This window comes from Cordyceps javanica, chromosome 3, assembly GCF_051103115.1.
Source record: "Cordyceps javanica chromosome 3, complete sequence".
NCBI lineage: Eukaryota > Fungi > Ascomycota > Sordariomycetes > Hypocreales > Cordycipitaceae > Cordyceps > Cordyceps javanica.
Genome location: NC_139297.1, coordinates 3,167,573 through 3,404,461, shown reverse-complemented (window position 1 = coordinate 3,404,461; position 236,889 = coordinate 3,167,573). Strand labels below are relative to the sequence as shown.

At 53.7% G+C, this 236,889-nt stretch overlaps 69 protein-coding genes and 1 non-coding gene across 70 annotated transcripts; 30 read left to right on the top strand and 40 right to left on the bottom strand.

The window, feature by feature from the left end:
* Nucleotides 1-3,120: 3,120 nt before the first annotated feature.
* V2A60_005225 (U2 snRNP complex subunit HSH155) lies at nucleotides 3,121-6,738 on the bottom strand (the record flags this gene model as incomplete). The annotated part of the gene is made up of 1 exon (XM_083256537.1): nucleotides 3,121-6,738. The coding sequence occupies one exon, from the start codon at nucleotides 6,736-6,738 to the stop codon at nucleotides 3,121-3,123; it is 3,618 nt and encodes a 1,205-aa protein (XP_083112663.1).
* Nucleotides 6,739-7,099: 361 nt separating this feature from the next.
* Nucleotides 7,100-7,891, bottom strand: V2A60_005224 (8-oxoguanine glycosylase OGG1; the record flags this gene model as incomplete). The annotated part of the gene is made up of 3 exons (XM_083256536.1): nucleotides 7,100-7,797; nucleotides 7,822-7,834; nucleotides 7,889-7,891. The coding sequence occupies 3 exons, from the start codon at nucleotides 7,889-7,891 to the stop codon at nucleotides 7,100-7,102; spliced, it is 714 nt and encodes a 237-aa protein (XP_083112662.1).
* A 1,160-nt stretch (nucleotides 7,892-9,051) lies between these two features.
* V2A60_005223 (uncharacterized protein) lies at nucleotides 9,052-11,059 on the top strand (the record flags this gene model as incomplete). Its single annotated transcript, XM_083256535.1, has 6 exons — nucleotides 9,052-9,079; nucleotides 9,134-9,165; nucleotides 9,216-10,391; nucleotides 10,443-10,704; nucleotides 10,763-10,974; nucleotides 11,033-11,059. The coding sequence occupies 6 exons, from the start codon at nucleotides 9,052-9,054 to the stop codon at nucleotides 11,057-11,059; spliced, it is 1,737 nt and encodes a 578-aa protein (XP_083112661.1).
* An 875-nt stretch (nucleotides 11,060-11,934) lies between these two features.
* V2A60_005222 (40S ribosomal protein uS15) lies at nucleotides 11,935-12,679 on the top strand (the record flags this gene model as incomplete). The annotated part of the gene is made up of 4 exons (XM_083256534.1): nucleotides 11,935-12,136; nucleotides 12,226-12,258; nucleotides 12,381-12,427; nucleotides 12,506-12,679. 4 exons carry the CDS (start codon nucleotides 11,935-11,937, stop codon nucleotides 12,677-12,679), a joined length of 456 nt encoding a protein of 151 aa, XP_083112660.1.
* A 485-nt stretch (nucleotides 12,680-13,164) lies between these two features.
* V2A60_005221 (uncharacterized protein) lies at nucleotides 13,165-13,580 on the bottom strand (the record flags this gene model as incomplete). The annotated part of the gene is made up of 2 exons (XM_083256533.1): nucleotides 13,165-13,318; nucleotides 13,345-13,580. 2 exons carry the CDS (start codon nucleotides 13,578-13,580, stop codon nucleotides 13,165-13,167), a joined length of 390 nt encoding a protein of 129 aa, XP_083112659.1.
* Nucleotides 13,581-13,762: 182 nt separating this feature from the next.
* Nucleotides 13,763-16,348, top strand: V2A60_005220 (VRR-NUC domain-containing protein; the record flags this gene model as incomplete). The annotated part of the gene is made up of 2 exons (XM_083256532.1): nucleotides 13,763-14,262; nucleotides 14,311-16,348. The coding sequence occupies 2 exons, from the start codon at nucleotides 13,763-13,765 to the stop codon at nucleotides 16,346-16,348; spliced, it is 2,538 nt and encodes an 845-aa protein (XP_083112658.1).
* Nucleotides 16,349-21,340: 4,992 nt separating this feature from the next.
* Nucleotides 21,341-22,171, bottom strand: V2A60_005219 (uncharacterized protein; the record flags this gene model as incomplete). Its single annotated transcript, XM_083256531.1, has 1 exon — nucleotides 21,341-22,171. One exon carries the CDS (start codon nucleotides 22,169-22,171, stop codon nucleotides 21,341-21,343), a length of 831 nt encoding a protein of 276 aa, XP_083112657.1.
* A 6,160-nt stretch (nucleotides 22,172-28,331) lies between these two features.
* Nucleotides 28,332-29,495, bottom strand: V2A60_005218 (uncharacterized protein; the record flags this gene model as incomplete). The annotated part of the gene is made up of 1 exon (XM_083256530.1): nucleotides 28,332-29,495. One exon carries the CDS (start codon nucleotides 29,493-29,495, stop codon nucleotides 28,332-28,334), a length of 1,164 nt encoding a protein of 387 aa, XP_083112656.1.
* Nucleotides 29,496-31,382: 1,887 nt separating this feature from the next.
* On the bottom strand, nucleotides 31,383-32,888 carry V2A60_005217 (DUF1996 domain-containing protein; the record flags this gene model as incomplete). The annotated part of the gene is made up of 4 exons (XM_083256529.1): nucleotides 31,383-31,784; nucleotides 31,903-32,080; nucleotides 32,228-32,349; nucleotides 32,562-32,888. 4 exons carry the CDS (start codon nucleotides 32,886-32,888, stop codon nucleotides 31,383-31,385), a joined length of 1,029 nt encoding a protein of 342 aa, XP_083112655.1.
* Nucleotides 32,889-41,023: 8,135 nt separating this feature from the next.
* On the top strand, nucleotides 41,024-41,761 carry V2A60_005216 (transcription activator HAP2; the record flags this gene model as incomplete). Its single annotated transcript, XM_083256528.1, has 1 exon — nucleotides 41,024-41,761. One exon carries the CDS (start codon nucleotides 41,024-41,026, stop codon nucleotides 41,759-41,761), a length of 738 nt encoding a protein of 245 aa, XP_083112654.1.
* Nucleotides 41,762-43,394: 1,633 nt separating this feature from the next.
* Nucleotides 43,395-44,725, top strand: V2A60_005215 (phosphotransferase family protein; the record flags this gene model as incomplete). The annotated part of the gene is made up of 3 exons (XM_083256527.1): nucleotides 43,395-43,493; nucleotides 43,594-44,210; nucleotides 44,311-44,725. 3 exons carry the CDS (start codon nucleotides 43,395-43,397, stop codon nucleotides 44,723-44,725), a joined length of 1,131 nt encoding a protein of 376 aa, XP_083112653.1.
* Nucleotides 44,726-45,419: 694 nt separating this feature from the next.
* On the top strand, nucleotides 45,420-47,920 carry V2A60_005214 (uncharacterized protein; the record flags this gene model as incomplete). The annotated part of the gene is made up of 2 exons (XM_083256526.1): nucleotides 45,420-45,741; nucleotides 45,927-47,920. The coding sequence occupies 2 exons, from the start codon at nucleotides 45,420-45,422 to the stop codon at nucleotides 47,918-47,920; spliced, it is 2,316 nt and encodes a 771-aa protein (XP_083112652.1).
* A 652-nt stretch (nucleotides 47,921-48,572) lies between these two features.
* V2A60_005213 (kinase-like domain-containing protein) lies at nucleotides 48,573-51,245 on the top strand (the record flags this gene model as incomplete). The annotated part of the gene is made up of 1 exon (XM_083256525.1): nucleotides 48,573-51,245. One exon carries the CDS (start codon nucleotides 48,573-48,575, stop codon nucleotides 51,243-51,245), a length of 2,673 nt encoding a protein of 890 aa, XP_083112651.1.
* A 375-nt stretch (nucleotides 51,246-51,620) lies between these two features.
* On the bottom strand, nucleotides 51,621-54,611 carry V2A60_005212 (telomere length regulation protein-domain-containing protein; the record flags this gene model as incomplete). Its single annotated transcript, XM_083256524.1, has 1 exon — nucleotides 51,621-54,611. The coding sequence occupies one exon, from the start codon at nucleotides 54,609-54,611 to the stop codon at nucleotides 51,621-51,623; it is 2,991 nt and encodes a 996-aa protein (XP_083112650.1).
* Nucleotides 54,612-55,183: 572 nt separating this feature from the next.
* On the top strand, nucleotides 55,184-56,705 carry V2A60_005211 (NEDD8-activating protein UBA3; the record flags this gene model as incomplete). The annotated part of the gene is made up of 5 exons (XM_083256523.1): nucleotides 55,184-55,186; nucleotides 55,246-55,349; nucleotides 55,411-55,416; nucleotides 55,485-55,564; nucleotides 55,639-56,705. 5 exons carry the CDS (start codon nucleotides 55,184-55,186, stop codon nucleotides 56,703-56,705), a joined length of 1,260 nt encoding a protein of 419 aa, XP_083112649.1.
* Nucleotides 56,706-57,088: 383 nt separating this feature from the next.
* On the bottom strand, nucleotides 57,089-58,406 carry V2A60_005210 (DNA-directed RNA polymerase core subunit RPC40; the record flags this gene model as incomplete). The annotated part of the gene is made up of 2 exons (XM_083256522.1): nucleotides 57,089-58,171; nucleotides 58,341-58,406. 2 exons carry the CDS (start codon nucleotides 58,404-58,406, stop codon nucleotides 57,089-57,091), a joined length of 1,149 nt encoding a protein of 382 aa, XP_083112648.1.
* A 337-nt stretch (nucleotides 58,407-58,743) lies between these two features.
* V2A60_005209 lies at nucleotides 58,744-58,848 on the bottom strand. Its single transcript has one exon. It is a non-coding gene; the product is annotated as a tRNA-Ala (tRNA).
* A 283-nt stretch (nucleotides 58,849-59,131) lies between these two features.
* V2A60_005208 (uncharacterized protein) lies at nucleotides 59,132-63,843 on the bottom strand (the record flags this gene model as incomplete). The annotated part of the gene is made up of 2 exons (XM_083256521.1): nucleotides 59,132-63,673; nucleotides 63,775-63,843. 2 exons carry the CDS (start codon nucleotides 63,841-63,843, stop codon nucleotides 59,132-59,134), a joined length of 4,611 nt encoding a protein of 1,536 aa, XP_083112647.1.
* Nucleotides 63,844-64,972: 1,129 nt separating this feature from the next.
* V2A60_005207 (proteasome core particle subunit beta 2) lies at nucleotides 64,973-65,901 on the top strand (the record flags this gene model as incomplete). Its single annotated transcript, XM_083256520.1, has 2 exons — nucleotides 64,973-65,098; nucleotides 65,212-65,901. 2 exons carry the CDS (start codon nucleotides 64,973-64,975, stop codon nucleotides 65,899-65,901), a joined length of 816 nt encoding a protein of 271 aa, XP_083112646.1.
* An 821-nt stretch (nucleotides 65,902-66,722) lies between these two features.
* V2A60_005206 (tetratricopeptide repeat protein) lies at nucleotides 66,723-68,909 on the bottom strand (the record flags this gene model as incomplete). The annotated part of the gene is made up of 1 exon (XM_083256519.1): nucleotides 66,723-68,909. The coding sequence occupies one exon, from the start codon at nucleotides 68,907-68,909 to the stop codon at nucleotides 66,723-66,725; it is 2,187 nt and encodes a 728-aa protein (XP_083112645.1).
* A 4,367-nt stretch (nucleotides 68,910-73,276) lies between these two features.
* On the bottom strand, nucleotides 73,277-74,667 carry V2A60_005205 (retrograde cargo receptor ERV46; the record flags this gene model as incomplete). Its single annotated transcript, XM_083256518.1, has 3 exons — nucleotides 73,277-73,450; nucleotides 73,505-74,409; nucleotides 74,475-74,667. The coding sequence occupies 3 exons, from the start codon at nucleotides 74,665-74,667 to the stop codon at nucleotides 73,277-73,279; spliced, it is 1,272 nt and encodes a 423-aa protein (XP_083112644.1).
* A 1,304-nt stretch (nucleotides 74,668-75,971) lies between these two features.
* V2A60_005204 (hinge domain of cleavage stimulation factor subunit 2-domain-containing protein) lies at nucleotides 75,972-77,066 on the top strand (the record flags this gene model as incomplete). Its single annotated transcript, XM_083256517.1, has 4 exons — nucleotides 75,972-76,023; nucleotides 76,097-76,222; nucleotides 76,297-76,406; nucleotides 76,482-77,066. The coding sequence occupies 4 exons, from the start codon at nucleotides 75,972-75,974 to the stop codon at nucleotides 77,064-77,066; spliced, it is 873 nt and encodes a 290-aa protein (XP_083112643.1).
* A 665-nt stretch (nucleotides 77,067-77,731) lies between these two features.
* Nucleotides 77,732-80,446, bottom strand: V2A60_005203 (magnesium transporter CorA family protein; the record flags this gene model as incomplete). The annotated part of the gene is made up of 3 exons (XM_083256516.1): nucleotides 77,732-78,008; nucleotides 78,108-80,060; nucleotides 80,124-80,446. 3 exons carry the CDS (start codon nucleotides 80,444-80,446, stop codon nucleotides 77,732-77,734), a joined length of 2,553 nt encoding a protein of 850 aa, XP_083112642.1.
* A 1,365-nt stretch (nucleotides 80,447-81,811) lies between these two features.
* Nucleotides 81,812-83,701, bottom strand: V2A60_005202 (amidase signature domain-containing protein; the record flags this gene model as incomplete). The annotated part of the gene is made up of 4 exons (XM_083256515.1): nucleotides 81,812-81,936; nucleotides 82,008-82,142; nucleotides 82,255-83,362; nucleotides 83,414-83,701. 4 exons carry the CDS (start codon nucleotides 83,699-83,701, stop codon nucleotides 81,812-81,814), a joined length of 1,656 nt encoding a protein of 551 aa, XP_083112641.1.
* A 2,233-nt stretch (nucleotides 83,702-85,934) lies between these two features.
* On the top strand, nucleotides 85,935-87,799 carry V2A60_005201 (MDR family MFS transporter; the record flags this gene model as incomplete). The annotated part of the gene is made up of 3 exons (XM_083256514.1): nucleotides 85,935-86,078; nucleotides 86,167-86,504; nucleotides 86,611-87,799. The coding sequence occupies 3 exons, from the start codon at nucleotides 85,935-85,937 to the stop codon at nucleotides 87,797-87,799; spliced, it is 1,671 nt and encodes a 556-aa protein (XP_083112640.1).
* A 188-nt stretch (nucleotides 87,800-87,987) lies between these two features.
* V2A60_005200 (ribosome biosynthesis protein NOC4) lies at nucleotides 87,988-89,697 on the bottom strand (the record flags this gene model as incomplete). Its single annotated transcript, XM_083256513.1, has 2 exons — nucleotides 87,988-89,041; nucleotides 89,093-89,697. 2 exons carry the CDS (start codon nucleotides 89,695-89,697, stop codon nucleotides 87,988-87,990), a joined length of 1,659 nt encoding a protein of 552 aa, XP_083112639.1.
* Nucleotides 89,698-90,146: 449 nt separating this feature from the next.
* On the top strand, nucleotides 90,147-91,127 carry V2A60_005199 (F1F0 ATP synthase subunit 4; the record flags this gene model as incomplete). The annotated part of the gene is made up of 4 exons (XM_083256512.1): nucleotides 90,147-90,177; nucleotides 90,269-90,714; nucleotides 90,817-91,039; nucleotides 91,102-91,127. 4 exons carry the CDS (start codon nucleotides 90,147-90,149, stop codon nucleotides 91,125-91,127), a joined length of 726 nt encoding a protein of 241 aa, XP_083112638.1.
* A 376-nt stretch (nucleotides 91,128-91,503) lies between these two features.
* Nucleotides 91,504-93,732, bottom strand: V2A60_005198 (Man1-Src1p-C-terminal domain-containing protein; the record flags this gene model as incomplete). The annotated part of the gene is made up of 2 exons (XM_083256511.1): nucleotides 91,504-92,095; nucleotides 92,210-93,732. 2 exons carry the CDS (start codon nucleotides 93,730-93,732, stop codon nucleotides 91,504-91,506), a joined length of 2,115 nt encoding a protein of 704 aa, XP_083112637.1.
* Nucleotides 93,733-94,879: 1,147 nt separating this feature from the next.
* On the bottom strand, nucleotides 94,880-95,869 carry V2A60_005197 (BTB/POZ domain-containing protein; the record flags this gene model as incomplete). The annotated part of the gene is made up of 1 exon (XM_083256510.1): nucleotides 94,880-95,869. The coding sequence occupies one exon, from the start codon at nucleotides 95,867-95,869 to the stop codon at nucleotides 94,880-94,882; it is 990 nt and encodes a 329-aa protein (XP_083112636.1).
* Nucleotides 95,870-96,739: 870 nt separating this feature from the next.
* V2A60_005196 (nife hydrogenase-like protein) lies at nucleotides 96,740-98,275 on the top strand (the record flags this gene model as incomplete). The annotated part of the gene is made up of 3 exons (XM_083256509.1): nucleotides 96,740-97,399; nucleotides 97,461-98,202; nucleotides 98,259-98,275. 3 exons carry the CDS (start codon nucleotides 96,740-96,742, stop codon nucleotides 98,273-98,275), a joined length of 1,419 nt encoding a protein of 472 aa, XP_083112635.1.
* A 347-nt stretch (nucleotides 98,276-98,622) lies between these two features.
* On the bottom strand, nucleotides 98,623-100,223 carry V2A60_005195 (uncharacterized protein; the record flags this gene model as incomplete). The annotated part of the gene is made up of 2 exons (XM_083256508.1): nucleotides 98,623-99,950; nucleotides 100,028-100,223. The coding sequence occupies 2 exons, from the start codon at nucleotides 100,221-100,223 to the stop codon at nucleotides 98,623-98,625; spliced, it is 1,524 nt and encodes a 507-aa protein (XP_083112634.1).
* A 702-nt stretch (nucleotides 100,224-100,925) lies between these two features.
* On the bottom strand, nucleotides 100,926-102,221 carry V2A60_005194 (Ccc1 family; the record flags this gene model as incomplete). Its single annotated transcript, XM_083256507.1, has 3 exons — nucleotides 100,926-101,813; nucleotides 101,870-101,922; nucleotides 102,173-102,221. The coding sequence occupies 3 exons, from the start codon at nucleotides 102,219-102,221 to the stop codon at nucleotides 100,926-100,928; spliced, it is 990 nt and encodes a 329-aa protein (XP_083112633.1).
* Nucleotides 102,222-103,246: 1,025 nt separating this feature from the next.
* V2A60_005193 (phosphoesterase family-domain-containing protein) lies at nucleotides 103,247-104,614 on the bottom strand (the record flags this gene model as incomplete). Its single annotated transcript, XM_083256506.1, has 2 exons — nucleotides 103,247-104,277; nucleotides 104,380-104,614. 2 exons carry the CDS (start codon nucleotides 104,612-104,614, stop codon nucleotides 103,247-103,249), a joined length of 1,266 nt encoding a protein of 421 aa, XP_083112632.1.
* A 2,498-nt stretch (nucleotides 104,615-107,112) lies between these two features.
* V2A60_005192 (multicopper oxidase-domain-containing protein) lies at nucleotides 107,113-109,146 on the top strand (the record flags this gene model as incomplete). The annotated part of the gene is made up of 1 exon (XM_083256505.1): nucleotides 107,113-109,146. The coding sequence occupies one exon, from the start codon at nucleotides 107,113-107,115 to the stop codon at nucleotides 109,144-109,146; it is 2,034 nt and encodes a 677-aa protein (XP_083112631.1).
* Nucleotides 109,147-110,476: 1,330 nt separating this feature from the next.
* On the bottom strand, nucleotides 110,477-113,532 carry V2A60_005191 (Zn(II)2Cys6 transcription factor domain-containing protein; the record flags this gene model as incomplete). The annotated part of the gene is made up of 2 exons (XM_083256504.1): nucleotides 110,477-111,880; nucleotides 112,648-113,532. The coding sequence occupies 2 exons, from the start codon at nucleotides 113,530-113,532 to the stop codon at nucleotides 110,477-110,479; spliced, it is 2,289 nt and encodes a 762-aa protein (XP_083112630.1).
* Nucleotides 113,533-116,838: 3,306 nt separating this feature from the next.
* V2A60_005190 (uncharacterized protein) lies at nucleotides 116,839-118,235 on the bottom strand (the record flags this gene model as incomplete). Its single annotated transcript, XM_083256503.1, has 2 exons — nucleotides 116,839-117,618; nucleotides 117,672-118,235. The coding sequence occupies 2 exons, from the start codon at nucleotides 118,233-118,235 to the stop codon at nucleotides 116,839-116,841; spliced, it is 1,344 nt and encodes a 447-aa protein (XP_083112629.1).
* A 675-nt stretch (nucleotides 118,236-118,910) lies between these two features.
* V2A60_005189 (putative ubiquitin-specific protease UBP16) lies at nucleotides 118,911-120,896 on the bottom strand (the record flags this gene model as incomplete). Its single annotated transcript, XM_083256502.1, has 1 exon — nucleotides 118,911-120,896. The coding sequence occupies one exon, from the start codon at nucleotides 120,894-120,896 to the stop codon at nucleotides 118,911-118,913; it is 1,986 nt and encodes a 661-aa protein (XP_083112628.1).
* A 1,947-nt stretch (nucleotides 120,897-122,843) lies between these two features.
* On the bottom strand, nucleotides 122,844-123,899 carry V2A60_005188 (uncharacterized protein; the record flags this gene model as incomplete). Its single annotated transcript, XM_083256501.1, has 1 exon — nucleotides 122,844-123,899. The coding sequence occupies one exon, from the start codon at nucleotides 123,897-123,899 to the stop codon at nucleotides 122,844-122,846; it is 1,056 nt and encodes a 351-aa protein (XP_083112627.1).
* Nucleotides 123,900-125,222: 1,323 nt separating this feature from the next.
* V2A60_005187 (uncharacterized protein) lies at nucleotides 125,223-129,665 on the bottom strand (the record flags this gene model as incomplete). Its single annotated transcript, XM_083256500.1, has 4 exons — nucleotides 125,223-125,333; nucleotides 125,411-129,337; nucleotides 129,408-129,519; nucleotides 129,598-129,665. 4 exons carry the CDS (start codon nucleotides 129,663-129,665, stop codon nucleotides 125,223-125,225), a joined length of 4,218 nt encoding a protein of 1,405 aa, XP_083112626.1.
* Nucleotides 129,666-130,344: 679 nt separating this feature from the next.
* Nucleotides 130,345-131,188, top strand: V2A60_005186 (centromere protein H (CENP-H)-domain-containing protein; the record flags this gene model as incomplete). The annotated part of the gene is made up of 3 exons (XM_083256499.1): nucleotides 130,345-130,501; nucleotides 130,585-130,747; nucleotides 130,834-131,188. 3 exons carry the CDS (start codon nucleotides 130,345-130,347, stop codon nucleotides 131,186-131,188), a joined length of 675 nt encoding a protein of 224 aa, XP_083112625.1.
* A 6,030-nt stretch (nucleotides 131,189-137,218) lies between these two features.
* Nucleotides 137,219-137,565, top strand: V2A60_005185 (high mobility group box domain-containing protein; the record flags this gene model as incomplete). Its single annotated transcript, XM_083256498.1, has 2 exons — nucleotides 137,219-137,282; nucleotides 137,339-137,565. The coding sequence occupies 2 exons, from the start codon at nucleotides 137,219-137,221 to the stop codon at nucleotides 137,563-137,565; spliced, it is 291 nt and encodes a 96-aa protein (XP_083112624.1).
* A 4,011-nt stretch (nucleotides 137,566-141,576) lies between these two features.
* Nucleotides 141,577-143,609, top strand: V2A60_005184 (uncharacterized protein; the record flags this gene model as incomplete). The annotated part of the gene is made up of 10 exons (XM_083256497.1): nucleotides 141,577-142,022; nucleotides 142,098-142,174; nucleotides 142,229-142,299; nucleotides 142,363-142,442; nucleotides 142,500-142,574; nucleotides 142,628-142,854; nucleotides 142,923-143,037; nucleotides 143,111-143,244; nucleotides 143,306-143,455; nucleotides 143,545-143,609. The coding sequence occupies 10 exons, from the start codon at nucleotides 141,577-141,579 to the stop codon at nucleotides 143,607-143,609; spliced, it is 1,440 nt and encodes a 479-aa protein (XP_083112623.1).
* Nucleotides 143,610-144,245: 636 nt separating this feature from the next.
* On the bottom strand, nucleotides 144,246-146,152 carry V2A60_005183 (phosphoglucomutase PGM2; the record flags this gene model as incomplete). Its single annotated transcript, XM_083256496.1, has 5 exons — nucleotides 144,246-144,538; nucleotides 144,588-145,601; nucleotides 145,661-145,864; nucleotides 145,934-146,031; nucleotides 146,100-146,152. The coding sequence occupies 5 exons, from the start codon at nucleotides 146,150-146,152 to the stop codon at nucleotides 144,246-144,248; spliced, it is 1,662 nt and encodes a 553-aa protein (XP_083112622.1).
* A 512-nt stretch (nucleotides 146,153-146,664) lies between these two features.
* V2A60_005182 (ribonuclease H-like domain-containing protein) lies at nucleotides 146,665-147,335 on the bottom strand (the record flags this gene model as incomplete). Its single annotated transcript, XM_083256495.1, has 2 exons — nucleotides 146,665-147,189; nucleotides 147,255-147,335. The coding sequence occupies 2 exons, from the start codon at nucleotides 147,333-147,335 to the stop codon at nucleotides 146,665-146,667; spliced, it is 606 nt and encodes a 201-aa protein (XP_083112621.1).
* A 1,065-nt stretch (nucleotides 147,336-148,400) lies between these two features.
* Nucleotides 148,401-150,080, top strand: V2A60_005181 (Gfo/Idh/MocA family protein; the record flags this gene model as incomplete). Its single annotated transcript, XM_083256494.1, has 1 exon — nucleotides 148,401-150,080. One exon carries the CDS (start codon nucleotides 148,401-148,403, stop codon nucleotides 150,078-150,080), a length of 1,680 nt encoding a protein of 559 aa, XP_083112620.1.
* Nucleotides 150,081-150,399: 319 nt separating this feature from the next.
* V2A60_005180 (NUDIX hydrolase) lies at nucleotides 150,400-151,416 on the bottom strand (the record flags this gene model as incomplete). Its single annotated transcript, XM_083256493.1, has 1 exon — nucleotides 150,400-151,416. The coding sequence occupies one exon, from the start codon at nucleotides 151,414-151,416 to the stop codon at nucleotides 150,400-150,402; it is 1,017 nt and encodes a 338-aa protein (XP_083112619.1).
* A 1,686-nt stretch (nucleotides 151,417-153,102) lies between these two features.
* On the top strand, nucleotides 153,103-153,804 carry V2A60_005179 (uncharacterized protein; the record flags this gene model as incomplete). The annotated part of the gene is made up of 3 exons (XM_083256492.1): nucleotides 153,103-153,219; nucleotides 153,337-153,575; nucleotides 153,669-153,804. 3 exons carry the CDS (start codon nucleotides 153,103-153,105, stop codon nucleotides 153,802-153,804), a joined length of 492 nt encoding a protein of 163 aa, XP_083112618.1.
* A 1,926-nt stretch (nucleotides 153,805-155,730) lies between these two features.
* V2A60_005178 (40S ribosomal protein uS19) lies at nucleotides 155,731-156,726 on the bottom strand (the record flags this gene model as incomplete). The annotated part of the gene is made up of 3 exons (XM_083256491.1): nucleotides 155,731-156,097; nucleotides 156,293-156,369; nucleotides 156,709-156,726. 3 exons carry the CDS (start codon nucleotides 156,724-156,726, stop codon nucleotides 155,731-155,733), a joined length of 462 nt encoding a protein of 153 aa, XP_083112617.1.
* A 3,301-nt stretch (nucleotides 156,727-160,027) lies between these two features.
* On the top strand, nucleotides 160,028-161,757 carry V2A60_005177 (tubulin alpha chain; the record flags this gene model as incomplete). The annotated part of the gene is made up of 5 exons (XM_083256490.1): nucleotides 160,028-160,042; nucleotides 160,203-160,261; nucleotides 160,339-160,649; nucleotides 160,722-161,225; nucleotides 161,282-161,757. The coding sequence occupies 5 exons, from the start codon at nucleotides 160,028-160,030 to the stop codon at nucleotides 161,755-161,757; spliced, it is 1,365 nt and encodes a 454-aa protein (XP_083112616.1).
* Nucleotides 161,758-162,400: 643 nt separating this feature from the next.
* V2A60_005176 (rRNA-processing protein NOP12) lies at nucleotides 162,401-164,248 on the bottom strand (the record flags this gene model as incomplete). The annotated part of the gene is made up of 4 exons (XM_083256489.1): nucleotides 162,401-162,892; nucleotides 162,998-164,050; nucleotides 164,114-164,177; nucleotides 164,238-164,248. 4 exons carry the CDS (start codon nucleotides 164,246-164,248, stop codon nucleotides 162,401-162,403), a joined length of 1,620 nt encoding a protein of 539 aa, XP_083112615.1.
* Nucleotides 164,249-165,741: 1,493 nt separating this feature from the next.
* On the top strand, nucleotides 165,742-167,814 carry V2A60_005175 (Sds3-like-domain-containing protein; the record flags this gene model as incomplete). Its single annotated transcript, XM_083256488.1, has 4 exons — nucleotides 165,742-166,720; nucleotides 166,778-166,847; nucleotides 166,903-167,386; nucleotides 167,446-167,814. The coding sequence occupies 4 exons, from the start codon at nucleotides 165,742-165,744 to the stop codon at nucleotides 167,812-167,814; spliced, it is 1,902 nt and encodes a 633-aa protein (XP_083112614.1).
* A 493-nt stretch (nucleotides 167,815-168,307) lies between these two features.
* V2A60_005174 (uncharacterized protein) lies at nucleotides 168,308-168,690 on the bottom strand (the record flags this gene model as incomplete). Its single annotated transcript, XM_083256487.1, has 3 exons — nucleotides 168,308-168,396; nucleotides 168,457-168,584; nucleotides 168,644-168,690. 3 exons carry the CDS (start codon nucleotides 168,688-168,690, stop codon nucleotides 168,308-168,310), a joined length of 264 nt encoding a protein of 87 aa, XP_083112613.1.
* Nucleotides 168,691-169,325: 635 nt separating this feature from the next.
* V2A60_005173 (RNA-processing protein PTA1) lies at nucleotides 169,326-171,713 on the top strand (the record flags this gene model as incomplete). The annotated part of the gene is made up of 5 exons (XM_083256486.1): nucleotides 169,326-169,663; nucleotides 169,726-169,891; nucleotides 169,944-170,071; nucleotides 170,128-171,536; nucleotides 171,592-171,713. 5 exons carry the CDS (start codon nucleotides 169,326-169,328, stop codon nucleotides 171,711-171,713), a joined length of 2,163 nt encoding a protein of 720 aa, XP_083112612.1.
* Nucleotides 171,714-173,684: 1,971 nt separating this feature from the next.
* On the top strand, nucleotides 173,685-177,508 carry V2A60_005172 (uncharacterized protein; the record flags this gene model as incomplete). Its single annotated transcript, XM_083256485.1, has 5 exons — nucleotides 173,685-173,762; nucleotides 173,831-173,910; nucleotides 173,968-174,027; nucleotides 174,109-174,194; nucleotides 176,280-177,508. 5 exons carry the CDS (start codon nucleotides 173,685-173,687, stop codon nucleotides 177,506-177,508), a joined length of 1,533 nt encoding a protein of 510 aa, XP_083112611.1.
* Nucleotides 177,509-178,119: 611 nt separating this feature from the next.
* Nucleotides 178,120-179,062, bottom strand: V2A60_005171 (uncharacterized protein; the record flags this gene model as incomplete). The annotated part of the gene is made up of 3 exons (XM_083256484.1): nucleotides 178,120-178,305; nucleotides 178,371-178,877; nucleotides 178,970-179,062. The coding sequence occupies 3 exons, from the start codon at nucleotides 179,060-179,062 to the stop codon at nucleotides 178,120-178,122; spliced, it is 786 nt and encodes a 261-aa protein (XP_083112610.1).
* Nucleotides 179,063-181,252: 2,190 nt separating this feature from the next.
* V2A60_005170 (major facilitator superfamily domain-containing protein) lies at nucleotides 181,253-183,281 on the top strand (the record flags this gene model as incomplete). Its single annotated transcript, XM_083256483.1, has 5 exons — nucleotides 181,253-181,298; nucleotides 181,380-181,471; nucleotides 181,536-182,859; nucleotides 182,917-183,084; nucleotides 183,142-183,281. The coding sequence occupies 5 exons, from the start codon at nucleotides 181,253-181,255 to the stop codon at nucleotides 183,279-183,281; spliced, it is 1,770 nt and encodes a 589-aa protein (XP_083112609.1).
* A 389-nt stretch (nucleotides 183,282-183,670) lies between these two features.
* Nucleotides 183,671-185,096, bottom strand: V2A60_005169 (uncharacterized protein; the record flags this gene model as incomplete). Its single annotated transcript, XM_083256482.1, has 2 exons — nucleotides 183,671-184,759; nucleotides 184,896-185,096. The coding sequence occupies 2 exons, from the start codon at nucleotides 185,094-185,096 to the stop codon at nucleotides 183,671-183,673; spliced, it is 1,290 nt and encodes a 429-aa protein (XP_083112608.1).
* An 805-nt stretch (nucleotides 185,097-185,901) lies between these two features.
* On the bottom strand, nucleotides 185,902-187,399 carry V2A60_005168 (histidine phosphatase superfamily; the record flags this gene model as incomplete). Its single annotated transcript, XM_083256481.1, has 2 exons — nucleotides 185,902-186,698; nucleotides 186,760-187,399. The coding sequence occupies 2 exons, from the start codon at nucleotides 187,397-187,399 to the stop codon at nucleotides 185,902-185,904; spliced, it is 1,437 nt and encodes a 478-aa protein (XP_083112607.1).
* Nucleotides 187,400-189,489: 2,090 nt separating this feature from the next.
* V2A60_005167 (SDR family oxidoreductase) lies at nucleotides 189,490-190,630 on the bottom strand (the record flags this gene model as incomplete). The annotated part of the gene is made up of 4 exons (XM_083256480.1): nucleotides 189,490-190,063; nucleotides 190,143-190,207; nucleotides 190,279-190,472; nucleotides 190,576-190,630. 4 exons carry the CDS (start codon nucleotides 190,628-190,630, stop codon nucleotides 189,490-189,492), a joined length of 888 nt encoding a protein of 295 aa, XP_083112606.1.
* Nucleotides 190,631-197,306: 6,676 nt separating this feature from the next.
* On the bottom strand, nucleotides 197,307-197,779 carry V2A60_005166 (uncharacterized protein; the record flags this gene model as incomplete). Its single annotated transcript, XM_083256479.1, has 2 exons — nucleotides 197,307-197,494; nucleotides 197,671-197,779. The coding sequence occupies 2 exons, from the start codon at nucleotides 197,777-197,779 to the stop codon at nucleotides 197,307-197,309; spliced, it is 297 nt and encodes a 98-aa protein (XP_083112605.1).
* Nucleotides 197,780-204,895: 7,116 nt separating this feature from the next.
* V2A60_005165 (mitogen-activated protein kinase kinase kinase) lies at nucleotides 204,896-208,971 on the top strand (the record flags this gene model as incomplete). Its single annotated transcript, XM_083256478.1, has 2 exons — nucleotides 204,896-208,391; nucleotides 208,451-208,971. The coding sequence occupies 2 exons, from the start codon at nucleotides 204,896-204,898 to the stop codon at nucleotides 208,969-208,971; spliced, it is 4,017 nt and encodes a 1,338-aa protein (XP_083112604.1).
* Nucleotides 208,972-210,388: 1,417 nt separating this feature from the next.
* Nucleotides 210,389-211,215, top strand: V2A60_005164 (cytidine deaminase; the record flags this gene model as incomplete). Its single annotated transcript, XM_083256477.1, has 3 exons — nucleotides 210,389-210,807; nucleotides 211,004-211,085; nucleotides 211,156-211,215. The coding sequence occupies 3 exons, from the start codon at nucleotides 210,389-210,391 to the stop codon at nucleotides 211,213-211,215; spliced, it is 561 nt and encodes a 186-aa protein (XP_083112603.1).
* Nucleotides 211,216-211,741: 526 nt separating this feature from the next.
* On the bottom strand, nucleotides 211,742-212,440 carry V2A60_005163 (uncharacterized protein; the record flags this gene model as incomplete). The annotated part of the gene is made up of 2 exons (XM_083256476.1): nucleotides 211,742-212,272; nucleotides 212,351-212,440. The coding sequence occupies 2 exons, from the start codon at nucleotides 212,438-212,440 to the stop codon at nucleotides 211,742-211,744; spliced, it is 621 nt and encodes a 206-aa protein (XP_083112602.1).
* A 1,112-nt stretch (nucleotides 212,441-213,552) lies between these two features.
* V2A60_005162 (uncharacterized protein) lies at nucleotides 213,553-214,560 on the bottom strand (the record flags this gene model as incomplete). Its single annotated transcript, XM_083256475.1, has 1 exon — nucleotides 213,553-214,560. The coding sequence occupies one exon, from the start codon at nucleotides 214,558-214,560 to the stop codon at nucleotides 213,553-213,555; it is 1,008 nt and encodes a 335-aa protein (XP_083112601.1).
* Nucleotides 214,561-219,675: 5,115 nt separating this feature from the next.
* V2A60_005161 (uncharacterized protein) lies at nucleotides 219,676-220,023 on the bottom strand (the record flags this gene model as incomplete). The annotated part of the gene is made up of 1 exon (XM_083256474.1): nucleotides 219,676-220,023. The coding sequence occupies one exon, from the start codon at nucleotides 220,021-220,023 to the stop codon at nucleotides 219,676-219,678; it is 348 nt and encodes a 115-aa protein (XP_083112600.1).
* Nucleotides 220,024-220,315: 292 nt separating this feature from the next.
* V2A60_005160 (Hsp70 family protein) lies at nucleotides 220,316-223,663 on the top strand (the record flags this gene model as incomplete). The annotated part of the gene is made up of 9 exons (XM_083256473.1): nucleotides 220,316-220,410; nucleotides 221,492-222,074; nucleotides 222,134-222,151; nucleotides 222,231-222,297; nucleotides 222,351-222,600; nucleotides 222,653-222,755; nucleotides 222,824-222,927; nucleotides 223,017-223,275; nucleotides 223,325-223,663. 9 exons carry the CDS (start codon nucleotides 220,316-220,318, stop codon nucleotides 223,661-223,663), a joined length of 1,818 nt encoding a protein of 605 aa, XP_083112599.1.
* Nucleotides 223,664-224,391: 728 nt separating this feature from the next.
* V2A60_005159 (WD40-repeat-containing domain protein) lies at nucleotides 224,392-225,942 on the top strand (the record flags this gene model as incomplete). Its single annotated transcript, XM_083256472.1, has 2 exons — nucleotides 224,392-225,317; nucleotides 225,396-225,942. The coding sequence occupies 2 exons, from the start codon at nucleotides 224,392-224,394 to the stop codon at nucleotides 225,940-225,942; spliced, it is 1,473 nt and encodes a 490-aa protein (XP_083112598.1).
* A 3,181-nt stretch (nucleotides 225,943-229,123) lies between these two features.
* On the top strand, nucleotides 229,124-229,982 carry V2A60_005158 (GPI anchored serine-threonine rich family protein; the record flags this gene model as incomplete). Its single annotated transcript, XM_083256471.1, has 2 exons — nucleotides 229,124-229,367; nucleotides 229,444-229,982. The coding sequence occupies 2 exons, from the start codon at nucleotides 229,124-229,126 to the stop codon at nucleotides 229,980-229,982; spliced, it is 783 nt and encodes a 260-aa protein (XP_083112597.1).
* Nucleotides 229,983-231,199: 1,217 nt separating this feature from the next.
* V2A60_005157 (major facilitator superfamily domain-containing protein) lies at nucleotides 231,200-232,821 on the bottom strand (the record flags this gene model as incomplete). Its single annotated transcript, XM_083256470.1, has 2 exons — nucleotides 231,200-232,601; nucleotides 232,667-232,821. 2 exons carry the CDS (start codon nucleotides 232,819-232,821, stop codon nucleotides 231,200-231,202), a joined length of 1,557 nt encoding a protein of 518 aa, XP_083112596.1.
* A 1,949-nt stretch (nucleotides 232,822-234,770) lies between these two features.
* Nucleotides 234,771-235,909, top strand: V2A60_005156 (methylenetetrahydrofolate dehydrogenase (NAD(+)); the record flags this gene model as incomplete). The annotated part of the gene is made up of 3 exons (XM_083256469.1): nucleotides 234,771-234,973; nucleotides 235,040-235,772; nucleotides 235,829-235,909. The coding sequence occupies 3 exons, from the start codon at nucleotides 234,771-234,773 to the stop codon at nucleotides 235,907-235,909; spliced, it is 1,017 nt and encodes a 338-aa protein (XP_083112595.1).
* Between the last annotated feature and the right edge of the window lie 980 nt (nucleotides 235,910-236,889).

The following is a 236,889-nucleotide window of genomic DNA, read 5'->3' as shown; positions in this document are numbered from 1 at the left end:
TCCGTAGCGGCTAAAACGGCCGGCCAAGACCACGCCAAAAAGCACTCTATACAGGTCCCGGTAAGTCGACATCTCACAGTGTACGGATAGACGGAGAGGATCTATCAGTAGTCGCCTACGTAGAGAGAGGCGTGTTCAACTTGGCCATGAACTGCGATGGGCGAACGCAATCGCGCGAAATCGCGGATCATCACGGGCTCGGCGACTGATGCACACCAAACCCACTGCGTAAAGTTCCTCTTTGAAAATCATTGTGCCATACTGGTTGGCTGGCATGCAGTTGATCGTCGCTTGATGGTGCGGATCTCCCGACGTTGGGATGATCCAGTGCCTTGGCAACCGCGCGCCACCAAAAGCCAAGACTTGTGCTTCTTTTCGCGAAGGGAAGTGATTGACATTCATCTCGGGAAAACCCAACCAACACGTTCCAAAAACTCGCAAGAATAACATCTTTTGGAGCCGCATTCAAGTTTAACGCCGAATCTTCTCCATGCGGTTGGGGCGTGATACTACGTGAAATTGCGTGTACACGAGGGGTTTTTTTTTCTCACAACCGCCTCGAAATTACGCCGCCAAAGTTTGGGGGCGTCCTTGTTACGCGTCCAACTCATTTTTTTTTTCTTTTCTTTTCCTTTTGCCCCCTGCAGCATACACCTGGGCAGCTGCTCTTTCGGTCCCAACGACTTGACAAAAGGGAGCATGGGAGGCTGTGTCCAGGATACCGAGTCCATTACGTCTGCTCGTGTACCTGCGCATCGGGCCACTTTGTACTCCGTAATCCGTATAGAAATAAGTTTGGGGCATCGCATATCCGCCCTGGTAGCTACCCGGGAGGTAAAACGCTCAGAGGCGTCCTTTTTCCTTGCTCTCATGCGTGCTCCGGTGCCGTTACCGCTCATCAACACGGGCGGCGGTGCCCAGCTCAGGAACAGAATGATGATTGTGAGAACCTGAACAAACGGCCAATGATGGGAAATTTATAGTAATCATCATTTTTTCACGGTAAAGGATATTGATCGTGAAGAATACCAAGTTTTTCGACGAGGTAGCTGCTGTGTACGACTTTCGCCAGATGCCCCAACAGCGGAAAGTGTCGTAATGCTGCCAATATCGACTGTACTCCGGTTGTCAGCGGAGCACGTGTAGAAGAAAAAAGGGCACAAGGATAAATTTCCATCACGCGGGATGGCGACTCGGCCCGGAATCTTTTGCATCGCCTCAACGGGTAGATGTTGCACAGCCGCGCCAAGACACGACATTGGCGGATATCGGAGAGTGTCTTGCAGCTTGGAAGTTTGCTGGTTAGATTTATACACACTTATATGTCTATACATACATGTATATATTTGCCGCCTCCGAGCTTCTTCTTGTTCTCATGTGATGAAATCATCATCATCATGAAAGCTCATCGCATTATAGAACCTCCTTGCATCGCCGGAGCAAAGTCTCACTTCGAAAGTGGTGAGGCCATCTGGAACCTAATGATGGCAAAAAGAACGATGAAAGCGAGACCTCCTCATGCGATGCATGGAAACGACTCGGACTGTCCTGCATTGATTCTTGTTTCGTCCCTTCCACCCCTTGCTCTGCATCGCCATGCATGCATCTTGCAGTCGTCGTAAGCAACACGTCAATAACGCCCAACTTTGTGCCCCCTTTCCCTACCCAAGCAGGGGACGCGAGAGGCAAAAAAAAACAAGAAAAAAAATGACGACCAAGAAACGCCAAGACGAGAGGGAAAACGCCGAGTTTCATGCAATACCATGCGACTTCGTTTATCCGACACCACGCAAGAAACTTAACTTGGTTCCCCCCCCCTCCCAGTCTGGATCTTGGCCTCCCCTCCCCCCAAAAGTCATGTGTTGTGCGCATTCTCACTCACACACGGCAGATGGACAACGCCCTCCTCGCCCCTCCCCCCTGCTGGGAGCTTGTTTTTTTTTTTCTTCGTGCTTCTTTTCTTTTGCCAAGCTGAACGAATGGCAGGCTGTGCTCTCGCTCACCGCAGCCCTGCAGAGTAAAATAGCCTGAGACAATCAGACGCACGTTTCACCTTCCCACGCCTGGTTGAAAGTGTGGCGTCAGGCATCGGGACTTTTTTTTTTTTTATCAATTTTTCATTCTTCTCTTTCCAGTCCCCCCCCCCATATCCCCTCCCACCTTCCTTCCGCCTGTGCTGCCTTGCTCTTGTTGCCATACTGAGTACTTCTTTGCGCGCCCCCCCGCCCTCGCAATGCTTGCCCTTGGCGTGTTGATGTTGATGTTGTTGATGCTGCTGCTGTTGATGCTGCTGCTGTTGATGCTGCTGTTGATGCTGTTGGAAACCTGGTGCATCAGGTTCCGAGACTGGCAGCCATCTTGGGAGCTGAAGAAGACCCCAAACCCGGATGTTGCTTCCGATACACCCGCGTCAGTTTTTTTTTGTTAATATGACGGACGGGCTGGCCGTGCTCTTTCTTTGCCAATCAAGTGACGACAAGATTGAAACCAACCACGGCATTCCGGAAGCCACTGCGAGTTCCTAGAAGGACGTGCCTTTTTCAAACCCATGACGCATCTCAATCGCCACCCTACCCCCCTCTCATGTTCTCCAAGACAGGGTAGAAAGCGCTTCGCGTCTCTCTTCGAGAACCTCATTTCCGGCTCGTTTGAATGTCTCTGAAAAGCTTGGCCCTCGTTAATTCTCCTAGTGGCTGGGGGGATCTTCTGCGCGCTCCGGATTATGGGAATTCTGGAATGTAGTACCTCACCATCTGGAACTTCGTCTGTGTCCTAACTTGTCTCCCGAGGAATGCTGGTCACGTAATTGCGCTGCAGAGCGTTGCATTAGAAGTAGTTGTTACATTAAAAACATAAAACCAGTAAACCTTTTTTGCCACGGCAATACAAGAAAACGCCCATGTGCATGAAATCTCCAGACTCCTATGCTGGAGATGAGTTTTTGGCGAGCCCCCATTTCTGTTCGTCTTATATGGTACAACAGCAGAAAAAAACCCAATTTACAAAAAAATTTGCCAATGTCTTGTGTGAAAAAAGTGTGCTGTAATGATGTCGCTTGTGAGAGTTTCAGTGTTCCCAGCAGAGGCCAGTGCAGCCGCATACGGCTTGATTGTCTGCTGTCTACAAAATAATAGCCAGCTCGGGACGATCAATCTTGTCGTCCTCCAAATTTGGATAGTATGGGACCATGGCGTCAGCGGCCTGGACATATGCATCATTGTACAAGCGCCAGTACGGCGTGCGCACCTTGCGTGCTGGGTGGAATAATCCTGCCCAGACGTAGTTGAGCACGATGCCAGGGCCAGTCGCCATGCGAATGGCTTCGATAGCCTCAATGATGCGGTCAATGACGTGTGGGCTGGTCTCGAACAGGTTGGGATAAAGTAAATTCAGCAGGTGAACCATAGCATCTTCGCATCCAAGTCCCATGACACCAAGGGCAATGTGTTTGACTACAGCGGCGGCAGTCTGACGATGAACCTGATCGCGATCTGTCAGGGCGTCCTCGAGGAGTGGTGTGACGGCGTAGACGTAATCCTTGGCCATCTCTCCAATATACTCAAACAAGAATGACAGGGACTTGAGTACACCATTCTGCACATTGAGCTCTGGAACGCGGTATTCGTTCATCAGAGCGGGCAAAACCGTGAAAGGAGCGCAAGTTTCTGCAACAATACCGATGGCAACAGCCGTGTTGACACGTGATTGACGTTCCTGAACTCTCAGGTTGTTCAACAAAGTCGCCAACACGTCCTGGGGGCCAATAGCCTTGGCAATGAAACCAAACGTGTTGTTCGCGGCACGGCGAATACCTTTCTTGTGAGCCTTGAGCATGTCCAGGAGCTCAAAGCAAATGCGCATCCACTCTCTTGCATTTACACTTTCAGGACCGCGATCAGCGATACGTCCGACGAGGTCAATGGTATTCTCTTGGACCTTCTCGTGTCTGTTTCGCAAAATTGGAGTCAGGCGCGGCAGTAAGTCCTTGATAGGAGGCTGCATTTGTGTGATGCCAACAACCGTAACAATGGAACGCAGTGCACCAAGAATTGATCCCAGTACTTCAGGATACTCTTCGCCGAGATATTCATAAAGCACAACACCAAGCTTGCCCATGAGAGCATCTTCGCCACACTGTTGCATGACCATTGCGATTCGCGAGATGAGATCCGCAGCCTGCTGTCGAACGGTGGCCGACTTGTTGTTCAGTCTCCAAAGAATGGTGCTGACAATCTGGGGTAGGTACGGCTTGCATCGAGTGCCAAGAGCATTAACGACTGAGCCAAAGCCATTGAGCATGACAATGTCCTCAACACTCTGCTCTTGAAAGGCGTGCAGAATGCCGTCAATCAAGCGTTCCTCGAGACGCTCTCCGATATCCGCAGCGCCGAGACTGGCAACAATCTTTTCGACAGTCTCGACGGTCATTTTCCTGTAGGCTTCACTTTCATCCTTGAGATTGTTGACAATTCGCTCGAGAATCTCGCTGACACCAACTTTCTGGCCAATATCGACCGTTGTCTCAACAACTTGACGATAGTTGCGCTTGTCAAGCGCCATACGCCTCACCCAGAAGCTCTTGAAGAACTCATCAAGGACGTGCTCCTTGAGATAGCCAGCAGTGACACCTTCGGTAGCAGCGCATTGAGACACAACCTTGAGAACAACCTTCTTCATTTCCTCGTCGGGCGAGGAAAATTCTCTTAGCAGAATCTCCATAATCTGACTAGTATAATAGTTGGCATATTCTTCGTCCATGAGTGGAATAATGAACCCGACAGCCTTGAGGAAACCAGCTAAACCCTTGCCTCGCTGCTTGCGCGCACCGGTCCAGAGGGGATTCAGGATATCGTCGAAGCTCTCGATACCATATGGGTTCGAAGCTTCAGCAAGAGCGGCAATGGCCAGACTAGTCACTGTTCGGACCTTTGTCTGTTCATCATTCAGGTTGGGACCAATGCAATCAACGAGTCCCTTGAGATGAGGTAGAACGGCACATCCCATGAGGATGGGAATCTGCTGCACAATCTTGACACCAGTGTGGCGTGCTTGCCAAGACTTCTTGCTTCGGCAAACAGCGCGGAGGAATGGAAGAAGGGCGGGGATACCCAGAGCAGAAGCAACGACGGCAAAAGCTCTGGCGGTGGTATTTCGAACGTATTCGTCGACGTGGTCTATGTCGGGTCGCATGGTGCTAATCATGGTTGCTAGACCAGCGGCCTTGGAAAGATTTGAGATGATTTCGCGACCTTCAACTCTAGCATAGTAGTCCTGGTCAATGAGCAGTGGCTCGATGACAACCAGGATCTTATGCACGTATGGTCGCACGAGATCATCGAGTTTGTAAAGAATACGGTCAATAACTTTGACGAGCAAATGACGCTCCTGATCTTCGAGAGTCTTCTCCATAAGGAGGGGCAGGATTTGGTCGAAAAGAGGCCCAGGGCCAAAGTTTCTCGCATTGTCCGTAATTTGTCGAAGTGCCGTCTTTCGCATGGGCGGCGTGCCGTTCTTGATTTTGAGCAGCAGGCGCATGATCTTTCTCTCCTTGAGCTGCTCGACCGACAACGAATTTTCGTCGGAGCCATCCGTGAGCTTGCCAAAGTACGCCATATCCTCAGCCTTGAAAAACTGCAAGTCTCCAACGCCAGGTATCTCAGCGGGCATGGGTTTGCCTCCAAGACGAACCTGATCGGGGTCTTGCATCATGAAGCCACTCTGTTCGACTGGCACAACCATCTTGTGAGGGGCGATACGGGTAGGCTCATATCCGGGAGGCGGCTGTAGGATTTTATATCCTTCATCTTCACCAGGGAGGAGCAGGTCCAGCTCCTCATCACTGATGGGTAGATTGCGAATATCACTTCCAAAGGTTGCAGGGAGCATGGCAGATTGAGACTGTGGAGCAGGCGTAGCTTGGCCGGCGTTGGCCATGGGTGTAGCAGAGGGAGCTTGGTCCCAACGAGAGCGCTTCTTGGGAGCATCGCCTTCGAGCGGCCCGCCAACAGCAGGTGCCTGGTCCCAGCGGGATCGTTTTGGTTTGGCTGTCTCCTCCGCAGGAACCTCATCATTTGCACCAATATCCCATCTCTTCTTGCGCTTGCGGCCTGCAGCGACAGCCTCTGTAGACCCCGCCTCTGTGTTCTCCTTGTCGCCGTCAGCCAAGGCGGGCCTCGCATCGGCGTCGCCAGATTCCTGCTTTGCTTGAATTTCGCGTCGTACTCGCTCTTCCTCGCGTTCAAGTTCACGCTCCTCCATAATCTCGCGATAATTAGTGCCATTTTCAGCTGCGCCAGCCTGTCGATTTTCGGCAAATGGATCCGCACGAGTCGGCGTCAGTACACGGTTGAAGCGGCGCTTCTGGTAGTCGGTTTCACGGTCGGCAATGCGGCTACTCTTCTCGCCTTTGCCTGCCAATATATCGTCCTCTTCAACCCCGTCCCCTCGTGCGAATTCATTGATGATTTCGCTCGAAGCTGTATATTGGCCAACGAGGCGTCGCGTGGTATCCGCGCCGTCCATCTCGTCGTCATCATCAGCCATAGGGAGGCTCGTGTGATAGCCAGCAAATTTGTCGCCACCATCATTATCGTACAGTTCGGTGTCGGCGCTGTCGGTCAGCTTTTGCTTGGTCAAGTCTGTCCGTTGAGTCGAAGAACGCGTTCCTTTCTTAGCGGCAGCGGCAGCATTGCGCTCCTGTTGGAGCTTCTTGATTGTCTCGAATTCCGCGTTAGACATCTTGGATCAGTCTTATTCCAGCCTCATCCCGGTTCCAAGGTGCAAGGGGCGATAAAGGCGCCAAAGTTGCGCATGGGTAAGTTGATGTGCGACAGGTAGCTTGTGCTGAAGTTTCCTGAGAGGCGAGTATGACACGAGGGGGCGAAAAAAAAAATGCTGGGAGCGTCGGGCGGTCAATTCCGAGGATTTACCGCAGCCAAATGACCATAGCGTTGTGGTGGAATCGCAGATTACAGTTCTGCGACGAGACCAAGGCGGGAGGAAAAGTGAAACAAAGAAAAGGAAACACTTTCAAGTTAATTATATATTCAAAATTTAGTTAGAGATACATTTCGTGTGGAGAGTTCGTCACCACTTGGAATTACAGTCGACGTCGCGTTCGTCTTCTCTTAGCGGGTAACTCCATACTTGACAAAACGGCGTCTACCTGCTCCGCCTTCACCTCAACGGCGATTTCCGTCTTGACTCGTTTTTTGGAATCCGTACCAGACTTTTCCTCTTTGGGTGATGTTTCTCCCTCAGAAACAGGTTCTGCTTTCGGTGGCCGATCAGCGAAGGATTTGAGATCAGCAGTGAATAACACGGAGTGCGCCCATCCAGCGTAACTTCCCCAGATCGCTCTGAAATGGTCGCCAACCGCATCGTACATCGCCTTGTTAAACGTCTTAGATTTACTCTTTCCCATCTTATAATCACGTTGTGCAATCTGCCAAACATGGGTATCAACGGGGACGGATTCTCCCCATCCGAGTCCCATAAGGCACACGCAGTCTGCAACTTTGGGTCCAACACCTGTCAGAGCAAGCAGCTCCTCGTGGGCTGCTTTATAGGTTGGAACTGAATCGGCCGCAACCATGCCAACGGTCTTCAGAGCGGATTCTGGATTTCGGAGGGTCTCAAGCCAGCCTGCGGGCTTCTCCTTGGCAATGACGCGAGCAGTCTGCGCAATATATTTCGCGCGATATCCAAACCCAAGTTCTCGCAAATGACTCTCAACTTTGTCCCCGGACAGAGCGTCAGGGGTTGGAAAATCATGAATGGGCTCATCGCCAATATGGCCTATGAGTGGTCCGTAATGTATACAGAGTTTGTGAACCTGGCTTCAGGTTAGTCTGAGCAATCTGCAACAGGAAGGCTGTTTCTCTCTAACCATTTGTGAAATGCGGGAAATATTATTGTTGCTGCTGCAGATAAAGCCTACCAAGGCCTCCCAAGCATCCTGACTTAATATACGGACACCCGCAAATTCAGGAGCTTTTCTGGCAAAGTTGGGGTCCGCCCTTGACCATTGTTCATACAATTCGGCCAGGTTAAGATGTAGGCTGAAGTAATGCTGTAGAAGCTCTTCTGTGTCATCGTTTTCTACAGAGGCGGAACGCATAGAGAGGTCTTTCCTCAAGCCTGGCCAGGTTGTCCGGTAGTGAAGATGATTGGGATCCTGCTTCAGGGATAGTATACGGCCATGCAGGGCACAAGTCCTTCTATCGTCAGTATGATGGAGTAAATGGAAAGCAGTATATGAGCCACGATACCATTCATCGTTAATTTTGCGCCACCTAAATGATTGGCCGCATCGTAGCGTTGTGTCGATGCAAAGCTCCGTGAGTGTAACGGGAAGCTTTTGCCACTCGACGGCACGTTTTATGGCCATGACTGCGCAATTGCGGTAATTGGCGGGTAGTCTTTCCGGCAGTGGACAGCACCCTGGTGAATTTTGCGAAGCGCGACGGTGTAAGAGAAGGAACGGAGCTGGACATGGAGATGGCTGGTATCTACCTACCTACCTACCTAGGTAGGGAGTCTCTATGAGCAACTTGGTGGCGACACGACAAGGGCACAAAGCACGCTGTAAGTAGGTAGGATTTTTATTAGCGGACCATCTGGGATACAGGTATGTAGATGCTTGGTAGTACGTCTCGCAGCTAGTAAAAGGAGGGCCGATGGCGGGTAATTGCCATTAATGCAGAAAACTAGTCAAACGACAGTTGAAAGAGTAGATTATTCAACCAAGTAAATTAAATTATTGTTGCTATCTTTTGGCTATTATTACCACTGTTCAATTTCCCTTGCTGCATTCCCTTTGTTGCATGGCACTGTACTTAGACCGCCTGCCAGCAAGAAGCGCGAACTTAAACTAAACCTAAAACAGACAAGCGCTAATTGGCAGAAAAGCTCCCAGCATCACGGACTGTACGCCGTCAAGACGCGGACTTTGCCTTTACCTTCTTTGACTCCAGGCCGCTCTTCAGCTCCCACCCCATCAAGAAAGGAGAAGCGCCGTGCAATTGACAGGCGCAATATCATTTTGACATCATGAACGGTGACAACTACTCGTCTAGAGGTGAGCCAACTGTTTACCATTACAACCACTCCAAAGCTGACAACAGGCTTGCAGCGAAAGAGGGCGACAGCCGGCGAGATCATCAGGTATGAAGCGAGATTTCTCGAATTTTTGTGATTACCTTCTGACAAAACAGGGCTCGCGAGGAGAACGAGGCGACCGAAGCGACCGAGGCGACCGAGGCGATAGAGGCGACCGAGGCGACCGAGGCGACAGAGGCGACCGAGGCGAACGCGACCGTGGTGATCGTCGTGACCGCGGCGATGACCGACGGGACAGACACCGAGACAGAAGGCGCTCGCGCTCCCCCGATCACCGCCACCGCCGCGAACGAGACAGAGACGGCGATGCATACGCATCCAGCAGAAACCATAGAGATAGGGAGCGCGAGGAGCGATACTCGGGTGGCGGGCGCGACCGTCGAGCCGAGAGAGAGTGGGACAGAGATCGTGCTGGCTCGCGCCGCGATGCTAGACGTGATGATGACGGTCATGGCAGGCGCGATCGTGACGGCTTTGATGAACATCGTCGAGGCGGCAGAGACCGCCGTGATGACGGATTTGCGCGCCAGCAAGAACGCCGAAGCCCTTCTCCCCCTAAGCGCCGTGAACCCACGCCTGACCTGACTGATATCATTCCCGTTCTCGAACGCAAGCGTCGTATGACACAATGGGACATCAAACCTCCCGGATATGAGGCCGTCACGTCGGAGCAGGCAAAAATGTCGGGCATGTTCCCTCTGCCAGGCGCGCCGCGACAACAGCAGATGGATCCTACTAAGCTCCAAGCTTTCATGAACCAACCTACCGGTGGCCAGGTCAGCAGCTCTGGACTCAAGGCCAACAACTCGCGACAAGCCAAACGCCTTCTAGTTTCCAACATTCCCAGCGGAACGACGGACGACGCACTCGTTGCCTTTTTTAACCTGCAGCTAAACGGCCTCAATGTCATTGAAGCTACAGACCCTTGCGCGCTAAGCCAGCTCTCGAATGACGGGTCTTTTGCTGTTCTGGAATTCAAAAACACCGGCGACGCCACAGTTGCTCTTGCTCTAGATGGATCTTCCATGGAGGCTGACACACCAGGACTCAGCATTCGCCGTCCTAAGGACTACGTCATGCCTGCCGTTGCAGATGATGTTATGTACAACCCTGATGTCGTATCCAATGCGGTACCCGACACCATCCATAAGCTATGCATTACAAACATTCCACCTTTCCTCACCGAGGATCAGGTATTAGAGCTGCTGGCGGCCTTCGGCAAACCCAAAGCATTTGTGCTCGTCAAAGACAGAAGCACTGAAGAATCGAGAGTGTGTATCCTTCGCATTCTATCCCTGCACGTATGCTAACCGAGATCACAGGGCATCGCGTTTGCCGAATATGCTGAACCTGCTAATGCCAACGAGCCAGCCCTGAACACTCTCAACGGGATGGATGTTGGCGGCAAGAAGCTCAAAGTTGTCAAGGCTTGTGTTGGTGGAACGCAAGTGGCCAACTTCGATGCTGGTATTAATGCTATCAGCAACCTTGCTGGCCAGGGAAATGGAAGCGAAGCCACCAAGGTTTTGCAGCTTCTCAACATGGTTACAGCCGAGGAGCTCCTTGATAACGATGACTACGAAGGTAATGATAATTTCTGATTTGTCCCGCACTCAAGTAGCTCTGCTGACAATAATCACAGAAATCTGCGATGACGTGCGAGACGAATGCTCCAAGTACGGCACGATTCTCGATCTCAAAGTTCCACGTCCGGCTGGCGGAAGCCGGCAATCAGCCGGTGTTGGCCGCATTTTTGTCAAGTTTGAATCTGTAGACGCTACTACAAGTGCACTCAAAGCGTTGGCAGGCAGGAAGTTTGCCGATAGAACCGTTGTGACGACGTACTTCCCCGAGGCAAGTTTTTAGTTTCCACACGTATCTCCCTCGGTTAACTTGCTAACGGATTTGATAGGAGAACTTTGATGTTGGTGCCTGGTGAAGAGGGCTGGTCAAAACTGAACGGGATCAAGTTGCTCGGGCTAAGCTTAACAGCTTTGACCATTATGCCCAGTTGCATTCGAGTTGAGCCTTTCCTTTGTTTTCTTTTCAAATAAAATGTATTGTACAATCGTGGATTACAGCAAATCAGGAGATCTAGGAGCTACTGGGGAATGACCTGCTACCAAGAGGACTATATGTGATGTCAGGAGAGAATTGGGGCGAAATACTTGGTTGGCGTCAAAGTCGTGATTTTCAATGCCGGGAGATCGTTCGCTACGAATGGAGAGTTCACTATATGAGAATCCCTATCTTGCAGGTTAGCAAAAATGTGATGCTGAGATTTGCAATTCTGATATGGCAGATGGAGTGAGATCAGAAGTCCAATAAGTGCAGTGAGAGCCCGAGAGCCCTCTAACTTAAGAGGTACCAGAATAAAACAATGTGTTCGTATCATCATGTTGAGGGGGGGTTGATGTTGAATTGTGTGTAATTAAAAGCATTACTTACAATCAAGAAAAGTTCTCTGTGCTCCACCGTCTCCCTCAAACTGTCGTACATCAAGAAGCGTGAGGACAACAGACAATGAGACGCGAGGTTGAGAAAAATTGGCGGAGACAAACGGCAGCAAGAGGACCCATCAATTCACATGAGTTATCGTCACGTGGTGATACGCCGAAGGGAGCTAGTCCAAAAATACCAACCACACCGCGCACAAATCTGCCCTAACTAAGCGAAAATTTGCACCGCTCCACACAACGCAGGCTTGTCTAGTGCTCGTGGACCGCCCTCTCAAACTTCATCGCGCCCAGCCCAAGGAAACTCCATCACGACTCCTCCAACGTCAAAACTCGACAACCGACAACCACCGACAATATGGGTAGACTTCACAGCAAGGGCAAGGGTATCTCCGCCTCCGCCCTCCCCTACAGCCGCGTCGCCCCTAGCTGGCTGAAGACCACTCCCGAGCAGGTCGTTGAGCAGATCTGCAAGCTCGCCAGAAAGGGTGCTACCCCTTCGCAGATTGGTGTCATTCTCCGTGACTCCCACGGCGTTTCCCAGGTCAAGCTTGTCACTGGTATGTTTTTGCGACAAAATTTGGTCGAGGGAGTCTCGACTTTTGAGACTGGACTAGGAACTCGATTGCTAACTTTTGCCGTTTTTCAGGTAACCGCATTCTGCGTATTCTCAAGTCGAGCGGTACGAATCCCTGAACAAAAATGGACCCTACGATGGACATCCAATTTGAGTTTGATCTCTTGCGAAGAGACAGACACACATCTCATGCCTCTGTGCGGTTTTGACTGACAGAGTGATTATAGGCCTTGCTCCTGAGCTTCCTGAGGACCTGTACATGCTTATCAAGAAGGTACGCAATGAAGCTATGACCATGGGCGCTCATATCATGGTGCTGTGGTATCAGAGTTATTTGCTAACTGGCCCCTAGGCTGTTGCCGTCCGCAAGCACCTCGAGCGCAACCGCAAGGACAAGGACTCCAAGTTCCGCCTCATTCTCATCGAGTCCCGTATCCACCGTCTGGCCCGTTACTACAAGACCGTCGGTGTTCTTCCTCCCACCTGGAAGTACGAGTCCGCCACCGCCAGCACCATTGTCGCCTAAACGGAGAAAATCCTAGTCGAGTTCATGCCGCGCCGCTGTGGACTTGCTGGTTTGGAGTTGGGGGGAATTTTTATGGAAAAGAAAATACACCTGCATTTATAGCCATGATGCTTATGCGTCAGTCCTAGCGGACTAATGAAGGTAGCCGAATGCTCAAACCAATAGCAATTTGCCTACTAAAAAACCATATACATTTACATGCTGGTATCGTTGCTGTGAAATATCCCGAATCCTATAGAACGCCTCAAAAATGCACGGTTCTTCAGTGGTACAAGACTTCGAATTGTCTGTTCGACAGTTTAATTCGGCCCCTCAATTTCTTTTGACTTCTGTATCAAATATTCACCGAGAACCCGAAGCGGATCGTCAGGCCTGGGATATGTCATTAGTATCTGATAGCGGGGGCGCTACAATTGCCGCTTCAACCCACTGTTCTTTGGCCAGCATCTTCATTCCCTCAAGAAGAGCTCCAGTAACCTTCGTATTCAAGTAACGTCGAGTAGAGTCTCCATGGGGAGCGGCTTCGGAAGGTATAGTGAATCCTGGATCTGGATGCACTGAAGGAGCACGAGAAGCCTGGGCAGGCGTGCCCACTCTAGCCGGCGCTGGACTCGCAGCAGCATTTGCAGGGGCAGGGGACTGTATCAAAACGTCAGAATTGTTACAAGGTCAAGTGCGAGGTGCGATTTACAGCTTGATCGATTGCTGCGTCCGCCATGACCACATCCTTTTGTGGTGTGTCGAGGCTGGATAATTCAGTAGCTGCGTCAGCTCCGTTTACGGCAGTCTGAACGGCCGAATCCGGTGCCTGCTCGTGCGTATTGCTCTCGTCGGCCATGCTTGTGTTTTGGACTTCAATTGGTGAATAGCGATGAGGACGCGACCCGGTCTGGAAGGCCATGACTTTGCGCCGGGTAATTGGCGGGGCAGCTCAAGCTCTCACTCACAAAATCACCTGACTTCGCGTATGTGAACGTGTGTCTGAACGCGTCTCAGCCTCACCCTCCGCGACCTTGTTACTTGAAAAGTTTTTTCGCGCTTTTGAGAAATTTCCAGGTCGTGTTTCAGTATGGACAGTCTGAAATGGAGGCATTCATAAAGAAACTGTCACCAAGAGCCGACTCTTCCGTGCCTTTAAATACAACCCCTGACGCCGAGAAAGCTGGCCCTCCACTAAAACGAGTGAAGAGGGATGAAAACACGACTGGCGTTTCTGAAGAATCTGAGCAGTCTGCCGTCGATGACTATGAAGAAAAACATTCCAAAGAAAATGATTGGGAGGCTACTGTGGCTCAAGACCAAGCTCGAGGATCTACAGACGTCGAAAACGCCTTGCCCGCGCTGCAGACAGACGAGGCTGCATTGGAAGCATACGAGGAATATAAATCATCTCAGGCCAAGGTGGTACCAGAGACTTCAGAAAAGACTAATCCGCTATGGATTAAGGGCAGGAGTTCGATCTACGTGGATGCTTTCAACCTAGCTTTGGATACTGTGCTCGCGGAAGAAGCAAAGCTGTTCGACGAGCAAGAACTCGGTGTTTTCGACCAATGGAAGGCACTAGACTATGAATCGCAGTATTTGTACGTCGAATGAAACTTGGAGGCGTAAATATCGCTGACAAACAGTAGGTACGTACGCCTCTTTCTCAGAAAGACAGCTGCTTGGCACAGATCTTCTCGCTTAGGCTATTACAACGACATTGCGGACCTTGAGGTGCCAATTTCTACATTGCAGCAGAGCAGGTCTCTTCCAGCCAGTGCATCCCAAGGTTCGCATACTAGTAAGGTAGATGGAATCGAGGTCGAAGATGAGAGGCTGGGGTCTAGCTTTACATTCGCCGACTCTTCCGAACTGTTGCTCACTGACATGAAAGAGGCGGCATCGCTACTCTATTTGGATGAACTGAAAACCCTTGCTAAGGATACCAAAATCCAAGGGCGAACGAAACCCGAACTGATACGAAGTTTAACTCAGATGAGTCGCAAACAAACCGGTCTCATGGATATGGGCCTTAGCAGGCAAAACAGCCGTGATTCTACAGGATCTGACGATTCGAGTCGCTCAGTCCCGAAGCTGGAGAGAGAAGATTCGAAACAGAGAAGCATGTTTTTGTCCAAAGTGACAGATATACTTGGGCCATGTATCCGACTATCCTCTGTCGTGTTCAAACTGTTCGAGCGGGTGCATCTTGTGTTCTACCGGTCGACAGAATGGACAGAAAAGTCCCTGACGACTATCATTCTCGCAAAGATTGCTCGCAGGAACTTTCCCGAATACATCGTTTGCCGCACCAGCACTATATTTGCATCTCGGGCGCACCTGTTAGAGTTTGAGGCCGCCATTCGACTGGAAGCCGAGATTGATCTATGCTTGGAAGGCAGTGGAGCGATACTTGACAAGGGTTGCCAACGGATCCTTGAAATATATGATATTATATATCCTCGTTGGAAGAAGCTACTGGAAGAAGAGAAACGCAAGGAGCGATCCGTTTACGAGTTCGGAGAAGGGGCATACTTGAGACGGTTTAATCCAGGCCATTCATACACACGGATCCTCACCAAGGCAGGCTATGCCATGGGGAAATTTAAAGAATACAAACGGGAGCATGATTTGCTGAAGGAGCTTCTCGAACAAAAGATGTTTCATCTTGCGCGTCGGGGCGATTGGTATCAGCGGAAAGCCCTGCTTGAAGAGAATTACATGGCGAGACTGGGTGAGCCCTGTGCGCCAGCAGAGTTGGACCGGCGAAAAAAGGAATGGAATAAAACGGCGGCCGCCACTTGCGAAATCGCGCTTCAGGATTCCGATTGTCATTTGACGTTCCACTTTGGCTTACAGAAGCGGCTCCTGAAATTGGAGAAGAAGCTGCGTATACCAAAGCGACTTCAGCATGATTTTGGCCACGTCGCGCTAGCCAAGCCTCTCGAGATCACAGTAGAGGGTATTCAGCTCAAGAGGGAGACGGTGTCTAAGGAAGGTAATACTGGTGCTCCTACCAAGACGATTTGGTTTGACGAACTAGACTCAGAGGGCGAATGCAGCGTCGAAGACATGTGTTTGAGCCACTTTCGTGCAAATGGATGGAAGGGTTACCACTCTGAAGGTCGTATCGTCAGAACACTCTTTGCATATCTTTTTTTTGACATACTTTTCCTCTATATACCCAATGTCTTTCAGACGGCCTTTCAGACGTGCCCTCTTGACTTACACACGGATGTCTTCTTCGCTACAAGGGCTTCCGAGATCAATCACAGGCTTGTGGAGATTGAGAATGGCGGAGCCGAGGACCTGGTCCGGACTGTATGGGAGCGAGAGCACGAGCGACGGACAGCGGTAGTGGGGCTAAACTGGGATTATGAAATCGACGATCTGGTAGAGCTTGTGAGGTGCTTTGACGGGGATGCTCTGGCGGCCATCTGCAAAGTCATGGCACAAGAGTACAGGCAGAGGGGAGGCGGTATACCAGACTTGATTCTGTGGCGTACCGAGGAGCGGGCCGAGGGCAGCTCGAAGCAGCGCAAGGGAGAAGTGATGTTTGTGGAGGTGAAGAGCGAGAATGACCGCTTGAGTGAGACGCAGCGAGTATGGATTCATGTGTTGACAGCAGCGGGGGTCACGGTGGCTCTGTGCAACGCTGTCGCCAAAGAAGTTCGTGAAGTGGGCTGAAGGGGCGACGACGATCTCTTGAGTCTCAACAGACTGCACAATGCGTGTAAGCCCGACAGAGAAGTGTGACCGGCAGTAGTTGCGCGCAGCCGAGTTCGAGGGCATGTCGACCCGGCGGCGACAATGACTGGCAGAACCCAAGTGTCTCGACCCATGCCGAAAGAAAGGAGACACGCAGGTGGAATGAGGCTGGCACTGCACCATACCGCATGGTATTCTAGTGGCGCAACCTCCAACAGCTTCACAGAAGGAGCAAGCGTACGAGAATAGGCACATGACCGCGCGAATTACGCGGGAGGTAGGATAGGATGTAGGGTGGTATTGTCTGAGCAGGAGAGTGACAGTGGAGTGATTGGTTTACACTGATATGACACTAGCTCGAGAAGGTGTCATATGTCTGTGGAAGAGCAGACCGCAGCGCGATATATCGACCCCATTGTCTGGTGCATTGCGATGGCAGACTGATGCAGACGCACCACTACACTTGTGGCGAGAAGGGGAGGAAGGCTTTCTCTCGGGCTTACGACTCTATCCTGAGACCATCGCCACATCGGCAGCGCGAGGGATCGAGGCTGACTGGACGCCGGTGGACGGCATCTGCGAGGCGAGAAAACAAAGCCGGCCGGCGTATAGTACAGTAGCGTCTAACTTGCTACGGGTCTTGTCTAATGCAGTCTGTCGGCGGGATCCAAGTCGAGCTAGGCACGAAAGTGGACGCGATAAAACATGCAGCTATCATTCAAGTTTTTACAGTTCAAGAGTACTGCTAGACTGGAGCATCTTTCAGCTCTACAAATTTTCCTGTCCTCGGGCGTGCACCAAAGACATCGGACATTCTCCGTTGGGAGCCGATGCGAATACAACCAAAGGGTCCGTGATGGCTAAGGCCCCAGGGCAAATCAGGCTTGGCCATGCGGGGTGGAAATCGGAGAGCGGCCCTCGCAAAGACAATACTATTAGACGGGAAGAAGCCGAGTGAGGTAGCAGAAACAGTTGCAACGAGACAACGAGTCGAAAAGCTCATACAGATTACAAGAACGAGGGTCCCCAAACCAAGCTAGGACTAGCAAAATCCCCAAATCTTGGGCAAGACATGGCCATGCGCGACGAGGGGGCTCCACACCACCTCATCCCGGGGTTTGTGGTTCCACCATGACGGGCGCTTAAGGAGCTACCAATCCTGCCAATCAAGAAGCTCAGGCTGGCTGTAGTGGGTGATGAGCTGCAGCAGAGGCACTAGCCAATGAAGCCAGTTCGAAACCGGCCGCTGGCGCTTAGAGCTCGTTACTGACTGGTCCAGTCCGGCAAGGGGGGGTGCGTGGTGAGAGGACGGGGCAAAGGCTTCTTCACCAAGCTGTCCAGGGATGGATGACAAGACCTGTCTGTGCCGTGTGTGTTCTCGTGGGAGGCAACTCCCGGGGTTGGGGATACACTCGCGTCGCTGACAGTGGCAGGGATTGTCCGATTTGTGCAAGTGACCTGAGCACGCCGTGCGACGTGTATGGTGTGGACAGAGAAGTCGTCGCATCAAGGTGGCCGCGAGATGAGCGCTTGTAGATGGCTTCTACAGTATACATTTTTAAGCAGGAAAAGAAGAAAGAAATCCAGGAAACTGTGTAAGTAATGCAAAGAAAAAGAAGAAGAAGAGGAAGAAAAGAATACAAGCTCGTGATTGTAGCCCTTGAACAGAGCAAAGGAACCGTCTGCAATCAACAGGTATAAGTCGAGAGCTCTTTGGGACGCTCATCGAGATGAAACCAGGCCTTGATCCCACGTGGAGGACCTTTTTTTTTCCCTGAGTCTTCCCACCCCGCCAAGGCAGGGATAACATTGTAACTAGCAATCCAGCAGAGAGGGGAACTTGAAGAGACAAGGGTCGTCCTAGACATCTGCCGAGGCGCGACGGTGTGTTCTGTCCTGTTTCGACCTTTGCCTGCTGGCCCCCTCCCCTCCCCTCCCCTCCCCCTTCCATCGAGGAACCAAAAGCTGATGGCTGGCGATACGCCAATGCGGCAGTAAAAGGACACGAAACAGACGGATCAGTAAAGGGCAGAAGGCTTTTAAACCAGAAGTAATAGAGAGAGGGGGGGGGTATTGCAACGTAAATTTTCTTGACGAAATAAGGAGCGTTTAATCTGTCAAGTCCATCACAAGTTTGCCCTTGGTCATGAGCTTTCCACAAGACAGAGAACGAGTGTGTGTGGGAAAAGGCACCCAAGAACAGCACGACTGGCTGTGCATGTGTTACAGTTGACGTGATGGCCCAGGAAGCTGAAGATTTTACAAGTCTTGTACAAGAAATATCTACATGTATATATATACATGTACATACATGATCCACCATTACTATAAGTTGTGCAACAAGCAAGTTGATGTGTGTTGCACGGGCTTACAAAACGCACATCACCACATTGGCACGCAAGGCGATATGAGGGCAGGCGCGGTAAAAGATAGGGAGATGAAGGCTCGCATTGAAAAAAAGAAGGGAGAGAGAAACCAATATTTCCGGGCAGCTTCTCTATTCTCTTCGTCTTGCTTCACTTTTATTCCACTGCACATGTCCGGCATCCGGCAAAGCTGACTTGTTTGGGTCAAGAACAGCTGGATGGGATGGAAGGACTCGGATGCACATCATTATGCCGCCATTGCAATCGGACATTGATGGCAAGAAACATGCAAACTCGTTCCCTGTGCGTGTTTTCTTTTCTGTTTCTTTTTCCTTTTTTTTTTCTTTTTTGATTTTCTCTTTTCGCAACTACCGAAGGATCTCCACAAATAAAAACAACATATCACGTCCCGAGTAGGTAACATGGAGAGGAAGACGGTCGAGTACCTAGTCAGAGCTTGAACGCTTGAGTATAGGTAGGCACCACCGTACTTGGGTAATGCGTAAGTACTTTGTGGAGGGAAACAAAAGACCAAGCCACGGCGCGCCGCACCGGACCAGTCAGTACTGGTAGACAGGCAGCCCACCAAACCAGGGTCAATCCCCCTCCCGGGAGGCATAAACGTCGCCCCAATCTGACGGGTTGGATCCCACTGACAGGGATATATGGCCCTTTCATCACATTCCGAATCCCATTGACTCGGTACGCTTAAAACATTTCTACTATAGGAACGAGGGGAGGGGGAGGGGTTAATTGACAAAAGACCGACAACCACCTATTTCAAGGACTACTATCCGTAAGTAACACGACCTTCTTCAGACCCCACTGTCTCCCCCAAGATAGATTTCTACTATGCGCTTGGAAATGTGTCGGGTGAAAACCAAAAAAAAAAAAAGAAAAAAAAAGAAAGAGAGAGAGAAACAAGATGCTTCATTCTGCAATATTCGAGCCATAATGAAACCTTGCCCTTTCAAAACAATAGCTGGGGGGTTGTTTTAGCGCCTACTGGTACGTAGAGACGAGAGGCGCGGGGGGGGGGGGGGGGGGGAAGAAGCCGTCCCCCGCCATCTGTGTCTGTGTCTCTCTCTCTGGAGTCTTCTCACAGTTTCCATTGTCTTGAACAACATCCCTGTCCGCTGATGACGAGATCCACCGTCACAACAGAGAGGGGTGTTTTTTTTTTTCGAGAGCGACTGTTACTTAGATTGGACCCGCGGAGGGGGAGGGGAAGGCGAGGGGTGTGTGTGTCTGCGTGTGAAATATCCATATGCCGGCACTACTGCAGCAGAGACAGCAGAATGAGGCAGATCAAAAAACAGGGGGATCTTCCCTCCCATTGGCAGGCAGGCAGGCAGGCAGGCAGGCAGGCAGAAAGGCCGTTATTGCGGCGTAGCGTGGACTACACGAGGTTGTTGTGATATGCGTGGTTTTGCGCACGGAGAAACTCTCCGCCTGTGCATGCCTGGCTGCCTACCTATAGATTGAGCCATTCTACCTACCTATAGATTGAGAGCGCGCGCGAGAGAGAGAGAGAACGAGAGAGGGGGGGAAAGAGAAAAAAAAAGAGAGATTCTGCAATCCTGTAAGAGATGAGGAACTTCTGCGGCCCCCTCCCACTCCCCCCCCCAGCGCGCGGTTACGTCGGTGCTTCCCCCCCCCCCCTCAGTCGGAGCTTTCTCAGTCTGCCTGACTGAGAAAGTTGATTCTCTTCCTCTGGCCCCCCATGTCTGCTTGGCTGCCTTGCATCAGTGGTGGCTTCATATCGGCTCGGTACTTGACAGGAAGGCGGCCCCGTCCACTTTGCATAGCCTTCCCCCGCGGCTGAGACACGGCCATCGCTGTACTCGGTCAAAATCACGGTTCAAATTTGATCAACAAGATATATCCATGCGTAATAATGGTATAGTCACACGCTTTACTACCTAAACTGTCTGTGACTGTTGGTGGTATCAGACTAAAAGAGAGGTGGACGGTGATAGCCATCAATGCACACCGCCAACTGCATCTTTGACGCACATATCCCGCCGCACACGTCCAAATTGTCTCCAACGCCCATGTCAAATATACGATCCAGCAGGAAAATAAAAAAGTGACATGTGAAAAAGAAAAAAAAAGACCAGTCGGCAGAGTCGAAAACAAAAATAGAAACTCCCAAGTACTTTGCCGGGCCTGTCATGTCATCCTGGCGCCTATCCTTCTCCCAATATGATTGCGTGAAATCGTTGGATGCCTTCAGCATCGGCCAGCGCATTAGCACCGAAGCGTCATCCTTGTGTGGTTTTTTGTGCTCCCCGTAAAAACTCCCAGGAGGTATAAAGCAAAAGGATGAAGGGAAAAGAAAAAAAATAAGAAATCATCTAAAAGACACTGGATATGAATATAAGAAAAAAAAACATAAGAAAACAGGATGGGCTAAACAAAACTCTGGTGCCAAAGGAGAGTTTGCTCATATGCAATCCCAAGAAGGTCAAGTTGATATTGGTGTTGTTGTACGGCTACTGGCCATGCAGCAGTCGCGTTTGTCATAACGTCGTCTCAGTAATATGCGAAAGTCAGTCTCGAAACCAGTCGAGACTTGTGGGTTTTGCGGGCAAGTCGTCAGTATTTATTCAACTTTGCGTCTCTTGCCACGGGGCGCGGGTTCCATGCGCGGGGTGTAAGTGACGGTCCTCGTGACAACCTCGCGAATATGACGAACGCTGGTGCGCGGCGTCTTGGCTCGCTTCTGGTCGGCGTTATGCGCCTTGAGAGCGGCGTCCCAGTCAAAGACGGAGCGGGCAGAGCGGCCGCTGTAGGGAGAAAACATGGAGCTCACTGCGCTCATGGGCGAGTCAAAATTGGACAGTGCCGGGCTGGGAGGGATCTTGAAGCTGGGGAACGAGGTCGGACCCGTAGGCGGCGCCGACATGGGCGCCTTGGAGAAGGGACTCGGGGGTACGAGAGAAGCAGAGGCGGAAGCGAGCGCCCTTTCCACGGCCGAAGCCTTTTCCGAAGCTGAGGGAGTCGTCGCGGAGGCGGGCGACGACGGCTTGGTGCTGGTAGCGGCAGAAGTCGTCGGCGACGTCGACGCTGAGTGGTCGTCACTGGCGCTGGTGCTGGCGCTGGCGCTCGAGGTGCTGCTAGCAGTAGCAATGGCGCTGTCATCGGGCTTTTCGCTTGCGTTGGTGACAGGCGCGGATTTGAGCGTCGTGGTGTCGGCGGCGGGGGCCACAATAGGCGAGTTGAGGGACATGGCCTTGGAGAGGAAATCTGTGTAGGCCGGCGGGGGGCTGATGGGTGTCTTGATGAAGTCGGGCTCCGTCTTACACAAGACACCGGGCAGGCTCAAGCTGGAGAGAGGTGTGGCCGTGGTGACAGAGGTGGCAGATCTGATTTCCGAAGGGAAGTTGCTGGTGACGGGCGTAGCAACCTCAAGCTTGGGTTTGGGACCAGGCATTTTGAGAAGAAGATGGGGTGAAAGTTTGAGTTGGGGGCGCAAACGGATTTCTGTTCAAGGCTCGAGGAACCCAAGACAGAGAGGGTAATGACGTGGGCGGGTATCGAACAAGGGCCGCGTACAACAAACGAGCAGCCGGAGAGACGATGGGTACGAATAGGTGATGGGCGATGGGGAAGGGCGACAAGGAGGGCTGAAAAAGAGAGCGAAGGCTGCTGGCGATCGAGCAAAGGAGCAAGACGGCGAGTGGTCAGGGTCGGCCTTGAAGAAGAAAAAGAAGAAGGAAAAGAAGAAGAGAAAGAGGCAAGTGTGGAAGAAGGAGGCGGCAGCTTTGGCGGTTATGTATATTATTGGCAGCGACGAGTAATAGTGAGGAAGAGGAGCGCAGAGCACAGCAGAGAGTAGAGTACTAATAGAGCAGAGGCTAAGTAGAGCACAGCCCAGTCCAGCCAGCCCAGCGGCAGCGAGCGGTGGGTGGATGGATGGGGGTGGATGTGGTGGATGGATGGATGGTGGGTGTTTGGTGTTTGGTGTTTGGGTGTGTGTCTTGGGCGGCTTTGAAAGGAGGGGGGGGTTGAATGGGTGTGTGGGATGTGTGGAGTCGCAAAGGAGAAAAGAGGCAGAGGCGCAGAAGAGAGTGTGTGGAGGATGGATAGATGACTGGCAAGACTGGATAGTCGTGGATGGTGTGGTGGAATACGTGATGACAATTCGAGAGATGGAGAGACGGAGAGGTAGCCAGAAGAGGATGAGGAACAGGCAAAAAAGAAAAGGAAAAGAATGAGAAAAAGAAAAGGAGAGGAGTGAGGAATTGGTAAGGACAAACGAGGACCTTACAAGATACATGCCCAGTATGCAGAACTTGCTTGTTACTGATGTATCTCCTAATATCTCCCTTACGGAGTAAATACCTACTTACCTACCTACTTATTACCTTACTTAGATGGTACTTACCTTAGATGGAAGGGGGCGTGTGCTACAATTTTGGTCGTAGCAGCTTTCTAATAACTTGCTATTTCCCTACTTACCTACTTACAAATCCGTACTAAAGTACGGAGTACTAGTACCTCCTAGTACTGTGCATTGCAAGCGCTACAAGGAGTGGGAATTGGTGCCACAGCGCCCGAGCTGAGCCTGCGCCAGGCCCGACGAGCCCTGCAGCTACCAGTAGCCATGTCCGTTAATACCGATGCTCAGTAAGTAATCTGTACAGCGCTTACAGCGAGTGCTTTACAGGACATGCTCTGCCGGAATGCCCATAGTAATAATTGCAGTGATATGCACGCTGCCGCCCGCTCGTTTCAACTGGCGCGAGAACAGTCCACGACAGTAATTGGAAAAAAAGGGGGCAAAGGAGCAGATTGAACAAGAGATAATAAATTACCATACTACCAAGGGGGTTTCATCGAAAGGCTCGTGTTTAGCATCTGTCCCAGTGCGCAAGATGCCAGACGGAAATGGCTGGTTGCTGGCTGCTGGCAGGTAGCCAAAGTACTTACTGGCTGCCGGCGCATTGGTGTAAGTCGGGTCACTCATCTGACCCGGGCCTCCTCTTCGTACTGAATATCTACTAGCAGATGGGGTTCGGGGCTCAAGCTGGAGGCCAGCTGCCAGCCAGCCAGGCCAGGCCAGGATTATGAAAATAGTCATGGGCAGGGGAGGGGGGGGGACAAGGATTCGTCGTCCTTCATAGAACACCTGGCAAGCCCGTGATTTCAGGTGTCGACCAAGGCGATGGCATCGACGACAAGCACCTACCTACGGAGTACTGATATGAATGTAGGATGACTGTGAAGGGAGGCATATCTATCTCGGGTATAATCCATACTCGAATGCCGTCATCTGTTGTAGGTAGGTGAATGGCTGTCGGTTGACTGGTAAACAGCCGCCATGCCCAAGCAAAAAAAAAAAGAAAAAAAAAGTCTTAAAAAAAAGGGAAAAAAATAAGGGAAAAAAATTTAAAGACAAGATTTTACGGATACAATACAAGTAAAACAAAACCAAACAGGACATAATAAAATAAGTATTGGGTAGAATAAATCCTGGTGGACCCCCTCTGATCGCTCGGCGCCTGCTCGACAGCTGACAGCCACTCGTCTGCCTCTCGCGGCGGGGCAACCGCACGTCTTGTAGCTCCTTTCACCAAACCCCGTCCCTCGAACCACGCACGACTTGTTTCCCTCCGGCTCTCTCCCTACGCGCCCAGCCTTTCCGGCCATGCCAAAGGGAGAAATGGGAGAAGACGCAGAGTGAAGAAGAAAAAAAAAGGAGCTCCCCAGAGTCCTGTGATTCGGCCCTCGCTACCCCCCCTTCCTCTCTTCGCCCCTCAGGATCGGGGTCTCGTGTTCGATTGGGCCATCGTCCGAGGGCGTGCGCCTACCAAAACACTAGACGGTCCAGGAAAGCAGCTATCCGACGACGGCGGACGAAATGGCCTTTGTTCGGTTTCCTCTGCGCTATCCCCGCTGCTAATGGCCGTTGTCAGCGTGACTGCTGCCAGAAAAAAAAAATCAAGCCTCAGCGGTTCGCCTTGGCGTATCCCACACAATTGGTCGAGCCAGACGGCTTCGCCCCCGGGGGCCCATTCATTCTACTTTTTCCTTGCCTTGACAACCTTGGACACCTTCCTCTTGGGTACTTTCTGTTTCTGCCTCCTTGGCCCGACTGACAGACGGACAGGCCCGAGGGAGGGGGGGGCGGACGGACGCGATGACCCTTGTGGTCCTGTTGCAAGAAAAACTTTGGCTCAGATTAACGGCGCCGCCGGTCTCGCCGGGACCGGGGACGCGGCGCAGCTCCGGTCTCCTACCCAGCTTCGGGCCAAGCAGTGGGGAAGAGGACTTGCCAACACTCCTCAGACCAGTCCAAGGCTAATGCACTGCTACTATTAGCTGCACCAGTCTAGGAAGAGAGCATAATCATCGCAATGTGCGATATACAGGCAATGACACGTCAATTTAAAGCATGCAAGAATACAGAGCCTCTTTCGTCTCCCATCATGACCAGCCAAGACTGCCCGTCTCGGCCTTTCTGCTCTCGAGACTCTCACATGCTTCACCAACACACACACAGCCTGCTCTGCTTCTGTTAAGCGCCTGGACCCAAAACAAGTCTCTTACGTACCAAACTCGTGCCTATTTCTTGTTATTAATTACCGTCATTCTTCACTCAATCTGAAAACGCACACACCACCGCCCGCCACCCTGTGCGTGCGTGCGTTGCCCCGGACTCCCCCCGGGCCGCAGAGCGCTTCGACACCAATCCATTGGTTCCCTGCGCTGCCGCTGTCCCACGACACGGCATCGTGGCCCGCGAGCCGCCGACTTCACCACCATCCAGTACTTGGTTTCCTCCGTGAACTTCTGTCTCGGCTCATGCCTTGTTTGGTGTATCACCAGCCGCCGGGCCTTGTCCACAACAAATGAAGCCACACCGGCGTTTTCTCGACCTGGTCTCCCCACCCAAACTAAGGGACGCCAATAAGCACGGAGCTACTCAGTCAGTATGCGTCGCCGCAGCCTACTTACTGCCCGCCATAATCTGCAATTTGGTACCAACGTTTTTTTTTCTCTTCCTTTTTGTGTACCTTGGACCCGCGCTCAAATTAATTGTTTTTTGCCGTCGCAATTGATACCTCCGCTCGCATGTGGCTACTCGGCAATTTTAGGCTTTTTTTCCCCCTCTCCCAGCAGAGGAACCCCTTGTCTACAAGCGCCTTTGCATGCCCTGCTTATTACATACCTACCTACCTAGGTAGGTAATTAAGTAGGTATTTCATGCATTGCTGGTACATTCGACCAACGAGACGCCGTTTTCTAGAACGATTCGGACCATCAACAACCCCCATGCCCCCTCAACATGTCTTCATGTCTCACTCTCTGGTGTCAGGTCCCCGGCCTTTTACACTCTGACCGCTTCCCTCACCTTCCCTTTTTCCTCCTTTCTATATGGTGGCGTTTTTTTTTTATCTTTTTTTGCACACCTTTGGGCTTGGGCTTTTTGTGGCGCCCGACCAAGCTAACAGTCAGCCAACTGGCTTCTTGCACGTAGCTCGTCGTGCCGTGAACCAGACTCCCGGGACCAATAGTATGTCCTCGCGATTGGTCAGTGCCCAACGGCGCTGTGGTTTCCCGTTGGAGAAAAAAAGAATCTACCCGCAATCCCGCCTCCAAGACACCGCTCACGATGTCGGAGAGTGTCATGTAAAAGGGTCTTGCATCGAGCTGGCCAGCCGCCCTCTACTTGAGGCATTGGGAAAACGAAATGGCCTTGTCTTTGCTCCTTTTTTTTTCATTTTGCCTTGCTTCATTCGTAGCTGTTCCTCCTGTGCCACGCATGCCCAGGCTAAGAACGCCTGGAGACGCGTTACGCTACCTACCCACCTTGCTATCACCGTAGTTTGCATCTGCAGGCAGGCAGGCATCAGAAGGAAACGCAGATAATTTTTTTACAATGCACCGATCAACATTGGGCACAAAGTGGCTTCTGACTCATTCATCCTGACCGGGCAACGATATCCAGCGTGGCTGGCCTGACAGCGCGCGTGTTCCACGAACCCATCATCACGGTAGTACATGATTACCTGCCCTAGCAACGGTCCTGAGGAGCGTTGAACCCACGCCGAGGATTCACAAAAAGAGGTTTTGCCAACACATTATTCTTTATCAGCTAGTTTGAGGGCCGCCGGGAAACCCCCTCTTGTGAGTCGTTGATAGATACGCCACGGCGCTCCCAAGTTACGCTACTTGGGTGGCGCGAGGCAGCAGCTAGATGGGCCCTTTTTCTTTCTTTCCGCTGTGTTGAAACGGCAAACTGCCATGACTATCCGGGTTCAAGGTTATCCAGAATGTACCCATCATTGCATTTGCAAAGTTGTCGACAGGTCGAGATGTAGCTTGGCTTGCAAGTAGGTGATAGACCAACAAATTCGTTCAATGACAAAGGCAAGAACCAGAGCCAAAAGAGATGGCCGAGCTGGACCGTATGCATTAAAGAACAACATGTGCTCGGAATCATAATCTTTGTCTTGATTTGGCCACTGTAACGTAGTTGTCGCAAGAGAACCGGTTTACTTTGTTATACCTTGTCCCGATACTTGCAGTTGTCCGCACTACAACCTGCAAAAGCCATCACCACCACCAGAACCAAGTCTCGAACGGGACAATCAGTCAATAGGCTCACCCCATCTACACACCATCATGTCCGTACCGCTAATGTTCTGCGTGGCTTGCATATTGTACAACAACCCCATGATGTTCGCCGCGGTTTTGCCCAGCCAGGTCCCTTCTGCCTCTCTGCAAATCCCGGCCCACCAAGCCTTGCATCTCGTTTATTTTTATTTTTTTGGCCCTTTGCATTGAGTCCGGTGGCTTGCATGCAGCAATCCCCTCGTTTAGCCCTTTTTTCTCTCCTTCTCCAGCACAAGAGAAATGTAAAAAAAAAAAACAAAAATGCTGACCAAGTATGCGGCAGTGGGTGTGTGTCTGCTGACGGATTAGTCTGGAGGAGCCATGCAGGGCGTAATCCTGCCCAAGCGGCAAATGCACAACAACGACGCAGTAGCATAATGGTCTTGTTTTTCTTAACACGTGCAGATATATATATATAGATGGTAGCATCTGATTATTACAAAGCGCGCGCGCGCGAATCAGGGCTCTCTATCGGCATGTCTCTGATGTCCCAAAACGGCAAATTGCAGCGACACGAGTAGGTGCCCCATGTTTTGTGAGCAGGCAACAAACGCGGACAAAAAAATGCAAAGGGCATTCATATTGGTATTGAGAAAAGATCCAATTGTGGTATATTCAAAGAAGCAAAGTGCGAGAGAAAAAAAAAAGGCCTGCCAGACGATTCCGACTCCAACAGGTTGAAGCAGCATCAACCCATTCACATCTACTCTACTCTACCCTTTCCCCCTGATCGAAAAGTGTGATAAACGTCATGTCCAAAAGATCATACCTCTCTTCTTCCAGTTTCCTGCAGCCAGATTAGAAAAGAGGAAACTTGTACCTTTTCATGCTGTCGATGCCGTTCCAGGCATGACACGTAGTGGCGTTCCTCGCGTCGTCGTCCCGCAGAGTTTCTTTTTCCACATGTGCGTCCTTTTTTTTCGTTCGATAGGCCGCAGGTGCAACACTTTTTGTTGTTCTGCATCGTTTTCTTACATGCCACCAGTAGGTAGCTGCACGTCGCCGACGAGATCGTCAACGTTGATGCCGGTGGCATCCTTGACGGCCGACGTGACGGGGTCGGCGGGGGTACCATCAGCCAGACCACGGACGGAAACGGTCTTGGCAACGTCCGCAATCTCGGCCTCGAGCTGCTGGACCAGGTGCTGGACCTCGGGGGTCAGAGAGTTGACGTCGCCGGTAGTGGGAGCGGTGGGGACGCCGCTGCCACCGACAAGGTCGCGGGCAGACTTGGTCTTGCGGATATTCTCAATCTCGGCCTTGAGCTGGTCGATGAGCTGCTGGACCTCGGGACTCATGGTGTAGATGTCGCCGGTGGCGGGGGCGTCGCCGCCGACAAGGTCGCGGGGAGACACGTTCTGGCTGATCTCGTCGATCTCGCCCTTGAGCTGGTCGATGAACTGCTGGACCTCGGGGCTCATGGTGTAGATGTCGCCGGTGGCGGGGCCGTCGCCGCCGACAAGGTCGCGGGGAGACACGTTCTGGCTGATCTCGTCGATCTCGCCCTTGAGCTGGTCAAGGATCTCTTGGACCTGGGAGTTCACGGAGTCAACGTCGCCCACGGCGCCGGCTCCCGGGACCGCGGACTGAAAGGGGACGCTGGCGCCGGCATCGGCGGCGGTCGGCGGGACAATGTTCCCGGGAAGGACGGCGCGGGTGCCGAGGGACCCGACGGCCTCTTTAACGACTCTAGTGAGCTCGGCGGCGAGATCGGCGTCGGTAACCTTGTCGGCGGCACCGGTCGCCTGGGAGACGATCCCGTCGACGCTTGCGACGTTGCCGGCGGGCGCGGGCGGCTGGACCGCAGCGCGCGCGTTGACCTTGCCGCGGGCGTCGGCGCCGTTGACGACGACGCTGGCCTCGAGCTTGTTGTCACGGCCGAGGACGCCGCCGGGCTGGCCTAGAGCGCCGCCGAGCACCTTGACGGGGTCGCTGGCACCAGCGAGGCTACCGAGCGGGGTCGCGCCGGCCAGGGTCTGGACGGGGAGGCCCTCGACGAGGCCGCGGGCCTCGACACTGCCCGTGGCGTCGGCGGCGGCGACGCTGATGTCGGCCTTGACATCGCCGGTGATGGGGGCAGCGAGGGCCGAGCCGCAGAGGCTGGTGAGAAAGAGGCTAGCGGTAGAGACCTTCATCTTGCCAGCAGCGAATCGTTATCGGTTGTTCTGGGACAAAGAAGGAAGGGGAAAAGAGAGCAGGCAGCGAGCGTATTGCAGCAACAGCAGTGATATGAAGGAGTGTATTGGGGTGAGTGGTTGCTGAGGGCTGTAGAGATGAGGAAGAGAGAGAGTCGAACCGGAAGAGGCTCTCGGGGCCGTGATATATACCCCCTCCAGATCATCATCACTCTTCTCTCTTTATGCTTTCTTCTTTTACTCCTCCGCGGTCAGTCCAATCGGTCTATTCCCCGTCGCGTAGCTCCCTTTTCCTGGATGAACCCTTGCGAGATGGGGCAAAAGACGACGCACAGCAAATGGGCCTGCCTCGCTTGGGGCCATGGCAGCGTTTTGGACGTGAGACCATGTCATTTTCTTGGTGTGTTATCGCGTCGTGCAGGTCGCACCATGTCAAAACCCCACGCAGTGGTCGCAAGCAAAAAAGGTCAAGCAAGAGAGCCCCCCCCCCCCCCCCTCGCGGGGGAAGGCCAGACTTACTCGGTGTCGTTTACCTCGGCGCGGGTTTGGGTCGGTGTGTGAGACAAGTCACGACAGACACGGCAGTCAGATCTGCGAGCGCACATGCAGGCACTCGGAAATTGCCGTGCAGGGTGTGCCAATCGCTGCAATGATTGGTTTTGGCGAGATATGGATGAGGACAGGGGGGCAAAGATGGACAAGCACCACGATGCAGCAAACGTATGAGCGGCCTTGCCTTGCGCCAGCCTTATCCCTACCCGTCTGCCGTTCTCCTCAGATCGCTTATTAGACAAAGCCCAGGTGGGAAAAGAAAAAAACAATAGGATCGGCGCGCTAGCGGAAGTCTGTTTTCGCGACTACCAGTAGCAATCTTTTTTCGCAAGTGACGTATTAAACAGTGTCTCGGATACATTTCTTCTTCGTCACTTTCTGTTTTTTTATGTAGAGAGGGCGGCGCGGAGAGATTTGTTTACCACGAAAGGTAGGGGAAGATGCAAGTTGACTATCAGTTTGTTGTTGTTGTTGTTGTTGTTGTTGTTGTTGTTGAGGTTGAGGTTGAGGTTGAGGTTGTTGTTTCGCAAAGTAGAAGACATGAAATATTTAGAGAGAAAAGGATGAATTTACAATTTTTTTTGGAAAGAATCAACACTCTAGAAAGTTTTGCCTCTGCATTTTTCGTGTGTGTTTATTTGTACGATCGAAAGTGATGGGTTCGTAATCTCCCATCGTTTCATTGTTAACCCATGCTCTGGAGTGAGACCATTTTTTATTAAACTCAAAAAGTAAATATTAAAAACACAAGCAGGGCCATGTCTACCCATCATCGCTCCTAGTCTCTACTAGTAACTCAGTAGTGCGTGATGGTACGGGGGTTTTCCGCTCTTTCTCTGAGAAAGCTGCACCTGAGCACACGGGATTTGCCAGCAAACACGCACATACGATACGACGCTGAAGTTCCATCCGAACCCCTGTAAGCCACAAGAGACGCTGACGAATATTTCAGGGGAAAATACGTGGTCTGCAATATCTCATGGGTGTCTATTTGCCTGGAATTTGCAAGAATTGTACCAGTATTTGCAACTGTCAAGGGTTCGTAAACGCGCCTTTTCCTGACTGTATCCAGTTCTGGCCCATGTTCGTACATGTGAACGGACCCATGTGCATAGCAAACCAACATCTACATTCTGTCGGGAAGAAAAAAGATGGAATCAATTCAAAAAGGTAAACAAAAGTGATACCATGTCAGCCCATACACGGCTGTGCTTCGTGTAGGTTGTCAAGTAGCCAAACTGATGCAATGTAGCGTGACACAACCTCAATGTATGACCATCCCACTCCCGCTACGCGAAGCGAACTTGCCTCTCGACTACTTGCAAAATTTGCTCTTTAAACCGCGTTTCCAGTGACCGGGTTGTTGCCCGGAAGCCTGTTCAGCGGTCCCTGCTTGCCTACCGGCTCCGCCGGCTCGGCAACCTCAACCTTTTGCGTGCTCGAGTGGCCCGGGCTGCCGTCCTGGCCGACGTTGAGGCTGCAGCCGCGGTCGTCGACGCCGCGCGGGCCCGTGCAGGTGGCGATGGCGTCGTCGAGGCGCTGCTGGTCGGTCCAGCCCTGGAGGTAGTCGCCGTGGAGGCCGTAGCCCGTCGGGTCGCCCATGGCCCACACGAGGCGGTTCGGATCCTGGATGGCGCCCGTGTCGTAGAAGAACTCGTAAAACACGGACAGGATCGCTTTGGGGTGCGACTCTGGGCAGACCCCAAAATTGTACGCGCCGATGGCAGGAAACGCCATCTATACCGGGGTAAGAACAAGATCAATAGATTAGCATTGTGCTCAGCGTTTCCGAAAGGGGGAGCGTGGAATGAATGTATGCCGGCAGGGAATGGAGCGAGATGTCATCTCTACATACATGGTCCTTGTGATTGCCGCTGTCGAGGCTCCGGCCGTCCCAGCAAGATGGGAAGAAGGTCTCGGCACGCATGCGGCCACAGGGCAGACGGCTCATGTGCGGCGTCTCACCCTCGTTGGGCCCTTCGAGGCAGAAATGGGCAATGGCCTGCTGTTCGAGGCTGGACTGGTTGTATGTTCTATGGTGCGTTTGAAGGCCAAGACAGGATTAGTTTCTCAGAGTCATCTTCAAGACGTGAGAACAGCTCCTTTTCCCCAAATCAACGCGTCATCCAGCCTGCTTGCACCCAAGAAGCTCAGGTCATCTGCAACTGCCTCGCACGTACCTGAGCAAGGGATCTCCTGTGACCATGCGAAGCCCACGTGGAGGCGCAATCGGGGTAGGAGCACCGTCGCAGTTTTGTCTGCCCGGGGCGTAGTCGCACGCACGCTTGATGTAGTATGCGGCCTGTTAAATTTTTTTTGTCAGTATCTGGTGTTGAGAGTGACCATGACGATGGATGGCCCATTCCTTCATGGCTTTGGGTATCCCACAAAGCTTGACGTGTTCCGGATGGGTGTATGAAGAAACCGAGATTTTAAAAGAAGAATTGTGTAGTGAGACGAAAGAAGAAGAAAAGAAAAGAATGACGAGAAAGAAAGGAGCAAGCAAAAACTCACGTTGCCTTGCATGGTGACGAGCTCGAAGCGACCGTCACGACGCTGGTGGTAAAGCTGCGGCTGCCAGTAGTTGCTCTTGTCCAGGAGCTTGTCACAGGTCGTCGCCAGCGCGCTTCGAGCCTGTTCGTTGGACTGCGTCTGCTGAAAGGCGGTGCCCCCCGTCACGACGTGGACGTGCGGCGAGATCTGGCCCGGCCAGACGATGGGATCGCCGCGCTGGATGGTCAGCGGCGAGCAGTTGACGGTGAACAGCTGCGCCTGCGCCGTGCCCAGGACGAGGGGGCCGGCCAGGGCGGCAGCAGACAGTACAGACCGTTTTGAAGGCATCGCGGGGGTAGCAGCGCCCAGAAAGGAGGGGAATTGAGGGCAGGATAAAGAGGTCAGCCCGAGAAAGGTAGACAAAACGAGGCAAGTGATGACGGCCTGCACAGCAACAACACTGGTCAGAAAAGCGATGGTAGCTTTGCTCAACACTGGGTTGATTTGGGGGAGTGGATAGGGTTGTTATATGTTATAACACGTAAATGTCCCTCATATAGAGTATCCTTTTCCGGCGCCTCATCTTCTTCATCCCAACTTACACATGCCTACGGGCAGTTGTCCCCTTCACAGCTTACCACGCCATGCGACGTTGTCTCCGCTTCGTGCATTCCATCGGCCGCTGCGCCAGAAAATGGTCAACGAATAAGACTGATTGGTAGAGAGGCTAGAGCTATTGTCGTATCTGATGACATTCGTTTCTAGAGCATCATTGAAGGACAATGAGCATGTGGCAGTGGAGACCGGGGGGCCGAAGGATTCGGGACAAGGGCAGCACTGGCTCTCCGCGGTCTGAGCAAAATCATCCCAATGTTGCAATACACCTGTAGTTTGTATTTTAGGGTTGCCGCTAGGCAAGCTATTGAACAGAGCCAAGGGCGCGGGCAAGTAGCGCAGATGGGTGACAGGAGGTTGTGCAGGTCATACGTGGTTGGTTTTCTGACATATCATAAGCGCTGTTATAGGCCGCGATGGCACAAATCCGAGCTTCCCCGCCGTGGGGTTCGATTTTTTTTATTTTCTCCTAGTGAAAATCCGCTTAAATGATCCATGCAAGCTCTGCCCTTGATGAAAGGCCTGTTGTAACCTCGTACCCTCTCCTGTATATAGTCCAATACCAATGGGCCGATTCCCTGCATGACCGATTCTAATACAGAGACGGGCCCGCATGAGCTCTGAGCCTCAATGGCCTTCTTCTTCGGTAGAGCTGTGACATTCAGAAAAAACTCTCGCTGGGGATGGCAGTCAATGCGACTCTGTCATGGCTTTGACACGCGACTACTTGCCATGTCGGCAGACTTGCCTTTTCTCACCAAGGGGGCGCTTCAATGGAAGCTCATCAAGCGCTCGACATCCCGACAGGAAGTAACCATTCTTCCGTCTTCTGGTCAAAGGTATATCTAAATTTCATAGTGGTTTGAGTTTCATGGCTGTTGTGGGAGAAGGAAAGTGGCATACCATTCAGGCATTGAACGCTGTCCTGGGGAGACCTTGTTCTGGCAAATCCCATTTCCAAGCTGAGCAAGTCCTCTACTGTGCCTCTTTCTCGGGCTATCTGTGGTGCAGCATCCCGAAAATTGTTGTTTCTAGTGCTCGACTGTCTTTAACCCCCTTCGGCAGGTGACATGTTGGCTGAGCTAAAAGCCGCGCCGAGCTCCAGCATCTGTGCTGGCATTAGTTGGGGGGAAGGCCGTAGGCAAGACTCAAGAGTGAGCAGGTAAATCTAGCATGATTACAGATATGCAGAACAACGCACTCGTGGACAAGATTGGATGGTAGCTTAGTTTTCCATTTTCTTTTCTTTTTTTTCCTGTTTGCTTTTGTTTTTCTTGCTTCTTTGGGGACGACTGGTGCGGAGTGTGCGGAGAAGTGACCGGGAGGAGCTTAATGGTTCACAATATAATAAAATGACGAAATATAGGAATGTATATGTAGAGCTTGAGGGCGTAGGAGTGAAGAAACCAAAGAGTCCTTCGCAACATTGCCGTCTGTATGCCGTTTCTATCGCATACATCAGTAGGTAGGGTTGACCAATCGTTCATGCCCCAAGCGATGGTTGAGACGATTACCTGCCTTTGTTCTTCCACAGCAGCCGCCCAAGCAAAAATTTCGCAGTCATCTTGAACTCGCATTTCAGTCATGAGATGTCTTTAGCGCGAGACAGTTTTGGCTGGCATGTCCGAGACCATGAGCTATGACGGTCGTAGAGGTGGTGGACATGCGCAAGATGCGCCATGGGTGTCAGACGTCAAAGTGATTCAATCGGTCCGTCTCGCTCCGAATCTGACCCCGCCAGTTCCTTTTCAGAAGTTTGTAGGCATGCCACAGCTCATCGTCGTCCGATGACGGGAGGTGCATTTCTATGGGGCTACGGCGTCGCCTTGTCTACGTTGGCCATACTGGTAAGCAGGCGCAAACTGCTGATGCTGAGCATCGGTGCCGGCTCTGAGAAGCTCCCCGTGGCCGCACATCTAGTACTTTGAACTTGTGGGTTTATATAGGGATCTTGTGGCCCGAGGCTAGCCATCACGCTCATCGCAGTGCCAGCACGGCACACCACGCGTGAGGATTCGGGCCGGCGACGAGTCGGCCGCTGTCTGCCCACCTGTTCCCCTTTGCTCTGCACCCCATTCTCCATTTTGGCATATAGGTGGTTATGTTCGGACATGACCACTCGTCTGTTGCTATCAACCTCCAACACGATGAGAATACGGGTGCGGGGAAATCAGATTGGCGATGGAGCCTAGATGGTGATAATTGGTCCATGGATGGGCTATGGCACTCAAGTAAAATGTCCAATGACGTGGAGGGCATGCGCCGAATTGGGAAGCCAGGGCAGCCCCTAGTCGCGATCACCGGCCGTGGAGATGGATACCCTATACGGAATACAGAATGGACTACATTCTTGCCACGCAACTTCTGCATCAGGCTTTGGTGAATTCTGTGTGAAACTGTGCTTTAACGGGAGGGGTCCGAACTTTGGTCAACATCGTGGTATTTGGTGCTGGTTTTGACCAGACCTGAGCCGTGTATATATGAACTGCACAACAGGCAACACGTCCTCATGCGAGTTCCGTGGAGGCCGCCAGCTGAATACCAGTAGCGTCCAAGTCGAACCCAATGAGTCAGGGCCCATACTATGAAAGACAGCACAGAATGCAACACGCGCAACGCTTGAAAAAGAGGAAAATAAAAAGAAAATAAAAAGAAAAGCAACAGCACTGCGCAACTGTCCTTGACCAGAGGGTACTAATGGACAAAGAGCTTGCCGGGGATAGAGGTAGCCAACATGAGCGCCGCCGGGTCCGGGCGGACGCGCAAGTGCCGGGAGAGAGAAGGCGCTGATTCTATTGGCTCACCGACTTTTTACAATGCACTCTACAGGAATCAGCGCCGAGGGCTTAGACGTCGAGCATTCCACGCGGAGGAACTCGTACCGTAACCAGGGAAGGCGAAGCGATAATACCATTCCCGTTTCGAGATCCTTTTCGTGCCAGCTTGTCTGAGGCGAAGCAGTGGTCAGCTGCCGCGCCCAGAGTCTCTTGTCAGCTTGTCTGGGCCGAAGCGAGGATTGTTGGCATCATGTTACAGGAACTGTGCGGAAAGCATCTCCTCAGGGCTGCCCGATAGTGGAGACGTGACAGTCATGATGACGTCCCGCAGTCACCGCTTCAGCGGGAAGCCATTCTGGGAAACGAGTTTATTTTTTTTTCGACGACTGTGCCGTGGCATGGCGAAGCAAGCGCGGCGGGCTAGGCTTGGACGGACGTGTGTCTTTGATGCGACGGGCGAGCCTGACGAATGTGTGCGTTATCCTCGCGCCCAAGACGAGGGGCCATCGTCATGGCACGAACACTGCATCGGAGCAACCTTTAGGCATGATGCTACTTAGTGGCCATACTAATACATACCGAGTCGTAAGTAGGCTGTTCGGCTGTTAGGTAACTGGGTTGATAAACTGGCACGCATAAAGTCTTGGGTTTTGCAGTACGGAGTAACGTCTCGGGAGATGGTGTGCTCGCCCTGAGCTGGATAATTAAAGAGTTGCCAGCTCAGAAGCACCTTTTTAGGTAGACATGTCCGGGGCAGCCCGTCGATCACTGCCTAAAGCGGCGAGGGCGCAACGGGAGCTTTTGCCATTTTTCACAAGGTATGAATGAATTTCAGCGGCCATCAGGCTGGGGCTAGGATGATGCTTGGACGTTGGGTTTTGCTGGCCAGGGACAGGTTATTATTAGGCCATCACCTCATCAACGGAGCATGGTAGGCTAGTTGTGATTAGAATTTAGTGGTGCAAGCGGTGGTATCAAGCGAGGCGTGGCTGGACATGAGCTAGAGCTAGACCAGGGCTGTTGGGCAAATGGCGAGGCGGAAGAGCGTCGAATTCGGCAACTTTGTTTTTGCCACCAGCATCATCTTCATACTGGTAGAAGTTGCTGTTGATTTGAAAGGCTAGTGGGCACTGACGACAAGTGAGCAGGAGGCCGGGTTGCGCCGGAGGGGGGGGCGACGGACGGGACGGGATGCTGGGAAACAGGGCTTCTGGTATCAAAGCTGGGTTTGTGGCGGTCTCTGGCGTGGTGTGATGATTGTGGTTGTACCTAGTATGTATGGTGTGTGTATGGAGTGCTGCGGTTGTTTGGTGGTGGTGGGAAGGCGATGAGGGAGGGAAGAGGAGGAGGAGGGGAGGAATAAGAATTAGAAAAAGATGGCGAGGGAAAGTGTGGCAGACAACGTCTTGATCAAAGTATTGATCAAAGTCTTGTGGACTGAAGAATAATTGATGGCACAGTAGAATCAAGGTCGATCGATTTGAGGATGAGCGATCCTGTGACGGACGAATACGAGTCGCGCGTCTGTGTCATATCAGAAGCAAAACGGGCAAAGCAAAGGCAAGACGGGGTTGACAAATGACGAGTAAACGATGGTGCTCTCTGACGGGCAAGAAGCGACAGGGTAACAGGGTAACAGAGGCAGCATGAGAAGCAGCATGAGAGGCCGAGAGGCAGCATGAAGCAGGCAGCATGGCTGGAGCTGAGAGGCGGGCCAAATGGAAAAGAGTGGATACCAAAGCGCAGAAACAGGGTGGCGCGACTTCTTCGCTGCAGACAGCCAATGAGAGAGGCGGAGATGGGCCAGCCACCTAGCATGTCCCCACATGGGAGCTGAATCAGCCAGTCACAGGCCTTAAAAGACGGTAGCCCCCCAGCCCTCAAATCACGTTGAGGTATTTTGGCTTTCTCCTCCTGCACGGTCCAATCAAGTTGGCCAAGGCAGTTTGGCCCGTCTCTTGTCCGGCACTGCTGTGTAGAACCGCTGGTCACACAGGTTACACAAGCTGCACAGACTTGCGCAGACTGTTGTCGGCACGTCGCATGATTGGTGAAGAGAAGAACAAAAGAAGAAAAAGGGAAGACGAGGAAGAAAATTCCCATTCTTCTACGGATAATTTCGGACAAATCAGCGCCCCCAGCAAGGCAGTGCGGTGCCGTGCTACGACGCTACCTACTTACCGATTAGAAGAGGTACGTATCTGTCCAACAAGCCAACTACCTATGTACCATTGGGAGAGAGGGGGGGGCGGAATCCTGGACCAACCACGACGGCACATATCCCGCTCCACACCCGAGTTTGGGCCGAGGAGGCTAGCTAACGTTGGTCGCCAGCGCAGCGCCCAGTGCCATTGCACAATTAGAGCCAGGACAGGCGCTCCGAAGCAGCAAAGGGGAGAGCCGGGCAGCTACTACATACGCAACTGTAGCGAGATCTTGAGGAAGAGAGAGAGAGAGAGAGACGAGAGAGATAGTGACCGCCGTTGTTATTGCGGTTGTTGCTTGTAAGTTGGCAATTGCGACGTTGTCGCATCATTCTTTTTTTACCTTTTGTTTTTACCTTTTTTTACTTTTTTTTTACTTTTTTTTTTCTTTTGGCTTTTCCCCCATTCCACCCCCCCTGTCTTTGGCATGGTCGGCCCTTGATTGCCATGTCGCCGCGACGAGCCCCGGTCAGCCGTTTCCGCAAGTGATCCCTCACGCTCGATGCAAAAGAGTAAGTAGACGGAGAGAAAGAGAGAAAGAGAGCGAGGGAGCTCGGCAATGCGCCGGCTTGAGGACGGGTTGGGCGTGGAAACTCCGAGGTGGTGGTGTCTTGTTGTGCCTCGTGGTGGTGGGTTGTCTGACTGAGTTTTGCCGGGTTTGACCGGGGCAGCAAACGGCAAGAGAAAGCAACAGGCGTGAAGCAAACGGCGACAACAAGGCGGACAAATGGACGGGCAGACGGACCGGGCAGACAGAAAAGCAGGGTGTATTCAAATTGCATGTTTATGACTTGCAACAGCCGCCTTGTTATAGCTGCGAGTTGCCAGCTGCTCACGGCCAACCGCCCGCTGCCAACCGTCGGCATCATCACCATGACCATACCCAACCATACCGCCATCAATAATCTCCACCGCCTCCACCACCGTCACCATCACCACCAACAACAAAATCTCTCTCATCAGGTCCATTGACTGCGTTTTTGCAGCCTGCAGTCACTCTGTTATGCATTTTCTACAAGCTTCTTTACACCTTTTTCTTGGCCCAATTACATTAGTACAGCCAGCCTTCATTATGACTCTCCCATTTATCTTGGCCCTTTTCCTTCCTTTCCCCTCCCTCCACCCCCGAGGTACCCTACCAGCCTGCCACGCCTGCCTAAGTACTTACTTGCCTACCTAGGTACCTACCTACCAACCTACCTAGCCAACTACCTAAGTACTAACCCCCCCTCCCTATTCTTCCCCCTGCTAGCACCATCTGCAAGCCCACTGTGCCCGCTGAAACCTCCAAAAACTACTCGCTCCTCCAAATTCTTCACGCACCAACCACCTCTCTTCCATCCGCTAACCGGCCCCCTCCCAGCCAGCAAATCAGCTTCTCGCTCCGCGTCTTTTCTCGAGGCCATCGCATCTTCGCGATACAAGAAGCCTATCATCGTCTTTGTTGCTGTCCTCATTCTCCTCGTCATTGGAGCATTCATTATTGTCAGCTGACACGGCGCGTCTGCGGCGTCTGCTTCATCTACCCTCGACATTGTCGACCCCCAATTCCCAATTCCAGCAAATCACGCCTTTTTGTGTTGGCTTTTTTTCTCTCCTCTCTCTGTGTCGACACCGGCCGCTGCGACGCGCGAATCTACGGCCCAACATCCGACCGTCGCACAACTTCGAGGTGAGAGCTCCTGTCCTGTCCTGTCCTATCCTTTCCCTTGTACTCGCCGTCATCGTCATCATCCTCGAGCCGCCCTCTCGTCCATCCCCTTCTCTTCCTCTCCCGCGCGCGCACCCTCTCTCTCTCTCTTTCTCGGCCGACCTCTCGCTTCCGTTGCGCCGCGCCGCAACTCGGTCTGCGCGCTTTTCCCAGCCTTACTTGCTGGAGCACTCCCTCGCGCACGCGCACACCCAACACAGCACAAGCTCACACAGTTGTAGTCTGCCTGTTGTACGAGCCGTCTTCGCCTCATCCTACCCAAGCACAATTGTACGACCACCGTCGTGTGTAAGTTTCTGTCCTTGCACGACCCTTCTCTCTTCCTTCACCCCTCCTGCCCGTCTTTTGCGCCATCCCGCGCCGTCCGCACCGCCTGTTCGCAAAGCAAGTCGATTCGCTCGCTGGTGAGCCTCATCGCATGCAACCTCGCTGCACGCTCCCGACTTCCTGCGACGAGACCATGCCGCTTCGAGCATCACCACAGTTGCCTTGCTTTCTCGACGCGCTGCGGAACCGCTCTCCTCCCGGCATCGTCATCACTGCCCGTTTCCGTTACCACTTGGACCGCTCATCTCCCTATTGGGCCAGCAAGCGGCCCAATGCTGCCATCCTTCGCATCGGGCCCCTTTGCACTGGCCTGAGCTGCGCCGGCCTGTCAAGACCGATTTATCCCTCCCCTCCAGCTCCTCAGGAGCCTGCTCAAGCATCCCCCGCTGTCGTGCAGTACCTGTCACGCCCTGCATGAGCTTTGCCAGCGCATCGATGGGGGAGGGGCAACACCACAACACATTACCACCACCACCACCACTACAGTCACTGCTACCACCGCCACAGCCCACCCCCCTCCCCAACGGCTTGCTTGGGCTGTGTCATCGCAGACCACCCTTTATGCACTCGCCCTTGTTGCTACCTATCCGTGCCTGACCACACATAAATCCCGTCATGTAATTCGCTAACCTCGCCGGCATTTGTAGATTTGTGCGCCTTCATAAACCGCCTCGCTGTGTCTAGCTGGGTACACGCCACCACTGGCGTCTCATATACTGCGGTCTCTCTGCAACACCAGGTACCCGCTGCGATTAACAAGTCGCACAACCGATCTCAGTTCCCTCGCCCGCCTGCTGCCAATACACCACGACATCGGACCAGCTCTTGGTCCACGCGCACGCGCACACAATGTATCAACCTCAATATGGCGTCCCACAACAGGGCATGCAGCCCGTCGCCTACAACATGAACGGCATTCAAGCTGCCGCCATGGCTGCTACTGCTGCCGCATCTGGCTCAACGTATTCCTACATGCACTCCGACCCCAACATGCCTCACACATCTCCCCGAATGGGCGGCAAGAAAGATGGTCGCGCCTCTCCCCGAATCAACAACCAAATACCGCGCCGAGTCAGCCAATCTGGAGTCCCCAATCCGCAGGCCATGATGGGTCGACCGGGCGTTCCCCAGGCCCAAATGGCCATGGCTCACCCGCAGTCTCCCGAGTTGGCCTCGAGCGGTGTCGAAGAGTCTCCGCTCTACGTCAACGCCAAGCAGTTCCACCGAATCCTGAAGCGCCGCGTTGCCCGCCAAAGATTGGAGGAGCAACTTCGCCTAACTTCCAAGGGTAGGCGCCCATACCTTCATGAATCGCGTCACAACCACGCTATGCGCAGGCCCCGCGGACCCGGCGGTCGATTCCTCACGACCGAAGAGGTTGCCGCCCTGGAGAAGGATGGCAAGGGCCCAGAGGATAGCCCCGAAGAAGGCGAGGGTGATCTTGACGAAGCCAAGGAACTCAGTGGTGCAGGTACTGGTGCTAAGCGCAAGTCAGAATCTGCCCCAGATGGGCATAACAAGAAGCCGAGAAGAGATGACGGTGTACAAGAGGAAAATGCCGAAGCCGCTTCGGAAACCAGCCGATGAACCGGTCGTACATGACAATCGGACACCAGTCTGGAATTGTTGCAAGTACTTGTCACGATTTACGAATGCTGCTGGGGGGCCATCGTTCTTTCTCCAGCCACCTTGTTCTTTCCGAATTTCTTCTTCTCTCCAGACCAAGATGTCGGTGTCCCGCAGCTTTTGCGGCATACATCGAACGCACTCGTCACTGTGAAGGCTATGACGACTGGCTGGCTGGCTCCTTTCTGCCAGCTTCTTCGGTTTACTTGCGCCGTCCGTGCTCGAATTCTTTCTTAGGCGTACTGGAACTTTTTAAGGGGTATGATGACTTGATTTGGGCTGTGGTACAGTGTGCGACACAAAGCTTGGCTCGCATTGGGTGCACTGTGGATTTGGCGAATGGTTGCAATTAAGGGGTGACTTTGATGCGATGGATACCCCTCAACTGCTTGGCCGATGATGTTCTCTCTCTTGGTCTGGGATCTGGAGCATACAACAGATTGTTCAACGAGGTTGGAACTGGAGCAAACGGAGTCGGCGAATGCTTCGGGACAGCCGCTGGGCTGTACAATGAACTGAAGACGAACAACGAAAAACAAAGAAATATCAAGTGAGGCAAAAAAAAAATTGGCTTTGCACAGAGAAGGGAAATGATGTGGTGGACTTGGAGGCCACTTGATAGGTGTAGACGAAATGTCGGAGAAACAAGTTGAGTGCCGGGTCACTCACATACACTATATTCATTCTTATTTACTTGTTTTTGCTTTTTGAGCAATGGGATTTTGATATTTCTCTGTTTGGGTGGCGGGTTATAGAAAGCAATGGCTGGTTTGGTCCGTCACCGGATGCACGCCTCGGAAAGGATACTACTTTAGCTGCGTTGAGTTCTTTTCATATTTTGGGAAATTGTTACCATACATTCTGGCCGTAACGCAGTGCCCGCGTGTTGTGTACATTACGCCGTGTTTGCTGCTGACATCGTAGCCTTGATGATGTGTCTGCCCTGGCACGTCTGCTGTATAAGTATTGTATGGTGCCCTGTTGGCAAAGTCATCCCGCCCCGGCCGACTATTAACGATAGTATAGCACCTGGAATTATCATCAACATGGCAAGCGATCTGAGCGTGGACGTGTGGAGAGTCGGACATTTGGGGAAATCGCCGGCGTTATGCAGTCCAACAGGCCTTTCCGTCAAGAAACTTTCATTATACCCGTTTTTTTACCACTACTAAGTATGTACTTACTATTACAGTACTTATTCGGGCCGCGGAACGACGGTACTGGTTGGTAGTTAGTCTGGGGGAAAGTGTGGGGCGGCAGGCGCTGTCAAATGGCATCGCACGGAGAGAGGCAAGTAGCCTCGGCTTTCTGGCTGGCTCATCTCTATAATCCTTGTATGAGATGCGCCAGCGTTCGTCTGGTCTCTGGCATAAACTCGCGCAAGGTCGCTCTCATTCCATTCTACCGCAAGGAAGCTGCTGCTCGAGGTCTGTACGGAACGAGCGGATGAGAACGTTGCCCAGCTGCTAGAGCTGTAGCCGTCCACAAACGGGTACTGCCTAAGTAATAACGGCCAGGTAGAGAGAGAGAGCCTCTCACCCCGCCCTATACACATCACCACCCCCTTTTATCCCGTGACGAGCCATTGGACATCATGGCAGGCAAAATCAGACAGCCGATTGACGAAAAGGCATTTGCCAAATACGTGGATGACAATGTTCCGGAGATCAAGACGCCTCTGCAGCTGAAGCAGGTACGTTTGCCCCCCCCCGCCCTCCCGTGGAAGCAGCCGGCCGTATGCCAGCACTCCTGCACCCGTGTTGCTCGCGCTGACATGCTCACGCCCTTATCAGTTTGGCTTTGGCCAGTCCAACCCGACGTACCAAATCACCGACGCCGCCGGCAACAAGTTTGTCATGCGCAAGAAGCCGCCCGGCAAGCTCATCTCCAAGACGGCGCATAGGGTCGATCGCGAGTACCGCATCATCCACGCCCTGCGCGACACGGACATTGCGGTGCCCCGGGCGTACGCGCTGTGCGAGGACGACAGCGTCGTCGGCACGCCCTTTTACATCATGGAGTTCCTCGACGGCCGCATCTTTGAGGACTTTACCATGCCCGGCGTCGGTCCCGAGGAGCGCACGGCGCTGTGGAAGGCGGCCATTGAGACGCTGGCGCGCTTCCACACCGTCGACTTTCGCCGCGTCGGCCTGGAGAGCTTCGGCAAGCACGCGGGCTTCTACAGCAGGCAGGTCCAGACGTGGACGACCATCTGCGAGATGCAGGCGCAGGTGGCCGACGTTGAGACCAAGGAGCCCGTCGGCCAGCTGCCGCACTTTGAAGAGATTATGGCCTTTTTCAGCGACGCCAAGCAGCAGCCCAAGGACAGGGCTACGCTCATCCACGGCGACTACAAGATTGACAATGTCATTTTTCACAAGACGGAGCCCCGTATAATCGGTATTCTAGAGTGAGTGCAACCCCCCCGACCCCCAAAATGTCCCTTTGGTTAGGAATGATTCCCTCCATGGCAACACAACTGACCACTGTGACAAAAACCAACAAAACAGCTGGGAAATGGCTACCATCGGTCACCCCCTCTCCGATGTCTGCAATTTTCTCACCCAATTCTACCTGGCCCAATCTTCGGGCGGCGCGCACCTCGAGTCAGCCGCCTTCCTGCCAGGCAAGACGCCCGGCCTGCCGCAGCCCGACCAGATTATCCAGTGGTACGCCGACGCCTCGGGCTACGATCCGCGACCAGACGAGAACTGGGGCGCGGCCTTTAGCCTCTACAAGCTGGCAGGCGTCCTGCAGGGCATCGCCGCGCGCTATGCGGTGCGCCAGGCGAGCAGCGCGCAGGCGCAGTCGTACGCCGCTGGCCGGATACCCATGGCCGAGTTTGGCTGGCAGTACGCGCAGCGCGCACAGCAACAGGGAGGAGGCGGAGGAGCAGGAGGAGGAGGTGGCAAGTCGCGCCTGTAATGCGGCGCTCAAAGAGGGCGAGAGAAAGCCTTTTTGTTTCCTTGACATGGACCAACATAGTTTCCAAGACTCCTACGATCAATAAAAATAAGCGATGCATACGTTGACTGATTGGTAGCTGATTTTGTGAGGAAATGCATAAATATTCACACACAACAAGACGCAGGACGGGTGCGATCGATGATGGACTGAGTTGGGCTAGTGGGGGCGCCACTGACGATGGATGGAACCCTGCTACCCTCCAACTCTCGTTCCGCCACACTGGTCGGGTCTTGGTCCTGTCCGTGACTCGTAGAACCAGGTTTCACCCTGCAGCCTCGATCTATCCTCGCCAAGCATCATTGTGCAGCTTCATTGTCTGCCGAAGGAATTGGAATTATATATATTTTTTTTAATTCCGCGCGTCAACATGCTGCTTGTTACAAAGACCTGAAACGGCAGCCCTGGAAGGTAGAAGCAGTGTTTGCCCAATTCAATTTTTTTTACTCTCCTCGCCAGACCGATTGTCGCGGCCGATAGCAAGGACAAAGAAGAGGAGAAAAAAAAAAACGGAGGAAAAGACGAAAAAAAACACACACCGACGATCATACCGTTTCCCGGGTCAACGAGTCACGCCTGTTATTTCTGCGCCGAATCTATAAAGAGCAAAGGGACAAGGAGAATAAAATCAATTAAAAGGACCCAGAGGCGCAACATGACGCAGCGACCGACGCGGCGACGCATCACGCTGCAGCCGGCAGCCTCCCTCCACGACGAGGAGGAGGAGGCGGCGCAGCGCCGGCCGCTCCTCAGCCGCATGTACACCGACCACGGCGACGACGACGGCCTCTACAGCTGCGTGACCAACCCTCACAGCCACCTACCCGTGTACACGACGATTCACCGCATCCGCCGCGACATTACCAGCGTCGTCGAAGACTACCTGAGCCTGGAGCAGCTGCGTGACGTGCGCATCAACATTACCGTGGTGCGGCCGCTGGTGGACAAGTTTTACGAGCTGAATGACCTCTCGATCGGTACGTCGGACTACTTCCTTTGCTCTTTCCCCCTTCCCCCCCTCCCCCTCCTCCCCAGGAGTATAACCCGGATAGGAGGCTTTCCGGAGGGTAGGGGAGAGCGAGGCAACGAAAGAGCCACCACAACCCCTCCTCCCCCAAATTGAAAGTAGAAACGAACTAACAACGATGGCTTTTCGACATAGTATACTGCTTGCTGGTGAACCGCGCCCAGTTCCTCGACGAGGAGTCGTACTCGAGCAACCGCCAAAATGTCAACTGGACGCGGGCTACGCTGTGCGAGATCATCGCGACGCGCATCCTGAGGCGCTTCGGCGAGGACCACGACGGGCGCGAGGGCCTGCTGTTCCTCGCGCACGTGCTCGTCGCCGGCTTCGATCCGTACCAGAACGCGCCGCCGCGGACGCGGGCCGCCGCGGAGCGCCGCATCTGGCGCGGCTACCACCGCACGTTGCCCTCGCTCGAGGTGGCCATCCTGACGGAGAGCAAGCACTTCCTCAGCTCGACGACGTGCCAAAAGGTCGTGGCGGCCATCTACGAGGGCCGCGTCATCTACACGCCCTCGACGCAGTGGGACATCATCCCGGACCACTACAAGCTCAAGCCCATCTCGCTCTACGACCCGCGCGGGTCGCCGCTGCTCAACCAGTACCGCCTCATCGTGCCACGCACGCGCACCATCCTCGAGGCCATCCAGTTCGCCATCCTGCTCGCCCTATACACGGCCCTCATGGTGATGCGCGAGCGCGACCGGCTGACGGTCACGGAGTGCCTCTTTGCCGTCTACGCCTTTGGCTGGGGGCTGGACCAGTTCGCGACGCTCATCGCCCACGGCTGGAACGTGTACACGCAGAACCTGTGGTCTTTCCTCGACGTCGGCTTCGTCTTTGTCTACAGCGTGTACCTGGTGCTGCGCGTGCACAGCTTCCGCACGGGCCTGCCGGGGCCGGGCGAGCAGTCGTTTGACATCCTCGCCCTCGCCGCGCCGCTGCTGGTGCCCCGCCTGGCCTTTACCCTGCTCTCCGACAACCTCGTCTTCCTGTCCCTGCGCTCCATGATGGCCGACTTCTTCCTCCTCACCGCGCTCTCGGCGTGGTGCTTCTTCGGCTTCCTGCTGTCGCTGCTGTGGCTCGGTGAGGGCGCGCACCCCTGGCTCACCATCTCCAAGTGGATGATCTTTATCTGGTTCGGCCTCGATGGCACCGGTATCCAGCGGTCGGCCGAGTTTCACTGGTTGCTGGGGCCGAGCCTTATGGTGGCCTTTGCCTTTCTCGGCAACACGCTGTTTCTGACGATTCTCGTCTCCATGCTGTCCAACACGTTCAGCATTATCTCGGCCAACGCGACCGCCGAGATCCAGTTCCGCCGCGCGGTGCTGACCCTCGAGGGGGTCAAGGCCGACGCCATCTTTGCCTACCAGCCCCCGTTCAACATCCTGGCCGTCTTCATCTTCCTGCCGCTCAAGTTCGTCGTGAGCCCGCGCTGGTTCCACAAGATTCACGTGGCCGCCGTGCGGCTCGTCAACCTGCCGCTGCTGCTCATCATTGCCGTCGCCGAGCGCCGCATCAGCTGGGACCACCACGACTACAAGTACAACCCAGGCGGTGGCGGCATCAACGAGACGATTGGGGTCCGCAAGTGGTTCTGGCAAAAGTGGCAGCTGTCCGCGGGCCGCTACATCCGGTCCGTGTTCGACGAGCCCCCGCCCGAGGACGTACGCGACGACATCGCCGTCGACGACCCTATGACGCACCACCTCATCCGCCGGCAATTTACGCGCCAGACCACCGCAGGCAGCATAGATGTCCGACAAGGCCGGCAGCAGCAGCAGAATCTGCAGCAGCACAGGAAGCCGTCGCGTAGGGACTCGACGTTTCCTGGGGTCCGCAGGAAGCTACGCGGTTCCTTCTCGGCTGCCGAGCAGGAACAGGAGAGTCTAGAGGACCGATTGCACGCCATGGAAAAGGCCATGGCACGCATGGAAATCATGCTCGCGCAGCTGGTGCCGGAAACGCAGGTGGGCGGCGATGAGGAGCAGGAAGAGGAGGATGGCGACGACGAGGCTCTGGGCGAGTCGGCCATTGATGCGACGTCGGAGGACAGCTTTCCGGCCGACGGCGTCTCCGATAAGGATGAAGAGGGAGACGGATTTGCATTGGAGAGCTCATTCAGACGCTGAGCCTGCAACACATACTCGAGTAGTTTATAGAAGATAATATTATTGTACATAGGTGCCCCCGGCAACCCTTCCAATACCACATCCACATACCTATATCCAAGCTATTTGTCCTTGCTGCTCATATATCATCTTGAAACTAGAGCGATTTATACTACAATAGACTGAATCCGGGTAATTCTGGGCCAGTCACCAGGTATTTGAAGCTCGTGCTTTGCTGCTCAGAACTGTCCATGGACAGCACTTCAGGTAGGAGCGCGGCATGGAGGGTACCTCCACCGTAAATGCCCCTGTACAGGTGGGCATTCTAGCGCCCGATAGCGAAGGCCTCTAGATCCTCTAAGCGGCTTCTAGTGGCGTTGGTGTTGCCCCCCCGGCTAAACTTCGCCGTCGCGTCACATCTCCCCTGGGATCTGATACTCTCAACCTCCGTGCGCTTCTGATTAAAGAAAAAAAGCAAGGACAGAGAGCAAATCACACAAAAGACGTTGGCTGACCTGGCAGGCAGGGACTTTCTATCGATTGGATGGCCTGCAAGTAATAATGTGAGCCGCGCACTCTGTCTCTAGACGCACATTTTGAGCTCCCGTCCTGCGCGCCATTTGGTCCCCAACTAGGTACCCGTTGCCCTTTCTCCGAAGAAGGCCCAACCATGATGGCCTCGCTACAGGTCCGCGGCCCGGACTACTCGGCCACCAAACAGAAGGCGTTTGAGGACGCCAAGAAGATGCAAAAGGCTGTCATCGAGAGCTGCAAGAAGTCGGGCAAGGAGATTCCCCAGTATCAGCTGTCCGAGCTCATCGGCAAGGGCAGCTTCGGCCGCGTCTACAAGGCCAAGTCGCTCGCCACGGGGCGCCTCGTGGCCGTCAAAATCATCGACATTGAGGAGAGCGACACGGTCAACCCCAAGCTGGCCGACACGTACAGCGACCTGCTCAAGGAGATCAACGCGCTGCAGCGGCTCAGCGACAGCGGCGCCAAGAACATCAACCATGTCCTCGAGGCGCTGCCCGTCGGCCAGTCCATGTGGATGGTGACCGAGTACTGCGCCGGCGGGAGTGTCGCCACGCTCATGCGCCCGACCGCGCCCGGCGGACTGCAGGAGAAATGGATCATCCCCATCCTCCGCGAGGTCGCCGAGGCCATCCACTGGGTGCACAGCCAGGGCATCATCCACCGCGATCTCAAGTGCGCCAACGTCCTCATCACCGAGGTCGGCGATGTGCAGCTCTGCGACTTTGGCGTGGCCGGCGTCATCGAGACCAAGTTCGACAAGCGCACAACCTTTATCGGCACACCTCACTGGATGGCACCCGAACTCTTTGACGAGCAGGCGTCGTATGGTACCGAGGTCGACATTTGGGCTTTTGGTTCCATGGTCTATGAAATCGCCTCTGGTCTGCCCCCCAATGTCGCATTCGGGATGGACTTTTCGAAGCTGGGCACGCATCTGAAACAGCATAGCCCTCGTCTGGAGGGCGACTACTCTACCGGTCTGAAGGATCTCATTGCGTACTGCTTGCAGCACGACACGAGCAAGCGGCCCACCATTGAGCAGATCCAGAGACACAGGTATATATTGAACACGGAGAAGGAATATCCCACGTCGGGACTGGCGCACTTGGTTCGAGCATTCAAGCTCTGGGAGGCTCAGGGTGGTGATCGCCGGTCACTCTTCTCCGCCGGCGGTGCCCAGGGCCTGGCCGACCTTTCGCCTGCCGCCATGGCCAATGAGGAATGGAGCTTCAGCACGACGGCAGCCTTTGATCAGCAGGTTCTGAACGACGGCGACGCGCAGGATGTGTACGACGTGTACGGGTCTGATGTCGAGTACGCGCAAACCGAATTCGACACGACGAAACCGCAGAAGCCAAAGTCACGGCGCCGACCTCCACCGCAGCACCTTGCTGCATTCAAAGCCCCGTTGGAAAAGGTGTTTGACCCCAACACGCTTTCCAACTACGAAGACAACTCAAGAGCATACTATGGACGGATGTTTCAGCCGCCACCCCAGCAGCCGGCAACCGGGGCCGTCGGCAACGGATCAGACTTGCCGCTTCGTGACGATAGTGCTCCGGCAACGGATGTGCGAGAATCTCTCATCGACCTGGACGTCTCGCTCCACGGAAGCGACCTGTCGCAATTTGTCGACATGAATACCATGCGTGCGAGCGAGGCGCGGCCCGGCGACTCGCGAGCATCCCTCGACTACGAGTTCATCGACTCTCACTATACGTCTGGTCCACTCAGCGACCCTGCCGACCTCAGCGCCAATAACCGGAGGACGCAAGACTGGAAATTCCCTACCATGGCAGCGCCGCCCGCCTCGGCCAACCCGGAAGTGTTTCGCTTCCCGTTCAACAACACGCCCCCGGCGCCCGACTCGGGTGGCGGCCCCCGACCCGCGCTGCTGCACCGCCCAACGGAGCCTGTCCTGCCCTCGGCGGGCTTCCACGACATGGCCGCGGGCGTGCACGGGCACTTTGACAACCGCGCGTCGGTTGGCTCCCTGATTGATCTCGACATGAGCTTCGCCGACACGGGCGCGGCGGACATGACGCGGCCGTCGACGTCGCACTCGGACGTGGGCTCCATGAGCGGCTCCGAGATGGGCGGCGCCGCCAACCCCTTCGAGCTCGAGAAGCACGCATCGCTGTACATGATGCCCGCCGCTTCCTCGACGCGCGAGCCCTCCCTCTACGTCTCCGACGGCTCCGAGTTCTCCTTTACCGGCGGCAACGAGTCCATCACCACCGTCGACGACCGCTTCAGCATGCACAAGCGCGACATCTCCGTCTCGAGCGATCAGCCGAGCATCAATGCCGGCACGCGCCCCTACTCCTTGAGCGACTTTGCCGACACCGAACCCGAATCGACGACTCCGCCGCCACAGACGGCCCTGGTCCGGCCACAGCAAAGCGGCAGCGGTGCTGGCTTCCCATCCGCTACATTTCAGCCACCTACCCAGCCGCCCACCCAGCCGCAGCCGCCACCGCCACCGCCGCAACAACAACAGCAGCAGCAGCAACAACAACAACAGCAACAGCAGCAGCAGCCGCAGCAGCAGCAGCCTCAACAGCAACAACCACAGCGCACCCTCTCGGAGAGCTCGTCGACCGACTCCACGGCAGGGCTCCCCATGTTGCCGGCGGCTCCCGCGCCGCAGGTGCTCCAGGGACAGGCTCACACTGACGCCGTCAAGTATGAGCTGCGTCGGATGGCCATGAGCCTCGGCGACCACCTCAATTTTGCCAACAATTACCTGTCTAGCCTTCCCATCAGGCGTGGCAGCACGATACGCATGGAGACTTTCGGCGAAGAGTCCTAGGTAGCAATCCACAATGATCAAGAAAAGCCAGTATTCAACACAATTCATTTTTTTCCAGCGTCTTGGTATTAACTCACGGGTCCGATTTGGCCTCAATCGCGGCCTGTTCTTCCTCTTTTTTTGATTTTCTTTCGACTAGCTTCATATCATTAATGTATTCGGGCTACATAGATGACGGCGGGCGTGTATCGTTATTGGATGGAGATTATGGGGCATGAGAACTCTTGGGAAACAGGGAAATGGGATGAAAAACGGCATATGAGAGATGTATAGCATGAAGATATGTAGAGACAGAAAAGTGGCTACAGTATTATCTACCTCGATAGGAACGAAATGTACTAATACGCAGTACTACTCTATCCAACGTGAAAAATATCATGAGAAATTCGCCATGTCCCCCATCAGTAACGCCTGGTACCGCTCCACCACCTCGCCCAGCTTGATGAGCACACCGGCCGCGAGCATCTTGACGTCGTTCTCCTCGCCGCCGGCGTCGTCGCCGCGTATTCTCTCGAAGACGCCAGCGACCCATTCGCGCGTCTCGAAAATGTCCCTGCCGTGATCCTCGCACAGCCGACGCATGCCGCTGCCACCGCCGTCGTCATTGGCCTGCAGCAGAGCCGCGAGCGCGATGAGCCATCCGCGGAGCGCGCCGAGGCCCTCAAGGACGTGCACCCGCACGCCGAGCAGCAGGTCCCAGAGCTCGGCCGTCATGCGCGGGAGGGCCAACGTCGCGGGACCGCCGGCGGCGCCGACGACGATGCCTAGCGTCTGCAGATATAGCGCGAGCAGGGCCGGGTTGAGGACGACGCGACGCGCGGCATGCAGGGCGGCTTGAAAGTGCGCCGTGAGCGGCGCAAAGAACGACTGTGCAAGCAAGGCGGCGGCAGTGTTGGGGACGGCGCGCATCCGCGGTCTGGTGGCGAGGCCGCTGCTGGTCTTGCGCTTGTACCGTGCGGTGAAGCTCTGCAGCTTGAGGACGTCCGGGCCGGTGGCAGAGTCGGCGGCCGTGGCGGCGAGGGGCGCGAGGAAGTCCGCCATCAGCGTGTGCGACATGGACTCAATGGCGTTGGAAGGGAGCGCTTTAAGCTGACTGCCGTCGGTCGACTGCGCCCGGCCTTGATGGGCAGCGTCCAAGTATAATTGCTGGATTTTCTCCGGTAGTTGCTTGGACGGGAAGTCGGCGGATGTCTTGAAGGTACCCGTGTCGAATCCGGCCACTTCTCTGGATGCCAGACCTATGGAAATTAGAATGGCCGTGCGTTGTGACAAGCTGTAGTCGCCTTCGAAAAACGTTCTTGCAAACCAGGGTGCCATGCTCCTAGGCTGTGCGACCATGAGAGCGACCATTCCTTCTAGTTGAGTTTCGCTAAAGCCTTCGAGCTCGAATTTGTCTTGTAGGCCGACAAGGATGCCTGCCAGCTCCTCGGCGTGGTCCTGAACCTCTGTGCCATAATTTGCTTTCCGTCGAATGAGTGATGGCGCTGTCTGGAGTGCCAGCTTTTGTTTATCATAGTTCTCCACATCCCTAAAGTAGGTGATGAGGTCTCGAATGTACACAGGCGCCTTCACTTTGTTACGCTGCACAAGTTCCGCATCGTCTTCCGAATCTTCAGGGTCGGACCCTTTCGCGTAAGGCACTAAGTCGTCATCCCCATCATCCGAGGAATCTAATTCCTCAATAATGGCTTTCGGTAGATTGGCAGCTGCGGATGGTTTCGGCGTTCGTTTCTTCTTTTCCGACCTCGCTTTCTGTTTTGATGAGAGGGCAGAAGATGTCACAAGCTCAATAGATTGAGAAGCTTCGCACAGGTCATCAAATGTGCCAACGGGATCGGAGAGATCAGTTAGAGACTTGAGAGACTCGAATTCTTCAGTTTCCGTTTCGTCCATATGAAAATCGAGCTTGTTTTTACCCTTGTCAACAAGAGTAGATAAAGCCTCTCCAACAACCATGCCAAGAAGTCTAGTCCGCTCCTGTGTGGACGCAATTCGATTTGAAACACCGCTCATATAGGCACCGGACCTAACAAGCATGGTCAGCCTGATTGGAGAAAGCCTGGAAACGTATCCCGCGCTAAGCAGAAGAACTTGAGTGTGAACCTCTTGCTGTAGGATGGCCGCGTGCTTAATGTATAATTGATCGCCGAATTGATTGAGACTTTTTTCAAGGACTGAGGTAATGGTATCCTTGTCTGTTGCTAGAGCCGCCAATACAGCTCGCCGAATACCGATTCCATCACCTAAGCCAGCACCGGATGATGATGTGCACCAGGAGACTAAGAATGACTTTCTTGACGGGTCATCCCCGATGATTGTGTTTATGATGCCGGCCACAGAAGAAACCGTCTTGTTTTGTGAATCATTGTGGATATTGATATGGCTCAGAAACCTCTGTGCCAGGTAGTCGAGCAGAATCTGCATGATCTTCTTGGATGTCGCAGGCTGCTGGAAGCAGAGCTGTATGAAGGTAGCAGGATTTGATTTGGATCGAAGTAAAAGCTCGTCTATCAGTAATTTGACCAAAGCATTTTGATATCCTAGAGACATTGCTCTTTGTAGGATATCATAGCAAGATCGAAACTCCAAATCTGTAGAGGCCACCCGTGCCCAAGATGCGATGTTGACGGCAATCCATTTGACGTATTCTCCACCATCGGCAATGAACCTGCCTGTAACTTTGAGTTTGTTGATTCCTACGACATTGGCAGCCTCCGAGGCGACTGAAAGCACACGACTACTCGACAGCAGACTATTCAAAGTCTGGAACTGTAATTTTCTCAGTGCAACGTCCGGCAACTCCCTCACCGATGCAGCCCATATCTGACGGATGACACCCGGTCTTCTGAGAAGCGACGCTGTAACGTCTAGAAAGACCTGAAGATGAAGATGAATGTCTTGCGATGGAACATCCTTTTTTCTGTGTCGAGACTCGACCAAAAGGGAGTTGATATGAGCGACAACGGCATTCAGTCCAGTGACATTACTCAAAGAACGCAATAATAGACCGGCATCGCTGTTTTCTGAGACAGAGCCATCGGAGGAAACTTCTGAAGATTCCAGTAGCAGGGTCCAGTAGTTTGGAGTGATTTCGGTGACGAGGAAATGAACAGCGGCCGCGGTTTGAGGACTCGGCTTGCCAATGACGCTGTCGCAGTCATCGCATAGGAACTTGAGTGCAGATATCAAAGAATCGTAATCTGGCTGATTATTAAGAATCTCAACAGCACCTTCCAATGTAGCGACTACCGTAGTAGCGTGGCTTTCTTTTTGTCTTGCTTGTATATGTGCGACTGGCTCGGTCTCATCCTTGCCCTTGAGGTCCTTGAGGTAGGTGGTGCTAACCGGGGTGAGGAAGTCGTCCATGGTACGCGGTCCCGTCTAGTCTTCCGGCACCAAGTGTTTCTCAAGAGAGACGCATGACATCAAGCCCACTGTCCTTTCAAAGGGTTATTGACGCGCGGGGGAGGTAACGTGCCTGAAATGTTGTAGCGTTGAAAAGTAGTCGCCCGTTACTGCGGGATGAAGCTTGTCAAACGCCGCCCCACCAAAGCGTGCCACTGCAGCTCGAGATAGCTGGTACGAAGCAGGGCGATGAAATGCGCAACCGCAACATAGAGAAAATCCGAGAGTGGGCTTCGTTGTCAAGACAATCTGTGCCGCTTGAAAGTAAAGTAAGTATGGCGAATAATCTGAGTCTTTCAAGCGCTCAGGTTTCGTTGAACATATAGGCGTCTGTGTGGTTGGGTTCCACAGTGCTGAACTCACTACCATGCAAACCAGGCAGTATCAACCGCATCTCGCATCCTGCATCTACACCACATCCAGCACACTTTGACACCCTACGCCTTTCTCGCCACCCTTTGCGTTGAAAAAATCATCTGCAACGGACCCATGGCTGCAGACATCGCGGCTCCGGCTGGCAGTGAGGCAGCGCGATGGTAAGATGCGCCAAGCTTGTTTGCGCCACCTCAAACAATTGCCGAAGCTCACACGACAGTCCAGGAAGTACATTGACACAATCCGCAAGGTTGCGGGACCGTACACCGACCCAGATGCCATTTCGGAGCCGTCGCTTCAAATGTTTAGCAGCTTTAAGGTTCTGTGAGTACACGGCAGAGCTCGTGCTGTGGACGACGCATGATGAAGACTAACGAGTGCTTAGAGTCATGTATGTATCAGGTATTGCCTGAAGATTCGAGCTTGTCGGTGCTTTAGACTAATATGACACTCCCTCAGTGGTGCTGGCGGCTTAGGATGTGAAATATTAAAGAATCTGGCCATGTCCCAGTTCAAGGACATTCACGTTATTGATATGGGTGCGTTTTCCCTCAGGCTTGCTGTCGCCACGCACGACCCGCGACATCTACTGACATGAGCAACGCGCGCCCAGACACAATTGACATATCCAACCTCAACCGGCAGTTCTTGTTCCGCAGCTCCGATGTGGGCAAGTTCAAGGCCGAGGTGGCGGCGCGATTCGTCGAGCAGCGCGTCAGGGGCGTCTCCATCACGGCGCACAACGCGCGCATCCAGGACTTTGACGCCGAGTTCTACCGGCAGTTCCAGCTCGTCGTGTGCGGGCTTGACAGCATCGAGGCGCGGCGGTGGATCAACGCCATGCTCGTGTCCATTGCCGAGGAGGCGGGCGACGCCGACGGCATCAAGCCTCTCGTCGACGGCGGCACCGAGGGCTTCAAGGGCCAGGCCCGCGTCATCCTCCCGACCATCACCTCGTGCATCGAGTGTCAGCTCGATATGCACGCCCCGCGCGCCGCCGTCCCGCTCTGCACCATCGCTTCGATCCCGCGCCAGCCCGAGCACTGCATCGAGTGGGCCCACGTCATCGCCTGGGACCAGGAGAAGCCCTTCCCGCAGCTCGACAAAGACGACCCGGCCCACGTCACTTGGCTGTATCAGAAAGCGCTCGCGCGGGCGCAAGAATTTGGCATCCCGGGAGTTACATACGCGCTCACGCAAGGCACCATCAAGAACATCATCCCCGCCATCGCCTCCACCAACGCCATCATCGCCGCCGCTTGCTGCAACGAAGCTTTCAAGATCGCCACCACATCGGCGCCTTGCCTCGGCTTCGACAGCAATTACATGATGTACTCGGGAAACGACAGCATCTACACGTACACATTCAAGCACGAGAAGAAGGATGACTGCCCCGTCTGCGGCAACGAGGCCCGCCCGCTCGACGTCGACCCTCGCCTCACGCTGCAGGACCTGCTCGACTCGCTGGCCGTCCGGCCCGAGGCCCAGCTTAAACGGCCCTCGATCCGTGCCGAGAGTAAGACGTTGTACATGCAGTTTCCCGAGGGCCTCGAGAAGCAGACGCGGCCGAACTTGGACAGGACGCTTGCGGAGCTCGGGCTGGAGAATGGGCAGCAGGTCGTCGTCACGGATCCCGCGTACCCGCTCGAATTCAACTTTTTCCTCAGATTTACGGTATAGATGAAGAACGGTGAGACCATCTATAGATATAGAAAACATCGTGAGCAGCATATATAGCGGCTGTTTTTGGGGGGCAGGGGGTTGAGTTGTTCTGGATTATTAACGTTGATGTAAAAAATACACGTGAAACGAATCCATCAAATTTGGGCGCGAAAAAGGTATAATATAATTCTTTCGATTGTTTTGGAAGTATCCCTGCCATTGCTTTTTTCTAATTTGCAAGAATGGTCAAGGTATCATCAGTATGTGTCTAGGATTGTGTAAAAACAGCCAAAAAAAAAAAAGACTACCCATTGTAGATTTTACAACTCTGCGCCGAAACGAAATGGACAAAGAAGAAAAACAAGAGAAAAAGAAATACGCCAACAGTATGCCTCGCCAAATCACCGCACCATGTTAATGACCTGCTTCTCGAGCCGTTGACACTTTACCTTGAGGTGCTTGACTGACTCGATGAAAAGCTCGTCGCTGTCCCACTGGCCGGTGCTCTCTATCGAAAAGATGAAGTGGTCGCGTCGCCGGCCGAGCTTGACCTTGCCCTCGAACTCGGGGTGGCGGAGGCACTCGCGGCTGACGGTATCCTTCATGGGATCCTCGACGACGGCGCGCATCTCGCCAACGTGGTCTTCCAAGCCGCTGCCGGGCGCGGCTTCCTCCCTGGTGACCTTGCGCAAGCCGACGACACCGCTGGGGAAGCAGCGTTGGAACTTCTCTGCGTCGCGGCCCACGATGGGCCGCAGGATCTTGATGGTCGGGAGGAGGCGATAAGAGGCGGTGGCGACGGGGGAGAACTTGGCGTGGTCGGCGCCGATGCCCTTGTGCATGTGCATGGACAGGTTGATGGTCTGCTTAGGTCGCATCTTGGCAATGAGAATGTCGGGGTTGACGGGGGCAATGACGTCGTCGCCGGAAAAGTACGTCTCCTGCTCGCCCGTAGGCACAAAGACGATATCCCGGGCGTAGACATGCGCGTTGTGATAGGCCTTGGTCGGGTCCGTCTCCCCGGGCGCGGCGTCCTTGTTGGCCGTGCACGTCACGTTGAGCTCGAGGCGCACCGTGTTGTAGTCGAAGCGACCAGCGTCGTCCTCGTCGCCCTGGGCGTCGGCGGGCTTTTTGTACCACTTGAGGAAGTCCTGCAGGCCTGCGCGGCCACCCTTGAAGGGGATCAGGCCCAGTCGGTGCGCCAGCACCTCGTCCTGGATGACCGAGGTGTTGTTCTCGATGAAGACGTTCTCAATCGCCAGCGTGGGAATCTCGGCAATGAGGATGCGCCGGAACGCGTTGGCGATAGAGGCATCGAGGCCGATGAGGGAGAAGGAGGCGTGAAACTGTTCATTTTGGTGGAAATCGACGGAAAAGTCAGACTGGAAGCGTTCGATTGTGAAGGCGGCGTCTTCGCCAGGAACATGGCCGGGATATTCGATGGAGCTAATATCGGTTACGGTCTCTTTATTGATATTAACAGTCTAGAGAACGATCATGGTCAGTTGTGACGGCTCTTGCTAGATTTGCTTGCCTGCAGCTGGTCGCTATTGATGGCTTCGGGTTTTTTTCATTGACACAGCTGGAATACACCATTGCCGTCTTGGTAGTCCTCGCAAGGTAGATTTTTTGAAAGAAAGAAGGGAGACGTACCTTGCGACGCTCCAGCTCCTCAGCGTCGGGCGCATTGCGCCATGCTGCTTGTCGTGAGGGAGCCATGCTGTGTGAATTGGCTTCAAGGAAGTTGTAGGTTGCGGCAGCTGGGAAATTTTTTGGCTGCCCCTCCAAAATGTTGCCTCGCGCTAAGTACTTAGTCGATGCCGCTGTTTTGACGACTGCACGCTAATGATTGAACCTCGAGGACCACTTTTTGCGCAGAGACGTTTAAGAAAACAAGAAAATTAAGCAGCCTATCTTAAGACGTGGTAGTACAATTTATTGGTACAAGAAGAAGAAAAGAAAAGAAAAAGAGGAAGAACATGGTACTGTTCACTAATTTTAAAACGGGTCAACAAGATGTAGTAAGGAAAAACGAAAAAAAAAAAAGAAAAAAACATGGACCTACGGGGATTTGAACCCCGGACCACTCAATAACCAACCATGTTACGGTTTGTCGCCGTGCAGGTGCGGATCGAGGATCATACCCCTAGACCACAGGCCCAGATTTTACGGGTCGGCTGCTTATTTGGTATTGTGGGATAACACAACCGCCGGTTCAAGATCAAGCTCTCAACCCATGGTGTTGGCTTCGCTTTGTATTCTCTCTTAGCAGCTCACCTGCGTCTGACGGCACTTCACAACATGAGCACATGACATGATATGATCGACATAATACCTGTGACATATAATCAACCTAGCCCCATAGAATCTATATCAGCTTGGTATCTAAACTACAATACGTGAAAAAAGAAGTCCTTGCCACGTTAACGAATGCTATGTTCTTATTATTCAACGTCCTCCATGTTCCAAACGTTGACGCCACGCTTCTCCACGCTGCCTCTGAGCTTCTCTAGTACTGCCTGCCTCCTTGCTCTCTTGTCCATGAGATCGCCCTTTTCTTCCTTACTAAAGCCGCTGAGCTTCTTTCTGGGCGGCGTCGCGCGTATCGATTGGCTGAACAGCAGACCGCCGTTGGATGAGATGCTGTGGCGTATTGTGCGCGATGGCGTCGAGTCTGGTGAAAGTATGCGACTGCGTCGTGCCTGGGGTGTCATCATCGGTGAGCCTTCGCGGCTAACGGATCCCAGCTTCATCTTTCGCAGTTGAGTCTCCAGAACGTCAATATCGCCACTGCGCTTCTCAACCATTGAGGTCATCCTGGTAATGGTGCGGATTACAGCATCTACCGTGGGCACTTGACCGGCAGCCTTGCCCGAAGCGCCCGACGCGGAGGCGATGCGTGCCTTGAGTAGGATGAGAGCCTCCTCCACATCGGTTAGCAACTTCGTGAAATTGGCGTATTCGCGGCGTAGCTCATTTTGCTGCGCGGCTTGCTCCGCGCTCAGCGGAAGCGACTTGGCAACATCTGCTTGATCCGGGTCCATTCGCGCAAGGATGACTCTCTTTAAATCTTCCTGCTTGGCACGCAGTCGATGCATGTCTTTAGCTAGGTCCTGGCACGCCTCGAGCTTTTGAGAAAGATCCTGGACCCTCGCAAAATCAAGATCAGCATGGAGTTCTCCGGAGAGCACCTCTTCTAGGTCATCAGTTTCGCAGAGAACCCAGTCATCGGCAATTTCAAGATCCTCCATACAACGGCCTTCTCCATCGCGAGCTTCGCTATGGCCCTGCGTGAATGATTTGATAGCTCTGGCATTGAGGCCAAGGGTGTCAATCATGGAGTTGATATCGCGATAAACAGCTTCAACTTGGGCAGGAATACTATCCTCGGCTGGAGGAGCCACGTTCGAGTGGGCTATGAACTCATCCAACTCTAGTGTGGGCTCAATCTCTGAGGACAGAATCTTTTGAATTTCCTCATCCTCTCTGTCAACAAGTGGCTTCGTCTCTGCTTCTTCTTGCTGCTCGCGGATCTTTCGCTGCTGTAAAAGGAATTGATCGCCGCTATCTTGCTGACGACTGGTGATGGATTGAGCAAGGTGTGATTGTGTGCTCTTGTGTCCGAGAATTTGTGACGCCATACCGGGCGCACTTACGGACCTTGAGGCTTCGGAACGGATGACGCGATTTGGAACAGCATTACGCAAAGGGCTGGGTGATCGTGGACTTGCACCGTTCTTGGGTTTTCCAAACAAAGGGGCATTGCGAGCCACCTCACCAAACAGTGTCCGGCCAGCATTTTGCTGAGGAATGGCCGTCGCAGGAGTTGTGCTGGTCATTCCGCCAAACGAGCTCTGAGGCGTGAGACCCGGTGTCTGCACAAGACCAGTAGTGCTTGGGCTGAGATCTTTGGCAACGTCAACGCCACTTCCCTCCGATTCGGCATCCTCCTCCTCTCCTTCAACCACTTCTTCCTCGTCTTCCTCTCCATCATCATCGTCGCTGTCATCAGAGTCGGGGGGAGGAGGACCAATTGGCGCTATAAAGGCTGGTGTTGGTCCAGATGGCTTCGTTGTTTTGAATACCGATGTCTCTCCAGACGAGAACAAAGACTCTGCTTTTCCCGTTGTCGGCTTTACACTGAAAGGAGGCAACGGTGCACTTTCGGCAGACTTTGTCGATTTTGGCACTGCAAATGGAGGGAGAGGGGCAGCTTCGGCAACTTTTGTTGACTTGGCTGCTCCAAACGGGGGCAGAGGGGCACTCTCAGAGGGCTTTTCTGTCTTTGGGAGCGCAAAAGGTGGAAATGGAGCGTCATCGACGGGTTTGACTGTTTTTGGTGCGGTAAAAGGCGGGAGGGGCGCAGTCTCGGCAGACTTCGTGTCCTTCGACGCCAACGTAAAAGGAGGCAAGGGTGCGTCCTCAGCGGTCTTGTCCTCTACAGGCTTGGTAGGCTTCGGCGCGATTGAGAAGGGAGGGAGAGGAGCTTCTTCCTCTTGTTTCGCTTTCGCTGGAGGTGTGAAACCAAACAGTTGGCTAGTAGAACGTGATGATGCAGAAGACGATGAGGACTCACCCAGAGGATACGATAATTTGCTAGTTGCGTCGGGAGGTAGCGGTGCTTCGAGCTCTTGCTTGACAGGGTGCTCCGTTTTGGGGGCAACTGGAGTCTGGGAGAATGGACTGGCAGATGCCTTGGGCTCATTCGAGTCATTCTTGGGCCCAAATAGACTGCCTCCGGAGAAAGGAGCGGCGAGCTTTGTTGGCTGTCCGAAAAGGGATGTGCCAGGAGCTGGCGAGGTAGTAGCTCCAAAACGGCTCGGTGCTGGCGTAGTAGTTGGTGTTGTGGATTCTATGGCCGGCTTGGTCGCGAAGATCGACTTCGGGGGGTTTGGCGCTTGTGACTGAGCGTCATCGTCGCCCATTTCATCGTCCTTAGCGACGGCTTGAGACGAGTCTGCACCATTCCCGGCACCAGTAAGTGCCGACCCGAACGCACTACCAAACATCGATCCAGAAGCTGCGGGGCGGTTAGAATCATCATCTTTGGCCGATGGATCCGGCTTGAAAGAGCTCTCCAGCTTGAACGGAGTAGAGCCAAACACGCCGCCACCTGGTCTATCTTTGGGCGTGAAGGGGTTATCTGCCGCTGGCGCCGCAGAGGCGAATGGGTTGCTTGCTGGTTTACCGGCGCCGCTGCCAAAAATGCTCGTGCCAGAGTTGTTATTTGAAGCGGTTGCGAAGCTACTAGTGTTTTTAGCAAAGCCGGAGAAGCCACCCGAAGCAGGAGTTGTCGAGCTAGATCCGTTGTTATTGGAAGCTGCCGCGTTCGCAAACGGGCTTTGGTTATTCGCATTGGCGAAGCTGCCAAAGCTCGACTGCCCGAATGCCGGTGCAGAGTTACCACCGCCAACATTCCAAGGCGAAGTTCTTATACCAAGCTGCGACGACTGGCCAAAGCCAATAGCCGAAGGCTTCCCAAATGCCGGTGCTGGCGTCGACGGCGCGTTACCAAAACTGCTCTGACCAAACGTGGCCCCTCCGGTTTGTGAAGGAGTGGCAGCAGCTGTGCCGCCGGAGCCCCAAGGCGAGGATTTTTGACCCATTGCGGAGGAAGTTCCGAAGGCCGGTGTCGCAGGTGTGGTAGAGCCAAATGCAGAAAGCTTCCCAGGCGCAAAGGGGGAGGCTACAGGAGTGGTGGCGGCAGCCTGTGCGGGAGGAGGCATAGCAGCCGAGTCACCCGCAACAACGAGGCCAGAGTACGTAGTGCCCTGCTTGATAGAATCCGTGTACACGAGCCACCAAGCACAGAGTATTCCTTCGTGTGTCAAGACCCAGAGACCTGGAAGCGGGCTCGGTGATTCCTTGAGCTCCTCGTCTGAAGGAATAGGGCGATACACCCTGTCTTTGCTTGATAGATCCAGGCTTACACCTACTGGCGTGGAATCATCCATCGACTCTGTCATGGGAAGCGTCGGGCGTCTCGTATCATCGAGGAGCTCAGTTGTCGTAAATACGCCTGTAATTTGGTCCACTGGCCAATCATTGGCGAGTGGTCTTTTGGATCGACTCAACAGGCCAACGTCAGTGGAGGCTGTCGATGAGACCATGAGCAAGTCTTGCAGGTCGGGATCAAAGTTGCGCAGACGCAGGATGCTATGGTGAGGCGTCTTTTCCGAGCCAAAGGGCTCGACAGGATCAGCGAGCTTTCGATATTGGAAGGATGTGGGGTTCTCTCGGGTGATGATGTGATAGGCGGAGGCTGAAGGGGAGTTGCTGGTGGAGTGAATGGCGAGAAAAAGATTGTTTTCGAGCCAGATGAGAGTGGAAACATGGCAGTCTCCAAGATTGGGCGGTCTGGGGATGTCAGCCTTGCCCTGTCCCTCGGGCGTCATCTGGTGAATGGACCCATCAGCGAGACCGGCACACAGCTGTTTCCCCTTTGCACTCCAGCTTATGCAGCTCACTTGAGACTTGAGCGCGCCGCTCACCTGCCTGTCGCGCAGGTTGGCCATGAAGAGCTCCCCAGATTGCGTGACAATAGCACACAGCTCAGCCTTCTCGGCGGTCGGGTTAGGCGCGAGGGCGCGGAGGGCCTGGCCGCTGGTGGGCAGCTCGAAGGCCGAACTGGTTGCGCCCTGCAGCAGCGACTGCACCTCATAGACGGCAAGGCCGCCGCCCGACTCGGCCGATAGCAGCAGGTAGTTCTCGTCAGCAGTGAAGGTGAGCTGTGAAATGCGCATAGGCATAGGGATCTTGAGCTGTGGCGCGTAGCTGCGCACGTCCGAGTCGCCCTCTTTCGGCGCCTCAAAGGTCTTGCGGATGGACTCTGTTGTGGCAAAGGCAATGTAGTCGGGGCCCGCCGCCGCCGCGAGTCCCCTTTTCGGAGCGATGCTGAGGAGGGAAGCTGACGACGGTGGTGGTTGGGTCCATGGGCTCGTCAGGCGGATTTTGGCGTCGCCGGCAATAGACTGGAAACCAAGCGCCTGCAAGAAACAAAGTTAGTAAAAGCACATAAATGGATGATGAAGACCGGTTGTTGACGAGAATTGATAAACTTAAAGGTTGCAAACTGCAGATTTCATACCTCTGTTTGGATGGTAGGCAGTTGCTGCCCGTCAACTGCACTACCAACAGCATTGCCTCCTCCACCCATTGCACCTTGTGAGAAAGCATTGAAAGCCATTCTCGCTCCCGTATGATTAATCCAAAACCGACGGTGTGTTCCGATATGATACACTAGATGCTGAGGCGCATGAGTGTGGTTAACAGATTGACCAGCCAGCTACTTTTTTTTTGGCCCTGGCTGGTGGCACCGGCAGGACACGACGAATGGAAGATATTCTGGTTCGGGGGGTCGTCCTGAAGAAGAAAGAAACCAAGCAAAAATTATGTCACGATTCGGAACGCGTCTGTATCGAAAAGGAAGAAGAGCGAACCCGAAATGACGCCGGAAAACGGCTCCGGAAGGGGGAGGTTGATTGCTGAGCGGCCTGGTAGGAACGCGATGAGAGTCGATGGGCAGAAATGGAGACTTTCGAAAAGGTTGGAGGAAGCTCTGCAGACTGACCCCTGCACAAGCCCCAGCCGCCCTACTAGTGCTGCCTGCGCTGCCTGTGCCCGTTTTCAAGCTTGGGAGCTGTTTAGGCTGAGTTGCTTCTACACGGTTGGCGGTAGCTTTACTTTCTCAAGAATTGAGAGAAAAAAAAAAGCAATGATAGCCTTTTCGCATGGATGCTATTGGAAAGCCATGATTCACTGCAGCTTTTCTCAGTCTATATAGAAAATCAAATTGTGCTGCTTTGTAACACCGTACTCAGATTCCGTTTGCTGCGGATGGAAGAGCTCCCAGTCACGTGCAGTAGACACCCAGACAGACGCCACTGTAAGCTGGCGACAGCGCTGCAACCTGGGGACCAGCCTGGCCAATCAACGACGCGCCTGTCGAGCAGCACCAGCTCTCCCCCAGAGAGAGGCCATCTCTTGCGCCGCCAGAAGAGGCACCTTTTAGCCTCGTCATCAGCTCTCTGCCTTGACCTCAAGCTTGTCCAGCAGAACCCGCCCACCACCACCCGGCTATTCACATCTCTGGAGGCATCGCACCGCTCCAATTTGAAGCCATCACCTATAACGATTTCGGATTCGAGTTCATTGACGCCCCCGCCTCGCTCTCTCTCGACGAATTAGCTTCATAGCAAGCCCGGTTTATAGAGAGCCTCTCAGCGTAGCTTTCGCGCTGCTCGCCCTTCCCGCTCCCGCTCCCCTTTACCCCCCTTCGGAACACGATGCCTGGCTTCGACTTTACCAACTACAACCGCAATGCGGCGTTGCACTCGCGCGGCGTGCCTCTTCCCAAGGCCACCAGTACCGGCACGACCATTGTTGGCTGCATATATGATGGTGGTGTTGTGGTACGTCGATGAACCGTCCCCATCTACAACGCTCCTCAAAGCTTGCACAGAGAAAAAAAAAAGAGATTCACTCCCTTCTAACACTTCGTTTCGTCTCGCTCCCTCCCTTCTAGATTGCCGCCGATACGCGAGCCACGTCGGGCCCGATCGTCGCCGACAAGAACTGCGAGAAGCTGCACTACATCACGCCGCAGATCTGGTGCGCGGGCGCTGGCACGGCTGCTGACACCGAGTTCACGACGGCGCTCATTTCGTCGCAGCTGGAGCTGCACTCGCTGTCGACGGGCCGTAAGCCGCGCGTTGTCACCTGCATGACCATGCTCAAGCAGCACCTGTTCCGCTACCAGGGCCACATTGGCGCCTACCTCGTCGTCGCCGGCTGCGACCCAACCGGCACCCACCTATTCACTGTCCACGCCCACGGCAGCACCGACAAGCTGCCCTACGTCACCATGGGCAGCGGCTCACTCGCCGCCATGAGCGTCTTCGAGACCCAGTGGAAGCCCAACCTGTCCAGGGACGACGCCGTCAAGCTAACCAGCGACGCCATCCTTGCCGGCATCTTCAACGACCTTGGCTCCGGATCCAACGTTGACGTCGCCGTCATCACCCAGGAAAAGACAACGCTGATGCGCAACTTTATCAAGCCCAACGAAAAGTCGGCCAAGCTGCAGAGCTACGTCTTCCCCAAGGGCACCACCAACGTCCTCAACGAGCGCATTATCAAAAAGAATGAGATTGGTAGATATATTACGGTTCAGGAGGTGCCTGTTGGGGGTGACCAGATGGAAGTTGATACGTAAATCGGTAAATGACGCCCAAAACGTGCTGGCGTGGGAAGGATGAGGGGAGGCTGTGAATGACAGCCATGAAATGCGGTTAGATACAAGGAGACTATAAAGCTGTAACAACATCACCGTTTTGATCCAAGTACTGTGCTGATGCATCGTGACAACATCCACTACGTTTCTAATGTGCTGTGAAGGTCCTGGCGGTAGAGGTTGATGACATAGTTCTATTATTCGATAGATTGCATATGCAGATTATGAGAAGCGAGTACTCGCAGATAACTAGAGGTGGATAATGCGAGCAGCCATCTGGAGTACGCTCAACGTAGATATGAAAAAAGAGGAAGATACCAACATGAGATGTGGTAGATGATGAAAAAGAAGGGGTTGGACAAAACGAGGTATAAATATACATGAATTGACGAAAAAACATGGTAGCGGTTGTTGGCCAACAGACAATAATGAATTTGCCGACATGAAATATAAACACGATGCTGAAGAAAGTGGTAGCATCTAGTTGCAGCTGATACGGCTGCTTGTTCTCCCAAGCGGGAGCAGAGAAAGGATGGTATAAAGCGAAGAGAAAATTTTGGGTAGTAGCGATTGAGACAAGAGTTGACCGCACCTGTGAAACTCCAATGTCGATTATGCCGGGAAAAAAAAGATGCCGGGAAAAAAATGACGCGAATAGAATAGTTGCAGAATAGAGCATCGAATAAAAAGGTCGAAAATGCTGGGTAGGGACGTCATCATCATCACTTCTTGCAGGCCAATTCCCACCGTGTTCGCGAGGTTGTGTATAGAGATGCGGATCTCTGCTAGTATTTGTGGAATTTTTAATCAACTGAACGCTTCAGACCGAACATGGTTCGTGCCCGTGATCTGCTGCGAGCTTTTTTGACGTCTTTGGAGGGGATATCATCGACAGCGTCGTCGTTGTACTTGGCCTTGTGAATCCAGCTATTGCCAACCATGCTCATACCCTTGGCTTCGGCAAGTCTGTAAAACTTGGCACTCTTCTTGAGGTTCTTCTTACAGCCGACACCCTGGGCATAGCAAAAGCCGGCCTCGGCAAGAGCGTCGACATCACCCCAATTGCCCGCAATTTCGAAACACCGTAGAGCAAGCATCTTATCTTGCTCAATGCCCCATCCATTCATGTGACTAACACCGAGCTCATAGATGCTCAGGGCAAACTGAGCCTTACGCGCTCGTCGTTCAAGAACATCTACATGCTTTCCCTCCTTGACGAGGTCTTGGTCATCGGCGACCTCGACACTGGCATGTTCGGCAGCCTTACGAAGCCACTCAACACCCTCACGCTGGCTGGGTCGCATTCCCCAGCCGTGGCGGCAAGCAAGGGCATATAGAAGCATGGCAGTAGGGTTGCTTTGTTTGGCAGCAAGTCGCAGGTGATAGGTGGACTCCTTGAGCGAGCCGTTTTCGTGCAATTGGATGCCCTTTTCTAGGTGGTCCTCGGCCGTGAGCTCCGGTAACGCAGAGGAGAGGGATGTTGCTGTCGGAGGCGGCCGAACAGTTCCGGCGCTATCTGACGTAACAGCAGATGCTGGCATTCTGCCACGTGCATCATCCAGGTTCGATTGCCGGGTTCGGCCACGAGTGACATCCTCTGAGCGAGAGCCATTATCAACAGAGGGCCGGCTCAAGTTTGGGGATGGGTATCCTGCGAGGCCTGTTCTGGAAATATCCAAGCTTGCCTTGCCGGCATCGAAAGAAGGACGGGCAATGAAGCTCGAGGCGTCGTCTCCCATGAACCTGGCCGAGGAACTAGAGGGGCGAGTCGGTGGGGAGGGCGGCGCTGCTGCAAGTTGGCGAGGGTTAGAGGTTGAAGGTGTGAGAGGATACATTTCCGGCGGCTCCGATCTTTGGACAGCTTTTCCTCGTGGAAGGGTGAATTTTGAGTAAATATATGACTGGCCAGTACCTCTACCATCATCCGCTTGGTGATCAAGGAATGCCTCACTGTGCATGCTGACCGGAGTATGGGCATCATCAGCTAGAAAGAACGAGGGTTGGCTGTCGGAAGACGCTTGCCTAGTAGGCAAGTCAAAGGACGGCGTGCCAGCACGACTAAGTGGACGAGAAAAGTTAAAAGAAGGGCGAGGAAGGGCAGAGCAGTCAGAGGCGACAGAAGGCGATCTCTGAAAGTTGTTGGGGAGAGCACCGGCGGCTGCGAGTGCGCTACTTGCGGAGGACAGCTTGCGGGCGGTTGTGGAATGGAACGAGCTGGCGGGCGTACTTGCGACATCGTCGTCTATCGAGGCTGGGGGGGAGGACTTGACACTGGACGTCCGCTTGGCGAGGAAAGGAGGCCTTGGTGGCACAAGGCCAGCGTCTTCAAAGGACATGCGTTGTCTTTCGGGAGAAACGGATAGTTGGGCGGAAGGAAAAGCGCCGGGTATGTTTCGGACTGGTGATCTTTCCGAGCGTTTCTCGAGATGGGACTGCGCATCGCTTTGGATGGGTGATGGGGAGCGGGTTCGAGCGCCGAAGAAATTTTCATTGTCGTCAGGTTTGAGTTGTCGGCGGTCACGAGGCATGTCAGGAAATGCTCCAGGCATGGGAGGAGCTTCGTCAAGATTGGGCTGAATGCGGCTCAGACGCGGGTGCATGGAAACGGGGCGTTCGCTGGTTTCAAAGGCATCCTCGAATTCAGTCTTGAGGCCAAGGGAATCGTCGGGATAGTCAGGCGAGTCAACAGGGTCGACAAGGGGATCGAGGGACATGGAACGAAAGTAGTCAGATCGGCCCTGGACGACTAGAGGGCTCTCTAGGGTGAGTGGCGGCAGGCGGCTGACCCGGTTGCCGTCCTTGTCGCCATTCTGCAGCTGCTTGGCGAGGATGCGACTCTGAAGAGCAAAGGCGTCGAGGGGCGAGAGCTCCGGGGGCGCCTCACCAGCAATGTGCAAGCGGGGAGATCGTAGGGGTCTAGAGGCGCTGGAGAGGCCCGAGGCATGCGAGTCTGATCGAAGGTCCAGCAAATTCGGGCGTTTACCGGACATGATGAGAGAGAGGCTTGGCCGTTGGCCAAGGCAGCTTTGCTCCAACTAGGACAGAAGCGAGTGGGGAGAGTGACTTGGACAGCCGAGCGACTGTATTTCGAATTTGTTGTTTGAGAGAGAGAGAATCGTCGGATCAGAAGACAAGATTAGAGTATTGAATGGAAGGGCTCGCCATGTAGCGAACGGAGCGAGGGGCGATGGCGTTGTCGAGAGAGTGCGCAGGCAGGTATGGAGTCGGAAACGGGTTCCTGCAGGTCTGAGCGGAGGCTGTTGAGACCTCTGAAGACGCACAGCGCAAGGGCGCGAGACGATGAGGCGAGGAAAGGAGCGGCGAGTGGCGAGCGGCAAGCAAAGCGATGTGAATTTTAGATTGGGAGAGGAGAAGAAATCGAGGCAGGCCGGCTGAGGCCGGCGCCGAGCTCAGAAGATGATGCTCTCTGAGGAAGATGGTGGACCGTCGTGACGGAGGGAGGCATGCGGAGACGTTGGGTAGTCGGGGGAACCTGGGTTTTTGCGGGTGCGAACACGACAGGCTGTCGAAGGTATAAAGGCGAGATTCTGCATGCGCACGCGCGTAGAGGCCGTGTGCTTTCTTTTCTTTTCTTTATGTTGGCGGCAGCGAAAGAGATAAAAAAAGGTGTAGGAAAAGAACGATGGGAAGAAGCAAGCGGAGAGGGTTGATAGATTAGGCAAGCGGGAGGGAGAGCAAGAGGGTGTGAGATGATGGGTGTATGGATGTCAACGGGAACAAATTTGGGATTTATTATTAGCCCGGGGAGGGGAGGGTTTGTTTGGCGGATGATTTTTACTGAGTACCCAGCCAGGCTACCAGGTTTGTACCTTATTAGGTACCTTAGCTGCTTAGGTAGTGCGGTAAGTAGCAGGCTTGCGGCAGAGGAGGTGGGACTAGGGGACTCGGCGGCGGGCCAGTGGTGCATGCAGGGTGTGCAACAGGTGCAGCAGATGCGGCAGATGGCTTGCAGATGGCTGCAGAAAGGAGAGTTGAAGGCCTGGAGGGGAGAGAAGCAGACAGACAGACTCTTGCAGGTAAGTAGGTAGGTACCTAGTTCATGAGGCGCCCAAAGAGATGTGGGAAAGGGGGTAAGTATCGACTGGCCAGTGACCTACCTATACAATGTGGATTTTTGGCGCATTTATCATTTTGGGTAGTGGATTAAGTTAGTACCTAGTACTCACTTAGACCATGTCCAAAACGATGGATGGCCATGTTTACAGGGCAGACTATATCTAGGTAGGTAGTTACCGAGCAGCTGAATACCTCCCGTGTCTCCCTAATAAGCCTAGGTATGGCGCCGGCAGCGCAATAAAGTCGCTACTTGGACCCTGAGCAGCAAGAGCCGTTTAAGTACCTATACTTGGGACTTGCCAGGTAGGTGCCTTCTACTTAACCTGACTTAGGTACCTACCTACCTCCCTACTAAGGCGCCAACGGCCACCGAACCTTTGGGGCTTCACCAGTGCCTTGTTTAGTGGGTTTTGCTGGTAGGGGTGCCTGTGAGGGGAGGGGCGGCAGGCAGTGCAAGTGCAATGTGCCCAATGTGCTTTGTTTTGTTGTGTCTGTCTGTCATCTGTGTGCCGGACCCGTGGCGAGGTGCGCCTGTGGCTGTGTGGGGACCGACTTGGCAGGGAGCCGCGGGGAGGGAGCGAGCCACAGAGAATAATAAGCTGCCAACTGCCAGCCAGCCAGCCAGCCAGCCAGTGAGTGAGAGAGGGGGGAGCCCGAGGACAGTGACTCGCAGCCGGTAGCTAACTCAAATTGGTATGTGTGTATTCCACCTTGGTTAGCTGAATAAGTTTCTAGGCAAGCCAATAATGGCAAGTAACGGGGACCCTGTGTCTCCCATGTATGAACCAAAAGTACATTCTGCCTCGTCCGCATCCGTAGTTAAGTACTTGTCTTGTCAGTTCAGTTGGCCCTCCCACCACTCAGACTGAAGGCGCCCTGTGGCGGTGGTCAACGGGCGGCCTATGCGTTCCAGCAGCCCCACAGCGACCTGTGACGGTTCCTGCTCGTCATCCAACCAGCCAGCCAGCCTCCCAACCATCACCGGTCATTACTTATTTATTACTCAGTACATTCTAGTACGGAGACAGAAACCTGCTTCTTTCTTCAGCAAAAACAAAAAGAAGAAAGAAAAAAGAAAAAGAAAACCAGCACTTGGATCGTTGCCAAGTCGCGTGCACGTCTTTTTCATGCGGCCTCGCCATGCTTTTCCCCCTTTAAGAGTCTGGTCTATCTATCTTATGCATGCCCTGAACTTGACCTGCGTACGGAGTATCCGTACTTGCCAAACTTTTGCTGCATTTATCCCTCTCTTACAGACTGCTCTGTAGCCAAAGCCAGCACAACGAGAGGCACTCACAGCACTCATATCACCCCCCTTCCTCCTCATCCTTCTTCTTTCCTCCTCGTCCTCCTCCACCTGCAACCTATTAATAACCTACTAATAATAAATAGCACCGACGGGGGTTTGCTCATCTCAATCTCATGGTGCTACTGATACTCTACCCCTACGGCCCCGGAAAAAAAAGGGTCCCTCCTCCCTACTTACCAGTCCAATCCCGTATAATAGCCCACGGTATTGAACTACTCAGTCAACAATAAATAGAATCCGGCCCTTGGCTTCGTCTCTTTGCCACCTTGCCACTCGCCACCTTGCGTGTACTGAGTACTGATATCTATTTATTATCTCTGCTACGTATTGTGCTAAAAGTAGCTCAAACACCGATGAGGGGGAAAAGCAAAAAAAAAAAAAAAAAAAAAGGCAAGGTCGTCAAACGCGTCTGGGGCCTCGTATTTCCCGCCCTAACCATCGTAGAAGCCAGAATCCCCCCTTCCCCTATCCGATTTCTACCCGTCGCGGTCGACTCCGTACGCCGTCTTCCGCATATCATCCCACCAAGTGGTGCTCATTTTACGGGTTAATACAGGCTCTGTATCCGTATCACGTACCAACTAAATTAAGTATAATACCCGACTCAACTCCTTTGGGTTCCTCCCTCCAGGGCGACTCACACTAACCCAGGCAGGCATTCATAGTGGCCAGGCATCATGCAGCAGCTACTGATACAAGCAAGCTCACTCTATGAGTACCCCTACGTCTTTGACCACACCCAGCGACCCAAAGTGCAAGTACTCGATTATGCACTCTGGACCGCGCGTTTGGGTCGCCCCTGCTCATGCGCCATGCAGCCTTACAAGTGAACTAGAAAATCATTACTCTACAACCCAACGCCACACCCACACAGCCTCGCAGAACAGCCCCAATGATTCAACGTGGCGAGAGAATATAGAGGGTTCGTTTGGTAGATTGTATAAATCGCTTGCTTTCTCAATAATGTCTACTTACCCCGCACATATGCCTGCTTCTCAACTGCCTACCTGTCAACCGTCTAAGTACCTACCAGTACGCAACCTGCGCCGACACCCTGCCAAGCCAGCCAGCAGCACCCCTGAACGTCTCATTGTCCTCCCCACATTGAGCCAAAGGTAATACACATGTCATACCTTTGCAGTCAAGAGATTTCCAATTGCAGCTTTGCAAAACATGCTTATTGCTTTGCGATTCCTTGTTTTGACTTTTGCTTGTTTTTTTTGTTGGTCCTGCCAAGTTTCGTTTATACGCCACCCGTTTGGGATGCTCTCGCATCAGTCATGCGCAACTTTACAAGAAGCACTCGGCGTCTTGTCTCTTGTACCTGCATGTACCTGCATACACTCACATGCACAAGCAGAAGTATGCACGTCCAAACGACATGAGAAGAAAAAAAGGCAGAGAAAAAGCAAAGAGAGTATTGGGCTACCCGTGAAACAAGCTCCTTCCCTTACCACTCCCCAACACGCAATTACCCAGTCAATATCAGTACAAACACACGGGGGAGTCAAGGGTCGTCGTTTTTTTTTTTTTTGTCTTTTTCTTTTGTCCCCCCCCCCCCCCCCCCCCCCCCCCCCCCCCCTGTCACGACACGACACTCCTCAAAGGTTAATCTTGCTTTTCCGTTCCTGGCCAGCTCGCAAATGTAACGGTTGCACTGGTAAACTGTTACTAAAAATTCATGGCTACAATAGCAACCCATCCACCATCTAAACCAGGCACTTTGCATGCCTGTCCAGCTCCGGCTTCCCATCCATCAACAATATGGCAGGTTACACTCGTCGCTGCGAAACTCACTTCCCTCACCTCTCCCTTCAGTCCTCAAATTTTGATATACGTCTCACCTGTGGAAAAAAAGACCCCGTCGTGCCAAGAATAAACAAAACGCCAAAAACATCAGAATGCTACAACAACTCTGTCTCCGACAGTGTACCCAAAGAGAAAAAAAAAACGCTTCCGCTGTTACGACTTTTACAGTTTCTTAGATCGAATCTTCTTCAGTCTCACCGTACCCTCAAACAGGCCACGGTCCACGGCAGCGGCAACCGTCAAAGTACCGCCAACGACGGCACAGAGACCAGCGATGAATCCCAGGAAGCTCTTGCCCTTCTCTTCTCGGTTGATCACCTTCATGGGCGAAATGTCCTGTAAACCGTTAGATCCATGTTCGTCCATGATACTTATAGCGTCTTGACCTACATAGGAAAAGAAGACACCCGGGATGCCGCCGCGAGAGTGAAGACGTTCGGCGTGGCCCTCGGCGGAGTCGTCGCCACCAGTGAGACTTCTCTTGTGGCTAGTCACAGAGTATTGGTGCGTCTCCACGCTACCATCCGCGTTCATCGTGCGTGCCATCTTCTCCCAGCCCAGAGGAAGAAACGACGTCGGCACGATCTTGACAAAGTACATAAAGTTGTAATTGGGGTCGTTTGTCAGCTGCTTTGTGTTGTCCAGCGGGTTGGCGTGGTGATTGGTCCAGGGCGTCGCGTCTTTGCCCAGCTTCTTAACCACGGCCTCTGGCAGCTGGGGGCCGAATCTCAGGTGGTGGATGTGGTGCGTGAAATCGTGTTTCTTGTCATCCGTCGTCTCCCAGTAATTCTTCAAATCGTGGACATGCATGTTGCCGTTGCTGAAGCTGCGGCCGGGGGCCAGGTGAAAGTTGCCCACGACCTTATTCACTTGCAAGAGGCCGTCGATGCGGCAGCCCTCGTGTCGCTGCTGCTCCAGACGCTCAGCATAGTGCTCACGCTCGCACTGCTCAAAGGCTTTGCCATCGCCAAACGCCCACGACACCTGGGCGTAGGCCTCGCGGATTTCCTCGCACGTGTTGCAGCAGCCAGACTTCTTAACATTGCTTGGGGCAGGCGCGCCACCACAGTCTCCGCAGTAGCTAGGATCCAGGTGTTCAGCTGCATCGTTGTGCAGGTCCAGAGAGCTGACGTCGATGACGCCGCCGCCTTCAGCTTCGGGACGAAGGCGGACCTTGTGCACGCCGTGCGCGACACCGTGTTGCTGCTCGCCAGACACGTCCATGACATCGAGGGTCAGTAGCTCGCAGGGCATGCGGGGGAATGTAATGTTGAGATGGATATCCATGCGCTCGCCTGCGGTTCACCGGTGTCAGTAGCCCCAATTCACAGGTAACGCCGGTTCTATCTGCACCACTCACCTCGTCCCTGGTCGACGACGAGCTCAGGGCGGATGACGACGGTTCTGTAGTCGGCCCATTCTCCCCAGACCAGAAACAGCACCACGAGGAGGGAAACGATAGTTACCACTCCACCGCTAGTTGTTCTAATTCGAGCCTCGTCGACCGTCTTGGTGAAAGCGTCGAGCTTTGTAAATCTCGACTTGGCGGGCATCTTGGATGACGCTCCGAAGGGAGGATCTCGATCTAGATACGCGATGTGGAGGACTATTGCCAAAGAAAAGTCAAAGAATGACAGTGCCGGCGGGAAATCCAGCGATGGCTGGCAAGAAATCGAATCAATTGACCTCGGACGCCAGAGTCATGGAGAGTGGCAATGGTTGGAGTAAGGGCGTCGAGACGTGGCTGATGTTAAGGTGATGAGAGTCGCTATTAAAGGCCACAGTCGCAAGTACAAGGCGCTGCTGCCACGGGTCCATTCCACTGCGTTGTCCTGAGTTTCCATTTTGGGGTGTCATCGCTTAGTCATCACAACAGCTTCCCCAGCATGAGTGATGGCAAATTCCTCCAAATGGGCCATGGTATTGTGGTCGCGTAGATGCTATTTCAGGATGGCTCAGCTGTTTAACGCATGTGGCATGCTTCCGGTCTCCCGAAATGTTTATGGCCGGATTGCCACGAGCTCGATATCAAAATAATGGGTGGCGTCGTGTTTGTGCTCCAAAATACAGTACCCAAGCGCGAGGCAACTTGATGCAGCACGCGAGCATGGGGAGATTGACCAAGAGCAAATGAAAAAGTAACTAGGACAGGAAGGGGGAGCAGTCTACTACTAAGCAATGGACGCCGTTATTCTCGAATTGACTGGACGCACTCGCCTTACCAAATCACAGGGCTACAGAGATATCATGCAAGGTATACTTAGATTTGTGTCGAGATACGACTAGGCGGGCTATATCAGTAGGAAGAGAGGACAAGGAAGAATTAAAAGCGCACCACAGATCATTCAAAGAAAACAAGATATACGCAAAGACGACGGACAAACAACTTGACACTCACTAATCAGAAATCTCCGGTGTACCACTATTGATGAGCACCCTTCTCATAGAGCGAGTGAGTGGGGTCTCTGTCTGCCAGCTGTAGGCGGCAAATCGCCGGTAGGCACACAGCAGAGCCTGAAGCTTCCAACCGCCAAAGCTACTTGGTATATCAACGACACTCAATCACTAAAGAGGCTTTCGCTTTCCTCGACTATCTGTCGTGGTTCCGTAATCCAGGCTTCCAAATACCAAGCGATAACATCCGAAACATTCTCGCATATCCCGAATTTTGGTTGCGCACAGCAAACTCGATACAGCCGCCGCAACGACCGGAGGACCAAACGCGCGACACCAAACAGGTCTGCGTGCCTTTTCGAAATCCACTGCCTGCCATCCTGGTTACCTTGACTTGTCACTGCCGCAGTCTCAGACACGCGCCTTCTTCACACTTGACGCCGAGGAAAAAAGAGAGAGAAAAATGTCGACGCGACCACCTTCGCGCGTTGTCTTCGTTGGCAACATCCCATATGGTCCGTTTGGCGTGGTTGTCGCAGCTGTCGAGGTCACTCCCATTGAGCTGATCTAACCTCACCACGTGTACAGGGCTATCCGAGGAGCAAATAACCGACATCTTCAGCGACGCCGGCAAGGTTGAGCGTTTCCGCCTCGTCTACGACTCCGAGACAGGCCGCCCCAAGGGCTTCGGCTTTGCCGAGTACCCAGACACAGGTACGACACCCGCAGTGCGCACCACTTGCCCGTCCCGCTGGTCCCAAATCTGACATTTGGCCCCTGTTGCTTAGACTCTGCCTCTTCGGCCGTCCGTAACCTAAACGACTACGAAATCATGGGCCGAAAGCTCCGCGTTGACTTTTCTCACGAGCAAAAGGCTGCCGACGACGACTACACACCTGTCAGTGAACGAATTCTGCTGCGAGCTCACTCCGATATGGGAAAAGCAAAGAGCTAACCAAATGTGTGTTTACAGAGTGCGGCCACCACGTCCAACGGAGCTTCTTCACACGTGGCCCAGCCATCATCACTGCCGCCGCTGCCCCCCGGCAAAGACATCCCGCCAGGTCTGACTTGCACAGACGCCATCTCGCGAACGCTCAACACGCTGCCGCCGGCGCAGCTCCTCGATATCCTGACGCAGATGAAAACACTAGCGACGTCAGATCCCCAGCGCGCCGCGGAGCTGCTACAGCAGGCGCCGCAGCTCTCGTACGCTGTGTTCCAGGCGCTGCTGCTCATGGGCCTGGTGTCACCCGAGGCAATTCAGTCGGTTGTTGAGCCGGGCGCGCCTGCTCCTGCCGCGCAGCAGCAGCCCCCTGCGAGCTACGGCGTCGGTGGCTACCCGCAAGCACCCGCGACTAACACACCGCCGGTGGCTGCTGGCATGCCTTTTGCTGCGCCCGGTCCCACGCCCGCCGCCGTTGGAGGCCAGGACACGGATGGCCTCATGCGTGCGCTCATGGAGCTCCCCCAGGCCCAGATCGACATGCTACCCGAGTCGGAACGACAACAAGTCATGGCGCTTCGAGCAGCCTTCGTCGGCCAAGGAAGGCGATGATTTATATGGTGCATTTATGGGAAAAACATTGAAAATGGAGAGTATATCTTGGACAAGAGGGCCCCATTGATGTTATGGTGTTTCGGCGTTTGATTACTAGCAGTGAGCAGAAAAGTTGAAGACCAGTAGGGTGGTATCTCTCGAGATGTGTGACAGGTTTCTTCTGGGTAAAGAACAACGGCAAAACAACTTGGCAATAGCTACTAATGGACTTTTTTCTTGTCGGTGAAGTGATGCCGTCTGGAGGACATGTTGTGCATGAGACGTTAATTTTTATATCGTAATTCTATGAGTCGCTAATGTAACAGGAGATCATGTTGTGGCCGTTGATGCACTAGCTATCTGAAGATGGCACAGAATGCTCAGCTTTTGCTAGCATGGTAAAACAGTAAAATCAAAGAAGAATAAAGTCATAACGAATTCGCCGTGAAATCCCCGTCATCCTGAGTGTTGCGCTGCCGAAGCTTGTTTCTGCAACGTCGAAGAAAGAAGACAAAAGAAAAAAAAGAAGCAGTTTGTCACTCTCGGTCAAAGAAAAATACTCCATGGAATTCACCAGATGCACAGAAGAGAAGAGGGAGGGGGGTTCTCCCCTCAAAAAGAAGCATTCATCCAAAACGAACAGCAAATTGCAGTGAAAATGATAGTTTGTCTTGTACTTTTGTTTAGACAATTTTATACACGCGCTTGGCAAGGAGATAGCACGCTAGGCCAAAGCACAACAAGCCGGCCGTGATGAACATGAACCACTGCAGGTCGCCCTCGTTCTCCTGGCCGGGAACCCAGACGTTCATACCCCAGAGGCCGGTGATGATGTTCATGGGGAGCACGATGGTGCCGATGACGCTGAGGCGGCCGAGGACGTCGGCCGTCTGCTCCTGGCGCTCATTCATGCGAATGTTGATTTGCGCGAGGTAGTTGCCGTGGGCGCGGGCCAGAATTCTACAGCACAAAAAAGCAGATAGGTTAGCAAGTAAAGACACACAGACTAACACTCCTCCCAGTAATTACCGGATGAGCAATTATTCTTTTGAAACATACTTTTCGTAGTGACTCAGGTTGGAGGTCATGGTCACAATATGATCTTGGATATCACCAAGATACAGCCCAATCTCCGACTTGGGAGCTACTTCCCAGCGCTCGTTGCAGCGCTTAGCAAAGCCCTTGATGACGTCGGCCTTGTTGCCAAGGAGCCTGTACAGGCTCATGACGCGCTTTCGGCAGTCGCCCACGCGCCTGAGCATGTCGCCGCTTGCCTCAGTAATAGTAGCAGCATCATCCTTGTTCTTCTCGTCGGCGTTTTCCAGGGGCGAGTGCAGACGCAAGATGGCCTCGTCGATGTCATCAACCTCTTCCTCGATATTTTGAATAAGGGGCTGAAAGACGTCGGTAATGTCGTCAATGATGGCATAGGAGATCCAGTCCGACGACAGCAGCAGGTAGTCGCGCAGCTGGCGGATGCGTCGCCGCACATTGGCCGGGTGCGGCGTCATAGAGAATTGGAAGCTGAGAACACCCTCGCGGAAAACGACCACGTACATGTTGACAGGCTCCAGAAAGCTCTCGCTATTGATGTCCTGATCAAAGGTACGGTAATTGACAAAGTAGTAGTGGCGAAAGAGCTCAACCTTCTCGCGCGCCTCTTGCACCATGATGTCTTCGGCAGTGAGCGGGTGAATGCCAAACGCTTTGGAGATGACCTTCATCTCTTCCTCCGTAGGGCAGACGACATTAAGCCACCACACCGGCCGGTCTCCGTACCGGATCGGCCTTTCCGGCTTGGGCGTCAGATCGAGAGGCTCCGGCAGCGGTTTGAACATGGTACTTTCTGAATTACGAAGCCCGTTTGCAGTACCCATTGGTGCCCTGACGGACGGCGCCCTAGAGCTTTCGCGGGTAGACACATCTACCAGAGGCTGCGCCTGTGCCATTGGCGCAAATCGAGGCGGAGAGAAGGCTCCACGAGCGGACTCGGATACAGATGGCTGGCGGGTGGAGCGGCGAGAGTCGAGGTCAAGTCCGGCAGGCACATGAAGCGCTCGCGACGGCATAGACATGGTATCGTCGCCGGAATCGGACTCGTCATCGGAGAGGATACGGTGGTCGGGAATGAAGAGCTCGCGAAAGGTCCCTCCAGGCTGCACAAGCTCTGATATGGTGTGGCTGTGGATTGTGCTCTGAAATTCTTCGTTGAAGTAGGTGAAGCGGTACGGAACCTCTTCATCGGTCTGGAACCAACCTTTGCGCACGGGGCGTAGTCGGCCATTGATAAGTTGAGGTTCCGTAATCCTCTTAGCTCTGCGTTCCTCGCTCCTGTCCTCCTTTTCAAACTGCCTCCACTCCTCGAGGACAGACAAATCTGGCCACTGCCGTCGGCGTCGGCGACTTTTTTGCTGGACGCCATCGCCACGAGTGGGAGCTTCGTCATCACCGAGCTCAGACATGTCATGGGTAGGAAAGCAGACATCAGCCTCGGCATCGGGGTGTGGGGTACGACTGCCATCGTGGCGGTGTCCTTCCTCATCGTTGAAGTAGGGTGCGTCGTCGCCGACAGTAGCGCGTTTGGGGCTACCGTTTCGCATGGCCATTTCGTCTCGCAGCATCACATCGCCAAATGTCATATCACTGTGGTGATTGAGTGTGCCGAAGGTTGGAGAGCCAGGAACGGAGGGCGGATTGTTTACATGATAGGGGTCTTTTCTTCCAAATGCAGCCGCCAGTTTGGTCGTGGATGATACGTTGGACGATCTACGGCTTTTGCTCTTCTGCGTTCTGGTATCAGCACCACCATAGCTAGAGGAACCAGTGGCACCGAGCCGACCAGAATCAGAGAGCAAGGGTGCCGTCTCGTCCCATGGAGTAACAGGACCGGATCTGTCGCTGCTGTGGTGCGTGTGTACAGAGCGCAGTCTACTGCTGGCACTTGGGAGGGGATTCTGGAACCGGTCCGGCGCAACGGTCGAAGGTCTCCGTACTCGCAACGGCGTATGCTCTCTATGTCATGTTAGTTGCCACGGAAGGTGGAAGGCGGCTAATGAGGACGGAGGCGAGGCGGACCTATGATCTAGCAGAATCTCGCTGTCGATGCTACCGGCACTGACATTTCCCCGGGGGTGGTTGTAGAAGCCGCCGGCAGAGGAGGCCCTATCGGTTTCGTCGTGGCTATCGCCGTGTAGAAGAGCAAAGCTCTTGCGACGCGACCTCTTCTTCTTGCCGCCGCGGTGGCCTTTTCGTTTACGAGAAGCTCGGCCAGGCTTTGCGGTGGTGGATGACTCTGCGCCGGCAACAGTGGCGGGAGCAGGCGCAGGCGCAGACGTCGGCGCGGGGCGGTTGGCGTCTCGGTTGGCGTCTCCCAGGGGCCTGAAGCGATTGCTCTCCATGCTGAAGGGAAGGGAGCCGATGCGCGTGCTGAGGGCCGGGCCAGAGAGGGGGGCGAGGAGCGTATCGCGCGTGGTTGGATGATGGGGGCCTTATCGCGGGTATTGGTTGGAGGATGCAGCGATTCCGTCTGATGCTCCGATGGTCAGGTATCAAACCGAAGTGCCCAGCCTCGACAGATCAGACTCTAAAAGTCCGTCTCTCGAAGTAGACATACGGTGTAGCGACCGTCGTCGGCAGAGAGATTTTCGTTGTTTGTTGCGCGAGGGCGAAAAGAGATGATGAGAAGTCAAATTCTTGCTGGGCCGGTGGGATTAGAGTTGGAGAGAAGTGGTGGTGGCGATGGGACCGCCGAAGCGGTGCTAGTCTTGCTCGATTAGCACTAGTCGTATGCAGTACCTCGAATATTTAGCGGTGGTCTTGAGCACTGGAGTGGTTGAAGAATTCATTGAGCTGCCAAATGCCAAGGCACTTTGCAGAACGTGGGTCAAGGCAGGTAGTTGGTGATGTCACTCGCCGCACACAGTCAAGTACTATGTACTAAGTTGCACTCCGTAATCGGTAAAGTAATCTGGCAAGGCCAAGGCCAAACGCCACATATTTATCCTCTGACTCTGAAAAAACAAATTAAGATTTTTGACTCGTCTTTCCATTGTCTCGAATCTGCAAGAGAACAACTACAGTCAATTAAAGGTGCAGAAATGGGCTATGTGGCGGCGGGTCCTTGTCAGTCTTTGCAACGCCTAACGGAACACCTAGCTACCTGCTAACTATAGCCATGGGAGTTGCTAGGTACCTAGGTAGGTAGGTAGGTACTATAGGTAAGCAATCCGTGTCGTGGGCGTGACCCAGGATGCCAGGTACCTGTATCAACCTACGACCCACACCTGCTTACCAGTAGACTCCGGCCGGCTCTCTGCGCAACTCACCACCATCGTCAAACCATCCATCAAACCACCCGCCAGACAAACACATCATCAAATCGTTGCAATCCATTGCTTGGTTGCCTTATCACTATAAATATCCGCGTATCTGACCCAACGTCTCGCACGGACCCCTGCCCACGTCAACATCAACCCGCCCACAGACTGGCGCCGGGTTTCCTGCGCTGCCATGTCGCCGATGCTACACCTGGACCGTCTCAGACCTAATAACGCATCGACGCCCTGCTAATCAATCTAGCGATTACAGTGTCTGGGATGGCAACTTGTTCTGTCTGAAACCACCACTTGCCGCCTTCTTCGTTCCAGGTATCCGTCATCCCCGACAGAGCTAAATAGAACACATCAGCCTTGCATGCAACACAGCCAAACTCTCTCACCAACCCAAAATCTGCCCACCACTACCGGGACGCTCCGAATCCTGCCTCAAGCCATCCTCTTGGACAGGCCTCCAACTACCAATTCTGTCAATGCCAGGACCTTTTCCTCCTGTAGCCGTCTTCCCACCAGCTGCAGTCCGACCGGTGCGCCATCGTATAGCTCTGCGTCGACTACCGCGCGTACACTCGCACTAGATTAATGAAACGTTCCCGTTTAGCAAGGAGAGGGCATCAGCGCGTACACATTGCAGCATTATAGCCGTCACGTTCGCTTCGCGCCTTGTAGTTGGTATCCTTCACATCAACAGTCTTGTCCGCAACAGTGACGGGAAATGCGCACGCCGCGTAATCCAAGACGTTGACAATGGATGAGTTGACTGCATGAAGGCTCAGCATTAGCCACTATTGCCTTCCTCATCTGATTCTCGAAAATAGCGGCAGCCTTGCATCGAATCCTACCTGTGAACCTGTTCCATCCTGGCCGCATACCCGTAAACGGAATCAGTGGCGAGAGGAAAGCGTCGACTGGTCTGCCGGTGGACGTCACTTTCGCTGTGCTATTCCAGTACTCCATGTATTCCTTTTGATACTCACGCTTTCGAATATGCAGCTCCGCTATCTGTACTGCATTCTTCGGCTCCTTTGGCTCGGTCCCAAACGTCATGGGTATGCGTGACACGGGGGGTTCGCCAGATAGACGTAGATCCCCATGAATATTGTGGCCGCCGTCACATACACTTACTTCCTCCTTCAACTGGTACATCTCTGCGTGTAGCGGCGGCCTCCATTCGATAACCTCGTGGCCTTGAGCTTCGATAGCGGCCACCACCAGGTCAAGGGCACGACTGACGGCTGGGTGAAGTGACACCTCGGTGTCCTCTCTCAGTATGCCAAAAGAAATCTTCCTACCTGACGTGCAATCGTCGGCGCGCCACGGAATCTCCGCGACAAGCGGGTCGTGCAGCCAAGGCTGCTGGCTCAGGATCGCCTGCAACGCGAGACGCAAAGAGCCAACCGACGTGGACATTGGACCGACGACCGAGTTCATGATGTTGTGGCCTTCATTGCTGTTCGCGACGCCCTGATACGGCAAGCGGCCCGAAGACGGACGCAAGCCGTATAAGCCGTTCAGGCAAGCAGGTACCCGGATGCTGCCCGCATAGTCTGTCCCAATGCCCAGTGGACTCCCACGCATCGCAATGAGCGCAGCCTCGCCGCTCGAGCTGCCTCCCGTCAACAGTTTTCTGTTCAGGGGGCTGTATGTGTATCCCCAAATGTTGTTCAGCGGCTCAAAGGTGAAGACGGCCTGAGAGAGGGTCGTTTTGCAGAAGAGCACCGCTCCGAGATTTCTCAACTCTCGCACTAGCTCACTTTCAAACACTTTTTCCTTCCCTGTGCCCTTCTTTCCCTGGAATGTGCCGATCCATCCGACATATCCCATGGTCGTCTCAACTCCCCTGACATGGAATTGGTTCTTTAAGCTTACAGGCAGCCCGTGAAGAGGCCCTCGCGGTTTCCCGTGCTCTGCAAAATAATCATCCAGTTCTTCGGCGTCGGAAATCGCGGCAGCAAAAAAGATTTCGTCGAGACAAGCGACCTACTACTGGTCAGAGCCTCGCTGCTGGTTTGTGTGCAGCACGGTGCGTACGAGTTGATGGCCCAGCGCCGCGCGATGGCAGAATGCCAACGCCACTTCCTTTGCTTTCCATGCGCCGCTGGTCGTCTTGGAGACAATGTCAGTGGCTTCAGTCTCTGTAATCTCAATCTCGCGGGGCGTCAAAAACTGCCGGATATAGTCTCCGGCAACGTTGGGCTGCTCGTCCGCGGAGGGCACCTGGCTGATGCGCCATTGGCCGGGGAGCAATGCATTGACGCTCGCTCGTTTTTGAGCAGCGTACTCTTGCCATGAACAAGATGGACTATTTCTTTCGATCATTTTCGTCTATGTTTCGGGTTATATCCTTCACAAATTAGTCCACCTGTATGGCTTGGACCATGCCCGAAGACTTTCAAGGCGACGCATGTCACTAGGCTCCCTCTGTCATGCGGGGTATGGCTTGCATGCGCTGCATTGCCTAATTAGTTTGTGATAGTCTTCATTCATCGCTCACCGGCTCAAATCGCCGTCCTTTCATATGAGGCCTGGCAAATGGATCAAAGATATCCTGCTACCGTTTGTCGGTTAGCTGTTACCCTAGACAACACTAGGTTCTCATTTTACAACATCAACGCCTTTCTATGGTTCTTGTAACTCGACTACTTTTCCTACATGATGGAGGTCATGATTCCTAATTGTTTCATATGAGAGCTGTTCTTCTATATACTAGATTATGAGAGCACGCGTGAAAGTCGCCGTCGTCGCCACCCCGCCCCTCCGCCTCAACACTAGCATTTTGCCTTTTTCTTTCTTTTTGTACACGACGCAAGCGACCTTTTTTTTACATGCAGGTTACGGACGGACAAGATTCGCAAAATAAACATGGGCGGACTTAGGTCAATATCTTGTTTTGTACCAATCGCTGCCTCGAGTACCCAGTCCCGTCGTGTGACAGTGACAGTGACTGATCGAGGCAAGTCCCCAGAAAACCGTGAGCGCATCGCCCACTCTTCACCGAGGTTTACATCATCTCTCAGACGGAAATTCTCAGTAAAGTAAGAGTAGTATCCAAGGAACTCCCAAGTATGATGCTCGACGAATAATCATATTCCAAGATCGTCCACAGGGTCTGTATCGTGATGTCTCTTCCGTCTCGGAGCGAAGGGTACTTTTAAGAGCATACTAGATGACTGGCTTATCACGCTCCGGTGTTCAGCCAGGCCAGTCAGTGATTGAGTGCGTCTACGTTTCTATTGTAAAAGATTAGGTTCTTATTGCAAGGTGACGACGCCCCCCATATCGTAGCTTGGCCATTGCCACCCGAACTATTTTGTCCTTGACTGTCACCAGACCAGTAAGATTCCCGCATTACGATTTACGGTTGCTGCTGCAGCTGCTCCATTGAGCCAGCAATGACATCTGAATCACACACTGAGACATCATTCCCTGTGGCTCTGAAACTCTGAACCAATACTTGCATGCAATAGCCATCCTGTACATCCTACGTGTCCCGACATTCCACTCTAAATTCGAATATGAGGCTTATTAGAGGCGACAGGGAAGCTTCTCGGAAGTGTAAAACTGGTGGACGATTACAGCTTTGCCTACAGCTGTAGGGCTCACAAAATTTGCACATTCAGCTTAGTACGGTACGGAGGCTCAGGTCTCTTTTCAACACATTCATCCAAAAAATGACCACTTTAGTTACGTTGACAACTTTGCTGTTATATTCGGTCATTTTGATTCCCCACCGTGATTAGGACCGAGAAGTTCTCGTGACCGACATCATCGAACTTGACGCTGATGGGGGTGTTGATGCCGACGGAGGGCTGTTTGTGAACAAAGTCGTTCCATCCCCTTTCAATATGACCGATTACGTGCTGACGGCATAAATTCAAGCGATCTGGGGATCAGCGACTTACAAAGGGCTGTGTCACCGAGAGGGCGCGAGGTCAGGCGGCTTACTGACGCAACAATGTGGAAAGACAACATGAGAAATAATTCGAAGTGCGAAACTTCGTGTGATGCTCCTCTTCGTGTAATGAACAGAATCCCAGCGGCTTCTACAGCGCAACTCCCTCACCGCAAGCACCCAACCGGCGCTGCCCACGCTGGATGGAGTTGCGATGGAGGGGGTCTTGAGTTATTTCGGTTGCCGCGTCGGACTTTGGCATATGGAAGCTACTCAATGATTCTAGTCTTTCGCTAGAGATGAAAAAGTTGAGAAACAAGGCCCTTTGACCTTTTCCGAATTATGTATCAACCGGGAACCATGTATCAAAATCACAACCACAGCATTCCGCTGCGTACTTTCGCCCCTGGCTCCTAGTAGTAGTTGAAAGCTGTTAGCGTTCGTATTAATAAAGTAGCAATCGCCTGACCCCAGATTTTCTCCAGTTTCGCTCCCCGGATCCAATGATCAATGCCACAAACGACAAGGCTGTGACGAGCGGGTCCTAATCGTGTTCAAAGCGTGCGTCGAGTCAAAGTTCTTGTCCCCTCCCCCTCGAGCACGCTATTGTCGCTGCGCAGTTATCCTCATAGATCCTGACAACTTTCCTAGATAACCATCATGAACCAGACCGAGCCTCTCAGCCAGGCCGGCGACCCGGCACTGGACGCGGATGGGCCGATGCAGGCCATGACCATGGACGAGGCGCCATCCATGGAGGGACGCAGCACCTTGCGCGTCTTCTTCGTCATGATGGCATTGGCGGTACGTACAAAAAACGCACCGCACCTCCATGCCGGGGGCCCTTTTCAAACCGCGGCGGCCGCTTCTTGCGCTGACGACGACGACGTAGCTCGTCCTCTTCTGCTCCGCCCTCGACAGCTCCATCGTCTCTACGGTGCTCCCCACCATATCGTCGGACCTGCGCTCGGCGGCGGGCTACGTCTGGATCGGGAGCGCGTACATGCTCGGCTACGCGGCGGCGTCGACCGTCTGGGCTAACCTGTCCGACATTTGGGGCCGCAAGCCCGTCCTGCTCTCCGCCCTGGTGCTCTTCTTCGGAAGCTCCATCGTCTGCGCGACGGCGGTCAATATGCCCATGCTGATCGCGGGGCGGGCCATCCAGGGCACAGCCGGAGGCGGCATGCTGCAAATGGTCAACATCATCATTTCTGACATTTTCAGCGTCAGGTACGTTCTGCAATACAACTGTGCCGCGATACAGGAACATTGATTATGCCTCATACCGTCTTCGTTTTGCTGCCGTGTCCTTGAATCTAACTGACGTACGATGCAGACGCCGGAGCCTCTTCCTCGGCCTGCTTGAGATTGTCTGGACAGTCGCGGGCACGGTAGGCCCCATCCTCGGCGGTGCCTTGACGCAGAGTCTTTCTTGGCGCTGGATCTTCTGGATCAACCTGCCCCTCACCGGCTTCGCCTTCATCGTGCTCGTCCTCTTCCTCGACGTGCACAACCCGCGCACCTCCACCATGGTCGGCGTCAAGGCGATTGATTGGGGCGGCACCGTGTGCGTGCTCGGAATCGCCCTGATGCTGCTCATCGGCCTCAATCTCGGCGGCGTGACGTTTGCCTGGAACTCTGTGCAAGTCATTTGCCTGCTGGTCTTCGGCATCGTCACGATGCCGCTCTTCATTTACTGCGAGGCCCGCTTCGCCAAGATGCCCCTCATGCCTCTGGACATATTCAAAAAGGCACACAACTCGGCCATATTCATCATCAACTTTTGTCACGCCGCTGTTGTTACCGGAGGAGGCTGGTTCCTGCCGTTGTACTTTCAAGCCACAAGGCTCGCTTCTCCTCTGCACTCTGGCGTACTGTTTCTCCCAATCGTGATTAGTTCTTCTCTTATGAGTGGCGTCGTCGGATTCGTCATTCACAAGACGGGTCGATACATTGAAATCATCCGCCTCGGATGTGTCCTTGTGCTCCTAGGCATCGGCCTCTTTATCAACTTTGACAGCTCGTCATCTCTCGCCAGAATCATTGCCTACCAAGTCGTCGTTGGCTTCGGCATGGGTCTGCTCTTCTTCCCGCCGCTACTGGCACTTCAGGCAAACGTCTCCAGCGGGCAGACGGCCGCCGCGACGGCTACCTTTGGCTTCATTCGAAGCATGTCAGCCTCTGTAGCGGTTGTTGCCGGTGGCGTGCTCTTCCAAAACGGGATGAACGCGCAGCAGTCACGTCTGGTCGCTGCTGGACTCCCTGCAAACCTTACCGATGCCTTCAAAGGTAGTGATGCCGGCGCAAATGTGCTCATGGTGGCAACCATTAAAAATCCAGAGCACCAGAGTGCAGTACAGGAAGCATTTTCGGACAGTATCCGCCACATCTGGTATCTGTACACTGCGCTCAGTGCTGTCAGTGTAATTTCGTGCATATTTGTCAAGAGTCATGTGATGAGCGAGGTGCATACAGAAATCAAGACTGGGCTTGATGGCAACCGGGCCCAGGAAAAGCAGACGTAGGAGGGGATCGTGAATTTTGAAATAGCTTTGTTCACCACAGAAGTCTCACATTTATGGATTGAATAAAAGATACGCCCGGTGTATATACAAAACATTACCCCGCACAGAATGAACTCCAGATATTATGCACGCAATGCCGCTAATGCCCCTGCCAAATACACTTTTCTGGTTCTCTTTCGCTCTTACCTTTACAGCCACCAAGCCTCGACAGTTTCGAAATCCCAGAGTTTAACCATGAGATTATCAGGGACTCCAGAGGCCCCTTCCTGCGGCAGAAACACTTTCTTTGGAATGTGGAACTCGACAACGGGCGCCTTCTTCACGTCCTTGCCCATCTCAGCCTCCAGTAAACTGGCATATGAGTGATCCAAGAAATCCTCCATGTTATATGAGTGCTTGGTGAACTGCTCAGATACAATCTTTGCAATCGTGGCGACGTTGGGGTGGTAGTGCGACTGCATCTGGACAAGCTCCCAAAAACTGCTGTCAATGGCATTTGTCTTCATCGGGTCGCTTTCGTCGGCCAAAAAAGGGTCTTCCATGCCGTGCTCCCGGAGCTCCTTCTTTGCTTCGTCATCAGTCGTTTCTCTATGGAGCATGAAGGTACACAACGGGTGCTTCTTGAGCATATTGTATATCCAGGGAATGACAAAGGCCACAGCGCTTGGAGGCGCGTTCAGCGACAGGCGAGCAAGTCGCTTCAAAAAGCTGGCGACGAGGGCGACGGGCAAATGCGTTGAGCTGAGAAATGTGTCCAAAAGTCGAAAGAAGCGCGCCCGGTATTTTGAGTGCAGAATCTGACTGTTGAGGAGCGAGTACAGCTTGGGATAGAATGAAGGGTAGTCGAGATTGCGCTCTCGGATAAGGTAGAAGACACCAGACAAGGCTAGCAATGCAATAGATCCGCTCGCATCGTAAGAGCTTGTGAGAAAGTCTGAAAGCATCTCTGGCTTAGAAAACCACGGCGCGATGACATCTGAAATAAGCGCTAGCAAGCGCTTGCGTTGATCGTTGGTTTCGACAAGATTCATCAGAGCAAGCCACGCATCCTGGCCTTGCCTCTTGTGTTGATTTGGCTGTCGCAAGTAATGCGACTTCTTTTCCGGCTTGTGAATGTAAAAGTCCTCCAACTCGTCTGCTGATTCCGGCACACCGTCTAGTACAGAGAGCAAAGCGAAGGCGCTTTCGAAGAGCCTCGATTTGAGATCGCCCTTGTCCTCCGACAGATCTTTGATAGCGGATCTGATTTGCACGGTTAGTATAGGAAACGCCTAAGCATTTGTGAGTACTCACGTAACAGCGGCAAATGTATAGTAACGAATGTCATCATACTGCTCGGCATATTCTTCTATGTAGAGCTTGCGAATGTCCTCGTTCTCACTCGCAATGATATTCTTGACAACCTTCCCCAAAAAGTCGCGAGGAAATGCATAATCAGACTTATCTCTGAGATATTCGCCCTCTGCTTTTAGCGTTCGCATGCAAAGTGTGAGAGCAGTGGCCGCAACATCGTCTTCACTGAGCAGATCCAGCAGTGCGTCCTTGAATTGGCCAAACTGGTCTCGCAACCATCCAACGACAACCTGATCCTTTTCCGAAAGTGATTTTCTAGACACAAGGGAGCCTTGTGCCAGCAGTCTCATAAAGATACGACACAGGGCAACTGTGGCGAAGATGGCCTCCGGGTTGCCAGACGCGAAGCTCGTAGCCTTTTTGAGAAGAACGGCAATGTCGTTGTAGTTCTTCTTGGACTCGAGAATTCCCTGCTCCATGAGTAGAATGGCAGCATTCGGATCTTCCTCATCTTCACTGGAGGGAAGACGCTGGCGCTTGGTCATCTTTTCAGCGGGAGCGCTGCGTTTGCGCTTGATACTGCTTGCCTGGCTAGTAGGAGCCATGGCGAGTTTCGCAGCTGGACAGTCCGAAATCACCAGTAAATCCTTTCCTTGCACGCTTGACTTCAGAAATTGGACCTTGTCTCGTGGTAGGTTTTCGAAAGATCACGAAAAAAAAAAGCGACTGCAATAATGATATATAGGAAGCTGGCTTGAAAATGTTCAATCGATAAGCCAAAATTTCATGCTAATCTTTAGTAGGCATTTTGCCAGGGGCCAATCAGCGATGAGGGTACAAAGATGGGGTCGGGTACGGGAAAGAATCGGCTAAAGTCGCTGGAGTAGAGCTGCAATCCGCAGTTGAAACCCATAGCGTTATGGATAAACATCAGTGACATCACGTGATCCTCCTCAGCATCCCGAGAAGTTAGCGCGATAAAACCTCAACCTCATACAAAGCTCCCGATCATCGACACGTTTACCCCATACCCCCCCGTCGAAATTATCTCACAATGGCCTCCCGCTTGGCGCGAAGCGCTGCCGGTATGTCAATTCGCGCATGCACCGACTTTTCCGAGCCCAATTGGCCGCGATACTAACCCCCTCGGGGGGGACTCTCCCCCCGTTCGCGCAGGCGCTGCTCCTTACCTCCGACCTACCGTCGCCCGCCGAGCCCTCCCTGCCCTCGCGGCCGCCCGCCACGCGAGCAATGTGCCGGCCGAGGAGCCCAAGAAGAAGGCGCAGAGCATCCTCGACAGCCTCCCCGGAAGTAGCCTGCTGAGCAAGACGGCCATCCTGAGCTCCGGCGCCGGCCTGAGCATCTACGCCCTGAGCAGCGAGTACTACGTCATGAACGAGGAGACCGTCATCGCCGTCTGCCTGCTCTCCGTCTGGGGTGGTCTGATCAAGTACGGAGGCCCGGCTTACAAGGAATGGGCCCAGAGCCAGAACGAGAAGATCAAGAATATCCTCAACTCGGCCCGCGCCGACCACACCGAGGCTGTCAAGACCCGTATCGAGGACGTCAAACAGATGAGCGGCGTCGTTGACATCACCAAGGCCATGTTCGAGGTTTCCAAGGTAAGCGATGGGAAAAGGAATCGCAAAGTTTGGAGTCGAATTGCGATGGGTAGTCAAACGTCGGGATGAAACGGAATTGCTGACTGCGCACGTGTGTTGTAGGAAACCGCCAAGCTCGAAGCCCAGGCTTTTGAGCTCGAGCAGAAGACTGCACTTGCCGCCGAGGCCAAGACTGTCCTTGACTCCTGGGTCCGTTACGAGGGCCAGGTCAAGCAGCGCCAGCAGAAGGAGCTTGCTCAGTCCATCATCGCCAAGGTCCAGAAGGAGCTTGAGAACCCCAAGGTTCTGCAGCAGATTCTGCAGCAGAGCGTTGCTGACGTCGAGAGTATGTGTCCATTGCGCAGAACATTTTATGAGGGCTAGCCAACTAATATTCTTTTCTTCCAGAGATTGTCAGCTCCAAGGCCCAATAAGCGGCTCGTCTAGAATAGAATTCAAGGTCCACCTATTCCCTTTGTCACAACACCCTTTGTGCATATAACAACACTTGTGCATTAGCAATACAATGAGACTTTAGTCTCCCTTATAATAATTTGACGTTTGCTGGAGTGAATGTAGTGTGGTCAAGGGTGTATAACTGACTTCGCCATGCGCCCGATAGCGAGATCGAACCATATGAGCCGAAGACCTAGTCAATACATTCGTCATTGGTACAATTATTAATGCGCTTGTGCGCGATAAATGATAAATTGGAAGAATAAATATGGAAACAAGGTAGAAGCATTACAGTAATACAATCATACAAATGTACATTCCTGGCCAAGCAAACACAGACCAGGTGCTATTCAATTAGTATATAGGCCTCGGCTCATCCCATTTTTTTACTTCGACGCCTAATTTCGACTCGGGCGTCTCTGCGCTCATGTCTGACGGTGCCAACGAGACCCGCCCGCTGCGTCGCCGTCTCGCGCCCTCACCTTTGCTGGGGCCAATCCATTCCCACGCGCGACCAACCTCACCGCTGCGGCCTTCTCTCTGGCTTGTGCGAACGTTGCTATTCTGCTCTACCACGACTCGTACGCGCTGCCAAATGCGGTCTCTCTCGGCCAGCGAGTGAACGGAGCGGAGAACGTCGTCTCGCAAATTCGGCAGGAACAGGTATGGTTCGTCTAGATCCTCATCGCCGAGCTCCTTCTGATTTGCCAGTCTTCCCAGAACGGTGTCCACGAGGGCCGGAATCTGAGCCGAGGTAGCTAGATGCTTGCGATAGCTAGCTTTAAGATACAGAACACCAAGGACAAGCATACTCAAAAGTCCAATTGGGAGTCGATATCTTGCCAGTCCGCTGCGGATGGATCGCTTGATCGCACAGCGGAACGGAAGGCGAGCGAGAGAGGTGGACGATAGTCTGGTGTTTGAAACACCTCGGGAATCGGGCGATCTGTAGGATCAGGTTGGTATCTGATTAGTGGACCTGGTCAGAACGTTGACTTTTCGGGACACTGAATTCTACAAGGCAAGACAGCGGAAACATGTAAAAAACTGGGCAACTTACTCAGGCGCGGTCGTTTGAACCTCCACTTCATCTCGGCCAGTTATCTCGCCAATGGCGGCTTCCCAAAGCTCGTCAAACTCTTGACTATTCATGCGTTTGTTGCGCTTTTGACTAACGGTAGCCTTGAGCTCTTCCTCAGCAATTGTGGGGGAGTCTTCTTGCTCGCCAGCTTCGTTGGTTAACTCTCCGCATTCGTATTTTGCGCGGCGATCCCTTAGTTCCTCAATAGCCTTGTCAGCAACAGCCTGCACTCGTCGAGCCTTCTCGCTGTCAGGCTCGCAAGTTGGTGGTAGCGGCACAACTCCACCAAGTGCTAGAGGGTGCGGCTTTAGGATAAAATCATCCTGGCAACGAACGGTGAAGTCCTCGTAGCAAAAGGCGTGCTGGGGACACGTCTCACACTCGGGTTCGATGAAAGGCATGAGAACATCTGGAACCGGGATTTCAGGAGGGATGACTTGTTTCGCAGGCCGGCCCAGGCCACAATATCCAACAGCCATCTTCTCCTGTCGAAACCAGGCAAGGTAGGCACCAAAGAGTGCCATCATGAGTACAAAAAAGGGCGTCTTGATATTGCCGCGGCGCTTCTGCTTGACCACGGCGTATCGACGTGCAGCTGCCATGTCGCCGTCAGCTGCTTCATCTTCGAGCTCTAGCTGCTCGTCTGGAGTAAACTCCTCGCCCGGCTCAAGCAGATGGTCCGGGGTTTTGTAGCGGCGAGGTGGCGTCGCCATCTCAAATCGTCTGGAAACGCGGGTAGATTCTGTACCAGCTGCTGTGCGACGCTGAACAGATTTTGCGCTCTTTACAGGTTCGACACTCACAGTTCGTCGGCGACTCGGCGTTTGCATGGGCGGGGGAGAGCTTCCACCTTGGAAGGGGTTATCGTCAGTAAAGACGCTTGGCTCTTCGTCGTACTGTGTTTCCTCGGCTTCGATATCGTCCTCATCGGAATCTTCGGATTCCTCTTCCTCCTCCTCATAGAGGGGTTCCGGCTCGGGCTCGGGCTCAGGCTCCAGCTTTATCTGAGGAGTAACAGTTCGACGACTGGATCGACGAGAAGAGGTGGATGCAGCGTAGAGGTGGGCGTCATCCTCAGGGCCGTGAGAGAGTTGCCTGCTCACGGAGCGCGATGCCCGGGAGCTGCGCTTTGGCTCGTTGCGAAACATGGGTGTGGCAGGCTCTTCTTCCTCAACCTTGATGCGCGCAGAACTCTTGCGCGGAGACTTGGAACGTCGAGAGGTAGGGCGGGGAGGCGAGAGCTCATCGTCATCCCAGAGGCCATTATCCTGCGCACTGCCGGCATTGACGATGCCGAGACTAGAGCGCTTCGCTCGAGCACGCTCAGCTCGGAGCTTTGGAACACGGGGCAGAATATGTTCTTCAACCAGAGCGACGAGCTGCGTTTTCTTTGCCGTGGATGGATAATCAATGTTGTGTGTAACAAGGATGGATCGCAAACGCGGAATGGTGACGCTGCGCGGGTTGAACCCCTCTTGGAGATAGTCATCGGCGTCGGCCATGGTGAGCAAAATGTCCTGCTGTGAAGGGGTGAGATGCTAGTCCGGTAGGGAATAGTTCTGGAATTTCAAATTGGCAGCTACAATTAGCGTGCCCAGTCGATGTGCAGCTCTCGTTGAAAGAGACCTGAGACAATGAACGCTAAAGCACACGGGTCAATAATGTGCAGGAGCTGGCAGCCTGCTCGAATGAAGAGCGGGAAAGGAGGAAATATTTGTCCTCTGGGCGACAAGAAGAATCTTCTGCGCAGCAGAGAGAGATGCCAAACGGGCAGAAAAACCAGTGTGCGGCGAGGTGGCGATGAAGTGTTGCCCGAGGTAGAAAAAGGCAAAACCTGGACAGTGGTGTTGTTCATTGGGGGTTGCTGGACAAGTAGTCCCGTTGTCTGTGGCAACAAGCGGCGCACAGTGAGTGGGCGGGCTGCTAAAAGTTGGCGGACCGGTTGGCTGGCAGAGGCCTAAGTGGTTCGGTTCGCCTTGCGGGAAGCCGAGCCGACCTGGAGACGTGTCAATTGATTTACCAGTGACGGAGCCTGTACAGTTTTGCCTAAAAAAAAAGAGAGAAAAAAAAAAAACAGCTGAATTACTGGCAGAATCATAGTGCAATCAAAACCATGACTAATTTCTATCATGCGAGCCCTTGGAAATCTTGAAGCAAAGCCGATATGCAACCAAACTTCAAGCTCAGGCATCTCGGCTCAGTGGTGCATTTCAAGGTCCCAACAACTTTTGATGGAGATTTTACGAATTTTACGTATTCAGTAAATAATACCGGCACTAGTGAATGTCTACTCGAGCCGACATGGAGTGTATGCAAAGGCTCCGTCACAAACTGTGGCAAGCATATTGTTTAGCCTACGATTTTGCTCGGGGATCACAGGGCAAACCTGCACCTGTTGCACTGTTGCGAATAACAATCGAGATCATACTCATTCCTACCTCCATGTTGAGACTCAGCGTGGCGGGATAAGTAACAGGCTTCGCGGCTGTAATCAAGTATGACAAATTTGCAGACGAGACTTTTTTGGTATTACTCTCTAAACAAAGCAACCTCGTTTCAAGCTACTAATACACGCTGGGCTATGCTGATATAACAGGGTCTTTCCAATCTACCGGCAAGTACGGAGTATATTCCTCCTCTGTGCACGCATTAATCGTCATCGCCACCTTGATATGGAGGTGGACCCTCAGGATAGACGCCCGCCGATAAAACACTCTCGCGAATCTCGGCCCTTGTCACAAGTGCAGTCATGTCAAGGAGTCGCATTGTCGCGCTAGTGTTTGTCGCGCTGGTCGCGCTGGAGCGCAGCTGAAAGCATCTTGCCTTCATACATTTCCCCTGATCGCCATCGTGCCGCCACAGCTTCTGTGGACATGCATGAGCTTTACCCTTGGTCTCAGAGATGCTCAAGATGCGGCCCTGCTCCTCTCTGTCCCAGCACAGCTCGTGCATCCGCGTGATCTGGTCGGTCCCGAAGAGTCTGTATCTCTTGTATTCTGATTTGATGTTCATGGCGCCGAGGTAGCGCTTCTCCGTCAGCCACATCTCCAGTGTAGGGATCTGATAGAATTGTGCCGCGACAAGCAGCTCCAAATATTTGGCCGTGTCGTAGCCCGATGCATGATCGTAGAAGAGTGGGAAGCGGCGCGTGCGCAGGAACCTTATCACTTGGCTGAACATGTCGGGGTCGGCATCGAGAAAGTACTCGCCATTGTGCGTTGCTTCAGTGCTTAGCAGCGCCGTGAGGAGGTGGCTTTCGGCGAGAGTGGCACGTGTGGTGAAGAATTGCTTCTCGCCTATGCGGAGTACTACGCGGCCATCCAAGACTGGTGTGGGAGCTGCATTGATGGATGCCGCTTCAGAAGCTACGTTTGAGCTCGCTGTCAAAGTCGCTTCCGTAAAAGATGGCAGCGGACCAGCACCAGGCGGCCTGTAGTCCGAAACTGCCAACCGACTGGTGGAGGCATTCCGTTCTGGGACGGGCTCTGTGATGTTTGGAGGTGTCAACGGTATGTCGTCTATCGTATCCGGCCCTGGGTCGGGTTCCGAGTGATTGCTCCGACTGCGATGCAATGAAGTGTGCGACGGCGCGTGGTGGTGGTGATGGTGAGTCGGAGGAACAAAAAAGGCGCCGTTCATACTGGCGAGGGCGGTTGGGATTTTTCAGAGTGCACAAAAAATGTTTTGGAAAAACAAGAAAAAAGGCCTTGCCCTTAATTAAACAGGTGTTGAATACAATATTTGCTTCTCATGCGGCGTTGCTGTAATAAGGCTGGCTGGGCGCAAGCCTTATTTGCTGCTTTGGTCATACTGGGCACTTTTGGTGCACTAACAACGCCCGATTGCTGCGATGATGGCCTTGATTAGTTGTGCGGGGAGGCTGAGCAAACGCTTGAGATTAGTTGCAAGGCTGGCAACAAGCCGCGGTAATCAATCATGATACAAGTAGAGTACTGAGTAGAAACAAAAGTACCCTGAGCAGGAATTTCTGCTCGCAGGAGGCATAAACCATGGTGGAGGTGGTGCTTCGACGAGATTGAAGAGCTTGAATGTCTGTGTTTCCGGGCCTCATTCAGTTACCAAACCACTGATGCAACGGACCAAGGTAGGCAAGTTAGTAGCCACAGCAGGTACATGAGTTCGCGGATAATTTCGTGTGATTTCTTGTACCTAATTTAGCGGCCAAATATGCTAATACTCAGGCCATGATTGGCCGCAGCCCCCACGCATCAACGAATTTCCGGGCCTTTGCGGAATCCACTCTCACTCACCAAGCTACACTTTCGCGAAACAGCTCGACCATCACGATCCAAAGGCTCTTCGATATCCATCGGTCAATTGCCTCTACGGTGCTATCCTGTGACTGGATCAGCCATTGATTGCCAGATCGAGGCACTGCGAGACTCCCAAATCCCCCCGGAAACCCGACTCACGACCCCTCGGATTCCGCGACCTGTTCCACATCGCCTTCTCTGCCGCCTCCCCCGGGGTCGCCCGTTTTTTCCGCCCATGGCTACGTTGCAGAGACTGGCCGCCTGCGGCGGCGCCGCCAAATTGGCCCTGCGTCCCGCCATCCGCACAGCCGCCGTCGCCCGTCCATTGTCGACGACGTGCACGCGCAGATACGCTACGACCGAGCACGTCGGCACCCGCCTGGTCCCCGTCGACGAGGACTTTGCCGTCAACGACAACATCTACGGCCTCAACACCACCGAACCCAAAAAGGCCCGCCGGTCCAAGGAGAACTCGGTCGCGGACCGCAAGGTCCGGCACTACACCGTCAACTTTGGCCCCCAGCATCCCGCCGCTCACGGTGTGCTTCGCTTGATCCTCGAGTTGAACGGCGAGGAGATTATCCGCGCTGACCCTCACGTCGGCCTGCTGCACCGTGGCACTGAGAAGCTGATCGAGTACAAGACGTACCTGCAGGCCCTGCCGTACTTTGACCGCCTCGATTATGTCTCCATGATGACCAACGAGCAGTGCTTCGCTCTCGCCGTGGAGAAGCTGCTGAATGTGGAAATCCCAGACCGTGCCAAGTACATTCGCACTTTGTTTGGAGAGATTACCCGTATCCTGAACCATCTCATGTCCGTCCTCTCCCACGCCATGGATGTCGGTGCCCTGACTCCTTTCCTGTGGGGCTTCGAGGAGCGTGAGAAACTCATGGTAAGCCGCGTGATGAACATTGCGCTTTTTTACAGAACAAATCAAATTAACCGTCAATTAGGAATTCTACGAGCGTGTCTCTGGTGCCCGTCTTCACTCCGCCTATGTCCGTCCGGGCGGTGTCCACCAGGACATCCCCGTCGGTCTTCTCGACGACATTTACCAGTGGGCCACCCAGTTTGGTGACCGAATCGACGAAACCGAGGAAATGCTCACGGATAACCGCATCTGGATCGAGCGTCTGCGCGGCGTCGGTGTTCTCCCCGCCCGCGAGGCTCTGAACCTCTCCTTCACCGGCGTCATGCTGCGCGGCTCCGGCGTGCCCTGGGACATTCGCAAGAGCCAACCCTACGACGCGTACGACAAGGTCGAGTTCGACGTGCCCGTTGGCACCAACGGCGACTGCTACGACCGCTACCTGTGTCGCATGGAGGAATTCCGTCAGTCGCTCCGCATCATCCACCAGTGCCTCAACCAGATGCCTGCCGGCCCCGTCCGGGTCGAAGACTACAAGATCTCGCCGCCGCCCCGCTCCGCCATGAAGGAGAACATGGAGGCCCTCATCCACCACTTCCTGCTCTACACCAAGGGCTACGCCGTCCCCCCTGGCGAGACATACTCCGCCATTGAGGCCCCCAAGGGTGAGATGGGCGTCTACGTCGTCTCCGACGGCAGCGAGCGCCCTTATAGATGTCACATCCGTGCCCCCGGCTTCGCCCATCTGGGTGGTTTCGACCATGTCGCCAAGGGCCATTTGCTTGCTGACGCTGTTGCTGTTATCGGTACCATGGATCTCGTGTTTGGTAAGTTTCTGAGTAGCACATAACAATGTCGTACCGTTGACTAACTGTCTCTTCAGGTGAGGTTGATCGGTAAGGATCTCGGACCCGGTATGGGAGGGTAGGTGTAGCAATGTAGAATGGTTTTTTGTTCATTTTCTTTTGTCTGTAAGTCATAGCTGGCTAGGAGATTCAGTATATACTCCGCAATAAAACGTTTCTTAAGGTCAATTTCAAGTTCTGTACCCAATTTGTGGGAACGCCTCTATTATAACAACACCTAAGAAATCAGCTAGAAGAGAGAAAACTTGAGTTTTCTCCATTATTTGTACGTTGAATGTTTCTACATGATATTGATACAAGCCGTCCAATCCGCGCGATATTGTGCACAACAGGCCGCGCGTGTGCACACACAATCACACGCCCTATCCCCTGTCAAATTGCTCAGGACACCTTGGCACCGGTTGTCCCCGCGGCCTGGTCCATGAGGAAGCCCTTGAGTGCCGACAGGCCGTTGACGGCGCGCAGGCCGAGCGATCGAAGGGGCACGAGCGGCCCGCTGTCGACCGAGTAGAGCTTGTGCAGCTTGTCGCAGACGCCGAGGACGACGTGGTTGGCGGCGTAGCGCTCGGCGTTGTACGGCTCGAGGGCCATCTGCGCGCCGAGGTCTTGGCCGTGGCGGACCGCGTAGCGGATGGTCTCGGCGAGGCTGCGGACGTCGGCCTGGCCCTGGTTGAGCCCCTGGCCGGCGAGCGGGTGGATGGTGTGGGCGGCGTCGCCGACGAGCGCGACGCGCTCCCCGACGTAGGTGTCGGCGTGGCGCAGCTTGAGCGGGAACGAGGCCACGCTGCCGTCCTGGACGGCGACGGCGGCCTGCGGCACGGCGCGCGCGTCAAACGGCGTGTGCTGCGTGCGCCAGGCCAGCTCCGCCTCGTGCTGGCCCGCGCCGCCGCCGGGCAGCGTGTGCATGTAGGCGACGTCGACGGGGGGCAGGCGGAACGCGGCGTTGACGAGGGCGACAAAGTCGCGAGGGGGGAGCCCCTTGAGGACGGCGGCGTTGTCCGGCGTCGTCGACCAGACGAGCGTGGCGTACCGGCCCGGCATGGGCAGCATGGCGACGGGTCCCGTGGGGAGGAAGCGCTGGTACGCCGTCTTGGTGTCGGCGCCGCCCCAGCCCTCGCCCTCGAGCTCGAGCGTGGCGACGACGCCGTGCCGGCCGTAGTCCCAGCCGCGGGCCTCGATGCCGGCAAAGGCCCGCACGGGGCTGTTGGCGCCGTCGGCGCCCACGAGCAGCCGCGCGGCGAGCGACTGCCCGCCGGAGAGGTGCACGACGGGCCACCCGCGCAGGTCCAGGTCCTCCGACTCCTCCCCGAGCGTGATTCCCTCGACGCGCGAGCCGTCGAGGACCGTGACGCCGCCGAGCTCCCGCAGGCGCTTCATCAGGCCGGACGTGGTGTTGAGGTTCTCCGTCATGTACGCTAGCGTGCTGCCGCCCTGCTGTCCGCTGCCGCCGCCTGCGCGGTGCTGCCAGTCAAACTCGATGCGCGCGCCGCTGACGCCGTCCCAGACCTGCATCTCCTGGAACGCCTGGATGCGGCCGCGCTGCATGTGCGGCCAGGCGCCAATCTCGTTGAGGAAGTGCGCCGACGAGGGCGTCAGCGAGCTGCAGCGGTTCGAGTACTGCGTCGGCGGGAGGGAAAAGGACGCGACCTTGGACAGGTCCTGGGCCTCGACGAGGGCCACGCGGAGGTGTGCGGTGACGGGGTGGGAGCCTATTGTCGCGCAGAAAAGCGGACGTTAGCAGACTGAACGGGGACTGTAATGGGGCGGGGGGAAGTCTGTCCCGTACGAAGAGCTGTGAGAAGACTCAGGCCGGCGGGGCCGCCACCGACGCAGACGACGTCGTAAATGTCCTGAGAGGAAGAAGAGGGCGGTGCTGGTGATGCTGCGGCAGAGTAGGCGCGGCGCGAGGCGGGCGTCAGGCGTCGGGAGCATCCGCGGCACACGAATCGGGAGCTCGGCGAAACGACGCGGGCAACAGGCATGGTTGACGGCAAGCAAGGGCGTTAAGTTCTCGCGGCCAATTGGTTCGATCTGATTTTGTCCGACGTTGAACGCGAGAGAGAGCTTTGCACGATGAGCGGCTCTTCGGGACGGGAGAATAGGTGGATCGTACCTTTTTTGGTGGGGCATCACGCCAGACGCTCATCGACGCTGCTCAACCTGGCGCTTGTACTGCGGCAGAGATCTTGTGAGGCGGAAATGGTCGTTAAAGGATCATGGCTACGGATCGAGAAGAAATCTAGTTTCCCGGCTTCTTATTGTAAATATGTGGTGTTTGTTGCAACCCATGTGGCTGCATCATCTTGCCATGTGCAGTCCAATCATGCCAGGAACTCATTGGTGCTTCTAAAAGAGCATGTACCTACCTACATATGAGAGGATGGTAGCGCAAGTGAATATACTGCGGCATGATGACCTGCATATTGTTGGTTTTTTTTTTCTGGACTATTTCGATTGAACCGGCTGTTGTAGACTGTATATATTTTTATATCGTTATTTATAAACTGTATATACACATGCACATACGTAAATATACTATAGGGAAAGTAGGTAAAGTCAAGACATTCCACCACTCTCAAGCAAAAACGCCTTTCCAAGTAAACGCCATTCCATGCTATGACGATGCATTCATCACTATTCCTCATGCACAAGCCCTTCTATTTGTGAAGCCCCATACTTGCGTGTCAAGGTGCTTCCGTGACGGACCCCAAGAGGTGAACGCACGCCACCGAGGCCGCAGCCGCAATGCTACCGAGGGCCAGCATCTGCAGACCCGACCAGAGGCACTGCTTCCACCGGACGCCCTCGCCACCCAGCGCCCACTTCTTGCCGGCGCCAAAGGACAACAGTGCCATCAGGCACAGGCCGATGCTCCACCGCAGGCCAAGGCCTACGGTGGCAGCGAAAAAGTACGGCAGCAGCGGGATGGCGCCACCGATGGCGTAGCCAAGCGCGATGGAAAGGCCCGAGGCGACGGGCCAGATGGGCAGCGGCGCGTCGACGGCGTTCCCGCCGCCGGCGAGGTCGTCGTTGTGCGTCTCGATGCCGGCGGCGGCGCGTTCCAGGCCGCCGGGCTGCCCGCGGAGTGTGGCGACAATGTTGGCAGCCGTCGTCGCCGACAGGCAGAGCGGCTCGAGGTGACAAAGGACGAGCTGCTCATGGGCGGAGTGGTCGCCCTTTTCACGCGAGGCGGCGTCCTCTCCGTCGTCGCTGTGGGAGCCACGGTGGCGGAGCATGCCGCGGAGCTCCTCCACGTCGCCACCGTTGCCGGACGAGGGCGGCGCGGGCAGCTCGTCGAGGGCGGAGAGGTAGCCGCCGATGCCCATGCTGATGCTGCCGGCGCAGAGGTCGGCGAGCCCAGCGTAGATGACGGTGTCGGCCTTGCCGAGCGAGCTGAGGCCCGCGGTGAGGGCAAAGGGCACCGTCAGGCCATCTGAGAAGCCGAGAGTGAAGTCGGACAGGAACCGCGTGAGGCTGGGGCTCTTGGAGAGGGACATGGCGAGCGAGAGTGCGTCGTCTGCGGGGGTCGTGGTGATTTGTGTAGGAGGACTGCAGCCGCTGTTGAGAGGCGACTATCGCGGGTTCAATTAAATTGACGAAATCGGATTGAGCTGGCCGGATCTTGTACAGTGTCTGGCGTAGTCTGCAGATGTGTCTCCAAGGATGACTTCTCATCAAAGACTGACAAGCAAAGCACCAGTCAGTCGGCGGCCCGTGATGTTTGCTAGCACGGGCTGGGTTGGTCGCAGCGGCTTTGTCCACAAAACGAGCACAATACTCCCAATTCGCCCGGGACAGGGGCGAAAACTGGAAGTTGTGTTGAAAATGAAGCAAGGGTGAAGATTGTGAAGAAGGAAAGAAAGAAAGTGAAGAGGTCGACAAGATCCAAACGATAACCAGAGCGCGTCCTGTCTCAACGGGCGCTACATACCAGTAGTTGCCGGCAGGTTGAGCGGACGGTCTGCAACCGTGGCCCACATGACGGAGGAGTGAAGTGGTATTGGATGCAGAGTCCGGCCCGTCGTCGACGTGGAGGGGGGTGCAGATGATGGGAAAAGTCTCGGTGGACGAATGAACCACCGGCCCGCGCAGATGAGGGCTATTGTGAGATGGCTGACACTAACAACTGGCCCATGGGACCGCGGCGCATGAGGCCCTGCACAGGACTACTTTTTTTTTTTTTTTTTTTTTTTTTTGCGTGACCGCGCGGTGCCGAATCTGGAAGGTCCTTTTTTTTTTGGCAAGCAGGGGTATCGATGATCCGGTTGGTGGGCAGGAAAAAAAAGAGGGAGTGATTGCGGTAGATTTTTCCCCGTCCTCATCTTCTTCCCTTTTGTTTCCGGTCTTCTTCATGCTGCCATCACTCTTCGGCTTGACTTGCCATAATTTGCCGTGGTCGGCCGCCGGCACGGGCGGGGGAGAGGGGGCTGTTGCTCTTTGACGAACAAAAGAATATCAACGAGTGAGCCGCAAACCCTCCCCACGTGCGTGTTGAGATGGCTTAGGAATGGCGAGGACATGATTCGGAGCCCTCTTCAAGCCACCTGTTTGCCCATCTACAGGGGTTGGAGAAGAACAGGGTGGAGAGCGCAAAAAGCGAGCCACTAGGCGGATCAGCCGACGCCACCGGGTGCACGCAGGCCGGGGGCGAAAGTGTGGGTGGGTATTGTGTTAGCATGACAACATGATACCAATAGTATTAGTGAAGAGAATAGAAAAGAATGCACAGCGGAACTGGTCCATATTTGCAGTATTATCAATATTCAGATCTTGGGATGGGCGTATGAGCGGGTAATGAGTAACAGGTAACAAGTCAGCACTGAAGGAAATAGTAATCTATTCTATCATCAGATCCAACCATGCAAAATTGTATTGCCACATGCAAAACCCATGAATAAAAAACACACAGCTATATCTATTTATGCTATTTACAATCTAGCGTGTTCTCCAACACACAACATGTTATTTTGCAGCAACAGCGGCAGCAAATACTTGGAAATTGCGCTTAATTCTTGGAGGGCTCGTAACCCTTGGGAGGGTGCAGGCCGTCGGGCACCTCGACCGTGTCCTCGTAGTAGGTGGGCGCCTGGCTGTTGGCCCAAATCTCCTTGACGCGGGGGTGAATCTTGCGGCCGTTGGCGGCGTCGTCGAGCTTGAGGTTGGGGGCGGGGAAGCGCTTGTTGCCGCCGGCGGTGCTGAACTGGCCGGCCTGGGAGAAGTTGAAGTACATGGAATGCAGCTGCTCGGGCGAGGACCACTTGCGCAGCTTGTCGCCCGTCTTGGCCGCCACCATCTGGTAGACGTTGGCGCCGACGTCCCAGCGGCCGAGCGTGGGCAGGTCCCAGTTGGCCGAGGCGGTGGCAATTTCCGAGTAGTGGTTGTAAAAGTTGTCGTCGGTGGTGCCGACGAGCTCCTTGGGGACGGCGTCGCCGATGAGGACGCCGAGGATCTGGTTGCGGTTGGCGTACGTCTCGTTCTCGTCAAAGGTGATGAGGACGAGCGTGTTCTTCATGAAGTTCTTGTTGTCGAGCAGGGGCTCGAGAAAGGTGCGGCACCAGGCGCCGGCGGTGGTGACGTCGGTGTCGTGGCCGTCCGAGGTCATGTTTGGGGTGATGAACATCCACTGGGGCAGCTTGTCGGCGGCGAGATCCTGGTGGAAGACGGAACGGGACGTGTCAATCATGGAGAGGTTCTTGATCTGAGACAAGCGGCTTTCCCAGTGGACGACCGAGTCGTGCATGATGGCGGGGTTGTGCTTGCGGACGTAGTCGTTCTTGCCGTTTTTCTGGTTCTTGAAGCCCATGCCCTCGAAGCCCGAGTAGGGCATGTCCTCCTGGTAGTGACCCCAAGAGATGCCGCGGTACTCGAGCAGGTCGATGACGGTGGAGATGTTGCGGGGGGCGCGGATGAAGTTGTCGTTTTGCATGCCAAAGTAGTCGCCGGCGATGGAGGCCATGTAGTTGGGCTGGGACGGGTGAGTGACGGCAAAGTAGTTGCTAAGAAGGATGCCCTTTTTGGCGAAGAAGTTGAAGTTGGCTGTCAAAAGAAGAGAGAGAGAAAGAGTTAGCGATACTGGTAGATTTGCATTGTTGAGAAACCAACAAGAGGGGACAGGGGAGCAATGGCGCGGTCACGTACGATCACCAATGGACTTGTCGTAGTTTTGGTTCTCAAAGTAGATGATGACGAGACGGTCAAAGGCCTTTCCGGGGACGTTGCTGGTCGGGCTGGACGTCTTGGCCGTGGCGGCGGCGGCGGCGACGTCCTGGACGCCGGTGGCCGTATAGCGAGTCTCCCAGTTGGCGCCGCAACTCTTGCCGGCGACGGCGAGGCCTGTCAGGGCGGCGAGGACGCCGACGATTTGGAAGCGCATTGTGAGGACCGCGGGGGATGATTTCGACGGGAAGAGGAAGAGGGAAGAGGGAGAGGGAAGAGGAGGAAATGCGTTGATACACTCGAGGACAATGCAACGGTAAGAAAACGGGCGGCCGGGGGTGGGTGGACAGTCGCTTATTAGATTTATTAAAGCCGTGATGTTGTGCGTCAACGTCAGCTTTGGTAGGCCGGGTGCGGCTGCAGGTATAAAGCAGGTTGGAGACTCGGGGCAAAGTCCCACACCAGGATGGAATGGCTAGGCTATGTACGGAGTAAGTAGCTAGTACTGATGAGTGTATAATAAATTATTGTCCCGAATCCATGGGCAGCGGACAAGCACCTCGTGGCTTGGCTGGTCAGACGAAATGCGCGGGCCTTGACTGGTCCTGTGGGTGGCTAACACTGGTGCGTGGTGGCGGTTCCCACCGGACAAGTTTAAAGATTCGGTATCTGGCGGGCGAGGAGCGATGATGGTGTAGCCGGCCGGCTGGAGAAGAGAAGAGTGAAGAAATGCTGATGGTGATGAATGGCGTATCATGTTGAGCACTTTTGTATTGTTGTCCTTGTCTTTGGCTGTCCCGTTTGTCTGTCAGCCCTGTGATGTGCAATCAGTAGCGTTTGATTCGGTCCAGTGAGCACGCTGAGGGCCTGAAAGCAGAGTACCAGTGCTATTTGTTCAAACTGGTACGCTAAATATACTTATCAATACTGATTAGCTGGCAATGGTGCCGAGTTTCTATGTACTTGCCAGCTCCGTACTATTCTACTCAGTAGTACTCAGTATAAAAAAGTAGGTAAGTACCTAATGGGCGGTCCGCGAGAATTGATGCAGCAGTGATGCTTACTTAGTAACCTCGAGCAAGGGTCCCCCAGCCAAGAAATACTGCCATCCCACTTCCTCCACTTCCTCCACTGTCTCTCCACTGCCTCCACTCGCCCACTCAACAAGACAAACTTACATTGAACCATCTTGCCGTCTCACAGAGCCCACTGCCTGCACGTGCTGTAGGCGACACACCTTTTGTGGCTTTGCCTCGTCGTCCATTTTCCGCATCAAGCACAGCTTAGATAAACGAGAAAGAAAAAAAAAAGAAAAAAGGAGAGGCAAAAAGAATTTTCTGCAAGCCTGTCTGCCAAGTTTACTGATACGATTGATTCCCTTTGCGTATCGCCCCTGTGCCGTTCTTCCGGACGCCTCGCCGGCCATCGACCCCGAAGCTACACCGGGCTCAACTCAGCCACCAAGCAAGGAGGGAGGGAGTGAGCAAGGGAGGCTCTTTCAGTACTGGTAACTTAGTGAATGGCAACTCAACAAGCAGGTCGCCGGCCAGACACGCATAAACGGACGACTCATCTGCTCGCCTTGCACCAACGACCGCTACCTTGCACCAGCTAAGCCGAGCCGCCCTCGCAGCGTGCGAGTACCCGGTCAAATCCGGGGATACGCGGTATTTTCGACCTGTCTGTTGCCCCTTCTTCACTCCCGCATCTGCATAGATGCCTTGCTTCCCCCGTCTTTCCACACTCTTCCCCCCCCTGGGCCACACATGTCCGTGGCGGCGGTCGTGGCTGCAGCCCATCCGTCGGCCACCTGAGAGCAGCACGAGGGAAGGCTTCGACTCCCAACGTTGCCAAGTGGTGCGATCCGATTGATCGACTGTCCCTGTCCAGCAAGACGAATTTTCTGCCCGTCGACACGCTCGTAGTTTGCAATACCAGCGCTCTCTGTGGACCGTAGCAGGTAACTTACGCTCGGATCTATTTCTGGCATAAGTACTTACAATGACTACTTAACTTGGCGCCCAGCCGGCAACTACCGCGCGCCATCGAATCAGGCCAAGAAAATCAGGCAAAGGCTTTGGGACAGGGGAGCAAGGATCTGCCGAAATATAAACAGAGCAATCCGTACTTACCAGTACTCAGTACTAAAAGTACTTGTAGCATATAGCGCCAAGCCATCAGCGCCGCGCCAAATAATGACACTACATGACTACTTAGTAACATGCAAAGTCTCGATAACCTGGGCAACTAACTGCCTTGCTCAGTATCTACAATGGGGAGACAAATGTAGCTACCTAGATCAGTACCTCCAATACCTGGCAACACAGCTGCCACCTTGGATCCCCCCCCCCTCCTCCCCTCCGTCCCATGCCCCATCCCCCCACCAAAGAGCATCCAGCCAGTCCAATGTAGGAAGGACTCAAGGGGCCTCAAAGGTCTGCACCAATCTCTCCCCACCAAAAAGTCAGCTGCAGCCTGCACCCCGCGACCCCGGCCAACATACCAACCATACCTACCTACCCAAGCCAAGGTATGTAATTGCGTCTCTATCTTTGCCGCCTGTCTAGGCACTTTGCCTCATCGCATCGCAGCGCAGCGCATCGTCTTGCTTCGCCTGACCGACAAGTCTCATTCGTCAGTTCTGCTCTCCTCGCCGAAGCCGCAGAGCATCGCATACAGGAGCATGCAGTACCCTTCACCCTCCAACAGGCTGCCATGAGTAACCTCCCCCATCAGCCACGCCATGATGGCCTGCCCTATGCATGGAATCACAACCGCCCTCGCCGCGCGTTCTGGTCTTGCTGGCAGATGGCTTTTTTCTTCCTCGTCTTCGTCGTGACGATATTCGGCCTCTCTCTCATCCCTTTCGGCATCTCCTACACCGATACTCCTCCAAGCAGCAGCCATGGCCACGACGACGAGCATCAGACTCAGGACACCCATCCTGCCGAGGAGCCTCACCTTGAGATGCCCTCTAGTCCCCGCCTGAGAGACCCTTCAGAGTACATCCTCGACATGGCATGGGACTTTGGCGCCGCTCCAACCACCCGCGAATACAATTGGACCATCACCAACGCCGACCTCAACCCGGACGGCGTCTACCGGCCCATGTATCTCATCAATAATCAGTTCCCCGGTCCTCTCGTCGAATGCAACGACGGTGACACCATTGTCGTCCACGTCAATAACCAGGCTGTCAACTCCACCGCCATTCACTTTCACGGCCTCTTCCAAAACGGCTCCAACTTCATGGACGGCACCGTCGGCGTCACCCAGTGCCCAATCGCACCCAGATCTTCCTTTACGTACACCTTTACAATCAGCGGCCAGTCCGGCACATACTGGTATCATGCGCACCATAGTGCCCAGGCCTCCGACGGCCTACTTGGCCCCGTCGTCATCCACGCCAAAGACGAGCGCACAACGCTGCAGGAGCTCGACTACGCCTCGGACCGCATTGTCATGGTCCAGGACCACTACCACAACCTCACCTCGGAGCTGCTTATGGACTACCTCCAACCAGACATGGAAAATGACGAACCTGTCCCCGACAACGCCCTCGTCAACGGGCGCGGCGTCCGCGACTGCGCCGACTTTCCCGGCTGGCGCTGCGATGCCGCCAACGTCGCCCGTCCCGTCTTTGACCTGGCCGCCAACCAGCGCCACCGGCTGCGCGTCATCAACGTCGGCGCCTTTGCCGAGTTCCAGATCCAATTCGACGAGCATCCCTTTTACGTGACCGAAGTCGACGGCACCGATGTTCACCCAGAGCCCTTCCACAGGCTCAACATTATGCCCGCGCAACGGTACAGCGTCATCCTCGAAACCAACGTGACCACCGCCGAAACCTTTTGGATGCGCGCCCGCATGGTCACGCACTGCTTCACGACCGAGAACGAGCGTCTCGTTCCCGAGCTGCACTCCGTCATCCGCTACCGGTCCTCAGAGGACGCTCCTCTGCCGGCCGACGCCGTCGCCACCGCCGAGCCCACCAGCAAGGAGTGGCCCGAGGCCATCGAGGTCATCTGCCGCGACCTCAATGTCAGCGCCCTGCAGCCCGTCGTCGCGCAGTCTCCGCCGCCCGCCGATGAGTTCGTCTTTCTGCGCGCCAATTTCATGATTGGCGACTGGGCTCTCGCCCGTGGCTTCTTCAACACTTCCACCTGGCACGCCAACGCCACCCACCCATCCTTGCACCGCTACCTCGACGGCATGAGAGCCGCCCCCGCTGCCGACACCGGCTCGTCTCAGCCATCCGCCGCCATGGCTGTCAACGACAAGATATTTGACCCGGAGCGCGACTACGTCCTCGAGACGACGGGCGCACGCACCATTGACCTGGCCATCAACAACTTTGACGACGGCTCCCACCCGTTCCACCTCCACGGGCACAAGTTCTTCGTCCTCGTCCAGGGCGAGACGGGCTATCCGCCGGAACGCCAACAGTGGCCCGCGTACCTGGCAGAGCACAACCTCCTGGCGAATCCCGTGCGCCGCGACACCGTCACCGTCGAGGGCTACGGTTGGGTCATTATCCGCGTCGTCCTCGACAACCCCGGCCTGTGGGCCCTGCACTGCCACAACACCTGGCACGCCGAGTCGGGCATGGTGATGCAGTTCCTCGTCGGCAGCGACGCCGTGAGACGGTGGACGGTGGACGAGACGCAGCGCGAGCTGTGCGCGAGAGACGGCGTCATGACGGGCATGCGTCCGTCGGATGACCTCTGGTTCGGCCAGATCACCCGATGAGTTTGTTTGGTTGGTAATCCTGTAGGTTGGCTGGAGCACGCATATATAGTTTTGTATATAGACATTGTATAAAGCATCACCCCCTTTCTCCCCTACAAACACACGCACATACACACATACACACACACATATATATATACAACCAATGCTCATGGTACACATTTACAAGTCCACGAACCTATCGTACGATGGCCCTGAGCTGTTTTATCAAGACGGCTCTTTCAAGTCAGGCACGTGGAAGGATTCGCGCGTCCGACCACGCAAACAAAACTCTGCCGATTACTCCATCACTGCGATTCTTTATAAATGGTCGGGCCATATCATATATATATATATCTCTCTCTCTTTCTCTCTCTGCTTCTTTCCTTCGTCCTCGTCATCGCACCTTGACCGGCCTTGATGGCCAGCTGTCTCGCAGGCATTGATCAGCCCCTCCGTCTCTCCCTGACTGCTGCTCCATGATCATTACCCTGTCTTGCCGCTTTATATACATGCCTTTGAGCCCTTGGGTAAGACGGTGGGGGGTTAGTTCTCAAGTCTATCTTCTCTCGGCAGTCTTAAGCTTCTACCTCATCATCGTGGTGTTGACCCATAGCTACGCTGAACCGACTGTGAGTCAACGTACGCGATATTCCGATTCCTCAGTGACTTTTTTTTATATGCTTCGAAAATCCGCACAAATCTTTTTCACTCGTTACCCTTGCCGTGCTGCGCATTCTGAGGATCTCATGCACAGCGCCAACAAGTTACGGTTTACATGTGTCGAGTCTTGGCCAGACATGATCCAAAAGGCCCTTGATGACAATTAATATTCTCTATATAGTCTGTGAAAGTAGTCATCCTCTAGCAATTTGTTGCTCTCTTGCTTTCTATTGTAGACCTGTAAACGCCAGCTACTTGCTTTGATAACAAAACGAAAACGAAAATCCAGCGACTTTTAAAAGATGGCACTAGGCAAGTTCCCATGCACTTCCCCTTCTCTATGATTTGTCTCCTTCTCCAACCCTGAGCGCCGATGACAAAGAGGTAGTATAATTTAACAACAAGTGTGAAGAAAAAAACAGAAAAAAGGGAATGGGCCCTTATTCAGGACAGAATCTGATGAAACTCCTTACACAATCTTTCCAACAATTACGTTTGCCCTTTTGTTTCTTTCTTCTCAGAGCAAACAAATCCTGCACCATCCGTGCGAGGTCAATGGTGAGGAGGGGATATAATAAAAAAAATATAAAAACGCCGGAATGCTGAATGCTTCTTCAAGGCAAAAGTACAAGTCTTGCGGGCGTCCGTAGACTCTCGCAGTAGGTGTGTATAACATGGATCGCGCAAATCACGATCTTCTCGCAATGTTGACCCCGGGATTCACAAACGCTCGGCATGCAATGTCACTAATCCGCCGAACAACGTTTGTGGTGCCGCCTGTCACCTGCGCTTCATCCATGATGAACTTGGACGCGACCGCTAGCCGATTCTTCGGGTCCGTCTCGTCGAGATGCTGCGGTACAGAGGTCCCGTAGTTTGGTCCAAAGTTCGGGGAGAGGTGGCGGACCACGGCAATAGAGTAGAGCACGTCGCGGTTCTCGCGTGCATCGAGCAAACGACGCATCCTGCCCAGAACCTCTTCGCGGGCTTGCTGGGCTTGAGGCGATTCAGGGTTGTCACGGTGCCGGATGAAATCGGCCAGGTTGTACCAAAAGTCAAATTGACGCGTCTTCTGAACGTCCGAATCGGCTACCGGAGGTGATAGTGGATTGTTTGGGAGATACTCGCCGCACAGCAACGTATCCACCACCAGCAACCGGCTCCGGGCTTCGGCGCTGTCACCTTCCGGGGGCAGATTAACACGGATGGACGCGTTGCCACGCTCTGGGGTTTGGAAGGCAGTGCATGCAAGCTCCCAGACGATTCGTGTTTCCAGGATGCCCGAATACGCCATTTGCGTATGATCATTGGCTTTGACAGCTTCGAGAACCTTGAGAAAAGACGCCATCTGCTCTAGCAACGGAGGGTGCTTGGGAAAGGACATGATGCCATTCTCGGCAAAATAGTACCAGGTAGTCTCGAAAAAAGCGGCGAGCGCAGTTGCATACATTTCGTGATAGACCTTGGTGATTTCGCTGAAAGTCTCCTCACTGGCGGGAACTTGAGGCGGGGTGGGTGTAGGGCCCAGAGAGTCGATGATCTGGTGGATTCTCATCTTGGAGGCTGAAACAGGTGTGAGTTTTTGATACTCGGTCGAGGTTACCACAAGAGAGGAGCGATTGTGCTCACCTGGTTCTGGTAGCCTATGATCAGGTCGAGAGTTTGCGGTGTGGTCAACGTGTCGAGCTGGGTCAAAGGCAGAAGCAGGCTGGTATGGCCTTGAAGTGGGATTAGCGCCGGAGGGATAGTCGTATCGAGAGTCGGCCGCCGCAGATGTTGCCGGGTGGGTGGTGGTGACTGGGGTCGATTGATAGACTGTGTTGGGAGTCGGGCTGGCAGTGGCAGCTGGGGAGGTAGAGGATGCGTAAGACGTCGGAAGGATTGACGGCTGGGAAGCGTACGAGTTGAGCGGGCGGCCGTTGCCGGCGGCTGAGCCAGGAGAATTTGATGAAGGGAGCGATGCAGTAGGTGAGGGTGCCGGCTGAATGGAACCCGGCTGAGCTGCTGGCTGCTGGCGGAAGATGGGGTCGTAGCCGAGACAGTCGCGTTTCGACTTTTTGCAGTTGTTGCACGTGGGGTGAGCCTCGTCGCACTAGAATGAAAAAATGCCAGCGAGAGGCGGCGCAAGTCAGTATGAGTCGTTGGAGCAATGTAAAAGAAGAAGGAAATGAGGCTAATGAGGGGAAGATGTTCAGGATTGCTGTTATGCATCGCGCATTGTCCAGTGCAATGGGCTGCAGGTTTCTTTTGGTGGGGAGCTCCAGCTGTTGGTGGCGCCCCATCTGCTGACTGATGACAGCCCCAGTAGGCTAACACATTGGACGACATGGCTTGACAGACGCGGCAACAGCGCCAGCGTCGCTGGCCAAACAAAGGTTATATCATGACCAAAATAGAGCCGTTACCGTTACTAGCGTGAGATTGCAGACAATCACGCATAGTTGTGTCACGGTGCGGCTTGTCAGGTTTGAGGGACTGCGTCTCGGGTCGATCAAATCCTTGGACGGACCAGGGCCTCAAGACTCCACTCGGAGTGCCAGGTCGACGCATTCAGAAAAAGGATGCGGCACGGGCAAAGTAAAGACTATCGGACGATGACGACGTAGGGCACATGTCATTGAATCGATGTGAATGGAGAGTTATCGTGGGTATTGCCAACTTGCCTTGATTCTTCGTTTTCTGCAAGTCAGGCAGCCCGTCTTGGTTCGACGCTTGATTTCCTAGAATGGGCGCATGGTCAGCTCGTTGGTCAAGGGAGCAGGAGGGGACCAGAGGGCGAGCCAGGAACGGCAGACGGCCAACGTGCCGTCAAGCGTCACATCTGGCCAACGGAGGGTGTGAAGCAAGCAATGAACCAACCTTTTTAGAGCCTCTTGTCCCTGGCAGGCGAGGATCGTGGGGCAGAGGGTAGCGAGAAAGCTCGGAGTGTAACCCATATCCTGGCGTAGCACCGACAGTAGCCTGGGCGTAGTACGACTGGCCGGAAGGAGATGCGGGCTGTAGAGGTCCGCCGATGGCGTGCGGATGGGAGGCCGACTGCGGCTGCTGCTGAGTCAGGGCGTCGATGGTGCGCATGCTAGGCAGCGTGACGGCGTTGGGCCCATTGCTGTGGACGGGCCGCTGAACATCGGGGGTCTGCGAGGTTGCAATGGTCGAGTAGGAGGCAAATTGAGTCGTAGGGTTCGCCGAGGGCGGAGGAGCTGCAGCGGCCGTGGAGGGAGCTGGGGGCAGCTGGGGTTGTGAATCGGCAGGGTAGCCGGAGGGACGTGAGGAGGGAGACGGGTGCGAGGCAGCGGGAACAGCAGCTTGGCGGCCGAGGAGCGTGAGATGATTGGACATGTCGGTGTCGGCAGAGGCCGAAGAAGTATGCGCCGCTCCTGTACCGTTGAGGTGACTGGGAGGAGTAGCTTCAGCGGTCAGAGCAGGCGTATCAGGTATCGCGGTCGGGCTCGTGATTGCGGCGGCAGTAGCAGTAGGGGTGTTGGTAGCGATAACGGCGGTAGGAGCAGGGAGAGCTGCATCAGTCGATGTCGAAGAGGCAGAGACAGCCGGCTCGAGGCCAGAGCTGGTCGGGGGCGGTCGGGAGGCCTGAGGGGCGGACGTGTGAGGCTCTGCAGCAGTAGCAGGAGAAGGAGAGGGAGCAGGAGGAGGAGGACCGGCGGCAGCAAGAGTCGACGATGCCGGAGCAGTGGAGGTGGTCACGGTACCAGCATCGCCGTCACTCGCTGGATTGTCGGGCGCCATTCCTGGCCAGGGTCTGGGATGCGTGTGTTTTTTTTTTTTTTTGGCTGGATTAAAATGAGAAGCCTGTTATGGAGCCAAGTTTCGACATGGGCGAAAAAGCAAGAGGGCCTGTCTCTAGAAACACTAGAGCAACACCACCCAAAAAAAAGTCGAGAGGGGAGAGAGAGGAGAGAGACTCGGGGAAGGGAACGTTGGACGACAGCGCAAATGACAAATTGAAATGGGAAAACAAAAGCGAAGGAAAGAAAGAAAGAACGTCTAGAAATAAAAATACGGAAAAGGCACGATCGGGGGCCCTTGGGCCGATGGGCCGGTGCAAGGGGGGGGTTTTGGCGAGATGGCTAATGCCGGCGTTGGTTTCGGTGTGGGATAGTTGCGATGGCGATGTCAAAGCAAAGAGAAGGGGGAAAGGAAGAAAATAAAGAATTAAAAAAAAAAGAAAGAAACAAAGAGCACCTGGAGAAAGCAGTAGAGGTACAAAGCTGCGGCGCCGCCACAACAAGTTCCGGACTTGGCAAGAGGTAGCCCTTTTCTCTCTTTTTTTTTTTTTTTTTTTCCTTTCCTTTACTTTTTTTCTTTTTTGGCTTGGTCTAATAAAGTCAGTTTGTATTCTCGGGCCTGTCAAGAGTAGCTAGCTAGCTACCTAGGTACTTACTACTTACTCAATAACAAGGCGACAGGTACGTCACCATTAGTACTTATTGTATTCGTACTGATGCTGCTTAATAGGTAAATATCCAGGTAAAGAGGCGCTTGCTACTTACCTACCTACTACTTATTGCTTACTTACCTGCCTACCTACCTACCTACCTAGGTAAGTAGACAAGTACTTTTATAGGGCAGTATCGTAAGGTATTGAACAAGGGAAATGTACGAATAGCTGACCGTCATTACGTGCTTATTCACAGCCCAACCAATGGCTTATGATACGGTCTTGCTGCGCGCTTGTCAGCAGAGTCTCCCTTGCTTTCTTTCATTTTCTACTGCCCTTTCTTTTCTTTTTTTCTTTCTGTTTTTTTTTTTTTTGCCCTCGGTCAAGTTGAGGATAGTCGCAAACGAACAAAGCACCACCACCACCACCACCACAACGCCAGAGTAAACAGTACTTATAAGTAACCAGGTATCCTACCTACCTACCTACCTACCTACCCCTCCATGTGCTGATATATTACCAGTAATAAGGAACCCCGGATAGCTGTCTTGGCTGCCCATCTTGACTTCTCATCTATCAGTAGCTACCGTCGAATGGGATCTCGCCGCTTCCGGCACATGTGTGCAGGCCTGTTGGGCCGTTAGTCATGTACAGAACCAGATTGACCCAAGGGAGAAGACGCGCAGGCCAGCGGGGTCCATGATGGTTTGGAGAATTGGGGGAATGGGTTCGCTGGACCGAGCAGTAATCAACCTCTCATCGGTACGAATAGTTCCGGCAAGTATCAGCGCCCGCGTACCGATCGGCAGTACGGAGTACCGATGGCCAGTACCGATGAGTAGTACTTACCGACGGTCAGGTAACAGCATCAGCGGTTCCGCGGCCAGTCATGAGAGAGAGAGACTCGAGAGACATCCAGGCCTCCGGGTCTCCTTGTGTCCAGCCGTCCAGCTGTTCCGGCCTCCCGTCCTCCAGGCAAATCCGCATGTGCGGCGCATGCACGTCCCCGGCCAATCATCTGCTACGTGCCTCCTTCGGAGCCCTTTTCCGACAGGGAGGGCGAGTGCAGCTCGACTGTATCCGTAAAGGCGTGCTACCCGGGTTGCATCACCGTCTCCAGGTGCAGGGAGGGAACCAAAATCGAATAAAGTCTGCGGCAACGGTAAGCAAGCTCGCTTCAAATCAATAACCATCCCGCGGCCTCGACGCTACCAGCAAATCCACCCACCAGTTGCTTATATACTGCTACCGGACCGGCTCATCAGACAGCACCCAAAAGACTATCAGCATGTGCTCCGTACAGATAACAAACAGTTCAATGTACGTACGGGTCCTCTCCTGTGCCCATCAGCGAAGCTGACCTCGCGCCTTGGCAACGGCCGCTCTGAGCCGAACCTTGGCGCTTCCTTTCCGCTATCGACGCGCAACCGTTGCCTGGGATGCGGCACATGCTCATCCTGATGCAGGGAGCCCGGACGGGTACTGCGAGCATTTCGGTAAATTATATTGCACAATTCCTATCATTGTACCGAGTACCTGGCATGAACCGGTTACTACTATGTACAAAAGGGGCATGTACTGTTATATAGACGGATATCCAAGTGCTCAATGTCGCTCACATTTCAGCCTCTACCACCGCCCTCGCTGCGTCTCTCTCTCTCTCTCTCTCTCTCTCTCTCTCTCTCTCCCCCCCCCCCCCCCCCTCTCTCTCTCTCCCTCTCTCCCTCTCTCCCTTTCTCTCCCTCCTTCATTCCTTGCCAATGACGAACATCATCCCGCAAAAGTTACCCATTCATTCATTCATTCCAGGCCCATGTATTCCTATCCTAGCCCATCCTCTCAGCCCTCATATGCACAGGATAAAAGACAGTATTCCATTCATACTATATTGCTTGCCGGCTACCCTACCTTCCACCCAGGCAGCCAGGCACCTTGAAGAGATCAGCCTCTCTTTGGTCCACATGGCTCCCGTCCTGTCGCTTCGATTCCCACTTTCAGGGTCGCTTCCGAATGGCGTCTCAAAGCGCTGCAGCCTTCAGACGCCACTCACCCGCAAGTTGACGGATGCTCCATCACCAACCCATGTGCCATTTCTACTCGGTACCCCTGACAACCATCCAATGTAATAGAAAAGACTATTCTCGTTTTATCAATCATAGTTGCTAATTGAATTTCCCTGCTTTTATCCTACTTCATTTCGGTCTTCTCTATCCTATTTCATCTCATTGGTATTTCATCTTCATTTTGCCCTGTCGCATTTTCCGTCCGTGTTTCTCGTCCTCACTCTTCATCTTCATCTTGATTTCTCATCCTTGACATTCATGCTCATCTCTATTCGACCTATCCTTGCCGTCTCTTCCACCCCCTTCTGGTGCCCTGCGCAAACTTGTGCTCACTTTCTCGTATTCCTGGACAGCTTACCAAACTTCTTCACCTGCACAACCTGGCCACACACATACATACATGTACACATCTTCTCACCATGCCCTCGACCGAAATCCTAGACTTTGCACTTCACCTCGCATCCAAGCTCACCCTTCGCGGTCCACCCTCTGCGTTGTCCTGGCATTCCCTGCCCGCTCACTGCCGAGCGCGCAGACGGCTCATCCGCCTCAGATGCCTTGCTCACCTTTGCTGCTCAAAAATGTCACATCTCAGCGGCATCCAGCTTGCAACTGTTTCACGGCCGCCTTGCTGTATCCTGACACCTTGCCCTCGGAGCCGCCCGCTCCCGGTACCATCCACGGACTCGCCTGGCACACCTCCTTGCCAGCGTCGTACGTCCACGCCAGGCACCACTTGCTATTCTCGGTCTCGCACTTGTGTTGGCAGTCGCTCGCCTTCTTGACCATGCCCCACGCCTTGACCTGCTTGTCTGCCGGGCCCACGTGGTCCAGACCTCCCGTCGCGGCCGGCCGGAAGATGTCCATCAGTTCCCCCCAGCGCACAGGCTGCGTAGACAGGCCAACCAACTTGCTTACTCGCGTCGTCGCCGCTGCCGTCCGCAGTGAGTGAAACGACACAATCGGCGAGCAGTACTTGTCACTTGTGATGCGTGTCTCCTCCGGCGACTCGCCGTTGAAGTGGTGTGAGTACCGCTCCTCTAGGTAGATGCCGAGCTTGAGGAACGTCGTCGCCACCAGCTTGTCCCCCCATTTCTCATCCAGCGATTCCACGTAGGCCTGCCGGACCACGTCCCGACGACGGAACAGCCTCCGCATGGCTTCGCCCGAGAGAACGATGGCCGATCCGCCGTGCGCAAACCGGCCGCGGAAGTCACCCACCGCGTTGCCAATGTAATGCGCGTTCTCCGGGTTGAGGTGCGTTAGCAAAAGATTTAGCGTCGATTTGACAACAAAGGTATCGTCGTCCAAAATGAGATACCATTTTTTATCAGGCATCGTTTTGTACATGAGCTCCATCCCCGGCGCAAACTACATCTCGTCAGTCGAGTTTCGCATAGTAACAATCAGCTTCGTTACCGTACCTTGAGTGCGTCCAGCTCCCAGCCGACACTGCGCCCAATACCCAGCGCAGTCTCCTCATCGCCCGCCAGAATCGCACTTTGCAGCGTCTGGTACTTTTTGAACCTGTGATGGGCCCTCCAGTCCCCGTCACCATATTCCCGTACAGTCTTGAGCACGTCATGCACCGGCACACCGATTGCCTTGGCGTCCTTTTCATCCACCGTCGTCCAGTCTCCCACCACAATGTAGTCCTTGCCCTCCTTGCCCAGCAGGCCGTCGCCGTAGCTTCCCTGCAGCGCTGCCAGCTGCAGGGGTACGCGATGCCTGGTTCCGTATCCGGTCTTGATCAGGTATCCGACGTCCTGGCGCAAATCGAGCTCATAGCGCGCGGGCTGCCGCAGCCAGGCGTCCCTGTCCTCCGTTGCCCCGCGCACGGCGGCCGACGCCCGGGCCGCGTTGAAGCGTAGCGCTAGGCGAACTGACGAGTCCGGTGGAAGTATGATATATGACACACTCAAACAGACGAGACCCAGGATTGCCATGTGAAGCAGGCGCTTGCGAAGGCGCCTTGGTATGTTGAGCATGTTGGGTAGTGGACCGCCCTGCCGTCCTGCAGGGGTGCAAAGAATGTGCGTAATTGCCACTCGACTAAATTGATTGAGATTCCAGAGTTGTGACGAGTGGTAAGCGAGATTCGACGAATTCCAAAATAGGAATTTATAAGCTGACTCTTGTCCTTTTCGTATACCTTGTCCTATACTGAATCTTCGTGGGCATGGTGCCGCTCTCGCCAGGGGCCGCCCAGACGAGGCTCGCGTGTGGACAATGTCTCGCCTCGGAAACCAGCGACTCCTTGGCCAGTTTGAGAACCTAGCCTTGTAGGTCGTGGCAAGTTTAGGGAATTGGGCCACACGTCAATTGCTCGGTTTTCCGTCGCCAGAAGGTTGACGGGAGAAAATGGCATCGACGGCCAGCAGCAAAGATTAGGAGTTTAAGCTTGGCTGACTCATCAGCTCAACCAACTTACAGCGCGGACGCGTCGTGTTGCAATTACACAGAGCAAGATACTTGCAGCTGTGCCTATTTTTAGGATGCTATTCATCAAAATGACTCGACTAACCTGACAAGAACAGATTAATTGCCATTTTCAATTATGATGGCTATCTATGTACGTCCTAGAGTGCTAGGCTCCCTTTCTTATACACCATAGTCTACAACCGATACCAACTTCCCAATCTCGACAAAACGGCCTCAGCCATTTACTTTTCCAGTTCGTAAAACAAAAGATATACCTCCTTCTGCATGCTGAGTACCTCGCCGGTCTTAGCCTCGCGGACCTTCTCGTCACTCACCCGCCACCAGCGATCGAGATGTTGTTTGGCCCTCTTGGGCTTTGCGCGCTTGATGCTTCCGGTGAGCGAGTGCGCAGCTTGGGCCTGCTGTTGAGAATTCGGCCGCAGACTTGGCGACCCGGTCTTGCTACCGCCGTCAAGCTTGACCGAGGCGATTCGCGACAGTGCCGACTTTGTGGACGCGGCGACGGACCGCAGGCTGCTGGTGTCGGTGTCGCGATCGCGACCGTTGAGGCTGGGGCTGCCCCTGTCCGGCACGGCGGACGAGGGCACGCTGCGGGGAGGCTGTACGGGTACGGAGTCTAGAGAGGGTGTTGAGGAGGCCGCGGTGGAGGTTGGAGAAAGGAGATCCGGCGTCGAGATGGCGGGACTGTCCGCGTTATTGGCGTGGATGACGGGCGTAGAGAGTGGCGTGGGCGTCTTACTATAGACTTCGGATTGCATGAATGTGTTTTGGTTAGGAAAGTGCGGAGGGACGTTTTGCCGCCTAAATGCTTCGTAGTGGCCGCTGTTATGGCCGCCGCGGTGCGTGACCATGCCAAGAAGCTTATACCGGCGCTGGTCAGCCAGGCCACCAAGAGGAAGCTGCTCAGGAAAGGAGACCTTGGCCGAGTTCTTCTGCGTCATCTGCCCGACGCCGTAAATGGAACGTGACAAGTGAATGGCGAGGATCTTGGGGAATATGGTCAGGCGCGTCGTCTTGGCGATGCGGCGTTTGGGTGCGTAGCGAATGTCGCCGAGGTCGACGCCTTCTGGGGGTCGTTCCGGGTCTGTACGGATGGCCTCGTTGAGCTTGGCGATGCTGTCCAGAGCGTTGGCTTTGAAGGATTCCGACGTCGAGCGCGAAACTTCATGTTCGAGGTTGGCTACAGTCTGTACCAGTCGGCACATTTCACACTTGAAGTCGTCAATGTATTCCGTTTTGAAGATGCCGTCGAAGCAGGAGCTGAGAGACGTGGACATGACCTGAGGGACAGCCAGTGTTATCGTACAAAAGGTTTCCTCGCGCGGCTTCGTCTTGTAGCCACATGTTTGGCACTCGAGGTGCGATTCGTACTTGCCCTCCATTGGGAAGCCATCTTCCAGTTCTATGGGCAGAGGTCGTGTCGAGTGTGGCAAGGCTGTATTGGGTAGCAAGCTATCCGTGTCTGAATTCGACTGTGAACTGATGCCGTTGCTACTGATTCCGTTTGCGTCAGATGGTGCAATGCTGTTGGCTGCATCGTTCGTTGTGGTCTGCTTCTCGTCCTTTTCGTTGTCGCTTTGCTCCGTGTTTGAATTCGCGGCAGAACTGCTGCCACTACCGTTGACGGCCGATCGTGCGTGCAAACGCGCTCTCTGGCCAGCATGATATTCGTCTTTTAAACGCTCAGCCACGATCTGCAGGAATTCTTGGGCATCTTGTTGCTGTCTGCTGATGCGCTGTTTGAAGGCAACCTCGAGGACGCGCACAAAGGGGAACGGAGAGATGGCCTTTTTCGCAATAGGTCGTTCGTTGAGATGGTCGATCATCTCCTTGAGCCCATGCGTTACGAGGCCATCCTGCAAGCCTTGAAGCTTCCAGAGCGGCATCTCGCCGCCGCTGCCGCTTCCATCCTCTTCCGATGAGCCTGGCTGGACCAGGTTGGCATAGACGGCAGGATCCTCTATGCGGCGACGGTGCGTCTCGCGGATCAGGTAGATGCGCAGCTCGCCTAGGCCGGCGAGGGCTTGAAGGACCGAGTTGATGAAGCAGTCATTGGCTTGGTTGCGCAAGCCAACAATGGTCTTCTTCTTGGAGCTGGTGGCTTCGTGGTCGATGGCAAACGTGGGCCCGAAGACGTAGATGAGGGCTGCGGCCGCGAGCGACGCCCCGGCGGCGTACGACACCACCGTAGCCGACTTATCGGGCATTAAAATGTCGTCGCTCTCGTCGCCGTATGTCACTGCCGCTCTGTGAAACACCTCAAGACGACAAGAGGAGAGAGGGTGGAGAGGGGAGAGATGGGACGCAGTCGGTTTGGGTCGGGATTAAGCGGAGCGCCAGGAAGGACCGACACTATTGCACTGAGGCTGGCCGGCGGCTGCGAGAGGATGCTGCCGTCTGCTTTGTCGATAGTTCTCGCCGTGTCTGCGTGAGGCGACGGTCGCAGACGGAAAGTTCGGGATGGCGCAGCCAGTCGAGGCGACCGGGCGTGAGATGATCGCCTGAGCGTGCAGGTACCCGCTTGCGAAAGTCGGCGCTCGAGGAATTGGTCGGATCGTACGGTCGGTGCAAGGAGCGTGGTGGGTGAGGTCGAGACGAATAACGTTGAAATGCAAGAAGACACTTGTCTGGAGACGACCAGCTCGCGTGACAAGTCTTACGTTGCGTGGTAAAGGGAGAGATTGGCGTCAAGGCACAATTTACGGAAACAGAGAGGATGACCGAGGGGGGGGGCGGGCGGCGGCGGCAGCGGCGTTCTTTTTTTTTTTTTGGCTCGAGACCGAGCGGACTTGGGGCCGGCCAACTCCACCACCGATACACGCCAACATAGTCCCCTTTCTTGAGAGTTTGGAGTTGTAATTTTTGTTTTTTAACATGCAACAATTTTCAATTTCACAAGAAGAATTTTGTTCATTTGCTCACCTTTCAAGTGAAACCCGCCACCACAATACTTGCTGGGTTATTCAGGACAACACGCTGTCGGCCATGCTCGGAACTGCACATCATGCAATCCCTGACCACGCATATTAGTAGCCCAGCTTATAAATACGACTAATAAATGCACCTAAAAGTTTCGTTTCATTGCAATTTCTTTCCGACTCTCCAAGCATCCACCAAAGATGGCAGTGCCCTTGCACGCCACACGTAGTCGGTCCTATCTCGTGCACTTATTCCAGCCACCGATGCAATAGACCCCAGGCAGCCGAATAAGTTTTAGCTACTACCCCTCGTTTTGTCATGGTCGCATCGCTAGCAGATGCTACTACGTACCTACCGTAACCTTGCTTGCCAACTTGGGTTGGCGTGGCCATTGTGTCAAAATGCGGGGGGGCGACTTGTGACAAGGCGAGGCCCTGAGCCGTCGTGCCGTCCAAGACGGTGTCATATCAATATATTGCAGTCGTGAACGGCATCAGGGGCATCGGGTTACGAAACAGACCGAACATGCCGCCACAGTTTCTAGAATACGACATGGGTTGTGCCTGCAGCCACGTTGCGTGCAACAAGCCAAGCCACCATGCCGATCACTGTCGTTGTCTCTGGGAGCCCGGCGGCCCGCCACCATATAAAAGGCACTAAGTAAATCACCAAAGTATTTTCTGAGAGGAAGAGAGAAAAGAGGAATCAACCATTTAATGAAAAATCTGCGGTGCGTCTGGCCAGAGGCAACTCTGTGGAAATGCAGGTCGAACATGGTTGCCGTTTATGAACCTTTTGGATTTCAATGTTGTCGACCGGTTTATCGATGGAGAGGTGCAACGGCGAAAGGCTCACTCATGAAAAGGAACAAAATATATTTGCCCATTCTATATAATAGCTGTTCAACTTGGACAATTCTGTGAATACAAACGGTTGGTTTCATCTCGTATAGCGTGTTGGATCAGCTCAAAGTTGTCCGATTCTATCATCATACCCGCCATCGCACTGTGCCAATGGGCATCCAAACACTAGTACGATCGGAATTGACTTAAAGCGCAGTTGCCAGACTGCTGACAATTTCTCGGGTGGTATCATCTCTATATCAACGTATATCAACATGGGTAAGAAGCCCAGAGCCAAATTTCTTTTGCCCGAGGCCGTCATTACAACCCGCTCATACTGTTCCGGGCCCTATAGCCCTCTAGGCCGTTCCCGCGGCTCAACGCAAGCATGTCTCATCCTACCGCTTCACCTCGCCACTTCCAGATGTGTCCGCTCCAGACGCCTCTGCTCATCCACGATGCCACCGTCTCCTGCTCCGTCTCGTCCCCGTAATACGACGTGGGCACCTCGTAGACCTCGACCGTCATCGCGCCGCCCGGGTCGCACCCGGCCCACCCGTCCGTCTGGATGTCCTGCACGTCGTACGTCACGTCCATCAGCATGACGCGGATCGGCCGCCCGGCGTCGAACTCGAGTCCCCTGCCCCGCGCTTCCGCGCCGGCCGCAAAATACTCGCGCTTCATGTCCAGCACGCCGACGCTGCGCGGCCGCGCCAGCACCACGTCCGTCAGGCGCGCGCAGCGCGCGAGCCCGCCCCAGAGCGTCTCGTCGTCGGCGTCGGCGCCCACGACGGCGAGCCTCCGCAGGTCCGGCCACGCGTTCCAGAGGTCCTCGGTGCGCAGCCGCGGCGCGCCGCCGCCGCGGCTCGCCGACAGGTTCAGGTCCGGGTACTCGTCCAGCCCGACAAACTCCTCGAGGCCCGCCAGCTGCGCGAAGCCCTCCCGCAGGGTCCGCCGCACGCCGAGGTGGTCGGCCGCGGGGCCGAGTGCCGCAAAGGGCATGCGCACCACGAGCCGCCGCAGCGAGCCGCCGACCGCGTAGAGGAGCGCGCACACCACCCGCGCCGTCGCGCCGTCGTCGAGCTGCCGCCGGTCAAAGGGCGCCAGGAACATGGCCGGCGCACGGTGCGTGGCCGCCAGACGCAGGTCGCTGGGGAGCGTCCGGTCTTTGATGCCGGCCTGCAGTGCCTGCAGAAACCGCTGAGCCCGCCGCCGGCTGTCCAGGTAGATGCAGCGCTGACGCAGCAGCCTCTGCGCCGGCTTGTATGTGATGTGCCCCGCCGTGCTGAGTGCAAGCAGCGTCCTCGTAGCTATATGAGAGGGTGGCAGGATGGTGTCCGGGCCCGGTGGCAAGACGCAGTCCATAATTTGTAGAATGAGCTCCGGCAGCAGCTGCACTCGGTTTGCAGCCACCGAGGTTACCTCTGCGCACGGCAATATGGGCTCCATCGGTTTTCCATTTGTTTGTACAAAGACAAGTTCTTGCATACCGAGTTACACCATCAGCAACAAAAGTCAAAGTTGACCAGGCTGGTTGGTATGTAGTGTAGTGGTGTTGATAGGCAGGCAGCCATGCTCGAGGCTCTGCCTAAAGCGGGGTGTCCTTCTCAGCGCCTGTTGCCAGCATTGAAACGCCTATCAAAACCAAATTGATTAAATCAATTTACGCAACTTCAAACCGCCGAGACTTGTAGCATAGAGATCATCAGAGATGCTCAGGCAGTACCTAGGCTAGAAGCAGCAGCTGTCATTGGGCAGCTCAAATGTGTCTCAAAGCCTATAGGCAGTGGGCGTAAATACCAGGTTTGCCCCTACATTCCACAAAGATATAGACGTAAGGCTAGAATAAGTCTCGGCTACTTCAGAAAGGATGTTATGAGAAGCTTCCGATAGATCAACAAAGAGTGGATTGCAAATGATGCTACCATGCGTCACTGCTCTCTGAAACTATTTGCGGTGGAGGAACCGTTTGGTCATGATTGACAGCCGTATGCATGTCACCGCTGGCTCGATCATCACCACAAGTAGACATGACCACTCGGAACTCTTCTATGCCGAGTCTATTCACTCGAGATCATTCCCAGAAGCGCATGCCACGCAGCTGCTGAAGCAGTCATTCATATCACGTTAAACTCAGCTGCGTGATGAGACAGATGAGAAGGCTCTAAGCTCCCTGAGCACCTGGCCGTCGCCTCGCACGGTAGCTCTTGACGAGGCTGGTCCAGAAGTAGATCCCACAGGCTCCGATTTGATACCAAACCAAGCCGAGACGGTGCTTCTATACGGAATACAACGTTGACGAACAGGGACAGTCTGCAGAAAAGCGGCAAAATATGAGATGCCCCCAACTCGATAGGCCATGACAAGGTCGGGGGGTGGTGACTGGGGGCATCGACAAAGTGACGGCTTTGTTGCAATTCACGCCTGTGCAAGACCATTTTTGTTTTCAGCTGATACAATACAAGTTGACCTTCAGATCATATTTGAAATAGCCCACACTACAGATGCGAAAGAGCTCAGGATACACAGATTTGACTAAATACAACTTATTATTATTGATACAGTCTAGTCTTTCTAGAATCACACAGTCTCCTCCAGACAACTTATCCAAACGCTGAGCATGGCCAAGCTACTGCCCAAAAGCAAGAAACCAACTCCATAGATGACGCTGTTTTACCAGAAAGAAAAACTCCCCCAAAATGAACTGAGGAACCTAAGAATAAAAGAAAGAAACAGTGAAACCCAAGGATATCGAAAAATGACAAAACGCCACTACTTCTCAAGGTTTTCGTAGCTGTAGTCGACACTCCATAGCGGATCCCACACCATGGACTTCTTGTCGGTGCTCTCGGTTGATTCTTCTCGCTGCACACTGCTTCGAGTCTACAACACACAAGAAATACTCAGAAATCAGTAACCAACAGACATTATGGCCCGAGAAGCGCATCAACATTTCGTACCTCGGCTGCATCGCTAGCTCCTGAAGGCCCCTCGCCCGCATCGGCGGCTCCTTCTCCAGTTTGCTGCTTGGCGACCGTCGCACCCAACGGCGATGGCTGAGTCGGGCTGGTGCCCGCTGGCGTTTCCGGTGCCGCAGCGCGCAGAGAATCCGTCTCACTAGCTACCGCGCCGCCTCTTAGAAGTGTCGCGCCGCCGGCAATGGAAAAGGGGACCTTCTTCGAGTTGGAGCTGCTGCGGCGGCTCTCGAGGCTCTTGGACAGCGTCTTATTGATGCCCTCGATGCTGCTGATGCTGTCGCGGTTCCTGCCCTTGGTGCGAACCACTTGAGTCTGGATATTCGCCGTCGCCTCCACGTTATTGGCGGCGACTGTGGATTTACCCATTCCCGGTGTTGAGGGCGCGCCAGGCTTGTCCTCTTGAGCATCAATGAGGTACCAGCGGAGTCCGTCGGAGAGCTGGAAAGGATTGTCATTCTCCTCATCGTTCATGGCACTACCCACATTGCTTCCGCTCAGGCTCTTGGACAGGTCTACTACTCTTTCCTGGATGCGGGTGATGCGAGCTACTAGCCACTCCCGGTGCCTAAGCTTATGCGAATCTTGTTCGCGCAAGAAATAATGAGGGAAGCCAACATTGAAAGCAGCCCAGGCTCCCGCCTGCTGGTTACGTGTCGGCAGGAACAGCGCAAGGTCGCCCTCTTTGAAGTGTCTATAAGCAATTTTGTCGCCAGCATCCCTTTGGTGTACATGAGCTCTGTCGCGATATGTCTTGGCTTCGCGCTGCCATTTACGAGCCTTGTGCTCGGCCTCTTTGATCCTGTGATAGATGGTGTCGGCAAATAATTCCATGTTGAATGAACCGAGAGACTTCATAAAGGAGAGGTATTTCTCTTCCTCGGCCACAGCATCGCTGTTGTTTATCCAATGGAGAAGCTCCAGATCAGCGCTGCTATTCATCGGCTTGCTGAGGCTTGTGGACCGCTTGACGGATGAAGAAGGGTCAGACAAGTCGGGTGCGCTCTGTCCTTGTCTCTCCGCGCGTGGAACCTTGGTTACGCTCATTTCAGAGCCATCTCGGGCTACAGCATAGCCAATGCGCTCCAAGAGGCGCGTCAGGCGATCATTTTGAGAATACATTCTCTGAGTCAGGTCCTTTGTTCTCTCGTCTCGAGCCTCGTAATGATTTGCGGATAACGATAGCTTTTCTTGCAGAGACTCCATTTTGTTCTTGAACATGTGAACTTCCTCCTCAAGGCTGCCTACACGCGACTGACGAGAGGCAAGATCTTCGGTCAACTCAGATACCTTGCGTTCAGTAGCTTCCAGCTTTTTCTGAAGCGTCTCAGAGCCTGTTTCACCATCTGATAGTTGGCCGCGCAGCGTGCTAAGCTGCTCTCTACCTTCGTTAAGCTCGCCTTCCAGAGCAGTAATCTTTGCTTTCTCCTCGGCCAAATTCTCGCGAAGATGCATGGCGGACATTTCCTCTTGAGCAAGAGTCAGCCTGGTGTCAGCAAGCTCAGCTCGGAGTTCCTTGGCATTGTTTGATGCCTGTTCCAGGTTTGTCTTGATCACCGAGGCTTCACTTTCAGCATCGCGAAGTTTGCTGAGCAAATCTGCAGCGTAATTTGCAACAGCTTCCGTCAGATCAACGGCGTTGGTAGGTGTCTCACTACCAGGGACCATATCTTCATGGAGTTTCTTGAGAAGCTCGACTTGCTTTTCTGCAGTCTCTTCCGCCTCCTGCAACTTGCGAGTAGCACTATGATATTCGTCTTTGGTGGTCTGCACGAGTCGGTTTGAATCGTCTAGCTTCTCACGCTGCAGCTGCGCTTCTTTGCGCAAAAATTCAACCTGGCCCTGCGATTTGAGGCTTTCATCTTTGTGCTCGCCCTTCAGTCGCTGAAGCTCGTCCTCAAGTGCTTGCATCTTTTCGTCGTAAGAAGCTTTCTCATTCTCGCGGGACTCTCCAAAATGCTCCATGTCGTCCTCCGTTTCCTCCAAACGAGCCCGAAGAGCTTTGACCTCGTCTTCCAGTGATTTTCGCTCTTCCATAAATTCGCGCTTAAAAGCTTCCATGTTTCCCATGAGGTCCTTCTTGGTAGAGTTTGCCTCCTCCATCTGGCTTTTAATCTCGTTATGCTGTGTGGACTTGGCCTCGAGGTCTTTTTGGAGAATACTTGAGCGCTGTTTCTCTTCGCGCAGGTCGTTCTCGAGCTGCGCAATACGCCGCAGAAGGGGATCAGCACCATCGGAAGACCGTCTGCGATCGTCGATACGATTTGACCTGATGGACGCACTGGAGCCCGGGCGCTCTTGAGGTTGCGTGACCGGTGGTTGGAACAAGTTTCCATGCCGGGAGGCCTGGCTTTGTCTGTGCAGCAAATCTTCGAGACGTCGCACGCGACTTTCTGCGGTCTTGAGTTTGCTCTCGAGTCTCGACTTGTCATCTTGGAGAGAGCGTAGCAGATCGTCGTCTCCGCGGATCATGAGGCCACTTCTTCCTAGAGCTGCCTCGTGAATACTCCCGTTCTTGAAAGCCTTCAGGCGCTTCGACTGCTGTTTGGTAGGAGTCGTCAGCTCTTGCACAAGCCTGTTGATATCTTCGAGCAGTGTCTCGTCAGTATGCTGGGCCTTGAGATGCTGGATGAAGTCATCTAGGTCATCTTTAGTTAGTGGTGGCCAGGCTTCCTCATCTCCATGCAAGTTGACCTCGAGCCCCATGACGTTGGTGTCTAACCCGGGACCATAAGTGCTGCCGACCATTTTCTGCCATCTCCGCCGCCTCTTGGCTTCTTCGTCCTGGAACAGGGCCATTTCATTGGCGAGCGTGGATGAGTCCAGTTTCACCTTGTCTGTCCACTCTCGGCGGCGAATTGTCTCGACAACGAAGGATGCGTACATGTATGGTAACTGGTGGATGAGTCTCAGGTAGTCGAATGTGGTCATATCATCCTCGGAAGCGTTCAAGATATTAATTTGATTTCGTACGCCACTGTGTTGAGCTGTGATTTCGGTAATGGCCTTCATGAATTTCATGGATTCGACCGCAATGGAATTTCTCGATGATGTGGCATAGTAGAGCATGTCGTCCATCTCCTTGGCGCGCTTCTTCAGGTTTGGGACCAGCCGCTCGGTATGGTTGGATGCAACTTTGGACGCCTGAGCCAAGTCCCGCTGCGAAGGTCCATACGCCAGCGCAGAGCGATAATCGTCGTCAATCTGCTTCACCACAACCTCGATGTCTTCTAGCAGTTGTGCCGTGTCGTTGTTGTGGGTGAGGGCAGAGCGACCTGTCAGCGTCTCAAAATCGGCAACAAGCGATTCCAGGCCTTGATACATTTGCTTGGCTGACTTTTCCAGGTCCGCGGCCTTGTCGCTGAACCGGCGCCGCGCAGTCGGTGCCAACTTGCCAGCTTTTCTCGCAGTTTCCAGCTCTATGAGGTCCTCTAGCGTCGGATCATTCTTGACCGTCGCTCTGTTGGTCATGAATTGCACCATGGAAGGCGAAATCGGTGTATTCCGCGCGAGGTTGAGATAGTGCTCCCAGGAGCCGGCGAGGCGGTCATGCTCAAGCAGTGCCGGGTCTACCCACTTCTTGAGTTCCGCGTGCTTGGGCTCAATCTGTTTGACGCTGATTTCGAGATTAGCCAGCGCAGCGTCGAGGCACTTGATCATGACGTCGATTTCGTCATAGCGCGCGCGGGCTGCGGTGTCGAGCCGCCCGCAGTCCTCGGCGAGACGGATGGCCCATGACCGGCGCGCCTCGTAGAGCTCCCGCCACGACTCAATATCTTCGGCGTCCTCTATCGAGTTGGGTGCGTTTGGGATCGCATAGGGTCGCGGCAGCTGCGCTTCGGTGCCGAGTGCGGGTGAGGATGATGCGGCGGCCTGTTGGCTGACTCGGATGTCGTAGATGTAGAGCTCTTTCTGTTTTGGGTCGGCCATCGGCCGATGGTTAGTAACCGTTCTGCCGGTCGTCTACGGACGGCCTACATACCTCGGCATGCATACTCGCAAACTTGACGCTTCGGCCTTGCGGCGTCAGTGCGACCATGTGCTGCAAGGAAACGGAGCTATTGCGGGCAACCCAGGCCTTCAAGTCGTCCAGTCTGTGAAGGGGCAGTTAGCAAGAGGTACCCTCTTTCATCGGTCTGAGATGTCATTCTCCAGCGTTAGAAGCGACCTACGTTGAGAAGCGTGAGGTCTCGACCTCCAGGCGTTGGCCCGTATGGGCAATCAACACCTGTGTAGCCATCTCGAGACATCCGCCATGGGAAAGCCGGGCCAAGGCTGCAAACAATCCGAGAAAGCGGTATCGGGGACGGGATCGGGAAGGGCGGTCGCTATGCAGGGCCAGTTACGGATGCCGGCTAATATCAGGAAAGCGAAATGCACGGTGCAGGGTTAAAAAAAAAAGAGACAGCAGCAAAACGATCCGAAACGAGATTGAGAGACAAGTGCGGTAGGTAGATGATAGATTGGTGGCTGCAAGGCAGTGACGCTAGCTCGGAGTCAGGCAGCTCCTCGTGAGTCGGCCATGTGGAGGCGGTCCTTTTTGGGGGTCCTTTGCTCTCCCTCTGGTGTTATCGTGCCTCTTTTTGGCGATTTTATAGCGGGGGCTCGTGAGCGAAAGTGCTGCCACAGCGTGACGGGCGCCTTGTGACTCGCTGACTGCTGACTGCAACCCCACTAGATAATGAATAGATGGATATTCAGCCACTTGTGTTTGTGGCTGAAGCTATTTTCATGTGTGGCGCAGTTTTGTGTCGCAGCGCAGCGCGTCGCAAAAGAGCTTTGCACCAGCGGGACTCTCGCGGAGGATACGAGCTAAGTATCCAGGTTGTGCCACGGATCTCATTTGCAGGCATGTATACGGGCTAAATTCTCGTCATCTCAAGAGTCCCCGGCCTTGATGGGTGGCAGATGTCCTCATCATGGACGATGATGAACGCATGGAAGACGTCGAGGCTGCGCGCGAGCCACCACTGCCCTTGTCGGAGGACGAGAGGCAGGTCCTCGAGTTATACGACCGGCTGCAGCAAATGCAGCTAGAAATTGCCATCATCAAAGCCCAGAAAGCACATCAGCAAGGTATGCCGGGCCATTGCGACACGCCTGTGCTCCTTTCCATGTCGCCTCCATGAGTACCGATCAGGATGCTGATGAGATCACAGCACCAGCGGACGACTCGCCAGAAGCGCTGGCCGCCGCGCAGGAGGCCCTCCTGCAGGCCCGATCGCGCTACAAGCTACGAAACGACGCCGTCGAGCTTGTCATGATGGCCAACCCGGTCCTCAAAGCTGTCCACGGCAGCACAAACGCGTCACCCATTGACCGGTACTGTCCTTTTTTTTTCCCTCCTCTCCTCTCCGGGTCCCCCCTTCTTTTCCAAACCCCGTCTAACTAATATTGACATTGCTCAGCGACCTGCTCCCGTACATTGTCAAGCGCGACGACGCTTCCGTCCAGGTCGCCCGGTCCGCCGCGAAGGCGCAAGAGACTCGCGACGCCCTCACCGACGTGCAGGTGGAGACGCTGCGCGTGTGCCGCCGCAACGTCAACCTGACGAGCAGGCTGTTCGACCTCGCGGCGCAGCTCAAGGAGCGCAAGGCTGTGGACTGGGACGGCGGGGAGGAGGCGCTCCGTGTGCGCGAAGAGAAGCGCAAGTGGCGCGCGGTCAAAGGCGCCGCGAGCGGCATCGTGGCCGGCAGCGGCGTTGACTGGGCGTCGGATGAGGCGCTACGCGAAATGGTGCTCGATCCGGAAGATGATGACTAGCTATGTATCGAGTGATATACTATCGTGGTTGATTGTGTTTAATTCATTCTGACTTTTGTTCTTCGTTTTCCGGTCGGCATCTGCTCCACTATGCTGTACCGACAACTTCTGTGGTTGTCTTGCGTGCATGATTAGACTACAAATCTCTAAGTGGTCGGATGAGTAGGCCGCTGCGACCATGTTCTACGGCCGCACCTCCATAATGGCAGTATCCCATGCGAATGCAGATGGCAGTACATATCACTACCGCATAGCATCGGAAAGAAGAAAAAAGACAGACATTACACTAAACAATCCCGCGTGTTTGCGATATGAATATTGGAGGCGGTATACAGGGTAGGACTTGGATAGATTTCTTGACGACCCCACCTGGCCATGGACAGAATCAATGAGAAGCCATGCGCTCAAAATATAACAGTAGAAGACCGGCATCGAACGCAGCACCACGATAGCACCAGTATTACCGGAGCAGCTAGCAAACTTGTCTGTAATCATGCAGCTCCTACAACGGTACCCCGCGACCTCGCGAAGCGTATGTTGGCCACAAAACCCACGACCCTTGACTAATAGCAAACGTAAATGTTACTGGACATTGAGTTGACCCAGCGCTATAGAACATTGAACCAGCTAACGCATCATCTACAGGAAGACATCACGATATACACTCTGTGCTTGGCAGTTTTAGCAGAGACCCGTTGTATCAGTATACTGACTGATAAGAAAGTCACGCCAACAGAGAACGTGGCAACCATCAGTAGCCCAGTTCATGGAGCTTTTTGAGTATCGAAGACGGCGCGTTGCGCGTGGCAGGCAACGGGGCTCCTACGCGACAGCGACCAATATTGATTCATTGATTTTGCGACGGAGGTTCGGGGCAAATTAGAGGAAGAGAGTCCACCCAACCAATTAAAAAGGGAGAAAATGGAGCAAAGAAAAAATGACAACTCCATGGACCATGTCGAAGGGGGTTGAGGCTGGGGGGGGGAGCGACTGGTACCTACTCATGACGGGCTGCCAGTAGCTTTGACGCCTACCCCCTTGCTGATCAAGGTACTATCAGTGATAGCTCCTTCGAGGCGCGCTTTGGAAAGATAGCGGGAGCTGAATACGGTACACGTTTCTTTTGAGCGGGTGGCAGGGTGGCCATGCCATGTACCCAGCACAGTATTAGCCTGGGCGAGTGTTTCGCACGAGACACCGCTGGTGCATGTCCGCGTACCCGCCCAAAGTCTCTGGCTGGTACCACATCTGGTCCTCGGCTTCACCAAAAAGCTCGCTTGGTGTGGCGGGGGTTTCCTGTGGTGACATGTCACAGCTACTTACATGCAGGCAGAAGTGAAAGACCAGAACAGGTCTAAGGCACTGTCGAGACCTAATAGTATGGATGCTTGGTGTACAGTAATACACATACGCAGGCCAGGCTCTATCCGTTGAGCACCTCCTTGTTAGAGCTTGCGTTGCGGCTGCTGACAGTGTGTACCAGTAATCAACGCCGACGCGGAGCTACGCAGTGGGTGGATATCAACGAAGCCGGCCGGGAAGTACTTACACAGGTGGCTGGTAATGAATGCAACTACGCCAGCGCCATTTGGTGTACATGGGATACCTGAAGTTTTGCTGCTATGACTGAAAAAGCGATGCTGCGTCATCGGACCATAGTTTGAATGTTGTGTAGGTATCGAGCCAGGCCTGTAAGTACCCGGCGCCGCTCGCTGCAGTCAACATGACTGAAAGCGTACCTCTTACCATGATTTGTACCTAGGTACTCAGTAAGTAAGTGGGCGGCGCGGACCTTAAGAAGGGCTGGCTGGGACCGAGTGATCTGGTGGCCCAACAGTTGTCTGGCGCGACTCGGGCGCAAAAAAAAAAAAAAAAGCCTACCTACCCAAGTAGGCAAAATCATTGCAAAAGGAGGGGAGTGGCGTAAGAGACGGAAAAGGCAAGGTACCAAAGCCGAAGTACCAGTACTTTGAAAATTCGTATGACGATACTTGAGGGAATGCGAGTGGGCAAGTACCCCGCTCCGCCTGTGCCTAGCTTGCTTTTTGGGCTTGCGACTCGGCACACTGAGGGAACGGGCGTGTTTGAGGAGCGCGCCGCGGATTGTGGGATAGTTTGGCAGCACCCAGCACCTTGGGCGCTGCTTTGTGCCTGCATTCTCCTTCGTACTTACTCAGTACCCGCGTAATCCCTGGTTCCGAGTTCTTCGCGCGTCGGCCACAACCCATGCTGGCTACCACTCACCCCATTTGCCAATGTGCTGGTCAGGCCAGAATAGCTGCAGCTCGCTTGACTGTGGCTGCAGCACGACTACCTTTGGCTGGGTAGCGGGAAAGGTGGTTGTGCCGCTGGTCAGTGGTGACTCGTGAGTGCCGACAGCTGGAAGGATGCTTCAAATGGGGACACAGAGATGGTCCATTTCCCCCGGACTTTCTGCATGGCAAGCCTCTGTCGCAAACCGTGCAGCAGGGAAAACAATGGCGACCAGAATCGGCCAGCGCTTGTCATTGCTGGGATGTCCGACCTGATGCTTCGTACCAGCAGTTGTGCCTGTAAAGGCGAGGCTAGCTTCGAGAAGTTCCCTCGAGAATTGCCCTCTACTATATATTCGTAGCACGCCGTTTAACTGGACAACGATGACAGTATATGGATACAAGGGGAATGGACCGATAGCGGCATTGATTTCCATGTTAAGCGTCGCTAATAAGCGAGAACCGAAGTTGCCACTTTGGCTCCCGATAGGGTTCATCTGTGGCGCTGATGTTGAGGTAGAGCTCTAGGAGATGTCGGCGGGCTCGGCGTTGCTCCAGGGCGGGCTAACGGGGGGGCTGTTGCCGTCAAGATCCAAGAACGAACACATCATACATGCGTGTATCGGTAAGGGCTGTGCCTGTATGGGAGAATGTCCATCTTGGCAATGTAGGCCCAGTCCGTGTAAGTTGACAGCCGCCGATCTTATACCCGACACACCGGCCGGTAAACGGTCAGTACTGCGGGACACCGGGAGTGACTGTGCATTGAAATATCAGTAGTGCTGATAAACCCATTGCAGGTAGATCGCTCGTCAAGACATCCCAGCTCGGGAGCCGCATGCGCATCTGACGCGGAGTCCTAGGCGAGATGAGAGTTGCACGTTGAGAAAGCTAAGGTGGGGCACATGATGGGTCTCTGCCAGTGCGGCATCGCCATCTGGTGTTATTACACTGGCAACTGGTAGCGACTGGCCGGATGCACGAGGCGTAACAATGTCGCTACTATCAGTAGAGCTCCTCGTATGCTGTGAGGGCGGCCGGGAATGCGTGGCACGGGTGCCATATGCAAAACATTGATATCGATTCGCGAATGTTTGCCAGGGTCGCACAAGGTGCCAGGCCGGACAGGGCCTAGCTGGGCAAGGTTAGCGAACTGCGAAGGGTGCTCCCAAAGGACTGCTGAAAATGAAATAAAGTCGACTGATGGCCGTAAACGAGTCGAACTCTTGGTACAGCCATCCAGGTATACGTAGAAAGAGGCACGTAGAGTGTCTGTGGGCTCTGCGTGGTGACCGGGGCACAGGGAGAGGCAGCTACTCAGTAGAGTCAGCGAGTTCTCTGGCAAGGAAGCATTGTAAGTAAGCAAGGCAGCAAACAAAGCACGTAGGCGTGATACGCAGGGTGCTTGATGAGTGGCCAGCGAAAACGAGCGCGGGGCACAAGTACACTGTGCGAAGGTTGGTGTTTGAGAAGCAGGATGTACCGTGCTTCGCAGGCGGAGACGGGGGCGAGGCAAGTACCTGTACAGTACCAGACAAAAGTGATGGGGCTAGACCGTCCAAGCGCGTCGTGGTTGGCGTTGTTTGGCAGCGAAACAAGGTACCCAGTGGGCTGCGGCATTTTATGAGGAGGAGCATGTACCCGGCTCAGCCGGCCTGCCTAGTCTGAGTAGCCAGCGCCCTGTCGCAGGAGTCTTGTTTGGTTGCCCGGCATGTGGTGTGAAATTTGGTGCAGGCGTGTTTGAGGTGGTGGCGATGCGGTGATGATGGAGATAAAATTGGAGGAGGTACTGCGTTGTATTGCAAGTTGAAAATGCTGTACTGTTATGAATGAGCATCTATAATCTTGAATGTTGATATTTCTTTTTTTATTACAGAAACAAATCCTTGAAAAGAAAAGAAGAGTAAAGAAGATAGGGGAAACAAGAGAAGCTGTTAGCGAGCGAGGAAGTGCGGGTAATAGCTGGCAGTTGTATCAGTAAGAAGCTTGCAGCTGGCAGTGAGTGATGGAGACAGACAAACGGACTGCGCTGCGCGTTTGTTTGCTGGGCAGCAGTCAGTTGCCAGTTGTTGGCAACAGACGGGGCCACTGGAAAGAGCTGGCAGGTGGCGGTTGGCAACAGCCACAATCGAAGGGAGCAACGCAGGACCATGCTAGTGCATTTTTAGCAAAGCCTTGGTTCCGAGAAACATGTGCTGGCGAGATGGAATAAAGAAATTGAAATATAAATGAGAAAATAAAAAGAAAATAAAAATCAATAGAAATAGAAATCCCATACTGTATATCGGTAAGCTCAAGGGGGCGTGCAATGCTGCAAGGCAAAGGCGTGCGTGTTTGTGTGTGTCTACCCGTGGGTGGTGGTGGTGGTGGTGCGCGCACGCGTACTTGTGTGTGTGTATGTGTGTGTGTGTCAGTTGTGGTGGAAAATACCTACCTACCTAGGTACCTACTTAGCGCTGCGGCTTGGTTCTTACCTCCTTACTTAGAGTGGTGCTTGCTGGACCAGATGCAGGCAAGCAAGTAATAATACCGTATGGTGGTGGGCAAGTACTGGTACCAGTCTACACCCAGTACTACCTGCGACTAGCACTCCTGGTACTGGTACAAACAGCACTTTCCGAGTCGGTACTCTAATATTACTAGTAGCAACCTTGCACTCTGCGGCAGTAGCTCCGTTTGCTGGGCCACTTTGGGTGTGCCAGCCAGATTGCAGTGTGGCAGCTGCTGGTGCCGCCCCCCTCTCCCCTCCCCTCCTCCGTCTCTCACTCTCTCTCTCCCTTTCTCTCTGGTCTCTTTGGGGGGGTCTCTCTTCTCCCCCCTCCAAAATTGACCCCCCCCAAATGCTAGCCCAGCCCAGTCAACCAGCCCAGGCTACTTTCCCTGGCTCGCCCTGGCCCGCGCCCGCGTTGGCCCCCCCCCTCTCTCCTTCGCGCGCTCAATCACTCCCCCATAGTAAAAAGGCTGCCCGCCCTCTCTCCCACTTCCTCTCTTTCTCCCATACAAATCTCCCATACAAATTTGCTCCCCGCGTAACTTCGCAACACACACAACACACTGCACGCATTTTGGTGAGTCCCCTCTACCGTGCCTTGCGCGCGCCCATAGGCAATGGCTCCAGCCACGGCAGCATTTGTTTTGCGACCGCACCGAGATTTCTTTGCGCACCCTGCGATTTTTTTGCAACTTGCTCGCTCTGTTTTTCATCAAGAGAGACACGACTTGCAGCTTCTCATCATCGTCGGTCGCGCTTCATCATCTCGTCTCGCTTCCTCTGCTGCCTCAACTTACACCTGTGCCATTGCCTACGGCAGCGCTTAGCGTCGCCGCCAACGTATTCCTCACTAACACGCGATTCTCGCAGTGCAATTTTCACGTCTTTTCGCAACTTCATTTTCCCCTTCTAAAAACCCCTCAAATGTACGTCCCCTCACTCAATGCACTCCTCCTCTGTCATTGCACCCGAATTTATCCTCCATCTATCGCGCCCACCAACGCAATTGCATGCCATGCTGTGTTGCGCGCAAACGCTCCAACAACACCTTCATTCCTCTCTCTACCTCAATTTGCCGCGTTGTCTTTTGAGCTTCTCTCTTATGCCGCTGGCGTGTGGCCTCCTGAGTTGCTCTATACACGCGCCACTCCGTCGGCCAGCTACCTGCAGTCAAACGACGCTTGGCTGTCTTTGATGCGTCTAGCACCCTTGCCCCTCTACACTCGCGCCTCATAACCTTGTTGCCTATACCTTTCACGCCACTAACGAACTTTTCAGACCGTAAATATGCCCAAGGCCGCAGCTGCCCCTAAGCGTGGAGCCCGCGTCGAGAAGAAGCGCTCCAAGAAGGGTAAGTCATGATTGCCCGCATCGCCTACTATGGTGCATTGATGCTAATCGTCGCAGACCCCAACGCCCCCAAGCGTGGTCTTTCCGCCTACATGTTCTTCGCCAATGAGCAGCGTGAGAATGTCCGTGAGGAGAACCCCGGCGTGTCGTTTGGACAGGTCGGCAAGATCCTCGGTGAGCGCTGGAAGGCCCTCTCGGACAAGCAGCGTGCCCCCTATGAGGCTAAGGCTGCCGCCGACAAGAAGCGCTACGAGGATGAGAAGGCTGCTTACAACTCGTCCTAAATGTATACGCCTCTGTAATCTCTAGCCACGCCGGTTTCTTTTATTAATTTCCTTTGTCACTGGGAAGGGAGGTGTTGTATGACCGCAACGGGATGGATTGTATTTTTTGGTTGCTTTTTATTATCAGGTACCGGAACCTCACGGGCAGGTCTCTTTAGCTTTTATGATGTGACAGAAGGTCTGTCAATGGGCCACTCACTATAATATCGCAATGAGACAATGAATGAAACTTGTATCAATACGTTATGTTGCTGGTGACTTATTTTTCTCTTCTTCCACCAGTATAGGTGGATGTCCGTCAAACTTGCACCTGGTTGGGTGCTGGTCAGGGCAAAGCTGCTCTTCAGGCGACATGAAGCCATCTTCTATCTAGCCTCAAGCCCCCGTAGTCTGTCTAGAATTGGTAGTTTGTGTCGTCTCAAGGCACTGGTCTAATTATATCACGGCGGCAAAGCCCACCTGATACGGCACTACCACGCAGACGGACTTTTCCACAACTTTATGACCGCCGCTCATTCAGGTCACCCATCTAGGCCGCCCATCTAGGCCGCCGTTCTCCGCGGCCAAGCTGCAACCCTCTTCCGCCGTCCCTTATTCCCATTGGGGCCGTTGCCCGTCTCTCTCAAGGTATACTACTCCATACTTAGCACCAGCGACAAAGAGGGGAAAACGGCACCAATGCAAGGGCGGGCGAGGGCCATGTGGATAGGGGTAGGGTGGTGGTGTGGCGGGTTTGCGGACCCTTTCCCGTGAGCGAAGAGAGAGCGGGCGGCTGCGATGGTCACTGTGACGTCGGGCGCTTGCGATGGGATGATGCTAACTGGGGGTATTTGTTACGCTCCAGCCCGCCACACCTCCCATTCAAGGCTCGCACCATTGTTGGGATCTTGTCCTGCCCCTCCCGCCCCCCCCCCTTCCTGTCCTTGGTGTCCTCTCAGGCGGCGCGTGCGCGTTTCGCATCGTCCCGACAGTCTGGTAAGGTGTGTGTGGCTATCAGATTAACGGGCCTATCTGAAGAGCAACACAAGCGCCGGGTTCCACGACTTGTGGCCAAACCTGCCATGTAGAGGCTCTTTAACCCCCGTTTCGAGTATACAGGATACAGTGTGACCCCAGCATTGTAGGCGCTTTTCATCACTATACGTTCACTTGGGTGCTTTTTCTTTTGGCCATGATTTTTTTTGGTTTCTCTGGTTGGTTGTACAGTCTTGATTCATTCAAGTATTTATGCCCGGCTCCCTATTCGTTTCTTGGCTGTCAGCCTTGAGGCGCATAGCCACACAAGGCTCTGAGGCGGTGCAAAGGAACGGTTGTGGCTGAGGGCGATTGATGCAAAGCATCCTTGCGGGGCCATTCACATACTGGGACGCACGAAAGAAAAACGAACTTGTCGCAAAGAAATGGTTCTTTGCTAGCTCGTCACCTTCTCAACGGGTTTGGGGTCTTGTGGACCGCATAAACCACACGCAAATACAAACAAGATGATCTGCGAGTGACGATGCGAGCCTGTTTGCCTTCATTCTGGAGACGTGGACGCCTTTTTCTGGGCTTGGCTTGGCCACGGCCCACCAATGCGGTAGCATCGTAGACGAGCGAGACCAATGAGAGCGCGGCATCGAAACTACATGGACGAAATAAATTCAAAAATAAGCTGGAAGCAATAAAACCAGCACTCAAATGACTCTACTCGGCTACCCACAACTCATGCTCGCTTCCCCACCTGGCTCTCCCTCGGTGAGAGCATGGGCTCTGTCTGGCACCACTGGTTCTGCGATCCCACCGCCACGGAGAGGAATAGAGAGAGAGGAAGGGAGGATGGAAGAGAGGGAGAGAGGATGAAAGCATCATAATCTGATGTAGCTCATGGCCCTGTTGCATGCTGGCAAGACAATGAGTGCCCGCGGCGGACGGGAGGGTAGACGTCTGCGGTAGGTTTTATTTTTTATTTTGATCCATCATTTCATCTTTTCTTGGTTGGAGTTCTCCGGAGACGATACTCTTGGGCAGGCATCGGCTTCATCAACCCCTCGCTGCCCGGCATCTATTCATAAGGAGAGAGGTAAATGAGCTATCAAGGTAGAAAGGCAAATAGGCGTAGTGATTATTGGCCACCTATTTCTGGGTAACATGAGCAAAGAGTACCCAGTAAGTAGGTAGGCCGCTGGGCTCGTTTGTGCCTTTGAAGGAGGGGAGAAAGGGCTGACAGGCATGTCATGAACCATGTCATGGTTGTATGTACATAGCAGAGCCTCTCTACAGGCCTCCCATTACAGAGATTGTACGAAGCTGGGCGGCTGAGCATGTGCGCTTCTGATTGAGACGGGCAATATTGGTCATGAGAACTGAAAAAAAAAAGGATAAAAGGAATATTTAACCCTGTGACCCTTCGACAATGGTTGATTCCAACGGTCTCCCCCTCACCCTCCTCCTCCCCTCCAGTCATTGACGCTACTCTTGGATACTACGACATCCTGCAGCTTGCCGCCGTCGTCAACAAAGTTCCCCACAGTTCGGTTGGCTGGTTCGCAAAAGTCGTCACCTTGAGCGCCAAAAAAAAAAAAAGACAAAGACAAAGACATTGAGACAATTTTGTTAACACAAAATCAGAGAGAAAAAAGATAGGGAAAAAAAAGGGGGGCAAAAGGAATATCTGAGCGGTTGACCATCACTTACACAGACACAAGATCCTTGAACCTGGTCTCAGGTCATATATTCAGTTTCGAAATTCTCTTTTGTCCGCACGTCATAACTCGGTACGTTTTATTCTTCTTTTTGGTCTCTTTTTACCTGTTTCGTCTTCTTGACCCTCTCAACCCCCCCCTTCTTCTTCATCCTTCTCTTTTAGCTGGGCGGGCTGTTCGGTCCATCTGGTTCCGCCTCCACTCCAATACAACACATCACACATACATGATTGGTACGCCGCCCACATACATATACTTACATACCTTTTATATACGGTACTGACACTAAAAGTAACTACTTAGCCTAAAATCTGCCCCCCTCCCCTCCCCTCCCGCGCGGGCCCTTGTTTAGGGTCCCCCCTCCCCCCCCTCCCCGGATAATCGTCGAATCATTCTTGACTTTAACGAGCGCCAGAGTGGGCGGTGTGGTTCCCCTCTTGCTGCTTCTTTGTTGGCCTTGCATACTGGCCTGGCAGCTCGTGGACCCCCGCCGTTGGGTTCTGCGTTGGACGGACAGGTTCTCGAACTTGGATATGAAGAGCAGCAGATCACGCACTCTCGCCCTTTTTGCCCTTTCCCCCTCCTTCTTTTCTTTCTTTTCTTTGACCTCTTCTCTGCTGTTTCTTCCTTGACCCCTTGCTACGTAAGTGTGTGGGTTGAGTTGGTTTCTTCTGCCCTATTGTCCTCGTTTCCTGCTTCTCTTTTTTTTTCTCTCGGCAAAAGTATTTAAAAGCACGACAGCTCTCCGTGGGGCCACCACCACCTACAGTACAAATTCGACATCCGCTCCAAGAGTCTAGCCTCTGACAGTACCTTGTCCTCCTTGCTCTTTTTTTTTTCTTGCCCTTCCTCTTCTCAGCCGCCCTGTCCTTTTTTTAAACCATCATCTTTTTCCTTTGCTCTCTTCCCGACGGCCATTGCCCATTGACAATCCAACGACTCGTGTCAGTAACCATCTGAATTAGTTTTGCTACTGCTCCTGCACACATACATCCCCTCATTTGCCCAATTCATCGCAGACCAAGGCCGTCTCCCCCTTCTGCGCCTCCCCACGCCACACCCATCGGGTACCCGGCCGCCTATTACACAACACCAGGCCATCGCGATATCATCCACACGCGACACAACGTCATGCCGTGTTCGAGACTACAACTGCCAGAGTACATCTAAAAAGAAACAAAGCCTTTCTTTTAAAAAGAAAAGAAAACGAAAAATTACAAACCACATCAACAGTCAAAATCGCCTCGAAACGCTTAATTGGCAACACACGCATCCTCCTCTCCTCGCTGGCCCGTTTGTATATACACCCCCGATGAGGACTCGAGCCACCATGCCGCCTGGGCTGCGCTACGTCCGTGGCATCGACACGGCCTTGCTCAAAGCCTTGTTCTGGGAAGCAGACAAGTGCTTGACCGTCATGGACATTCTGTCGACACTGCGCCACACCCTCTCCCCTTCTTACATCCGGAGGCTCGACAAGCTCTGCATTCTGCTCAACAGCCTGCGCTCCGCCATGCTCGTCGTTGGAGACATATTCCCTCTACACACCGAGTCCATTGACTTGTATCTCAACCACTTGGATATGAGCCTGCCCTCCATCTCCAAGACGCTCGACGACATACAGTTGCGGTGTGCCCATGGCAACTTCTATGGCAACGCTGACTGGGATCGTCTCATGTATGCCATGTCTCGCGGTGACCGTGTCCGCCTCGAGCTGTTTGGTCGGCTCACGCTCTACTATGAATTCTTTGACATGCTATACCTGGCCATGACGCAGTACGTTTGCCGCGCAGCTATGCCGCCTCTCCCCCCCCCAACCCCCCATCGACTAACCTTGCACCTCTCCTCAAGAGACCCCGGCTTTGACTCCAGCATGGCAGAAGATCTTCGCGTTCGAATCATGGACTTGAGGGAAACATGCGGAATAAGTGCGTCAAGCTCTCGCCATTCTCTCTCTGCCCGTACTGACTCGCGCTCCCAAGCGATACCTCGTGACCTTTCCACCATCTTCGTCCCTTTCAACAATCTGCCGGCTGCCTATGTCCGAAGACAAGTATGGCCCCGCCCCCTGCACTGCCTCTGCCTCTCCGCGAATCCCATCTAACCCTGAGACAAGGATGATTCTCAACCACACTGGGCCGTTGAAACCGTGGACCGAAAACCTAATACGGCGACCCCGTTTGATACCGAGTGCTCGTACGTCAGAGATTTGCTTCGCCGCCACCAGCTTTTCTTTTGCGCTAACCTTGGTAGTTCGACCTCATATGGGCCGTTTCGCGAGTGGAACATGATGGGTATTCCAGACAGATCGAAACTACTCTTTCGAAGGTTCGTAGTGTCGCGTATTGGTTGACTCTCGATCCGCAGCTAACCTCATCCAGGAGTTTCGACGACGACGAAATCTCCCTCGTTGTCTTTCTCAACTCCCGCAACAGGCTGCCATATGCTCTACTGCGGACTACGTCTAATAGCCACCCACACTTCAAATGCCGGCCCCTCAGCGAGGTTCGCATCAAGCGTAGCGAAACCAAGTTGCATCTCAGCCGCTGGAGCAATCGACAGGAAACATTCGTTCACTGGGCTATTTTGAATTTTCACTTTTTTGAAGGTATCTCGCCCTTGGCCCAAAAAGTCTAATCACCTCACGAGCCCAGACTAACCCTGCTGGTTTCCCAGAGCTGGTGGTCATTCAGTGTACTCTGCTCGCCCTGAAAGCACAGACCAGTCTCTTGTCCAAGGCTTTAAGCCACGACGAATCCGTCATCCGAGATGACAGTAAAATATGGGTAAAGTATGTTGCGAAGCTACAAACTCGAACCGATGTTGGCCCCTACAATACTAACCCGCACTTTCCACGCGCACAGAGACATTATAGAATCTGGCGTCCGACACAAGTTGATCATCTACCGGGATGATCTGACTGGCACCAAGCGGCTCTATGCATGCGTTGCCAAAGGCGAACGGCTCCAGGCATATGCGCCGGCTTGGACAATATTCTGTAAGTTGCTTCCTCAGTTTTCCCAATACAAAGACAACCAGACAGTATTCATGCCTTGCAGTTTCCGATCGGCGGGCGAGACCACGGCTTCAGTGCATCAACGACTTCGGGCTCATCATCCACAACCCGTCCCTGTATACATTTGGTAATCGTTATACCACGCCAAGACACAACCCGCAACATTTTCAAGTCACTTTCATGAATTCCGGCGGTAAGACTGAAACACCAGCACCACATCCTCGACCTTGCCCCCCTTGGGCATGTTTTGTTTTCGATATTGGCGCTGACAGAAGTACGCAGACAATCGTCAGTTGAAATATCTCCTGGAGGAGTCGTTTAAAGCGCTGCAGCGTGCACAAGACTAAGTCGCCATGATGAAACAAGACAAGAGACCCAGGCACAACACACATTCACACACTCACACAAAAAGCCATAAAAAAGTCTTGATGGAACTCAGAGAGAGGCCATTACTAAAAGTCAACTGAATTTGGATACATTTGTTCTCCTCTCTATTCAAGCGGAGATGGCATGGTTTTTACATTGAGCTATACCCCGGTTTGCCTTTTTTTATAGCGCGTCATTCCTCCTCATTTTCTACCTTTGTACATGCCACGACAGCTCAGCATTCTTCTTCTCCCTTTTTTTTCTTCAAAACGAATTATGGCCAGCCTTAAAGAAATCCAAGCCGTGTTCTGTGACTCTGATATTTTCTTACTCCCTTGATTTATCCCATATCTGTTGCCTTCATTGATTAGCACAGCGATCGGTCCGACATGACAGCCAAAGCGAAAATAGTTGGTTCAAGAGCGTCACTGTACATCTATCTGGGTAGGTACATATAGCTAGCTCAACATTCCGCGCTATGCTGCAGCAGAATCTGCTGTACAATGTTCGATCTGTGGTTTAGAAAAACATTCTTCTTGCTCATAAGCACATTCGTCCCGTCATATGTTCCATTTTTCGTCGTCATGCAAAACCGTGCGTTTGCTTGTGGGGGATGTTCAAGTGCGGACATCGGGCTGGTCACGGCCAACGTGCTCCTTGAACTTCAAAAGCTCAGTAGCAAACTTGACCTCGGCCTTTAGGAAGTCCTGGGCGTCCAGATCATAGGTAGCGGGGTCGCTGCTGTGCTGCTCGAGATAGAGGCGAATGGTTGCGCCGGAAGAGCCAGTTCCGGAGAGTCGAACGACGATGCGGCTGCCAGAAGAAAAGCTGGCGTATAGACCCTGATTGGAAGAGACAGATCCGTCCAGGTCAGTATAAGAAAAGTTGCCAGCAGCAGTGACAGTGCGGTCTATGGTTGGATTAGCTAGCTTCTTCTTCACGTTACTGGAAAGACTTGCCGCCAATCTTGCTGCCGACGATGTTAGGATCGGCCACCAGAGCCTTGAGCTCACCGACAACCTTGTTGGCACCGTCGGAGTCAACATTCTCGTAATCGTAGCGGGTAAAGAATGTGCGGCCGTATTGCGTCCAGAAGTCCTTCTGGATCTGCTTGATGGAGGGGGTCGATTCGGGATTCTTAACACCGAGGGCGGCAATGATGTTGAGCCAGGCGACAACAGCCCAAAGGCCATCCTTCTCACGGATGTGGTCACTGCCAGTGCCGAAACTCTCCTCACCGCAGATGGACAGTTTTTTGGCGTCAAATAGGGCACAGAAGAACTTCCAGCCGGTGGGGACTTCGTAGCAGTTGAGACCCTGAGCTTTGGCGACAAGGTCTACAGCTCCAGAAGTGGGCATGGAGCGGGCAAGACCGTTGACACCATTCTTTTGGAAGTAGGGAATAAGCTTGGCGTGGTGAGCGATAATAGCAAGGGAGTCGCCGGGCGAGACGAATGCATTGGCACCATAAATCATGTTGCGGTCGCCGTCACCATCCGAGGCGGCACCGAAAGGAATGTTGTGCTTGTCCACAACCTCGACGAGCGAGTGGGCGTAGACTAGGTTGGGATCTGGGTGCCCACCATTGAAGTCGGGGCTAGGAACGCAGTTCTGTGTGGCACCGGTGAGGCCAAGCTCCTTTTCGAAGATGGCAGTTCCGTAGGGGCCGGTAACGCCGTGCAAACCGTCAAAGAGGACCTTGAAGTCGGGATGGGAAGCAAAAAACTTTTTGATGGTATCAAAGTCGAAAATTTCCTTGAGCATAGCAATGTAGTCGGCAGTGCTATCAATGACCTCCACCTCGAGAGCACCGTAGGTTTTGGTACCGATGGTGGTGATGTCGACATCGGGAATGGAAGCGAGCTTGTAGGAAGTCAAGGTCTTGGAGGTCTCGAAGACCTTGTTCGTCATGGACTCGGGAGCGGGGCCTCCATTGGCCAAGTTGTACTTGATGCCGAAATCCTCCTTGGGACCTGGAAGCGTCGAGGTTTAGCTGGTGATTGCAAACGTAATTCCGAAAGCCTGCACTTACCGCCGGGGTTATGGCTGGCAGTCAGAAGAATACCACCAGTAGCTTTGCGAAGGCGGATGACATGGCTAGCGGCGGGTGTAGACAGGATGCCATTTTGGCCGATGAGGAGCTTCTTGACACCGTAGGCGGCGCCAATCTTGGCAATCAGCTGGATCACCTCAGGGTTCCAGTAGCGGCCATCACCACCGATGACGAGAAAGGATCCTAACAAGAGTAGTGCATAGGTCAGCTCTAATGAAGCCAGCGTTCGAGTATCACTAGTAGCTTTCTTACCCTCGACACCTTCGGGGATGGAGAGGAGGATGCTGGTAACAAAAGATTCGCTGTAGTGGGGCTGCTGGAAGGTGGTGACCTTCTTGCGAAGACCAGAGCTATATCTCTGTTAGAAGAACGGGAAAACAGCCTCGTGATAGCCAGTAGTCGGCGGCAAGCCACTTACGTGCCGGCCTTCTGGTCCTGGAAGGGCTTAAACTCAACAGTCTTGACGTCCATGGCAACTTGGCGGCGCAAAGTAGCTGAGTAGAGCAAATTTGGTGAGTAGGCCAGTAGCAAGACTCTGCATTCAGGAAACAGACTCACCAGAGGAAACGATGGAAGGAAAGCTCAGGAGATTGATTGAGAGAAAAAGAGGCGACGAACAGACAAGTGGGAAGGTATCATTAGCTTGTTCGTCAATTATCCAATGGTGGGGTTGTATTGGGTGGGATGAAGGAGGGGCAGAGCGCCAATCGTGCCGTGCGATGAAGCCCAACATCCGCACTGTACAGCTGCTGGGATTCCCAGTACACCGCCACAGTGCACGTGTTACGGTTACTGGCGGTGCAGAGCCGCATGGATGTATAAGGACTGCGTATTGGGATATTATTGAACGTGGCGGCAACACCAAAGGACTTTTGTCATTTCGAACACCAAGTGGCCCAGTTAAAAGTATGACGAGTAAATTTTTCTGCAGAATGATTCTCTGTGCCGTGCACTTGCATTCAATGAACGGATTTGCCAACGTATTACCCTGGCCGCTTGAAAATTGCATCGCGATAGTATTTGGCCTCTTCGATACTTTCCAAGATGTCGTCTCTTGCCTTGTGCTTAGCCTTTTTGACAGGTACATTGGCGAGAATATCTTCGCTGCACCACCGCCTGGCAGCTTCCTTGATTGCGCTCACATCGAGGATGCGATGATGAAGATGCTTCATGACCTTTGTGTACGGCTCCTTGCGCAGGAACCCGCGGTCTGCATAGACGCTGTTTCCGGCCAGTAGAGCCTTCTTGCGTTCTGGAATGAACTTGGTGATGTATTCGTACAGGCCTTCTGCGGCAGCCTCTGGGGTCAATTGAGATGCAAGCACAGAGGCAGTCAAGCCGGAACCAGCGTGGGTTTTCGTGCACCACTCGTCCATCTGGTTCATCCGCGACTCTGGCCAATGAATGACGGCATGGAAGCCCTCCTCGTCAATGACCTCCATGCTTCCCGTTGTCAAGATGCAATAGATTTCAATGATCTCCTCCGTGTCCGGATTCAGACCCGTCATCTATCATGGTCATTTGTTGGCCACTTCTCTCGGTAACCAAAGTCATGTAGGGTACTAGCACGCACCTCACAGTCAATCCACACCAAAGGGTCATCAGTGACGCCTCCTCGCGGATTACCCTTGGACGGACCCGATTTGGGAGGCATGGCGTATTAGGTTTAGATGCTCTCCGGGGGAGATTCCGCTTTCTGTTGTTGGATGCAATCGCGATATATCAACAGCTGGGGTGGATTCCGGGGACCTGGGCAGGAGGGCTGATCCAGTAAGAGGATGAGACGCAAGGGTCGCAATTCCGATTTAGTAAGGATGGAGATTTGGGAATGTATGGTGTGTGTGTGAGTGTGAATCCGCCACGCGCTATTCGCTGTATTACTGACCAGAGGAGCTCATAGCAAGTACCTGACTGGGAGAAATAAATTCAGTTGAGTAGCACTGAGTGGGCATGCTACGGGCGGTGAGGCGCATGCCGTGGCTTTCTGGCTGGCGGCCGGTCATGGCAGGTAAGTACCGAACAGGCTATCGGGGCGCTCAGTGGGCCGGGTGCAGCTAATACACATGCCACTGTAAGTACTACCTACCTAAGGTTAGTAGTTACCACAGCGCCGCCCCCGATAACGCACCACCTACAGTGGTGTAGCTACCTGCTACTAGTAGCTGCTACTCGATAAAGCGCAGGCCAAACAGCGGAGTGTTAGCCTCTCACCTCTTGGGCTTCCGCCCACCCATGATATTTCGTATAAGCGGCTCGGATGCTAGTCCCGTATGCCCTGAGCCCACTTACTGTAACAGTGGCCCAGTGGGCGACGCAACGTTTCGTAATCCCAATAGCTCTCCTTTCATTGGACTGGCTCTCTGTAAGCTTCGCCTCTTCTGGCAGTTGCTCGTCAACTTCTCCAGCTTCCTTGTGGGGGGGCTCTCAGGAGCCCGTCCATGATTGACCATCGTTGTCAAGGATGCGCTCCCAAGCTACGTGGTGGCTGGCCTACCTGCAAACTATTACCTACAAACTACGGCGGCCGACAGCTGTCATCATGCTGGTCTCGGGTACAGCGCGCCGTGGGACATGGATATACAATTACTTGGGCATTGCATCCCGACCTCGCCGTGTTTCTTATATGTGCCACCCCCGCTACCCTTTCCGCTCCGCCTTTGGCCTGCCTGCCAAACAAGTTTGAACGTACCGGGGCAACTCGGATTATAAGCCGACTATCATGGCCATCAAAGATGCGTTTGCCAAGCTGACCGAGAGGGGGTCCGTGATCAGGACGCCTCCGTTCATTACCACGCCCACTGCCGATGGCAACAAGAACGATACCAACGGCGTTACCGTTGGGGCTGCTGCAAATGGCACCCAGACAAAGAAGGTCGATAAACCCATCAATAACGAAAAAACAGAATCCTCTCCCCGCTTTGTCATTATTGGTGCCGGCGCGCGCGGCTTTGCTTATGCCAGTACTATACACAAGCTCACCAACGGTGTCGTCGTTGCTGTTGCCGAGCCTCTCAAGTTTAGCCGCGAGAACCTGGGTAAGAAGTTCATCTGGAAAGATGGCCCAGAAGAAGGCCAATCCTTCTCTGGCTGGAGCGAGTACCTAGACTATGAGATTGCTCGCCGCAAACGCGTCGCCGATGGCGAGAAGAATGTCCCTCTCGGCGCCGAAGGTGCCTTTGTCTGTGTCCAAGATGCCATGCATGAAGCCGTCATCGTGGGACTGGCTCCTTTAAATCTTCATATCATGTGCGAGAAGCCGCTCTCGACCACGCTCCAATCATGCCTCAAAATGTACAAAGCCCTCAGGCCCACCATGACAACCAACGTCTTCTCCATCGGCCATGTCCTCCGCTACACTCAGCACAACATGCTTCTGAGAAAGCTCATTGTCGAGGATAAGGTAATTGGAGACATCAGCAGTGTTGTCCACACCGAGCCCGTTGGCTGGTGGCACTTCACCCACTCCTTTGTCCGTGGCAACTGGAGAAATGACCAGACATCTGGACCGTCGCTTCTGACGAAAAGCTGTCATGATATCGATTTCCTTCTGTGGATGCTTTGCTCTCCCGAAAAAGCTGGTGAGGGAGATCCTCATCTGCCAGCTACCGTTTCCTCCCAGGGTGGTCTGAATTTCTTCAAGAAAAGCCGCAAGCCTACCGCTGCTGGTGATGCCACCAACTGCATGAAGTGCCCTCTCGGAGACTCCGGCTGCAAGTATTCTGCGAAGAACCTATACATTGGCCCCCACAGATACAGCTTGGAGGGTGGTAATTTGGGCATGCCTGTCAACATTGTCGTCCACGATATCGAAGACTACGAGACCATGGATGAGAAGAAGACCGCCATGACCAAAGCGCTCGAGGCTGACTGGGATGAGTCCACTCCCGAGGCAGAGGTCGCAGCACGACAGTGGTACGGCCGCTGTGTCTTCGAGGCCGACAACAACGTCAACGACGAGCAGTTTGTCACCATCTCCTTCCCCGAGACCAACAGACCTGCCAAGCATGTCACCTTCCACATGGTCGCTCAAACCAAGAAGATTTGTGAGCGATTCACTCACTACTACGGCGATGAGGGTGAGATTTACGCCGATGGCCGCAAGATAATTGTCGAGAACTTTGCCACGGGCGAGTGGACAGAGCACGATCCCCAGTATGTGGCCGGCGGCCATGGCGGCGGCGATCAGGGTCTCACCGGCCAGTTCGTGGCCGCGTGCGATGCTGTCACAAACAAGGGATGGACAGCTGAGAATGCCCAGAATGAATTCATTGGATGCACACTGGACGAGGCGCTCCGCAGTCACGCGATGGTGTTTGCTGCCGAGGAGGCCCGCAAAGATCAAAAGATTCTTGACTGGTCAAAGTGGTGGAATGAGAATATTGGCGACGATTTCCAATGAATTTTTTTGACCATTTTCTTGTTGCATGAATACCACACACTGTACGTCAAAGTCACGTCGACAACATGATACCGTCCATGATCACACTAGGTCACCAAATATGGTCAATTTTTTTTCGCAATAATCGATATCTTGATTTGTCGCTCTACTCAAATATGCGATATTCTATATAATTCTTTGTTAAAATAGTTGATATTTTAACCGATTCTTGTGTCAAAGTAGTTGATATTTTGACCGACTCTTGCGTTAACATGGCTGAAGACCAAACCATGCCACCAAACATCTTCTTCCTCAAGTTTCAAGCAGATACCCTGATTCTCTACTCGATAACCATAGGGAGCTCGACATCCAACCGTGACCCAAGTTGATCCTCCTCATCAAGTCCGGAATCATCGATATAACCCATGCGCAACATAAAGTCGATTGCCGCAAGGGCCGAATTTGGTTTCCAACGGTAGGATAGGAGATCTGACTGGACATCGGCCATGGACATGCAAGTGAAGTTGGCGATGGCGTTTCGGTCAGAAACAGTAGGAAAAAAGTCCACAGGTACTTCCAAGTCGAACACGAACCGCACACCGGGCTCAATGTGGCCTACCGCCGCGCCGGCTTTGTGATCCTTCTTGTCGAAGAATGAAATGCGAGTTGGTCCGTGGACAGTGCCCAAGTCAATTCCATTGTGCGAAACCACACTGGTATCTGTGTCAAGATACAGGCCAGCTTCCTCCATGGCTTCGTGCTCCAGTGTCCTCCATGCATCGTAGCCATCCTCTGGATCCATACCTCCAGCCACGAGTTGATCCATCATGCCCGGGTAAGAGGCTTGTTCGGACCTCTGGGCAACCCACATCCAAGGCACGCCGTCGATCAAGCTGTACACATTGAGATGCACGCCGGCTGTCGCGATACCCAAAATTCCACGAAGAGGTGTAGGTATCAGAAGCATGGACTCTCTGTCATCGAACCACCTGATAGCCTCGTACCTGCGCTGTTTAGACGAAAGCCAATGCTCGAGACAGCCGTTGAATCGCGACTTGTTGATCTCGCAGAGTTTTAGAAACTCCCGCTTGCAGGCCTCGACTCTATCCTCGCCGGGGCCAAGGGCTGGGTCCAGGTGTACCTCTGTCTCGGAAACATGGAATGAAGTACCTTTCCAGTCCATTTCAGCCATAAATTCATCGATAATGTAGCCTACTGGGCCAGAGCTGTCGAGGATAAAGAGCGGCCATATCTTATGTTGCGTCTTGTCAAACTTGTTGGCAGTGTCGATAACTTTGTGGAAAGGACCCGGATGGAACGCGGGGATGTTCCCAAGTGGCTTCAAAAGGGTACTCATACTGTATAAAGTATGATAGGACTTGCTTCAGTGTATAAGGTAAGGTAGAGAGGTAAAGATGTATGAAGTTGTGTTCCTCACTGGTTTGGAGTGCGGTGATGGCTTCTGGGATATAGAGCAGAAGCTGCCATAGAGACCAGAGGCAGACCTGCTTATATATATAGATTAAACCAAAATCACGTTACTAAACTCTTTGTGAGATTCGTGCCCCCCGACGGGGACCAATACTGCCACTCGGGGTTTATCATGTAGTTTTGCGCGACATAACAGGGGTTGCAGCCGCTATCCCGGCTTTTAGTTCGAGGTTCTATCTTTGTATCCGCTGTCATGAGAAATCTGTGCTTGCTTGACACTCTACACTAAACCGTTCCACATCTTACTATGCACAAAGACGTAACGAATAAGCGTTGTAGCCCACGATAATCTCCTCTAGGAACTCTACTTCTTCCCCTGCTGAATACCATTAAACAGAAATCATGAAATTTGAAAACATACACAGATAGCTGGATTAGGATTCTTGGCATTGTCGTATTTAGATGAACACTTGAGCCGACTTGTGTTAGCCTGCAAGTGATTCAATGACTTCGAAAAGTCGTGCGACAGTCAAGGGGCACGTTCTGTATTATGTTAGCCACCATTAGTCTCCCGATAGTCCCTATGCTCCAATTTAGCAAAATTAATCCTTGGACGAATTAACTGAGGAGTAGTGTTTTCCTCTCTGCACGTGGGTGGTAGGCCGCTTGCAAATCTAGTATTAATGCGAAGGCGATAATACATGTCAGGCCGCCTACGACAAGAGACAGAGTAATGCATCAGATAGAGTCATTTACGCACTTCGCAAATCAGCATTTCTATTTTGGGCAGAGAGACTGGTGCTGTAATGATTGTCGGTCGAACAATGATGTCCGAATCAGAGTATCAGGGCACATCAAAGTCCTCCAGTCGGATGCAGTGGTGCCAAAGCCGGCTTGAGGCCCGCTAGGTTTAGTATGCCTTTGAGGTTCCATGGGATGGTAACACGCAACGGAAATAAAAAGACCCCCCCCCCCCCCCCCTCCTCGTAACGACGGTGTAACGGTGTAACGGGTGCACGGAGGAGAGACACGAGATGGAGTTTACCGGCGCGTCGAGTTGTGTCAATACGAAAGAACACCCTTTCAACCTTCCTCTTCACCGGTGAGGGGCGGACGCTATGGTGGAGCTCTGTGAGAGTGCACAAGTCTCCTTGAGACGGTTAAGAATGTTTGTCGTCTCTCATTTCCCGTCATGACTTTAAGTTAAGGAGAACATTTGGCAACAGTGATTCTTGTGGTCTGTACTCTGGCTAGGGAGAAGGAGCCGTGGCTACCGTCGGTGGGGGGATGCAGCCGCCTCTCAGAGACAAGCAGAGGCCATAACATTAGGTAATAATGGAAGTTAGAGAATCAGAAAATAAATATGGATTCCTCATAGATCAGTCGTGCTATTCAGTAAATGATGGAAATCAACTCCAGAACATGTGGTCCCAATCCCAGTCACATTCTGGATGTACCATGCTGGGGATCGGAGCTGGAAATATAGTGCGTGTGATTGGCTAGTTCACATTAGGTAAGCCAAAACGGTTAGCATCTCGACTACGCCGTCTGGTTCTGTCGAAATGACGAACGAAGCCATCCTCCCCCATCGCCAATTGACATAGCCGACGCCATGAATACCGCACGACAAAGAGTGTGCCAGGCTGCTCGTCAGTTGCCGCGCACGGCGCGCTCCTACGCCTCCGATGCCCACCACACGCCCGCCGCGCCGGTCAACGAATCCTTTGGAGTACGAGAAACCGCAGTCCCCATTTCGAGCTCGACAGCCGCTTCTCTGCGCAGGACTACTGCTGAGGGCCTTTCTTAACAGGGAAGGAGTCTTTACTAACGCGATTGCTACCTATAGAAAGGATCGATCGCCGCCGTCGGCACCTTTTTCGCCGCCGTCGCCGTCTTCTCGCTCAAGCCCGCCGATGGTGAGGAGTCCGCCGTCAGCAGCTTGATCAACAAGTACCGCTCGCGCGCCGAGGATTGGGCTGAGATCAATGCTCTTCACACAAAGGCTGCCGAGCAGGCCGGTTTCGACCGAAACCTGTTCGAGAACGCCTCGAACAAGCACAGATACGTCAACGTTTCGTATCCCGAGTATGCTTTCCCATGCCGAGCACATATCTTCGACGCGGCCGCTTCCACCCTACTGCAGTACACTTGCTAACATGCCTCCCCCGCTCGCACCAGGGCCTTTCAATCTCACGCACCTCGAAACATTCAAGCTGGACAGCTTGTCAATCTGGACCATGTTGTGGAGCACTACAAGAACGAGCACTTGAAGGACGAGGAACGCAAGTCGAAGAATCTGGCCGAGCAAAACTAGGCGCGATGCGACGAAAGAGGGGAGGCGATATGTATAAAATTCATGGTGAAATCAAGTATCACTTTCGCGACTAGGCTCAGTCAATAAAGACGGCATTTTCTTTTGTTCACCATTGTGCTGCTGTATTGTCCCATCCCACTCCACTGACCTTCGCAGCATCTAATAAGGCCAAATACTGTTGAATCCTATCAATACTCGGTGTGAATGCTCTGGTTCAAAGTGCCTCTTACCCACCTGGTCAGTTTGACTGCCGACGAAGGAGGTACCGTGTTGCAGCTAGGTACAGATCTCTGTGTAATGCAGCGGAAGCGGCACCTGCCAAGGATGGTCGGCGCTGGTACATTTCTCAACACCTTACTTGTCTAGAATTTTGGGCTCTGCTACGAAAACTCCCCTTGAGTTACGATGCCGGCGTTCCTTTGACATGAAATTCAAACTTAATCTCTGAACCTCTGCTGCCTGCAGCCTACAACGGACGCACTGCGCTCAAGTCGTCAGCCCAACCCCCGTCATCGACGTCGTGATTGCACAAGGAGGCGGCGTCACAAGATGGCCGAGGTACACCGATGTTCTTACGCCTGTGGGCTCGGGTCAACGCTGAGATCCGCCAAAGACATGGACATGGAGAGGGAACGGCAGCTCAAACTTCAAATTGCCGCGCGCCCGGTGCAAAGCAACTGTATGTAGCGTTGCCCCGGATCAATCTGGTTCATTTTTGTGCTGACCGGCACAATGCACGTGAAGACCCATGGACAGCCGGTAAAACGGCATTGGTACATGCAGGGACGCAGGTCGATACCCGTCTGCCTCAGTCGAGGGCGAACATGTTAAGAGCTGTGGCAGAGGCGCGAGCGTTGGAACAGAATTTCGACATTCTCTACGTTCACGAGACAGGTACATACAGAAGACTAGGCGTCTTTGCCGGACGGGATCTGTCCAAAGGCCGCAAGATCATAGCCGAATACCCGACATTTTCCTGCTTTCACTGGAACAAAGGAAAGCGGACAGCAGTCGACGAATGGCTGAGTTTGAGTCATCGGCACAGAGAAAGCATGCGCGTGTGGTTCCGCAAGCTACGCAAAATGGCCCACGGCGGCAATGACACTTTCGTAAAGAAAGACAAGAAAAGGTTGAATCAATTTATCACTGACTATGCCTTTTTGGACCCTCAAAGGGAAAGGGCTCACATCTACAGGCTGTCATCATACATCAACCACGCTTGCAGGTCGTGTGCTAACGCCCAATTTTGGGTCGACGGTGCACATCCCAACTGCATCAATGTCAGCCTTGTCCGAGATGTCAAAGATGGCGACGAAATATTCATCTTTTACAACAGACCGAACCTCCGTTTTGGTTGTGCCGTTTGCCAACAATGGCAGCCTCTGGGAAACATGGTCGGGGCTTTCTTCAGGAACCTTTGCAAGCGTAGAGGCAAAGCAGTCGCTGCTGGAAACGAGTCGACGAATGGTGGCGGCAGGGGAGTCACCAAGTCCTCCGTAAACACCTCCACCGCTCTCGAGGAAGCAGTGCTCGCGAAGTCTTGATTCTGCCACCCATTCGTTGCGAATTGACAATGCCAGTCGATTATAGTTGCGATTCAAGCCCGTATGTACAACGTTAGGGCACCGACACTTGGGCACAGTTGTTACCTTTTTTTTTTTTGCTCTTCTAAATGCTTTTACGGCCGTTGCCCTGCCATCTCGAGAAGAAATGGGCCAGCGACTGGATAGATAGATATACACGACACGGATTCCGGACAGGAGATTTGAACAGCGAACAGTGCTAGTTTCTATTTCACTATCATGAACGCCAATGTCATCAGCGACTTCAATGGAGATATTTGTTCCATCCTATCGAAATCAATCCTTTTCGCCCATAACTGTCCGTGAATGCAGAAACCACCCAATAGACCACACACAACTTTGTTTACTTGAGGGGAATGAAACGAGAAGAGTTCGTGGCACCAATACCGGGTCTACCGTGCTTGACGGGCTTGTATGAGATGGAGAACTCGGCCAGGTAGTGGCCAACCATCTCAGGCTTGATCTCGACCTGGTTGAACTCCTTGCCGGAGTAGATGCCGACAACGGAGCCAATCATCTCGGGGACGACAATCATGTTGCGGAGGTGGGTCTTGACGGTGTCGGGCTTCTCGTTGGGCTTGGCGCTCTGCTTGGCCTTGCGCAGCTTCTTGATGAGGCCCATAGGACGGCGGTTCAGGCCACGGTTGATCCTGCGACGGGCGCGAGCGTGGACGACATCGCGGAGCTGGTCGGAGCTGAGGTCCAGAAGGCTGCAGGGGAGGAAAAGGCAACATGTTAGCGTTCTCGTCCTGGCGTGTGTAGACCGAAAGTGTGACATCCTCCATCCTCCCAAGAAAACGACATGCCCGATGATTGATTGGTAGAGTTTGTGGTATTTTTGGCTGTGCGTCTGGGAGAGATTCTCCTATGGTGTAGGAAAGTTGTGGAATAAGCTTTATACGTACTTGTCGAGCTCGATTCCGCGGTAGGAGAACTTGCGGAAAGCGCGGCGCTTCTTGATCTCGGCGGCCTCGACGGCGTTCTGTCAAGATGAAAAGTCAGCATTTCGTCCTTGCAGATCAAGTCACGTAATTCGTCCGTCTCGGGCTAGTGATCTGGTAAAACTGGTCGTTTCCGCCTTGCAAGTCCAAATGTCCAAAATTTGCTGAAGAAGGTGGTATATATCGGCTTATATGTTGTGTCAAGCGGTCCTTGTGACTAGGTCGACGAGTTGTCGTGCAGGCAGAGCGACGGCGGCCGTGGCGTCGTGGACAGCAAGAGGGCGGGCGGGAGAGCATTGAGTTTCCCAACACCAGAGATCAAATAGCAGCGAGAGCGAGATCGAAACGTAAAGGGCATAGAGTCATGTTGAGAGACATACGTATTCCTCGTCAGCCATGTTTGCGGTTGATGTGTGTTGAATTCGCGAATCGATGGTACGTATCGACGAACGAATGTGATGGGCCGTGATGCGCTGGTTTGCTGCGTTAGCGACTCTCTAATTTTCGCCAGTAGGGTTTTCGTGCCCTTCGCCCCTCGTATCAGGTGACTTGTGCGCCCGCCTCCATGGAGAAAAAAAAAGGAAGCAAGCGAGCGCTATGCTGTGTAGGCGTCGGAGCGGCGAAACAATATGCCGTGAGGGATGTGAAAATGCGGGTCTGGCCAATTAGCGCTTCAACCACCCATCACTGGGCAGCATCGCGGAGCAGACCAGATAGCTTTGGGAAGTGATTGGCGTCGGCGTATTGGCTTACGACGACCGGGCTGGTCCGATATCCGAACGACTTCTTTCCAGATTCAAACCCAACATGTGTTGGTGATACAGCACGATCCCCCGCGGAGCGATATACAAAAAGTCACGCCTAGGACAGTGTGCTGCACAGTCCACACGGATGAAGTGCCACCCTACTCTGCTGGCGCGTTCTCACAATCATATTCCTCAGCACCCAAGGGTGCGACGAACAGCCTAAAACATGGCCATCAAAGATGTTCACTGCTTTTCGCTCGGTCCAGGGGCCTGTGCGGTAGATCTTTGTATGTAGGGGGAAAGTTTAATGATATATATACCTCAAGTCAATTATTAGCCTCTTCCGAGAGCTACCTATACAGAAACAAAATGGCTCTGGGGCGTACTGAGCCTTCAGCCTGTACAAACAGAGCCTCGGTATGAGGCATGGCAGCGACAACCTCACAACACCGCCTGCCTCGCTGTCTATTTTCTTTGCACAAGTCGGATCCTGCCTTGGTACATGGCTAGCATTGTTCAATTTCTAAGAAAGACCCGTCGTGCTGTCGCGATGATCCCGTCTATGGTTGCCAAGGATAGGGCCAAGACTCGCATTACAAAATGGTCTTGGCATTGTCTCTCACCCCGAGGTCGCAGCCCCCCAAGCTTGCGTAGGCAAGATATTTCCTCCTTACCGGTTGCTGCCCTTCATCTCAATATTTTTTCCCTCTTCGTGACGACATCTACCCGGTCGCTCAGCGCTATAGTTGAACGCGAGCGTTCAGTGAGTGTCGATTTATTATTGCACCCCTAGCCAGGGAGGCACTACATTCGTTTGCCAAAACAGCCAGCGACTCTTCACAAGCCCAACCGCAACCACTGACCATATTGGACACTGACGGTGCCCCATTCGCACCTTGAGTCTTGAATGATCATCGGCGCTGTCGATCAGGCACATTGCACATTTCGGTTGACATGAACCGCTTATAGCAGCTCGGGCAGTGCACACGCTGCGAGTCCTCGGCTGCTATTTTTTCTTGCCGTGGAGGCCTGGTATGATGGCAGACGCGCCTGCTGAACCGGCCCTATCAGCTGCTCCTCGGCCCATGGCCCATGTTGCGCTTGAAATACCATCAACGTTTTTAACAACTACTCTAAGACCAACATCAGTCGGCTCGCATCACGCAGCCACCACCATCACCAACACCATACATGCGCTTGTGCGCGATGTGGATGAAAGCTGGCTGAGCGGCGACTATTCCAACACGGCCAGGGAAATTTCAAGGCGCAATGAGTCCTTCTTACGAGGTATACGGCTTGGAATCGGGTTCGGTGCAGCGGCTTTTGCAATCCTTCTAATTGGCGCCGTCTACGTGGGCATAAGGTGCTGTAGAAACAAGCCATCGGATGAAGGGGACAGCTCTTCGATGGAGATATCAGGGGTGCAGTACGAAATGCGGGAAGAGTACGGGCCCAAGCCGCTATCTCGATGTAGCACATGCGATACCGATGCAGTGCGAGCAGAGAGCAGTCTGCGCGCAGACTTGGGGCTGAGTCGGAGCGACAGGCCGAGCTCGCGACACGTAATTGAGGATGATCGGATAAGGGGGGCTGCAAGGGAGGAGGAAGCAACTCCGCGTGTGAATCATTCTGTATAAATAGTAGGAAATTTTGCAATTTCTCAATACATGGTAATAATAGTCAACATTCAAGGGTTCAGCCTTCTGCATGGTGATGACAACATGATGCTTCATCATGAAGTATCATGTGAAATTGAAAGCGGCAAGTCTCAGCTGTCATAGAGCTGTAACGGAATCTGACTCGAGCTAGTTATCGACACAATGACTAGTTCATCTGGTATGATATTCATCTGGTCGTCGACCTCGAGACGGAGTAGGACTAGTTAGTTACCTAGTCAAGGCACGGTTGACGGGTCCTGAGCGGGAAGTGGTGGAGAGCTTCTGACAAACGGCAGCCACTCCACTAAGACAAGCTTCCAGGATGCTGTCAACCAGAGGCTGAGCAAAACGTGACGCCTTGGAAGAGGATACCAGCAAGCATGGTGACAAATATCTGAGTAGAGGAAACCCAAAAATTTAGTTGCTCTGTGATGAATGGCGATGTCATGCGGACAGAGTCGTGATCCTAGCGGCATCAGCTTTGAAACGTGGGGAGCCACGCAGCCAGGCAGCCACGGTGAAGATAGGCCGATGGGTATTTGGGTTCCAGTTCCGGTTTTGACGCAGTAATGGTCCTGCTGCTCTACATGAGATTTATTATCATTGGTTAGGCGCCACCTGTTTTGGGCGGTTTTGGCAGGTGTCGCACCTGAAAGTCTAGCGTGTTACCGGCTGCGGGGTCCTACCTCTAACCCACTACCAGTAAGTTAGTACTGTACCTTAGTACCGTAGGTACCAAAGCATGTCGGCTAGTAGGTACCGAGATGCCTTTGCCCATAACGCCAAACAAGAGAAACAGCAAACGAAGATAGGGGGACGCAATGGTTCAAGATAAAAGGGTAAGAAAAAAGAGAAGAGAACGAAAGGATGGAGATTCATTCATCACGGCACCCCCCCCAAATGATTAACAAGCAAAAAGCTTAAGCGAAGCGTACCTGCGTAGCATTCGGTTGTTGACAATTCGCCGTCCCTCCGTGGCCATCACGTCCCGGGAACACCACGATGTGCTTCATTTAGCGGTGAGAGGTAGAAAGCACCAGTCTACGTGGGCGCAGCGCCACAGGCAACCAGGTATCTGCGACTTGGTATCCTTCACCGGCGGACCCCTGTTCAACGCCCAAGGATAATTTGTTGATCGAACCCCGCCAAAAAAAAGTAGCCCATACCTTGTAGGCAGCGCATTGAATTACACCAGCTTCCTTCCCCTCAGCCCTGCCTCGACTGTCACCTCCCGACATCAACAATCACCAGTCCACAGCTGCTTCTGCCGTATCTTCCCTCAAGCTGCCGTCAAAATGACCAAAGGCGAGGTAAGAATCTTTCATTCTCATGATTTCTCCTACACGTCTTGCTTCAGTCCCATTGTCTCCTCGTCTACTCAGCTATCGCCGCGCGCGCCCCCTTGAAATTATATCCAGTCCAGACACCGCCTCGAAGGGCTTCCCTTGCTAACTAACATGATGCTGTCAGATCCTTCACGTTCATATGGGCCAGGCTGGCGTCCAGCTTGGCCAATCTGCCTGGGAATTGTATGCGCCACTCCTACCACCATCTAGTATACCACGACAGGGCCGTGCATAGCTCGCCGCTAACAGCTTTGCTCCAGGTATCTGCTCGAGCATGGTCTCGGCCCCGATGGCCGTCCTGACCCCAACGCAAAGGATATTGGCGACCCTGGCTCCTTTGAGACCTTCTTTACCGAGACGAGCAGCGGCAAGCATGTTCCGAGGGCCCTCTTTGTCGACCTCGACCCTTCGCCCATTGACGAGCTCCGGACCGGCCCGTACCGTCAGCTTTTCCACCCGGAGCTGCTCATCAACGGCAACGAAGATGCCGCCAACAACTACGCTCGTGGTCACTACACTATTGGCAAGGAGAAGATTGACGCTGTCATGGATCGCGTCCGCCGCGTCGCCGGTGAGTGACACTCGGAAGCCGGCACTCCAATTGTCAGCCAAACAAGCCCGCTGACATGGCTGACTTGAACAGACAACTGCCACTGCCTTCAGGGTTTCCTCGTTTTCCACTCTTTCGGCGGCGGTACCGGGTCTGGATTTGGTGCTCTCCTTCAGGAGCGTCTTGCCACCGAGTTTGGAAAGAAGGTGAAGCTCGAATTCGCCGTTTACCCTGCTCCTAGCATCGCCTCCGCCGTTGTCGAGCCCTACAACGCTGTTCTCTCTACTCACAGCACCATTGAGAACTCGGACTGCACTTTCCTCGTCGACAACGAAGCAGTCTATGATATTTGCCGCCGCAACTTGGGAATTCCCCGCCCCTCCTACGAGCACCTTAACCGCCTGATCGCCCAGGTCGTCAGCTCCATCACTTCGTCCCTGCGATTTGACGGCTCCCTCAACGTCGACCTCAACGAATTCCAGACCAACCTGGTACCCTACCCCCGTATTCACTACCCTCTTATCAGCTACGCTCCTGTTGTCTCCGCTGCCAAGAGCTCCCACGAGAGCTTCAAGGTGTCGGACCTCACCTTCCAATGTAAGCCGTCGTCCGCCAAGTAGTCTATAAACTGCCTCCTGCTGACCGGTGTATAGGCTTTGAACCAAGCAACCAGATGGTCGTCTGCGACCCCAGAAACGGGAAGTACATGGCTGTCGCTCTGCTCTATCGTGGTGACGTTGTTCCGCGCGACTGCAACGCTGCTATCGCTGCCGTCAAGGCCCGCGCCTCTTTCAATCTTGTTGAGTGGTGCCCTACTGGCTTCAAGCTCGGAATAAACTACCAGAAGCCCATGGCTGTCCCTGCTGCTGCCGAAGATGGTGGCCTGGCTGAGGTGGAGCGCTCTGTCTCTATGCTCTCCAATACCACCGCCATTGCGGAGGCTTGGTCGCGACTTGACCACAAGTTCGACCTCATGCACAGTAAGCGTGCCTTTGTACACTGGTACGTTGGTGAGGGTATGGAGGAGGGAGAGTTCACCGAGGCTCGTGAGGATCTCGCTGCCCTGGAGAAAGATTACGAGGAAGTTGCTGCCGATGGCCTTGACGCCGAGGAAGAGGCTGAGTACTAATAAGTTCCTTCTCGCCTGTTGCCCCACCTCCATTTCTGCGCTTTTGATTTTCTCTTAGAACACAACAGATCATTGAGGCCAATGATCGTGTACAGTTATGTGGCTGTCGCATATCCAGCGTACTGGTACGCCATAACTTCCACAATGTTTGCACGTGGAATTCATATTGTTTTTGTGGCAAAGTTTCAAGGACGATGTATGATATCTGTCATAGACGGACTGGTCTTTTTTATATTTACGGCGGACTCCGGTTCTGAAAGAGAAAACCTTCGCGACCGACGTTCCCCTTGTTTTGTCCTTGTTTTTCTTTACTTTGCTTTCTCGGACAATTACATTGTCACTTTGAAACACGAGCAGCCTGTAATCCACGTTGATATCCCAACGTCAACAAGCACACTGCTCTCTACTATGGTTGTGTACATGAGGGTCTTGACGTTCTTAACGGTGAAGTCCTTTTGATCCATATATAATAGTTATATGTATGCATGTCATGTGTAATGAAACCTCTCTTTTTTAATGCCATTGACGCCGGATCCCCTGAACAATTAAGAAAGAAACCCCCCCTTCAAACATGCAGGAAACAATAACTTTCTTCTCTAGTCCAAGAGAGAAAGAAAAAGCCCCCGCTCCTCTCAAGCCCCTTTTACTTTCCAGGCTTCTTCTTCCAGTCAGCGCCACGGCGTGCGCTTCTCGTCGTCGGGCGGGCCCGCTTGGTCTTGACCTTCTTCTTGAGGTCCTTGGGGAGAGCATCTCTGGACGACGCCCGGCGACCCTCAAAGACGATCCTCTCCGGCGCCTTGACGCCATTGGGCAGGGCGACGCCGTTACCCTGCGCGCCTGCGGCGCGAGCGCGGCCGAAAAGCTTCCCGGCGCGGCCCGCGGCGGCTTGCTGGTCCGGCGTCATCTTGGGCACGTAGTTTGCGGCGCGCTTCTGGGACGCTTTGCGATTGCCCGCGCCACGCTCGTTGCCCTTGCTGCCGCTGCCGCTGTTGTTGTTAAATTTGGACTTTGCGCGCTCCACGGCCTGGTTCGTCTTGCGAGGATCCTTGGCGCGGGTGACGCGGAGCTTGCGAGGAAGCATGGGAGGGAAGCTCTTGCCGTCAAGAAGCAGCGCTTCTTCCACAGTGTTGGCGTCCTGCAGAAAAGCAAAAAAAGTTAGTCCATCAGGTTTGGCTGGAAGTCACATTGGGCGAAAGCAAAATGGTAGGATCGCGGGGCGGGAGACGCAAGGGCAACGTACGTAGAACTGAACATAGGCAAAGCCTTTCCCAACGCGAGTCTTGGGGTCCCGCACGACGCGGACGTTTTCTACCTTGCCATGCTTGGAGAATGTGCGCCAGAGACCCTCCTCAACGTCCGAGGGCACCTTGTTACGCTTCTTGGACTCCTTTTCGCCGTCCTTGCCGGCGTTGTTCAGCACGGTCTCGTCGTCCACGAAACCCAGATTACCGACAAAGATGCAACGGCGGTGGTCTGTCGGGCTCGGGTGGGCGACGCTGTCGACGCGGATGTGCCGGCCGAGCACCTCGCTGCCGTTGAGCTGCTGGCACACGCGGCGGGCAGCGGCGTCGGTCGAGAAGACGACGTAGGCGTTTGTCGAGTGCGTGGTGGCCTCCATGACCGACTTGGTGATGTAGGCGGCGCGCTTGGGCATCGAACCTGTGGAGAAGGCGACCGAGCGGAACCGGATCGATTCGATCTTCTGGATGGGGTAGTCGTCCTTGTCGAGAGCGGCAGAGAGGTGCGCAAGCAGCTGCTTCTTCGCTGCTTTGGAAGAGACAGCCTCTGCCGAGACATTCGCTAGAAATACAGTCCTAGCCGCTTTGTTGGTTTCGGCGGCCTGGGCCTCTTTGCTGAGAGACTCGTGTGTGGGAAGATCTTCTTTGTCTGCATCGTCGTCAGAGTCGCTGTCGTCAGAGTCGGTTCCCTTTTTTGTATCTTCGGACTTGACGCGCTTCCCAGATGGCTTGTCATCGTCGTCTTTGCTCAAACTAGCAAGGTATTTTCCTTCCAGATCTTCATTTTCGTCTTTGCGCTTGCGCTTGCGTTCCTTGCGCGGCGCAGCGATGTCCACAGGCTCCTCCGCAGCGCTGGATTCTTCCTCTGCAGAGGTTTCAGAATCATCTTCTCCAGAACCGTTGTCGTTCTCCTCGTCGTCTTCATAGTCGAGCTGCTCGCTAGTTTCAGACAGAACATCATCGTCGCCTGACTCGTCATTGCCCGCTGCCGACTTGGCCTTATTGTTTCGGAGACTCTGGTATCTTGAGGAGGGAGGAGCGGAAACAGGACCAGACTATCCCGCACGTTAGTTTCAAGCTTTCAATTTCCTCGTACCAAAGGTTTGCTCTATACTTACACTCGAGGCAAAGAGTGCCTCCAGGTGGGGGTCGACAGCCTTGGACGAAGCCAATAATGAAGTTCTATGTGTATGTTAGAGAGAAAGTGCTTTGCTCTACGCTGAAAAACTGCATTGAACTCACTTTTTGCCCATCTTGAGAGAAGCTTGCCTTCCGAGACGTAGAATCTATGTACAGTCTGTCTGGACCACTGACCGAACTCTGCAACAACTTTCTCCAAAATTTTTGGGAGGCCCTCTGTGCCAGCCGTCAGCGGAGGGATTCATTGGCTGCGCGGGAGCCACTGACCCACCAAGTGACTTTCTGCCATGCGACACCGCTATTAAGTTGCGATGAGTGTACGCTCAGTTCTCGCTACGGGATGGCATCACACAGTGACAACAGTGATGTTAATTTGTTTGCCTATGTAACCGCTATTGAATTGTGATTTATGTCCATCCTGGGGGCTTCTGCAGCCGCGGTGCGCTTTCAGGTGACATGTGAACTGGCCATGCGGCATTCTCCGCTGGTAAGCGAACTGTACGGAGTAGAGATTGAAGGTATGCGGGAATCAGCGTCGACAAAACACAGAAAAAAAGAAGCTACGGTGAGCGATTGCACAAGGTAACTACCTACATTAGTAGGTAATTGCTCAGGTACCGTCCAAAGCCCCAAGCCCGATTTTTTCGACGCCTCTGGAAAATTTTGCAGCCCAAAGCCACTTGTCGCACAGCAACCCTCAGGTAGCTTTAGCTGTGTGTGCGTACACTGTACTGAGTACAGCGCTGGCAAGACCGCTGTCGGCGATGCAGCATTGGAGACCTTTCACGTTGTGTCGCCGCCCACAAACCTGTGCCACAGGTACGACATTGCCTGAAGCAGACAAGGAGAGTCATGCCGATAGTTTTTCTCCAAAAAAAAAAAAATCGACACGCCTGCCCTCCTCAGCTTAGCGTAGCTTACCTCTGGTCATAGCCTTGTGGTGCGTCATTGGCTCCCCGACCGCGGCTGGATCCAGCAAAGCCCCCCATGATTGTGATTCTGCCGGCCTTGACCGCTCTAGCTTCTGCGCTGGCCGATGGGCTGCTGGTGGTCTTTCCTTTGGGGGGTGTGCGGTCTGGCGCAAGTACAGGTGCCAGGCTACCAGCACCCACAGCGGTTAGTAGGTACCTTAGGTAAGGTAGGTAGGAGGTACCTAGCCAAACAGCCTGCCACCCTCTACCACCCACCACCCACCCTGGCAACTCACCCAGCACCTGAGCACTCTCGCTCGCCCGCCGTCTCTTCTACTACCTGCTGTTCCGCGCCGGCCTAGCCAAAACCCCGACCAGACCTCTGCAACTCTGCCCTCCTCCCCTCATGCTTCCCACCTCTGCCAGCTCGTCACTACGCGTCTCTGGCACTCAGAATCGCCGCAGATCTTCCACCCGATAGCGATCAACGTTCGCCTTTGGCGTTGAGGTAAGTGTGCCTTGCTCTCCCAGCTGTCGCTGCTGCGCCGCTGCTCTGCGCTGTGCCGTCGCCCTCGCTAACCACCCGGACCCAGGCAAAACCTCGTTACGCCCCCGTCACTGCCTACTGGCGCTCTCCTCGCTACTTATTTCTACCTTTTACTTTGAAGCTAGTATTGAATCTCTTCGCATTGACAATGGCGGCGACTGCTACTGCATCGGCCGCCTTGGCTCAATCGACAATGGACCCAGACCTGGAGGACAGCAACGTCTCGAGCCCTCTCACCGAGGTTGACGACAAGGACGACAACGACGAAGTGATTGACCACATGCAAATTGATGCCGATGATGGCGACAACTCCAGCCTCAGCGGCGACGAAAACCCGGCCGACGATGACCGCTCCGACTCCGCCAGCGTCCTCTCAGACGCTGGGTCTGACGCGAACTCCGATGGCAACGACACCGAGGCCGAGACAGAGCGCCTCTACGACACACCCAGAAATCAGCGCCAGCGAGACGTCGTCGTTGATCAATACAACCACGGCCAAGTCTTTGAGCACACCCCAAGCAAGCTCCGCCGGGCGGCTAAGCCTGCGGATGAGGACGGCGACCATGACGGGAACGCTGAACGCGAGTCCTTGTCTGGAGATGAGGATTCTGGTGCCTCGAGCGCTGAAGATGCGGACGATACTCCTACAAAATCCGTCAACAAGACGAAAACACTCCACGTCAAGGCGCCTAGCTTGGACTCACAGGACCGCAAGCGCAAGCGGTCGCCTGTGGCAGATCAATTCGAGACAGAAGAGCCTCATAAGAAGAGGACTGGCTCTGTAGGCGCCGCTTCGATCGAGATTCCGTCGCTGATCAACGATGAAAAAATGGCTACCAACGCCGACAGCGCTATCCAATCCGATGCAGACGACGAAAATAACCGAGATACTGGTACCGAAGGAGAAGCGCAGGAACGCTCCTCACGCTCCTCTCGGTCATCTAGAAAAAGTACTCGAAATGGTCTTCGAAGTAAAGACGACGTCAAGGATGAGGAGGATGACACTGGTGCCGATGCCGCCACGGAAACAGCCGGCGAGGAAGTTACAGATCATCACGAAGATGAGCCCGAGCCCGAAGCCGAAGAGGAGGACGAAGCCGACATTGCGGCAAAAAATCAGGAAGAGAGTAAGCTGCTTTCCAGCAAACAACGTTCTCGATCGGCGATGCTAATTTACTTGCCAGTGGAACGAAAGCAAGCTGCGTTCAAAGAATGGACTCATATCGAAGAAATGTTTGGCATATTCAGGGACAGGTCAGTAGTAAATTTCGTTTCAATTTATACGATGACAATACTGACAGCCCTACAGACTGTACACGGAAAAGCTTCAGCGTGTCGAGGAGGAAGAGCAGTCTCTGCTTGCCGACGTACCGACCCACCGCGAATATCTCAACATGAAACAATGTCTTGACGATCGCCTCAACCAGAAGTTGCAGGAGATTAATACTGAGTTCGACTTTCAGCTCAAGGCGAATGAACGATGGGCCGTGGCGCAGCGAGCCCAAATATGGAGCCAGTTCTTCCAGGCTGTCCGAGAAAAACGAGAGCAGGCCCTAGAGAGTCTGAACAGGCAGTGGTACGATGTACAAACGGCCAGGAGAAATGCCCACAGTCTTCAGGATTATGGCCTTCTCTTCCCCAAAGACCCGACACAAAGACTTCGGAATGCTATCGCCTACAACAGCGAAGTGTCCACTCTGGCAGGGCTAGCCAAGTACGAAGGTTTCCCGGCTGGGCCTGAAATGAAGGGGGCTTCCCCTCTCGAACTAAAGTCGGATTTGAGCGCAATGGAGGTACGCCGAGCTTTCGTAGTCATATCGCGCCTGCAGCAGCAACTAACCTCCATGTACAGCGGACCAGACGCAGCCGTCAAAAGCCTACTACCTTCCAGCAGCGAGATGATTATCAGTCGCCAAATATTAACCAAATAGGACCTGCTGGGGAGCAGTTTCTCAAAGATACACCGTGGGCAAACCCAAACCACTCCGCACACAAAATGCCACGGCAAGGAACAGCACACGAGGTGAACCGCGCTGTCCCTCAAGGCCCCATCTTTCAAAATGAGAATTCGGCATCTTCATTAAAATCGTCGGCACTTTCGGCGCGGCTCTCAGAGTCTCCAGAGATGTCGCGGTCAATACTAAAGCCCCCGGCACATCAAATGAAGCGTGTGGCTAGCGTACCGAGCACGAGCAGACCCCCCAAGGCAACTGCAGTCTGAGCGTCAGTCAAAAGGAAATTGTATTCTGGCGAACATAGTTGGTTTGGCGGCGCATTGTACTTGGCTATGGAGACACAACGGATATAGGCGCTCATATTTTGATACCCTCAAGGCATACAGGTTCTTGATGACGACAACGAAGCATTTTGTGTTGCATTCTGATTATTGGGTTTGGAATTTTCAAGGATACGAAGCTTATCATTATGTCGAGGCTTCCTCGTTTTATTTGATAGTCGGAGTGGTTTGGCGGAGTTTTGTTCTTTTTTTTTTGTTTCTTTTTTTCTCTCAATGTATACAAAGGTGTATAGATGCTGTCTGAATCCGCAGCACCGTAAAGGCCCTATTTCTCTCAACTAGATTTATTATACATGGCCTCTCCACTCGGAAATGGCCAATCCAAACAAAGCTTTTGCCCCAAAGTCATTTTGCTCGATATTCATAGAGTGATGTACAAATGCGCCTGTAGCAGGTGCGGTGGTGCTTGCCGTGTCCTTTATTTCGTATCGGCTGCCTTTCTGGGGATATCCGGAACCTTTACATCTTCGAAATCATCCTGGCCGACAGCCCTTAGCGTATAGTAGTCTGTGTAGAATAAAGGTTAGATTTGCGACACCCCGTCGTATGCGTGTCGGCGATGCTTACAGATGCCGCCGACAACAGCAAGCAAGCCGAGGCCAGTGAAGGCGTTCTTGAAAAGGTATGGACGACGAGCGCGAATGAGAGCAGGACCTTGACGAAGACGGCCGTCGTAGTATGTTGAGTGCGGGTTGCTATTTGATGTTAGCCGTGACATGCTCTTGCTCATAACCTAACAGACAGGGTAACAAACTGTGTGCGCGACATGGCAGCCGGGGTGTTGCGGAACGGAGAAACCATGTTGGGCCAGGGGAATGAATCCAGCAGGTATCGCTGTCAATGTCCACTTTGTGAATTGATCTTATGACTGAGCAAATCCAGGAATGGCTTGTTTGGAGCGAGGCTCCATGTAGATATTTGGGACGATGGCCGGGCGGCTCATTGCCGGCTAAACCAGGCCCGATGCCAGCAAGTACTGGAAAATAGATAGTGCCTGACCCAACTGTAGCGCCATGCAATTAGTCCACTCCAGCTGGGCCTGTTCATCGCGTCACGACTGATGTCCGCCAAAGATTGATGTTAAGGATTCAACCGCGCCTGCGATTGAAAAGCGACGATTCCGCGCAACAGCATCAATCACACGTGCGCGCTGTTGAACGAGTGGATCTTCAAATCTCAGCTGTCACTTCCATTTTCCAAATTGATTTCTGACGCGGTAGAGCATGTCGGCGAGATAGAATTTCCGACAGCTGAGGATCTTCAGGTCGCGACGCCGATCTCGACGCAGCTGTCGAAGCATAACCCTCACAGCAGCCGCAATCCGGCATTTTCTATCGATTATTCACCGCCCGATCATCATTAGAAAGCTTGATACAACTATCGATTTCCATCTTGCTGGCTTGGCCCGTTGAGCGGCCTGCGCACCCACCGCAACAATGTCGAACGGGGACCTGTCGCTCCCGCAACAGATACAGCAGCTCAACGATGCCCGCAAGCATGTCCTTGGCGACGTCAAGCTGTATCCAGGCGTCGTTCGTGGCCTCATTCCCAGCATCGGTGCCTCAGCACCGCTTGAGCTACGACGATGGGGCGCCGACTTTTTGGCGGAAGCCTTTGCCACGCCGGTGCTGCCTAATAGCGAGAAGGAGACACTGGCGCCGTACGTACTGGCGACACTCGAGTCTCTGGCGCAGACACCGGACGAGGACCACTATGTTTTGCGAGGCGTAATACAGACAGCTGCGAGCATTTATCCGCTGGCGCTGAGATGGATGTAGGTAGACCACAGAGGAGGAGCATGGTCTCGTCAGTGCGGTTGCTAACATAGCGTCGCAGAATCAATAATTCATATGATACGGTTACCTGGGAACGAATGGTGGCTATAAAACAAAGAATTCTGCAGATTTGGGGTACAGCGACGCCAACGGTCAGAATTTGCTGCATCAAGTTCGCGCAACGTGTGGTGCTGGCACAAACTGTATCCTCTATGGGAGACCACAGAGTACGTTGCTACTGTCTACTGCGTTTTCAACTATATGCTAATATTGGTATAGTATGCTGGTGGTCTCGACATTTCTCTTGATAAAATCCCCCCCAACCACCAAACACTTGACCCTCGAACTCTAGAAGCTGAAGCTTCCGGGCTCTTGGATCGCATGCTAAGCATCTTGCAAGAATCCAAGTATGCGACGCCCTCAATATGCTATATCATAAAAGCGAAATGACTAACATCGGTAGTGATGCCCTGGTCATCGACGCGACACTGAACTGCCTATCTATATTGATTCGAACCCGACCAGAAACGTCAAACCGTATCATCAATGCCATCTTCGCCTTCAACCCTCTTAACTTTGCGCCATCACCGTTGACACCGAGAAGCAAGGTCATGATCAGATCAATGGAAAAGACTGTACGATCGCTTCTAGTCAATTTGAGCAGAAGGGATCCTCACAATCCAATTGTGCCAAGAATGCAGCAACATGTCGAACGGAATATGCGCATGATTGCCGAAGCCTTTGATGAGAGTGGAAAGAAACGACCACTCAATGCGCCTCAGCACGATGGAAACGATGTTAAACGTCAGCGCATCACAACAGCGCAAATCCAGATTCCTCCTCTTGGGCCCGGACCTCATAGCCTTGCCGATCTATTCAGTCTTGTTACCAACGAGGGGTTGAAGTCATTCGATCTATCACTCGTCCCACCTGCGATGGTATCGAAGCTAGCGGTTACGACCCTTGCTAGACTGGATGCTCAATTGCTGGCCAAAGCTGTAGAAGGTGTTCGTGATAGGCTCCAGACGGTGGCGAACGCGCCAGTAACGGAGCTGAACCCCAATACAGCGCCACTTGGTGTTGACGACGACGATGACGACTACGAGCCAGATTTCTACCAAGCCGAAGACACTGAACAGATTCTGAACAAGCTAGACAGTGAGCCTTCTGGCCTAGACCGAATCCACCTTGACGATAGCCTGGCGCTCAAGTCATTCAGCCTCGCTCAGCCTCAGCAAATAACACCAGAGCTGGCACTGAGTGCTGGTGCTGGCACGGTAGAAAAGGTTGTGGATATGATGAAGTCCCTCGATGACTCGTCAGCAAAGAAGCTCAAGGCTGGTTTCGTACGCCTGGCCGCTAGCTCTGGAACAAAAGATTCTTGGATGACCATCTTGACGCGTCTTGCGACAAGATCATCTGCTGGACTGGATGAAATCCTTGTCAAGGACGAAGACGATGGGAACGCGCCATCACCGTCACTGTCAAACACCATTCGTGAAATCCTGTACAATTACATCATGGAGGATTTTCGCAGGCACATTGATGTGGCAGTATCATGGCTGTGCGAAGAGTGGTATAACGACCGACTACTAAGCAAGACGAACCGCGACTATCCAAAGCACTACGAAACGTGCGTTTTGCGCCTCCTAGACGGGTTTCTTCCCTACGTGCATCAGCAAGACAAAGTCTTGACACGATTCCTGAGTGAGATTCCGGAGTTAAATGCGGAGATGCTTTCCAGAGTGAAGCGAATGTGTCGTGATCCATCCGTGGTGAAACTGGCATTGACCAGCTTGCTATACCTGGTTCTCATGCGACCACCAGTCAAAGAGATGGCTCTAGACACAGTGCAAGATATTTGGACAGAGTGTAAGATCCATGTCGCACAATATCCTATGACTTTGGTGCTAATTGTTATTTACAGTCGAAGATGCGCGCACCATGGCTGGCCAGTATTTGACGAAATACCGGCCAGGATTTTTGGAAGCGGCAACCGCCAGTAGGACTGAAGAAGGCACATCGACTGGCTCGGCAATTGCGGCGTGATTCTCATTGACTACTGGACATTTTTATGAGTAGCCGGATGGGTACTATGATATCCATGGTTTGATCAGTGTAGCGGCGCATGGCCATTTACCGGGCGTTTTTCATGGACCCTTTCCAAGAAGTAAGATGAATACTTTTGTACATTAGAGCGCATGGGCGGGCATTATAAGCGCGATCTATAGCCAGAAAACAGCCGGAACAAGATAGCGTTGCCATTTGGTGCAGAGTACCCTTTGAGCATGCCTGCCGGCAGTACACGCGATGGCTGGCTCATGATGAAGAGCCAGACTCGTCGTAGCTGGGCCTGGCACCTTGGTAAAGTACCTTGGAGACTGGCAAAATCAATTATTGCCTATCATCATCCGATTTGATTTTGCTACCATGCTCCTCTCTGCCTCCGTCTTACCCCGTCAGACACAGACACAGACACTGCTAACAAGGCTGCAATGCACCTCGCTGCAGCCTGACGTATTGCGCTCAACGCGGGGAGCGCAACCCAGGGCTCGCTCGCATGCTATATCTTGGCGTAGATGTATTCCTGCACGCCCAATATTTGTTGGCGCGGTTCTTCTTCGTCGCCCACCATTGGCGAGGTCATCCTGCATAGATAGCTCGGAACTACAAGCCTTTGACGAAACGAGTGGTCTTTTGCCGGCCAGCACTATGCACCAATGCAGGACTGTCGGGCATTCCGGGACGCGAGATGCAACGTACTCGAGCCAGCGATGCTCTCATTTCAGCCGGCAGTGGTCGCAAGGATTCTGCAGGAGTGCAGATATTTTGAGACACGGCAATTACGTGGCGATGAGGCATTACGAAGTGGAACTATACATCAACCTAGAAATATTGTATGTGTCGGGATTGTTTCCCATCAGCCAGCCACAGCGGCAGTGATCCGCGGAGAACAGCGTTCAAGACATAAGCGAGTATGCGCCCTGGTGTACCGGACGAAACATACACCTCGCATCAGCTAGTAATACAACATGGCAGCGACCACAATGATTGATTGTTCAGTTTGATCAATTACCGTCCCCTCGATGCCCGACTTTGTCTGACAGGCATTACAAGTGGCTGGCTGAATAATGGTACCTCGAGAATCCGCCTACTGCCAGTTGTCAACTTTTCTATAGCTTGACTAGTCGTCTATTCAAGATGTTCTCCGGATGTTGCAAGCATCTCATGAGTTCTGGGGGATGATATACTAGCAGCACAGCAAGTGCCATGACATGTCCAAAAAGACAGAACCCCAAAGCCTACATTTGAGCGTCTCCATACGCAGCAGTAGAGCTACGGTGGAGGAGGATAGTATACTGAATCGCCGTGCAATCAATACATAACAGCTGCCAGGGCTCAATTCAGCTGAACATCTTCGAGTGTAGATAAAGAAAGGCTGTGGACTGGCTGGTCGGCTTGCTCGGTACCCCTTGGACCGTCGCGGTGATCAAGATGAAGCGAACGACTCTCGTTCGGAGCAATGATCGTCTGCGGGCCGTCGAGACAACCTACACCATCGCCGGCTACCATATGCAGACACCCTCTTAACAGAACTCGGACAAACCACTCCGAGAGTGGATATCTTTGCATTTAGAGTCACATCCTTTGATTCGAACCTCAGCTCGACTCGAATTTCTGATGTGGCCGTCTATTTTCTGAGAAGTGATAAATTCGCATCATATGCAGATGCCGGCAGCGACTGTTCAGCCATGTTTATGCGTATGTATGTCTCGGCCGTGATATCTGAGAAGAGTAAAAGAAAAGGCTGTGGCGATGGAGTCAATGGAAGAGAAATGCAGTACGAGTTAATACATCACGCCGGGTCGTTTTGACCCTGACAAATGAGTATAAAAGCCCCCCTTTGTGCCCTCTTGAATACCGTATCTCCTAACCTACAACACACTCTAGTGCCTCGAAGTCTTCTATTCGAATACACACCTTGAACATACGATCATATATACATTCGAGCACGAGAAAATGCTTTTCCAAGCGCTTCTCTCCGTTGTTGCCGCCTCCCTGGTCACTGTCCAGGCGGCACCCAAAACAGAGATTTTGGTATGGTGATATTCGGACTTGCAAAATCTTGGTCGGGTGCAAGCTAACACCCGTCGGCTTGATATCAGGCACGACTCTGGGATGAGCCTGATTATGCGGGGACGCACGAAGATATTCGCAACACGGCATGCCACAACCTTATTCGGCTGTGCGTTTCCATCGCCATACTCAAAGTTGCAGACCACGGAGCTAACTGGATTGAAAGAAACGACAATGTCGAGTCACTCTCGCAGTTGAAAGATGATTACAAGTGCAGCCTCTACTCGTGAGTTGCCACTCTGCTTTACTGCAGGAATCCCGTTTCGCGCACAACAAAGAAGAAAGAAAGCATTCTGACCTTTTCTAGGAAGCGAAATTGCGCATCGCCTCCGCACCCACAGGTCATTGATGTAAATGGGAATGTCGATGATCCCAACGTTTTGTCGGTCAAGTGTGACCGCATTGAAAACTATTAGGCCCTGGTGCATGCGGTTTCAGTCGCCGTTTGGCTTCTCAAGCCTTGCGCATTTTCAGCAGATTGTAGTCGATAGTACCTGAAGGGAGAGAGTTGGGCAGGCAAGCATAGGTTTTTTCTCCCCTTGTCGACAGGGGTTTTCCTATGCCACTATCTACATACAAGAGAACTTTGCATTATCCATTTAATTCACGTGTTCACTACTTGGTCCCTCAATTGTGTCGTCCAAAGGTCTGGCAGAGCAAAAACTCTATCCTGCCACCTGTCCCTTCCAATGTTCAATATGAAACCAGCGGACCTCGTCCGGCCGTGCATGCCCAATGCACATGGTACCACAGGTGACACTTGACACTGGCTCAACTGTGAACTGGTGGGAAGTAGTTATAACTAGTCTATTCCGGGATGATTTTACAAGGTCAATTCACTTTAATATCTTGAAAGATTTATTATATATTTGCCGAGTTGCAATTTTATGATTGCAAAGCCGAAGTGATACGTATATAAGTACTGATCTATAAGGGGTAATTACTCGTGTATCAGTACGAATCAGAGGCACTCGGTATCCATGAACTTGATAGGTCAGCACCGCACAGACTTTTATCAGGTGCTTACTGAGTACTAGACAGACAAAGCAAAAATGAGCGGAATCGAGAGCCAGCTTTGATGGCTGAATACAAGCTCATAGCACAGAGGCTTTATTGGCATAATGTACCCGCATTATTAATATAGAAACACGTTTCTGGACCCCTTTTGCTTGTAGGTGCGTGTGCGTGTGTGCTGGTTCTCGAGAGCTCTCTTTCTTGTCCTCTCATCTTCACCTCGCGTACGAGTCACAGCACGTACATGATTGTTGCCAACATCATCTCATCAAGGGCTCTTCGTATCATTCAAGAACATCACCCGGTGAGCAAACATACGGCTGCAAGCAAGAGTGGTGTGAAGTCTGAACACGCGTGGTGTGCCTTGTTTACCTTGATGTGGGCCTCATTTACTTACCACGACGTACGAATAGCCTTGGGTACAGACAAGCACACGCTGCGCACAAATCGATTCCGGAGCCATATTTACTGACTGTCCTCCACCGCCGCAAGCTGGTGACAGCGATTGTTTGCGAGGAGATAGGATAGCCAGGAGAAACAGTCGCGCTATAAAGAGAGAGAGAGAGCGCGAGTTCTCGTGAGTGTGTGTGTCTGCGAGTGAGTGAGTACAGTGAGAGCAAGCCGTCCGACCACTCATTCACAGCGCCCCCCAGAAAAACGCGTCCTCATAGAGCGACGGCTTGGAAAAGGCTAATCTTTCCCCAACCTCTCTCCTACACCGCAACACAACAGGCAGGCTCGTGTTTCCTAGGGAAAGCATAGCGTTCCCCGAATGACGGGGAAAACAAAGGAAATGCCGCGAAAGCGCCTCCAAAAACAAAACTTTGCCATACACCAGGACGCAATTCAAGGTACGGATACCCTGACGAGTGCACAGGCACGGAGACAGACAAACAACCCATCTACCTCATTACCACATTCACATGCACCTTGCTGTTTAATATCCTCTCTTTGTTTTGGCCATTGGAGCTGGGCTGGCCGTAGGAGGGCGGTTTGGATGCTGGATGGTGGTGGTGACGGCACAAATCACTACTAATGGACTCTGGAGTAAGCCGCTTCAGCTGCCACTGCCCTGGTACCCGCCTGGGGAGTACCTGCCCACCTAACCCACTACTTACTGCACCTACTGTACTGCTACCCAGAGAGTACTCCGTACCTACTAAGATCGCCAACACTCACTCACTACCTAGGTACCTACCTAGGTACTCCATGCCTCTTTATACCCTTGCTCACAAATTGGACGACGGTCCCCTGTCGGAAAGCAAGTGGAAAAAAAGACAACCAGACGTCACCACGTTTTCTTTCCCTACAGCGTTGCCTCTCAATTCCTGGCCTGCCTTTTCCCCTTGAAATTGACAGGAGCAAAAGTCTCGCTCACTCGCCCATCCTCTCCCATCCTCTTCCATCGCGATCCTCACCCCCACGCTGACATTGAGTCTTTCGTGCTCTCGCCAGATATAGTAGTCCGACCCCCCGACTGCGACAACCAGGCTCAATTACTAAATGACGACGCCAACCCTGTTCGAACGCTGATTCCTGCCTCGACGGGCTCCATCAATAGCATGCAAACTGCGTCGCGCAATATTGTGGCCAAGCATGCCCTCGGCCGCAAGACCACCATTCGCAGCGTGCCCAGCTTCGACAACTCCGAGTCGAGCCACGAGAACAGGCAGATCCTCCTCTCCAATGGCGCCAACAGCAACACGAGTGCCGCCTCGAATGCCTTGGGCCCTGCCAACCATGACAAGGCCCCCTCCAGTCGGTCAGCGTCTGGTGCCGCCGCTGGTGCCGCCGCCGCCGACAACCACACCACGCCCGCGCCGAGCCGCTGGAGCGCCAATGGCGTCCGCGTAATAGAGACACAGCCGCAAGGGTCGCTGCCCCAGGACAACTCCATACTTTCCGAGCCCGCCGACACGGAGAATGGGCAGTGGGATTCGACCATTGGCAAGGCCGGTCTGGGCAAGACCGGACGCGTCATCAACAAGCTCGTCAGCGACAACGACGCCCTAAAACGAGAGATTCAGATTGAACGGCTGCGCGCTGAGGAGGCAAAGCAGGCCGCCAAGCTGATCGAGGACAAGATGGAGCGCATGGCTAGCGAATACGAGGGCCGGCTGCTCGAAGCCAGCGTGACCAAGACGCTGCTCGCCCGCAAGGAACGCCAGGTCGAGTCCCTGACGGCCGCCGTCGACGTAGAGAGGAAGAAAACCCAGGCCGCGCTCGACTCGGAACGCACCTGGAAGGAGGAGATGCACAAGGTGCGCGCCGACACCAAGACGCACGTCGAACAGGCCACGACGCACGCCCAGCTCATGGAAGGCCGCTACAACGCCATCTCGTCGCACTGGCGCGAGCAGGGCGACCAGGTTGCGCGCGCCGTCACCAAAATGCGCGCCGAGATTGCCGAGATTGTAGACGAGCGCCGCCACGACGACGACAAGATCCAGACCCTGCGCGACCTCTGCCAGCAGCAGGACGGCAACATCAAAGAGCTGCGGCGCGAAAAGGACGAAATTGCCAAACTCTTTGCCCAATACAAGCAGACGCAGGACGACGACCTGCGCGACATCCGCACCAACGCCAAGAAGAGGGAAGACGAGCAGGAGAGGATGCTGGCAGAGGCCCGAGAGGCGCTACATAAGCTGAAATGGGCTCTCAACGTCAAGAACAATGTCAAGGGCGCGCAATAACGGAACCCGTCCATGCCGCCTCCCTTTGAGCGCCTTGTCCCCTTCACCACCCCTTGTCACGCGTTGACATGAAAACAGAGTATATACAAACACAAACCCCTCTATGACGACACAACATATACTAGAGCTACATATGAGAGAGAGCCTTGGCGACGCTATATGCGCCAGCTCTCTGTCTTTTTTCTTTCTTTCTTTTTCTCTTCCTTCCTTTCATCTCTTACGGCACGCACCACGTGGCAAATTATGATTCATGGTCTCACTTTTCTTCTTTTTCTTCCAAGTCGTTTGTTATTATTTTTATTCCCATCTAATGTTTTTCTGTGTTTTTGAGCACGCTGATTTCTTGTTGTCTTTCTGGAGAAAAATCGGCATATAGAACAAGCAAACAAGCAAGAAAGATGGATTCGTTTCGGAAAAGAAAAAAAAGAAAAGAAAGAAGAGGGGGGTTGCATTGCGAGCGTCTATTTGTTCCTTTTCTTGGACGTTATATTGGTTGTTTGTCTAGTGTACGCCTGGGGCTACCGTTTCAATGTAGCAAAGTAGGCTTTATGATATCTAATGCCACACACACACACATATAAATATACTTTTGCTCCTTGCCTCCTCCGCTTTCAAATCAAGCTCTCATTGTTCTTGAATGGGTCTGACCAGGATGAGATGCTGTCTCCCAACTCTGCGTTGGTGTAGGTGGGGATATCATCGAACGGATCATTGCCCGCTGGTGGTGGTGTTGCGTCAGCAGCGTGCGCTTGCCGATGTGAAAGGAGTTCAACAAGTCGAGTGTGCTGATTCTCGACCTGCAAGAGTTAACTTGTTGACCAGCACCAGGGCGTACGCTTTTTTCGCGGGCGGGAGGGCTTACGTATTCCTGCGCCATGCCGTCCAGTAGTTCAATGGCCGTCATGATAATGTCACGGCTCTCATCCGAACCGACATACACGACCGTCTGCAATGCGTTGTGCAATATCTGACACTTTGTCAGAGACTGAAGCTGCTCGAGGCTCTGCTCTGCATGCTCCAGCAGGCCTGTCAAGGTGGCGTCCGGATACTCCTGCAGGCCGTGCCAGGCGGTCTTGAAGTTTGCCTCGGCGATGGCCTCCGGGAACAGGTCGCCGTCGGCAAACGTGTACGCGTCGCTGCCGCGCCTCCTGTACTCGGACCAGGACGTCATGCGCGGATCCGGCGACACGATGCAGACGTCGCCTTCGGTGTGCGCCCCCTCGTCCTCGAGACCCAGGACGTCAACGTCCTCTTCGGCAATGGCGAACAGGTTGTCCTGCACGTCGACAGTGACTTGCTTCTGGTGGCTGGGGAGCGCGATGCACTTGAACCACGGAACGTGGGGCTCGTAGAGGATTTCTAGCAGGCCCTGTGTGTTGTTTCGGAGACGAGAGGAGAGAGATCGGCGGTCAGCTTGACTGAGAGTGTCAATCGTGGGGCGGGCACGGAGAACATATGTACCTCGTTGACCTGCACACGTCGGATGACTTCTGACACGCCTCGGGGTAGCAGAGGAGGGTTGCACGCAATGTAGAACTCGACAACTTCAACCATTCTTCGGGTGATGGACAAGGCAGTAGCATCAATCTCATGCGGTGAAAGGACATGGAAGGTCAGTCGCGAAGGTCAGTCGCAGCAATTGAAGTGTGTGTTTGCGCGTGGACGGGTACGGGAACAGGAGCTGCCAGCTGCGAGCCGCCAGCCGCCAGCAACCGGATCAGCTCCTCGTTTGGCATGCGTGCGATTTGCAGTTTACATTTCATGGCGGCTCATCTCGTCGCTGCGCGGATGCCGCGCCGCGCAATTGACCCGCGACTTTGTCTATCTACTGCTTTACAACCTTGTGGTGGAACCAGTCTAGTCTTGGGTGTAGCCAGGTGATGCAGAGCTTGTAGTTGAAGCTCGTGGTAGGAGGTTGTTCAGACAGATGGAGGGAAAGTATGCTGTTACTATGAACAGAGGAGCGTGTTGCCACATCAGGATTAGGAGATCCCCCTCTCCCTCAGTTATACAAGCTCTAATCCAGATTAGAGGGAGGGCATCAAAAGAAAGGCCAGCATTCGCAAGAAGAGCGATCGGGACGCGACGCAACACGGCTGCGTCTCACTATTGGAGAGTTCCGGTGGCTACTGGTGAGTAGCGCTGAGATGCGTATTCGTGATGGCAGTCTTGGTGGCTGAGAGCTAGCGTGGTTCCAAAGACTAGGAAATATTGGCTCATGGTATTCAAGACAAGGTGAGATAAATGGAACAAACAGAACAAACAGAACAAACAGAACAATTCGAATAAAATTTGCCTCTCCAGACGACATAATCAGCTGCCAATAGAATAACGAACATTACATCAAAGCCTCGGAGCCAAATGAGGTCCGGCTAGCAACTTGCCACATCGTACCTTTCATTGGACCAGCATCCCGGTCGCTAGGTCGGCAGGTGACAACTACTGGTAGGGAACCAGCTGCTAGTAAGATACCTCTATTTGGCTTGCGGCCCCCACGCAACCCTCATGTACACTCCAAACACGACGCCGTCGTCTGCCCCTGACGGTACCTGAAGGATCTGCGGCTCACTGTACGAATACGAACCCGAGATCTTGTCTGAATCTCAACGACAGCCGAAGATGCAACAGCCTTTGGGCAATGGGACGAGAGATGGGCATCTGATGCGGACATGGACACGATGGGGTTCGGTTCATTTTTGACAGCTGCAGTGGAGTGTCGAGGAACCACCAGATCCACTGTAATGATGACGGCTGGACGGGGACATAAACAGATAATATTAGAGGGGAAAAAAGGGTTCATGCGGTCCATTGAATGCACACATCTCGTGTTGGACAAGCGGGCCATAGTTGGCTTTCTAAAAAATTTCCCTTCGCATCCGGCATGGATGCCGCACTTGTGTGGTTGCCGTGTGGGGACCATTTTGGCTGCCGCCGCCAGCTAGGGCCCTCCTGGCACAACGATCGACGACGACGTAGGGAAATGCAGAAGAAATAATCACCATACTTTTCTCAAAGAAGCAATGAATCCGTTCATGGTTGCTCCGACATGGTACACGATTGATTAGTCTCATTCTGTGATCTTGGCCCGCGCGACGCCCTTCTGCTTCTTAGTACAAGCATCGACTCTCCAGGCTCCTTGTATCTTGTTCAAGGTAACAGCAAAGGCCGGATTCTACAAGTCACCAACAAACTATACAGCAAGTCGAGGTCAAGAAGGGAAAACACAACTGCAGGAGATCGAAAACATAAAACAAGCTTTCAGCCTGCAGTCACGCGGAGATTCTCACTACGGATACTACCAACCCCGGAGCCGCGCACGCCACATCCTACTTAGCTTAGGTAGTTATCCTGTTCTGACCTGCCGCACCCACTGTTTAACCCGTCCTCGACTGCCCCACGCTCCTGAGTCCTGGGGATCTCCGCCGCCCCCCATTTCATTCCCTTTCTCCCATGATCACTACAAACGTTTTGTCTCTTTTCCCTCTTTCGATCATACCCCAATTTGTGCATTGACTGGTTTCTCTTCTTTCTTTTTCTTCTTCTCCTGTGAGCTCAGGGCTGTGGACGCGAGTTCAACTTTTGTCTCTTCTTCCTTTCGGAAAGTCACCGTCAAGACCACGACAACAGACGGAGGCGCAAAACATCACCACACTTTTTGCTCCTGAGCAGCACTGTCTCGAGGACTGAGCAACTATTGCACCCAGTGAGGTTCGCCTCTGCGACAAGCTACCCCCATCAGCCGCCATGGGTCTCGGTGTCCTCGAACCCAAGGGCAATGAAAAGGTGCCTGGTACGTCGCTTCTGTATTCGCCACAGTCTGATAAACTATGTTGTCGCGTGGCATGCTCTGTACTCATTCTAAGCTTCGCAGGCACCACCCGATATTACGATGACCCCGACCGTCCGCGCTTAGCTGGCGCCAACGACGCGCATCTCAAGACTACGCCTGATGGTCTCATTCTGGTACCGACTCCTTTGTGCTGCCAGGTATGACGTCTATCTAACTGTATACTCACTGCTTCTGTAGACTCCGCAACCGTCAGATGACCCCAATGATCCTTTAAACTGGCCGATTTGGAAGCGCGATCTCATCACATTCCTCCTCTGCTGGGCCGGAGTCCTTGCCACCAGCCTCGGTCCTATATTGGCCGCCAATACCGTCACTCTCATCGGCAACATCGCATTAACTATCACCGACGCCGTGGTTCTGACCGGATACCTCCTCGCTGGTGCTGGCGGAGCCGTCATCTTCTTCGTTCCCTCGGCTCGAGTCTATGGCAAGCGCCATCTCTTTCTTCTCGGTCTCGTCATTGTCATTGCAACCAGTGCCTGGGCCGGCTCTGTGCCTCTGCTGGCCGAAACCCCCGAGGATGCAAGACGCCACTTCCGGAGCATGGCCGGTGCTCGCGCTATCCAGGGCGTCGGCATCGCCCCCTTTGAGAGTCTACTCAACGCCGCCGTCGGTGATATGTACTTTGTTCACGAGCGCGGCATTCGCATGGCCTTTGCCACCTTGGCCGTCTTTGGCAGCGCCTTCTTCACACCCATCGTTGTCGGAAAAATCACCGCCTCCATTGGCCTTGGCTGGACCTTTTACTTTGTCGCCATCTTTACCGGCGTGACACTACCGGCCATCATTCTCTTCTGCCCCGAGACGGCCTATCGACGCGACGCCCGCTTCAACACGGACATTTTCACGGAAGAGGATATTTTACAGCCTCCGTCGTCCAGCTCCTCACAGAAAAACGAAAAGGAGCACCACTCTGGCTTCCGTGCCCTGCCTACCAACCGACTCCAGCCTTGTGGCGACGCCAATACACCACTCAAGACATTTGTCGAGTCCATGTCCTTGTTCGACGGTCGAAAGACTGACGACCCGTATCTGACATTGCTCTTGCGCCCCTTTCCGCTCATTATCAATCCCGCATTCATTTGGGCCTGCTTGATTCAGGGGACTATGATTGCGTGGACCATCTTCATGGGCGCTCTGGTTGCATCAATCTTCATCGGCCCTCCTCTCTTCTGGGGAACCGCCAAGTCCGGTTACGGCTACGCCGGCGCATTCATCGGAGCGCTGATCGCATTTATCATATCCGGCTTGATCGCAGACTTCAGTGTTCGCCGCATGACCGCGGCCAACAACGGGGTATATGAACCCGAGTTTCGCATCTTGCTCATTATTCCCATGCTCATCGCCAGCGCTATCGGTCTTTTCGGCTTTGCCTTGACCGTCGAAGATGTCGCATCCCAGAACCGCCCCGTCATTGTCCCATTGGTGTTTTTCGGATTCGAAGTTGCCGGCATGGTTTTCGGAGCTGTCGCCAGTTCGCTCTACATTGTGGATGCCTACCGTAAGCATTTTCCAATCGCCAAACCAGTTTAGTATACATAGGCTAACATGATCACAGGTGACCTCGCCATTGAAGGATTCACGCTCACTATTCTGTTCAAAAACTTCTTCAGTTTTGTCATCACTTACTACGCTCTCGACTGGCTCGTCGCCGGCGGTATTCGTCGTGTCCTCGTCATCATTTCTATTCTGCAAGTCGTCATCTGCTTGACCAGTATTCCCATGTGTACGTTTCCCTGGCCGAACCAGACGATACAAGTCTTATTGCTAATATACCATCTAGACATGTTCGGCAAGCGCGGCCGAGCCTTCTTCCACCGCCACGATCCCATCGCCATGTGCCGTCTCAAAGAGTTTGATGCCCTTTTGCGACGACTGTTTCGCAAATCCCCCACTGCTACTACTCCCCAAGCAGACACTTGAGCTTGCCGGTCGGTTCTCAATTGCGTAAATGGATCGAGAGTGTATATACAGTTCACTACGGCGTCACAAGAAATAGTTCGTTTTATCTCTTATTTTACAAATGGACGGGGACACGAGGCGTTGGGTTAATATTTCGTCACTAATTATCACCTTTTATCCCCCCTTTCTGATATGATTTACGTTTTAGAGGTGCGCATGGCACCAGGGCAGATGGCCTTAATACAGGAATTGAGAAGCAAAATGTTCACCACATGCGTGAGGGGTAGTGCAGATGGATATGATGCACGTATCAACAAGTAAAGCATCTACCAGTTCCATGGGCAATGCAGATGGGCTCACATGGTGTATTCAATCATGACTCAGTGGTGGTTTTGCTGTCCAGTACACTATCAAGAATCAATCACCGCTTCTATGATGGCATCTGCAGCCGCATGCCGCTGCCAAATCTTGACGACCTCGAACCCGGCCTCGGTCAGCAGCGCCACCCACTGGCTCCTGGAGCGCTCCAGACCGCCGCCAAAGACGAGCACGCACATGTCGAGCTCGCACTGCGCGCGCGGCGCGCCCTCGTCCGGCAGCACGGCCTCGCAGACGAGCAGCGTGGAGCGGCCGGGGCGCATCGCGCCGCGCAGCCCGCGCAGGATGCGCAGCGCCGGGCCGTCGGCGTACTGGTGCAGGACGCGGCGCACAAAGTAGGCCGCGGCGCCGCGGACGGGCTGCGGCGTGAAGAAGTCGTGCGCGTGGACGCGGATGGCCGGGTCCAGCGCGCCCGGCGCGATGCTGTCGACGACGCGCGGCAGGTCCTGCAGCACGAGCGGGCCGCGGCCGGGAAAGGCCGAGCAAAAGGCCTGCAGGTCGTGGCCCTTGCCGCCCCCGACGTCGACGAGCAGCGGCGGCGCGGCGGAGGGGTCGTCGCCTCCGGGGGCGTGAGGAGGAGTAGGAGGAGGGTGGTCGGGGGCGAGGAGCCGCTCCTCGGCCGGGTACAGGCGGAACCACGGCTCCGGCTGACCGGTGCCGACGGCCATGGCGTCGTTGAAGTCGCGCTCTAGCGCCGGCACTGTCCGCAGCACGTCGTAGGGCGGCAGCGCGGCGGTGCCAAACGCGCGCTGCAGGATGCCCCGCGCCGGGTCCTCGACGGCCCGGTGCCCGGTATCGCGGAGGAACGGCGGCGCCGCCTTCGCCGCCGTCAGCGACATGTCCCAGAGCGTCCGGTGCCAGGCGGTCATGGCACCGGTCGCCATCATCCGGGTGGCCGCGTTAGCGGACCACCAGTCGCTGCCGGCGCCACCGTCGCCGTTGTCGGCGCCCTGCCGGAGGAGGTGGATGCCGGCGCAGGTGCGCAAGAGCCGGGTCGCGAGCGTCGGGTCGCTCCCCGTCGCGGCGGCGACAAAGGCCGAGGACACGGGCCCAGACTGGGCGGCGAGGAGCGAGAAGAGGTCGAGGTCAATGGCGACGCGGACGGCCAAGTTGCTCATCGGCTGTCCGGGAGGGGGGAGGGGAGGGGGGCCATTGTCGCGCGTTCAGTGTGTGACATCAAAACCGTTTGGGTATGAACTGGGAAGCGGAAGGGAGTGGGAAGGGGGGGTAGGTTCGAGACAGTACTCAAAAACTTACAGCGAGAGCAACCCCCATTGCATAGGCCTCCGGGTCGTCCAACGAGGCGGATAGCTTTCTGGACAGGGACAGGGCGGCCTGCCGCGCCTCAGGGTCGACCGCCAAGCTGTGTGCGTCGTAGCTGGCCAGCTGGGCCACGATGCTAGCAGGATCATCTGCCGTGGCGGCGGCGGCGGCAGCAGCGGCGGCGGCGGGAGACATGATCACGGGCGTCACAATGGTCGCAAAGAGTGGGAACAATCGGCAATCTAGACAAAGAAAAAGGTGTTGCACATGTCTTCAAGACGCGTGAGGACAGCCGGCTATAAAGAAAGGGCACAGCCCCTTTAAACCATTTCAAATATGCGGAGCAGGGCGGTTGTCTCCGAGGGCGTGGGATGTGGTCGCGATATTCAGCTTGACTGTCTATTATTGTCCGGCGACTTATGAAGGAAAGCATAGAGCATGACTGCGGATCGACTCTGGTGCCAAAGTCACGTCATCCTTGCTTCTTTTGAGTTGCAATCGTCGTTGCTTACTGCAGCGTCATGGTCAAAGGCTGCAATGAATTACGCATCGAAACGTTTTTTGAATGGCCAGTCAGTTACGCTGGGTCCCTGCAGATGCAAGACAACATGTTCGTATATGCACCCTGCAAATGTGCTCGGCACCAGCTACGCGAAACACCCTCTGCGGAGTGCGGCTGAAAAGATGAGGCACGAAAAGAGAGAAGATTCGGTCAGACCATGACAAAAGCTGAAAATTATCGACGAAATCAAAACCACACAGTGCCGAGTACTCGGTGAGCCAGCAAAACATTACGGCAGAGGAGGGGTAGGTTCATCCGAGAGTCATCGCGATATGGGGGTATTATGCATGTCACTCATGATAGATTGGAAAGATAGGTGTCTTAAAAAAAATATTTGCTATTCGATATTTTGTGGTATATATATGCAGAGAAATCTTGCTGTCCATTTACACTCATTACACGTTACTCCATGCTTGAAACGATTTTTCGTCATGATATCTAAGCCTTTGTGCCGGCCTCAGTGTTGGCCTGCGGGCGGAAAGCAGACTTCTTCATGAGGCGGAAGCCACCAAAGAGCATAATGGCAGCTTGGACGCCGAGGACAACGGCAAGGGTGACGAGGGCACCGATGACGCCGGCGACGGGGCGAGAGACGCCGCCAGAGCCGGACGACTTGGTGGAAGCGGCGCCGCCGTCAGAGGAGGTGCCGTTGGTGGCGCACTTGCCCGAGGTGCTGCCGCAGGTGTTGCACCAGTGGGTGTTGTCCTGGATGGCGAACTTGTTCATGCCGTCCTTGAAGGCGGGCCAGGAGAGGGTGGTCTCCTTCTGGGCGAAGAGGGGCCACTGCTTGAAGGAGTCGTTGGTGGCGGTGCCGTTGGCGAAGAAGAAGCGGACGGAGAGGTCCTCGGGCTTGTACTTGCCATCGGAGCCGGCGGTGGCGTTGGTGACGAGCTCAAAGGCCATGGAAGAGGCGTACTCGCAGATGCCGTAAAAGTCGGAGCTGGCGGCAGGCATCTGGGCGAGGCCGAAGAAGGCCATGAAGGTGCCGTAAGCGCCAAACTGGGCGTTGAAGGTGGGTGCGCCCTTGGTGCCCTTGGCGAGGGCGTCGAGGGAGCCGAGGATCTGGCCGGCGAGGACGGAACCGGCAATGGCGCGGACGGGCTCGGAGCTGTTGTAGGCCAGGTTCCACTCGTGGATGGAAGCCAGGTTCAGCAGCCGGGGCATGGCGGGCTTGACGAGGTCGCCAGAGGGGATGGTCTGATTGTGGATGGAGGCAACGTTGACATAGTCAAAGACTGGGGACGGTTAGCGCGTGGGCTCTGGGCAAGCAGCAGCCGGGTGTGTGAGCGAACATACTTGTGTAAGCATTCTTAAAGGTGGCCTCGGCGGAGGAAAAGGTCGAGTTGATGACGGGCAACAGGCCCTGGTAAAAGTCTTTGGAGTCGGCCGAGGTCTTGGCAAAGTCGGCCGAGTTGAAGTAGCTCTTTGAGCTGACCTCGGCGTTGGTGCAGCCGGTGTTGCCCTGGAGCCAGGCGTTGCTCTCGGCCTTTTCGATGGTGGCGGCGTCGGAGACGGCGTCGACGGGGACGAACTGGTAGCCGCCGAGCGGGGCCTGGACGGAGCGGCCGTCGGCGAGGGTCTCGTTGCCGGCGTCGCCGCGGGGCGGGTAGAGGCCCTGGAGGAAGGTGACGGCCGAGTTGTGGAGGACGCCGTCCTTGGGGGAGGTGACGCTGAGCTGGGAGAGGACGACGGCGCCGTCGGAGAGGGCGGCGATCTTGTCGGCGCCGTCCTTGTCGACGTAGCGGCCGCGGTAAAAGGTGCCCGAGGCGTGGACCTGGTCGGCGCCGAGGGCCGTGAGGCTGGTGGGCGGGTAGGACTTGGTGGTGCGGTCGCCGTGGCGGTGGAAGACGTAGACGCCAAGGACGGTCTCGGCGGCGACGGCAGCGGGACCGGCGGCGGCGGCGGCGAGGGCCGAGAGGAGGATCTTGGAGTGCATGGTGGGCGGCGGCGGTGGTCTTTGTGAGACTATCAGTAGTAGTCTATGATGCTAGGAGAGGTATGTAGGCAAAGCTCGAACTTGCGACTCTCGAGCAAAAGAGCAGCAGTGCGGACCACAATGGTGATGGTCGGGCGACAAGAACAACGCACGACAGAACAGCAAGACGACAAGACGACAAGGTTGGTGGAGAGGAGGGGGTGGGAGCAGAGCCTGGTCAAATACTTTTCTTGTCATTATTCATTCTGACTAGTAAACATTTTGGGGAAAACGCCCCTCTTCTCTTTTAGGCAAGCGGTCCGATGGTTGCCGTTTGCCGTTTGCCCATTTACAGTAATAGCCTGCCAAGCAATGAATACTAATCTGTACTCGGTATACCTACTACCTACCTATCTAGCGTGCATATCAGAGCAACAACCTAGAGCCAGTGGGTGAGTGAGTGAGTGAGTGAGTACTCAAGTAAGTGCTTGCGGTTATTTCTGGGCAGCATTTCCTGTTCATTTGTGTGGTGACTTGCTTCTAGCCCCCCCCCCCCCCCTTCAAAAGCCCACTGGTGCCTCTTTACTCTTGCCAGCTGCAACGGCAAGCATGGCGATTGGACCGTCGGCCCCACGTCCGGGGGAGGTTCCTCCGCTAACCGGGGCCGCTCGGGGATGCCTTTTACGGCTGTATGGGACCTTTTTTTTTTTCCCCTTCTCTTTGGCCTGAGAGAGCATTCCGCAGCTTTGGCGTTTTTTTTTTTTTGGTCTTCTGCCAAATGGATGTGGTTGACAAGCACTCGCCGCTACGGGCCTGAAGGTGCGCCTCTTGACTGCTATGCCATTAGCAGGCGACGAGGGGAGGAGACGCCATCACCAACCACCCTATTCTGTCTTGTCCCATGTACACCGAGCGCCGACTGATAGTCAGTCAGCTCCATGCAATATTATCATCTTTTCCGCGGCAACCCCGCATCCAGCCCATCTAGCCCGTCCAGCCCATCCCCATCCGGCCCAAAAATACACGGCAGATAACAATTGCCACTCGGTCCCTTCCTCTCGGTCGTCCTTTGGGCTTTTCTACCAACTACCCTTCTAGAACCGATCGCGACGGACTCGGGCCTTCCTCCAAGGCACTACTACAGCTGACTGTCGCCTTTTGACGCCGCGGTTTGCCACTCTTTGGTGCGGTATACCAGTAGAGCTTTTCCGCGACTGTCCCACACGGCTTGATGAAAAATTTCAGTTCCCGTCTCTTGTTCTCAATTTGACATCGTCCCTTTCTTCCAGCACAGGACCAAGTTCGGAAAACGCACACAACCACCTCCCTTCTACCAACTTACTCGCTAGGTTGGATAAGAACCCGGCTAGGATGCTTGGTTCGCCAACACGGACGGACCGTCGCTCCTCAGCATCTCCGGCCAACCACCACATCTCTGCGGCAATAACCTACCCCCCATCCACGTTTCTCCTAGCGCGCAACTCTCCCAACTTGTGGCGTTTAGAATAAGTACTGATACTGATAGCCTGCCTTTCAGCCTTGTCCTGAATCCATTGGCGACCGCCGTTCCCCGCTCTGCCCACGGCCCACCCAAAGCCCGCAACCACGCGGAAGACGCCGATAACGCTGCATCCATCGCCATGGAGATGTATCACTTTCCCCTCGCGATTGGCGCATCGCGCATCAATTCATTGGTTCGCAAAAACGGCCTTTCTCATTTTCTCTTTCGCAATCACATCATCGCCATGTCTGTTATAGCCCCTGGCAGAGCTCCATCCCAACTCAATGCCTAGGTCCTTTTCTCTTCAACGGTTGACACTTCAGCTGCTGGCTCCTCAGCGGGTCCTCGCCCGTTGATATCCTCCTGTAAATCCACGTTTTCAATGCACTTGATTACATCTCGATACTCCTAAACAGGATATGCGCTGCCCGCATCCAATTTGCCTGCATGCGCGGGCCGCTATAAGTATGTATACAGGATTGCTCGCTAAGTAGAGGACTAGACTTTGCTTGCCTCGCTTGATGATTGACGTCCTCCTACCGGCAAAAAAAAACGGCTTCAATTAAACGCCATGGTGCGATATCCAGTGCCAAAACCTCGAATGTCCCCCTCACAATTTAGCCTTGTCGTCGTCCAAGAATACATCAGGATACTTGAATCCAGAGTCACCCAGAGTAAAGGCCGGCTGTCGGCGCCAGCCACCGCCATCCACAACCAGCGCGTGGCCGTTGACGTAGTTGCCGGCCTCGCTGAAGAGGTAGACGGTGGCGTCGGCAATGTCGCGCACCGTGCCCATCTTGCCCGACGGGATCTCCCTGACGAGCGCGCTGTTGGGCTGCTTGGCCGCCTCGCCGCCCAGGCGGTCCATGCCCTCGGTGCCCTCGATGGCGCCGGGCGCGATCACGTTGCTGTTGACGCCGCGCGGGCCGTACTCGAGCGCCACCGAGGCCATCAGGGAGTCCACCGACGCCTTGGCCGCCGACACGTGCGACTGCATCACCAGGCCCGTGTAGTGGAACGTGGCCGAGACGTAGATGATGCGCGGCGTCGAGCTCTTGAGCACGTGCGGGAGCGTCGCCTTGATGGTGTTGAAGGTGCCCAGCACGTCAATGTCCATGACCGACTTGAAGGCGTTGGTGCTCAGACCTTCCAACGGCGAGATGAAGTTTCCAGCAGCACCGGCACTGCTTTGCGGGTCAGCGGATCCAAGGTCTGGATATTGTCGACGACCCGAGCGGTCGCTGTTTCAACAAGTCAACTCACATGACGTAGTCGATGCCTCCCAGCTCCTTGGCGCAGCGGTCAGCGGCATTCTTCAGGTGCTCGGCCTATCGACATTTCCATGGGTTAGCGGCAGGATGAGCGACCGGCGACCGGAACCAGGCATGATGTCCCTTACGTTGCGAACATCGCACGCGCCGATGCCAATCACCTTGGCGCCGGGGCGCACCGTCGCGATGTCCTTGGCTGCCTTGTCCGTCTTCTCCACGTTGCGGCCGATGATGCAGGCGTTGGCGCCCAGACGGACGAGTGCCCTGGCCTGCATGCTGCAGATGGTGCCGTTGCCGCCAGTGATGAAGGCGACCTTGCCGTCTAGCAGCGGCTCACGGTGGTTAGCAAGCGCGCGTTCGCCGAGGGTGCCCCGGGGTCGCCTGCGCCGATTTTGGGGGGAGAGGGACGTCAGCGCTCTACTCACTGAAAAGGCCATCCTTCCAAACGGGGCTGAGGTAGTGTGATTCTGGATACGACATGATGATGATGACTTTTTTTTTTCTTTGCGATGGCTATTGTGGTGATTGATGAAAAGGCGCGGTCGCAACAAGATTGCGTTGTGGCCAGAACAAGGACCAGTGGGGTTATTGGCCGGCCGGCTAGCTTGTGATGATGGGCTGAACCTGAGTAGACAGATGACTCGATGAAGTCTATGGGCAGCACAGATTATATTTTGGTTTACCCCAGGTTCTTCCAAGATGGGTTTTATGATCCCGTTCGGCTCGTTCGGAGTTGATTTGTCGTCGTCCCCCGCGCCTCCATGGCCAACCACTGGCCGAGCTCCAGCACGCACCGTTGCGGCGTCCTGACGTTTGCCTCGGTAAGCCCGTTTGCAAGGGGCTCCGCATTCCGCAGGGCCGTTGCCATCGGGATTCGACTAGATTGTGAAAACGAATTGCATATATAGATAGATCCAACTGCCACGTGGAATCGCAGCAGCTGTTTCTTATTTTTTTTTTGTCTCTTCTTTCCTTTTGAAATGGGTCGTAAAATGGTGCTTTCAGTCCCCTTCTATGTCGTTGCCTTGTGTGTGATTTCTGTCCGGCGTATGATCCAGTGACATTTGGGGGCTTCGGAAACAACACAACCTTTTCTAACAAGGCATCTCAATTCTCAACGGCCATTCCTATAGCAAAGGATTATCATGTTATAAGGGGATGCGATTGTAGCTTGAGTCTTTATGGGCCATAGATCCGGGCTCTTTTTTTTTCAAGGCCATTGGTCCGCCGGTTTGGGTACGATGTTGTGGCCAAGAACGCAGCATCGGTACTGGAGGGGCGGCGTTTGCTGTCGTACCCTATACATGAATAGGTGATGTTCTAGTTTCACCACTCGAGAATATAGATCTGTTAGCGCAGATGTAGACCCAAATAAAAGAGCAAAGGAGGGAATTAACGTCTGCTATTACTGTGCTGAAATTTCCGCGTCGATAAGGCCTCTTCAGCTTTATAGCCATGCAAGTTCTATGGTTCTTGGCATCATGATCTACCCTGCAGGGATTGGGTACACGCCGTGCGGCGGCGGACGTCTCGGACCTGCCGCCGCCGTCGTCCCCGTCGCCTGTATGTGCATGTGATCCGGAGTGACGGTAGCTGCCCGGGCCCGACCTCCGCACCTGGGCTTTGTGTGTGCTTGTCTAGAGCAGGTCGACCCGCAAAACCACGGACGCCCCCGTCTATCGTCAACTACATGTAGCCGCGGCGGGTCTCGTATGCCGTAATTCTCGGGGTAGCCACTGACTGATGTTGTAATGCTGTTCCGCAGTGCTGAACCTTGATAGTATTCCGCCGCAGGCGACGAGCAGCCCGGCACTCGGCAGTGCAGCGCCGCCAAGGATGTCGTCTGCATGGGGTTATTTGACGGTGGCGGTGATTGCTTTGAAACTTGTCGGAATGCCTCCCGAATACTACAGCTCAGGTCGAACCCGCTTGGTAACGTTCCCCCGGCACAACGAACAGTATAGGTACGGATGCTGCGGCGCACATTGTACTGATAGCCTCGTAAGCATTACGGCAGATGGTTCAATAGTGTCGAAAGTGCGGCAAGCATCACCTTTGCATTTGATACAATTCTTGCTGGAGTTTCGAGCAAACTCGGCGTCTATTTTTCATGCCCTTTACAATTGCATTGTATACATATTAGATGTCACTTCTACCAGCAGAGAGCTCTTTGCACCTATTGGACAGAAAAGAAACATGATCCTAGTTGCTTCTCGAATTGCGTTTCATACTGGGAAGCAAAATTAACTCTTATCTACGCTCCATCGTCACGGTAAATCGAATACGCTAATGCTCCGGCACCTCAAACTCTGTTTGCCCCAACAAGTACCCCTCGAAGAAAAGACCGCAGTCAACTAGCTGGCCGCCGTGAATCCACGAGTGACAAAGGTTGCATCACTAACTGTATTCTCTTTTTCCTGCCCGAAGAGACATGGCAGCAGAACAACAGTGCGCACTGACAAAGTTGCTGATACTTCTACTACACAGACCCGATCCGCTTTCGTTGTTCATTCCCGTTGTTCGAAACCTTGTTGTCCAAGAACCAACCAATAGCACACTCAAACTAAACTCTGGAATTGCCTTCTGCCCTTTCTTTCCCACTCGAGAAGTACTAGATCAGAGGAAAGAGGAAAGAGGAATTTAAAAAGATAAAAATAGAGAGAATACGGCGTGAACCCTGAGAAAAAAGTCTCATGAGCCTGTCAAGTGATGCCGAGTCTCCGCGTGAGTAGACCCCCATGCGCCATTACGCTGTGACAAGTGCCTTGCCAACGTATGGAAACACTACTGGTACACCGACACTGGCATGCATCAATTGACAACGTGAGAATTGTCTTGGCATACCGACGAAAACCCTGGTTATAGTAAGTCTTTGAGGGCGCTTGCACAACTAGACAAACTTAAAGCGGCCGGAGATTTTCTTCGCAGTTGGCCCCATTCTGCCCCTTGCAGACCAGGATCAGGTTGATGCCTATCATATACGGCTTATAGACCGAAAAAAAAAAAATCCCCGAAGAAATAACAGGAGAGAGAGAGGAAAAAACAAAAAACGATCGGCAGAGCCTCTACAGCACATCCGGTCAGAAGCCGAGGCATGTCATTCTGCTTTGCTTTCATTGTTTATGCAAGCCACAATGCAATTAATCTATTTTGATTCTGATGTCTTAGACAGATGTCATCCTTCACAAACCCTGCGTGGTCGAGACAAGGCCGGCATTGTCTTCACAAGCTAAGCCTGTTGGCCGGCCCTTGTTCTGATCCCCGCAGAGCGAGTTGCGAGTTGCAACCCCTCTCCCCCCCCTCATCCCCCATGCCCCCCTTGTAGAGACATGGCGAGCTGGCAGCTGGATCCGGATTGTTGAGCTCCCCACCACCTAGACATCATGGCAGTCGACAGTGTTGTCAAGATCATCAAGCCTGGAGCGCGGCGCTCCAAGTGTGTGTGCTAGAGCGCGGGAGGCCGCTTGCCCGAGATCATGGAACTCGCCACTTGGCGCGCCCATTCGCGTCTTCGGTATCCCGCAACGTACCCTCCCCCCCCCTCCCTCTCTCTCGTTGGCCCTCCCCCGCGATATAGCCTGCGTACGCATATCACACCCACGTGTGTGCTTACCCCAAAACTTTGTCAGCCTCGAATCGACTCATATCGCGTCACATGGAGGCCATGGACTGTTAAAAGTGGCTGCTATCGGCATAACGTGGCTGTTATGCATGCCACTGTGCGCTGGTCATTGTTAACATTGTTCACGTTATTGACATGGGATCGTTCGTTTGTGGTTGAGACATGCCATGCCGACAACGCACCTTGCATATGCCGCCCCATTCCGTCTCAGCCGCATAGCCTATTATATACCCGGCCCGGAGATCATGGAGCGGGATGTCGCCCGCCTTGCACCGGGACACCACCCACTAACACCACAATGCAATAAATGGTAAGAGAACTTGGTGCTGGCCATTCGACTGGACGCCTCTGGCAAGACACTTGCCTCACATTTCAATGGGCTGAAAATTCAGCCGTTGCGAGGCGCCCCGGATCGCTACCGTGTACCCCGTCCGGACCGGGCTTGCAGGATGGTGGAATATCGCTGATCTGATTCGGCTATGGCTACGGGGAGATTTCTCATGGACTAGTCCCAGAGTGGTTGATTCGATTCACACTCTACACGGCTGCTGCCACCCTGTGCCATCAATCTAAGAGGAAAAACTAGTTTGCAGTAGCTCCAGCCGATCTATGGCTGGGTTGATGTTGACACTGTCATATATCTGCCCCCTTCAAGGTTGGGCTCGTTTTCTCGCTTAGTGCCAAATTCGACACGGACTCCTTTCACTCTGCACTCGCATGCGCGTTTCTCTTCGGCAATGGGGGCGTCTGCTGCATCGAATGAGAGCCCAAGGGTGTTGATTGGGCATGTGCCGAAGTGGTGTTGCACCTTTTGCCCCTTTGCTCCATGTCATTGATGACGAGCGGGCCCGTTGCCAAGCCTTCTCAAGAACTCTAAATTCCCAATCGTCGTTGCAACGGCTCCCAAAAAGTCCTCCGCACTTCACGGCGTGACGGCGTTACGCCGTCTCAACTTAGCCTTGCTCTCTGTTCTCTTAGTACCGTCCTAGCCACGCGACATTCGGGATCTGTTTATTCGTGTACGTTGCAAGGCCTGCAAGGCCAGTATCGGCGCGACCCAGGCGCAACTAGGACGGCCCAAGAGATTATTGCTACATCTATCAACAGGCCCATCGCCCTTTTCCTTGTACTCAGTAGTCAGCTTTCTATTCTCAGCACCTCGCGTGGAATTTTCCGGGGTCGAGGCTGCCGCCAAAAGGTTGGCTTACCTGTTCCATCGATCCTTGCCCCTCCTATACCCTGAATAGCCTGACCTTCAACCGGTTTTGATGAGTAGCCTCATTCCCGCGCACGGCCGTTTCCACGTAATACACCTCGTGCTCGCTGTCCACATTTCCCCTCTCGCTGTTCCGCCGCACGGAAAAAATTACCCTTTTCTTTCCAGTAACTGTTTCTGGTTCCGGTTTTTGACTAGCCTTGATGTCGGAAACTTGGACGGCCAGTTGGCGAGCTTGTTGGCTCGGGCTACTAGATTTCTGGAGACGGGGCCTTTTTATTCATGGCACGACCGGGGATATGTGCCGATGAGTTCCCTTACTCCCCGAGACGGGTAGGGTAGGCGTGCCTATCGAGGCAACGCCTGTCCCAGAGACCCTTTGACTTTCGGGAATACGGTCGAGTGTATGATGAAAGATGGTGGCTTGAAAGCGGCGGGCCATTCTTAGCTCGCGCTCGCGATAGGCTCAAGGATGGTGCATGCAAAATCCCCGATGACCAAGTTGTGTCAGTCAGTTGGTGATCAGACAGGCCACCGCCTCGGGGCGTTTCGAAAACGGACACTGTTGCCGAATTCAAGATGTACAAGGAACAGGCCTGTAAAACGCACAATTTTCGATCCAAGGAGCAGGAGGAGGGAGTGTAGAGTGAATCCCCCCCCGCTTCCTGGAAATGGTCTCTGCGCTGTCAATCGACCCCCTTCTTTGTCCACACCCTTGCCAGCAATGCCCGTGCATCAAGGATTTGCCTAGCTGTGGCTGCTTCGCCTCGCGTTGACGACCCGCCGTCACAGCATGCACGTCGCATTCATGCCGCTAGATGGCGCCGTTGCCCTTGGCCGTATTGGTCACATCTGGGCTCAATATCTTCTCGTTCCTATAACCCAGGCCTCATTTCGACACGCTCTCACGCCATTTCAAACGCAGCCATGCCCCTGTTCAGTTTGGAGGTGCTTTTCTGTCACTGATTACAAGGACTTGTGTATGGGTAGTGGACTATCTTTCCGAGCCATGTTGGCAGCTACACGGCAATTGCGAAACTGCTGGGCCGGATAGCAGATTTGCGCTCACCCTGGCGTGAGAAACTTTATAGTCGGGTGCTATTAATGGTATTCTTGGGTTTTACGGTGTTGGATTCTGACCTCTAATGTGATTCGTTTCTCAGGTCCATCGGACATTACAGCGGTGGACACAGTTGGAGGTAGAAGCTCTTTTCTCAGCAAGTCAAATTCGCATCTCTCATCTGCTTACCTTGTACCTGCTCCCAGTCACTTGAGCCAGCTACTGTCGGTACCGGATACCGTATTGCTGAGAGAAAATGAGGGCAAAAAGGGCCGTGCGCAGGCGGCTCCAAGTTGGGCACGGCCTTGACAACTGAAAGGACGGCAAAGCAATGCCCAGAGAGGGCGGGGTGGGATGACGGAACAGGCGCCGGTAGTTTGGTGGTCTCTAATCCGAAAAGGTAAAATATATGAACAAAACTCTACTGTGGCCTGTTATCGGTGTGTTGCAGTACGATCTCCCGATATCCCGTGTCTGCAACGTTGCCTTTGCCAGCATCGCCGACTGCCTGCTTGAAGGTCTTCTGTAGCACGTTTCTCTTTTTTCATACTTCCATCTTGTTCTTTGGATGCCGTCGGGCAAGATCTGGACCTATCGTCACTGTAAGTCTGCCGAGTCATGCGAACTGTGTTTCCTAGCCTGTTGCCTCTTTGGGAAATGGGTATGCAAGGCTATGAAAATACCTCGTGGGCGGCTTGTGGATACGTGAAACTCGGTGTACTCTGCAACTCTCATTATCAAACTCTCAAGCTAGCGTGGTCCTATGCTCGCAGTGCCTATGACTGGCAAAGTCAACTGAATGCTCTTTGGTGCCGTGACTCTCCCTATTATACATACCCTACCAAGCTAGTTGGCTCATGGAACTGGTGCTCCTGACGTCTAGCGCGACCTCTCGCGGACAAGCGGCCTACGCTGCAGCTGCGGAAGGGAGAGCATCGCCTTACATCGTTTCACAATTCCAGACGTTGCGGGTCTGCATGAGGCCATGCGAGCATGCGAGATATGACAGGACCAGCGGAGGCTGCTTCACAAAGTAGAGACTAAGAAGTTACAAATTGACTGATTGCTAGAAACATATCGTACTGGTATAATTTACATAGTAATAATCGTTTGGAAGAACCCCGCATCGCCCGAGTGATGGCCAAGCGACCATCTTGATCAAGACTGTGCAGTCCGCCAAGTGACCTCTTACGGACTGAAGCGGTTGACTCATACGAGATCCCCGTACCCACGAGTCGCGCAAAGTACCAAGAATGGTTTATCGGATCGACTCCACGCACCATGAAGGGTTCATGAAGCCGGGAATGGCATCGAGGCGCCAGTAATCGAGGGGCTGCCATGCCGCGGCGGGGAATGTTCCCAGCGGGGGATGTTTGACGACTTGGGTGTCGAGGATCTGCCAAATGAGCGACAATGCGCTCTCGTTTGAGGTTCCCTGTGTGATGACTGAAAAGTTTAAACTGTTTCAGTTTGTAATGGTTGTGACGAGGTATACCATCCATGCCCTGTAAGTCCAAGAGTGGGTTGGGACCGGCGTGGCTGATAATTATGGCCCAAGGAACTTGCTCAGCCGGAGCATAAGGGGCAGCTCTCCTGAATCACAATGTATCTCTCATGAGGACCTGCCGGGCAGGAATGCTGGCGACTGCCGTCGGTCGAAGTGCTGCAGAAGTGCAGACCTGGGTCGACGCAAGACATGTAGATGTAGTAGTTTTTGGTGAAGTCACACATTTTGGCGGGGAGGGTTGTTTTTTTTTTAAATAAAAAAAAGAATTGAGGCTGAGTTCTTGACGACGGTGCTGTAGAATGGCCTGTCAGTACATTTGTTTCTCAAAGTTTGTGACGGACAAAACCACATACCTCTGATGAAAGTGTGGAGTGAAAAGCTCGTGCTAAAGGGCAGCTCGACACGACTTTATATGCCACAAGAAAACCTCGTAGCAGACGGAGATATTAATCAATTCAGACGAAAAGGGGAGCGATGTTCCTTGGAAGCCGAAAGCGGGGAGCCACAATGACCGATGCTATAGGGCAACCTAGAGTATAATGATGAGAGCACGGAGATGAACGGAGCAGCAGAGCTAGGAGTATGCCTGGAAGCAATAACGATAATAATAAAACTTGAGATTCAAGGCTTTGGCATAATGGTGGGCACGTGAAAAGGAAGGTCGTTGAGAATAAGCTTGGCCTTGCTGAGATCAGATAGAGAAGCGGAGGGCGGGTGGTCGATGGGATTATATGTCTGTGAGCGAGAGTGTGCCACGGAGCAATCGACTATGGGAGGCAAAGTGACGGGCCATTCGAATTAAAAAAAAAAAAAAAAAAAAGTCTTGTAAGTCGGGAGGTGTGGTGAGAGAAGGAGGGGGAGTGCGGGCAGACCCAGAGTATAGCGAGACGGCAAGGCGACACACACACACTTACGCAGGTACGGTATACAGCAGCCTTTGCCAGGCAGGATACGAAGGAAGATGCTTGCCTCTATGGCGGGGGGGGGGGAGGGGGTGGGTGTAGGATGAAAGAAGCAAGCCGGTACGAGCGCGAGAGAGAGCGAGACCAACTTCCCCACTCTGTGTGCTTTTTTAACGGTCCCTGCTAGCCCCGGGGGGGTCGCAGGGCGCAGAGAAATGAATATCATAACAAGAATAATAACACAAGTAATAAAAAGCACTTTTTTTTTTATTGTTGCGCCATCATTACATTGGCCAACGCTGGTGTGTGGATGCAGGTTGAGACGATGCCAAAGCTCACGTCTGAGAGCAAAAAAGGTGGGGAGGACCGGGCTGACCCATTGCAGTCATAGTCTCGTTGCTGCTATTAGCAACGCACCAGGAGACTAACAAGAAGAAGAAGAAAAAAGCAAGTCGGCAAGAGCCCCCAGGATGAGCGCCCAATGCCTCGCCCAAACTGGCTGGCTGCCGGGGTATGATTTGGGGCGGGCGCCTCCGCAGGGGGGGGGGGACGCTTTGCTTTGCCACCAGTTTGTCCATACTCCAGTCGGCCGCCAATAATCACAGAGTTGAATGTCGCGGCCGAGTGGAGATGCTTTGACCAAACGTTTGAATCCGCGCTCATTACCGCCCTTGCCTGCGTGTCTGTGTGCCTAGCAAGTTCCCTCACGTTGTCGCTCGTGGCGGCCCGGACGGGTTCCGCCATGTCTGTGATGCTTGTGACGGGAATTGAAGCATACCCATGCCTGTTCCTTGTCACTTTTTTTTTTTTTTTACTTTTTTTACTTTTTTACTTTTTTTGCTTCTTTACTGTCTTGGCTTTTTTTTTTCCCCTTTTGCTTTGCTAGATTGAGACTGCGAGGCATCGGTGATCCGTTAAAATGGCGGCGGGCCGCTAATACACCCAACATCCTGGTGCTATTTAGAGGGGCAGGAAAAAGAAAATACAGTGGAAAGAAGAAACCTGTGGCCAGGCATCCAGGGCAGCCTTGTTTCGGGCCACTAATAAAGCGTACTATGTAAAGCGTACGGATTGCAGCGGCCCTCTGTTATCCTGGGCTCTTGGTTACGAGGTGCATGGGTAGTTGGCCTGCCCTCGGATTGTCTGTCAACTGAGGTGGTTTTGGACAGCGGCCCAGGAAATAACAAAAGACAAGGAGAGGAGACAAGATGATGTGTCGTCATGCCATTTCGTGTTTCGGCAGGTTGAGTCTTTAGAACCCGGATGGCTTCCACCATCTTTGACAAATGCTCGTGATGCGCTTTCGGGTCTAGATTTGCAGGGCATTGTTATGCATCACATTGCTAAGCCGACCTTGGCTGTTAGCTGGCATGTACTAATACCTGCCCAATTGCGAAACACCAGCACAGAGAGCGGCACTGATTGAATAGCATCATCCGACAACTATGAAGTACATCATACCCACAATCGTGCTCTCCCGGAGCATGCACCCGTTACTCAGCCGCTTCAAGATCGCGGCCAAGGACAGCAAGTAAAGAATGCATCCGGCAGAAAATACACTACCGATATCCATGGGGAATCGGCTTGGTGTACTCCGTTCATACGCACAGATGATATTCTTATTAGTGGATGGTGGCTTTTGTTTGCGGAGTGTGCCCATGTCACAACATGCAGCCCTCCCCTTTGCTGGGGTCTGAGGAGTCCTGGAGCCTCTCCGGCATGGGCAAAAAAAAAAAAATCAAAAAATCAAAAAAATCTGACGGCGGCAATCGGGTTCGTTGCCTCGTTACTATTAGGAGCGCCATAGCTCAAGACGTGTCTTGGACGAGGCAGCGGATAGGCCGCCTTCCTGTACATCCGAGCATAGACCAATGAACGAACCGTGCAACCAGCCGACTGCGTCGAGCTTGACATTATTCGACAGCTTATTACGGAGTACATAGTGGCGTGCCACATCAGCCCAACCCTCTTTGAAAAGAGCTGACCATGAACCCATCGCTGGACCAGGTCAACAGGTGTCGAGGGATAATGGCGAGTTATCAGGGAGACCAGTGGACCTCTTGTGTTGCTGGCATGCATGCATGCATGCGTATCCAGCAAGCGTGAACCAAAATGTCTGTTCCCCCGCAGTAGCGCGGAGATGGTAACTGGCCCGCTCTCGCAATGCAGGGTCCCAAGTCCGTTCTTTACTATTTATCCCTGTGCTCCCAAGATTCCTGAGCACCCAACTACTGGTAATGCTTTGATGGTGCGCCGAGCTTGCGTACTAGGGTGCTCGCTTAAAACCAGCTACGGCGCCCGCTGCAAAGGATGTGAAACTGACTGGCCACAGCTAGCGACAATCTGGGCATCGTAGCGTCACCAGGCAGATGAAAAACCGTCCGAGTTAAGGAGCCGAGCAATGCAGCTAGTTTTAGCGGCTTTGTACCTCTGTGTGGATGAAAGCTATGCCCCGGTCAACACTAATGAGTGCTGTGGTGATGCAGTGTACTTACTGGTCGTCGGCGTTGCTGCTATCCGTCTTCTCCTTGGTATTAGTAACAAGTCCACCGCAGTGTTCTCGTAAACTCAAAGGAATATAAAAACAAAAGGCAGAGAGACAGAGTGTGTGTTTTGATATGAGATGATCGGATTCTCGGGTCTGCGGGGCCGACCACTACTGGCATTATGTAGAGGCTGTCAGAGCTGTCAAGGTTGTCAAGGCTGTCAAGGTTGTCAAGGCTGTCAAAGTTGTCAAGGTTGTCAAGGTTGTCAAGGCTGTAAGGAGCGCAGGGGGGGCTCGAGTAATATTCCTGGTAGCTGCACGGCTATGAGCGGTCAAGACGATTTACCGTGATTGCCGCAAAGATGGAAGCGGCCAACCTTGGCCACGAAGCTAAGGGATCTGAAAGGTCCTCTCTTGAGTTGCAATCAAGTAATCCATAATGGTTGCTGAAGCTTCCATGCAACCCCTGTGGTACTACGTGTATATTGTGCTCTCTATTAACCTCTTCCGAAATCACCTCTGCATCATTTTCGGGTGATCCCGTCAATTAACATTGCATAGCGGTATGAAATATTCCTGCAATTACCACTAATACGCTGGGGATCCCGCACTGGTCCCCGCACGTCTCATCTCAGAATAGCCGTTGAATGTGCCAGGGCTGCCGGCAAGCCGGAGTGGACTAATACTCTTTGGAAGTGATTACTGAGTGTACATACTCAGTAAGTAGCCTACGACCCAAGTAGGAGTTGACAGTGAGAAAATTGAATTAGCCCCCCCCCTCCCCTCCCCCCTGACAAAGCAATATTGGGGGGAGAAAAAGCAAGCTTTCGCAGGCGCAACAGAGCCGCAGCGGCGCTCTGACATGCGGACAAGCGGCCCGCCAACAGAAGAAGCAAAGAGGTCTTGTCAAGGCCCAAGCAACGCTCGTGATCTGCATCCCCGTAATGAATGGCTAGTGCAAGAAAGCAAGCAGAGACACAACCTTTGCACCAATCAGGTCTTTCTTGCAGAAGGCGTTCCCAGCGCCTGCGACATGACGCTCACCGGAGATAGATGCAAGAATGGCCACAACTAAAACAAAAACTGGACAAATATCATGAGCAGATTGGGGCTGAAACACTCCCGGCAAGACGTCGATGTCACTGGGGTATTATCCGAGGTCTCCATTGTTCCAGATGAGAGCCCCTTGGCAGGGAGCATTCCCGACCATTAGCGCCGTACTTATCGCAAAAAGTTCCCCTGAACAAGGCAATCCTTTGCTGTGTACAGATTGCTCCGTAGATGCATGCATAGTCGAATAACGAAATGGCGAGCGCAAACGTAAAACAGCCTACCGTGTTCTACCGGTACACGGAGCGAACAACACACTGCATCATGTCTTTTCCATGAGTGAGACGTGGGGAGATTCGTTTCACCCAAAGCCGCATATTCGTTTTTAACCATCACACAGCAGTGGATATTCAGTGACACATGACCTCTTTTACGTCCGCCATTGTACCAATTGCCAAGACAGCTTCCCCTTATTCCGAGGACGGTTCGATAGTTTCTGTCCTTTTTTGGAATGTGTTGAAGCTGTCATGGTACGGTAGGCGTTTCTCATTCGTCTCAATTAACTCATCAAAAGGCGCAATGAGAGCAAACGTGATGTTGTACACTACTTATTGAGGACGACAAGTGTGTAGCGCATCTAACTCTGAGCAGTCCCTTCTCGACTCTCATATCCAGAGTTGGCTTGCTCTGGCAGGCAGTGTGCTGTCTTCTCTGCATCTTTTCAGTCACGACCAGCAGGCGAAAATACGATACATCAAGGTTCAGGTTCAAGCATATTGCTCCAGTCTGAAATGTGGGCTAACTCGCCCGTGGAAGCGCATGTGATTTGATGTTGGTCTTTAGCGAAGATGGAGAAGATGCTGTGCTGGTTTCGCGGCTCAGAACTCCCGACGTAGAACAGTCTCCCGGGGAGCGATTCGAGACAGAATTGCTCACTGCTTGAAGACGCTTGTTTGGTATGGCGGGGAGAGAAATTGCTTCTCCCGTTGGCACTGTTGAGCTCTGGACCGGTTTCCATTGTTCACATGAGGCGAGCTTCAGCTAGACAGTAGACTAAGAGGACATGTTGACCCTTGAAAAATTGTTGTCGCTCTCACGACCTCGCAGTTGACATGATCGATTGCGACTAGTCGACATACTCCCCCGTCCATTGCCAGCCTCCAATTTACCATCACCATCCTCAACTGAATTACTTCGCTAGGATGAGTGCTATCAAACTAACTCAAGTGGTATAGTCCAGTACAGCATTCCACGGATGAGTTGGTTGCTGCATGGTGAAAGCTACCTACATGATCAACCCAGTCCGGCCTCGTCACAAAGCCGAGCTCAGTGCTACCCTAACGCACTGTCATCACATAATTAATTTGTTTTTGCATTTGAATTGCTATCATTTTCGACGACTAAATTCATGTCAACTTCTATGCATTCCGTCGGCGCCATACATCCACCGCCTCCGCCTCGCGGGCCACGAGCTGCTTGCACTCATCAATAAACTCACGGGTTGCTGCATATTAAGTCGCGTTTGACTTTCGAGAGTAAATATCCGTACCGACCTAGCATAAAATTGAAGAGCCCGAGGTATGATATCCATTGGAACCAATACTGCAGCCCCCAGTTGCGAGCCCCTCAAATCATGTCCGTGCTCGGGAATGGCACTGATGGCGAGCGGTTCACGCACTGCATGGACAGGCTTTATTTCACTCGGGATAAATATCGGTCTAGACATGGTTATATTCTGCAGCATACCGGCATGCACACCGTCAGAGGCTCAATGCTAATACAATTAGTGACCTTGTTATCACATACAGCAGCAGGAAGGCTCTGTGATGGCAAGTTTTCCCGGTTAAAAAGTTTAAAATGAGGTATTCAGGGAGACTTTGAAGAAAACATTCTGGTGTGATAAACGAAAATGTATGACCAAAGAGAGTCCTTGGGAAAAGCTATTGCAACTGCTGTGATGAGGTAGAAAGGCACACTGCCCAGCACACGTAATCGACTCTGCTTTTCTTTACGGGAGTGTTGATATCAAAACCTAGAAATCAAAGCGCCAGATGCACAAATGCAACAGTCGCCAGAGCGTAACGAAGCTGCACACCGACAGCATCACCAGTCCGTGTGCTCGTTTCACGTCAGTTGACTAGACCCGCCCATCGCACTCTGCTTGTGCCATGATTTTTTCTGACAGCACTGTTAGAGGAAGGGGGGGGAAAAAGCTCCGGCTCGGTTCGCCATTAGAATTGCGAGGCTTGCGCGGCTGTGTTTCTTTGTGCAGCTCCCCGCCTGTCCAGACTTGCGGCGCATCTTTGGAAAATGTAAAGCCAGGCTGCGGATTGCATGTTTGACTGACAAATGAAAGAGCCGTCGTTAAAAATCACGAGCGAAACAAGTGGAAGGAATTTCACTAGTCCTCTGTCTGTCGTTATAATTATCGTTATCATCGTTATTATCGTTATCATCGTTATCATCGTTGTCATCATTGTCATACTCAGTAATAATTATTCTTCTGAGTTGCAATTTCTGACATCAACCGCTAAGTAACTACTTATTACGCTACTATGCCAAGACCCACCAGCCACAATAGTGGATGTGTCATGTGGCGCGAAATTTAATGAAAACGCGACGCCACAGCTGCACTACATCGCGATTTGCCATTCAGAGTGCCAGCACAATATGGTGAGGCTCCTTGCTGAGTATACCTTCAGCTCCCCGCAAGTGCTCTGGGGCACTCTCGGACCATCCATCATTCAGGCTCAACCATCGAAAAAGACGAAATCTGACCGCGAAGCCTCTATGCTTTCCGCAGCGGGGAACCGTTGATTGCTGCCGCCGACCGATCCTTAAGGGGGAGAGGGAGAGATCAAGGGATCGACTGCCAACGGACCAAAATCAGCATCTCGTCGAAAATGGCCAACATTCTGCCCGACGGTGCTCGACTCACTAGCAGCGACGACGATGGGGTTTCGCGCCTCGACTTTGCGTCGCAAGAGCATTCTATGACGGGAGCTGCCGCTGACGCAGATGCATCTGAGGGCTCGACCCCGGAATTCCAGGATGCGGCCCACAGCCTCGAGCAGCAAGTTGATGATTCTGGCCTGTCGGGACATCCTGATTCCACAGGAGATGATGGAGATGGCACAGAGACCATGGTGAACGGTTCAGTCAGCAGCAACCAACGCGGCCATAATAGCGATGACCAAGCGTACCTCCAACGACCACTCGGCCCAACAAGAACACCATCCAGCACATATAACCCGTCGACATCTCGAAGGCCACGGCCGCCACAGACAGGCTCAACATACGACGGTACTGTCCGCTCATCCTCTGCAACGCGCCCTTGGCCGAGCGATAGTAGATTTCGCGCCCAGGAACGAGCTTACGTGCAGAAGCTACGGCAAGAATACGATGGCGAATATTTCAATCAATACGATGACATTGGCAATGACTCGGACTCGGATGGGGAGACTCCTTCATCTGAAAGTCCTTTCGACGATCGTCTTGACCAGGAAACGATCATGTTTTACGGAAATGATAACGTGCAACCCACCGACGACGAATTAAAGGACCCCGAAAGTCGGGAAAGACTCGAGTGGCATGGCATGCTTGAGGCTGTCCTGACTGGTGATGTTGTACGACAAGAGAAGAAGAGGCTGATCGGCTCATCCGATCAAGCTGTCGGAAAGACTGGCCACAAATCAGAACTCTGGCTGGGCGTCCGCAGTAAAGTCTGCGGCAGACACCTTCCAGTGCAGAAGCGTATTGTAGAGGAGGCGCGCGCCACTCTAGATCGGACATTGGATGACATTATCAATTTCAAAGTCAAGGGTGAAAGCGAAGCGGGAAAAAATCCATACGAGCAGGTTCGCGACATAGTCACCTCGATCGAAAAGTGCGAGAGCTTGTATCCTTCTTGGACATCCCTCGTTGCTGAACACCCAACAGCAGCCTCGCCACATTTCAGTGAAGCCTACGAAGCAATTATGTCATGGTACAATACGAATGAAATGATCAATACCGAGCTGTCAATTCTGAAGAAGTGGGTTGGCAACGACGAGCTCGACTTCTCTCGCACCAAACAGCGATCACCAGCCGTGGACGGCATTGCGCCCGATGAAGCCTCCTTTCTGGATCGACTAATGAAAGAGGACGGGCTGCAATCGCTTTTTGATGACGATGACACATCGACCTCCAAGGGTATGCTGCCACCTATTGGAAACATCATCTCGAAGGCTAAGGAGACGTTTATACGGAACTCTGTACCGTTCCAGAAACGTTACCTGCCACCCTACTTGGATGAGCTTTTAACACTCATCAGCTTCCCATCTAGACTCATCGAAGAGATTACGCGAATGCGTCTTGCTTACGCTAGGAGAGTTAAGGAGACCGCCCAGCAGAATCCACTGATGCAGGATCAGATGATTTCCCAGTTCCAGCTGCTTCTCAAAGCAGCCATTCGAATCAAGGGAGAATACCTCACAATCGAGAAGCCAGAGCCCGGTTGGGATCTCCCTCCATGCATCGATGAGTCATTTGATCACGTCGTGCTGGAGGCGCTGAAGTACTACTTCAAGATGCTCAACTGGAAGCTCACGGGCAACAGAAATACCTTCAAGGAAGCTGAACTGTTATTCCAAGAATGGGAGTTCGCAAATGATATTGGCCGGCGGCTGCAGCGGGGCCACATTGAGGTTGCTGAGCAGTTTAGCTCCCTAACCTTAAAGGCCATCAGCCGTCTCAGTCAAACATTTGAGAGAGAACTACAGGCTAAACCAGGTGAGACAGCTGCTGAGATGACGAAGCGATACAAGGCTTGTCTAGACTCAGTCCGTGTGCGTCAGCGAATGCTGCAACGTTTTTCCCGCATGCTGAGCGACAACTACGAGCACGCGTCAGATTATAGCATTTCATACTCGCCCGAAAACTTGTCCAAGTTCTTTGATCAATTAGCCGCTACTGGCCACTTCCAAGTACAGACGGGTGTTTTTGAAAAGGACGGCATTTATGTCATAGCATCCCCGGACTTGCATGACAGGCTCGACGACATTCAGGCGATGATGGCGATTACAAAAAAGGACACTTTTGACGAGTCGAGTGTTGGATATATCCTGGTAATGAGGCCTGAGGAGACTCTGAGTTGGTTCGGCGAGGTTATCAATGTATCACTGAAGAACCAAGTCATCGATTTGAAACGCGGCCAACTTCGTCTCTGCGCCACCAGCTCACAAGCACTTCCCAATGCCAGGAAGGAATTCCTGGACGCGGTTGAAACGCATGTTGATCTTTTGCAGGAAACGAGATCCAACATTCACAAGGTTAACCAAAAGCTGATGGATATTCGGAAAGTCACATATAAGCTCTCCAACACATTCATGGACAGCGTCGAAACGATTCGAAGGCAGGCGCTTGGAACCGGGAAAGACTGTCACGAGCTCATCCAGACTTGTTTTGTGTTTGCAACAGAATTCGGTCAGCGGTCACTACTCTACATGGACAGCAACCGACGCCAAATGAATAACCTTAAACTTACCAAGCTTGCTCTCGATTGGGTTAGCTTTATCTGCGATGATTGTGTTGCCTCCGACAGAAAGACGTTCCGCTGGGCAGTGCTTGCACTCGAATTGGCCATGGGCATGACTCGTGGGCGACACATTCTCGCGCTCGGCGAAAAGGAATACTCGACGCTACGAATCAAAGTCGCCGGTTGCATGTCAGTGTTAATCTCACACTTTGATATTATGGGTGCACGATCCAACTTGGCGGCACAGGCTGAGAGAGAACGAATCGAGGCGATGATGGGCCAGTTCAAGAAGCTGGATAGCAAGAAGATGCTTGACGACGAGGAAGCCGCCAGATGCAGAGCACTGCAACGGATCGGGTTACTCGACAAAGTTGACGAACTCCGTCTTGAAAAGGAAGCCGAGCGCCGATCGCTGGGCCGCGTCCTGGAGGCGACTAACGAAGCCGACCGGTCGCTGGCCTACCTGTCGTCATCGTCAATGAATATGACGATGCGCTGGCAGCAAGGCCACTTTGTTGGAGGCGGAACTTTTGGTAACGTCTATGCCGCCATGAACCTTGAGTCAGGCCAGTTGATGGCTGTCAAGGAGATTCGACTACAGGATCCCAAACAGATTCCGACTATTGCGGAGCAGATTCGCGACGAAATGGGTGTGCTGGAAGTTTTGGATCACCCCAACGTCGTGGCCTACCACGGTATCGAGGTTCACCGTGACCGTGTCTACATTTTCATGGAATACTGTTCCGGAGGGTCCCTTGCTAACCTGCTCGAGCACGGCCGAATTGAGGACGAGCAGGTCATCACCGTTTATGCCTTGCAACTGCTGGAGGGTCTCGTGTATTTACATGAAAGCTGCATTACTCATCGTGATATTAAGCCAGAGAGTATGAGACACCCCCCACCCCCCTCTTCTTCGAGTGATGATAGCTAATCCGTTTGACAGATATCTTACTTGACCACAATGGTATCATCAAGTATGTCGATTTTGGCGCCGCCAAGGTGATTGCGAGGCAAGGTCGAACGCTGGCCCAGGATCTGCACGCAACAAAGCCGAACAAGTCAATGACGGGCACGCCAATGTACATGTCACCCGAAGTAATCAAAGGGGAGCTCTCAGAAAACTCTGCTAGGGCTGGGGCTGTGGATATCTGGTCTCTGGGCTGCGTCATCTTGGAGATGGCCACCGGACGCCGGCCCTGGGCAAACCTCGACAACGAGTGGTCCATCATGTACAACATTGGGCAAGGCAACGCCCCGGCACTCCCTACCACCGAGTTTTTGAGCCCGCAGGGTCTTGACTTTTTGAAGAAGTGCTTCATTCGCGACCCGAACAAGCGATGGACAGCTGTCGAGCTGCTCCAGCACGAATGGATCATGGCTATCCGCAGTCAGGTTGTAGAGTCGCCGACACCAAGTGAGATGAGCTCGTCCGCTGCAACGACCCCGTACTCGATCCATCAGTAACGCAGGTACGGCATCTATATATCAAGACAGTACAGTGGGCGGTCATGAAGCAATGAGATTGGGGTCAGGTTCAGATAAAGAGGTTGCTTGCTGTCAATGGAAGTGAAAGCGTGTTGCGATACCATGTAATGAAATTTTGTTATACATAATGCCTTTTTCTGGTCTCAGAATCATTCAGTGTCAACCTATCTTGCAACACCCTTCGATGGGTTTAACTGCGTGATGCATGATTATCGGCGGCGCGATATGCGTCGTTTGACCAAGCGCTTGCGTCACTCCAAGTTCGCCATGGTCTTTACGGAGCCACCTGATTTTGCTAATTTCGACGTGCTGAGATCTGAGAACACGTCTCTACGAATAAGCAACCCTGGGGACAATTGACCACAGCAGGACAGAGGCGGTACTTTAAGGCAATGTGCCAAGAAAACATGGTCATTGACGGCCAACGTTTGGTCATATATTGATCCACCTGCGCGCATCTATCTCAAGTACTCAGCACATGAGACAAAGCCCAATCACAAGCCTTTTCGCAACATGCAAGAAGCGCATAGGCTACAAGAATATGAAATGGCCCAGAGAACTATCTTTCGGTCAATTAATCATCACCAGCTAGAGGACGGGGCTGGTGTCTCGTCAATCATGATGAGCCCCTGTTGGAGACTGGCTCAACAGTCAACAGTCAACAGAATGGATTCCTTTAGCGGCAAAGCGCCCCAATGACATTATATGCAATTAGAGACGAGCACACTGTCCACTCTTATAAATTGGTACAAACTATCGACTATATTGATATGCACTAATGCTCATTGTTATGCGCCTCCGGGGATGATAGCCTCAGCGGGGGAATAGGCATAACAAGGGACAGACTAGACCCTAGATTGAACTATTAAATATATACATATTTTTCATTATCAATTCAGTGCCCCTACATACCACCATTGGTAGACTTTTCAGTGAGTGATGCTCGAATTTTAGGACTGGCAAGTTGGACGAGAACGCAACCTATCTGTAGGCCGCTTACTCGACCTTTTCAGTCGAAGCATCTGTCGCCCGCCAGAGGTCAAGGAATTATTAGCGGCTTGTCAAACGTGTCGGCTCTCACGAGGCTAGGCCAACCGTCGACAGGATTCGATCGACTACGAATAACCTCGCCGATCTTCCATGCAGTTGAACATTACGAGTAGATGGCTTATTCATGCCAAGTAGTGTGAAATTTTTCGACTCTTATTGCATGTGGCATTTCTCACGTGGCGCGCGCCGTGCGGAAAAACGGCAAAGGCGTGGTGGTATAATAGGCGTTAACACACTGTCGCATCATTCCCAAGCTTTCTCCCCACACACCTAGAGCTTCTTTCACATCTACTCGTCTCCCTGTATCTTCCGTCTTGAACTCCAGGGCCATAATACTACGCCAAAAATGCCTCTCCCCGAACCGCCCATTCTCGCCGGCAAGGACGACACCGTCGTCTCGGCCACCTGCGCCGCACACGGCCTGACCCGCGCCGAGTTTGACGCCCTGCGCGCCGGGGCCGTCGAGGCCAAGAACGTGGCCTACTGTCCGTACAGCAAGTTCCGCGTCGGCGCTGCCCTGCTGCCCCTCTCTCCTCCTCCTCCTCCTCCTCCTCCGGCAGCAGCAGACGCAGACGCAGACGGCGGCGCCGCGGCCGTCATCATCAAAGGCTGCAACGTGGAGAATGCGAGCTACCCGGTCGGCGTGTGCGCGGAGCGCGTCGGGCTCGGCGCCGCGGCGGCACAGGGCATCACCAAGTTCAAGGCGCTGGCGGTGGCGACGGATATTTCGCCCCCGGCCAGCCCGTGCGGAATGTGCAGACAGGCGTATGTGTTCTTTCTTTTATATTTATATTTTTTATTTTATTTTTCATTTTTTGCTCATCTCTCTACTTTGCCCTCGGGGGTTTCCTTTTGATGATGAGGGGGCGCGGCGCGGGGTAGCTGATTTTTGGCCCTGTGGGAGTGCGGGCAACTCCGCGGGGAAAAGGGGGAAAATGCTAATGCGGAACGCTTTTTGCAGGATCCGAGAGTTTTGTCTGGGTGACATGCCCATCATCATGTTTGACAAGAATGAAGACTATGTCGTGATGACGGTGGAAGAGGTACGTCCGATCCGGCATTCTTGTTTGCAGGGAGGGGAGGCACTGCGTGATGCTAACACTCAATCTTTAGATTCTGCCAATGTCCTTTGGCCCGGACAAGCTGCCTCCGCCCGGCGCTCCTGGCACATGAGCACATTGTCATGTTTCGGATGTCGATGATTTGTTGTGTGAGGTAGTATCACGGAGGCGAGGTGTTGAGGAGTACGAATGGTTGGCGAAGTTTGAGTCCCAACGTCATGCGGCGCATCTTCAGAAATGAATTTAAAAAAAAATAGGATATGTGTATTGAGAATGGCTTCATTGTGGCCAGCCAAGGCAACGCACCATGTGTTCGCCATTACAGCGGATTCTGATATGTACTATTTGAGACCAATGTCAATAAGTAGCCGATATCCTCCTGATCTCCCTTCCCAGCCACTTGGGTTGTATAGATTTTGAAATTTGGTCAGTGCCGCCGATTGAGTTCCTTGGCAGAATAGAAGGGCTTTCGTACGGTTTCCCATCTCTGCAGTGAAGGGTAGCAAAAGAAGAAGAAGAGGAGGAAGAAGAAGTAATAAATAAATTATGAAAATTTGGCCATGAAGAAAATTAAAAAGCGGCGTCAAACCAACCGTAGCAGGTCTTGCCCACCAGTTCGCAGTAGACGCACCTCGTCCTTACTCTGGAGTCGTCGATTCGAGCACATCAAGCGTATTGTCGTCACAATCGGTCGACTGAGGTGCGACGGCGGTGGTGACGGCCTCGATCCGGCTGAGGGTCGAGCTCTCGTCGCAGTCGGACGCTTCCTCCGTCGGCGTCGGCGTAGAAGTAGGTGTTTCCTCGGGAATGACGGTCAGGCTGGGCGGCGCCGACGCGGTCACCACCTCGGCAGCAGCCGTGCCCGTCTGGGCCGGTGCCGCGTCGCCCTCGACGGACGGCGTTGTGGCGTGCTGGGACGAGAACTCGGGGCACGGCGGGGGCGGCGTCTGGGTGGGTGACGGCGTAACGTAGACGGTCACGTCCACGGTGATGGTTGCGACGTAGAGCATGGGTGCCGGGCAGGCAGCGACCTCCCGGGCGGCCCGGAAGCTGGGCGGACGCTCCGTCCCGAACGGCACCACGGCGCCAATGGACAAGGATGACGAGGAGTCGGCGGCGGGGGAGTCGGCATGCGCAGGAGCGTGGTTGCCGTACCGGCTGGCATCAGGCTTGCGCGCGTGTCAGCGCTTGAGGGAGGAGGAAGGGGGGGGAGGGCTGGAAATGGCAGTAGGTGACAGATTACTTACAGTGTCAATCGGAACGGCGCGGGGTGCGGCCTGAACGGCGCGAAAGGCCAGAAAGCCCGCGCCGGCCAATAGGTCTCGGCGACAACGCATTTGTGACTGACAGGTATGTGGTGTTTGGTGTGTGTCTGCGAGCTTGCGAGGAAGAGCGGGACAACAAGAGGAAGCAGAAGGGAACGATTCGAAGTGGTGCGACAAGGTGATGACGGTCTCTTCTGGCAACAATCAGGTTACTATGCAGAGCGAGAGGCGGAAATGGCTGTTGGTCTGTATCTCAGTAATGTTCAGTCCGCGAGCTTCCTGCGTGCATGCATGTATATATTATTCTGCTGTATTGCTAGATGCCAAGCATGCCTCTGCCGGATGAGACGGCGGGCGGTCCTTTATACCGCAGTCCCGTTCATGACTGCCGGCGAGGTCCATTTGTTCCATCTTTGGATGGGCAGCAAGGGCAGAATAGCACTACACAGCACTAGTAGTCAATATAGTCTTTGTGTCTTTGATTCGGATGCGGCCCAGGCACAAAGATTCGCAAAAGGGCGAGCAGTTCAAGACATCTTTCCTAATTGGGAAGTGTCTAGATCTTCGGTCGTAGTGTCGGTAGGCATGAGAAGCCAACGCAAGGGGCGTGGTCTAGCCGGCATGCAATGAGCCATTGGTAAGCCAAGGGAGAGGGCGCACGTTTCTCGATGAATATGCCAAGTACTACTAGCAGCAGACGTTGAGCAATGGGAACGATAGCACCACAATCCACCATTACGAACATTTGGGGCGCAGAATACGGTTTGTAGCTGCAGGTAAAATCCTTGGTAGCAAAACGCTATCTTTATCTCAGAAAAGTGCATCCAGAACTTGTGTATTCAATAGACTAGTCAATTGCACAAGCTGGCTGTTGGCTCAGTATGAAAACGGTGCCTCATCGACAGGGCGTTGTGCTGGCATAACAAAACCGCGAGGCATAAAAAAGGGTATCAAATCAATCATTCAAGGGAAGTGGACTGCTCGCACCAACGTCCCAACGTAAACAGAAAACCATTTCGACATGAAAAAAATACGAAAAAGAAATGCGACTTGAAAAAATGAAGCAAATAGACCCGCTCAGCTAATCGTAAAAGACTCGGACCCCCTTGTGCGCCAGAAAGGGTTGGAAAGCAAAAACATCATGCATCATGTTAACGAGTAAACTCAAGCCACGGCCGACGAGGTCAATCTTCCCAGATGGTCTCAAGGTCCAAATCACTCCGCCGCTCAGCACCACATACACTCCATCGCTTGCGTTTGTCTCGGGGCCCAAAGGTCATGGTTCGACCGCGGCTCGGAGTGTCAAGACTGCTTCGTCCCTTGGAGTCAGATGACGAGTCGCTGCCTTCTGCGGCTTCGTTGGCAGCTGCCTGCAACTGTGCTTGTCGTTCGGCCTCGAGAGCTGCTTCTTCAGCGTCTGGAGAATCAGGAATGGTTTCCAGGCTCGAGATACTCGGGCTTCGTGACCTTGCAGAAGTTGGTGTGGATGGCATGGAGGAAAGACTTCCGCCGTAGCTATCATAGCCCCTGTATAAAGGTGAGGACGCGGTAGAGGAAGGAGTCGTTGGTAAAGCTGGGTAGGAGCTGATAGTGGGAGGCGGCATATTCTGGAACGGCGAGGAAGTTCGGCGGTAGCGCGTGGAGGAGCCAGACGAGGATCTCAGACTAGGCGAGACGCTACGTTCCGAAGACCGCCGTTCTGGTTCTAGAACTGTAGTTCTCACGGGTGACATGGGCGGGAAGGCTTCGTCGGACGATTTTCGCGGGGTCCGCAGGCGGCTGCGTTCAGAAGGACTGGCGGGACGCAGTTGAGGGGAGAGGAGGATGTGACCAGACCCATTGACTCCAGGTAGAGACCTTGTCCGGGACATGGAGGGAGCAGATGCTATGCTAGTGGCGGACAATGAGCGCGTGTGTGAGTGGGAGAGCGGAGAGGCGGTGCGTGGACGGAAGGGTATAGCGGTGGGCGAGGGAGTCCAGGAGGCAGAGGAGGAGTGGTTGGCAGAGTAGCTGGAGTAGTAACTGGAGGAGTAACTGGATGGAGTAGGGTCGGTGCTGCGTCGAGTTGCGACGGGCTTTTTTATGATGTTGAGGTCGAGCGAGGAGTCATAAGGAGAGGTTCCGAGATGCAAAGTCGGCAGCGGCGAGGGACGAAACTCCTCCATGCGCTCCGTCTCTGGAACGGGCTCCATGGTTGCGGAGGCAGAGGGCTATCAGCGGCAACAGCCGGTGCGCTGAGGAAGGACAGTTGGTTCGAGGCCGTGGAAGTTGAAGCGGAAGGGAAACTTTGGGTGCAACAGAGGCAGTGCAGGGCCAGGCACAACAACTCTGGCACAGCAGGCGAGAGGGTCGGAACGAGGATTGCACCGTGTGAGACACGCTCGACGGCAAACCGGGGGTGGTGACAGTCAGGCGGGAGGCGGGATGAGACAGCGAGACGAGGACGTGTGCGACGCCCCAAAGTGACGGTAGCGCCCAGACCAGAGACGTACCAGGCAGGCAATCCGGCAGCGTCGTCAAGCAAATCGTAGACTGCAGAGCCTACATAGGCAACGCGAGGCGAGGCAAGGCGAGAATAGGACACGACGGGTCAAGCCGTTGGAAGGCGGCTGTCTGAAGGCTAGTGCCCCCTCTTTTTGATTGTTTGTCGTGGGCTCGGGGTCGTTTGGTGTTTTGGGAGGGCGGAGGCTAAGTACAGCACAGGGCGGAGGACAGAGGACAGAGGGCAGAGAGAGAGAGAGGGAGACCGTGGGATTTGAACGGTCGGGGAATGCCGTAGTGGAAAGGGCAAAAAGGGAGACAAAAAGTCGAGGCCGCAGGGGGCCTGCAGAGCCTGAGGAAGCCGATGAAGTTTGCAGTTTTGAAGAAGGAAAAGGGCAAGGGCGAGACGAGTCAAGTTGAGAGGTACATGATGAGCCGGGGAATGGTATATACCCAAGTACTATACTCAGAGGTACCCTGTGAGGGAGGTAGGTAAGTACAGGTAAGTTCCTTGAGTGGTCGGTACCTACCGGCCTACTTACCTTATTACTACCTACCTACCTACTTATTAAGTAGGGCAACTACTTAGGTAAATCAGCGGGTACCTAGGCACATCAGTAGGCGGTGTTGGTAAGCAGCCCAAGTAATGCGTAGGTACCTACTAATGTACTACACGTTACCTACCTATAGTCAGTACCTTTACCAGTCAGTCCCTATAAGTACCAGTCGGGCCGCCCACGAAGCCCTCAAGCACCCTTCAAGCCGACCCCCGAGAGAACCCACTATGAACCCCCAGATTTCTGGCGGTATCTGAGCCTATTCGCACCGAGTCGTCCACTGATTTCCGCGCAAGCTGGAGTGGGCTGCATTACTGGTCATTACTGGTGCAGTGGCAGCAGTGAATGCAGCTCCCGCTGGACCCTTTTGTCTGCCCCCGTTGCATTCCTGTCAGCCCGTTAATGCAACCCTTTGGCCGGACAAGCCGAGTAAACAATAACAAAAGGTCTTATTCAAAGTCGGTCAGCTAGTCAGCGCCTCGTGCATCAGTAAGTTTATGGTGATGGGAAACGAAAAAAAATCGGCTCCCGAATACCAACAATGTACTATTACTTGTTCCCGTCGTCTGCTCGGGCCTCGTCCCGCGGCCGGCGCGCCCTACACTAGCAGTTCAATGTTGGAGCTGGCGGTACGTGGTGGTAGCCCACCTGACTCGAGACGGCTCGCTCTCTTGACAGACCACAGACATAAATACTTAGAAGCGGGTGAGTCTTGGGAAGCTCCGTGGCGGGTGCCATAGTACTACCCTCGCGCACACCAGGTACCGGGTTCAAGATGCCATGCTGTCCTATCAATCGCGCAGCTGGGCCCGGATTGGCCCTGGAGCTGTCACACCTGCGCCCTGGCGCAACCAACCAGCCAGTCACCGGCGGACTCACCGCAGGTCCATGTGCAGATGGCTTTGTATACCGATACATGTTGACCACTTGACCACCAAGGGAAAACAATCAATATTACACATCAGCATGCACGTCTGTATGCACAAAGGGAAAGGATGCCACACCTAGATACGGATTACGTACATTAGTTGATTTAACTTGATTAGCTTTCTGGCTGGTGCAATCGAATCCATCGGAGCTTGGCTTACTGGCCGCCCGCCACCGTTGTGGCTGTGTCCAGCGCGCTACCTACCCACCCACCGTTATGAGGATAGCCCAAAATACGTTCTCAAGCGCTATAACACATATTACATACTCAACAACAACACAAGGTATTTTCGCGGTGCTCATGGGGTGCCCAATCGCAATGCTTGCTATTCGGATATGATTTTTAGCAAGTTAAACTTGGGTAGTCAGGACTCCATGCACTGATAATGTGTGCCGGTTGGTTTCTCCTTGGAACCACTTGGTACCTGTTCGCCTGCGAGTCAATCCCGGCGCCACACTCCCCTTTCAGTCCTGTTTCTTGAGTAATGCTGTCAGGTCAGATTAATGCAATGGATTACTTGGCCGAGATATGGTAGTCATCTTCCCGGAGTTCTTCATCTTCTATTGCCCTTTCAATTCCGCTGACATGCCGTCTCTTCCTGTCCCATCTTCTAGCTTAATACAGCTTGACTGGCTTACCTACTTAAAACTTTTCTATCTTCCTCATTCGTTCTCTACACTTATATGCTGCCATTCCTGGCTGGAAATTATCTACATACTGATAGTAGTCAAGGTGTCGATACCCTGGAGGCTCGCTCCCTTGTGGCTACTCAGTATAGTTGGCACTGTTTTGCCCATCTTGACCTTCTCCAGAACCCCGCCCGCCGGCTGCCCCCGCACCATCACCCCACTAGCCTATCCACCTTCTCGACCAACCCCACTTCAACACAAACACCAAGGCCACTTCCGTAGGCATCATCGACATCCAAATTGTAATGGCCAGATCGCCCATTCGCTGGAGCTACCCAACTCTCTTCTTCCCCAGTTTCTTTATTTGGCTTTCCATATTGGCCATGCCATCGAGCCAAGGAAATGTCATCGCCCCAAAAGCCCCCACGCCAGAAACGATGGGCTCCCAGAGTCCGTACAGGCTGCCTTACCTGCCGGTTGGTCCACGCCATACGCTCTTGTTCTCCCGACGGCTGATTTTTCTTTTCCTTGTTCGTTCTTCTCCCGCGGCAGAGGTCGACATGTCAAGTGCGATGAGACACAACCAATATGCAAACGCTGTCTTGCCCTTGGCATCCCTTGTCAGTACTCGCTTGTGTGGCGGCCGCCTGCTCGGTACCAGCCCGAGTCGCGTATGGATTCGATAATGGCACTTAGTTCTGCGCCGCTTGAACAACAGCCCGCGATAGACTCAGATATCATGCAAGCGATACGGTATTGTACGTCTATTGCATTTTGCCACGCTTTCAAAAAGTCAGTTCTATCCCTCAAACAAAAGATTGACATCCAATCCCTAGACGCCACCTGTGTTTGTCCACAGTCCACCCGACTGCTCACCGGCAAGCCGTACGAAGAGAGGTTGGAACCGCGTCTCCATACGTGGAAAACAAAACCACCGTCTGCCTTCATTATGCTTCAAATGTCGCACCGTCTATCCGCCCTTTGTCATGAAAATTCCGCCTTGACACGACAGCACACTGTGCCCGGCACCCAAACGCTCTGGCGCAATTTTTATGCTTATATGGGTCATTCCATCATGCTCTTGAACCAGGATATCAACAGCCGCTCCCCCATACAAGTTACGCTCTTTCGAGTCATTGATTTTATTTGTGTTGGGGTATGCCATATATCTCTGCCACCCCCTGTCTGTCCGATGCATTCGTACTTACCACTATCCTTCCCCCAGCTCGCCATCGTAGAACTACCCTGGCGGTCTCACACGCGGGGCTTCTTGGCTCTTGTACAGCATTATGGTGGCGTCCAAACCATTCTAGACTCCCCAAATCTTCATGCTGCGCGGCAGGCACTCCATTTCGTCCTCCTGTAAGTATCTATGATGAACCCAGGCCAGCCTCGTTGATGGCGAAGAGATTCCTTTTCTCATCCCCCAACTAGCACTGCGACCATGGCCAATACAACGAGCGCTTCTACCGACCAAATCTCTGAGCTATATGACTGGACAGACGAGCAATGCCTTGCCATATATGTCTTTTCTTTCTGCCATTCTCTACCCTGCCCCAGCAGTCTCTTCATCGCAATACGCCGCATAACACGTCTGCGTGCTGCCTTGGCCGCAGGCGCTCCTAAGCTTGGTCTTGTACCTACGGCAGAACTCATTGCCCTTAATGTTCTTGAGTTTTCGCCCGACGACTGGGTTGAAACGTATTCATTGCCAATATCCGAAATTGCCCCAGTGTACGCCTTGGCATTTAAACTTGCGACCGTGCTGTATGCCTTGCTTTCTCTTCCCCCTCCATTGTCCCGACCCTTTGCACAGCATGCTATCCTAGAAAGCTCCGGTGATAGTGGGGGTATCAGTGCCGCACGTATCCATTACCGCAAGGTGCTCTGGAACACTATTTTCTTCGGAGAGCGAGGCTTGGTCCCGTCGCCTCCTGGCAGGATGTGCTGGCCGCTGGCCGTACTGGGCGCTGCCTGCCACGATGGAACCGCGCAAGACCATACCGCAATAGTTGGCTTGGTCAAGAAAATGTGCGGCGCGCCTCCTATCGACTGTGGCCCGGCCTTGCTGCTGGAAACGCTACCTCGTTTCTGGGCATCGGGCAAAACTGCCTGGGACGATTGTTTTGCAACCCCAATTCATACATGGATATGGAGCATTTCATCTTATATAATTCAGATGAGAATGGCATAGAGAGTAGAGTGGCAGCAGTCAATACCTGCCGGATGCTGAGCTACCTGTGTGCTGCATTCTGGTCAGATGTTTACGACAACCAGCACTCCGCAATCGTTCAATGCAGTTTGTACATAGTTCCGCGCTGCAATTTGCAACGCACTCCACTAGCCAATACAATGATGATGGACTCTGTGAATCATGACCGAGATTAGAAAGAAACAAGGGAGAATGGATTTTTTTTGCGTAATTTGCCGCTTACAAAGCTCTCATCTGCGAATTTCGAAAGCGCTGTATCGACTTTCATTAAGAGCTTCATTTTGGGCGTATCTAATCTGCTAGACCATGGCGAGCGCCGCGCCCAACTCAATTCATATTTTGGGGCATGGCACATTGAAAGTGGCCGTATCTTATAAGTTACCCAGCCATCGCCTCGGAAATAAGTGCACCGCAGCAAACACCAACCGTCGCGAGGAAGAGGACAAAAAACTGCCAAAAAAAGCGAGAAAAAAAAGAAGACTTTGGCAATGATCTTCCACTTAATAAAAGAGGAGCACTGGTTTGAAAAGCGTCGTAGAAAGGTTGTGGTTCTCTCCATCGGCATTGCCAAACTTTGTCAGAGAAGGTCTGATAACCAGCGACCTATCTTCTGTCGTATCGTCGGTCAAATATCTCAGCTCGAAATCCTCGAGCCGCCAACTGTCGCAAGTCGGTGTCGGAGCCGGCCAGGCGGGTATGAGAAGTGCCTTCGAGGACATGAGCGTGGCCAGGAGCTGCGTGGCGTGTCGAATCATCACCGTCGCCTCGGCTTGTACTTTCGGCTTCAATTCCAACTCGGTTTCTTCGGGAAACATGGCGAGGAGTATCACTGCGATTTTGTCAATCATTTTCGCCTGGGACGCCCTGTCGGCCTGGAGTAAAGCGACCCCGCTCCCTTCAGATAGCCAACAGGCAAGCTCGGCCACCTCTGCGGGATCATTGCTCCCCCCTGAGATGCTCTCGTTAACATTGCCGTCCAAAATATCAAGGTCCTGCTCGCTTACCCAATATCTCTGGCTTCAGCGTCTGGAGAATTTCCACCAAACCGCTCTTCCACTGGCTGCCTTGGCCAAGGAATATAGCCTTGTGTACAAGGTGCCAGATAAAGGCCTCTAAGAATATCTCCAGTAATTCTCTGTGATGCGACTCGGGTACCCTTTCGAGGGAAACCTCTGGAAGCTGGAATCGCAATACTTCCAGAACATCGTCGTTGCCTCTGCTCTCATGCATCGACAGTAGGTTACAAGATTTCGCACGTTGAAACTTAACTCGTTCCACCGGGCCTTGATTGTGTCATCTGCAACTTTGTTACTCGTCAAACTGACTCTCTCTTGAGACTTCCATAGTTCCTTCTTCAAGACTTCAATCTCTTCGTTGTGCAGCTCCTGCAAAGTGGCGATTCGTTTGTCGAAACCTTCGAGCACTCTCTCCACCAGTCGACCCAGCAGATCCTCCCCAGATTCGTGAGAATTTTCTGACAAATCTCTTTTACAGAGATGCACTTCGATCTTTGAGCTTGTCTTTGGCAGGTCGGTGTTCTTCGATGCTTGCTCCGATCGCCGAGACTTGAACTTTCGTGGCCTGGTACGAGACGACGATGGCTTCTGGTATAAGACTGGCTTTCAGTGTCTGTAGACATGGGGTTAAAGTCTCCATCTTCGATGATATCATAGTTGACTCCTTTCACTCGTGGAGCTCGATTTCTTGCGCGCTTATTTGCTACCACTATAGTCTCCTCCGAATCACTAACGAGTCTCTTTTTGGTCGGCATATTATGATACTTGATAGTCTTTGGAGATTTCGTAAGCGAGACAGAAACTATGAAACGAAAAGACGCTCCAGACAAATAAGATGCGATGCGAGATAGATAATTTGAATCTGAGCTACCTTTTTGTAACTGGACGAATCTGGTGTTGTATTGTAGACCATCACCTCTCCAAAGTGAGAGGCATTTGAACTGCATGCATTAGTTCAGAAATCGTCGACTCTTCGAAATGAGAGGCATCTGAACTCCATTTAGCATCGACCTCGGAAACCTGAAGCTACAGAAAAATGCAGCTCAGTAATCCAATTTGACAAGAACAATCAAGACGCGGTACTGAATCCTCTTCTTCCACCCACCAAACTCGGACCTGCTAAGACGAGGCCTAAACGTCACGCACTACGACAAGACTCTTTTATCCAGACGCTTACGGTACACAACCACTTGAGCTAGAATCATATCCTCTACGATAATTGTAGGCATCGACTTTGGAACTACGCAAGTTGGAAAAGCTCAATTTCCCCGGCTTCTGCTAACATACCTTCTCACGACAGCTTCAGCGGCGCCGCGTGGGCGACCACAAAAGATCAGGACGTGATCAATGTCATTACTTCCTGGGACTCTGAGTACAATCAGTGCTCTGATCGCCAGAAATGTCCTACTCTCTTGCAATACGGCGACATCAACGAGACGACGCCATGGGGCTACAACATTTCGCCGGACAAGGACGAAATACGGTGGTTCAAACTCCTGCTTCTTGATAAAAAAGACGTCCCAAAAGATATTTCTCAATGTTCTCAGCTTAAGGAGGCCGAGAAACGCATGAGGCGTCTGAGGAAAGACCCAGTAGAACTCGTCGCTTGCTACCTGAGCTCGCTATGGAGCTTTTGCACGGCTCGTATTACTCGGGCCCTGGGCGCAGGCGAGGTCGGCAGCTGCAAGATTCGGATTGTCATGACCATACCAGCTATATGGCCACACTATGCCCAAGACAGAATGAAACGCGCTGCTGAACTTGCAGGTATGCTCCAGACTACCAGCGTACTGCTGCGAGCCCCGACACTGGAGTTCGCTTCGGAGCCCGAGGCAGCAGCTCTGGCAGTATTGGCGGGATTCAGCCCTCGACCTGATATTCAGGTATTCCGACGCCAGCAAATATTTGTGCAGGCAAGACCGAGTTGACACGTCTGATACAGGAGGGCGACACGATTGTTGTCTGTGATGCCGGTGGAGGGACTGTGGCAAGTTTCAAGGTTCCCTTGCTACGTTTTGTACTAAGGCGTTTGCGCACAGGATCTGATCACCTATCAAATTACAAGTCCAAAGACCTTTCAGCTGCGAGAGTGTGTTGTTGGTGAAGGTTCGTCTACCACACTCTCAAAGGCGGTCGTCGCTAATGCGAATTCCATACAGGCGGGCTCTGTGGTGGCATATTTGTCGACCATCACTTTGAGAACCTGATTGCCGAGAAACTCGGCGACTCTAGCTGGCTGAACCTGGATTTTGAGGACAGAAGAGCGTTCATGAAAGAGAAATGGGAAACCGGTATCAAATCGCAGTTTTCTGGGAACGACCGAGTGTTTCGCCCTGAAGTCCCTGACGGATACGTGTCAGGCGGAGCGACGGGTAAGCGAAAGCGCCTCATGAAGATTACTTTAGAACGGTAGATTTTTCTCACGCAACGTTTCTTGAGATACACTGCTAACATCTTTTAGGTCTGATCTCTGCAAAGTCTTCGATCCTGTGGTAGACAAATGCTGCGGATTAGTGCAACGACAAATTAATGCCACCCAGGAACAAAATTTGCCGTATCCAAAGGTGATTTCTGTCTAAAAGAAAAAACCCCAATGAGGACCCGTTATTTCAGCGCTAACTCTAGGAATCAGTTCATCATTCTGGTGGGAGGCTTTGGATGCTGTCAGTATCTATTCAACAAGCTGACTGAACTCCACCCCAACACTACCATTCTTAACCCCCCAACTGACCAGGCGTAAGTTGACGGGGTTTTCCAGCTCTCACTACCTGATTCATCTTCCATTTCTCTATGTCTCATGGTAGCTTGATCTAATTGAGACGTAGATGGGCGGCGGTCTGTCGAGGCGCCGTCAGGCATGCCCTAACTAGCCGCAACCGGGCCAAGAGAGTTACTCAAAAGGGAAGCGCCAGCGGCGCAAACGATGACCACTTTGTCGTGCAGTCTCGAATTGCACGAGTAAGTCTGGGGTTCAACTTCCAAGCTCTCTGGGATTCAAAGGTCCACGAAGAAGAAGACTACATCTGGGACGACGACATGGGCGTCGCAAGAGCTGCTAATCAAATGATATACATTGTGAAGAAGGTATCTATACCCGTCATGTTATCCATACTATGTCTGATAAAAAGCCCAGGGAGACTCTGTCGACGTTGCATCAAGCTCGACATACTACTTCACACGCACTTTTACGAATGAACATGATACGAGCGTCGAGGAAGAGCTGTTCTACACAACTCTGGATGAACCGCCCTCGCGCATGACTGTCGATGTAAAAAAACTGTGTGTGATCAAATGGAAGCAAAGAGTCGACCTGAGAAAACTCAAGTTGGCTTACAACGAGGAGGGAGGCGCGTACCATGTGCTGCGATACAGAATTCAGGTGAAGATTGACGCTGCAAATCTCAAGATCGACGTGTATCATGGGCCTAAAAAGGTTGGAGATGGAGAGCTGAGGATTGAATACACGGTATAGAGAAAGAAGAGTCGATATACAGCTTCGCAAATCTCTCTCGCTTCTCTCTCTGGCTTGGAGGTTGTTTTTTTGGTAGCAACGCCGTTGACAGACAACTCCCCCCCCCCCCCCCCCCCCCCCCCCCCCCTCTTTCCGCATCTGATATTTTTACAAGAGCTTGGGCTTCCGCAAATTCTCTCCAGAATGACTCTGACGAGGATTCTGGCTGACAAGGATCTGGCTTTAATTTTAGATTGGGTATTACTGACTCCCTTTTTGCTTGCCTGGAGCTAGCAAATCGGCGACAAGTTTTCAATGACTACTCTAAATTCTTATTGGAGCTTTCGTCATCGAGTTGTATAGCTTGAAACAATCAAATATCAACATTTGCTACCTTGTGTAAAAAGTTGCCCAGTGCTGTAAAGTGCCTGGAGACCGAGGTGACAGAGGGTAGTCGTAAGAGCGCCTGCTTGACAAATAATACTTCACCTCTCGAAATAATTGTGAAATAACTTTTGCAATCTCTAGAGAACGTGCAATAGAGCTACTTTATTTTGTTTTCCTCAGATCTCTGAATCACTTTTTGGCAGTGCCAACACGCAATACCAAATCTCCTTGTTGCTACGGTCCCCTGGACGCCGACCCATAATTATTTTCTAGACCTTCAGATGCCGCGAAACCTCCAAACACTTGTCGCTTTGTCCTTTAAGCAACGACTCCCGCACAACACCCCGTATATCCCGCTGGCTATGGCTCCGGCCGACGACACACCTGGCGCGACACCGCCTCACAAGCGGCGTCGGATGCGCGACGCACAGTCCCCGAGCGACCGCTCGCCCAACGCGTCGAGACGAGGGCCCGATCGCGGAGACAGCAGCGACTACTATTCCAAGGCTAGGGACTCGTCGCGATCACCCGCGGGACGAAGGCGGCGCGCCGTATCAGCCTCTAGCTCGGGCTCCAGCACACGGTCCGAGTCGCCGTCCCCGCGACGACCCGCGCGGCGGCGGTCACCGGCATCCACGTCGTCGGACCGAACGCGGACCGAATCCTTCTCCCCAAAGCCCGTGCCGACGACGCCGCAGGAGCCGCAGCCGCAGCCGACGACGCCGCCCTCGCCGCGCCGCGGGCCGCTGAGGCCCAACTACAAGGCGCGGCTGGCGCTGCACGGGCACGGCAAGCCCGTGTCGCAGGCGCGCATCTCGCCGGACGGGCGGTTCATCGCGTCGGCGAGCGCGGACGCGACGGTCAAGATCTGGGACGCGGCGACGGGCGCGCACCTCGACACGCTGGTCGGGCACATGGCGGGCGTCAGCTGCGTGGCGTGGGCGCCCGACAGCAACACGCTGGCGAGCGGCTCCGACGACAAGGCGATCCGGCTGTGGGACAGGGTGACGGGGCGGCCCAAGTCGACGGCGCGCAAGTCGCTGGCAGGCGGCGGGGGCGGCGCGGACATGGCGCCGCTGCGCGGGCATCACAACTACGTGCACTGCCTGGCGTTCTCGCCCAAGGGCAACATCATCGCGAGCGGGTCCTACGACGAGGCCGTGTTCCTGTGGGACGTGCGCGCGGGGCGGCTGATGAGAAGCCTGCCGGCGCACAGCGACCCGGTGAGCGGGATAGACTTTTCGCCGGACGGGACGCTGGTGGCGAGCTGTTCGACAGACGGCCTCATGTGAGTTTGGCGGAATTACGTGACTTTGGTATGCTGTCTTTGCAGAAGACGGGCTAACATGAAGCGTTCGTTGTACAGTCGCATATGGGACTCGGGAACCGGCCAGTGCCTACGAACGCTCGTGCACGAGGACAACCCGGCGGTGGCCAACGTGTGCTTCTCGCCCAACGGCCGGTTCGTGCTCGCCTTCAACCTGGACAACTGCATCCGGCTGTGGGACTACGTGGCGGGCAGCGTCAAGAAGACGTACCAGGGGCACAAGAACGAAAAGTTTGCGGTGGGCGGGTGCTTTGGCGTGCTGGACGGGTCCCCGTTCGTCGCGTCGGCCAGCGAGGACGGCGACATCGTGCTCTGGGACGTCATCAGCAAGAACGTGCTGCAGCGGGTGCAGGGCCACAAGGAGGGCGTCTGCTTCTGGGTCGACGTCCACGGCGACACCATGGTGAGCGCGGGGCAAGACCACACGATACGGGTCTATCGTCACGTCGGTCAACAAGGCAGGGCCGTCGCGGAGACGAATGGCACGCTGCCCAACGGTATTACGCACAGTGCGCTGCCAGCGAATGGAGAAGAGTTGTCGGGGGTGCTTCCTATCAGGCAAGAAGACACCAAGATGGACATGTAACGAGTTTATGAAGTTCCGCCTTGTTTCTTTCAGTTTTTTTTTTTGTTATTTTTCTTTTGGCTTGAACCGGCGTACTCGGCACATTGATAGGCGTTTGTCAGGTTCATTCGTCGCACGCTTAGAATCCGGTTATTGCATGATACTTTTCCTCATTAGAGGTGCAAACAACAGGCTACCAAAATTCACACAAACACACCATGTCTTTGAGATATCCGCACTTATGTCGAGTCCCAGAGATGACCAAAGCCACTGCCGTCCTTGCCACTCGGTCATATTCCCGTTACATTGCCATCAATGCGACATGGAGCGGCGAGCCCGAGATGCGGCGGGATCAGAGGCGCCGTCACCCGTTAAACTAACTGCCTCTGATGACGGCCAAACAGGGCTGCTCTAGCTGCAAGAGTTGCACCTGCGGCTGTCGGCAGCCCTCGTCCCAGGGCAACTCGTCAAGTGGGAGAGCCGGGCCACAGAGCTGATGAAGGGCACGGAGCTCATCGAGCCAACCTTGGAGGCCGCCTTTGGCGTGACGCGGCCCAGTGACGAGAGCGGCTGTTGGGCTGTTGGCATTCATTTACATGCAAGATTGATGCCGTTGGCAACCAACGTGCTGTGGGTTCTCCTTGCGATGCTCATTTCGTCTGGGAGGCTAGCACTGTATTGATTATATTGCCCGTTCCGTCATCCAAGGGAGACTACTCATACTCAGTACTCCTAGTCCAATACTACTTATTATAGCCATTCGAAGCAGGCTGGACAGTACCAAGTACCAGTAGTTATAACTCTGACACTGTCCGTGGACATGAATGACTAGCTACTGCACGGAGCTTCTGGCCGAGTGGTGATTACTAGATGTCTTTGTGTATTTAGCCTTGACAACGGCAGTTGTGCATGAGAAAGGGCAATTTCCTTGGCTGAAATGGCCGGCATTATACGGAAGGCAAAAGCAAAAAGAAGTTCAGCCGCGCCGATCCAGCTTGCTCATCATACGCTGCCCTGAAAAGTCATGTTTACAAGTACTTGGAGTAGTTGTTTCAGCAGGGTAAGAGAAGCACGTGGTTTTACAGCAATGTTTTTTGACAGAGTTTTGGCTGTATGCATCGATCTCTCGCATGTTACCAAGTGCGGAACGTCAAGGCCGTGGAAGCACGACCCTGCCTAATGCATAGGGCGATTTTTGAGTCAGCTAGGCACAAGTTGTGGGAAAAAAAAGGGGGAAATCGCATGAGACGAAGGAGAGAGAGGTCCAGAGGTCCAGAGGTCCAGAAGCCCAGAGTATGCTGCATCCCACCATCGGTGTCACGACTCACGAGTCGGCAAAGATTTCTTGGCGCAGGGATTGCGGTGCAGGCACCAGGTTCAAAGGGTTGGGTGTGTTCGAGTCAAGGCCGGGTGGTGGGCGAATAAGAGTGACGTGCAATGTGAAAACAGGACATGACAGGATACGAGAGTCAAAAATGTGCGATACGAGAGTTAAATAGACAAGATTTGAATGAAGAAGTGGGAATTTTCGATAATACAAGGCAAGGGGCAAAGGAATAGTGGACAGCGGTTCGAACAGTGATCGTCAGGTACGGAGTACTCTTTGGTTGGGTGCTGACCCAAGTACTTACCTACCTACCAAGGTAGGCATATACTTAATAGTAGGTAAGTAAGTGCCTCGTACTTGGAGCCAGCAAGTACGAAGTACGGAGTACGGATTAAGTAGTAGAGGGCCCATGACGGTTGGGCGGGCTGAACGGCTGAAACGCGAGGACATTTGCAGGGCAGACGGGGGGGAAGCGGCAGTTGCGATGCGATTCTGAATGAGTGAAGTCATCTTGATGGAAAAAAGGAAAAAAGAAGAAAAAAGAGGAAAAACGTGAGTGGGTGGACAACTCACAAGTGTAGCCATCCATCTAGAGTCATCATCGAGAAAGCAGGCTGCAGCTTAACAACCTGCCTTGATGGGCCAGCCACACAACCGTTTGGTCGAGTTCAATTTTTTTTTTCTTCGCTCTTCTCTCCCTCTTGTTCCGAATGTAGAATATTGTAGCGCTCTGGTCGAAGAATCCAAATGTGGACTTGGTCCACCCTGTCCAATCTGTACTAGTCAGGCCAGGCATTCAGGCATTGTAACCCTCCAAGCCCCCCCCTCTTCCCCCCTCTGGCGTTGCTGCTCACCTCTTGTTGGCTACAGTTTACAAAATACCCCTGGCGCCGGAAAGCTGATGTTGTGGATATAATATTGGTGGGCGGGCTCCTCCAAGCCAACCAGAGAGAGAGAGAGCCTGATTTTTAACGCCAAAAAAAAAGAAAGAAGGAAAAAAAAAACACAATTCTATTATTGTTCCTGATGCCGCCACGACGCCACATGGCCACCAGCTTGCCGTCCATACTCAGTCCTCACTCCCGAGTACCCAATGACGACAAGGGGTTCTCAGACTGGCATGGCCGCATGGCTGAGGCTTCATGATCCCCCCCTCTTGTTAGTTTGCGTTTGTTGCCTCTGTCTTTCCTGTCTCTCCGTCTCTGTGTCTCTCATCTCAACCACACCCTCCATGCCTCCTTACCGAGTACCCTTGCCCTCTTGTTGCTTGCATGCTTGCCTTCTCCATGCTAACACCCCCTCATCTTCGCCTTGACCAGCTTTTGTCTGAGCTAATTAGTTGGTGGTGGATCTACAGACTACTCGGTCCCCTGTTTAGTTTCTGCACCTTTCCCACCTTTTTTTCCCAAAAAGTGGGTGTGCCTTATTATTAGCTTCCCGGAAAGTCGTTAATGAGTCCTCCCGTACTCCGTAGTCCAGCCTGCCCATCTGATGCAAGTGGAATGTCCAATGTCGACAGCCTACCTGCCTACGTACGCTTTGGCTGGGCGCATTGGCTCATTAATTATAAGCCCAGTGTCAGTATGCGACCCATGGCCCACTTGCACGGCGGTTCGCCTCGTGTCTGATTTTCTACTTGATGCTGCCTTTCTCGCCTCTACTTCTTAATCCTCCTCTTTTTCCTCCCACAAACGACCACACACACGCTCCCTCCTCAATCGCGACTCTCAGCAATCCAACGGTTCTTCTAACCGTAGTCACTCTTTACACACCGCTCCAACATATATAACCCCGACACCCGTCGGTTTTTCTGCACTCCTTCTCACCAACCCCTTCCTCTCTCTCTCTCCGCCTCCTAGCGTCAACGAGATCAAGATGCGCTTCACCCTGGCTACCGTCCTGGCTTTCGCCTCGGCCGCCCTTGCCGCCGTGGCCACTGACCCGACCGCAGACTTTGACAGCATCAATACCCCCGAAAAGGGCGAAAAGGTCCCGGCCGGCAAGCCATACACCGTACGCTGGAAGACCCCCCAGTCTTATCAAGCGGACCGCGTCTACATTCAGCTCCTGGGCGGCAAGGACCCCAACACCCTTGTTGTCAAGAACGAGAAGCTCGCCAGTTAGTCATTTCTTTTTTCAAACCCCCAAATTGTCGCGCTCATCAATTGCATCATGGTCGCTAACTGGCATCGCAGCCGTCGATAACGGCGACTCCAAGTGGAGCTGGGATGTTGCCTCCTCCCTCGGCGATGACGCTACCTACGGCCTCCGCTTCGTCTTGGAGCGCGACGAAAGCATTGTCCAGTACTCCCAGCCTTTCCAGATCGTCAAGGCCGAGGGTAGCAGCAGCTCCGGAAGCAGCTCCGACACCAACGCCGGCACCGCCACCCAGACTCCGTCCCAGGGCGGCAAGAGCTCCTCCGCCTCTGCTTCTTCTTCTGCTGCTACTTCCGCCACTTCTGCTGCGATCACCACCTCTGCTGCTTCGGGCGCCACCACCTCGTCCGCCGGCACTTCGGCCACCACTGCCCCCGGCGACAAGCACGGCAGCAGCAGCAGCGTCAATTGCGCTACCAAGGCCAACTCCACCAGTCTCACCACCAGCCAGTCCTCCAGCCAGTCCTCCACCCAGAGCAACCCTCCTGCTCCCGTCAAGTCTACCAACGCAGCTGGTCGTGCCGCCGGCCCCATTGCCGCTCTCGGTCTCATCGCCGCTGGCCTGTTTGCCCTGTAAATGGTGCTGGACTCTATGCCACGATTTTGATATGGTTTCTTTGGGTTTCATCTGATTTTTCGCCATCTTAATAGTACATTGCTACGTATATATGGGACATGCGGTTGCTGTTGGCCAGTCCCAGAAATTGTCTTTGGCTTGGCCCTACATGTCCGGCAACCAATCCCTCGTTTGGGATCAAGAGTTCTTCTAATGTTTAGGGAGAGGAAACGTTGCAGTCGTGGCCGAACGCGCCGCCATTGTTTCACCCCGCGCTGCGAGGGTTACTGGTAATGGATGCCGCGTCGGCTCTCTACGAGACGGCGCGTCGTGTCAGCTTAGGATCGGCCGTAATTGAATCTACATGTACCTTTTTCTTCGCTCTTACTTCTCCATTGGTGACTCCTCGAATCAGGCAATGACCGGCGTGCCCTGTTCCACCTCCATGCTCTTGGCGGACTGAGCCGCAGGTGAGACAGCTCTGCAGCTTTCGGCCCTATGGAATGTGAGACAAGGGTTCACCAGCCGTTGACTGCGGAAACTCCTCACACCTTTCCGAGTGAGACACGAAAGTAGACGCGAGATGCTGATGAACACTGGCCGTCGTAATTGTTCTTCTCTTTACATGCGGATTAAGTAGCCTCAAATTTTGGACGGCATGTAGTACTTGTGCAGAATGACCCTAAAATTGACGAACCCTTTTTTTTTTCTTTTTCTTTTCTTTTTTTTCTTTTTCCTTTTTCTCTTCATCGTTTTCAACCCCTCCATCATAAACTGTAGACTGGCTCGTACGTCATTACTAGCGAGAAACAATAAGATCATTGTTTATCACACACGAGTCCTGGAATGTCGGCGCGTCTCTGCGGAGTAGGCGCCGCCACTGGAATTGCCCTTGCGTCAGTAGCCAAGGCCAACAATGTGAACTCTCGGCCGCCCGATACCCAGGTGGGTGGGTAAGGAGGAGTGTGACGAGATTCATACATCATTTTGACTTTGTCTGCATTACCCAGCATTCCTTTCTCCGTGTCGGAGGTAGCACGCGCATTGCGTCGCTTCGGCAGCTTAGACGCTTTACGCTTAACCATCGCGGTTTTGAAACTAGGACATATTGAAACGGCATTATATACTTTTTTTTTCTATTTTTTTCCACAAAAACAGAACACGAACAAAAAATGGCACGGGCTTAAAGCGTTTCTGGCCGTCATGACTCTCAATGCAGCATCCCGCCGGGGACTCAATCACCGCCCTCCCACCTGGCCCCTCGGCAGCGGCGAGATCCAGCACACGGCCAGGTTGAGCGCAATGTGCAGCACGCCGATGATCCAGAGCGCCTTGGCGTAGCCGCGGCCGTGGTCCACGAAGCGGAAGACGACGGCGAACAGCACGCCGCCCAGGTTGCCGCCCGCGCCCGTGACGCCCGACACGACGCCGTTGGCCGCGGGGTGGACGTGCGGCACGAGCGCAAAGTTGGCGCCGTTGCCCGCCTCGAGGAAGACGGCCGCGACCGTGACCAGGGCCAGCAGCGCGCCGGGGCCGAAGCCGCGCGCCGCCGACGGGTCCACGCGGCCGACGACGACGAGCAGCGCGCCGGCGAGGACGCCGCACGTCGTGACCCACGCCTTCTTGCACCACAGGCCGCGCCCGCTGCGCCCGCTGCGCCGGTACAGCGCGTCGGCGACGACGCCGCCGAGCGGCCGCGTCGCCACGTTGAGGAAGCCGAACACGGCGGCGCGGTTGCTGGCCGCCGTCTGCGACAGCTGCGGGAAGTTGTGCTTGTAGTAGGAGCCCAGCACCGAGTTGATGGCCAGCTCGCCCCCAAACGAGCACGCGTACGTCGCCACGTGGAACGCCGTCTGCGGCGACAGCAGGATCGCCAGCGTGTCCCGGAGGCGAGGCTCGACGACGACCTCGCCCTCGGCAATGTCCACGGCCTGCTGGTGCGAGAGGCCGCCCGGCGCGCCCGGCAGCGGCAGCTTGCCCTTTTCCTCGTCCGACGAGGAGCCGTGCGTGTCCGTCGGCGTCGCGAGGCCCGTGTCAGTGCTGCTGCCGGCGGCGGCGCCCACCTGGAGACTGCGCAGGTTCTCGCGGACGCGCTCGTCGCGCTCGTCCCAGCGCCCCACGGGCGAGTCCGGGCAGAGCAGCAGCATGCCCAGGCCGCACGCGACCAGGCACGCTAGGGGCACGACGAACGTGACGCGCCACGCCGCCGACGGGCTGAGCCCCTGCCGCGCGACGAGCGAGTCGAAGACGGCGGGCATGATGAAGTAGGTGATGCCGCCGCCGGCGTTGCCCCAGCCGCCGGCGAGGGCGTTGGCGCTGCCGACGACGTTCTTGTCGAAGAAGCCCGTGCACCACACCTGGCACGGCACAAACGTGGCGCCCAGGACGCCGAGGAAGAAGCGCGCCGCGTACAGGCCGCCGGCGGTGCGCACCAGCGGCGCCAGCCCGACGGGGAGGCACCCCAGCAGCAGCAGCCCGAGGAAGACGCGGCGCGCGCCAAACTGGTCGCACAGCGGGCCCGTGGCGAACCGCAGTATCAGCGTCGCCACAAGGGACACAATGTTGGAGTTGGCGACCTGCGCGTCGGTGAGGTGCAGGTCCTTCTTGATGGTGACCGTGAGGAGCGGCGGAAAGGTGTACCTGAAACAGGCAGAGTTAGACGCCGGGCGAGGATGTTTTCGGGTGAGGACGACGGATACACATACCAGGCCCAGAATGCGAGCATGAAGCCCATCCAGGAAAAGAAAAACACTCGCCCGTACATGTTGACGGGGTTGAGGACCGGGATGCTGCGTGCCTTTTTGCTCACAGGACACACCTCAGGCGCTGCCCAGAGGGCGGAGAAGCTAAATCGAGGCATTGTACAAAGAGATTCTATGCAGGTATACTAAGCACTCGATGGTTTAGCTATGTAGAGCATGAGAGGAGACCTATCTAGCATTGTGTCTGCGAGTGTCGTCTTGTATTATACTCGTCAGGCTCAGAGGCCGAGACAGGTGCTTGATAACCAGCAGCTTGATTCGTCGCCACACCCCCGAACCATCCCTTACGGCGCCATGCATGGACACTATACCACAAGCCTGTGTAAGTAGCAGGCGTCTCGAGGCTAATCTATCGGCTGGCAGATTGGCGTGGCGGAGACGGCGCTGTTATCTTGTTTGGCTTGTTTGTCTTGTTGGCGCATCCGGGGTGTGGCCGATGCCTGCTATCAGGCCATCAGGAAACGTCTGTACTGTGCGCAAAAGCCCAAGTTGAGTAAACATTTCTATATCGACCCGTTTTGGGTGCATGCTTGGATAGACGTGTTGTGCCGAGGTGTCTGGCTATTCCTGATTCTCTATGCCGAGCAGACCATTCCCTCCACGACTGCCAAAATACGGTTACTTCCCATCATCAATGCTCGTAACAAAACTACGCTCTCCAAAGATTTTCATTCTTCACATGCAGCCATGTCGTTATCAAGCGAAATAGTCCGCCTGGGCCGTCTTCACACCCGAGTCTCGGCTTGTCTCATCCTGGCCCTTCCCTGTGGCTCCCCCGTGGCGAGGGCTCGCGGCTGAGCCTCCCTCTCCCCAGACCTTTCCAGACGAAATAGACAGCATCCAATTGGACCAAACCCCAGGTCGAGATAAACCTAGCCGTCGTGCCTGAGACGGATGGCAGGGCAGTATTGATAGCAGCGTCGGCTTATCAACGTTTGGGCCCACTGACTGGGCGGCCACGGCACTAAGGATGATAAGGAGCAGTAAATAGTATAAAGGAGGAGCCGAGCCGATCAAGTGAACTCGTCTTCTCTATCTCTGAACTGTCATCTCCGCGGAGCGTTCTGAACCTGACGGCGTTTTGGCTGTTTCTCGACTTTCGCGTTGCGATGACGGCGATGACGACGATGGAAACGGACGTGAGTGGTTCGACAACGCTTTGATAACGAAATGCGCCTTTAGATACGACAAGGGCGTTAATGGACAACCGAGACGGATTTGAAATCTCTCTTTTCTCCTGCAGGGTTCAAAAAGCTGGCTTATCGCAAAGTTGTCACGACTTCCCAGTTGCAGCTAGCTACAGCATGAGTGCGGCTCAAAAAGGGACCTCGCGCTTGAAGTTATATCTTGACATACGGCCAATAAAGTCAACAAACAAGAGCGCAGCTGTATTTGCGCAATTGTTGAAGTTTAGCAGCACTTCGAACATATTGAAGCGAGGTTGCGACACGAAACCAAAGTTGTCTTTTGCAACTGCTGCGGTTTGATTGCATTTGGCACCACAGGGCGACGGTTGGTCGGGCCCGACGGTGGGTTACCATCACGGCATGCCAGATCCGGTGGGTACTTGCTGATACACTGTGCGCCCGCATCTGTAGAGAGACTGCAACATCCCATCACGGTATGGTCCAAAGTGAAATTAGAGACACTTGATCGGACATGTATATAGGACCTGTCAATTCCCCCTTTTTCTTTTCCTTGGTCGCGTTTGCTTCGTAGCCGCGTACAGGGCTCGAGCGATGTAATTATTGGGACACTGGGCTAGGCCCAAAGTAGTAGGAGGGGCAGCCCGTCCCTGGAGACGTTGTTTGCGGCTCAATTTTTTTTTATTGCGCAACTTGGCGATTCTGCCCCTCCATCCGCAAGAGAGGAGATACAGCTTCTTGCGTTTTGTGGTCTTTTCTGCAGTGACTTCTCAGTGACTTCTCAGTAGAGTCCCATTGCTTGACGTCGTTGCGCGTCATCCTTCCGTCGCTCAGAACCGTTTTTCAGAACCGTACACGACATCCTGTTGAGCGACACCGGCACCCCGCCGAAAACGTTTGAGATGGCTACCCAGACGACCCCCAAGACCTGCCGGGTCATTACCGCCGAGACCATCTCTAAGGGATACCTGCAAGAGGTCAAGGATACTCTCGCAAAGGTCCTCGGTGACAGTCACCGCAAACCCACCCTCGCCGCGTTCCTCGCCAATGATGACCCCGCCGCCGTCATGTACGCACAGTGGTCCAAAAAGACCTGCGAAGAGAAGTGAGTCAGCATCGCCGATTCATGTTTGCAGCTTGAGGATCTCTAACGGTGTCTATCCGATTGTAGCGGTTTCGAATTTGACCTGCGCACCGTCGACAAGGATCTCCTCGAGGAGGAAATCATGAAGGCCAACGAGGACGTCAACGTCGACGGCACCATCGTGTACTACCCCATCTTCCACAAGAACCCGACGCACGACAAGTATGTGCAGGAGACGGTCGATCTCGGCAAGGACGTCGAGGGCCTGCGCCACCAGCACCTGCAAAACATGTACCACAACGTCCGCTTCATTGACGCGCCCGCCAACACCAAGAAGTCGATCCTGCCGTGCACGCCGCTGGCCGTCGTCAAGATCCTCGAGTACCTGCAGATCTACAACCCGATCCTGGCGACGGGCAACCGGCTGTTTGGCAAGACCATCACCGTCATCAACCGCTCCGAGGTCAACGGGCGGCCTCTGGCGGCGCTGCTGGCCAACGACGGCGCGACCGTCTACTCGGTCGACGTGACGGGCGTGCAGCTCTTCACGCGCGGCCAGGGCATCAAGAACCCCCGCCACAAGGTCGAGGATAAGGAGGGATGGGGCCTCGCCGAGTGCCTGCCGATGAGCGACGTCGTCATCGGCGGCGTTCCCGTCGAGTCGTTCAAGGTGCCGACGGAGCTGATTCGCGAGGGCGCCGTGTGCATCAATTTCTCATCGTTTAAAAACTTTGACGGCCCGGCCATCAAGGAGAAGGCGTCCATTTACGTGCCCTCTGTCGGCAAGGTGACAATTGCTATACTTCTGCGCAACCTTGTTGTGAGTGAACCCTCCAAATTCGACACTGGCACGAATCGAGTAGCTAACTGTGGTAGCGCCTTATCGCCAACCGGCCTCCCAAGGGCTCTGATGAGGGCACGGTGCAGGCTAGACAGGATGCCTTCAAGGATGATTAGATCAACAACTGACAATGCGCCAGGCGCAGTGCGCAGTGGACGTGGGGGATGTGAGAGACACAAAAGTCATTGCATTGATTAGATATTAGATAGTACTGCACATTTTTGCGGTGCCTGCACACTTCATTTTGATACCTGTTGGAGCTGGATCCGTTTTGCATTGAAAAGGGGCCAAAAAGTAAAAGCATGACAGCCCACATGCCACTGAATTGGATAAGTTTCGCAAACAGAACATCCTCATTAGAAAATTTCCTTTTTTTTTTAAAAAAAAAAAACAAAAATCCTTCCTATGTTCCGGTCCATGGCGTGACGTTCCGCAGAATACATGGGATGGCGATGTGGCGTCTTGCGTTTGAAACGTAATGAAGAAATGGAAGCGAGTGGCGTGGCAGCGCACGGAGCAGCTTCTACCGGTACTCGGTAGCATCGGTCGGCAAGCCATCCAGGATGATGGATACAGAATGTTTAGGTGTGTTGTACGAATGTGCTGCAGTCGAGTCTGCTCCAGGACAACAATGGGCAGCAATCTACTCCGTACCGTCCACCTACGTTTATATGTATGAGTATGAGTATCAGTAGTCGTAAAAGCAGTGCAGGTGCCTAGCGAGAGGTAGCGGGCAGCATGAGCCAGCACTTTATCTGATTGTCTCAAAAAAGCTTACGGATACAGAGGCGAGCGAATGGGTTCCTTGCTGAGTATCAGCACCGTTGGCGACGTCCATGCTTTTTAGCCGGAGACGGCCTTGTTTTGTTTTTTTTTATTTGAAATATCATGATCCACGTACGGGGTACGGGCAGGACTATTGGTGCAGCGAGCTGTCTACTCAGTAATAGTCTGGGCAACGAGCCAGTCAGAAAGGGAATTGCATGCAGATGCAAAGTAGCGACGACTCGGTCTGCGTCCCATGAGGAGCTAGAGAGGTACTTAGCATATAGTGTGAACAGAAGCCGACTCAAAGGTACCGCACGGACGAGGACAA